Raw genomic sequence first — 253,338 nt, 5'->3', positions numbered from 1 at the left:
CTAAGGAGAAACTGCACTGCTGTGCATTCAAAGAGAGGCATTGTGAGCAAAGATCCAACAAGAACCCACCTTACACATCTCTGAGATCTAAACAACACAGGGTAACGAAGAAATAGATCACACACACAGCTGAGAACTCTGAGCCTCCAATTAGAGTCACCTGGAAAAAGGGATGGCACTTGCAAAAAAAAGACCTTTCAGTCTTTCTTTTTAGAGATACACAATCAAGGAGAATAAAGGTTGTGTATACACATAGAAGTGAGATACACACATGGCTATTTTTAAAAATAATAAGCTGAGCATGTGAGGTATTTGAGAGCTGAGAAGATGGGCACAAAATTACAAACTGGCATTTTGGTGTAGCAATCAATGTATTTCTTTTGCTATCTAAAGGAACACCAATTAAATTTATGCCCTTTTTGAAGTCTGCAGTATGTGTTTAATTGTTCCAAAAGGAGCGATCAAAAAAGGCTTTAACTAGATTGGAGCCCTCAAAAAGAAGAATCCAGCTCCAAAGTACTGCCAACCCACAATGAAATGTGAGACAAATTCTAAATTCCTTTGTAGATGTGGACTAATTCTATGATTGGACTGTGAAACAGAGCTTATGCTCTGGTGCTACATTTGGAAAACCAAAGAAGACTTTTATTTTAAATTCTTCCAATTAAATAGTTTCAAATACATTTCATTGAGGGAATTCATGGACTGCAGTTGTGCCAATGCCCAGCACAGGGAGAGGAACAGGCCAGAAAGAGCATTTGTTAAATAGCAGTATTGGAACAACAAATCAGTAAAAAGATGTTTCCAGGCCAAGACATCTTAGTTTGGATTAGACATGGTCTTGTATAAATATAAAAGCCTCTTTATTCACTTACACTTCCACAAGCACCAGTAAAGCTCAGGAGAGACTTGGTTCTTAATGAAGCCATCATGCTGAAACATAGTTGTGTTTTCTATTCTCTAGTTCTCAGCTACATCTCCACAGACTACCTGGAGAGAGAATTTGCCAGGGTTTAAGAACATTAATTTATAAGTTCCTGGCACCTAGTCAAACTTCTAATAATTTACTTCTTACCTCCTGTCCTTTCTTTCTCCTAAGTAAATAAGTTGTTCCTCTGGCTTTGTTTTTAAAGGCTCTTTCTGACTTCAAAGCAATTCTAAATATCAGGCTACTCATTTAGGTGTGTAACTACTGTACACATTTAAATACCTTTAAATATCAGGGTATGGTTCACACTGTGTCACTCCAATCCCAGCCTGCTGCCACACCACAAAGGGAGTTGTATTCCTTTCCTGCTCCTCCCAGTCTCAGCCAAAATGTTTCTTCCCATGTTGCAGTAGCTCAGGAAGTTACTTGATGTCAAAGTAGACTGAGTCAATTAAATCATAACTCAGCACCTTAAAACAACTCTCTTTCCATTTTAAGGCTGTTGGTGGTTTATGGAATTTTAAAAACTTACCTGTTGGTGGTGAGCAAGTAACTTCTTGAAGCTACTAACCTGTTTGGAGCTTCTAGTGAAAGCCATCTTTCTCTTCTGCTTCAGTTCACACGGCTAAAGTGTTGCTATTTCATAGGTGTCCCTGCCAGGCTGCAAAGTGCTTGTGGGAGCTTGGGTGGAAATCACTACCAAAGTACAGACCACTGTTTCTAACACCATGTGAACAGAGCCCTCCACTTCACTGCTACAGAACTGGCTCACCACAGACTGCAAATTAGTGGTGAAACTGCCTTGGGCTGGTTTATTGTATTAAAAACTTGCTCTCACCAAAAAATAAGTCCTATTCCCCATTCTTACTTTATACCAGCCCTGGCATTTGTCAAATGCCTCTTGATTCATCTGAGTAGCCCAGGAGGAAAAAGAAAGTGGATTATTCTGTCACTAAATTTAATGAGCTGGACAGTCAATGCAGGGTCCAACAGCTCAGAGGCAGCACAAGGATGGTAGAACTGCAGTTGTGGGGGAGACAATTTCTTTGCCCCTCAGTCATCACAGGTTAACCCTAAGCTGGGCCAGACTCCTCTTTTCTAAGCAGTCTTGATCACTGAAGTTATTAACGACATGAGTGGATTTGTCTGGGTGGTTCTCAGTAAGAAAAGAATTTTAGCATTTTTTAAATGAAGAACTGGTATATTTATTCTAAACATTTTGATGCAAAAGAGATTTAAACAAGAAAAGCTTTAATAATGTGTTAAAACCTCAAGAAAACAGGACCATTTACACTCCAGTGGATGTTTTGCCAGTAAAATTATCATAATTCCACTTTTGTTTTGAGTACCAGCTGTTCCAAAGTGGAAAAACAAACTAGTAGCCCTGTTAAAAATTTAGTGTTTGAGTTTACACAATTCCTATGTGTGACAGCCTGCAAAACAGGTTTGTGCACTCTGAAGGACATCTGGCATCTTGAAATTCTGTGGACTAATCGTTTATATCCTAGCAAGTACCTAGGGAATAAGTACCTGTCAAGGAAGGAAGAAAGGTTGTGAAACACAACTAATTCTTTTCCCCTGAAATCAGTGGTATTATGCACTTCTGTACCTCTGATCAAACGCATATTTGGCCCTACTCCCCCTAGACAAATACAAAAAAATTATCACAACTCAGTGCTTTAGGAGCCATCAGAAAGAAGGCCCATTTCAAAAACCTTCAAGAAGTTTTTTTAAGGAATGCCAAAATGCGTGCAAGAATTGCTGTCTCTGTGTTCCTTGTGCTGATCATCTTAAGGTACATCTTAACTGCTCAGAAAAGGCAGCACCTGGCCCCAGTTAAGGCTTTCCTGACCTGTAGGCTGTGTCAGGGCTCAAACAAAACACCAGCTTGCAGTGCAGCATGGCACTCGTTACAAACCTGAGCTGTTCATGCTCACAGTGACAGTAAAAAGTGCTCAGTAGCAAGTCCCTCTGTCAGCAGAATGCATGCAGCCTGCTGTGCACTGGAGTTTTGTCTATTATTCAACACTCGTAATCCCTGAGTGCTGAAATGGTGCTACCTTGTTTCTGTACTATATGAAATGTATCAGACACCTCTTGGCTAATAAATGTCACCTAACAAGCAAAGGTTAGAAAGAAAACAAACCCAAACAATGCACTGGGTACTACTTTGCCTTTTGTTAAACAGAAAAGTGAGTGACACACACAGCTGGGACTTATTTGCAGCTTGACAAAATTCCAAATATTACAACAGTAGCACAGGTGAGACTCTTCCTTAATTATACTTGATTTGAAAAATAGAGACTGACAATGCCTGAAAACTGGAGACTAACTCTGTGCCAGAGATAGGGTTAGGGTTAACCTCTCAGTGGTGCTTGAAGGAAAGGCTTCCACTTAGGCAGAGGTTTTTAGTCTCTCATTATAAGTGATACTTTTTCTTCCAAAATGAACTTTCTGTGGTGTTAGTGGGGATTTGGTTTTGTTGGTTTTTGGGGGTTCTGGGGTTGTTTTTTGGTTTGGTTTTTTTTGGGTTTTTTTTTTGGTTTTTTTCTTTTGTAAGTGCTACCCTGCACACTAATGTTTTCCCTGGTTACGATCTGTTGGAAGCCCACATTTCCATTAACATCTGTAGAAGTTTTTGTTTGTCCATGGCCCACATGTTGCTCCTGTGTGCAGCCAGAAACCCTCTGGTTCTCATGTCAGGATTACGTTACACAAATGTCCCTTCAGGAAAGCTTTTGCTCTCCAACCAAAACTGCCCAGGACTCTGTACCAAACAGTGATCTTTCATTATCAGTTCTAAGACCACCTGCTTTAAAAACTCTGTAATGTGTCCCACAGTGTTCTGATACGAATAATGCTGCAGATGACTTGCTCCTCACATGTCAGCACTCCAAGAAACTCCCAAATATTTGCTTTGTGTAGTTATAAACACACTGTACCTTATGGGACAGAATGCTGCCACAGCCTCCTGCAGCCCCATAACCAAAATCTACTTGTTTCCCCTCTGTTCTGCACTGTTTCCTCCAAATATACTTAACTTCAAGCGATCTTTTTTGGGTTTGCTTGTTGAGATTTTGTTTTAGAAACTTCTAAGAGTCACACCAGTGGAGGGAGGGCCTCAGCATTTGGAAAGTCCTACTGACTCGGGCTTAACGGGATGGGTTTTCTACACAGTAACAACCAAGTCAAAGCGTCCTACAGAATGACCAGAACTGGAACTTTCCATGCATGCTGTGCACTTTTGGCCGGACGGGCACGGCAGCGTTCCCTCCTGCACGCCGTGGGAGGGCGCGTGCTCCCACAGCTTCCCCGGGAGCCCTGCAGCCGCCGCCGCTCCCCAGGACGGGTTCGGGTGAAGCGTTGGGAGCTGACCCGGGCGGTTCCTGTCCCCTGTCCTGTCCCTGTGCACCTCTGCTCCCCGGGACGTGTTCGGTGTGATTGTTCACCGCCGGTAGCTGACCCGGACGGCTCCCGTCCCGCCTGAGGCGTTCGCGCCAACTCCGCGTTCCGCATCCCCCTGGAAAAGGGGGCGGGGCCGGCGGGTACGCACGGCGCGCGCGGGGCCGCCGGGAGTTGCAGTTCCTGAGAGCGCAAGGAACGCAGGCAACTCCATTTCCCGTCCGTCCTCGGGAGGCGGGGCGCAGGTGCGCGCGCGAGGCATGACGGGTATTGTAGTCCTTGCGCCGCGCCTCGGACACGCGGCAGGAGGAGGGCCGGGGGAGATAAAAACTACTACGATGGCGTTAGAAGAGGCTGCCGGGAGGGGGTACGGTGGCTCGAGAGGCCACACTGCGCTCGCGTCGGGGCGGCGGAGCACACGCGGAATCGGCGGAGCGAGTGCTGAGTCGGTGCCGCCGCCGGCTCCCCCCTCACCCGGGAGACGCTTCGGGGCCGCGGAGCCTTGTGGGGCCGCCACAAAATGGAGGCGAACGGGAGCGGCAGCGGGAGCAGTAGCGACTCGGCTCCCGACTGCTGGGACCAGGCGGACATCGAGCCGGGCAGCGGCGCCGGCCCGGGCTGCGCCCCGCCGGCCGCGGAGGCCGAGGCGCAGCAGGAGCTGCTCGGGGCGGCCTTCAGCCGGCAGCTGAACGTCAACGCCAAGCCCTTCGTGCCCAACGTCCACGCCGCCGAGTTCGTGCCGTCCTTCCTGCGGAGCGGCCCGGCGCCCGGCCTGCCGCCGCCCTCGCCCCCGCCCGGCCTCCCGCCGCCGCCGCCGCTCGGTAACCGCGGGGCCGGCTCCGCGGAGGGCGAGGGAGGCAGGGAGGATGGGGGCCATGTTGGGAGGGCGCGGGGCGAGCGGGGCGAGGGTGCCGGGCCCGCGGCGGCCGGGAAAGGGTGGGGGCCCCGGCGCGGGGAGGCCGCGGGTGCGGGGCTCTGCGGGCCGTGCCGCGGGGCCGCGCCGGGCTCTGCCGGGGCTCTGCCCGGGGAGCAGCAGGAGCTGGGCTGCTCTGGCTCCCTGCGGCTCCCGGGTGCGCTTCGCGGGGACCTTTGCTCGCCGAGGGTCACCCGTGATGGGAAAAAACCACATAGCTCTGCTCTTCCTACAATATATAAAATCAATATAATATATGGAATGTATATAATATATAACATGTAACACTCTAGGAGCTGTCGAAGATTTTGGAGGTAATAAATTTGGTGTTGCTGGGGAGAAAAGCACTGCTTCGGCCACCAGTGGCTCAGATGTATCTTAAATGTCTTTTTGAAGATTATATCAAGTATTTTTTTTTTTTCCTAACATAATGCTGATAAAGGATTAGTAGGGAAGGGAGTTTTGTCCAGCTGGCCTCAGCTAATGGAATAACCTGAAATTTACCCTGCTTTTAATTTCAAAGGATCTTTGTGTGCGCAACCAATGTTTATACTAGATTTACTTTGCATATGGGAAATTAAAGGAGACCTACTTTTTCATTTTCAGCTCCAAACTGAAGGTTCTTCAAACATCAGACGTGCTGCTTAACTTTGTGGTAGTGTTTTAATGTCACTCCTGCAGCTAAGGAGTTTGAGATCTTCCTAACTTTTCCTATAATTTTCTGTATCCCTATTGGTATAATATGAAACAAGCTAGTGTTTCGGGTATTTATCTACTAATTTAATTTCACTAAAGACACTACTTGTTACATTATGTTGGCCTGATTTCCTGTTGGTTGTGGCTTATTATTTATTGTGTTTTGCCTTAATGTATTAATTGGTCTTGATCTCCCTAGAATCTAAAGTTAATAGTTATTAACAACTAAAATCTGTACCTTTTGTATAAGACACTTTAGTATTTTGGTAACAGAATATTAACCTGTTCCTTGTGTCAGATTATATGTTCTCTACAGCTGTTCAGCACTCCTGATTTTTAGCAGAAGCTGTAGCTCATGTACTGTGCAGGCAAGTAGTGTCTAAGTGCATTAAAATAAACTTCAGAGAAGCTATGGGCAGACTCTTGAATTCCATTTAGAATAAAGGTAATTTTTAAAGCTCACAGATGTAGACTGGGTAGCTTGGGGCTGTGATGAACATGAGGTGCACCTTTGATTCTTCAAATTTTTCCATTCCTGTATTTTTTAGATATTGCAATCTGAATCAAAAGTTTGGGTTTTTAGCTATGTAATCAATACTGAAAGATTTTTTAGTGTTTTGAATATTATTAGAATAATTTTGATTTTTTTTCCCTTGGCTGCTTTTTTAAGGTTTCATCTAAGGATTCTATAGTTAATTTTTTTGTAGGAATTCAAACTACATCTCCTCACCTACTCATTATTTCTTCACTCTCCTTTTCTCCACTCTTTTGCTACTTCTGCAACCTGTGATGAGCTTCTTCTTTCCAGAAGTTAGGGATGGCTTGAAAACTGTCCGATCATCTGGGGTGGTCGGGATAGCTTTGCTTTGTGTCTTCGTTGCTGAGTACATTTCCTACATAGTGCTGTAATCTGCCTGGTTTGAATTTACCTTGATTGCTATATCTTCTTTAAGGTTTAGGATTTTGAGTTTCTCTAAGTAGCTTCAATACCCCTAAGATTAGGCAGACAAAAACCTGCAGTTAAAAAATTCAGTTTCTTTCCTGACTGGAATACTGTACTTGCTAGGTACCCCTCCAGGTGTGCTTGCTTGGTTCCAGGAGGTAATTGACAGTCTTCTCCTTGCAGATGTTTGTATAAGGTGACAACTACTTTCCTGGCTGGAAGAACTAGGTGGAGCTTGCTCTGGAAATAAGTCAGAACAACATGTGATTAGACAGTGGTGCTGAATAGGTTACTTTTCAGCAACCCAGTTTGCTTTTGTTCCCATAGGGAATTAGGTGCTCTGTGACACTCATTCTTCATTATATAGTTTGTAGTGAGAAGAACCTAAATTAGCCTTGACAAATCTAAACCTTAAGAATCTAAAAAGTTGGGTGTCATTGAGGAATTTCAGTGTGCTAAAGTTAAGTTCTAGTAGTGCTTTTCTTCTTGGAACTTTCTCTTGGTGAGGTTTTGCTCAAGTCATAATTCCTTAGTAATTCAAAGGCCATTATAGATCAGGATAAATGTGTAGTAGCAGCATGGCATATAAAAATTCCCCAGGACTGATTCCATTGTGTGGCTGCAGTGTGTAATAGTGTTTCCTTTCATGCACACTAACTTAATGTTTCTAGTAATTTGAATAAAATTCGTGTCATTTATGTTTAGAGCACAGAAGGAGCACTCTCAGAAGCCATTTATGGAATAAGATGTTCACTTTCTAAAACTGGGAAGCTCCTGAGACCTGCCTTCCTAATAGCTTACTTTAAAACTGGTTTACACATGCTTTCTTTTGACTGGAAATTGCATATTAGGAAGAAAGCTGACTGATGTTTGCCACCAATATAACTTATGCTCAAAATTCCAAATATAATTCTGGAACTATCATTTGATTTTATGGGAAAAGCTTATTATTTACATTTTTGAACTTAAGGAATATACTAAAACCAGTACGTTCTAAATGTTGTAGCTATGAGAACTTGCATTTATCAAATTGTGTCCAAGTCAAACTCATTGGTGTAAAATCTCTCTTTGTTGGATTCTGTTGGAAATGTGAAATGAAGACTTTTTGGTTTTCTGTCAGTGACAGCCGTGGCTGCAGCACAGTTATGTGCCAGGTGAACTGGGAGGGTGTCACAGACACGTTGTGCTTCTGGGGAGACTCTGGCAGTTGCTGGACTAGCAAATTCAACTAAACTAAGGCCGTGTGTGATAATGAAATGACAGTTGTTGTGTTAGGGCCTCTAAATGTTCATAGTCACGACTGTGCCTTGCAACTTCACTCTTTAGCTTCTATGACTTCTTTTTGTACTATGTTTCATTAATTTTGTAGATGTATGTAGCAGAAAATTATATTTTTTTCTTTGTTTCTGTATCAAGGCATGGTTCAGAGAGAATAGTTAACACCAACCTCCTATAATAAGATTTCTATTTTTTAAAAATTGGGTATGAGAGAATCAAAACATTTTTGAAAATGCAGCATCAATCTGCATTTTTGTGGTTCAGTTTTTGTCATAGTTCTTGAATACTCACAGGATTCGTGGTAAAATTTATCACAGCTTCTTTGTATGGTCTTTATTATATTTTGTGTTAGTTCTTCTTTTCAGAAATAATTTTAAGTATTTACTGTTGACTCGGCTTGGAGCAGGAGACTAAAGTAGCTAACTCCTGGGATCCCTTCCAACCTGAATTGTTCACTGATTTGAAGTATGCAGTGGTAGTAGCAAGAGAAAAAGCATCATTAGTATGAAAGTAATAAGAATAAAAAGTGTGACACACAGCAGCGGGTGTAAGGAAAGAGCATTTGTCGTTTTGATGTTATTAGGGCTACTGTTTAATTTGGTCATTCTCTCGACCACTTCAAATTAATTTCTAAACATCTTTGTTAATGACTACAGTTTAAACAAGTTGCCCCTACAGTCCTGAGCCAAGCAAACATCTGGCTTAAGATTCAATGCCCCTGTTTGCTTCACTCCCTAAATATCCTCACTTGCCTGCAGTGGTCACTTCTGAAACACTTGAATTCAAGCAGCCGGACATCCTCAGCCTTCAAGTGCTGTAAATAAATGGATATAGCATTTTTCTTCCTTCTTTTCCCTGCCCTCATTTTTTGTGACCTTGTAGCAGCTGGGACATCCATATGTCAGTCAGACATAAGAGGTGGAGTTTCAGTATCATCTACTTCAGTTCTGAAACCTGTAGTTTCTAGAGCAGAATGATGAGGATCTTACCACCGTGTTCTCCAAAGCCTGGCATCTCATTTTACACTCTGAGACTCTTCAACCTCCCAGTCCTCAAGAGACTTCACTTTGCATATGAACTTGCTGAGAAAGGCTTCTCTAAGACTAGTAGCCCACAGTTCAAGAAGCTGTTCTTTTAAAGGGTTACATGGTTTTTCATGTCAGCCTTGTGCTGATGATTTCCTCACTGGTGCTGGCAGTGTTACTGTTAATCCTTCAGAACTGCAAACTCAACTGCTCACATGGCAGCAAATCAGGGTTGTATTGTCAGTGCCAGTATATGGGATAAATTCTTCTTATCTGAAAATCTTGATTTGAGTTGGCACTTGACTATCTAGAGCAGTCTTCTGTATCAGCTTCTCTAGACAGGTGAGCTGTACAACCACTTGTGAAACAGTCAGTGCAGAGAAAGGCTGGATGTCTTGGCACAGACAGTGATCAGATGGAACATACCTGTGTGGTGCACTCAGGGTGCCAGTGTGTTACACAGATGTCCTTTGTCTACATCTAAAGTGTCCCCAGGAAGGTGGCCAGGATTGTGTTGCTCCTGTTAGAATAATTCATCGCCCTCATGGCCTTGCATGACTCCAGTGAAAGACACACAAACCCCTGGGAGTCAGCTGTGCACCGCAAGAACTGTCCTGGGGGCTAGGGCAGCCTGCTGACCGGTGTTTGGCACTCAGCTTTGGGCTACTGCTTGAATGTGTTTGAAAGCATGATGTTATCTTAAAACTTGATTGCTCTATCAAAATGAACACAAAAATAAATTGGGATAATTCTTGGATTCTATTTATAATCTGGTTTTACAGTTCCACGTAAGGAATTTTGGCATTTTTCTCCTGTTTTGTGATGAGAGATATGCAAGGAAAAGAAGCAGCTGATTGTATGAAGCTAAGATAGAAAGATGGTTTTATTTTGTGTTTTTTATTATGAAGGAATAAAGCAGTCCTAATTTAATCTATTAAATTAACGACTATGTTTTGAAGAGGTCTGTGGGAAAATGATAGTGATTGTATTTCATTACAAAAGTTAGTTTAGGATAGGAGATGCAATACTAAAAATATGAGTCATACTAAAGATACTGGGTTATGAGAGATTTTTGTCAGAGTGGAATCCTGAACTGTTGAAATACTGAGCTTGGTTTCTTGCTTATCTGTCTTAAAAATCAAGTTATCAGCTGAGCACAAATACTTGGCCTTAAGCAAGAGACTTCAGTATATTCCCTGAAAATCCCCATAAGCTTTCTTAAACTTAGTTGTTAAGAAGCATGTCAAGTTTAGATAAGATAAACTTAAGGTGTGTCCTCACTGGGGAAGGAAGAAGGTGGGTCTTTTACTAAACTAACACGTAATAAAAGCCTATGAATATGAAACCAGCGCTAATTCTTTTGGTGAATTTTACAGAGTCACGTTAAACTATTAAAGCTGCTCTTGCATTGGTGCATTTTAAAAATTGGTGTATCCAGTGGTGAAGCTGGGGCATAGGCTATAAGCAGGGCAGAGAGAAGAATGTAATTTGGGGTTTAACTTTCAGAACAACTGCCTTACAGTGAACTCCAGAAAACCTTTTCTTTCTGTATTGAAATATAAAGCACTTTGTTTAGCTTTATTTGTGCTTGACATAATTTTGGTGTGGTTTTGTTATCAAAGAATCTCTTGGGGCTTTTTTTATTCTACTTTTCACGCTGTGTGCATTTGATGTGGACTTTCATTTTTTTTACTCTGCTGTAATTCTCTTTATGCTTTCATTTTAAAAAAAGCGGGGAGCAAACATCTGTTACGTAATGCATGAAAACTGTTGGGACTGTATGACTTTTGTGTGAATATGTGCTGAACTCAGGTATTGGAATTACACATACAAAAAGGTAATGGGAATCCTAAGGTGGGTGTCATGTGTTTCTTCACTTTTCAGGAATTCCTGTGAAGGAACTTAATGCCTCTATTAGAGAAGCAATAACAAATTCACTATACAGACATCTAAGTTTTGTAGATAAGATGTTTATTTCAGGCTGAATTTGCCCTTTTTTTTTCTTTTTTACTTTTTGTTTTCTCTCTGCTGTGTGGTGCAGTTTCATTAACTGTAGTTTACCCCAGTTGTGAGGTTCCAGTCCTGTCTGGGTTCTTATCACTCCAGCAGCAGAGCAGGCTGGAGCTGAGTGCTGCTGTATATTGCACCAAATTTATGCCTCTCATCAATTCTGTGAATGCATTTGCATTGTGGTTCAGGTAACTGCTGCTGAGGAATTACCAGTTAACCACTGGGCAGTTCTTACTTGTGTGGAGACCTTTATCAGCTTTTTCTGTGCATCTGGTAAACCCTGAGGTTTGTGTGAAGATGGAGGTTGTCACTACTGCTTAGCAGTTGAGTTTGGCTTTAATACTGTGTTTTAACCACTCTTCTAATATTGATTCCTACAGCTGTACCTGTTCTAGACATCAAAAACTTGCTACATTCTAATATAAATTTAATTAAAGATCAATTTTCTGTTGTTTATCTACAAGCATTCTAATACGTTAATGCTGCAAAGCTCCTGGTTTATAGTCTTTAGAATCAATATTTTCAGAGGTTGGATGATAACTTCAAATTTGTTGTACTTGTGCAGCTTTGGTTATTGTGCAACAAAAACGCAAACAAGTACAAAACTTGCTGTGATACGCAACAAACTCATCAGTAGTAGAATGCTGTGTGAATGAAGTAGGCAGAGTGGATTCTTCAGGACATGAGATGTATTTTAAAGAGATCAGTCACCGTGTTTTACAAGTTGTGTGATTTTGGACACGTAGTGTACATACTCCTCCAGTGAGTTTTACATTTAAGAAATCCCCACAATTACCTTTTCCAGACAAAACTCTGAATTCTATAATGTCATTGTCTGATGGCACCAGTAGATAAATGCAGCATCTGTATCCATTTTTGCCCTTGGCATTGACAACAAAGATATTCCAAAAAATGTCCTAAGGCTCTGATGTTGAGCAGGACTAAAGATAAACCGGTCAGTCCGTGTAATACCGCATTAAGGTTGCAACATCAGTTCCTGACTTAGGGCTTGAAGGGGAGATGGAGATGGTTAGGCGTAAAATCCAAGAGTTCCTTGTCTTGCATAAATCCAGTAGTTAGAGGCAATAAAAAACTGGCATCACTTAAGGCATGTCCTGACTTTAAAGTCAGATTTCCTACAAAGTACGTTTTGAGTCCCTCTCGTATGAAAGATTCCTGTCTGGATGATCTTCACAAATGAGAAGAGGTGACAGACCAAAATGCACCAGCCCTGTGGTCTAAGGAAGCAGCGGGATTGCATCCTTCTATTTCAGATGATGGTCTTAAGGCACATTTCAGGCAATCTGTTCACTTCCACACAGAGTATGGGAAATCTGAGCCTTTGTCTAAAATAACCTGACATAGCCTGAAATTATTTATCAGAAATAAACAGTTACTATGGAGAGCGGGTTTTTTTGTCACTTAGAGCATGTTAGTTTTGAAATTAAGTTTCTTTATTTATTTGGTTTCTTAACAATATTTTTTTTTTTAGTGAGTGGTTTATGTTTCATTCTGCTTTGAAGAAACAGTATATGTTTGATACAATTCAGTGTCCTCTTCCAAAGCATGTCTGCCACTTGTGTACCAAAGTGACCAGAGTTAATAAATGGCTGTGGTTATAGCTGAATATCTGTACTCCCCTGGTTGTGTGGCACTACTACTCTTTAGCATCCATGCACAAACTGTCTTACTGACTCTAGTGTGCTAGACCTGTACAAAATTTACAGAGGGAATTTGTATTCTACTTCCTCTCTGTTAGTTGTGAAGAAACTTTTTTCCTGTCTGCATACCTGCTGTATTGCAGACCAGAAAGTAAAACCTGAGTTTATGTGAATGGTTTTGATTGACAATGTATTTCTCAAAAATTAACTAGCTCTCCGACCACTCATAGGACGTCTGTTCCAAGGCAAGTGCATTAATATTGCCATTTGATACATTTTTCATTACAGACAAACTTCTGGAGTGAAATCAAAAGCTTGTTGAAATGATCTTGTAATTAAAATATTTATGCATCCCAACCACAGTATGTGTGAAATAGCCAACAGTCTTCTTATGTGCTGCAAAATGGAGGCTTTAGGTTCATACCTAGATTCTGTGCCACCTGCATACCACACTCAAAAATGGGCTGCTTGGAGTCTTTTCCAGCTGCCAAATGGGAGCGATAGATCATTTCTTAAAAGGATCTAAGGGTATTCTATTCTTATGCTTTACTGGCTATATGAAATCATTCTCTTCAAGCCTGGTTGGTTTGTTTCCGGGGGTGCAGCTCACGTGTGATCCAAGGCAGGAGTGCAGGGAATGCTTTCAGTCGGGCATTGCTGCTGGCCACTGGATGTTGTGCTGTGACCCACATTCACCCTGCCTGCAAAGCCCTGTCCTCTGGCCCCCTGCCAGCTCTCCCGGCGCTGCTCCACTTTAGAGAAGTCTGCAGCAAATACGCAAACAGTGCGAAAGCAAAGAGGCTTAGAATCAGGTCCTTCTCTGTATGGCTTTGTTCTTTTGAGGGGATTTGTTTCATCTTTAGGTCCCATCATGCGTATAGAGCAAGTGATGCTCTGTGTTTAGAATTCAGTTGAAGGAGAGCTGGAGTACAGCTAAACAGAGGATATGAATTTTGTATGTGGTTGGAAAAAAAGATAACTTGTTTCAAAGCATTATGAAGTTGGACTTATACCAAGGGAAAACTAAATAGGTTAAGGTTTTATGTATAGTTATAAAAGGCCCCTTGATCATGTGAAATAATGTCCCGAAACATCGAGTGGTGTAAGTGTTAATTGCAGTGTATCACTCCTAGTAGGTTTAATAATTAGTTGCGCCTCAGCATAAAATGTAGTGGCATGGTTTAGTGCTTGAGAAGGCTGAGTAATTTATCCAAAAAACCACACTTGTAGCTATGATAGGTGCTCATGATCACTGAGATTGCCCTCCAAGTAATGGGACTGTGCTCTGGTGTTTAAGAAGACTGGCAAACTTACCAGACATCTGAATGAATTTATCATCTCTTTACCTTAATAACGACACAAGATGTTAAGAATTTGTTTTTAATAGCTTGTTTTTATTTTCTACTCAACATTTAGTGGAAATGAGGCACAAGAGCAGTGTAGACATGGCTATAAGACCCTTTTCCTGCAGTTGTGATGCCACATTGTGTCTTTGGATACAATGAAACTGCTTGAATATTTTTGAACACCAGTTAGACACTAACACTTACCAATAGCCAGCATGCTCAAAAAGAATGGGCAAGTAAAATACAGTGTATAGAAAAATTGCTTGCTTTAAGTGTATCTTTCCATTCAGGGGGAAAAATGGGTTGTTTTTAGAAGTGGTATATTATTTTCACCATGTTTAGGCAGTGTTCTTTAGCAGCATTTGTGCTTAGAGGCTGTGTTTAGTACCATTTGGCAGGGAGGGAAGTGGTCATTCTTTCCATATACTTCTTGCAATAAAGTTGGGAGATGGTCTTTTATGGCAAAGTTTGGAAATTGATCACATCATTGTACTTTAAAAGATAAACTCTTTTTCTCTGCAGGTGCACCTGCAGAGCCTTCTCCAGAGGAGCAGACAGCCTCTTGTGAAGGTAGTTGTTTTAGTGATCCTCATTACACAATTTTTTAAAAAATTATTGCAAATAATCTCTTCTAAATATCTATGAACATTTTCCAATCTTCATTATCCTCATACTACTGTTGTAAGGCAATGTGATTATCTGTATTTATTTCCAGTTTCATAGGCAGTTGGGAAGAGCTCATAAAGTGGCTTATGTAAGATCATAAAACTAGCACGAAGCAGAATTTTTGAAATGCACCTGTATATTAAAAAGCTTTGGCAAGTGCCAAAACATCTGAACTATCCTTTTGTCAATTTAGTCACTCATTTTTCTTTGTTCTTGATTACTGTCATGGTAAGTAATCAATCTTTAATGATTAATTTTCCCCACCTTTTTTTCTTCTAGGTTCAAATGCTGCTGTTAACATGGAAATTTCAGAATCTGTTGGTAAGATGAGAATTGTTCCTTTTTACTATAATAGTACTATAATGTACTATCACAGTGCTTTTGCTGAATCACTGCAAACATAGTAGAGCCTTTACATTTACAAATAGTCCTTGGTGTACTTTGTTGTATCTTTATACTTGGGTGAGGAAAGAGGTAATTAAACACTAGTATGCATTGAGAGCTGCAAGTGGATTGCTTGGACACTGTAAAAGGATGAGTGCTTTATTAAAAAATAACTTCATATTACCAAATAACCCCATTAACATGTGTGGAATGGTGGTTAGCAAAAAACTTCCAAGTGGTCAGCAATGTGAACAGTCAGAACATGGAAATTGTATCGTTCTCATTGTTTTTATAAGGCTTATGAGTGAACTTAAACTATAATCCCTCTCCTTTGCTTTCTAAACATATGGTAGTGTGTGTCTGTGGATTCAGACTACGGTGCTGGTCTGAGTGGATCTTCAGATTTGATTTTTCTTTGTAAAATTATTGCTTTGTTAAAACAGAAGTTTCTGTATCCTAGATTTCTTATGTCAGCACACAAGCTATCTTGAAAGCTGCTGGTATTAATAATTTCAGAAATAAGCAGCAGTTGTCCCTTTTTCTATAGGAAATGTTAACAGATCTGGCAGTTAATGCCTTGTGATTGCACCTTTGGTGCAGGGGCTTTCCCCCAGGGTAATTCTTTTAAATTTCTTTATCTATTTGAATATATCTGATTGGTTCATTTTTAGTGGAAAATGGAGAGACAGAAATGTCCCCAGAAGAGTCATGGGACCACAAAGAAGAACCCAGTGAAGCAGAGCTGGGAGGTGGTCCTGCAGGGGATGCGGGGCCTTCTGAAGAGAGCGCTCAGGAAATGATGGAAGAGGAGGAGGAAATACCAAAACCGAAATCTGTTGTAGCACCTCCAGGTGCTCCTAAAAAAGAGCACGTAAATGTAGTATTCATTGGACACGTAGGTAAGCGTTACATGAAGGTGAAGTAGTTGGATCTGTCTGTTGTGTACAATCTAGAACTCAGAGGATTAGGAATTAATGCTGTTCTTCATATTCACCATGTCTTGAGGCTCACAGGAGCATTCATTCTAATGAAGCTGTTCTGGAAAAGGAAAAATTTAAAGGTCTTTCAGGGGTGGAGGGCCAAAGGTAGAATGTGTTCTCTTGGACACAACAGTGCCTGTGTTCATGATTTCTCAAGTAGCTGCTCCTGTTGAGTGCTCAAGTGACATATCTGTATTTATGATCTGAAGAACAAAATCAGAAGAAAATGGTGCTTTTTTTCTGCTTATTTTAGGGTTCTTGCTATTGAATTCAAAAATTATTATTCTAAATACTAAAATTTGTAGGTATATTAACATAATTCATGATTAAAAGAAGCATTTATAGCAAAATATCTTCATTTAATAGTTTCAACAAGCTTCATAAAAGCTTGGGTGGTGTCAGAAGTAGAGAAGAATTACTGAATCACAAGTTATACAGTAAATGCTGTCTTTTAATGTCTATAGTTACTTACCACCTTAAAAGTACTGTAATTTGGGTCCTTGGGTAAATTTAGAATAGAGTCACACAAAGTAAAGGGGCTGTGGGCAGAGGTACATCCCAGTATTGAAGAGCAGCCCACCCAAGTTAGGGACAAGGGATAAAGGAAGCAGGGAAAGGGATTTTGCAAGAGCTTCCCATACTCTTGACCCTGGCTTTAGCTGGATCACTGCTTGGTGAGGGGTTTTTGTTATGGATAATGCTGAATTTATATATATGAAAACAGCATGTTCAAAATTTGGTGTAATTTAATTGACAACAAATGATAGTGGGAACAAGGGAAGGTGCAAGATGCTTCCAAAAATGTAGATTATGGTTCCAAAAAGATGACTTAGTTCGTAACAGTCTGCTGTTTCTAGAATTGTACATTGTTGATGACTTGAATTAATTTTTTTTTTAGATGCTGGCAAGTCAACTATTGGAGGACAAATAATGTAAGGAAACTTAAATTTTTAGATTTCCTATTCTTGTGAATTAAAAAACATCAATTAAAATGAGTAATATTTTCTTTGTGGCTTTAATCAGCATATGTTAATACTTTTATAACAAGGTTTCTATCCCTTGTTAGAAGGTCAGTTGAGGTACTTATTGTCTTTGGAATTTCTTAATTTCAGTACATTAATGTTATTGCTATAGGATTTTCACTTAATGGAAGTAACTGTGCAAAAGCAAACATTATCAAATTTTAAAAATTAATCACTTTCTTAGAGCATGGCTGTTTTTCTTTGTATTTTAAAATGAAATTTGAAACAGCTTTATACCATTGGTTAAACTTTGTCCTTTCTGTGAAGATTTAAAAAAAATTTTAGTATCTTCATTTCCTAATCATAATAATCTGTGGGGATTGTATAAGTAATTATTTGGAAATACATTTCTGCTTTGTGTAAAATTGCACTTTTATTTTCCCTCTTCTTAGGTATTTGACAGGAATGGTTGACAAAAGAACACTTGAAAAATATGAAAGAGAAGCTAAAGAAAAAAACAGAGAAACATGGTATGAACTTTGTGAAGATAGTAACACACTTTGCCCTTTACTGCAATGAAACTGGTTTCAGTCTTGTCCCAGTAGCCCTGGCTTCCTCCAGGCACGATGGTGCTCGTGTCCTGGGAGGATTTGTTGTGGGCCTCTGGTTTGGTTTGGGTTTTGCTGCTGTTTTTTGTTGGTTGGGTTTTTTTGGGGGCAGTGTGTGTATACAGCACATGTAGCAGCCTGATTTCTGCTCCAAACAACTCTTGCAAAATTGATTTCCCTTTTGAAAGCTTTTTCCTTTTGGCTGGAGGATAAATGGGGTTCAAAGGGCTCTGGAAAAGGAGCAGTTAAAGACTTCCTTAGGGGTAGAGCATCCTCAGGGGATGGGCACTGACCTGAACTCACTGAATCATGTGTGAGAGGAGAATAGAAAGGGTGACATAGCTCTTTTCACCAAGCAGCCGTCATCCAAGCAGCATGTCTTCAGACACCCCCCAGTCACTACAAAACAAAAGTTAAGGATGTCTACAGGCTGCTGGTAATGGCAAAAAATATTACTATGTTAAACCAGTCCCATTGAGTTATGAGCACTTTTTTATCATTAGTAAGAGCTTTTTTTTTTTCTTTATATTCACCAGTTTTCACAAAACCTGAAGGATCTAAGTAACTTTTTTTTTTGAAATTTCAGTTTATGTAACCGAATGCTAACTTGTTGGTGGCCAGTGAGAAAAATTATTAGGAGAGAACAAGAGTCTATATAATGAAAATCAATCAAAGACACTGTGAATAAAGGTGGTGTCTATTTCATAGCCAACTTCTGCTTAATATGTGCAAATAAGTGAGAAATAGTAATTACAATCCTCAATAATGATATGTGCAAGTCATAACTGCTTTAGTTAATTATTCTGAGAAGAAAAAATTGTTTTGTATTTGATCCTGAGGTGTTTCTGAGACTAAGGCAAAGTTTAAATTATATGAGGTTAGGTCAGAACCTGAACCAGAAAGCTGAAGAACTCAGAAAATTAAAATTGTTTATTGGAATTTTTAGGAATGAATCCTTGTAGGTGTGTGAGGGAGAGCTGGCAATGGGCTCTGCAGCTCACTGTAGACACAAATCAGTCAGTTAAGTATTTCCAAGACCAATAGTGAATTTACATTTAGCTGTGCTGAGGTGGTTAAAATAAGTAAGCAAAAATAAGGTCTCTTATGACTAACAAATTATATATAAATGTAATAAAAATCAATAGAACAATGGAGTATTTGGTTTGGGATTTTTTTAGGTACCTCTCGTGGGCCTTAGACACAAACCAAGAAGAACGAGACAAAGGTAAAACAGTAGAAGTGGGTCGTGCCTATTTTGAAACAGAGAAGAAACACTTCACTATTTTAGATGCTCCTGGACACAAGAGCTTTGTTCCAAATATGATTGGTGGGGCTTCTCAAGCTGATCTTGCTGTGCTGGTAAGGAGAAATCAGATACTTTTATTTTGCATATCCTGTGGAATTAAGCTTCTGATTTTTATTTTTCGTTTGCCTCTTTATTCTTTTGGTTACTTACAGCAGGCAGAATTTTCAAATGTTACATTTACTGAGATGAGAGAGTTTTGGAGTAATTTAACAGCTTCTTAAAGCTGTCCACAGGTGTCATGTGATTTTTTACATGTGAATGCAGAAACTAATGGCTAATACTGAGAATATACCAGTGCATTTTGGAAGCTTTTACTAGGTCTGACTACCCAAAGTTTTTTTAATAAGGCAGTATTATTGATTGTTCTGTTGAGAGAATTGTAGAACTTTTATTAAAATATGTATCTTTAATTAGGTTATTTCTGCAAGAAAAGGAGAATTTGAAACTGGATTTGAGAAAGGTGGACAAACAAGAGAACATGCCATGTTAGCAAAAACAGCAGGTGTAAAGCATTTAATAGTTCTTATTAATAAAATGGATGATCCAACTGTAAACTGGAGTAATGAAAGGTGAGTTTAATATGAAAAAACTAATCTTCATTGACAGATGCTACAATAGAATAATTCCTAGGTAAAGTAATTTTTGTTCCCCTTATTGCTGAAAGAATGGTTGACTGGTGGACTAAAGGCAGAGGTTATAAAACTGGCAGGAAAACCAGAAGCTCCATGCCCAGGACAGTGCTTCTCAGTTAAGCTGGAAGTTCTGCACTCCAGCATTCACTGTCAACTGCTTGGATCCATGCAGACATATGACTTGGAAACTTTATACTGAGTTGCTGGAAGTTCTGCACTCCAGCATTCACTGTCAACTGCTTGGATCCATGCAGACATACCTAACAAACCCCCATGCATTCTAGCATAGTTTAATTGTTGACTTGGAAACTTTATACTGAGTCTAAAAAAGGAAGTAATTGTGTTTTCAGTAGTCCAGTGTGCCAGAGTTGTGAGAGAACCTGGCGTGTGTGTTCTGCCCAGAATTGTGGAAGTTTTAGTGGGAAGCCACGAGGGCCTGTGCAACCTTGGAATGTCAGCCTGCTTCACTAAGAGACAGAGGCACACCCAGCCCTCTGTCTTGGTCCTGCCCCAACCTTCTGACATTACTGAATTCACCCCAAACTGAGATGAGGCAGTGTGGCAGAAATAAATAGATTAAACCTCCAGAAACTGTGGAGGAGACTGAGCCAGTGCTGAAGTGCCAGCCTGCAGCCTGACCTCAGGAGGTGTCTGCATGGTCTGTCCTGCTGTGCTGGCCTGGATCTCTTGCTTTAAGCAGTTCCAGTTTGTGCTGCTGCTCCCCAGCCCTGTCATTGCAGCGTGGGGAGAGCACTGACAGGGCTTTATGGAGCAGAGGACTGAGGGGGAATAGGGGAACAGACAATACTGAGCTGTGCTGATGGCTGGGGAGAAGATGCAAATAGGTCTCCAGACCTTAATTAGGCTTGCTTGCTGCTCACACAGTAACTTAACTGATGGAACTGAAATGTCTGCATGTTTTTTAAAGCACAGGATTATGTTATGCTGGAATAAGTGGAACTTACCTTGATCTGCTTGTCATTTTAATAGATATGAGGAATGTAAAGAGAAACTGGTGCCATTTTTGAAGAAAGTTGGCTTCAATCCCAAAAAGGACATTCATTTCATGCCCTGCTCAGGACTGACTGGAGCAAACCTTAAAGAACAGTCAGAATTCTGTCCTTGGTATATGTATGTATCTTAAATTGAGCAACTTGAATATTTGCTATATTTCAATAAAAGTAAATGCTTCAGTGAAGCTGGGAGGTAGCAGAGCATGGTGTGTTGTAGTTGTGTGCCAAAGTGCTTGAGGAAATACAGCCAGAGCATCAAGAACACAGCCATGCACCATGCCAATGAAAAGCATTTGCAAACTGTAGAAGATGATTAGTAAAATATTAGCAGTGTTCTTTGGCTGTGTGAGTTCAGTGCCTTACAAGCACTAGAATTTGCCAGTGATGCTGCAGCTGACGTTGCTAGGATGAGTAATTGTTTGATGTGAGCAGTTTGCTTGAAGCTGTATTATAATTAGGGACAAGCCATGGCTCTCAGTGGATGTCATGTTTTTCAATACTGTTCAGTGTACTTTAAAAAGAATTAATGGAAATCACATTTGGACCTAGCTTATGGTTTTGTATTTCCAAAATATATTACATATCTGTCGTGAGTCTCAAAGGAGTAATTAATTTGTGTAAAATATGCCTGTAATGTAACTTAAAAACATGCATTTCCTGGGTATTAATATGTTGGTTGAGGTAAAGTGGACACTACTGATGGGATGTTATAATAGATTTAGCTGTGTTAGAGGTCATTTTTCTAAATGATGACAAGATGAATATGATTCCTTTTGTTGAACTGCATTTATCCATTTTGAGTAGTTTTTTTAAATGAAACGGTGCTCATTAAATTGAAACAAATGCCTTCTGTTTTTTTAGTGGATTACCATTTATTCCATACCTGGATAATTTGCCAAACTTCAACCGTTCAGTTGATGGACCAATCAGGCTGCCAATTGTGGATAAATATAAGGTACAGATTAAAATAATAATATAGAAAGGATAAAGAGGGTGTTTTCAGAAAGCAGTAAATGGACTATTTACTGTACTTTTAGGGGGTATGTTTTTTCTTTTCTAGTGTTACGTTTCCAACTGCAGAATAGAGGAGGAAAGGGGAAGTAAATAATTTTGGTATTATATGAAGCTCCTAAAATCTGTAATCTTTCATGACAACAATTTCCAAAATACTAAGTCTAGCAGTGCTAGATATTCATAGAGTAAACTAATGAAACTCAGAGGTAAATCATAAATAGTGGAGTCTTTAGGAAAATGTTTTCAGTTGCTATGTAATGATTTCTTTTTGTGAAGGACATGGGCACTGTGGTCCTTGGGAAGCTGGAGTCGGGCTCTATTTGCAAAGGACAACAGCTTGTGATGATGCCAAACAAGGTATGGTAAGGTTTAGATAATTTTAAAAATTACTACCGTAAAAAAAAGAGCTTTGTTCTTAAAAGATACTCATTACTTTAAATCAGAAAACGTTCTGTTGCTCTGTTGAACACAGCTAAGCTCTCACATTTTCCATGGGTGATGTTTCTGGAGACAGGGGGTGTTGTGTAGCTCCTTAGCAGTCAGAACTTGGGTTCTCCTGCCTTAATAAACTCACTTGCTGGACTACAAATTATCACACTTCAACTGGATTTTATTTTATGTTTGTACAGTTGGCCCACTAAGCCTTTTACCTGCTGTGGGTTAATAATTGCTTAAGAGTTCATTTCTTTCCCTCTTTCCTTTTTTTTTTCTTTCCCCCAAAGGGAAACAGGAAAAAAACATGAAAAAGAAAAAAAATATTTTTAAAAATTCAGGTATTATTAATTCATCATTCAAATATTTTAAATGTTCTGAAGACAGAACCAAATATAATTAACTTAAACTGTAGTGGAATTATTTATTGAAATACAATTATATTACAATTATTTTGTACCTGACTGAAATATTCACAATGCAAAACTACATTTTTGTTTTCTTTAAGCACAATGTGGAAGTTCTTGGAATTCTTTCTGATGATGTAGAAACTGACTCAGTAGCCCCAGGTGAAAATCTAAAGATCAGACTGAAGGGAATTGAAGAGGAAGAGATCCTTCCAGGATTTATTCTCTGTGATCTCAACAACCTTTGTCATTCTGGACGCACATTTGATGCCCAGGTAGAATAACAACAAGTGATTTGTAATTGCTGTATAGAGGGGTAAAAACCATGGAAATACTTTATTTTGCCAAATATAAAACTTAAGTAGTTTGAAGTTTCAGTTCAGATTTCTTATTCACTGCCATATCTCTAAATGGGCAATAACATATATACTTAACAGTGACATCATTAATTTGAGTTTTTAAAATATAATTTGTTTTGAATGTAACTTCTCAGTGAAGTTTTAGATAGTTATAATGGTGAAAGCAAGACCTCATCAGGCTAGTTCTTACATTTTCTACTTTCATATTATAAACTTATAAATTTTGGCTCTTTGATAAAAAATTGTGTGTATATTGTTCAACAGACTTTTTAATATAGTTCTGCATTGATTATTCTCTGTTCTTTTATAACTGAAATCAGGAAAAATGCACTTATTTTGAATTGTTTTACAGATAGTGATAATTGAGCACAAATCCATTATCTGCCCAGGTTATAATGCAGTGCTGCACATCCACACCTGTATTGAAGAAGTTGAGATAACAGTAAGTGTCATTGTGAGTTGTGATGTGAATATAAACAATCCAGTTGTTGGGATGAAGAGTTCTTCCGTGTCATACATTTGTAGAGCAGCTAAAGCAACAAAGCTCCAACCTTGAATGGAATTCTTGGTTGTGCCCTAACACAAACAAAAATGGCTGGAAATGTTCGCATAAGCCTTTTGAAAAGTAGTGTACGTCATGACTGAATAAACCATGCAAACTTTTTCATGTATTTGTTTGTAAGTATATTCTTCCTTAGACCAATTCCGTTTGTAAAGAAAAATAATTCTTATTTTAGCACTCACAACTATTATTTTTTTTTTTCTTACCCAGGCCTTAATCTGCTTGGTAGACAAAAAAACAGGAGAAAAAAGTAAGACACGGCCCCGTTTTGTGAAACAAGATCAAGTCTGCATTGCCCGTTTAAGGACAGCAGGAACGATCTGCCTTGAGACATTCAAAGATTTCCCTCAGATGGGTCGCTTCACCTTAAGGGATGAGGGTAAGGCTGCTTCAGCAGCAGGTACTGCCTGCTGCAAAAACTTACTTGGACTCGGAGCCACATGGCAGTGAGGTGTTAAAATGCTGTTATCTAGTGGAAATCACTCTCTGGGTAACAATAGAAAAGTTAATCTAAGCAAATTGTTGTCATTGTGCAGAGTCCTTGCTGGTAACAGAGAGAGAGTTTTATTTGAATAATGTACAGAAATATGCATTGTGAAACAAAAGACTGGATTTGCAAAATAACCAGCAGTGCTTTTTTAATGTGTCCTGGAATGTCTACCTACAATAGGAATACCATAGTTTCACTATTTGAAATTGAAAAATATAAGGGGGGTTGCATGTTGGGCTTTCACTTGCACACCCTGGTAAAACTCACAGATTTGTGGGATGTGTTTAAAATAAAGTATTTGAAGAATAGTATACAGATATGGTAGTGATTCTGACTTGCTTTCTCCTGAGATGAGTGTAGAAGCAGGCTTTCCCCAATCCACGTTGTGTTCTTTGCTGTCAGAATAGCAGGTTTATTATTTTTAAATTTTTATGTTGCAGCTGATGCTGCAACATAATAATTTATTCTCTGTGATTTCTAATACTTGAGAGCCTGTATTTTGGGGCAAGTTTTCATGTTCTTGGAGATATCTGCATTCCTTCCACAGTAAATATAACTGCTGTTTGTCTCCTTGGTTTAGGTAAGACCATTGCAATTGGAAAAGTTCTGAAACTGGTTCCAGAGAAGGACTAAGCATTTTTCTCAATGACCCCGCACAATACTGTGAGGAAAATCGACTCAGCAAAAGCCTACTTCACACCGCCGTCTTATTTTCTGCCCATTGATAAACTTCTCCCCATATTTTGCAAAGACAAATTTCACAGCAAAGGTCCACATTATGTCAGCTTTCTCATATTGAGAGCTCTGCTATGCCACTGTTGAATTTTCCCAAAAACAATTTTTTTTTTCTCCCAAATTCTGCTTCCTTGGAAAGATTCGGCAATAGCTTTGTAAGTGATGTGGACGTAATTGCCTATAATTATGAAAATCTAAAGGATTTTTAATGTTTAATTTCCCCCAGCATCTATATTAAGACCTCTTTTTTCCAGGCAGATCATTCAGAGTGTGCGAGTGTGTGTGCACATGTTACAAAGATGACTACCATGTTAATAAACTATTCAATTTGAAATCTTTTTCGGTATTGGAATTGCTTTTGAATAATGTTTTTTATCCGGATGTAACGCAGTTGCATTAGCTTTTTAACTTCCCAGTAACCCAGATATTTGGTTACTTGGACTTTTCTAAACTCCTCAGCCTCCCCACACACACAGTTTTAAATGAGGCAATTGGGCACTCAACCAAGTTTGTATTAAAATAATTAGGTTTGCCCCTTCCGTTTCTTGAATGCATTCTGAAAATTAAAAAACATTCATGCAAATGTGGCACCTTCATTAGCTTTACATTTGTTAATATCATCAGCAAATTTAGGTTGACCTAACATCATTACTAGACACAGGAAGTCAGTTTTGAAGGCTAGAACTACATATTGTGTCTTTATAAAAATTCAGCATTATTAAATTCTTAACTGCAGAAAATGCTAACAACCAGTAAATCAGCGAAACTTGCAAAAATAAGAGAATCTGTGGCAACAGTGCCTATTAGTATTTATAAGAGCTACTTTTTGTGGGAGAACTGGGCCAATTAAAAAGTGCCAGTTACATAAATTACTCGGTTCACCCTGTCTTTAATTTAGAGGGCTGGATAATCCTTGCTGTTTTAAAGATCAGTCTGAACTGAGAGGGAGAAAGACTATTTAAATCCCTAAGAGTTTGCACATACTGAAATATGGGAGGGTCAGAATCAAGCACAGTCTGTAAATTTTTGCATATCAAAAAGCAATGTAAGCTTATGAGGACCAGTGAAGTTTTTCTTGAGCAATTAAAGCAAAACTGGTTCAAAGTAAAGCTTACTCAGTACAACTTGAAGGAGCTGCATAATAAAACCCTATTTAGCTGCACTTTGAAAATGGACTGTCTGCAATTGCTGTCCTGATTCTAACAATTAGGATGAAGGCTAAGGGATTTTTTTCATTTTCCAGAGTATTAGTAGTAATTATTAAAAGGTATCTTCTGAGCTTCTTCAGAATATCTTAAACTAAACATTCTCAGCTGTAAAATTGGTGAGCCCGTCTTCTCCCCCAAAGATTTACAGTCTAGTGACTGTATCTGAATTGAAACTCAAAACTGAAACAGATTTACCTTTTTTGGATTTTTTTTTTTTGGTTTTGTTTGTTTCTTTGTAACTGTGGAACTCCCATTCATTTCACTTACAGCTACATTGTATGGACAGAAGAAGTTATTGTCCTTCAGTTTCATATGACTACACTTGTAGCTACCGTAATGCATGGAATTTAAATAAATTTTATTATGTCTGCAAATCTCTGGGCTTTTATTTTTTTGATAAATCAGGGTTTTAAAAGTAACTTTTTTTTTGTTTGTTTCTACCAAGTGAACAAAACCCACAGTTCCTTGGATCTTAAATTAATGAAGAAATTAAAAGCCAGGGAAACTTACTGTCTTGTTCATATGCTGGACTGACAAGATTTCCAGTTATCTGACTGCTTTCTTGAAGTAAGCTCATGGATTTGAAATTTGCAGTGACCATTATTGGAGAATACTTACAGTTAAATTCTTAAATTGCGACATCCTTTAAAACTTTTTTAAGGCATTGAAGTGTGTCTGAAGACTGCACGATGCTCCAGCATCAGTTTTCCACCGTTGAGTAAACTTAAGGTGGGATTTTAAAACTTCATTATTTTGAGGCTGGACTGAGTATTTAATATATAACTGAATAATCACCTGGTGGGTTGGAGTATCAGTAGATAGAAAGTCAGTATTTCCATTATTCATCCCATCTAGTGCATTTGATTACCATTTCCATAATTCCAGTTAATGTCACCTGATCTGTAAACTGAGAGGTTGTATTATTATCAATTCATTAACAGAACCCACATTATGCAATTAAAGATATTCCTATCCTGTAGGAGGTTTTTATTTGGATATAAAATATTTGCATTCTATATAAAATATATGAAAATGTAAGGCATAAATGTGGACAAATTGGCTGCATTTTGGGTAGAAGAGCTGGAAGTACATTGTATTTGGATAGTCCTCAGATTACATCTCAACTTTTTCATTTCATCTCCATTCTACATTTTATAGTCCCATTTTTGCTACTATTAAATACAGCTAAATCTAGATGGAAGAAGACAAAAAGACAATGTGGCTTTGTTGGAAATAAGTACTATTTGCTGATTCACTGATGTAATAAACTTTTTTAAATTACCATTTTGAATATTTCCTTTTGTGAAAATGTGGTACGCCACTTTGAAGATGACACAAAAATAAAGGAGCTGTGCAACCAGAACAGCTGAAAGGAAGAATGGATAAAAAAAAAGAGATAAAAGTTGGATTGAAGACACAGCACCCCTAGGAGCACTGCCAGGGTAACTGCTTGCATGGGGTGTACTGGCAGGGTATTCCCATGGTGTGGCTTTAATTCATACCAGCAAAACTCTGAGCATGTTTCTGCAGAAAGGAGAGTTTAGGGGTTTTTTCCCTCAGTATAATGGCATTTGCAGTGTGGTACTGATGAGGATCACACCTTTCTCTCTGACTGTTGGCCAAAGTGTAGTGTAGATACGGCTTGAGTGCTTAGCCATGATGTAACATGATGTAGTAGTTACTCTATAAATTAAGACCTTGTATGTCCTTAAACTGAAAGCCTTGGTACATGTAACAAATACTAAATGCAAAAAAAAAAAAATCTGAATGTGCAGCAGTACGAATTATTTGGCAACAAGAAAAAAATTCCTTGTTTCTGCAAGCTCCAGGAAGTAAAGCACAATAGCTGGAGGAATGGGTGCAGTGATCAGTTGAGTAACATTGCCATCAATTGTCTACGTGAAACCATTCCAGCTACCTTGGTCATCTTAGCAGACAATCAGGAACTGATCCACAAACACGATGACTCCAGTTCCTGAAACACTTTTTCTGGTAGTAAATTGTATTCCTGAACAGCAAGCTATTGATGATGGTGTAATAGTGTAAGAAAAATAGCTGTTTTAAGGAGATTTATCCATGGGGATATTTGCTGGTTGCAATTTTTATGCCCCTCTACAGATTTTCTTCAGTGGCATAAAAAGCCCAGTGAAAATTACTCAATGAAGAACCTCTATTTAAGACTACTTATGGCACCAGTCTATATATTAAAAATCATGTTAATGATGAGAAATGTGTTTTTATAAGTGTTTGTTACTGAATATTACCTAAGAAGAAAAGATTGTTTCAATGTCCCAGGTATTTGATCTGTATTACTCTGGCTTTTCGGTTCGCACTGCAGACTGTTGAAATGATGCTGTTAAAGCGGATGACCTGTACTCCAGACAAGACTGTTTTCTTCTGAACTGGTACTTAAAGGCTCTTACTTATTCTGCTCTTTTTGTATACTCTATAGATGATTTGGTACAAAAAAAAATAGACCAACAAAACTGGAGTTACTACGGAAGATTTTATATTGTGAACATGTTTATTTCCTTGTGTTTATTTTATCACACTATAAACCTGACAAGATACTACTTTTCCTCTGAAGAAATACTAGAAAAGGATTCTAGTGTTAATATAAAATAGAAATTTATGCTAACAAACCCAAAACCTGTTGTCTGTGTATATGTAATGTTTGATAATCCATATCCTTTCATTGGCTTTCCTTCCAATGTAAATTTTTCTACATCTGTCAGTTCCATACACCTAAAAAAGTCCACCTACTTGCCAATAAGAGTAGTAAGAGACACGACAGATTAACTGCTGGGTGACAAAAAGGTACTTGAGGCAGTGTTCCTTCCATCTCTTAAGCCCCTAGAAGGGATGTGAGGCAAAGCATTATAACAAGAAAGCTTTGCAGCTTTGTCCAGTGCCAGGGACTCTGTCCTGTGGAACAGCCCTCTTGGTGTCTGTGGATGACTTGCACCAAAGCCTCGTGTCTGAGCCAGGCTGCAGCTGGAGGCTGACTCCAGCCTTGCAAAGGAGCACAGGGGAAAGACACGGTGCTGGAACTCTGCTCTGGTGGGGAGAGTCTCTTCTGAGCTCTCCTGTAAGGCACTTCTTATGTATGAGTATGCAAATCTCTGCATACTCTTTGTGCTGGTTTTTTTGCAAGAACTACATTTACAGAGGTCTGGGATTTTGGCATTGCTGTCAACTAGTCTGGAGGAGACAAGCTGGGAACTGAAACTTGAATAACCTTAAACCTACAAGACCTCTTTACAGCAGAAACAATTGCACCTTTTGGTGTGTGAAAGTATAAAATTAGGCATATAAAAAATATCTTAAGTAATGAGGTAGAACATCTTGAAATGATTTTCCATATTAGCATTTAAATAAGCGACACAATTTTTTTAAAGTAAAATACACACTTTCACGATCCAAAAAGTTAAATTGATAGCTACAGCAGGACAGTGTACAGCAATAACACCAACAAAAGTAACAAACCTGATTTCCTTGTAGGAGTAACTGTAAATTTATGACATTGCTAAATTAAAAGTCTGCTCTTTTGTATTCATTGCATGCTGTATTAAGCTGAAACATTTCTTATTCACAGATTAACTTATTTTTTCCAAGACAGCTCTATTAGCTATGCCAAGTACCTTTCAAGAGAAAATGATTAGACTAAGTCAGTTATACCACATCTGGTAAAATTTAGTCATGTCAGACCAAAACTTTTTCAGAAAAATATACTTGGATGAGACTGATATGTGAAAAATTCAAATTTGAGTCACTAATAATAGTCCCTGCAGTTTTATCCTATTAATGCTATACTGACCCAGTAAAGTCAATCTTCAAACATGCTGTTCAATCATATCTTACAGGACTAGCCTGGCTCATTTTCAGAGAGATGTTCCAGTCATCTGACTTTTTCTATTTTGTTTTAACATGCCACATTAATATGTCAATGTTTTATTAAAATACAGCTGCCCTAAAATGTGCAAAGATGGAAGCAAGGCTAATAGACAGAATATACAGTACCACAGCTAGTGTCACATGCAGAAATTCCAGCAGTACTGAAAAGGTTTTAATGAGTCTGCCCTTCTTGGCTACCCTGTGTGTTCCTCACCTTCAGTAATTTCTCTAATCAGTACTTCATACAACATGGCAACAAAGGACAGCTTTTCTTTTTCTCAGCCAGCTTCTTTTTTGTTTTGATTTGGTTTTGGTTTTGTTCAAATAACACAACAGGAAAAGAAAACTTACATTTTCCAGGATTTTTTTTTCACTCTTTAAAATCAGTGTATGTCTGTATGGTTCTTTCCTGTCTGGATAAGTCTTGATGCCGTCAACTATTCTACTATTGCTCCAAGAACACTAATAGCAGAAATAAAATATAAACCACCACATAAAGCAGCTTGCCAAGAAACAAATTTCTCTTTGCACTGGCCACACTGATGGAGCAACAAATTTTGTTGTAAGACATCTGATGAGAAGGAATAAAAACATACATAGAAAGGCAAAGAGCAGGAAAAAAATCTAGACAAGAGTGAATGACTAAGACTCCTAATTTCATACATATTTAAGCCCTGGTTATGCATAGCTGTGTTATCCAGAGAGCAGCTTACCTGTGTGACGAATGCAGACAACCCAAAGCTGCCAGGGCACACACAGCACTAGCACAATAGCTGGAGGAATGTTCCAGAATGAGACCAAAATAATTCCAGGCTAAATTTTATCTCAGAACAATGTACTTATCCAGCATGGAAATCAATGGAATAAGCATTCTGCAATTGAGCTATTTCCATATAGTCAGTCAATGCATTTCTAAACTGAACAGGAGATGCAGCAGTTCTGCCTTTATTTGTCACACAGGAGAAGGAAGGGTGATACTCAGTGGTTGCTGCTATGATAGTGACCTGGAGACAGCCATGTTCAAGAGAGAGTGTATGAGGAAAATGAGCAGCAGAATACAGTCCCTGGACTCCATGACACAGACTGATTTATTCAGAGAACTAGTGGGCAGGATCCCATGGGAGGCAGCTCTGAAGGGCAAAGGAGCTCAGGAAATCTGGCAGCAGGTCTTTAAGGACAACCTCCTCAATCATACAAACAGTTCCTCCTGAATACTCAGTAAAACAAGTAGATCTATCAGGAGACTGGCCTGGCTAAACAGGGAACTTATGACAGCACTCCAGTGCAAAAGGACAGAAATACAGGAAGTAAAATCAGGGATAGTCTTCAAAGCAGGAATCTGAAGAACATGCTCCATTCTTCCTAAACATGATGGTGTGCTGGGGGGACAACTAGACTGGTAACCACTGTTCAGATAACAGGACTTGGAGGGCAGAGATAATGCCTTGTACTCCACCTGAAGGCCAGTAACAAATGGAGTACTGCTGGGATTTATCCTGGGCTATGTTCTATTTAGTATCTCTAACAGTGACCTGAAGTATGGTCATATCAAGTTGGCAGGGGGCATCAAACTTGGGACCAATCATTACCCTCACGAACAGAGAGATCTACATAGGCTGCAAAGACTCGGCAACACAAACAAACCCGTCAATACTCAAAAGGCAAGTGTAAACCTGCATCTGGGAAGGAGCAGCGCCTTGCGGCAACAGAGGTTGGGAAATGACTAGCTGGGGAACAGCTCTGCTGGAAAGCGCCAGGAGCACAGCAGGCTAAACACGAGCCACCCCTGGAAGCAAAGGGGGCCAGCAGCATCCGGGGCTGGACTAGGAGAGCACCATCAGTAAAACAACTAAACGTTTTCCACCGTGAGGACACGGCGGCTACAACTCTGAGCAATCCGGCTTGACCTCCGGCTGGCCGCGGTGCCGAAGCGAGATGGAGCGACGGCCTCCGGCACTCTGCTCCAAGGCCGGTTAGCCGGTGACCCTGCCGGGCAAAGCTGCCGGCCAGCTCGGGGGGGCCCTTCGGCCGCGCTTCACAACGGCTGAGGTGCGCAGGAGCGGAAAGCGCGGACCCGCGCACCCCGCCCCGGAAGGGCCCCGCCGTGCAGCGGAAAGCGGCGCGCACGCAGCGCGGAGGCCGCACGTGGCAGCGGAGGTGTCGCGGCGCTCAGTGTCAGCGGTAGCGCCATGGCGAGCTGGAGGGACCCCTTGGACCGCGGGCAGGTATGCGGGACCAGCGCGACCCGGCGCTGCGGGAGCCGGGCAGGCGGGAGCGCGGCCGGGCCGGGCTTGACCTGCGGCTGCCGCCGCTGTGGTGCCGTTGCAGGTGAAGAAGGCGGTGGAGGCTCTCTTGGCTTTCTCCAGAAAAAAGGCAAAGGGAGACGCGCTGCTCCTCAACGAGAGCGAGAGCGTCCATGTCCTGGTGACGGTGTGGAAGGTCCCGCAGCTGGAAAAGGTCATCAGAATGTAAGACATTGATATCCGGCCCCGTGGTTACAGGGGTTGCTCGTGTCCTTTGGCTTGGAAAAGAACACTTTGCAGATTCTGAGCTTGAGGGGTTTGACTGCCACGGCCTTGTCGTGGGAGCTCCTGTGCCGTGACTGGAAACTGCCGGGTCAGAAGCTGCTTTGCCCCTACTTTTGGTATAACTGGAAGCTGGGCTGGGCCAGCTTTTTGCACGCAGGATACTGTTTCTGTTGGTTGCCGGTTACAGGGTATGTGTCTTTCAGTCCTTAAGCTTTAGAGACTATCTAGATATTATCTATTTCTATATCTAGAAAATATCTAGAATCACCTTCTTTGTCTTGACCCACCAGCACCAAATCATTAGTAATACTAGTTTCTTTTGATAACCAAACTTGAATGTGAATTAGAAGTCTTTTTTTAGACTGTAGCTGCACTACATTGGGAAAGTTTACATCCGTTTATCAGGGCCACGGTGTTATAACGTTTTTTCTAATGACTGGATGCAGCCACGGCATGAAGGGAGGAGCATGGAGGGTCTTCCTCCTAGGATCCGTGTGGTGAAGGCTGCTGGAAGGATAGAGGATTATTCCACTTTGTATCTGCCTGGAGCCATGGTGTCCCATGGTTTCAGTTTTAGAGTTCTGTATGCTTATCAACTGCAGGTTCCACTGAGAATATTTAGTAGTTAACAAAGTGTAAATACAGGCAGGTTATTAAAGGGTACTGATCTCCAGTGTTGTCTGAGTTCTGGGGAAAACTTCTTTCTCTTATTAGATACTTTTTATGCATCTCATATTCTCATTGTAGACCACTGCCCCATGGCATTCGACCAGAAACAGCTGATGTTTGTCTTTTCACAAAGGATGAACCAAATTTATCAGCAGAACAGACTGAAAATCTGTACAAGAAACTTTTACTCCGGAATGGGATCAGAAGTATTAGCCGGGTAAGGGAGGTCCTTGATGGTGTAATACAGTACTGTCATTTCTTTCCTTTTATACCACCAAAAAGAATACAAGTAGTTGTTCTTTTCTGCTGTTTAATATTCTAATTCTCATTCATATACTCTAGTAAGATTTTTCTGACTACTCAAACTGTGGTGTTTCTAAAATGCTAAGTTTACTGGGAATAATTTCTTTAGTTTGAAACAGGATTTTTAGTAATCAGGTACAATTTCTAGATAAATGTTCAATATTTAGCTTGAGTAATACCTGGGAAAACTCACAACGTTTGATTGTTTATTAAACTATGTAACATGTTATATTTAACCTTGATTTGGATGTTACTCATGTACGCAGGTTCTGTTTTGTGATGTGCAGTTACTATGCAAGAGATCCATGTTTTTTGATTCTTTAAAACAGTAGGAAATGGATACTTTTTGATTGTCTTTAACGTTCTAAAAGAATGCACTGTGATGGACTATCAGTTATGCAGCTTTAATCTTTGCAGTTCTGAGAAGCATTTCAGGTTGCATTTTCAGCAGCAGGGACTAAACTGGTGCTTGTGTTGCAGATCATCTCCTACAAAACCCTCAAGAAGGAGTATAAAATGTTTGAAGCAAAGCGGCGCCTCCTGAACAGTTTTGATCTCTTTCTCTCTGATGAGCGAATTAGAAGGCTTTTGCCCTCACATCTAGGAAAACACTTCTATGAAAAGAAAAAGTAGGTCTTTAAACTTTGGAAATCCATTATTGCATTATATTTTTTAAGATCAGATCCTTCTTAGTAATGGAGGAATTGGTTTTCTTTTGGGCTTTCTAATTATTTCCTTTTTTTTACCCCTCTCCCTTTCTGTTTTAGGGCACCTTTATCTGTAAACCTGAAAGCCAAAGATCTTGCCAAGGAACTACAAAAACATATCCAAGGGACCACACTCCCAGTTAACAACAAAGGGTGCTGTTAGTAAGTACAGATAGATTAATATATCACTTGTAGGATGGTTCTGTCTTAACTGTAGGAATTTTAAGTGAGTTATTTTTATTGCTTTAGTATTGAAAAAAAGATGTTAAGGGTCACCATTGCAAATGGGGGTCGTTTTGAACCTTTACCTGTATAGTTAAATTAGTAATTCTACTTAAGTTTTACTGTGAAGTTGAGGGGTTTTGTTTCTTTTTCCTTTTACCTAAGGAATTTCTAGGCACCTGTCACTGTCAAAGCACATGTACAATCTTAGTTTTAATCTAATATAATAATATTTTTCTATTTCCAGAATATTCTAGTCTAATAAGATTTTTCATGTATTGTGTATCTGAAAGGATCTGAATTGGCAGTAATGCTTTGTAATGTAAGGCAGAAGTTGCATACCCAAATGGGGAAAGATGAATACAGGTGAAGCCCTTCTAACTGCTATCACAAAAGATTTCTGCAATAGCCATCCCTCCTTTATGATAATTGCAGATAAGTGGGCTTTTTGCATTTCTGGGTATGCCTAAACTAAAGGAGTGACTTGAAATAAGTTTATTTGCCCATATATAATTATTATTTGTTTCTTCTCCCAGTACAATGCGCATAGGTCACACTGGGATGAAAGTGGATGAGATACTTGAGAATATCATTGCAGCAGCAAAAGTGATTGGTGCCAAGTTACCAAAGGTACTGCTGACTGACTGCGTTACAGACAAACAGGTTCCTACTTCAGCCTTCTTTTTACATAATATACTGGTTTTGTTTTTGCAGAAATGGAAAAATGTAAAACTTCTTCACCTCAAAACACATAAATCAGTTGCACTCCCAATATTCACTGCAAATATCTCCAACCTGGATGAGCTTGACAAACAGCCATCTCTCAAGAAAAATAAAGTAAAGGTAACCAAAATGTCTTCAAACTTGCATAAATTAAATCTAAATTAAATTAAATAATTAAATTTAGTTCTAGTTCTTTGGTTTCCTTCTATGCATTGTTAATTTAGGTTTCAATGCATTAGCAACTGATCCCAGGCTTTTATGGCTAAAACTGCCTCAGTGCTTCAAATACTCAGTTATAATAATGAAACTATAGCAACTCCCTTACAGATTTTAAAGCAAACTGGAAATAAATAAAGTATTTCTAGACCTAAACTCAAGGCACCTCAGATTCATTTTTAGAGCTTTGCTTCTCTTGTTTATCCATATTTGCCTTCTGAAAATACACTCATTAACATACATGTGGATTCTGATTATGCATCTGTTTTTTGCTGGTCAGTCAGTGGCATCTGAATAATTCTCAATCTCATATATTTGTGTATATAAGGGGACCTCATACTTGTTAAAAAATAATATTTGGCTATTCCTTTGTACTGAGTTCTGTTTATATTCATTTGTCTGAAATTAAATTGGGACTGTGAATATTCAGCTTAGAGACTGTAAGGTTGACATTCCTGTGGTTGTGAGCTACTTATAATAAATTTCTGCATATCATGCATTTTTTCATATTTTACATATGGCTGATTAGTCCAGGTCTATTGAATAAAAGTCTTTAATGTTGCTACACCATCTAATTTTTAACCACATTAAAACAGTTATTATACATTTAGAAATGGCATGGGGATTTGTCTGAGATGTACTTCTGATTAATTCTAGAAGGCAAAACCCAAGAAAACGAAGAGGACAGCTAAGAAACTGAAGCCAAGTCAGGTCACTGTGACAACAGAAAGTAAAGCTGCTGCTGGTACCCAGGAGCCTGTGAGAAAAGAAAAGATAGAAATAGTCCAAGAACCAGGTGATTGTGATGATGAAGAAATTCCACAACTGGTGCCTATACAAACAACAAGCTCAGCTGACCTGAAGGTAATTGTTGAATGATATTAAGAAACTTGCATCTCAGTTAAAACTACAGATTTTGAACTTCATTGCTCCTTGGGGAACAGTATGTGTTACCACACTTCAAGACTAGGGTGCAGTTCAGTTGAAAGTATTTGTCATTTGTAATGGTTTTCACTGATCCTTCTTCCTTAAAAACAGGAAATATGTTTCTTGGTGGAATGGTAATTTTTTTGTTTGTGTTAAATACAGAAAATGGGACCAAGTTCAGAAAAAGGTGACAATTTGGGCAAGAAAACCAAAACACTTCTTGGTAAGAGAAAGAAAACATCTCTAGTGGTGGATACTCCAAAATCAAAACCTGAGGTTACAGAAGAGTGCGCAAACTTGCAGTCGTCATCAAAAGAGAAAAAAGCCAAGCAGGTCAGTAAACCAAAGGAAGCAATAAAAGAAAAAGACATGAAAAAGGCTCCAAAAAAACCTGAAGCAAAGTCTTTTGCAACACCCAAAGCTGGCAAGTCACTACAGTCAGCCAGGAAGTCTTCAAAAGCACAGAAGCAGGCACCCAAAAAGGTGCGCGTGCCGCAGTCAGCATGAACGTTGTCTGTTGTAACATATTTTGTATCATCATTTTCAGTAGACAAATTTATTGATGGAGTAAAATACCTTCTTAGGAAATCTAATCCCAAGAGCTTTTTTTCAGCAAGATCTGTAATGATTCATTGGTTTCCTTCTAATTTACAAGCTGGGATAAATAAACTCACTGTCTCAATGGTCCCATCACCCTTTATCTTTTGCTGGCCCAAAGCAAAAACACTCAAATTTTTCAAGTGTCAGAGGGAAGAGAGGGGTTTATCCCGGGGGGAAAAAAGGCTGAGAAATATTTTAATAAATGCTGTCTTTCTGAAGCAAGAAGCAAGCGTGCCAAAAGCAGCAATCTGCATGTGCTTTTAAAGGTGAAAAAACTGCTACAGTTCTTTACAAATTTTTTCAGTATAATAAAGACAGGTTAACAGTGATTGGTGTTACTGCAGATATGTAGCTTAGCAGCCTGATACCAAGCCCCACTTTGTAATTTTTACCTGTTTTTACCTAGGGTATTTGTAAGTTAAAAAGGCACAGACAATTTTACTTTAACCATATATATATTTTACAACATCAAGCAAAATCTTACCTTCAGTTTTGGGCTGTATTTCTGCTACTGGAACAGTTGAGATTCCTCCATGATGGTCACAAAACTGTTGTTCTGTTCATCTGAAGAAAGCCAAAGGCTGTGTGAATTCCACTTGTGCCAGCCAAGTGAACTTGTCCTGATAAGGCATGAAAAATACATACTTCAGGACTGAAAGGTGATATGTTTGAAATTTTACACAACTGCCCAGTTATTCTCTGTATAATAACTTGTGTCCTTTGCAGAGTGAGAATGTGAGGCAGATTTGTGTAGTGGTAAAAACTCCAAATAGGAAAAAGTTGGTAAGAGACAAGATTAATCATCAGGAAGTAACCAGCCTACTTTGTCATTTAAAAAACCCTAAACCCTACCAAATCTCCTTTTTATTGTCATATCAACATATTGGCTACCTAGAAAGAAAATGGGTGCTAAATAAGAATATGAAAATATTCTCCTTGATCTGTGGTGTCAATTTTTTTTGACCCTTTTGCAACACTGACTTTTTGTAACTTTTCAACTGCTTTGTGAACCAGAAGGTATGATGGTAATCCCAGTAAACCAATAGCACTCACTGTCACTGGAAGAGTATCAGCAGTATCATTTAATGCACACTATTTCCACTCAAATGTGGAAGGTACCTATTAGGCCTGGTCATAGCTCCTGTTGGCTTGATATTTCTAGTTACTGGAACAGTGGCTTATCCTCATTGAATAAGGTGTTAGATGTAAGGCCCTTGTGAGAGCAGGCGCAGGAGATCCTGCATCTAAATACAGTTCTTGTGCTTGAGGATTTGGGAGTGTAAAAGGAGATGTATCAGGTCGTTGACACAAGGGTGAACTGAAATATGTCTTGTCTTTTACATAACTGTTTTGCTTACTGAATTTTACATCCTGCATTGACAGCTTGTTTCCTGTTTGTCAGCCTGAACTTGTATTCCAACTGCTCTTTTTAATCCTCCTCAAGCACAGTTAAAGGAGTCTATGTGCATTTGCAGATGCACGCTGTAACTGTCTTGCAAATCTCTGCTGTCTGCCACCAGCTTGCCTCCCCTTGCAAGTGCGGAGACCAAAGAAGCGGATGTTCATCTGCGGACCGCTTTTTTGAAGTGCCTCCCTTCTAGGGGGCCTGAGGTGGCGCTGCCTCAGCTGGAGCGGCTGAGCGGGCCCAGCCGTGTGCGGCTCACCTGGGGACGGTAGCGAGCGGTACTCTCTGAGAGCCCTCACCTCCTAAATGCCATCGGTCGCTACGGATCAGCCTTCGAGCCCCGCCGCGGCGGCTGGGGGCTCGGCGGGGCGGTGCGGGCGGCTGTGCCCGCCTTCATGCGCGCAGCGGCGGGGGCAGAGGCGCGGCCCGGACGTGCCCTCAGGTGTGCGGGGGGCGCGGCCTGGCCGTCCCCTCAGCGTGGGGGCGTGGCCTGCACCTGCCCGGGTGGGAGGGCGCGGCCCGGCCCTGCCCTCAGGTGGGCGCCGCCCTCGCCTCCCCTCAGGTGCGCGGCCCGAGGCGGCGGTGGCGCCGCTCCCGATGGCGGCCCCGGGCGGGCTGGGCCGCTGCGTGGCCGCCTTCTGGCTGGCGCTGGCCTTCGACGCGGTGGGGCTGGCGGTGCTGCTGGCCGGCGTGTTCGCCGACGTGTTCTTCTCCGACCTGCTCATCTACGCGGGCGGCATCGGCATCTTCCTCAGCCTGGTCTGGTGGGTGTTCTGGTACGCGGGCAACCTGGAGGTGCCGCCCGAGGAGCTGCGGGACGACGTGGGGCTGCCGGCGCCCAAGGGCCGCGGGGACACGCTGCTGCGGCGGCTGGTGAACGGCCTCAGCCTCCGCCTCACCTCCGCGCTCGCCCCCGCCCGCCCCGCCGACCTGGAGCTGCAGCGCGCCGGGGGCTCCCGCGGCCGCCACGCCGACCCCGGCAGGTGAGAGCCGGGACAGTGACGGGAGTCCGGCAGCGAGCTTTGGCCAGAGCCTGGGAGAGCTCTCCTGCCCGAGATTCGGTTTAACACCTGCTATGTTAAAGCGCCTGCTCGCAGCTGATGCTCCTTAAAATAAAAGTAGTGGGGAATCTCTTTCAGCTCAGATGGTAAAAAATCAGGTGGGAAAGATTGCACAAATGGGATTAGGCAGGGAAGACGCTTCCTGCAGCCGTCTAAGAACGGAGCAGGCGAGCAGGAGTGCAGCCCGGGGAGTGCGGTGGAGCTGGCATGCGGAGCCGCTGCCAGAGAGCGGCACGGGAGCCGTGGCGCTCTGAGCTGGTCCTCAGAGCCAAATCCTGCCAGAAATGGCCATGGACCACGAGCTCTCGGGAGGGGAAGCCCCCTCGTTAGCACCATGAGGTGGTGCTTTAATGGACAACAAGAAAGGTGAAATGCTGACTTGGATTTAACTTGGGGGCAGAGCTGTAGGTAAGAGGTTGAAACTCATAAATGCAATCATTAGTTAAACTGTTTGTCTTGAACCTCAGTCATCTAGAAAAGATGTGATAATACCTGATGTGTAAGGAAGTGTCTAGGTCCTATTTCAAAGCATGGTTGAAGAACGTGAAGCTTTTCAATATATCCTAATATGTTCATTTATATGGCATGTTCATTTAGGAAGAAAAGCATGCTTAATGCCTTGAAAATGTGTGGGGGGAAAAAACTCAAGCCTTCACTTCACTGTATAAAATCCTCTATTGAAGGAACTGTAAACACAGTTTTGTACTATTTGAACTGTTCAAAGATTTTAAACATCTTGCTGTTCTGATTCACTATGTACAAGATCAGCTTTTGCTACTTCTCCTTGAAACTAAGTCCTGAAGACACTGTTGATTTACAGAAAAGTTCATGTGAAAATTGTCTTCTTTCTTGAAAGTTATGAAATTTTTTCTTGAGAGAAAGTTTTAACAGTAGGGAGATTGAGTATAGATAATTATTCCTTAATAGAAAACTTGTAGGAGGCAGGAAAGAACAGCAGCAACACAACTTTCAAAGATTGTTACTGCTCTTTAGTTTATTATTAACTACACCTGCAATTAGAAAACAGGCTGTTGAAAATGAGCCATTCTGTTTTCAGCCATTCTTTTTTTCTGAATTGGGTCTAAAATTGGCAGGACCATATTTGCAGGGGAAGATTTACATTTATAAATGACCATGCAGAACCATTCCATCTAAAGATCATGGCAATTGCAGGTACTGAGCTCAGCAGATAATCTCCTGTCTCTGTAGGTGCAATGTGTGTACGTGGATATGTGTTCTGTTTTAATGAACTCCTAGTAGTGAAAGTTATCCCCTATTTTGAAATATTTCAAGTCTTATTCCTGACTGTAATTAGATTTATATGTCCTATAGGCATAAATAAATAAATATATAGTGATTTAATACAAGATATCCCAGCAGCTTCTGTTGCTACAGTAAACAAACTTCAGTAATGGTAATTCAGAAGGAACCAAAACGGGGTGTACAGCAGTTATGTTACATATTGGAACATAAACTCTATCATTTTCTTGCAAGGTGAAACAAAGGATAACAAATGGTTTCACTTTGAAAGATATTTTGGAGTTCCCTTTTGAAGTAAATTAAGTACTTAGTACTTCTCGTAAACAACTGTCTGAATCAGATCATTCCTTGCTGATAGACCAAATCCTTTCCCCATCAGGAGATATTTGTGAACTTAACCAAACGGGTTAAACATGTTTGGGCAGGTACTGTCTGGATGAGGAGGAAAAAAAAAACACCACCCCACATACACAGACACATTCAGAAACAAAAAAAACCCCCAAAAAATCCCAAAAAACCCCAAAGAAACAAAACCAAAACAACAACAACAACAAAAAACCCAACAAAAAAAAATACAAAAAACAAACCACCAAAAAATCCACTTCACATATCCTCACTTTACTGGCCATTTGGAAACCTTCTTGAGCATTAACATTTTGAAGTCATGGAAGGACCATTGCATGTTGTTCTGACTTTCTGTCTTAGAAACTGTATAGTAGAGAAAGGTGAGGATTCCCATGATATGGAAGGCTTCTGTTAAAGGAATAAGTAGATTAGGATCCTCAAGCCTGAAAAGGCTGTAAAGTGTATGTAGAATATAAAGTGCTCCAGAAGCCTGTGCAGTCACTATGGGGAAGGTATGAAGTGCTTGCCTCCCAAGGCAAAGCAGGAACAAGCTGACACGTGCCATGTAACTGAAGTGTGGGACTGCTTGACATGGGACAGTGGGACAGATAAAAATGTACTGATTGAAAAATCCAAAGGACAAAGTAGAAGATATATGATAAGGTGTTTGGCTTAGGAAGACCTGGGGCAGTCAGTGGCAGTTTGCATCCTGAGGAGATATTACTTGTGTGCCATATTCTTATGCTTTCATTGAGACATCACTCTTGGCCACTGTTGGAGATAGGCTGGTGACTTGATGGATCTTTTATTTGGGTCCCAACTGGCTGTTAAATATGAGGAAAAGATCTTTTATTTGGGTCCCAATTGGCATTTAAATATGAGGAAAAGTACTTTTACGATTAAGTAACAGTTTAGAGTTATATGGCCATTTGTTCTAAGCCTCTTTTGGAGTAACCTTTTCTTCATGTGTTATCTTCAGGATCTGTTGAAGACACGACTATTGACATTACTGCCCCAAAAAGAGGGGGAAATGCTGCAAATTATGGAAAGAGATGCCCTACTCAAAACAGTAGGATCCTCTCGTTGTGGAATAACCTCTGCAAGCATTGTGGACTCTCCATAAAATGGACACATGGAGCCATATCTCTGCCAAAAGCACCTATTTCAGTGCTGGACTGGATATACTTTGAAATGGTGAAAAAAGATCCCACAAAATCTTTTTGAGAAGTGAGAGCTAAAAGAGAATTGAACCTGATTCACTGAGATATCAGTGCAGCTTGTCATATAGATGGTTTTATCGTTTTGTTTTACTTATCATTATTTTTAATAACCTGAAAGGTTTGGATAAAAAGCTCTTGCACAATGAAAGCTCTTGCACTCTTTTTTACCAAGGTGTGGAAGTTAAACTTACTGTGAATTTTTATAATGCCAGTGCAATACTTTTGTTTGTAAGGGTGCTTTTAAAATGTCTATATTAAACTGTAGACAGAAAGCTGCAAATGTAGTAGAAGTTGTTTATAGTGTAAATACACAATTCACAGTGTCTCTTGTAAAAAGTTTCATTTATTCTGAAATAACCTGGAATCTGAGATTTTATAAGTAGACAAATAACACCAGTGATGTTGGCATACAAGTACATTCTTTGTAGTTACAAATGATGTAATATGATGACTCTTGCAAGAGGCATTTTTAGTCCAGTGATGTTGGAAATTATTTTCCTAATGCTGAAGCATTTGAGAGAGGGAACATGACCAAAAGAAACCCTGTTGATTAACAAGTACTCCAAGGCATTATAAAACATTAACAAACAGTAGCTGGAAAAATATTTATTTTAATGCTAGTGATACCTAAAATTGTGCTAATGATAGAATTGTGTGGAGAATTTCCTCAGGAGTTCTTCTGGTTTTGAACTAACATGAAGAGTTTGGTGCCACCATCAGCAAATACTGGTAGGTCTTAAAATTTCAATGCACAATTGTTCTATGCCACATCTCATTGAATACTAGATGTGGAATTAAGGAAAATATTTACTAAGAACACTGTGGCTGTACTTCCTTATGAACTCTCAAAATGTCTTTCAGTGTTTTCTTGTAAAATTACTGGAGTAGCTTATTTTCTTTGCATATTCACATTTTTAAATGTTTTCCAAATGCTCTATCTTTTAACAAATTCACAAGCACACTACACTTGAAGGTCTGCAGTATGATTTCTCCTTTACTAAGGAGGTGTATGCAACTTGTTTCCTTCTTTTAATGGAACTGCAATGTGACACCACTGCAGTGTCACAATGGCCTGATTAAAAAAACCAAACAAACCAAACAAGCTCCTCCCTTAAAACCTGTAGATCAGTTTTCATTTGCAATAATTTTTAAAAATTTCCTTTTTCTGAACAGAAAGAGATGCTTTTTCTGATTCCCCATAGTTTCACTTATCATGTGAATTGTGAGATATGGTGTTTAATAAGTAGAATGATTACTAGCAGCTATAAATTATTCCAAAACTCATACATGTAGTTTACATACTTATTCTGTGAAAACCAAAATTTTCTATTCAAGTGTTGCAATAATAATTACTGGAGTGAATTGAGCAGGCCTTTGCATGCCTTGTATATTACAATAATTAATCCTAAATCCAATATCAGTGCTTAATGATTGTTGTATGAGATGGTAGCTAGAGTGCAACTTCACTCAAAAGTTATGTGGAATTCCATCTAGTTTACTAGTATGAATAGGATATGTTTTAAAAATGAATATAGGAGCTGATCCATCAGTTAAGGAGGATGTTAAGCACAGAAAAGCACTAAAGCACTAGAAGGTTACTGAGATGGTGATTCCAAACAATGAGACAGACAGTAGTTGCTGTGTAGCAATGATACCTGTTGTAAGTATTGTAACTATTCTCTTTTGGAAAATTCATCCAGTTACTGTTTCATGCAATCAATTTGACTTCTAAACCAGGAAGGCTAATACTAAACAGAAACTGGGAATCATCTGCAGTTACACATTAACAAATATTTAACACTATTCTAGTTTCATGATATCCTTATCAGCTCTGCTCAATGCAGCACAAAGTCCATTCAAAGAACTTTTACATTGTTGACTGGAAGGAAGCTCTTGGACATGTTTAGAACTGCTTGCTGTTATTGAACAGAGTTGCACAGCCAAAAGAATTCCTCTAGCCATTGAGGAAAGGGCCATGCTGTTTAAAATCTTAGCCAAAATCACGAAGAACCAAACTAGTTCCAAAGTGTGGCTACAGGAGTCTTTTCCATCTAGTTAAGTCTTAAACCTAGCTCAAAATGTCATCCTACATTCCACTGAAGGAAAAACACCAACCCCCAGCTTCTAACTATATAGATGGATTAAGTTGTTAGACCTAAAACGTGGACTGTATCCACATTTTCATGTGGTATGTAGTGTCTACTTAAATGGGAACATCTTCATTGGGGAAAGATTAAATTATTAGTAATGCCCACAAAAATCTGTTTGATGTGACTTGTGAGAGTTGCTGGGAGTGACATAATTATTGCAGTAGGAGTTTGTGTAGAAAAGAAGCATAAGTGTATGACAAGGTGAGAGGGCTAAGGTCAAATCCTGGCACGTGTTGCTGTAGCTAGTTTGTGTGAGTGGGTGAAGTAAATTTTACATATTCAGCCAAAACTTTGAGCAGATTGGATTTTACTGAAGAACGACACGGGAAATGCAAGTCTCTGTTCATACTTACCCGGGTTACTCTAGCAGTAGAATTCGTGTGTGTATACAATGTTTTGGGAGAAAAACCAGTTACTAGCTCGAGACAGAAAAGTCCGTAATACATTTTGTTTAATGACTGGTGCTTTAATATAGACCCAGCCTACACCGGGAGGATGAAGACATCCAGAAATCTCACTTGAAGTTCTGTGCCTCTGTTCTAGCAGATCCATTATTACTTCCCAAGGTCAAACTCCACTTTGTTTAGAGCAGATTCTTGGCGCTCTTTAATCTCAATAAAGTTGTTCGGACCATTTAGTTTATCCCTTCGGATTGCAGTTTTTAGTTGATAACCCAGGCTGGCCGTGCCCTTGGTGTCACCTGTGCTGTGAGGGGCTGCCCGCGGCTCCCACCGCTCACGGCGAGCTGCCCAAGGGGTCAGGGAGCGCTCCTTGTGAACCATCCCGGGATGGGATCGCTCCACCATGGCCCTGGGGATAAATCTGGATTTCTGCTCACGCATCCCGGAACGCTGGGAGCGCTACCGGGACTCAGTGTTAAGACTAGAACAGTGACGAGAGTAGATCTTCCCGCTCCTCTTCATCCCCGCGTAGGGGCTAGAAACGCCCTCTCCGTGCCCCTGCCCGGCTGCCTCGGTCCGCCCGCATCACGGCGGGCGGGGGCAGCGCCCGGCTGCTCCTTCCCGGCGCTCCCTGTCCGCTCAGTGGAGCCGCCCGGCGGTGCCGCTCCGTCCCAGATCGCTGGTGCCGCTCCGAGCCCTCTCAGTTCCGGCCGGCCGCGCAGTTTCCGCCGGAGCGGCATGTGGCGGCGCGGGCAGCCGGGACGCGCCGGGCGCGGGGCGAGGCGCCGCTGGCCCCGGTAGCGGGCGCGGCCGCCACCGCAAGGCAAGGGTGGGCAGCGGGGGGGACCCTCGGGAGGGGAGCAGCGGCTCCTGCGGCTCTCCCTGCTGAGGAGGGGCCAGAGAGGTGCCCCGGGCCTCCGAGCGGTGCTCACGCGGCTTCCCCTCCCCGCAGGCGCCGTGACCATGCTGGGAGCGGACGAGTTCATCAGCTCCCCGCCCAGGAAGACGGTGCGGTTCGGGGGGACCCTGACCGAGATCCTGCTCAAGTACGAAAAGGTGACTGCGGCTTCTCGGGGGCCTGCGCTGCGTCCGGGCTGCTGGTTCCTGGGGTCATTCCCTGAGAAGACTCGTTTCGCCTTACGCAAGACCGTGCCTGAAGGCTTAGGGGAAAAAATTGAAGGCGGCTGAGCGTTGTAGGCTTGTGCCAGGCGGTATTGCTGTGCGAGCGAAAAGATTTCCCCCGTGAGTCAACCTGAGTGGCCGGGTGAATGTAAAGCCTGGCTTGTGCTAAAGTGTGCACGGGGATCCAGCTGTGTCTGCAGGGAGAGCAGCTGAAAATGAGCCAGCAGCCTCGCTTGTCTTCTGGACAACACCCTGTTACTGCTGCCTCAGCTTTCTGAGCTGGCTGTCTTGTATTCTTGATGTACCTGTTCGATAGTTGGTTGTTCAAATACATTTATGAAATTGGTAGTTTTTACTGAAGGAAAAAAAAAGTAATTTATTTATTTTTGTTTCCCCTGCTAGGGTGACACCACAGATTTTGAGTTGTTAAAACATCAGCTGTCAGATCCAGACATAAAGGTAAGACTTTGATAATCAGGGGTCTGATGATTTAAAGTTTGTCTGTGTGAGTGTAATCACCAGACAAGTCATTGTGGTGCTTACACAAATCCTTTGCGTTAAACATTTAAATTGTATTTAGCAGCTTCTTTTCTTTGCAGAAACCATCAGAATTAAAACTCTAAATGGAAAAGAAATGTCTATTTATATGCATACATAATCATAAATGGTCTTCATAAATGTTGTCTCATGCTTACTGACTCTGCTCTACCCTTTGAGGTTGTCTTTGTTCCAGATACCATCTTTTTAGGTCACTGATGCTTGATTATAGAGACACTTCTGTAGATCAGACTGATTTCTGACTTTCATAACCTAAGTTGCATTGAATTTTACCTTCTGTTCTCACTAAATCTGGTTTCATTAGGCCCTAACATACATAGGCATTTAGTAATTGTACCCAGAAGCATTGTTTCACAGCTCTTCTGTATAGCTACAAGTACCTGCCACATTTGCTGTTTCAGGACTTGAATGTCCCTTCTGATTAAAGTACAACAAAAGAGAAAATAAAATGATGATGGAATACCATTTCTTTTAAGTTCTGTATGAGGGAGGTTTCATGCCTTGCTCAGTCTGACTGAAGCCTTCGTGGCAGGCTGTTGTTTAGGAGTTGGCATGAATGTATTCTGCATTCAAGAACTTCCATTGGTGAGGGCAAAAACTGAAATTCCTTTCATGTTAGTGTGAAAACAATCTCTATTTACAGTCTTAATCGTTGACTTCTAAAGATTTTGCTATTTTCTGCTAATAGGTAGTACTGTTTATTGAAATAGTTAACCTATTTTTTTCTTCTTATTTTAAGGATGCCCAGATCATTAACTGGCTGCATGAATTTCGAGCTTCTGTTGCATATTTGACCAAAGAGCTTGAGCAACTGGTCAACATTTTGCTGGTAAATATCTGTTTGTTTGCTACATGGGAAGATTAAGAGTTTAGCACTCAAAACATCCCTCTTTGACGTCTTGGTCTTTGCTTACTTTTAGAAGCTGCCATGGTTGAGAAGGAGCCGAGAGGTAGTGGAAGAATATCTGGGCTTTCTTGGCAATCTTGTGTCAGCACAAACTGTCCACCTCAGGCCATGCCTCCGGATGATCGTGTCACAGTTTGTGCCCCGTAAGTTACTGCTCTCTTCCTCGCCTTTGCTTGCTCATCAAAATCCTAGATAGATAAGTTCTGTATAAATACAGTCCATAACACAATTAATTATTGGGTTATTGAGTTTTTTCATGTTGATTGTCATACAGACAGCTTTCTGTACCTAGTTTTGAGAAAACATATTCCAGGTGCTAATACAGATCCTGTTCTGAAGATGTCTTGGAAATCAATGAACTGTATAATATTTTTACTACTAAAAAACCAAAAGCTGAAGTGTGAGGATCATGTCAGATGTTTTCAGGAACCTCCTGGTTCTGTAAATAAAACAGTCTTTAGAAAGCCTTGTGGCTAATTTTGATGTTTTAGTCCTGGTGGAGACTGTTGTTCAGTGTGTTTGCTATTGAATTTGTTACCTATAAGATTTATACAATTTTGATATAATATTCTCATTTTTTGCTAGCTCGAATAACCATCAGAGAAGATGATGTGGATATTTCAGATTCTGATGATGATGATGAAAGTGAGTATAAAGGATATAGATATATATGCTGCTGTAGTGCCTTTACTAAAAAAGTATCCAGTGCATGTTGCTCCTTTTTTGCAAAATTAATTGAGCTGAGTTCAAGTAAAACATCAAGAAACATCCTTAAATTCCCAAGTCAGAGACTTTCTTGCACTTGAATCAATGGCGTGCTGACCCACTCCTTATTACTTTGAAACTGTTCCTGTTGGTGCTGTGTCTGTAGGAGTAGAATGCAGAGGGAAACACTCCTAGCCCTAGATTGTTTCAGGGCCAAAGAAAAGTTAGGAGTTGTTTGGTTTCTATTTTATTTACTTCAGTGTACCCCCCGGCAAAAGAACATTTTGGCAAATGCAGTTTCCTTGGGAATCTTTTCATTGTGTAGTTGATATGAACTGTTTTTACTGGTTCCTGATTTAGTTTTCTGTACCCAGGTGCATAAGAGTTATTTTTTCTTTCTCTAGACATTTCTGAAAACTTTGATACATGCCACAGAGCATTGCAAACTGTTGCAAGATATGTTCCTTCGTAAGTACAGAATCCCTTGGGTTTGTGTGCCCTTTCCTTGCACATTTAAAGCTTGGGAACTGATGGGTTTTTTCCTCTTAATTGGAAGTATAACACTTCATTTCATTGCATGATTTTTCCCAGTATTCACTAACTGGTAGAATGCTATATACAAACATTATGAAGTTTCTGTCAGGCATCAGCAGCTCAAAATCCTGTTAACAGAAATGGGAAGTAGGAAAAGTGTTGATAGTGGCTTCTGTATTCTGTAGTGATATTTGAAGTGGCTTCTAACAAGCGCATTGTGAAAATTTGCCACTTATTATCTGTCCAGTGATCCTTGCCAAACCACATTTTATACAGTTGCTTACCTTAAAATAAAGTTCCTGTGAAATAAGCTCGTTCCAGTACATCTTTAGAGTGCTGGAGTATTGGATTTTACCGGTATTACTGAACGGGACTGCCTTGCCTTGCCTGGTCCCAGCTGCTGACCAAAGAGCAGCACCAGGGGTCTTTTCTCTCCAGAGACGCCATTCAGTGCTTGTGCTCGCGGCTGAGCGCGTGGGGACAAGTCCGGGCATGCCCCGAGCTCCAGTGCTTACGGCTGGAGCTTGCTGATGAGGAGGGTCACTCCTCTGGCCTTCCTGAGCTGGAGAAACCTTTAAGGCGATGGTGAAGAAAGGAGCGGGTCCTGATGGAGAATTCTTAATCCAGAGTTTTTATTCTGGGCTGCATGGCCTCTGAATCCTGCAACAACTCCAACAGAGCTCCTGACCTTGTGCTGTGCTTGTCCTTTTAGCCAGGGGAGAAGGGGAGGGAACGCAGGGACCACCGACCAGGTACGGGGGAGGGGGCTCAGGTGAGAGGGACACCTGAGTTGTCAGGTGGGAGGGACATCTCTGGGTTGATAGACAGTGCCCAGCAGGGGCCAAGGGTGGGGGAAAGGAGAGGTGGCTGACACCTGGGGAAGGACCTGGGCAACTGAGGCAAGCCATGACATCACACCGCAACATTGGAGTTCAATATTTGCCAACCTATAACTTTTAGGTCTGATTTTTGGTTTTTAATTACTTCTAGGACACCACAGTTTCTCATGCCGATACTTGTGGAATTCTTTCCTTTCATTAATAAATCAGAAAGAACTCTGGTAAGAGCTGTGACTATTTTTGTTGATTTGTTCGCCTCTTTATCTATGTGTATAAATGTTCTGTACAGTATTACAACTGATTTGATGGCAGTCCACGCAGATTTTTGAAGAATATTGTTATATATATATAATAATTACATATATAGTAACCCTGTATAGGGTTGTGTCTCTTTAGTGTAAGGCTGTCCAAGCACTCTGAGTTCCTTGTGCACAAGCATTGTGCTCATCTTTAATGACATCACCACATATTTTTTCCACTGGATTGCTTTCTTAATCAGTGCACATCATGGACCTCCTAGTTGAGGAGTCTCAAAAATTTGACTTTCTGTTAACACTGTTATTGATACCAATTAATTTTGTGTTGTAGGAATGTTATGTCCATAACCTGCTGCGAGTTACTGTGTATCTTCCAACTCTGAGGCTTCAGATTCTGGAGCTTATTATTGAAAAGCTGCTGAAGTTGGATGTAAGTTTATTCTGTGTTATCTTTTATGGAAGGTTGGCATTAAAATACACCGAGTAGGAAATGAAATATGCTTCATTTTTAGACTCTACAAAAAATGCCCTTGTGGTCATGGGTATAAACCCAGCCAAATTTACACTTCATTCCCAGGATAAAGATGTTCCCACACTGAGGGTAACTGTATGGTGTTATACCCTGCTTGGAGTCTGCCAGAATCCAAATAACTGTCTTGTGGTGATTGGTGCTAATGTGAATGTGCTTCCCTTTGTGTGCTTGATTGGTTGTGTCATCTCTTTGAAGTAAGAGGATCTCTTTGAAATAAAAAGTCCTAAAAAAAGTCAGGAGGGCTAGCACTGTAAATGATCATGGATTTTTGCCTCACTGTGTAATAGTCTGGGGAGAGCGGATGCTGGGGAGGTAAAGTTTCAGAAAGTTTGGATTGTGCATTTGTGTATGGCACATCATTGCTTTTTAAAATGTTTATTTAGTTGAGGACAAAATGTAGTCAAGTACTTATTCATGTGGCTATGTCTTTTATATAAATAATAAAAAACCCGATTTCATATTATTGTCATGGTTTTATAGAAATGAATTTCTTGTTTGCAACTGTAGGTTAGCACTCCACAGCAAGATATTGAAGATGCTGAAGAAACTGCTAATAACTGTGCTAGTGAGGAAAAATCTACAGAGGAGGGACTTTTTGACATGGTTGGTTATCTTGTTCCATTAAAATTTTTTTAGTAAAATTATCACTTCTGAAGTGGCAATGAACTAAGTGTAGAAATTCATTATTACTTTGTTGTTACTGCACTGCACACTGCTCTTGAAACCTGAACAGCTGACAAATGGTAAATGTGTTCTCAGGTATTGAATTTATTCATGTAAGCACCCAGTGCTACAGCCAGCAAATCAGTTTCCTTATGTAAAAACACAAGCAACTGTGCAATAAAGCTAGTTAAAGGATTCATGAAACTTGGCTTAGTGTGCAAAAATTTCCTTGTACTGTATAATGAGATACTGCTTGTTTAAAAAAAAAAAAAAAAAAGAAATTTTAGCATATTGCTGAAAGATAAATTCAGTTTGACTTTTCCTGTAATTGCTGTCTTTGTGATTTGTGTATTTAAAAGCTGCATGTGCCATTTTATCTGCCAGGAGGAAGATGAAGACACAAAAGGAAACAAAGTTGTCTCTGCCAATAGTGAGAGAATGGCCCATCCGCTTGCAGAGCGCCTGGACATCCTGATGACCATCCTGTTCTCATACATTAGAGATGTTTGCCATGTGGATGGTGAGAACACTTGCTCTCTAACCAAATCTGTTGTTTTGCTAACAAGTGAGAAACATAAGAGGAGTTCTTTCTCTCTGTACTGCGAGATAGAGCAGAGCTCTGCCATTAGCAGGCTGTAGTCCACATTCCTGCCTCTGCCCAGGTGCTGGGAGAGGTGTAGTTAGGACTTCAGAGGTTTAGTCTTCACTTGGAGACATTCTGATTCCATTAACATGATACTGTATCCAAACTAATAGGCTATAAATGTTTTTATCATTTGCTCTACTTGAGTGTTAGAATTATGCATCCTTTGAACATCACAAGGACTGGAAGTAGATCAAAACAACCAGACACATCAATCAATTGGCTTTTTTACAGGAGAAAAAATAAGAAATAAATGTCTTTCACTGTTGTGTATTAGGGATTTGAATTCCTGAGATTTATGTATTTAAAACAACAGTTAGAAACGATTATGCTGTATCTTCACACAAGTCAGGTGATTTATTTGTGTTTTTTTCTTGCTCTTCTAAGCTAACACATTATTGCAAAGTTTGCATGTCTAGCAGCTTTATATATGTGCACACTCACACAGAGAGATTCTTCATTTACACCACCTTAAAAAGCAGTAGAATTGTACACCTGGATTTTAGATGTCAGATAAACTTGAGAAGTCAGGTTGACAGTTTTTCTTTACGTATTTCTTACTGGTGTAGAAATACATAAATACCACTTCTGCAGCATGAGGCTGGGAAAAAACCCCTGAAATGGCTCATTTTGTTCTGTTTCTTTGTTGTGTAGGCAAGCTTGACATCAGCAACACGAAGGATTTGTATCGGGATCTGGTTTCTGTTTTTGACAAGCTCATTTTACCAACCCATGCTTCGTGTCATGTACAGTATTTCATGTTCTACATCTGTAGCTTTAAATTGGTGAGTGAAAAACTGGTTTTAAAATGCGGTGTCCTCTGTCATTTCTGCATCTTTGTTTTGGTTTCTTTTACAAAACAGTTTTCTCTGCTGTAATTCTACTCTGAAGATAGCAAGTACATTAGTATCTTCACTTTCTTTTCCTTCTCTGTTACTCCTTTCTTTTTCTTTATGGTTGCTCTTCCCATGTTGTTCATAAACCACTTACAGATGGTATCTTAGCAAGTGTGAAGGAACAAACTTGGTTAGAACTGATCTCTTTGACAAGAATCAGTTGGACCCAGGATATGGAAAGCAAATTTCATCAGCATCCCAAAACTATTGCAGAGATGCTGTCTTGTTAGCTCTTTGATTTGAAAATCGTGTCTGTGTTTGTTTTTCCCCCACCCCTCCATTTTCCTATGTCTCTCAACAAGCTATTGTTCTCTCTTTTACAACTGAGTGTAGAAAAAGACACAGAAATGAATGCTCTCCCATCATGTGTAGGTGTGGTTATTTACTGCAGTTATAGGTAGATTTTTGTAATGGTTTGGTTATGGAAATTATGGGAATTGAGTATTAGAAATCTGTTGCTTAAACAGTGTCATCTCACAATTTCTATGTATCTTTTTTTCCAGGGATTTGCTGAAGCATTTTTAGACCATCTTTGGAAGAAACTGCAGGATCCAAACAATCCTTCAGTAATCAGGCAGACTGCTGGGAGTTATATTGGCAGCTTCTTGGCAAGAGCTAAATTTATTCCCGTTATGTAAGTTGTTTTCATACATGAGCAGAACCAAACAATTCATGCTATTGTGGAGCTTAAGTAGAGAATTGGTCTTCTATTCCCACTGCTTTGTCAGTAGGCCTGAATCAAGAGTCTTGTTCGTCCTTTCAACAATACTGGTTCAGTATTGTCTTGAAGCTTCCAGGAAAACACATGCAGGATGCAGACTGATGATTGCTGAGGTTCATGACTTGCTGTTCAGGGCTTCACTAACCAAGAAGTGCTGAGCATGGGTAGCTCGTGCTGACTTCAGGCAGTCATGGATTCCCAGTATCTGGTGTTTTCAGTACCCAGTGTTAGGCACTTTCTGCAGGCTCTGGAACAGAGAGATCATTTGTTCTAGTATTTTGATAGAGAATGGTTAAAATGTCTTCCTTTTTATGCACACCTTCTATGTTTTTGTGCTGTTCAGGGTGGGTGTGGTGACTTTAACATTGGAGTGTTGGATATTGGAATTACCTGGTGGACATGGGAGGCATTGCTCTGTATTACCTGTAACCAAGGATTCTGGTTGTTTATTGTGTGTTCATGGATTCATCTCTTCTGGCATCCTGTCCTTTCACTGTTTGGGGTTTTCAGTGCTGATTGATTCATTTTATGCTGAGATAAAGGAGAATGATTCTGTTACAAGCTTTCGTTCACACAGAGGTTTTCTTACTGATATTCTTGTAGCTGCTGAGATTTGTTAACATCTTTTCTACACCATTTTAGGTGTTATTTTTACACTTCTTTTTTTCTCCCTGCAGTACAGTAAAAGCATGTCTGGATCTTCTGGTGAACTGGCTGCATAAATACATTGATAATCAGGATAAAGGAACTAATGCCTACTGTGATGTAGCTCTCCATGGGCCATTCTATTCCACGTGTCAGGCAGTGTTCTATACACTTATCTTCCGTCATAAACAACTTCTGGATGGAAATTTAAGGAAAGGTGAGCATATTAGGTTTGAAAGGATTCATTAGAAGTTTACTGTTGCTATGTTTTATAGTGGCCAATTCAGTCAAGTATCTGATGGCAAATTTATGTTGCTGTGCTCTAAATAAAAGGAGGTGGCTTGTACACGTGTTGGGGCCAGACCTCCACTGTGAGAGTGCCCCAGGGTGTGCTTCTGTGGTGGTGTGCAGAGTGCAGGCATGTCACACTGGAAATTCTTAGAAATTAAGTTCAGTTTATATGATGTCTAACTTATATTTGCTAATTGTTCTTATTTTGAAGGTCTGTCATATCTGCAGAGTTTAAATTTTGAGCGCATTGTCATGTGTCAGCTAAACCCCCTGAAGATTTGTATCCCTTCTGTTGTCAACTTGTTTGCTGCCATTACCAGGTACCTGCTCATTTACTTCAGTAAAGCTTGGTAAAGGTTTTGTGTGTATCTAAAACCAGCACAGGGTTTTGTTAGGCACAGTCTTGAATATTACCTGAGACATAACACTGCCCATATTCCAGGTGTGATAAGTTTATTCCTGGGTCAGTTTCAATGGAATCCTGTAGTCCTATGAAATGGATTGCTCTGTGTTGGAGCCAGTGTGCTTGTACTTGGAATAAAATTTATAGCAGCTTAAAGGGGGTGAACAGACTCCTTACCTTGTGACTGTCTTGCAAACTCCTAATATCAGCTGGAAAATGGAAGATAGAAGTGATATTTATTCAAAAATTACTTTGTGTTTTCATACTTTCCATCTGAAAATCTTGCTGTGGGTCTGCTGGAAGTGCTTATCTTTTCTTTATTCCCTTTTTTAAAGGAAATACCAGTTGGTGTTCTGCTACACGATTATTGAGAGGAACAACAGGCAGTTCATCCCCGTTGTGCGGAGCGGCACCGGGGGCGACCTTGTGCAGACCTGCACCAACCCCCTCGACAGCTTCTTCCCCTTTGACCCCTACATACTCAAGAGGTAGAATTGAAAAGTGAACAACTTCTTTGTGCCTTCCAGAAAATAATGGATACAACCTGTAGGAAACTTTCAGTGTTTCTGCCATTCGCTTTCCTCTCTGATCCTTTGTACCTTTCATATTCTGCATTTCAACCAGATTGTCAAAGGTTTAAATTAAAATGTACCCCTACTATGAATACAATAACTCATTCTGTGCTTTGTTTCCTCTCTCAGATCAAAGAAGATCATTGATCCTATGTATCAGTTCTGGGAAGAGCTGAGTGCTGAAGATCTTGAGAATCTGAAGAAACCCATTAAAAAGGTAGTCTTTCCTGATCCAAACACAGTTCAGCTATCAGCTGCTTTTATTGCAGAATATTTTTTAAAGTAGATAAGAGTACACTATACATTTAGGGGAAACTGAGACTGAAATTTGGAAGCTTTAGGAATTGATCCATTCTTGCCTTGAGAGCACTTTTCCCTCTTCTGCAGCACAGGAGCCATCTGAAAGCTTTATGAATGTGCTCAGAAAATGGACATGGTAGTGTCACTGGGAAAACTATCCTGTAGATGTCATTCAGTTCCCATATTTCGTAATCAGAGTACATCTAATTCTCTTACCATTCCAGCTGGTTGTGGCAAGCACAGTGTAAATCCAGGTCTCTACTTGACAGTAGAAGATTTGACAGTATCTTCCTGCTCTCACTGATCCTTTTACATTTTTGCAGGGTACTTCTGAAGATGAAGACGATGACTTTTTGAAAGGAGAAACTCCTCAAAATGATGGTGTGGTTGAAATTGCACCAAATTCTTACGAGTCCAACACCCGGAGCCCTGTGAGCAGCATTGGCTCCCCTGCAGACTGTTACGTGCCGTACCCACTGTGACACAGGCAACCAGAAGGGAAAGTGTGGAATAGGTTGAAAATTGTGTGCAATGTTTTGCTCTGGAAAGAGACTTGAGCTCAACTTTCCAAACTGGCAAATGTTTAAGTAACTACATTTAAGAAAAATTACTGTTTCTTAGTCATCAGATTTCTACAGATACGTTATAGTAAAGTCATATGTTGCTAGAAAAGCTTAGAGAATAAATAGGGTGATATTTTACAAATTTCACATTGAAATGGTTTTTATGACTTAGAAGGATTTTTTTTAATAGTTTTTTCCAACTCTTCAAAATTTTGTTTACTAATCTTTCTCTACAAGATTTTATATATCAGGGGTGAAATTCTGGTGTTTCTTCCTGCGGATTTGTGTGGGGGCCAGAATTCCACTGTCAGTGTTCCAACTCTGATGACTTTTCTTGAGCTGGTTTCACAGTAATGGTGTAATCTCTAGTCCTAGGGTGCCATTTTTGGCACCCAGTGTAGGGCTTGAGAAAGTGGAAAGAAAAAAGCTGTACTGATTGCATTTGGGTTTCATTTACTCTGTACTGGGATAAAGCAGTCAGTAGCCATGTTGCTTGAATCTGCTTTCTAGAGGGACCCCTTTGGAAGTTTCCTCCTAAATTTGCCCTAAACCAGGAGATCTCTCAATAGGCAGAGTATGAATCCAGTCTGGCAGTGATTCTTCCACACACATCTCTTCAGCTTTTCCTGTCTGTAGAACCATACTTGGTGAAGCCACTTGCTAGTGGGAAGTGTACTCAGAAAGCATTATCCCTCCTTAAATCTGCAGCTGACACACACCTTTCCCAGCTAGGAAGGTTCAGACACGTGAAAGTGATGGTTGTTGGAAGTGTTGAAAATGAGGGAGTAGCTGAATGTATTATTTGTAGATAGTTTTCTTTGGGGTGCTTGTGAAGTGCTCCAAGACAGGTATTTATTTGCCAATTTGAAGTTTATATGTGAATGCTGAAAATAGAAAAAAAAATCTTCCCTTGTGGAAAGGATGTGATGGTGTCAGTGGTGTCCTTGTGTTGTCCATGTGTCTGTCAGTCAGTGTAGTTTCTCTGCAGAGGTTTCTTGTCTTCCTTTCATGGTCGCTGGCTTTTAGATTTGAGTAAGAATATAAACAATGGGAAAAAAAAGTGTTATTTGTGTAAAATTTAGTTGAAAATTTTATGTATTTAAGACTAAATTCCAGTTGCCCTTCTTTAGAACTTGGAGGTTTTCAAGACAAGGTTTTTATTTGGAGCCAATAAAGTTTGATGCAAACAGTGCAATTCTTAACATCCTTGAGAAAACCACATGTCTGTATGTAACTGAGGTGCCCTCTGTGGAGCCTGACTTCTCAAAGTTGGGGTGTTCATTCTGGCAGATTGCAGAAATGAGTTTTGGGGATGACACTACAAAGTGCATAAGTGGATCTGTTCTTCATTGTATGAACTGAAAAGTTTAGGTTTTAATTGTAGTCCTCTTTATTGTCAGTCCTGAGTAATGAACAATAGATTTCCATCTGAAATAATTGCATTTTCTCCTGGAACGGAAGAACCCTCAGATCAACAGCCAGGAAAACATCCTTTGAAAGATGCCCTTCAGACACTACTTCCAAAATGAGGGTGTGTAAAACTTTCCCAGTTGTAATACAAGGTATGTGATTGAGGAGCTTTCCACGTATCATGAAAAGCAAAAAATACGCCATAAGTGTAATGTGCAGACATTGAACTGTCTGTACTGGTTACACAGTTTTGTTTAACTGCTTCTGGAACCTTTGCTGTGATGGCTCTGGTTTGCTTGGTGCAATTGCAGGCAGGTGTGCTGGCAGGTGCTGGTGTTTTGCTAAAGAGACTTTGTAAATACCAACAGCTATGAGAGGAATGCTCATCCCAAGGTGCAGTTTTGTCTCACATGAGAAATGCAATGTATCTTTTGAAGAAAGCATTTATTCTACTATAGAATCATAAAATCATAGAAGGGCCTGGGTTGGAAGGGACCTTAAAGACCACCTAGTTCCAACCACCCTGTCACTGGCAGGGTCACCTTCTGCCAGCCCAGTTTGCTCAGAGCCCAATGCAGCCTGGCCTGGAGCACTTCCAGGGACAGTTTACTGCTGTGAAGACGGATGGAAAGGCCGAGCTGGGGTCCTGGCATTCACTGTCTCTGATCTGTGGGCATTCCGGGTGCCTGGCTGTCCACATTCCCTGCAGGGTGAATTAACTCTGCTGCTGTCATGGTTATTCCTCATAGTATCTTCTACAGACAACTGGAGGAAAGAAAACCCTCACATTTAAGGAACAATTGTTGTCTTTGGAATTGTCTGAAAATCCAGCGTGTGGTTGCTGGGGCAGAGGATGGTTGGTGGTGTGGGGATCGGCCTCTTCTCCCGGAACCCAGTGGTAGGACAAGGGGATGTCTTAAACTGTGCCCGGGGCGGTTTATGTTGGATGTTGGGAATGATTTCTTCACAGAGAGGGTGGAATGAGACGCTGGAGTGGGCTGTCCATTGGATGGTGCAGTCACGGTCCCTGGAGGCAGTTAATGACAGGCTGGACGTGGTCCTCAGTGCCATGGACAGCTGCCACGGTGGGGTTCGGATACAGCTTGGATTCGATGATCTCAGAGGTGTTTTCCAACCTCAATAATTCAGCGATTTGTAAATTTGTGGCTTTATAACTGTAATCATTTCATACCACAACTTAAGGATGCCCCGCAGCGGCGGGGGAATCTCTGCAGGGTAACCGCGTTAAAACCGTCAGGCGGGGCGGCTGAGGCCGGGCGTGTTTCCGCCAGCCCCGGGGCCGTTCCCAAGCCCGGGTCGTGCCCGGCCGCGGTCCGTGCCGCTGAGGCCGGGCGTGTTCCCGTCAGCCCCGGGGCCGTTCCCGAGCCCGGGTCGTGCCCGGCCGCGGGCCGTGCCGCTGAGGCCGGGCGTGTTTCCGCCAGCCCCGGGACCGTCCCCGAGCCCGGGTCGTGCCCCGCCGCCCGACCCGGCCCGGCCCGGCCCGGCCCGGCGCGGCCTGCGGAGGGAGCGCGGAGCCGCCTCCGGGCCCGGGCCCCGCGCCCGCCGAGATGCCGCTGCTGGTTAACGGAGCGCGGGTGGACCTGGCCCGGCCCACGGGGGACATGATCCGCGCCCACCCGCACCTCGAGGTGAGGGAAGCGGGAAGGGGCCGCGCGGGGCCCGCCCTGCCGGAGTCCCCGGGGGGAGCCGCGGGTGGCGGAGCGGGGCGGCCTCGGGTTGAAGCGGCCCGGGGCAGGGGCGGCCCCGACCCCGACCCCGCGCGTTCCCCGCGCTCTGACAGCCCAGAGCCGCGGGGTGACGGAACAGAAATAAATCGGTGTCGGCGGAGGGGCTCGGCCGTGCCGGTGGGGGTTCCCCGGCGGGGCCGCGCGGGCACTTTCTGCGTGAAATGACAAAAACTGGCGATAAAAAGGAAAGGTGGGCACTCTGAGGAAGGTGCTGACCTTGCTTCCAGGGTATAAATGTTAAAATCTTAGCGGCCGTGCCAGGAATGTGAGCAGAAAGAGCTGCTTGGGGAGCTGTTTCCCATCAGAAGGTGTTTCTTTACAGACCCTGAGATTATGCAGAAAACCAGGGCAAATTTGATAAAGCTGTGAAGTGTTTTTGAGCCCAGAATGGAAATTGACTTTGTCCCCAGCAGGTCTGTGAGGAAGCACTGCAGTAGTCATAGCCCAGGAATCCAGGTTTTCCACACACCAATCCAGCTAATAAACAACAGTATTTTGATAAATGCAAAATAAATATTCTGAAATGTGGCAGTAGAAGACTGAAACTTCTATATTTCAAGTTTCCTGTTCTGATTAAACTTCCAAAATAAGTTCTGGTATTATCTAATGTAATCTTTTCCCAGTTGAAAGCTTTTTATTGTACCTCCATTTTATGGTCCATATAACAGGGAAAGGTGTTTTGTGTCTCTCTGGAATGATGTGATTTAATGATTAACTAGGTCAGTGTCAGGAAAGCAAAAAACTTTCAAAATTCACAATACTTTGTCATAAAAAACACGCATGTTTCTCTCTGACCTTAGTCCCTTTGCTTTTCAGAGGTGATGTTTCTGTGGAGTAACGGATACACCTGAGAATTCAGCCACTGTAGTATCTGTTATCATTTGCAGTATTTGTTATCATTTGTCTTTAGGAAAAGGCAAAACTTCTGAGAAGTCAGCCAGCTCAGATTGTGGAACCCAAAGGCCTTCTCTATGTCCAGCAGAGAGAGTTTGCAGTGACTACCCCTAAAGATGGTGTGTAGGAACATAAACATTTCTTCTTGTACTGAAGCAGTGTTTGTGAGAGCTGAGTTCTTACAGTCTTTTCCTCCTTTAAAATAGGTTCTGTTTCCATTCTTGGATCAGATGATGCCACTACCTGCCACATAGTTGTGCTCCGACACACAGGTATCTCTAGAGGACCTTCAGAGCAAAGTCTGAACCCCTGAAATAAGGAATTAATGGAGGTTTATGTGGCATTAGTGAAATAAACTGCAGTTACATTAATACAAACCTGAATCCCCAAAAGTCACGTAAGGTGTTAACTAAAGACTCGCTCAGAGCTGGTGCGTTTAGTGTGAGAGGTTCCACGTCTCCTTGCTCCGTGAGCAGATTTTAACTTGCTCTGCTCCTGTGGCCGGTGGCATTGCAGCCCTGGGCTGTGTCCAGCAGAGCAGTTTCAGGTGTAGAATTTGTGGAAAGATCCTCACTGTGTGCCTGGATTTCTGACATTAGAGATGTTGCTGTTCTGTTAAGAGGGCAGTTGTGCTGATTTAATAATGGCCCATGCAGAGGGTGCTGCCTCGCCCCGCTCACGTCCCTGCTGGAGGCTGCTGTGCCGAGGGGAGCGAGGCAGTGGCGGGGCAGCTCTCCCTGCAGCACTGGGGACTGCCACGGTTGGTGGCACTGTCACCGAGTCCCTGTTGTGTGCCCTCCCCAGGCAGCGGAGCCACGTGCCTGACCCACTGCGACGGCTCGGACACCGAGGCCGAGGTGTCGCTCATCATGAGCTCGGTGAAGGCCTTCTCTAACTCCTCAGGCTGTGGCAGGTCAGCTCTGCTCCCTTCTTGTTCTGCTTCTCTCAAAGGTTACTGCAGCTCGTGTGGAGGGGAGCTGTGAGGGGATTGTGCTGGGTTCAGACAAGGGAATCGTGCAGGAAACGCCTCTTGATCAGCAGCCGCATGCAAAGTGAAAATCACTTCTTGATGATGATTTTGGGGGTATTTTTAGCAGTCGTTTAAAGCACGGTTCTGTTCTGAAGAGTGTCTCTGTAAAATGCCACCATGAGCTTTGTGTTTGCTGTTTCCCATTTAACTTTGTTCCAGATTTGCAAAATTTTCCATGTAACTGGTTTTTGGTTTCCATTATATTTTTCCCTTCAGAGTGTTTGTAAATTCTTTTCAGCATCTGATAATCTTATCAGGGAATTTTGTAAGTCCACATTATTAAAAAAAAAAAGGTGTGGAGGATAGGAAAGTGGATAAAAAGCTCTAAAACAGAATTTAGTAGACAAGCTTCTTTTGGATGTAGAGGGTTTTACCCGTGTAGTTTGGTAAGAGCAAAAGCTATCAAAATCTTAAGTTCACAAACTAAGATTCATGATTTGTAAGGACTTTACATAGACACTGCTTAGAGAAGAACCCTGCTGCATGGTCCAGAGTAGTTGTGAGGAGGTCATGGGAACAAAAATCTTCAAGGTTAATTAACTGAAAGATGGTTACAAAGTTCAGTCCAAACCAGAGGTGCCAGAGATACCCCTGGGATAGAATTGCATGTATTAAATGCCTCTTCAAGCTTGTTCCTGTGCCACTTCCTGGGTGATCCCTGAAGTTTTCAGAATGGAATTATCATAACTTGCTCTGTAATGTAAACCAGCTTGGTGCATGTGATTGTAATAAGTGAGGCTTCTCTAATGATTGCTTTGCAATTTGGGCTGGGGATTATTTTGTAAAGCTATTCATTTTGAGATGTCTTTTTAATTGCTGTTTCCTGTTATTCCATCTCTGTTAGGCTGGAAGTGCACCTAGTTGGAGGTTTCAATGATGATAGGCAGTTATCACAAAAACTTACTAATCAGCTTCTTAGTAAGTTCACGTTTTTTCGACTCTCATGTCCCAAAAAAAAAAAAAAAAGGTTCTGGCTGGATTTGGGTGGTTTGTTTGTAGTGTGAGTCCCCAGTCATTTACTGGAAAGAAGTGTGGATTCACATGAAGGGTCTTTGCCTGAGAACTTGGTGTGGAGAGGGGCTGGACTGCTGGGGCTTGCCCATGGTCAGTGCCTGGGCCACAGGGTCCGACCCTGTCACTTCTCACACTTGGCTGAGTTGGGAGCACTTCAGCTGGGCTTTGATTCCTGCTCATCTTCTTGGGATCATGGGCAAGTGTTGTCACTCTCCCAGTCTGTACATGTGGATGATTCATCAGTTACCATTCAGTTCATACCTTAATGTGATGAGGTAAAATTTAATTATTGTTTGGAATTGTCTAATAAAAAATGTCAGGTTTGTTTATAAAATCCATAGTGAGAGGAGTGATGGCAGTGCTTCTTCACTAACAATTGGAAGTGTAAAGTACCTGCTTACCTGGGAGTGCTCTGGGTTGTGCTAAGCACTTTCCCACTTCTGGAGAGGCCTCTGCCCCACTGGAATGGGGAGGGGGCAGGGATGGGGCAGGTGTCAGGATTGGAGGGAGGTGTTTGAGGGGGTAAACAAAAAAGGAAAACCAAAGACCCTGGGATGCAGCCTTGTGGCTATGACACCTGAGGGTGTTTTGTGTAATGTGAGTTCTGTGCAGAACAGAGTATTTTGGTTAACTTACTTTAACCTTCTGATTTTCATGCATCAAGGTACAATTTGAATCAGTAATGCTGTATTGCTATCAGAACTTAAAAGGGGTTTTTTTTTTCTGGTGTTTGAGATGATGAAATGCAGAACTAATTTACAGTTGATGAAAGACTGGGTTTGTTCACTATCTATGTAACATTTTAGGAAAAAAACATTTGAATATAACCTGCTAAATGTATAGCAGATTAGAGCAGAGCTGATGTGATGCCAGGGCTAAGCCAGTGTCAGTAGGAGTAAGTGGCAGAGCACTTTCTTAGCAGATTTTTGCTGTTACAAATGGCCCGTCTCTGTAAATTCCTGTTAGTTTGAAGCAAATGTGCAGAACCCTGTTTGCAGTGTTGCCCTACCTGGAGCAGGGGTTTAGGGTGTGCCCCTCACCCCCAGGGCAGTGCCCTGCCCCCACTCACTGACATTTTTGCTGTCCTTGTCATCACAGGAGCGTTCGACCTCCAGCCAGAGGATGTTCATTTAGTAACTTTCTGTGTAACAGGTAAGAAAATGTTCCCTTGGGTTTGGAAGTACCTTTCCTGAAAAAAAAGGGCAGGGAACTTCTCAGACATGGCTTTTTCTCTGTCCTGCAAGAAAGAACAGCACAAGTCCTCCGTACTGCTGTATGATTTCCAGTTTTACTGCTGGTGTGTGTGTGCTGATGTCAGAGAGCCAATGCAGGGGACATTTGCTCCTTACCAAGTGCTGCTGCACTGCAACTGACTCATAGTCATGGCCAGGTTATTTTGGCACATTTATCCCAAGGAACAGTCTCTGTACCTGTGCATATCTGACAGTTGAGAAGGGCACTCCTGGACCTTTGTTCTGCTGGGCTGCAGTAAATTGTCCTTGCAGAAGCAGGGGGCTGGAGCTGCTGTTCTGGTAGGAGACAGCTCCAAGTCCCACGTGTCTTGTTACTGACCTCTGCCTTTTCCATATTTCATTTAGGCTTCCTTGGTTTTTTCTGTCTTATGCAACATCAGATCTCTTGCTCTTCAATTACATATAATTAAATAAATGCTGCTCAGACTAAAATCCAAAACCCTACAAGTTTGACTTCTTTTTCTTCATTACAGAACTAAATGACAGAGAAGAACAGGATATTCACTTTCCAATAATTTATGGAATAGGTGAGTTAAATTAGAATTGAATTTTCTTTTGGTCACTGGATTGCTTTTCAGATTCCAATAGTAAATGGACTGCTTTTAATGAATGAGAAAAATCCACCCTAAAAGCTGCACACTGCTGTCAGAGGCATAGGCAGAAATGCTTTTCTTGTGGTGCCACAGCTGGGGAGAGGCACACATGAAGAGGCCGTGTACAAATTCAAATAGATTTTTTTCCTTTAACTGCACTAAATTTATGCTTAGAATTTAATCTTCTCTTTGATTACTCAGTGTTTTTTCTAATTAGTTCACTCATCTCTGGAATATTGAAATGCCGCCAAAGGAAATGAAGTAGAAATGTACTGTCACAAGCTTGGGGTCTGAGAAATAAAAATGTGTGATGGGTTCAACAGTTCTGCAACACAGTTTTGTTAGGTACATGGTCATTGTAAAGAAGTGCCTCGCAACAATTCATTTTTACTGTATTTAATCTCTATTTCTACCAGCTGTGAATGTTAAAACAGCAGAGATTTTCCCTGCAACCTTCCCAGTAAAAGGGCCGGATGAGGATCTGCGTTCAGCCCACATTTTAACAGGAGCACCAGTGAGTAAAAGGGATGGAGAAAATGGCAAGGGGAGGCCAGTTAGGGGCAATGAAACATCCAGAGTTTGAGGAAAGCATCCTTTGGTAGCTCTCTGGGTTTGTTGTCACCATTTCATGCTGTGTTTGGTGGAGTAGCTGGGGGTGTCAGTGCCGTTGGTGGGAAGCAGGGCTGGCCTGGCCAGGCCAGACTGAGGGCAACTCTCCTTGTCTGGGACAGCCCTGGCTGCCTGTGCAGCCTCCCTGTGTTCTTACAGCTGACCAACATCTACGATGCGAAAACAGAACAGCTCCGGATTGGGCCTTATTTCTGGGGGCCTTTCCCACATGTGGATTTCTGGCTGGAACAAGACGATGCACAGATTTTACAGGTACCTGAAACTAACTGCTTTGGGTTTTTTTACCTTCTAGCTGAGTAGAGAGAGGGGTGTTACAGTATGTCAAAACTTTTCCCTGTGCACTGATGTCCCTGGGAGGGTGGGGAATATCCTAGAGGGACAGGATAATGAGAACATTGTATCCTGAATGTCAAGCAGCTCTTGCTCTCATCTTCTTTTTCAGAACCTTTCCACGTCACCCCTGGCTGAGCCCCCCCACTTTGTTTCCCACATTAGATCTACACTGACATTTCTAAAAGAACATCCATTTCCATCTCGGTCCCTGTTTCCTGACAGGAAGCCTCGAATCTACAAAAAAAATGAAGAAGGGTTGTGGGAACAGGTTTGCTCTGACAAAATCTAACCTGGAACCCACCCCCACAATTGCTTTAAGGAAATACAATCTCACAGGAAGAGCAATTTGTTGCAAAGAGCATATTGCTGGTCACAAATACCATTGTTCCTGTGCTTTTCAAAATAAAATATTTTGATAGAAGTAACTTGCTTTTTCTGCATTACTAATGTAGAAATCAGGGTTTCTTTGAAGTAAGAATTTGGGTTTGTTTAGGTTCTGTTGCTCCAGTGCAGTAATTTGATGGGCAGGTAGAGGTGGCAATGCTAGAGACTGATAAGGTGAGTCACTGCACTGGCATGCACTTCATTAAATGATTTGGCACACACAAGGAAAGAAAGAGTTTGCTGGAATGTAGCAAAGCGTCCTTCAACAATAACTTAATGCCACAGTAATAATTTGAAGTATCTTTATTGAAACATTCAGGTAAGTATTTAAAGAATGAAGCTCATTCCAACAAAACTACTGATTTAACATTTCCAAATATAAAAACATTAAAAATTAATCTTCGTGGGGATAGCTTTTATCCCCAACAAATTACTGTTATTAATATACTTCATTGCACTAAAGAAACCAAGGAGGAAGACTAGTCAATTTAATTGCTTTTGCACTTTAGAAAAAATTGCACTGATTTACATAAATTACCCCAAAATTACCCAAGCAAAGTTAACCTTGTTTATGGCATCCCAGCACTGCAGGCTTCAGAAGCTGAGAGTCAAATCAGGTGCCAGTACAATTCAAAACCCTCAAATTTTGCAGATTATCAAAGTAAGTCCCACTACCACTACTGTCATGGTATTAAGGGAAACCTGTGGGGGGAAAAAGGCAGGGAGGAAAAAACCCAAATGGAGCAAACTGCAGTACTTTTATCCAGTTCTAGAGGGAGGGGAGGGTTTGTATCACCATCAGGTTACTTGGGGAAAGCAAGTGTTGCCAAAGATGGCTTTTCCACAAGAGGCTCTGAAAACTTGCAGTGAAGTGATTAAGATGATTTGCGGTAAGACACTTTTACACTTTGGATTTTGATTTATTCAAAGCTTTGCTTGTGCATTAAGTAGTCCCAAACACTCTGAAGTTGTGCTGTATGTAAATAACCTAAATAATTTCTTTTGACTCTGTACAATTCCTACCATAGGTAAGTTACTGTTATTCAAAAAATAAGTGTCGAAACCATCACAAATGTATTGGTTTTTCAAGCTTTACTACAGCTATCTTTAAAAATACACAACAGAAAGAACTCAGTTACACTGCATGAACATGTTCAGTATTTGGTGTGTAAATGCCGTGCAAAGGAAAGTAACAGTGCCTTGTGCTCCTTCCCAGGCAGGGGTAGGAAGCTGGCCAGGCATGCAGAGGCACTCCTGCTTCCTAGAAGGCTGAAAATCCACTAACTCAGTCCCAGCATACCCAGGGCCGTGGCTGGGGGTGAAGTGGTACAAGAGCAGGAACACAGGGGTGATGGCCCAGTGCTCCTCGGTGACTCCCACCCACAGGGCACCTGTCCCTGCCCAGTGCCCATACCCACGGCTCTGGGGCAGGCTGTGGGCAAGGTAACAGGAAAGAAGCAACACAGAACTAGGGTGACTTCAGGAGAAGTTTTGCAGGAGAGCCTAAACTGAATTTTAAATACTAAAAAGGTGAACAACTGGCAGTTGTTTTTTATAAAGTATAGTAACATAAGATAATTTTATAATTATTGGGTGCAGCTGTATTTTTCATCATGTGCATGGCTGAGTGGTTAGTTAGCAGTCTGGCATGCGTGGACCCCTGCAGGAAGGATAACTGCCAAGTGTTTTTACAAACGTTCATGAGCACTCAAATTTCACTACAGCTTTGGTGACACCAACATGGAGAGGATTAAAGCAACTGTAACAAGAGTACAATAAGACAAATCTCTGTCCCAGGGGAGGGAATGTATATTTGTGCAAAATCCCAGTTAATAAGTTACAGTAGTTGTTACTGTACTGTGTGTGGCACTGTTCACATCTTCAATGCACCGTTACCAGCCTGCCTGCCTGGGCAGGGGCCTGCTCAGCACAGTCTCAAATCCACACTCTGGATTTTATCTTAGACTTGCTTGGTCCTCTACCTTGGTGCAGTCTGGTGGCGATTGGTCACTGTGAATGTCCTCAGTGTCTGTCTTTGCCTGCGCCACCTCCTTCTGCTCCTCTGCTCCTTCCACCTCCAAAGGTCCTTGCTCTTGGCCAGGGGAGAGATTTGGGGGTCTCTGTTCCAGCTTGTCCAGGTCATCACAGTGGCTGATGGAACTGGTCTCACTGAACCCATCAGAGCTTCTCAGAGACCTTTTGAAAGCTTTCTGACCTGTGAAGTGTTTGAAGCATTCAGTACCCATGAAGGCAGCAAATACATACAGTGGTGTGCACAAGTTCCTCTTCTAAAGGAAGTATTGGAATTTTGTAACAGCAGAGAAGTAGGTTTTGTTTGCCTGCTACTTTGGACCCTGAACATAGACCCAGACAGGTCTGCAATATAACAGCCCCTGTTACTGTATCCTGTGTATGCAGAGACAGAAAACTGAGCTGAAGACAAGCTGCCTGCTTACAAACTGAAATCATTCCAGGTTAAACAACTGCACTGAAAGTCACAGGCTGGAAGCCACCAGCCCAAAAGGTGAGTCAAAACTGGGTTTCCTGCCAGGCAAATCAGCATTAATTACTAATACAACTGTGCAGAGAGTGCCATAGATTTAACAGATCTTCACCTCAGAATGGCTTAGGCCACAAAATGTTTGGTAGCAACAGAAATGCAGCTGCTGAAGTACATGACCATATGTTATTATGCTTTTATTTCAAATAAAACTTTTGGCTTGTTTATCTGTTCATTTTTAAAGCTCAATAATCTCATATTATTCTACAGGAAGATTCCAGACTTCCTGGGTAGTTGTCAGTTAACTGGACAACTTCCTGTAGTCCCAGGAAGAATATTTGGGGAGATAACAGCTTGGGGCAGTGTTCTGTGCCATGGGTACATGAAGGTTTTTAAGGTGGTAGAAGATGAGCTCTAGTTCCAGATGTTACAAAAGATGGAAAATCATGTGGGTCTTCCTGTGTCAGGGAAGTTTCAGAAATTAAACTCAGACACAGAAACTTACCAGGAAGTCTTTGTTTTGCAAGGCTGGAAGTGGGAGTTGGTGGTGGAGTGCTGCCTGTTCCTTGGGCCTTCGATACATACATAGATTCTGTGGATTCTAGAGAGCCTGCAGGTTAAAAAAAGTAAGTTGACTAAAACTTCTGAAAGGGCAGTATTTGAGTTCAAACTGTCACATGGGGGTGATGAAATCTGAGAACCCAGGAACACGAGTGCTGAGACTTCACAAGTGAATCGTTTCCCCTCACCCTCCTTTCACAGCACTGCTACACTCTGTAGTCCCATTTCCTTCCTGCCCTGGGCATGTGACATCTTCCCAGCTGCCAGGGAGGGATATCCAGCCATGCAGGGTCAGCATTCCCAGGGGAGTGGGCTGTTCTGTGCTCTAAGAACCTGCCACTTGGTGCATCCAGAGTCACAAAGGCCCTGAGCACAGCAGGAAGCTTTCCCTGCAGGGTACAGACACAGACAGTGTGCCACTGTCCTGGGTGGGCCAGATACTCTGCTGAGCCCGGGAATATTAATTTCTGTGACTGCCACAGTACTACTACAGTGAAAATTAATAATTTCAGGAAGTATTACGTTGGTACATCAGTTTCGCTGATATAAAAACTTACAGGCAGCTCTTTCTACATTCCCAGACACAAATTGCACATCAGAGTAAAACAGAGTCTTCCACACTGCACCATTCCATTTGCTACAGTTTCCCACACAGCCCAGTTGATGCCAGGCCCCAGCTGGCTTTAACCTGTCCTCCAATTGCTGGACAGACATCCAGGCAGACATCCTGTTCAGGGGCACAGGGGAACACGGGAGAGGAGGCACTCATGAGGAGCGATGTGCTAAGGCCAAGCTACCCCCAGCTCACGTATTGACACCTCCAACTCCTCCAGGATAGGCAACCAGAGGTCACAGGAATGATTCCTCTATTAATAACTGCCAGTGTCTATCATGGCTTTTTTAACATGATTCAACATGCAAGAACAAAATGTGAACTGTACAAGAGAATAGAAGATTCTTACTGGGTGTTACAGAAATAGTGCCAAGCATGTTCTTGTACATGCTGAGGTGGATTATGCCACTCATGATCAAACCAGCACAGGAATGTGTGCTGCAGGTTCAGCACAGAACTGAACAGTCCCAGTGCAGACACAGCTGCAGGTGCCCCGAGCCCTACCTGCTGTCAAATTGAACGTCCTTCCCTTGGGCGAGGCTTGGAAGGGAGAAAACCAGTTCAGCACAGAGCCCACCACGGGGATCTGTCGCAGCAGCCCCTGCAAAGCACAACCCAACACTGGTGAAAGAGCCCCCAGGGGATGAGTTACCTCAGGGTACCACAGGGCTGCTGTGTGTGGCCTCACCTCTTCCAGCAGTCGTTCTTCATTTGCTTTCTGAAGCTGAAGCTGTGCTTCCTGTATTCCTTTTCTAACAACTTCAGTCATGTTTTCCAACAGCTAATAAAACCCAGAAATAAGGATATGCATTATTTGGACTTGAAACTGTCTTTTTAGTTCAGGTTTTCAGGATGGAGACAGGCTAGTCAGATATTTTTCCAATTTAAGACTATGTGACTATCTCTATTTCATTATGACTATAAATTCAAGAATGCACATGCTGACTGCAGGATTTTTTAACATATAAGCCCAGAGGAAATAAAGTAATTTTAAACAGGATTTTTTTTTTTTTTTTACACTTAGAAATGAGCCTATGACCCAAATTCTTTGAAAACTGGCTTAGCATATAAATGTTCCTCAGATGAATACCTGGGAAAAATGTTTATGTTTATAGAGTACATTTTTGGTTCCTAGAAATACCCAGGATACTTAAATCAGCCTCACAATAACAAACTGTGTGTCAGCCTATAGGTTCATTTTGTTTTCCTGCTCTCATAAAGAGCTGCCACTGATCCCTGTGGCAGCCCAGGCCAGCCGCAGCAGTGTTTTATACTGCAAAGGGCAGGCAGCTTACTGGGACAGCTGCAGGGACAAGGAATGGACAAACCCAAGAAGCTACATCTTTGTTTGTGTGAGACAAATGCCAATTTCCATATATTAATGTTGGTTTTAACATTGCACAAGGACAGGCACTTCCTCCAAAATGCCAAAAATTTGTGTTTCTGTCAGCTAATAAAAGGACAAAGAGGAAGCTGCTCCTTTTCCCTGAGGGAGAGGCCAGCCAGGAACTGACCCCCATGGCAGCTCAAGACCCCTGGTAGTCCCTGGCTACAGGAGGGAGGGCAGTGGGGTGGAATTCAGAGTGCCAGGAAGAACCACTGTGTTTCTGGCCCAGTCATTTTCAGCTTTGGTCCTGCCTTTCAGTGCCTTTGCTGCGTGTCTCAGGGCAGGCTGGAGTGATGTGGGCTTTTTGTAAAATCCTCCTCCTTGTACCAATCCTCCTCATCTGAGCGGGGCAAGGGACATTCACAAATGGGTTCTGCTTCCCAGCTTTGGATCAAATGGTGAAGATCCACAGATTTACTGCACCTGGTTCCAAGGACTGCATCCTTCTGACTCTTCCACCACTCTGTTCCTCCCTGGAACCTTCAGGATCCAAGGAGCCCATTCAGCTCCAACCTCTCCACTACAACAGTTACAAAACTGAAGGTGCTCTACAGACAAAACTTTCCTCATGTCACGCTCCAAGCAGCACAGGGAGTCAAGAGTGGGCATTAAGTTACTGCTAGAAAAAATTCATTGCCATAATCAACATATTCCCATGAGCAGAAATAGGCAAAGGATTTCTGAAGTTCTATTTATTTTTGAGGTGAGAAAATTAAATACCCAATACTAGCAGAATGAAAGGACAGATGTAATGCAGGTTACTCAAGAATTCTATTTTAGAGAACATTTGGAGAACTCCATTCAGGTAAATGCTTTGACAAATAGAAGTTGCATCATCAGCTTTATTACTTCAATAGGTAACTTGTAATTTCTGGGTTTAAGACACCAGTTTAAAGTTTTTCACACATTTTAGAGTATAGTCTTATTTTAAAGCTGGAATATAAAGAATCTCAATCCCACCACATCTAGCAGTGCAGAGAATCACCAGCTCACAATCAACCTTCCCTTTTGTTTTTTGACAGCTTAAAATCTGAATGATAAAATGAGGCTACTTCAGTACTACTGAAGGTTTTCATTAGAACTACTGCACACAGCACCATGAACACAAATTCAGACATCCTCACAATATCATAATCCATAACTCTCCCTAGGTAGACACAGATTATTCCTTCCACAGTAACTAAAACTCTTGTGGTTAAGCACAACTTTTACTTTCACAATGAACAAAACCATGTTCTGAAGCCAATATGAAAGGGAAGGAAAAAAGGTGCTTCAATATTTTGTGAGTTATTAATACATACTCTTGAATTTTCTTCAATTTCTCTGCCTGTTGCTGCAATAGTTTCAACCAATTCTGACACATCCAGATCCTCTGTGACCATGCCAATGTAAACACAGTTCTTCTGCCCTCCGAATTCCGGACCTGGGGGCACAGGGAGAGTCAGGTCTGTGTGCTGAACAAATCTGCAATCCTGCAAGGGCTGCAGCACTTGTGCTTGTGAATCTGGAAATCCCAGTACACACCCTCCCTCCAGTACCTAAGGGCAGGATCTGTGTGGGTACAAATTATGCAGGCCAAGAAAGTTCAGCCCTGGGGGTTTTCAAAGAGAGAAAACAACCTGAGCAAGAAAAACAGTGAATATTTTATACAGTCAAGGAGTTGTGTTATAAATACCAGTGTTGAATATGCTCTAAACTCCTTAACTTTCAGCCATTTACAGATTACTTCGTTCCACAACCGCAGGGCACTTAATTTTTGACAGCTGATTAGAAAAAGATCAGAATTATGAATAAGCAAATTAATACTTTCAGCTATCATGTGGCACTGTAAATGTGTTGCTAATTATCACAAAAGTCATCTAAAGCTTTTAATGGAGCCACAGAGAGCAGTGAAGCCATCAGTGCCAGTGGGTTTGGAATGAGATCTGCTTTCCACTAGATCCAGCACCACTTGAGAAGGCTCCATCTACACACAGGAATGCTGCAGCTTTTGCTCTTTCTGGCAAGGAACCCTTCTTGCTCTAGTTGCCCACACATCAGTTTTCACAAGGATTTCTGAGAACAGCTCACCTGGTGAGCACTCCTGAACTGAAACACGAGGGAGGAGAGAACAGTTACAGGTGTTCCTTCTGCAATAATCACATGGGCAGCAGCTCATTCTTCATCATAACGACCTATCAAATCATCCTAGCACAGCTAGGAGAATGACCACTAGCTTGAAAAGAAGTTCTTAAATAGTGCAGTTACCCAAAGAAAAGGTGAGATCCGACTCCAGCTCATTTAACTTTTTCAGAAGTTCTGTATTGATTTTTTCTAGTTCTTTTTCTTGTTTGTTGTCATTCTTCTCATCACTGTGATAGTTGTACCTTCAAACCAAGCCAAGATATAGTAATTTCACTTTACAGTACATACAGAAGCACCTACACATTTAGTACATTTCTACTAATTCCTGTATTTTACAAACAAAAACCTCAGAACATTACAGCTCCTACCAGCAAGTTTAGTGGCATTTCTCATCAGGGACTGGGGGGTGGGCTGAGCTTGATGCTGCAAATTCAGCACAACAGATTTCTGGTTGCTGTATTGATTATACCTGAACTGTTTTGACTATACAGAATTCTTCCAGAGGGCTGCATCAAATGATCAGAACAGACACCTGGAGGGCTTTTTAAAGTCTATTCAGCATATCAGTGAGTGCCATTATAGATAAAAATACAAGTTATGCTTGGCTAAAGACAGTGGAATGCACTTGCTCATTACATATTCCCCACCCCACACACACTGCTTCCAGTGTTACAACCAGTGCCCAAAGCAGCTCTTCAGTTTTTCTTTAAGAATTAATCAAAGAAAATTACTTCATAAATGCCATTTCCTAAAAAGCACTCAAAAGCTTCAACTGGGTGCAAGCCAGATAACAATCAGCAAACGAAACATCCAAATGACTACTGAAGAGATCACGTGGTCCTGTCTGCTCAAGCACAGTGTTTGCAAATACAGCATGAAGAAAATTATTTACCTCACAACACCTAACCCTGGCCAGCCAAGATCTTCAATATACAACAGGCTAACTGTTCTTCTCACTTCTTGCTCAAACTCCTCTCTCAGCTGCAGTGTGCTTGTCAACACTGGAATCTTCATTTTTAAGCAGTCTACCAAGTGATCAATGTCTTGTATTTCAGTTCCTAAAACTGCAGAGCAGAAGTATTAGTGTGTGGTAAGTGTGATGGATGTGGCACAGATGTCTGAATTAAGGATTTGTAAAGGAGCTGCTCTGCAAGTTCATCACAAATATAATTTACAGATAGTATTGAATATCTTGGTCTATGTAAGTGGGTTTTTGGTTCAGTTATCTATGCACTGATACATCAAAATGAAAGGAAATAAGGATTTCATAAAAATTAATAAAAAGGACTTTCTCATGTTACAAACTAATAAGGATATGTTACAATACCTTTTTGAATTACATCAGTAGCTAGCATTAAAAAAACCCCACAAACATCCTCTTCCCATAGCCCAGCTGGACATGAATTAGCTTCCATGCTGTTTTAAAACAAAACATCTCAGCATCACCAAGTAATTTCTCTAAAATCTGCTGTTCTGTGTACACCAGGACCTTCTCTCATGAGTGTCAGCTGTTCTACAGCCTAAGCCCCCCATCCCACACAAGCCCTGCACACTGCTCTGTGCTTCTGCTTTCCAACACACAGATTTTTTTTTTATATCCCCCATCCATCAGTAGTTATAGAAAATCTTGGAGGATTAGTAAATAATTCCTCCAGCTAAGTAGCTGTGTTTTGAACACAAGCACCATTGCAGTGTTGAAACACCTCTGTAGAAAGGTCAGGCACCTGGTGTTAAGCAGCTGAAAGAAGGAATTTAACTGCTTTTCCTAATTAAATGCTTTTCCTAATGAGTTTAAAAAGTAACCAGGAAGGCTTTCTCTGCAGAGATAGTGAGGCAATGTGACCACAACAGCTGGGCTCCCATTAATGCACCCAGTGCTGAGGTGGTTTTGGTTTGTTTATAAGAAAATCCTCCCCACAGGAGAATATCCTGAGGAGCTTCTTGAGCACATCCCCAGGAGACTGTTGTACCATTCCACAGCAAAGGCCAGCATTTACAAGTGGCTGCCTGGAGTGAACATTACCTGCAGAAGTCATGAGTGGGCTGAAGCGCACGCACGTGCCTTCATCCTCCAGTTCCACCACATCGACTCCGCTGGCAGGAACCAGCTGTGCCAGCTGCTCTCCCAGCTGCAGGGACAGGGCACAGTTAGGGAACTGGGCTCCTGCAGGCCCTGCCTCAGGCCTTGCCTCAGCCCAGGGAACAACACGGAAACAGTTTTCTCTCAAAATCAGTTCTTGCACCAAAATAGTTCACCCTGCGGGTGAGATGACTGAGTTCAACAGATCCTTAAAATCATGGAAATTTGGGATAAGCAAAGTGTTACAAGTCAGAATTTTCTGAAAAATTGTCACTGCCATTAGGTGTGCCATGATTACTGCACAAGGGATCCAAACCAGCCACATGCTCAGCTCTGCTAGCACAGCTTCTAGAATTAACTCAAGAGCTGGAAAAGGCAGCTGTCTGTTCAAGAATCCACAGACACTGGCAACAGAGCATTTGGCTCATTTAAAAGAATTCTGAAGTTTACACATATTTCCACAAGATCAAGGGAACAACCAAGAGCTTAAGATTCAGGAATGATTTCACTACTAATTATGTGTAAAATGATCAGAAATGTGAAAACAACTTTGCTTCAGAGCAAATTAATCTTTTAAACAGCCACAAGTTTTGCAAAGGAAATCAGATCAAGAACATCTTTCAAACTATTCTAGCAAAGGGTTTATAGCTCCTGATGACCCCCTGGACTACTCCACTGTCACTCCCCTTCTCTAAAGAAAAAAGCATCCATTCTTACCCACTGATTGAAGGTGTCATAAATGTGCCCTTCGTTGCTTATTATGGGATGCTGAATAGTTGAGGCCTGTGCAGCATGTGAGGTCTGATCTGAACCCAAAGACACAAGAATCACAGAAGTGGACTTGAATTTACTTAGTTAAACAAAAGGCAACCTAAAATTTAGATAAAAGACAATTACATTTCCTAGCTAATATAACACATCCACACCATGTACTAGGCCTGTAGCAGATGGATGTTTTTGTAAAAATATGTTGAACACAATAAATACTGGAAGTAAAACAGAGTTGAATGTAATCGTTAAAAAAAAAAACCAACCAAACCAGTAAAATACTTCTGAGTTTTGAGGTTAAAATGCCCCAATGGAAATACAACCAGTGTTTTCACACAGCAAAGTCCTTTCACAGGAGGTTGCAAATATTTAACACCTGTGACAGCATTTCCAGTGCTGTTCCCAATATGTTCTGCTGCTTTTATAATTGCAACAGGAACTGTAATCAGTAAACCACAGCAATGTAGTGTTTGCCACGAGCTATGAAATGTTTGAAAGGAACAGAAAACCTGAAAAAAACCAAAACCTCTCCCCACCAGTACACTCATACTCAGCCTGCAGCTCGTAAGAGACTTCCATCATCTGCTCCCAAGATCAAAATCATATGCAAATCTTCTCACTCAACAAGGCAGAAAATTACTTGTTATGAAAATTTAAAACACTGCAGTCTGTCTAAAAAAAGAAGCTATCACGTGTATGATTTGTCACAGATTGTGACCAGCATTCACAACCTTTTTAAAAGCATGTTACATGAGAGAACTGCACTACATCACATTTACCTCAAATTCATTTGGTGAATTAGTAGTTTAAAGTACTCTATAGAGAGGGGTGGTTTTTTGGTTGTGTTAAATAAATCACATACCTCTATTTGAATATTCCTGGAAAAACTTGAAAACCACCACTGGTGAACTCAGTTCATCTTCAACCTTAAAAGAAAAAAAATATTTTCCCCTGCTTTTTTAAAGATTTAACACCATGTACAATTCCTTACACTGCTGAGCAAAGCTTGAGGTCTCTTGAAAATCACCCCAGAATCACTGGGAAACATCAAGAAAGTTCCAGCAGGAAAAGTAAGACTGTAATTGCTCCTGCTTTGGAGAGATGGACTGTGCTACTTCTGGAGACAGTCTGAGGCTACATTTCATAATCCTAAAAATTTCAAGATTATTTGAGTAGGAGGGTAAGTGATACAGTAACTTGAACTCCCAAGGCCATTAATACTCTACAGCTTACTCAGTAAGCTGACTAAATTTTCTATACATCAAATATCAACTAAAATTCCAGGGTGAAGGTCAGAGTAAAATAACCAAACCCTGCTGGACAGGACATCTCGCAGAAACTGAATTTGGAATGAATACATTAGCTGTGATTTCTAAACCTATTTCTGGTGTAGAAACCTTAGCTGGGATAATTTTTGTGGACAATACCACAGGGTTCACAGCATGATCTCAACAGCAGGGTAATATGCAGCCAGAATATATTAGAGACACTTAGGGAAACTGGTTTCATAGATGTGTTACTGAGCAAACCCATGTTCTACATGGAATTAAATCAAGCTCTGAACACAACTTCTGGATGCTCTTCTGCACTCCCATGGGTGCACCAGTACAGAGCAATGGAACAAACACAAACCAGAGGTCACACACAACCAAGCCATGAGATTTCACTGAACACCAGCACTTAATTAGAAGGATCCCAAGTGTCTTCAAAACAATGGTTATGATTAATATAATATTTTAATAATTTATTCTAGTCAAAGTTATTCTTATTATAACAGGCAGAAACTAAGATATACAACCAAAATATTAAAAACAACTGTACCGAGGTTTTAATGAAATCCAGGTTTTTCAAGTTTTCCAGCAGCCTTTGACTCTAGAAGACCAGAGCAGGAGAACAAATGGAGGAGAGAAATACAGTTTTAGAAGTTAAAAAAAAGTTAAAAAAAAACATTCAACAGTTGCAATTTTTGAGCAAACCCCTCCAACACATCAGACTCATCCAGTTTTCATTTGTCAATTTGGAATGTATTTAATGGAAAAGTATTTTCTGGGTTTAGCAAAACACTGACAACAAAGTGTGACCTTAAAGAAATAATATTTTGCATATAAGCACTGCATTTTGTAACTAACACATTACATTGGACCTTAATTTTTACTAAAGTAAGGACTCCAAACATAGTGCACTTGTACCTCAAAAACGTTTTGAAGTCCTTTTTACTAAAAGTAATTTACCAGTATTTAAATCAACACAATGCTGAGTAGGAAAATAAAGTCTTTCTGAAGAGCTTTCCAGCAAAAATAGCTAGAGAAGTGACAAAAAAGGAAATTATTATGTTACTTCACTGTCTAGGAAGAACAAAGACTTTTTTTTTCTCACTTATAAAAATATACATACAATCTAATAGTAAAAGCACAAACCCTGCCTCAAACATTTTCCTGTGCTTTCATCGTGGGTGTAATAATGTGACCCAATGTTATACTATCAACAACTGCAGTATTTTAGTTGAGTCTTCAACAACACATCCCAATAACCAGAAAGATCTGTCAAAAGCTGCCATAAATCCCTGCTGAGCTGTTGCTCACCAGTTGTGAGGCATGTTTTATCCTCTCCACAATGCCATCATGGCCCAGGTACTGCAAGGAGAGCCACAGGGGCAGGGCACGGAGCTTCTCCACGGGCTGGCTCGACGTCAGCCCCGCTGCCAAGGACTGAGGAGGGAAACAAACACACCACTGTTAACCTCTCCTCAATGCTGCCACTCTTGCCAGCTTTGGAAATTATAATTTAGATGCTTATGAAGAACATGGCAGCACACTGTGAGCAGAATCAGAATCCCAGGATCTGGAGGGTGGTGAGTGAGAACTGGACATACCAAGGATGGGTCCTCGTGTCTGTAGAGGGTCACTGCAGGCACTGCAGGGAGCCCCAGCCAGGAACCCAGAGTCAGAGTCATGCTGTCGCATTTTGTAGCAGCCTGAAGTTTATTACAATAAGCACAATATAAGCCATATATATTTTGATTAACCTTACACAAGCACATTTTAAAGTTTCTAGATATAGAGAAACATACCAGTATAGAAGAGGAGACATAACCCAAAGCCAAAGTTGCCAGATTCACACTGGAAAAAAAAAAGTGGGTTTAGCATATATTAAATATGTATTAAGAGACAGCATTTTAATCTGCAGTTTAAAAATTTCATATTGATGTGTAAAGGGACGTAATTTTTGTTCATATATTTTTCATTAACAATGCAGGAGATGTTGCTACTTGGTATTCCGCGATTGAAAACTCAAAAGTAAAAACCTACTTTGTTCTAAAAATTTTCAGTCCAACATTTGGTGAAATCATCACCCAAGGTCGTATCCATAATTTAGCATCAATTTGGTATCAGAAATAAATAGTGTGCAAATACAGCTATTCTACAAAGTACCAGGAGAAATTGTCCTTATTTCAGCTTCAAAAAATATAATCTTAGAGCACTGGAGTCTTCATTGACATTATCCAAGTTCTTGGAATTTATTTTTCTCTTGGTTTAATCCCCCTCCCAGTTCTGTTACACACTGCTCTTGCTGAAGCCTTCTTGGCAACCTTCACTGAAGTGCCATTTCATTCTCAATAATCACTGTACAATGTCCTTCCTGACTTAGAAGGTCTTTTTAGACCTCCCTAGCCTAGAAGGTCTTTTTATTAATATTTCAAGCTCTTCAAAGCAAGGGCCGATAAGATTACCATCTGAATAAAAGTGATCACTAATCTGTGCTGAAATTACCTCTCCAATTAATTCTTCCTGTGTATGTAAATCAATTTCTATCTCACAATAACAGAATTATAACCATATAAAATGCTTACTATGACCAACTAAAGTTGGCCCTATGGCTCTCTGTGAGCTGTTAAATTAGATGGTGTCTATTAGTCAGACTTTTTAATGAACACAGTTCTAGAGCAGGAAGTCTCCAGTTCCATACCCTTCCACATGGAGCCACATCTTGTGCTGCTCACAGAGCTCCTTCAGCCGGCCCAGCTTGTCCGTGTGCCCAGCACCCGGAGTCCCTGGTTGAACAGGCAAAAACAGTGACAGAGGATCAGCCTGCACTGGGGCTCTGCTAAATCAGCCTCTTGAACTGATCTCAGATCACTTTCCAGGTCCCAAACAAGTAACAGTCACCTCCCCCATTCATACTTAAAGCAAATTCTGTACATGTGTTTAATTAACGAGAAGAAAAAATATTTTTCAAGCTAAAGTTGATGGCACATCCATCTAAAAATTCTGAAGTGTTAATGTAAAACTGATTTTTAACAAGAGATCTGCACTCAATAAAGTAAGTTACAGTCATGTTAATACATCAACTGACATATGCAAAACTGTAACAGCACAATTCAAAACTGAATTAGTTAAATAAAATCCCCTTCGGACAGATAATGATTGTGTGGTCATTAAGATATTTCCTGATACTTCTTGACAGGCAACCACTGAGCTGTTTAGGAAAATTTTTGTTTTTTTTATTTTATATGTTCTTTGGTTTTTTATTGTGTATATATTCATGAAGTAGCATGGGGGTTTTTGTGATTGTTTGTCCACAGCACTTACCAGCATTGGCCACAAGCAACAATGGCAGTTTTCCAAACTCAACATCATCTTTAATCAGTCTGTCCAACAAAGCAACATCCTGGTATCATAAGAAAATGTTTGTCAAACACTGAATTGTTTATGCTGAACTGGGAAAATGCATTAAGATTGCAAATGAAGAGCATTCTGAAATTCTGAAAGGAAACATTCTCAATGTCTTTGGTTTTGGCTTGCACTTTCTTCCTCTCAAAGGCAAAATAATATGAATAAAGCATTTGTGAAAAATAAAACACAAATACACCATGTAGCTTGTGAAAGTACTCCAACTACTCCTATTCTAGAAATCTTGCACTAAAAAGCACTTTACTTAAAAGCCATTAAAATATTTTGCAAATGACAAGACCAAGACACAAACTGCTTTTAGAAAATTTCCATTTTATGATTTGGAGGGCTTTAACACGAAAGACTTAGAAGTTGAAGAAGTAAATGCATTAACAGCTTTTCCTAACAGCATACTTGATATTCATTTAATGAGGCTTAAAAACCAACCAAAGCACAGAAAGAACTATTAGAGAAGAGAAACTTACCATTTGATGCTGAGATCCAAACATAGTGTTACAAGGCACACGGCACATGCAGGAAAGGGGCAACCCTAACTGCAACAGAAATTATGGAATTTCCACTGAGAAATACTCTTTTCACATGTTCACAAATACAGAGTGACACAAAAAATCAGTGTGACAATAGAAACCTTAGTATTATATTATAAAGTAAGTTTTCTGCTAAAACTTATAATCAAATTAATAAGGAAAAAGCACAGGACAAATTATGTATGTTTGGGCTCAGGTCTATCTCACATGACCAGCTTATGTAAATCACAATGCAACCTAGAAATAATCACTCATTTCACTGGAAATATTCAGAAAATTTCTCTTCCTCCCACTGTATCACTACTGCAAAACACAAGCTGTAAATAAACTATTTTTCCTAGACAAATGGTTTTATTTTAAATGTATGGTCCACTACAGCTGAGGTTATGCCCAATATGGACTCTGCTTCCTTTGCTGTTATTTCCACCATGAGGAAAAATAAGTTGCTAAAATCCCCAAAGCTATGCAGGCAATATGAAGGTTCTAACTGCAGTAAAACCCCCCTGGCTGACTTTACCTGATTGCAGAGAGCTTGGCCCAGGCCTGTCCTGGCTGCAGAACTGATGTATATGACAGGCTGCTTAGTGTAGAGCACGTTAAAGCCCTCGAGTGTATAATCTTCATAGCGGGTGTGAATTACAAGTCGACAGATTTTTAGGAGACCTTCACGATCATCTTCATGATAATAGGCTGATCCATTTTCATACCTGCAAGAAAAGCCAAGTAAATATGAGCAACAAGACCATCAGTCAGTTTAAGGACTAGAATAACACTGACCAATAAAAAAGTTTGCCACAGGATGGAGAAGATAATAAAAAACCTTCTATTTTCCCAGGTTAAAGTAGATTAAAAGAAAACTTTTACAAGACAGGCTGAGATTAACAATGAGAGAAGCCTAGTATATATTTTCATTTAAACTCAGAAAAGAAAGAAAGAAACATCTGTGTTCCTTTAAGATTGCCTTTAGAGAGTTCAAAACCTTGCTTACTAAAAGTGGAGTGTGGGAGGAATCACACAAAAGGCTTCATTCTGGTTTTAATACAGATTTAAATTCTGGACTGCTAATTTTAAAGATAATGCAACCTGATATTCTTTAGGCTAGGTTAAGGCTGCGTTCAGACCTTCCAAGGATTTCTAAGTTTGTGACATGGTGGTTTCTTTAGTTGACATCCTCAGTCAATCACATCCATTTTTAAGCATTATCACTACCTTGTCACAGCAGTTATTCCCAGGGACTCACCTGAAAAGCCTGCAGAGCCAGAGAGTAGTGTCAGAAAGGATCCTCGTTGTAAGTTTTCTCAGTCTTTCCCTGTCCAGCACAGATATATAAGCAGCCAAACTATGTCCCAGTAGAGCCATGTGACCCTGTTCACCAACGTTCTGAAGTCTGCAAGCCAGAACAGAGAAACTGCCAATCAAAACAAGTCATGAGCATTACAGCAAAATGGGCTTTATGGATTTTTAATGCAGACTGGCAGAATTTGTTGACTTGCAATTTAAATGTTTAGCAGAGAGAAGTGCAGTAGATCACAGCCACCCTCGTGTACGACACACTAAGCTGCCAGTGTGCACAGAGCACCTCACTTGGCCCAGCTGCTCACAGGAACAGCTCCTGCTTTTGAGCCAGCCAACATGAGCTGGAACTAAGCACCTTATCTGCACTGGGACCTGAAAGTGCATTAATGCCCTTCTCTCCTATGCACAGAAAACTCAGGACATTTACATTACTATATTTGGAGGCACAGCTTTTCTTTATTAGGGTTTTTTTTGTTTGGTGGTTATTTTATTTATTTGTTTTTGGTTTTTTGGAGTTTTTTTAAAACCTTGAATAATATTTGGAGGCACAGCTTTTCTTTATTAGGGTTTTTTTTGTTTGGTGGTTGTTATTTTATTTATTCGTTTTTGGTTTTTTGGAGTTTTTTTTAAAACCTTGAACTTATTTTTTGAATGTTAGTTTTCAATAATCCTCTGCAGATCAGTTAGTACCTTTTCCATTTTACTGAAAAATGGAAACAAATTTTATTTCCTTTCATTTTAAAATCTTCAGAGATACACGATCAAAATCTATTGGTATTGAAAGCTTTAAGACTTAAAACAACTTTGAGGAAGTGGAAAAAATGAGCTGTCACATGAGAAACATTTCTCTTGTATAACTCAATTTAGCAATTAGTAATGGAAGCTTTGTAATTTTAAGAAAGCTAAGCCTCATGCATTATTCTGCTTCACTATGCAATGTAAGGTGCCTTTAAAAAGTTACCTGGTTGTACAATATTTTACACTTTAAAATACATAATATATATACTTATGCATATAAGTATATATACTAAAAAATATAGAGAAATTATATATACTGAAACACATACAGAACTTAAGTGGATAAGTTCTGTAGTGATCAGAATATTAAAAAATCAGGTGTCTCCACATCCAGTCACTGATATTGGCCTCACCTGTAGGACTGTGAAGTTTCCTCTTCCTCCTCTCCATGCATTAGGTTCTGAACTAACTGGAGTATGCTCACCATATCCTGGCCACTGGGAGGGGAAACAAAACCACATTGAAGAGACACAGGCAGGTAAACAGCAGCATCTAAAAGAGGCAATCTGGGACACTCCACTTTTACTGAATGCTGAGTACCGCAACAGAAATGGTTCCTTGGTCTCAGCAAAACTGATCACAAAGATGAGGATGCTGAATCAACTCAAAACCCTACTTGCTTATAGCAGGAGACTCAGAAAACCAAATCTACTGATACCTGAAAATTTGGTCTGAAAAGCCTGACTTGCCAACATTGAATTCTTTTTGCTACACAGCTAACCAAGGCAGTAGCTAAGGATTCACATTTCACTTCACATGAACCTGCCTCAGGTCATCTCTTAAACAATTCCCTACAAATCTCAGTTTCTGGCAGACACAAGCTATGTTAGACTTCTCACATGACATGGTAAAGCTGGAAAAGATCCACCTCAACTTTTCTAACTCCAACTAAAATTAACAGTAGTGTAAGAACCTACACTGATAGTTGAAATTGCTTTTTATTCATAGAAGAGATAACTCAGTGTCTCCACTCAAAACCAGGGTTAGTTTCTGCACAGCAGAGACTTAACTAGCTTTTGCAATATTTTCTGAAGTGCTAGCCTGAGCTCCTGCAGGATCATCTCCCAGAGAGGACACAACCAATTTAAATCTTCATTTTCAGGTACAATGGTCTTACCTGCCTTATGGACAAGAGCTCTGTTTAATTTCTAAAGACAGCTGTGCTGAAAAGGTGGGAGGTTCCTGGGGTTTGGTGGGGTTTTTTTGTTGTTTTGGGGTTTTTGTTTGTTTTGTTTTGGTGGGGTTTTTTTTACTGTTTTTTTACCTTATCAGAAGTTTATGTTTACTTTGAGTAAACAATCATAGTTGTAGGCACCACTACTTCATCAGATTCCAAGAGTTCAAAATTTCAGTCACCGAGGACAAGTAATGTTTTTTTCTCTTTTCTACATGAGAATGAAAATAGTTGGCAGGATTATAATATTACTTTTTTTCCCCCATGTGAGTATGGGAAAAAGTTTATTATGATGCCTGAAAAATGTTAACTTTTCCATTAATGCAAATTGCTTGGAAGACAAACATGCTATGTGTAGTTTAAGATTTTGAAAAGAGCATTATCTAAAAATTGCTGCTGCCTACCTGCCTTGGAGTGGTCCAGGAATATCCTTCCGTGCATATTTCTTTTCATTTTCCTCCTCCACTTTCCTAAGTTAAAGACACAGAATAAACTCTGTATTTAGCTTGTGTTTGATAACATCAAATATGTAATTGACTTTGACTTGTAGAAATGCATACTGACACATATCTATTTCACTGACAATAGCTCAGAAATAAACCAGATGAGATCGACACATAAGTTTCATTCAGACTGAATTAAAAAGTTTCAAGTTGTTGAGGTTTTCAGTTTCTAACAGAAAGCTTAGAGTAGAATATTGTATGTACAGGAACCAAAAATTGCTGGCACTGCAATAATAAAACAAAAAAATCCTAACTTTGAGAAACAGACTTGTTTTGGGTATTAGAGAACATGCATAAATATGTACACATTTACTCTAAAAATCCCAGCATTTGAGAAACAAAGATGATTTGTATAGGTGTAAGCTTCAGAATGACAATGTGACCTTAAACCACAGAAAAATGAGGGGTTTCTCTGCTTAATGCCAGTGACACAAATAATCCTCCCCTTAGCACAAACAGCTATTGTTTTTTATTGTATGCTTTGCACACACCTCTGATTGTCTTCCAGCATCTTCATTGCTTCGTTCAGATTCTTCCCCATTTCTGCTAGAGTAGGGTCCACCATCTTTTAGGAAAAAAACAGCAACTTTCAAGAAAAGATCAAAACCCATTTGTCTTACTACTGTCTCTACAATCTAATAAATCCTAGAAGGGGTTAAAACCTCAACATTTGGATCTAGAAAGAGAAGAAAGTATCCTTTGAGACTGCCCTAGATGAGAAATAAAATGGCATTCCCTGCAACTTCCCCAGCAGACCTTTACAATGGTAGTTTTCAAAACTGATGAGAAAACACCCAGTCCAAATACCCTTGTAAATTTATTTTTTTCCTATTTCTTGTACCTTTAAACCAGTTTTTAATCTTAACTAATTGGAGAAATTCCCTTCATGTAGACAAGAGTAAAACTAACCTGCAGCAGGCAGCTAAGACAGGATGACATGCAGCAATTATCCTCCAGCTGCACAGAACAGGCCAAAAATCCTGATTTCACTGCTGAACTCAGGTAACCACAGATATTGCCAGGATGGAGGAGTTTAAAAATCATGGAACTTATTTGCCCCAAACCAATGACAAGCTCAAAGTATTTCCCAAAGAACTGCTCTGGCTGTGAATAAGCCTCTTCCATAAACTTTAACTCAAGAGGCCTGACAGAAGCTTGTGACACTGACACCAGACACCTGGACAGGAGCATTTATCCATTTAAGGATTAGATGCCATTTGAAGCTTCCAGAGAATGTGGAAGGTGCCATCTGGCAGAGCCTGATTTACCTATATTTAAAAATAAATATACCCCAGTGTGAGGGGAGAAGGCAACACCACTGCTAAGTCCCATCATGTTAGATGGCAAAACCTCTTGAGATACTCAGGTGACCCCATTACAGAGTCCCTGCTCCCTGTCTCACCTCCATAAATACAACACCAAGCCATCAGGCACGTACCAAAGACTCTGGTGGTTACCCCTGCAGGCTGCTGCTAAGGCTGGGGGCACAGGGGGAGAGACAGGAGTTGTTTAAAGAAGAAAATCCCACAGGCAAATGCATTTACTCAGGAAGATGCAGACACAAAAGCAAATTTAATCACAGAAGGTAGTGGGATTAATTTACATGAGGATTTTACACTATTTTCATCCGGAGGACTGATCAAGAAAGGAAAAAAAAAATTAAGTTGAGAGTTACCATATGTTCAAAGACTATTTTTAACCAAATATTTTGAGATTTAACTCACATTACAGCAAGTGGTAGGTGGCTGAAAGAATCAGTAACCAGGCATGGGCACAGTGATCAGACCAAGACTGAAAATTCTCTATTCCATGGCATTGGAAGCGGCCAGTAACAAATGTTTGGGGGAAGAACAAAAGAATAGAGCAAGTGCTGAGTAATATTTTACCATCAGAACTCCCAGCACTCAGCAATAAATAGGTTTTTACACTTCTACGCTAACTTGTACAAAACCCACCAGGTATGAAGACCACAACCTAATTAAGCACTGAGTGACAAAGCAGTACAAATACAAAAAGTTCCAGACCTCATCACAGATTTAAAAAACCCAACACACACTGCAAGCATTCAATACTCCGAAGAAAACAGACATAACCAAAGGAAAAATATAAATTTTATCTTTGGCAATATGTTCATACATTTTGAGTGGCTTCCAGACTTGCAACATGTCAAAGAAACTCTGGAAAGAAGTTTGGAAAAAAAAAAAATCAGTTTTGTTCCTGCAGGCCCTTAAGAGAGTAAATGATCACAATCTACTGATTGTGATTATCTCACATAATTTAATTCAGGCTGCCATAAAACATCATTAATGGCTGGAAGGCAGTAACTTGTCTGAACCTTCCTTAGCATCACATGCAAAAATTCAGATCTGTTGTAAATGAGGACTCAAAGATGTAGAGCCATTATAAAAAGGGCTCTGAGCTGCTTTTGTTTGCTACTAACATAAAATTCACCAGCTGAAATGACATCAGATGTTTAAAACTGCACATCCCTACCTTGTGACTCATCCTGTCTCATTAATTACACACACATGAAACCCTTCTGCCAATAAGCTGCCAGAATAACTACATAAAATACAGCTTTGAAACTCCTAAGTTACACTAAGCTCCAAAAAATGCTATGAAATCCACAAAGTCTTCGAATTCTGATATGGGCTGAATTGGAAAATTAATCCCTTCTGATTTTTTCCAATTGCTAAGTGGATATGCAGCAGTTTATTTTCTCCTCTGAATTCTGGAAGAAGAAGCCCACCTCCTTTACCTGCTGCACGCTGAACCTTCTGTATGTTCCTCCTCTGCTCACATTAGTAAGGTCATGGAGCTGGGAAGCAGGAGACTTTCTGCTTCTTTTAAGCAGCAAGAAAAATAGGTGTGGCAAAGTTGCAGCAACAAACCATTAAGTTAAGAAAGGTTTCTGAACACACTTGAATAACAACAGCAGTAATAGAGTATTTTTTTCATGGTCTTGAACAGGTTTTGAAAACGACTGTAGAGGAGTTCTTGAACACTCCCTCCTGAATTACAGGACAGCACAGGCGTTCAGGGGGTTAAAGGAGCTGCAGGAAGTTTCTGCACTCAGTCCTTCCCCTGGATCACAGGCAGCCTTTGGCCAGGGCAGTTCCAAGACACACAAATCCTTCCAAGCTCTAAGGAGGCACCAGCCATGGCTTTTTCCTGCTAGGGGTCCATTCACATCCCAGCCTCCTTCAGCCCCTGGCACACCTCACTCAGCCTGCTTCCACTTCTATCATTCACTGCCTTCCAATGTGTTAATCCAGCTCCCGAGGTTATCCTGCAACAGCTTTGATTTGTAGTCACTTCCCTATTCTGTAACTAATCTGTTACTATTTCATTAAGTACTTTGAACTGTGAGCTGCTCATGATTTTACAGGCAGAATGTCACACCTTGGAGTCACTTGGCAACTGGGGAGAGGATAAGGGGCCATTCTCCAACTGTGATAAGACTGAAAATTAATTGCAAATTAAAAAGGGAGAATGCTGCTTCTATACTAATGTTTTCCAATCTTGCTTTTGCGTTCCTGTAGGCTGCACTCCTAAAGAAATAAAGGGATGAATTTTAAACAGTTCACATAAACTAATGTTGTGAGAAGCAGCTCACAGGTATAGCTCGTTCCCTGTTTCATGGGAGCTCATTTTCCCACTACATTACTATAACACCTTAAAAGAAGGCTTTACTATTAAAAAAAAAAACCTCTTCTCAACAGTAAATTAATCTCAAACAATACCAGTATTCTTCAGCCAAAAGAATATTTTTTTTATTCTCCAGGGTAAGAAAAATTTAAGATAACAAAAAAACCAGACACTTCATGACTGTTGGGCTTGAATAAAAATGACACTGTGTCATCACAAGGCTTCTGCTTACAGATATGCACTCTTTTAATCTTTATTTACTGCCCTGACATGTGCCAGGACCTTAATGCAGCTTGGCTGCCTGAGTTTCCTGTAAACTTACCAGGATGTTGTGGTAAATAGCAGAGTAACAAAAGACAAGAGCCACAGGCTGAGCAAGAAACCAAAACAGTTTTTTACATGTTTAGGGAAAATACTCCTGTAGAGATAGCAAGAAGTTACAAGGAAAGAATTTGCACTGTTTTACCATTGACAAAGTCACCTAACTTGAAATTTAAAATCCTTCAGAAAATTGGTCACTTCTATCAAAATCCAAATGGGAAAAAAAAAAATAGAATAGTTCTGTTAAGGCAAACTTTTGAAATCTAACACAGACTTCCAGAATTATTTAAATAAGTTCAGCCCAACAAAAGATTACTGAATTTCAGATAAAATTAGTCATAATTACATCACTTATGAGACCAATACCTTAAAAAATAATAATAAAAAAAAAAAAGCTGCTGAAACAAAGTTAATTTGCAAAATCAAACCAAGACATGTTTGGTGTGCACACCTGTGAGTCAGATTCTGCAATAATTTTCACTGCAGTCCTACTGTGCAATGTTTTCAATTCTCAGGAAGTTTTCCATTTGCAAGACCCTAAAGACTGCATTTGCAAGACCCTAAAAACTACAGTCACCCAATGTCACTGCATTACAGCTCATTAGGTGATAGTGTCAAAATGGTTATGAAAAATACAAAGTTGCAAGAAATGTTAATACAAGTTAAAAAGTACTTATCACATCACTGGCACCCTGCACAAATACACAGCAAGGAGAGAATCCATGGTTCAAATCAAAGACAGTCTCAAATCTACTATGATAATGCTTAAATAATGTCCATGAGATAAGTGGACAGACATTCTCTGCAGAAAAATGTATCCCAGCTTGGAGGAATTTTAAATATATTTGGGGGAGAAGAATCCTGACATGTCATGCTCAAGATTTGATAAACTGCAAATTGTACAGATTTACCACAATCTTAACCAAAGACTATTCCAGGAGGGCACTTACTGCTAAATATCTAGAAGACCATAATTGTATTATGGCATTTTATTATACAGAGAACTACAGCTTTTATCACACATGTGGAAAAAAGCTATGATAAACAAGAGAGGAAGTAAACCAAATGATAACTCTTGACACGTATTTATCTGTATATATGGAAAAATCAGGCAAGTTTTTGCAGACCATTACAGGCTATTCCTCACATCAAGAATAATCAAAACATCTTTTAGGTATTTCAATCTTGCAGTGTCTTTATTGCTTCTTATGATGAACTAGTCAAGCAAAGAGCTTGGTCAGTACTACACTTGCCCTGTACTAATGCACGTTCTTTAAATAACTCTGTACCATACCAGGGTTCTCTTTGAGTCCAGTTCATAGACAGCATACTCCAAACTATTCCAGTGAAATTTTACTCAATTAAAATTTCTCAGAACAAGCAGGAGTCACTTCTGTCAGCACCAGTAAAGAACCTAAGCTTTTAAACACTAACAAATACTCTGTAACAGTGTATTCTTCAGAAAGCTTGTAATATACCAAACTTTTTTTGCCACCAACCCATCAGCCACGTCAGAAAGATACTTCCCCAATCTCCCAACCATTTCACTGGCGCACACCCCATTCACATTTCTCTGGACCACCCCAAGGATCACATAAAACCGAGCGTGCTGCATATAGTAGTGACGCAAGGAGGGGCGTGTGCATTGGGAGCCTTCAGCAGAGGAAGCACTCGTTATTCCAGAGGCACGGTGTCCGACAGCCACCGAGGGACGGGACAGGCCCCGCGCGGGGCAGGACCGCGGGCAGCTGGGAGCAGCCTCGGGGCGGCAGAGCGAACGGGCTCAGCCCGGGCACCGCAGAGCCAATATTTGCCTTCGACACTGCACCGCCACAAGAGCAAACACGGGGCAGCCAACGCCTCCATTGCAATTTTAAAAATGGGGAAAATAATAAGTTATTTAGTAATATTTTCTCTCCTATGCTGCTGAAGGCTAACGCTGACGGGAAATATGCTCCATCATTTTTTTTTTTAAAGAAAGCAAAAAACCCGCTCCTGAAGCATTTCCTGGTAGTTATCCTGCCTAGGTCCAGATCCGGGACACGGATGCCGGTCACACCGGCGGCTGTGGGGGCCGAGGGGGACACGCCCGGGAGCTCCGCCGCTGCCCCAGAGCTCCGGCGGGCAAAGCCGCCTCAGCCCGGGGGGCAGCGCCGCGCACAGAGACCCGGCCGCCGCCGGCCCGCGCCCCTCCCCGCGGCCCCGGCCCCACCACACCCGCCGCGGCCGCTGCTCGCGGCGCGGTCCCGGTCCCGGCCCCGCGGCGCTGCCCCGCAGACCTTCTCGAGAGAGCCGTCCATGGCCGCGGGCCCGGCGCTGCCGCCCCGGCCGCTCCACGCTGGCAGCGCTGACGGGGCCGCACGGGGCGGGCCGCGCTCGCGCGCTCACCTGGGCAACCGGCCCGCCCCCCGCCGCACGCACCACCGCGTCGCAGCAGCGGGGGGATGCGCGGCGGGCACACTGCGCACGGCGCGGCGAGGTCGGGGCCGGCCCTTCGCTCCGCGCACCGCCTGAGGTCCTTCCCCCCCACGCCAGCTGATGGAACAGTCCCGGAGAGAGCCCGGGTCAGTGACAGATCTTAGCGCATGTGCAGGGAGCGCGATCCGAGTGATGATGGGTGCCGGTTCTGCAGCGGAGCTCCGAGTACCCGTGTTCGAGTCCCCGCCTTGGCGGGTTGTGGCAGGCCGGACCCTGGCAGGGCGTTGCATGGCTCCAGCATTCGCGAGACTCTCGGTTGTCACCCCGCTGTCGCCTACGGGGGCATCAAAGCCTTTCCTCCGCGTACGGGTCCCGCGGCGGAACGCTGCACCACCGCGGCGGACAGCACGCACCTGCCTGTGGGCTCCCGTCCGACAAGCAGCCCCCGGAGACCCTGGGCTTTTCCTGAGCTTTATTTGTGTTCTTCCAAGCTGGAGTTACTTTTCAGTACATATCCCTCGTCCTATTAGTGGCACTGCTGTTATTTAATAGCGCTGTTTGCAGCTGGCGTTGTTTGCGCAGGGGTGTGTCGATATGAGGGCCGGAGGGGCAGCCCCGGGCCCTGGCACAGCGTGTCCGCCGAGCGCTGCGCAGAGCGCTCTGCACGCTTATTACATTTTACTTGGGTCTACAAGCCATCCATGCCTATTTTTAGTTGTTCATGGAAGAATTCATGATAGTTTCAGAGGCACTAATCCAGGTCACAGAGCGAACTATCACCTCCTGCCTGGAGATGGTTCCCTCAGTCAAGCCTGAGCTCATTGCCAGGAGCAAGGGGAAGCTCCCGGCGCTCCCGGACGCGCTCCTTTCCTTCCGTGGCCAAGGTCTTTCAGGACACCTCACTACGTGCTGCCACTACTCAGTGTCACCTCACTACGTGAGGACTTCAGATCCGCTTTGTGGCACTGGTTCTGTGTGTACAAAGCTGTGTACACGAGTCTCTTCAATAACCTCACACCATTTGCCTTTCTCCTCAAGCTGTCTCAGCAGCAGAGGGCAAAGCAGAGGAGCCCCACGGGCTGCTGCTGCTCAGAGGTGTGCATCGGCCCTGCTCAGACTGCAAAACGGGCAAAACTGAAAAGAAAAACCTGCTTATGTAAGCACGGAACAAGGAAATGATTACAAAAAAAGATAATAAGGAAACAGTGCCTAGTTTTCATTTGTCACTCAATAGCTGCGGCACTAGTGCACAGTGACCCCATAGTGCTACTTAGGCCAAAGCACAGGTGACACAGTCACCTACATCTTCGGGGTGAATGCACAGGCACTTGAGAAGCGAGCCCCCGAGCTGACGCCCGGCTGCCCTGCCATCACCCGGGGCCATCCACCACCCACCCGGGCCCGGCGTGGGGAGCCGGCCCTCCCCGGCGCAGGGAGCGCTCCGGGGCCGCGGGGATGGCGAGGCGGCGGCGGGCGGGCCCGTGGGGCTAACGCTGACGGGAAATATGCTCCATCATTTTTTTTTTTAAAGAAAGCAAAAAACCCGCTCCTGAAGCATTTCCTGGTAGTTATGCTGCCTAGGTCCAGATCCGGGACACGGATGCCGGTCACACCGGCGGCTGTGGGGGCCGAGGGGGACACGCCCGGGAGCTCCGCCGCTGCCCCAGAGCTCCGGCGGGCAAAGCCGCCTCAGCCCGGGGGGCAGCGCCGCGCACAGAGACCCGGCCGCCGCCGGCCCGCGCCCGGAGCGCTCCGGGGCCGCGGGGATGGCGAGGCGGCGGCGGGCGGGCCCGTGGGAAGGAGGAGGAGGAGGAGAAGAAGAAGGAGGAGGAGGAGGAGGAGGAGGAAGCGGCGGAAGCGGCGGCGGGCGATGGCCGGGGCGCTGCTGCGCGGGGTGCGGCGCTTCCCCTGGCTGTGCAACGTGCTGCTCTACGGGGGGCTCTTCGCGGCGGGGGACGCGGCGCAGCAGCTGCTGCGGGGACAGCCGCCCGACTGGGCGCAGACGCGCCGCGTGGCGCTGGTGGCCCTGGCCTTCCACGGCAACTTCAGCTACGTGTGGCTGCGGGCGCTGGAGCGGGCGCTGCCCGGCCGCCGCCCGCCCGCCGTGCTGGGCAAGGTGCTCTGCGATCAGCTGCTGGGCGCGCCCGTCGCCGTCCTCGCCTTCTACACGGGTGAGTGCCGGGGGCTGCTCCGCAGAGCCCCGCGCAGCCGCCGGCCACCGCCTCCCCCGGCAGCGGCCCCGCTCCGCGACCCGCGCCTGGCTCGGACGGCGGGCAGCGGGACCGGCATCCACGCCAAGGGTGGCTGGGGACCCCCTGGCCGCCCGGAGCGGCTCCCGCACCCCAGAGCGCCGCTGGCCGGGCGTCGGAGCGGGGCCGCGGCCGGGGCTCTGCAGACCCCGCAGCTCCCTCCGAGGATGCCCGCGGGGAGCGCGGGCGCTGAACCGCCTGTGGCACTTCAGAGCTTTCCAGGAGGGGTGCTGGACCAAAGGAGGCCCGGAGCTCGGTCGGGCGCGTAGCTTTTAATTAGCAGCAAAGAATGGAAAGCACCTTACAAGGATTGCAGCATCCATGTCTGTTTGAATTGCTGTGCTCTGTTCTCAGCATCAGCTGTCTCATTTTCCAAAACACAGGTGTGTCAGGAAATGCCATCGTTCAGCGAACCAGCTTCCGTTGTGAGAGTCTATAGAAATAAAGCATGCTACTAATGGCTAATCTGAAAAGCTAACAAGTAACAAGATACTTTAAAGAAGTCTAGTATCTATTTCAGAAATAAACATGAGGGAATAAGAGAATTAATAGGTGAGACTAATGTAATTAAATGCTCTCATTTAACTTAATGTGGTAGAAGAGTAAGATTGGTCCTCTTTTTGTCTGGGGTTGGGAGATCTGCACTCTATCACTCCATCAGGGAAATTACTCAATTTGTGATTGAAGAGAAATGAAGCAAGAAAAAAAATCAAACACCAGATACTTCCACTCAAGATCTTAACTATGTCACAACTTAAGCTGAGAATTGCTCAAGGACCAGAAGGATCTGAAGGACTAGAAAAGGGCTAGTAAAAGTCCCTGAACTGGGTAGCAGTAAAATAATGTATCCATTGAGACTGATAACCCCAAGGCATGGGAATACCCAGAAAGATCCCAGAGTCAGACTAAGGAGCCTCTGCTTAAGTGCAAAATGCCTTATTCTCTCTCTTGTGGGTGCAAAAGGTGCTTTTATCCTTTCTGTTCCACCGCTACACCAGTGGTGTGTGGTATGGCACAGATGCCACAACCCCTGTACACCCAGTAAATCCCAGCTGATCCCGGGTGCCTGTGCTGGGAGTCAAGTCCATAGATGAGGAGATTTCATGTACCACTATTAGGCAGTCAGAATGGTATTTGTGTAACAATATCAGCTTTTCTTTCAAAGATGTTATAATGTATTTTGAGAAGGGTCTGGGATGTCACTGCAAAATCTGAACATTTCATTTTTTGCACTTTTTCTGATTGTTGTAAATATTTTACCACTAGGTATGAGCATCCTTCAGAGGAAAGAGGACATCTTTTCAGACTGTAAAAAGAAATTTTGGAATACGTATAAGGTGAGGCAAGCAATTTACTTATGTCACAGCTAAACAAGAACAAAGAAAGGATAATATTCCTTCCTCCAACACTTTTTTTTTCCTTCCTTCCTTCCCTCCTTCCAAGCTTTAAGTCAGTCATGTGAAGTAAAGGCAGTGAGGGTTGGGCAGTGCTGCCATATGGGTGAAATTATGCCTTTAAAAATTGAAATGTACAGTGTTTATATACATAACAGTTGCACCCAGCTCTGTTTGAATGACAGCCCTACAATACAACATTGATTCTGGGTTTTTTTATCTTTTGTCTTAGGAACTACCCACGCACCAGTGTTCAGTTAGTGATACTATTGACAACACTTGTACAGCTATTAAAAGAATTAATTACAGAGACACTTGCTTTGAGAATCATTTTTAGCCTGTACTTTTCAGTGACAATCTTCTCACTTTCAGAAACAAGCCCCCTTCTTTTAAGAAGGCTTTGCTGTAAACAGCTGGCTTTGATTTGCATTTCTGCATACACAAGACAAAATTATCTATGCTGCCTCAGAGTTGAGCAAGCTGAGAATATTAAAGGTTTCTCAGATGCAAAAAGAATGATGGATGGATTAGCAGGGAGAAAAAAAAGTAACAGGAGAAGATGTGATTGCAATGTGAATTTCTCTTCATATTGTAGAACTGTATAGGTAGGATGGAAAAGGATTTTTTTTATTCCTATGGAAGATGATGCTAAAAGCAGTGCCCACTATAGCCTATCAAAACATAAGGTTTCTATCAGCCTTATGTTCTATGAGTAAATTATCCATTGATTTTTCTAAATATGCCTTACGTGTATGAGTAAGTAGAAGGAGCATTGCAAGTGTGAAATAAATAGTGTTCAGTGGTATTTTTCATTAATGGCTGAAACAAATGTTCACATGCTCAAACATTTGTTCACCCATCTGGTAAATGCGTTTATTGTGTCTGGTGTCAGATGTCTGTGAAGAATTAACTGTGCTCAGGGTTTTGTATTTAAAATGAGTTAAAATAATGTGTTTGAAAAACTCAAAGCATAGAAGCTCATGAAGATCATTAGAAGTTTAATATTGCAACCTCTAGGTTAAGCAACTCCATTTATAATTGAACAGCTTTTATTAACTTTACTCAAATACATTTCAGTCATCACTGAATGTGAAAAAATGAATCTTGGTGGTTGAAATCCATAAGAATAACAAATGATTTGTTTTCCTTTCAGACAGGACTGATGTACTGGCCTTTTGTGCAGGTGAGTTCTCAGGGTGACTCTGTGAGCCTTTCCCTGCTGTAGAACCTGGGATCCTGTCCTGTCCACGCTGTGTCTGACCCCAGGAGGAGCAGAGCAGGTGTTGGGTGGGTAACAGTGCCTGGAGCACTAACTGAGCTCTCTCTCCTTCCCACACAGCTGTCAAACTTCATCCTGATCCCAGTTCACCTGAGAACAGCTTACACTGGGCTCTGTGGCTTTGTCTGGGCTTCCTTCATTTGCTTTTCCCAACAGAGTGGAGATGGCACAGCAAAGTCAGCATTCATGTGGCTCCAAGGAGAGAAGGTCAATGCAGATGAAGAATCATCAGACAAATAAGAACTTTACTTCTGAACACATTCTGAATTGCTAAACTGGGTTTGTGAAAGTCAGTAAATTACACTGCAGCCTCATGTTGTGTTTAAAATAAGCAGTTATCTCAACATTTGGTGGTTAGTATAAGCAGTGGAACAGTTTGTCTTTGTGCCTGTTTATTTTTCATAAAAGAGGCCAGTTGTATATTGACATTTAATTATTTTCATGCTGTCAGCGCATCTCATCTGGAAACAACTGACTTACAGGGCAATGTAAGCATTTGTACATCATGTCAGACTGCCTCACTGGGGAGAAATATTAACTGTAATTTAATTTTCAAGCAACTTGTAATTGCTAGAAAAAGGAGTATAGAACATTAAATCATCAGTTGTTGGATTTGACAATTGTTATCAATGCAAGATTACTTTGCAGAACAAAATTTAATGGATTCCACATCTAAGAAGTGGCATTGAATTTGTTTAATTGAGAGGAAACAAAAGTGCTGTGTTTGTAAAGCCCACATTTCTATGGGGCCAAAGTGTTTTATTCTACATGAAAATTTATATAGGAAATTGATTATTTCATGGAATATACAAACCTGAATTATATTTGTACATGTTTTATCTTAGCTGGGAGAATAAAGATTACTTTGGTCAGAGCCCTTTGGGGTGGGTGCTGCCCATTGACCCTTGGGGTCAGTCAAGCAGCTCCTGCATGGTGGAACCCCCCAAGCACTGCAGGGAGCTTTGGTTCTGTGTGCAGCCTCTGCTTCCTTTGCTCCTCGAGGGCCGTGGGAGTCTTGACTCCTCTACTCTTTTCAGCTGTTTCGTATGCTGAAGATGTAATTAAAATTTTAAAGAAAAAGAACATGGAAAGGAAGGTAGCATGAATGGGAGAATCCAGCTATATATATATATCAGGAGCTTCCATTTTTTCCTCAAATGGCTTTTAAACATTCCTATTCATAGAAGACACTGGGTAATTATACATAGGAGATTAGGGGAAAGTGAGCATTAATTATGGGTTTGCTTTGTCAGCTTGAGGATCAGGTCTGGATACGGGTATTTTTTAAATGTGCATATGTATCTCAAAACAGGAACTGTGCAAATTTCTATGATTGCAGTAAGCTTAAATCAGACCAGTAAAGGAGCCCTTCCTATACTAGAATGGGATTTTATTCCTTGAAGTTACTAAATTGTAAGCTTGAAAGTATCTGATTTAATGGGTCTGATTCTAAAGAGAAGACTCATCCCTCTGTTACAACAATAATAAACCCCTTTGAGGAATGTCTGAATTCCTCAGCCTTGTCTAAATAGTGTCCCAAAGCCTGCTTAGGCTATAAATATCTATTCTTTTGGCCTGCAGTTGTACTGCTTAATATATTGCCAACAATTATTTGTCACTGTAGGAGCCTAGTGCTGCTCAGCTGAGAAAGGGAAAGGGATCATGCTAGCACTGCCCAATCTGTTTCAGTTAAAATCAACTTGTTTAGCATGACCCAGTGCTCAGGAGTGATGCAAAGTGCCCACATGGCTTTGAGCAGGGGACAGCAGCAGTGGAGGAGGGTAGAAGGCAGGGGGCTGCTTCCACAGCCTGTTCTGCTGGCAGCCAGGGGGAGGAGGTGCCTTCCCTCTCAGGTTGGACAGGTCTCTGCAATTCCATCTTCAGCTGCACAGGCAGATGTGGAAGAGCCCACCTGCCTACAGCCTCAAGATGGAATTAATTTTAATTGACTTTTGACACCTTTGGCATGGAGATCTCCAGCTTGGCTAGTTGGTTTAACCCTGCATGTTGAAATGTGCACTGAAGGGCCCATTTCTGCCCCTCTGTGAGGTGGAGGCTCAGATGAGTGGCTGCTGTGTCAATACCTTCCTTGTAGATACTTATATTTGGTGAGTTGAATTCCCCTGCTGGATGTTGCTGCATGAATCACAAAGTGTGAATTGAGCTGATGCTGGACATCCCAGGAGGAGGAGGAATGCACAGAGGAACTACTGAATTTTGTCTATTTAAAAAAATGAGTGAACAGATGCTTCAGACAGCTGTAGCTGTTCAACTGTTCTTGTGTGTATAAAGTCCTCAGGATAAAGAAGCAACTTTAGTAGTGGGTTTTTTTTTTATGTTGATATTTTTGGGATCAGACTGGTATTCTAAAATCTGTTCTATTTAGTAAGAGCTAAAATTTTCAGGTAAGGTGTGATAATTAAGTATTTAACTTTTTTTCTTTTTAAAGATGCTATTTATTTTTATTTCTGCTTGTGCCTTAAATGTTTAATAATTAATAGCATTCACTTGGAGAAGGGAACTGGAAAATAATGTCATTACAGAGAGAGAGAAATGTTGTTAGTTTACTGTAAGCAGTATGTGATATTTTGCTGTAACTCAGAGCAAAAATCTTTCTTCATGGTTATGGTAGATGAAACTGAATTTCTAGATGAATCAAGAATTCATAATTCATGATCTGTATAATGCTGATGCCTTTTTTCATCAGGACTAACTAATAAATGGAAGATCCATCTTTTATTTTAAATGGCTTAAAAGCTTATACAAGCTGTGCTTTATTGCTCTTGCTTTTGTGCTATCAGATTTTTGCTTGGGAATTTGAGCTAAATCCTGTTTTGTCTTCAGGTTTCTCTGGCTGGGGAGTTCAGTATTTCTCTCCATCTTTTATTACTTGAAGTACAGTTCTTTCATGTAATGGAAGGCTGTGGCTCTTATATTTCAGTAGACTTTAGATCCTGCATAATCCTTTCACTTTCTCTGGTTCTTTTAAGGCATTTGACAGCTAAGTAACACAAATCCCTTTTCACGTAAAAAAAAAAAAGTGGTTTTTCCCTTTTAATTGTGAGCACTGATTGGTCTGACAAACATTTCAGACCCACAAAATGCAAAATAATGAAGCTGCGTTGGGACAATTCTCAGTGCGCATAAATTTATGGACATTCTAAAGATTTTCTTCCTCTGACAGTTTAGTCTGAGGACTTAATCCCTTAGTTGTTAGAGCCTTCATTATTCCTTGATACCTTTTTGGCTTAGAAGATTAATTTCACAGGATAACAGAATGGCTGAGGTTGGAAAGGACATCTGTATGTCCATCCCAGCTCATCTCGTCCAACCCTATTTGACACATATGTAAAGTTTTGTTTGCTTCTTCTAACAACTCAGTAATTTCCTGGGGGAATAAAAAAAAGAAAAAATAAAAAATATGGACAAGGTTTATCTTAATGTCTCTCTGCTACCCTTTCAAAAACAGTCATAAGGGCTTTATGACTATTTCCAGGAATTGCACTGATCTTACTGCCAGCTGAACATGCAGATTTCCACAACCAGCAGGATGAACAGAATTCTACATCACAGAGGTGCTCAGGAAGGAGCAACACACTGCCAGTAGCTATTAGGCCTGCAGTCAGGTGATGTTTTTATGTCGTGGATCCTCTCTAAGAGCAAATGGGATGAGCAGACATTTATATCAGTTCCGGCTCCATGTTGTTCTGGATGGCTGTGGAGAGGTGGAGTCTGAATTTGATAAAATGAAAATTTCAAAATTTATTTTTCTACTGAAATATTTTATGTAAATGAGCCTTCTGTGCTTACTAGTATGCTAAATACATCCTTCTTGGAAAATTCACCAGAAGGCTTCTGTCTTTTTCACACCAGAAGCACCCACCCGGTAACACAGCATAAAATAACCAGTTCCTGCTGCAGTGAAGGTGAAACTGCCTCTAGTCTGTTACCATATCTGATATGTTGAGTTCTCTTTATAGAACAACCTTTGAAATCTATGCAGCTTCAGCCTTCCAATTCTCTGCTGTAAGTGCCAGTGCTTCCTGCTTATGCTGCTGCCTCTACTGCTAGTGCCAATCCAGTGAGATGTGCAAGAAATACTTGAATTTTACTAAAATAATGAATTTCAAGTTGACTGAAATTGTCTGTGTTTTTGCAAAGGCTTAATAAACATTAAATGCTGTTCTTTGCCTCTGTCTAGCTTTAACTCATATGTGTATAAACAAAGCCAGATCATATGTAAAGTTATTTTGGGATCTCATGGACCACATGCAGCAAGGAGCTCAATTTGATGTCACAGACCTTAACACAGCAGCAGAGTAAAAACTAAGGAGGGATTATTCACTCCCTTTAGAGTTTAGTTGCATATATTAAGTCATCTGCCATTTCTGAATAAATTCAGAACAGAACTCCTATCTTTAAAGTCTTATGCTGAAGCCAGTGGAATTTTATTTAAAAGATGCAAAATTTTGATATAAGTATTTCTTTAGATAATTAATATATTTGCAGGAGGAATGGAGGAATTTAGGTAGGAAAAACACATAAACAACTTTTCTAGAAAACACAGGTTAGAAATAGGGTCCTCACTGAAGGACTTAACTCAGTCAAGTTTGTGTGGGATATCCTTGGGAAGGAAATGGTTCAGGAGATTTGAGGCTGAAGGGAGTAATATATTCCACAACTGGAAGAGAGACACCACCTCCATTCCCTGCTGTAACTTTTTGTATATTTAGAATGAGGAGGAAGCTTTATGGAAAGAGTTCAAATTGAAAAATTGTGTTTCATAGACTTCAAGGCCAAGAGGGAGAAAAAGCATCACTCAGTCAGAATCCTTGGGTAGTGCAAAGCAAAGAGTTCTTCCTGAATCAAACCAGTGATGTTGACTTCAATGCCATCTTCTAGGAACTTATCCAAACACTTCCAGAGGATTCTGTGTCTCAAAGAAGTTATTTATGTGTTCATATGAAATTTTATTACCTACCCACATCAATCTAGCCTTAACGTTCTAATAAAATGTTACTCCCTTCTGACAAGATTTAACAACTAGGTACAGCAGGCAAAGCCTTCTGTGTGCATGTAGTGGTAAGCAGAGTTTTTGTTTATTCCTTGGATAAACTGTAATAGCTTTAGCTCTGTTAGCCCTTTGCTACATCATTCTTGAAGCTCATTTGCAAACCCTTTTTTTGCTGTGCAACCTCTAAATGGAGAGAGTAATGCTGTTTTAATCCCAGTGACTTTCACATATGCCTCAGATAATATTTTTTCTACCTCTGCCTAGTATTGCTGTTCTAAAGCAGCCAAGGACTGTCTGTCCTCTTTTAATGTCCAAGTTGCACTAAGAATTCACATGCACTTGCTAAGCCCACCATGACTGAAGCTCCTGTAATCCACGTTAAACAAGACCAAAGAATGCAGATTACATGTCTGCATGTGTTGCATATGCTTATCAACATCATCCACCCTAATAAACACTGCCTTCCCCCTTTTTTTTTGCAGTTTATTAATGTATTGTGGTTGTGCCTAAAAATCTTGCACCTTGTATCCAGACAGAAAAACAGTTTAGTGCAAAGAATGTAGCAGAATGTGTCATTCCCTGCTGTGCAACACTAGTTGCAATTACACCTTTTTGTGCTGAAAGAAATCTTGGACCTGGAAAAGTCTAATGAGGTGTGAAGTAGGGTCAGAAAAGACACTGTCAAGGACAGCTCTGCTGTAGCAGAGGGTACATGAGAGAGCTTCAGGAACTGAAGAATGGGTGTTTTTGTTTGCTGTGTTCAGGGAAAACCAGTCATGAAGTGGGGCTGTAAAACAACAGGGGGAAAACGGCAGCAGGTGAGTGTGCACACACCTGGGGCTTGTGTAAGTGAGGAACAGGGACACCTATGCTAATGCTTCCCTCTGCCAGAAGACCTTAAAAATGGGATATTGATAAGTCACCCTTTCCATTTTACCCCCTCAAGACTGACAGAATCAGAGAGACCAGGAGGGAGCATGGGTATGTAGCCCATCAGGTACTTCAGTCACCAGAGATTTTGGGACATTGAGAACTGGCTGGGAATGAGAACTGTTCCCCATTTCTGTCACTGTGCTTTATCCAGTTACAACAGAACCAAAATGCACAAGCACCCAGATGGCTGAGATAAATACAGGGTTTGGCCCATATGGACTCAAACCATGCACAGAAAGTTCTGCAGCACATGAGATCCTTTGGCTGTGGAGGAAGTGTCAGCTTCATTCTGAATTGTGCATCCTTTTACAGGGTGTAACTTGGTGGCAGAGAAATTTAAGTTACAACTCTTCCCTGGAGTTAGTACCTTACTGTAGCTAGCATGCACTTAGTGTGTGCACGCACAGGAACAAACTCTCATTATTTTTCTTTCATTTGCCAGGATAGCAGCTTTCCTCTCATTGCTCAAATATTTGGGAAAGAAAATACAAATTTTTATGATTCCTTTTTCCACCTCTATTTGTTTGCTTTTTCCTTTTCTATGCTGGCCTGAAGAAATCTACCTCTGAGAGACTGGTGCCCTGTGGTGTTCTTGTTTTGCCATTGCTTACATCTCTCTGGGAATTAAAACCCACCTTTACTCACCTACCAAGGGTGTTCAGCTGCTTCCATTTCATGCATCACATATTTTTACATTCAAAATGTAACAAGACTGTTAACTGCAGCTGATTAGCCATGACATGCCAATGACACTGAAGGATTTTGTATTAGTTCTATATCTAGTTCAGAATGGTCACCATACAGTAATGAATTATTATGTGTTCGTAACTACACCTGATACCTCATGGCAATTACCCATACAGTGTTTTGCTTACTGTTTTGGGGTAGAAATTAGCAAAATTTGCTAATGGAACACAGGTACAAATATAGAGAGAAATTCAAATTGTAAAGAAACCCTTTCAGAAGTCAGGGCAGTGACTTTATAGCTTCCAGTTCCAGTGAGGTGAGTAGTGAAATGGCTCACAGAAGTGAACTTGCCTGTTAGGGGTAATGGAGCACGGACATTGCATAGGGAAGGAATCAGCAAGACACTGGCACAGTCTCTTTGGGTGCCTCACAGCTTGCAGCCAGTTTTGAGTTCTTATTGTAAGATACCAACTTGTATAGGTAAAATAGAAGCTTAGAGAAAGTCACCATTACATTTTAGACTATGTGAAATGAGAAAAGGCTCAGGCCTGGAGAGAGCTGTGCCTGGAGCTGTGTGCTGCCATGTTTGTAAAATTTGCACAGAATGCTTATTACTTCAAAATGGGCATGCCCACATACAGGCTGAAATATTACTTGTTGCCTGCTGTGTTTGCAAGTCTAAAATAGCCCAGACCAATTTATGTCGACATCTATTTTTACTGAACTCAAACATCTGTTTTTCTTTTGTAGCTATGGACACCCATCACTGATGCAAAAGACACCTGCATAGTGACTCACCTGCACAGCAGTCAGCTCAGTCATACCACTGGACTTAGCTCCAAATGCCAAAAATAAGACTCTTATATAGGCAACTTCACTACCCATGGTATTAGTAATGTATCTGACAAATGGTCTAGCAGCTTTTTCTGTGAAATTTTTACCTTAAAAAGACAGTGAACGTAGAAAGAATTCACTAAGACAAAAGTAAAATGGGAAAGAAAAAAGTTAATGAAGTATGTTTCTGAAATCTCTGTTTTGGCCAGAACTGCAGCTTTTGAAGTTCACAGATTGTTTCCATTCTTTCTACCAGGCATTTATGCCCTGACTCTTTGCTGCTGCATTTCCCAAATTTGTGCTGTGTATTCTGACCTTCTATACAAAAAAACAAAAAAACAAAAAAATAGCTGAGATAAATCTAAGTAAGTCATGTCTGCCATGGGGAATCTGTGATGTCTGACAGAGGCCAGAGAGCAAGAGATAGGAGAGTGGATTTGCCAACTGTTCCTGCCCAGCTCTAGCTCCTGGTGGCAGGATTTAGTGAGAAATGGGAACTGAAGCTGCCAGGGAAAATGACTGCAAGAGCAAAGTGCACCTCTGTTTCTCTACCAGGCATTATGTTATGAGCAGCGAAAAAAGACCCAAATGTTTGTATTTTCTGCATTAACAGTGCTTTCAGCAGAAGAAAACCAGCCTTCATGAGTAAAGAAATGCATTTATAATTTATGTTGCTAGGTCCACTGAAAGACATCATCAGTAGGAGAGAAATTTAATTCCACTGGCAGCAATGCTCCAGAGTCACACTAACAAAAATGCTGATATTACATTAGCAAATAATTGATACATACTTGGGCCCTACTCTTGCAAAAGTCTTTGTGCAAAACCTCTGTAGAACTGGACCTATACTGGATTTTGGGACTTTTCAAAATGGGCAGGTGAAAACTTTGTAATTGCAATAAATCACCTTATATATTCCTTGCTTTATGTAAGTAAATTCTTTGCACATGAGTTTCTGCCTAGTGGGTGTTTTTCAGCCATACTAACAAAAGCATAGCTTTAAATATTCAACTATTTCTAGGATAACGCCCCCATCTCCTAAACAATGCAGTTGAGTTGTAATTACCCAAAAAACTTGAAAGGATGGTTTGGAATTAAGTAGTCCTCAGATCCATTAAAAATTGGCCCTTCTCCCCAGTCAGCCTGTTTCCCTTAGTCCCACTCTCATCCAGATCCCAGATGGACTCTTATTCCTCCCACACTCATATTCCTCACTTCTACCAGTGAGTCAGTCCAGCCCACCCCAGCAGGCAGCTGCACTCTCACCCAAAATCAGCTGTGCAGAGTCCTGCCACCAGCTTTTCTGCTTGACTCACAGCTCTGTTTGGGCTCTGTCTCTAAAGGCCAAAAGCAGTGAGGATGAGGCACTCCACAGCCAGCAAGAGCTGTTCCAGCACGTCTGGTGCTCAATTCATGGCATATCGCTGGGGAGCACAGCTGACAGACAAAAATCAGAGTGCCCTGAAGATGTCCTAAAACTGTCTAGCTCATCTTGTTGGCTAATTCCAGTTCTTAGGAAGACAAGTAGAGAAATTCTCAGTTACAATTTTAAAAGCAATGTGGAGGTTTTCTGGCCTCCGGCATGTGTAGCACTCCTCAAACGAAATTGCTCACACAATAGCATCAATGTGTGCCAGTCCAATTAGTAAGTGTACCACTGAATCCAGAGGTGGTGTTTTTGAAGTGTCAGTGATTAAGGACAAGACTTTGCAGGCAAAAGTAGTTGACAAACAAGTTAGCTTTCCCAGAGTACCCCATGATTCTTTATAAGTGAGCGAAAAAGTGTTAAACCCCTGATTTGCAGTAGGGCACTGGACAGCCTGCCTAACCCCTGCTTCACTGTCTTTATGTCAGAAGTTGTACCACTCACAGTAAAGTGCAATGTGATCTTACTAGGAAAGGTAGGCTCCAACTGTAAAATGCTGTTCAGGGATTGAATCCATATAACCTCCCCTACAACAAAAGAAAAAACTTAGTAATAACAGTAATAATCACCGCACTTGTGCTTCCTGCGAAGTCATTTCCTTTATTCCCAGCAGGCTGCATAAGCAGCAAAGCTGCATGCTGATGAAAAATGAGAGACACAAAATTGCATCACTTGTTTGAGTGCTGTTCTCTGGCTTCTGGCAACGTGATGCTGGAATGAGTGTCATTCCAATCTGTGCAGGACTTTTAGGAAAGCCAAAGACTGCATGCACAGGAACCTGAGATGTGTTAGACTGCAAAAACCATGAGTGCCTGTGGATGTTACCATTATTCCCCAGTTGCTCAGGTCAGAAATGTGCTCAGCGCTGCACCGGTCACAAGATGGACAGTTCCACCGTGCCCTGGCAGCCAGCGGATATTTGCGAACTCTCTCCTGCTCGAGCGGTTTGGCCGCACAAGGGGAGCAGGGCAGGGCAGGGCAGGGCAGGGATGGGCACGGCAGGGACGGGCACGGCAGGGACGGGCACGGCAGGGACGGGCAGAGCTGGGCAGGGCAGGGCAGGGCTGGGCAGGGCAGGGCTGGGCAGGGCAGCGCTGGGCTAGGCAGGGCAGGGCTGGGCAGTGCCACAGCAGCGAGCCGCGGGCGCGGAGCTCCGCGCAGCACCCCGGGGCGGGCAGTGCCCACCCGAGCGGAGGCAGGGCCGGGCGGGCGGGGCGTGTGTGCAGCATGTGCGAGGTGCGACATCGCTTTGTGTGGCGGCTCCCCCGCCCCAGCCCCGCACTGAGCATGTGCCGGAGCCCCTGCCCGCCCCCCGCCCGCGGGCCCCGCGCCGCGCACCGAGCGCCGAGCCCCGCGCAGCGCCCGCGCCGCTGCACGGGCTGAGCGGAGCCCGGCCATGGAGCTCCGCCGGTCCATCTCGGCCAGCGCCGAGGCCGAGAGACCCATGCGGCGCTACGGGGCAGTGGAGGAGACGGAGTGGAAGGCGGAGGCGCTGGGCAGAAGTGAGTGCGGGCCGCGGGTGCGGGTCCGGCCGGCCGGGGAGCCCCGGCTGCGGCGGGGCCGGGCGGTCCCGGGTCCTGCCGGCGGGGCGAGGCCAGCTCGGGCCGCTCGGGGAGCAGGGTCCGTGTGACCGTTTTGCCCTCTGAGCTGGGCGAGGGGGCTGTGCCGGGGTCACAGCTCGGCTGTGCCGGGCGCGGGGCAGCCTGGCCGGGGCGGCTCCAGCCTTGCCTTCCCCGCGGCGCGGGCACCGGAGCCGTGAGCGGGTGGCCGAGCGAGGATCACTGGGACGTTTGCTCTCCCCCGGTGTTTAGCAGGTGGGATTTAATATAGAGGTTTTCATAAATGTTGGTAGTCTTTAACGTGTTTCACGTTTGGAAAGCACAGATGACGATCACTTTATTGTTATCTCAGGCAGAGGGTGCAGCAATACAGCGCTTAATTCACACCTTCAGTGGTTGCACTGTATTGATGAGCTCAACAAATGTTCCGTGCTGGGAGAGCTTTCTTGAAATCATAATTTTCCAGGAAGCAGCAATTGACATAACCTGTCCAAAGTGCAGATGGAATGAGTAATTAAAAGATACATCACTGCCAATTCACATTATCCATGGGAACTTGTTGTCTGTAAGATACCAGCTATTATTCTTTTACTGGCAGAACTGTCTTCTTTACAACCTAATAAGCTTGCAAACCCCTTGTAATTTTCCAGGTAACCACTGAGGCAAGAGATCTTGAAAAGCTAGTTACAAAAACTGTACTAAACAGTATCAAGAAAAATATTTTCTAAGTTTCATCAAGTGTTTGTTTTGGCCACAGGAATATAAGATTTGTGTGCTATCTGTTGTGACACCTTCAACTTGGCTGGTATTGGGGTTGCTGATATCCTTGGTTCCCCACCCATCTTTTGATGTGAATTGTGAAGTCTCACCTGGATGATTTTAAACATGGCATGGCTTTGCAGCACCTTGGCAGCAGATTTTAGCCAGTGCATCTGCTGTGTTTACTTGTCAGAGAGCTCTGTGTTCTGGAATGATACTTCACGTCTAGCTTCAGTTTTTCATGGCTATGTTACTGTCTACCATATGCTGATGACAGGGTGTAATTCTCCAACTGCTGCTTCAGTTGCAGTGTTGGTTTTGTTGCAGTGCCTGGCACAGATTCAGGACTGAGAAACTCCACACTTTCTAAAATGGACTCGAAGACTGAAATCGCTGTTGACTGAGTTGGTTGAGTCAGACACATGCAACAGTTTTGCAGGTTCCCTGGCACGATACAGACGTGCTTTCCTTGTTCTCATAACTGTGTCTGGTTTTGTTCCAGCACTCGGGAGCTGAGTGCAGTGCGGCACTTGTAATAATAATGATAATAAAACCTGGTATCCTGACGTGCCAGGAAAGGTTATGCCTTGCAAGTTTTGAACAAAAGGTGGTTTGTTTGGAAGAGAGCAATGTGCAGGCTGAGCGGGAGAGCTGCTCTGCTCAAAAATATGTGCTCAGCATTGAGCTGCCACCCAAATCACAGCTTGGTACCCAGCACCAGAGTGGGCTGTTGGCAGGGCTAGGACCCCATGTCCAGGTGTGCACCCTGGCTCTGCTCTGAGCTGCCCTTCTACACACTAGTTTCTGTTCAATGAGAATATTTCTCTGTGTATAACAATTTAGATAGGAATAGGAATTAATCTAGAGACCATGATCTGTTCTTTGAAAAGCAGAAAATTATTATATTATATATTTGAATAATTGATTTCTTTTGTTTGCTCTTAGGCTTCAACTTTTTTAAAGTACTGTGGAAAACGCTATTTATAGTAAATGGTTTAGGTGATTCCTACCTATCTTTCCTATTTAAATACTAACACTGACTGCTGGTCACACTTTTGCATTGATTTAAAAGAAATAGATCTTTCTATTTACTGTAATGCTTCCTTACAGTCATCCTAAATTGCATGGCAGGATGACAGTAGTCGCCAGACTGTCTGTGAAGGAGCTGAAAAACTGTCATCCCCTTTGCTGCTGATGTTAACAATTAGCCCTTGGTATTTGCATATTGTTTGAAATATGAAATGCTCGTTAAGAGTATTAACAAAAGCAGAAGTTTATTACTGCATATGAATTTGCCCTTTTTACTCCAAGGATTTGTATTAAATCAGGATGTCTTTGGAGGCAGAACTTGTGTATCTGTACAGCACTGCACAGCAGAGTGCTGCTCCCTGTCAGTGCCTGGTGATGGGATGCAGTCTTATCAGCAGGCAGTGTACATCCTGATTGTGTCCATTGCAGGGAGAACGCACGCCATGGGGGTCCGGTAGTTTCTCTTCAGTTTGTCAAATGGCAAGGGAGCTCTGTGCTAGCTTCTCTGTCCGTGGTGCTGAAAGCATTGCTGGGTGTTGGTTATAAACGGAGATGAGTTAATTCACAGCCATGGAATGTACATCATGCACATTTCTATCCTACCATGGCCTCTTCCAGCCAGGTCACCGGTGGAGTTAAGCTGGTTCAGAGCAGCTGAGGGTCTGATGCCCTGTGACCTGACTGTCAGGATCTGTGCAAGCAAAATATGGAGCAAATTGCTTAAAGGTGTCTCTTTAACAAGTCCCTGAAGCCTTTCTCTTCACATACAAGAGGGAATTTCCAAGGACTAGCGAACACTAAAAATGGTGGTTTACTATGTACAGGACAGCTCATCTGTTTTCTAGTGCATGCTTATAGAAGACAAGCTTAGGAATTGTCAGCCTTGTGTGATAATAACGTGGTTACAGCCTTCCCAGTAAATGATTTTTACAGCATAGTCTTGGGGAGCCTGCTCTGAAGCAGAGCACTGGAGCACTTTGGTCAGTCCTTGTTACTGAGTGCACAGCTTCATTTAGAATCATCTGTCTTGCCGTTGGCAGAGGCTCGTAATGCCCTGATTAAATAACTGCATGCACACCAGGCAAAGAGCCACAGGGAAACAAAGCAGTTTTTCACCGTCCTTTTGGACACTGCACTTCTCAGATACATTTCTGCTGAGCTTTTCTGTCCTCTTGCAGTTTGTATGAGGGCTGGAGCTAAATGCAAAATTTGCTACGAATCATCCAGCTTGAATCAGCGTAAGAAAGCAGAAATGCCAGAAAACAGCAAAGGTTATGTTTTGATGCAGTTTAGTGCACCATGAAACTTGTTTATTGTTTTCATTTGAAAGGTAACTCAGCACTGGAGGTGAGCTGCCACACTCCTGTATTGCAGAGATCCACCTTTTTGACTGTTGTGGAATATGATGTGGAGAATAGGGGAAAGGGACCTTGTGCTCAGTACTACAGAATCTGGAGATTCCCATCATGAGATTCAGTAGTAGTATGAAACCTTCACAGGTGGTTTTTCTTGATTTCCCTTCTTGCTGTGAGTGTTGTAGCACAGGTTCTGTCCAGGCAAGGAGCTGTGAGAGCACTCCAGAACAGCACCAGTGGGGTGGATCTTGTTCTGAGCTCACTCTGTTTTTTTCCAATGGCAGGAAGATAGAACAGGTTCACTGAGATCCTGGGCTGGCACATGTGAAAATTTATTTCACCACATTCATGTAATTTGTCTTCAAAATCTTTCTAAGCTTGTTGGCCAGAAAGACTCTTGTTTGTATTTTCATCCTCTGCTGCTGAGCAGAGCTGTATAATATACATATATATAAAACATGAGCTATTGAATATTTTGCTTCTGTCATCTGATAGTTAAATATTCAAAAAAATACCTTTGGGTCTTCTTTCATAATACCCCACATATTGCACAGACATGCACAAACCCATGTTGGTGCTTTGCATTAAAAATTCCTGTTACTGCAACACCTCCCCAGCCAGTCAGGGATGCAGTGTGACCCTGCCCACCATACTCTCATAACACTGCTCCCCAAGCTCATCATGTTTCCACTCTGATTTAAAATAGAAAAAAAAAAAAAAAGTTTCAGAGGCACAAAAAGAATTTATATGACCCAACCACCGCTGCTGTTCATGCAGTGAACAGTCATGCCCTTGTGTCACTGTAAATTCCCCATAATTGTTAATTGTATCTATTGCAGGCAATAAAAGACACAAAACAAATTAGGCTTATTCAGGCCATCTATTAAATAGGTGGGAAAGAGGCTAACTGAAGGATATACACAGTTATGCTTCTTTTTATAGAAACAGCTGGAATGTTGGCTTTGTGAAGGTCTGAACATGGGCTTCAAACAGAGAATGTAATTAATATTCTCTCCATGTCTCCATCTAAAAAAAACCCTAGCCCACAACTGTGTAAAATTTTTTAAAAGAAAGTGACCAAAAAACGGAAATAAAACATTAATAGTGAACCCTAGACCTTTTTAGAAAATATCAGAGAAAACATTGTCATGAACAAAGAACATTGATTCAAAGGATGCTGCCAGTTCTAGATTTTTACCTTATTCATTATTTTTAATGTTAACATATTTGTACTGTACTTCAAGAGGAGAAGTAGCTGTGTCTGATCTGTGGAACCAAGACACAATTCCCACACTGAAATCAGAAAGGGTTTTCTAGAAAGGATGGAGGCTGTTTTCTGTAGAACAGTTGTAAAACTCACCTGCTTTGATGGCAGTCAGATGGCTCTAAAATTCCCCTACACATCTTAGTGTTTTTCTAAGTCAATGGTGATTTTGGCTAGCAGTGTGTACCTAAAATGTTCCATTTAATCACCTCCACCAGGTCATTGCTGCTCATGCAATGTCCCTTGTAGCTCATGAAGGAAGGCTGTAACTTGGGTTTTCATTTGCTTCAAAAGAGCCCAGAGAATGATTGACAGAGGGAGACTAATCCAGTTTATACCATTACACAGATTGTCTCATTTTTCTAATTCCCCCTCTCACAGCTGGTTGCTCCAGGCAGTACCGAGACAGAGAAAGAAGGAAAAGGGAGAACTGGAAATATTTTAGTGCCTCAGAGTGCATTCCTACTAAAATATTGGTCAACAGTGGGGGGAACTGGGACTCTTAAAGCAGATTTTTCCAGGTGATACTTTATGTGGGTGTCACAGGGCTACAGAAATATATCAGTTAATGGCCCACCCTTGCTCCCATAGTTTCCCTACCATATTTCATGAGTTTTGCCCTTCCTTCACTGTTTTTTGTCTGGCTATGTGTGTCCAGGGTTTCTTAACAAAAAAGTGCAGCTTATTTACTGCCTAACTTGTCCCAAGGTTCTGGACAACCAAATCCATCCCAATTTAACCAAAGCCAGAGGGGCTGAGAGGAACAAGAAGAGGCTGAAGGAGCTGGGGCTGTTCAGCCCCCAGAGGAGATGGCTGAGAGGAGACCTCACCAGTGTGTGTCAGTGTGAGCAGGGAGGGCTCCGAGCAGGGACCGGGCTCTGCTCCCTGGGGCCAGCAATGGCACAGGAGGATGGGCAGGAACTGATGCCCAGGAAGTTCCACCTGAACACGAGGAAGAACTTCTTCCCTGTGAGTGACCGAGCCTGGGACAGATCGTCCAGAGGGGCTGTGGAGTCTCCCTCACTGCAGATATTCCAGAATATTCCAGAATTTTGTCTGGACACAATCCTGTGCTGTGTGCTCTGGAACAACCCTGCCAGAGCGGGGAATGAGAGATGGGCACTGTGCTCCCTGCCAACCCGACCCCTTCTGTGTGATTCTGCATGGATGGAATTCTGATGGAATTCTGGCTATTTTGCAAAAACATGGTGGTTATTATGGATCAAGGACTTACTGCTGCACATCCACTCACGTGTCTCAGCAAAGACATTTCTCTCACCTGGCACACTCGTAAATCTGAGGGTTAATGGTTTCCAAAACTGTGCCCAACTCTGCCAAGCAGGAAATGAACACTTAACATGTAATGCAGTGTTTATAGGCAAACCAGTGTCAGCAATGATTGCTGAAAAAGTCATAGATGAACTTAAAGTGTCATATTTGAGACTGTTGCTCATGAATTTTCTCATTTCCTTTAAACATGTTTTACAGAAAAAATGTGTTAGATTTGGAAAGTAGGACACTTTGAACTACACAAATCATCCTTGCTGTTGGTAGCCTGTGGGATTATGGACTCAGTCTGTGTAATTTTTTTTTACTGTGTTTGATAACTGATGTCTTAGTTGCATGGCATGTTTTCATCAGAGAAACCACTTGTGAGAATGTGTGTATGTCTGCCTCAAGGGTGGTTACAAAACAGGAATCAAAACTTACATTTGGAATTGGGCATGCACTGCAAAGTACTGTGTATCCTGGGTGAGGTTTCTAGAGTTTTCTTGTAGTTACTGAGCACAAGAAAGTTTGGAACTCAGCGCTCTTTAATCCTTATTCCCAGAGGGCTTTTCTTCTGTAGCCAAATATGTTCCATTTTCATAGAAATCTTACTTAATGAAATAGACCCAGAGACAATAAATAATGCTGATTTATTTCCATGAAACATGTTCTGCTGTCTGCCTACTTAAAAGGCACAGTCTAAATGGATTCAAAACTCTGAGATGAAAAATGAATGCTTGGAGGGCAAACTATGAGAAATCAGGAGGAGCACCCTTGGATAAATTATGTTAGTTGCCCTTCAGGATCAGCAATGAACCATGAATTATCAACATTTTGTCAGCTCATAAAGGGAAAAATATCTGAGAAAATAATTTTGAGGGAGTTTCTTAGTGAATGAGGATGAATGATTTCCAGTGACACAAGCTGCTCATTGCAAAAGCCTAATGACTGCAAACACTACCAAAATGCAAGAGGGAATTTGTCATTGTATTTGTAAGAATATCAGTAGTGTTTAAGGATCTTTTTATTGCCCCGAATCCTTCCACCACCCAAACCTTCATTGATTAGGGGTTTTAGTAGTTCTTTTACACACACATTTGGGTTTTCTTACATACTGGTAAAATTAGAACAAAAGATCTCACTGTAAAGTGATTTAACAGATTTGTTCATCTTTTGTACAAAACAACTCAAACCAAGAATGGAATCAACAATCATTTCTATCGCTTCTGTCCTTTCAGTCCAGAAAGCCAAAGTGAGTTTTAGAATAATGGAGTTGAAGCCAAAAGAGCAGGACAGTGACCTGACCTCCTTGGGAAAGGATGGAGAAGCCTGAGTGATGCATTCTTGGCTGAAAATGGAAAACACAGTGCTGACTCCATTGGCAGCAATGGAAATTTCCTCACTGATTTCAGTAAAAGCAAAACTGGACCAGGCTCTGTGCCTTCATCTCCTACAGCCCTGTACAGCTTGATTCTCCTCAGAAAGCTCTGGGGGGGAATCTGGGGGCTGTGGCACTTCCATGAGGACTCTCCTGGGAATCTGTGTCAGGCTGCCCCATGGGATGGGTCTGTCTGCCCTCACTTGTCCCTGTGGCAAGCAGGGGTGAGCATTTGCTCCCTGGAGAAGCCTGCACTGGCAGGGTAGTGGCACTTCAATCTCCCTGTCTGAGCAGTGAATCATTAGGAAATACATTGGAGCCCCTACAGCGAGCGGCTGCTCCTCAAATTATCCTTTTTTCACACAAGAGAAAGTCACAGAAATTCAGTTATGCATTTCTGTCCCCACCTTCCTAATCCAATCTGTAGTTTCTCTCCTCATCCCCTACAATGGATTCCCATACAGCTTCCTCTGGGCACTGTGCCTGGGAGGGGATTGAAGTTTCTGCAGTTTGGCAGGTTCTGAGGCACATTTTCCTTCAGGCTGATGTTGTCTGTGGCATAGACACTGTGTGGGATGTGATAGTGAAGGGCAAGCCATGGTGGTTTGAAAGCCAGTAAAATCAGGATCTATTTGTCTCTGCCTTGGCAAGGGGTGCAACATCCTGTGATTATGAAATTTCTCTCTTTCTGGTATGCAAAGAGAAGGTGACAGCCAGGTATCAATTTGTCTCAGATATAGATAAGCTCTACTTGAATTGCCTTCATTTCTTTGCCTCTGAGACCTCAATCAGCTCAAACTTGTAGCTGCCCAGTGCCAGTTGTGAGGAAGAAAGTATTAGTGTATTTAAAGGAAGGTGAATCAAAAGTCAGTATGCAAAAGCAATTTACTTGGTGCAAACAGAGCTTGCTAGAGAATGACTCCACATCCACAGATGAAAGGCAAGTACAGAACATTTTTTTGCCAGCTGTCATCATCTGTGTGAGTTGAAGAGCCTTGTGCTGTTTCACCTCAGAATTCAGTGAGAAAGAACCGGATGGTTTTGGCTCTTCTGGCTCTGGCTGTTTGATCTTTAAGAAAGGACCCAGCTTTTGCCTGTGGCTCCCTGCAGATATTGTGTGCCTCATACACTGAAGAACAAGATCCCAGTAAGATTTTCTGACCTCCCACTCTGCTGTCAGACTGTACACATTGTATGCCCATGGCCTTAAGAATAGCAGCATTCATCCCCCTGAGAAATTACTTGTCCCATCAAATGAGAAACACCTTTTTTTCCCTTGGCTTCGAGGAGCATTTTCTCAATATTTATTTACTTGCTGGAGTGGGAATCTGTTATGTGAACCAGTTTCTTTGCTGTCTGAAGGAGTTCTTTATACCAGAATCAGTTTTGGTCTTTACAGAATTGGACTTGTATGTCTATAATAATTACCCAGTGGTTTTAAGGATACCTAAAATTAGGTATAAAATTACCTACCAACTAAGATGTTTAGATCACTGTTAGAAAACTGTGTTATTAGAGAATCACATCACAGAGGGGGGAGAGACAGAGAAACAAACTCTCTGGTATGCAGTCAGATAATTTCACAGGAGAATGTCCTGAAGGTGTGAAATCTTGAAATGCCTGTGGCCATTTTACTATTATTTCACTTGCACATATGCTGCTCTGTATCAACTGATGCTCATATATGTATTCCTAAAGAGGTTTTACAAGACTCTTTGAGAGTGAACATTTTGTTGACTTTGTGTTTTGGAAATAAAAAAAAAATTTAATAAGGATAGAAAAAGTCTTTAAAAAATACCAAACTAAGTAAGTTTTAAATCCCTGAACATTAGCTGTAGCTGGCACTGTCACAGCATTTGAAACGTGAATGCTGAAGCTTTTTGTTAGTATTGCAGGATCAGAGTCTTACTCTGGTGAGGAATAAAATGGAAATCCACAGGCTGTTTCCTTTGACCACTGAGCAAAATGACAGAAGTAAATGAACAAGTAATGTGTGTTTCTTAATACTGCTTTTTAAATCTCCGTGACATAAAATGAAGTGATGTAGCATGAATTGCTTTCCTTGGAGTGTGGCTTCAACTCAGCCTTGCTGCAGATGGGAATGTGCAACGATTTCAGTGGAGCTCCACGCGAGGAAGGTACCTGCCACAGCAAGGAACTGTTCCAGTTTCTATTTCCAGCCTCCTGGTAGTGCTCAGGCTCCTGCTGGGCTGGGCACAGAAACCCTTCCAGAGCCTTCCTGGCAGCTTTCCTGAGCCAGACTGAAATAGCTCCTCACAGACAGAGCTCCAACCCAGTGCCACTGAATCAAACTGACAATGAGGGCTTCTGGGTCGACCTTCAAAGGCAGTTTTCCCTCATTTTTTGTGTCCTGCTTTGGATCCATTTTTTCATAGAAAGAGCTGTCAGATCCCCGCCAGCTGCACACAGCTGTGTGTTCTCCTCCTTCTCTGAAGGACAAACTGCTGTTTAAAGTGCACAAGGTTGTATTTTCAATTCATAGCATCATGGGAAAAGGTGAAAGGAGTATGGAAATCCAATACCAACTGCATTGTCAGCATCATGGTTTATTTAAATGTCAAGCAAGTTTTCGTCTCACACGGGTTATTTTGAAAAATAAAATATTCTTTTGAGCCCTTGGTCTGTTCCTCTGTCCTGCACATCTCCACCCATGGTGAAGGTATTCATGAGCAGATACCAGGAGCTGGCTACTCTGGGATTGCAACTCCTGACTCTTTTGCATTCTCTTTAAATAATTGGAGAGCTACTAGGAAAGCTAGTGCCTGTTCTGACAAATCAGACCTCTAGAAAGAGGTAACTAATGCAGTTTGATTTCTGGCTGTTATTTTCTCTGCCTCTGAGGCACTGCAGGTCACTGGAGCGAGGACAAGTGACTGGTGCTTGTGGTGTGAGAGGCACTGAGGTACCTGCAGGCAGCCAGTGACCAGTGTGGTCCTTTATTTCTTTGCTGATAAAATGAAAAAGGTATTCAAGAGGGATGTAACAGTGGTACTAGGACAATTATTTGGGGAGGAGGGCAATATTAAGGCCTATTTCAAGGTTTACTATTTCCATTTACTCCCTGCTCAGGATGGGTGCCAGGTCTTGCACTGGCTCCAGCAGCATTTTCCACGATGTTCAGTCTTGTCTTTGACACAGGCACAGTGTGCTAGAATGTATGACTGAGCTTAATTCATCCCTCCCCTTGATTCCTCCTGTCTTTACTGCAGCTTTCTGCCTCATCTGTGTTCATCCAGAGAAAAAAGTACAGCTCTGGCTCAAGGCACAGCTCTCCTGCTCCAGGGTTTGTGCAAGCAGAGCTGCAGGATCTCAGGCTGGACACACCACACCCAATGCATAAAAATCATTCTCAGCTTGTGTGGTCCAAGTCGTGTCTGTTCAGCAGAGATACCCTGCAAGGGAGCTGAAATTTCAGGATAATTCCCTATCAGAAAAAAAAGAGCATGTACAGGAGCTCTTCCAATATCACTCTTAGCCAGGCAAAGCATTTTTTCAAGCATCTTCCTGGTTTTATTTAGTTGCAGTCATGTCGTAGTAGCTGATGTGAGATTTTTCCTCAGTAGGTTTTTTTTTTTTTAATGGAGCTTACCTTTTATGTAGAATAGTCTGGATATAAAAGTATCTTTGTAAAAGTATTCTTGTAGTGGAGAAAAATCATAGCAGTTAATTTTATTGCTTTGAAAATATGTGGTTAGCCACAACAGAGTAAATCTGATGTAACTGTTTTCATGCTGGGAAAGTGTTACATCACTGTGTTGCAAGCAAGAAAAAACTGTCTCCTGTGAGTCCTCCACATATATAGGTATTTACAGCAAAGAAAATATTGTCCTTGTGGCATATTTGTATTCACTGTGCATGAGGGAGAAGAGACACTTCTGTGTGTGTTTGTTTATAAGGAGGTCATCCACTGCCCTTTGCAGTAGAGTAAAATACACAAGGAGCAGGAAACAGGATCCCATCTCATGGAATATCCTTTCAATAATTTTCCCAGGTTTCCTCTTTCTGGTGTGGTAGAAAGACAAAATATCCAAGCTAGAAACCATTTTCTACCTGCTAGAACAAATGATCAGGATTCTCATCAGTTTCCAGGTCCTGTGGAACGTCCTCCCCTAATAACAGTGGGGAGTTTTTGTGTGCTGTCCAAGAAGAATGAGTAGCAATGACATTTTTGTGGGCTAACCCAGGGCATTATCAGATGCTGGTTAGGATAAATGGGTGTTTGCTGGTGAGTCAAATAAAGAAACAGGCAGCACGGGAGATGGCTGTTTTGAGATGTGTATCTTTCTAAATGAATCAATATTGCAAACGAACTGAAAAATGTGCAAACAGATGCAAATAAAATAGCATGAACTGTTTATAGCAGTGCTTGAGCATTGTTTTGTACCCCAGTCTGCACCAACACAAATTAGGTCAAAGATAATCAATTCAGATAAATGTTTGTAAAAATGAGATTCATCACAAAAGGCTTACTTAATCCAGAAGGTCATTAACTTTGCATAATGAGTTCTGAGGAAATAATTAAACGCAGCCTATATTTTCCTTTTTACAAATAACTTCCCATTAAACGTAAGAATTAGTACACAGAGCTTAAAACTGCAAACAAAAGGTGAATTCATTATTTAATCCTGTGGAATTTACTGTATGAACAGTGCTCTGAGACAGGTTATAGTGAGTGTGTTTTGTCTGTTCATTCTATCTGATAACACTTCCTGAATAGAGCCAATATTATTTTCTTTGCTGGTTGCAAGTTTTCATATAGCAACAGGGGAGATAAACACCTAATGAAATAGGAAAATCTCATTGTAAAGCCAGAGAATCAAAGAGGAAAGGTTACCTGAGGGGAAAAGAAGAAGGGAAAAGGAAGCAATTTAGGTTAGTTCATTTTAAAAGCCAACAGATTTCATGCTGGTGGCATCCCAATATTTCACTGAAAGACAAATTTGTTTCTAGGACAAATTTGTTTCTAGCTCTTCTTAAGCTTATATTTAATTCATAAATAGGGGATTTCAACTTAAGAAACACAGGATTCTGGTCTGTTGGGTTTGTGGTGGCTGATTTTGGTGAAGTGTACGTTCAGCATATGTCAACAATCTGATCTCATGCTTTGTAATGTGGAGGTGCACTGAGATGAAATTTGTGGCTCAGATGAAAAAAAATTTCCTTTTTCTAACACCTGCCTCGTTAGAAAGGTGACTTCTCATAGAGGAGACCTCAGACTTTGCACCAAGTATTTGTGTTTGTATTGATTTTTTCAAAACAGAGTGAGTTCATATATGAGGTGTGAGCTCACACACTGCCCCAGTACTGAGAATTTCTCTAGGCAGCATTTTAAATGGAAACCATTCCAGACTGGGTATGTAATTAAGAAAATCTTCTCTAAGTCTGTGATATGTGATATATGAAACAGTATCTTAAGAAATCAGCTGATTTGTCTCACATGCAGAGATTTATTTATTTGTTTATCTGTGTGTAGGGGCAGAGAGAAGAGTGAGAAACCAGAAGAAGAGAACATTAGGGGAAGTCTCTGGTTTTAGCCCTGCTGGGATAATGAGGGCACCTTTCCACGTGGTTAGGTCAGTAGGAGAATCCCTGATGAAATACACAGCGGTACATCTCCTAGAAAGAGATGGGAAAATGCCACTCTGTTATTTCAGTTACAGCAAGACAAATTAGGTTGCTTAGTTCCAGACTGACATGTGATGTGGTCTGGGGGAAATTGCTTTCACACCTCACCTGAAGTCACCAGCCAAATGTGTAAAAAGTCCTGTTGTCAGAGCATCTGGCAACAAGGAATGTGGTACTGGTACCCAAACTAGAGTTTATTTAAAATTGGAAATAACAGTAGGAAGTCTGGAAACTGTTCTTGCACAATTCAATTATAGTACTTTGTGAAGTCTGTCATAATTCTCTGCAGACCTAATTATGTGGACAGCTTTTCTTTAAATCCCACTCAAACCCACTTAATCCTTCTTTCTGCACAACAAAAATGGTTGGATGAGATACCACAGGCTATTTTGCAAATGGACTGAAGTTGTCTTGGAGAGAGTTTGTGGCTCAGTTCAGGCACTGAAAGCTGGGCTCTGAAATGGTGGCACCAATCAAGGGTGACAATGCCCTTCCAGTGTGCTGGAATTGCTCTAACAAATTCTGTATGTGAGCAAATCCTGTTTTACTCTGTCAGGATTTCTGAGGCTCCAGTACAGCCGCACTGTGCTGCTCGATATTTGTGTCTAATGTGTGAAAGGACTGGACTGAGATCATCCTGAGCTGGCTACTGAGCAGTCATTGCAGGCCAGCTTGCGTCTGAAGGCAGGAGCTCTTGTGGCCTTATCACAGCCACCATAAGGAAAAAAAGGTTAAATCTGCCAAATTTAGAATCTGGATATTTGAAAGTTGCCTCAGAGATGCAGCTGATATTAATACAGAGGATTTGGTTTCAGCTGAGTGGAGAATTGTGTGTGAATCCATGAGTAATGTGTCTGGGGATTGTTAATTCGATAGGACTTGAGTTTAAAAAGGTTTTTATAAAGAGATATTAATTCCAACTCCCTTTGCTGTTTTCATGGTTATGTTTTCCTCGTTTTTATGCGTTTGCCCTCTAACCAGCTGGAGAGATGTGTGCAGCCTTGTTATCACTGAGTGAATGGAAATTGGCTGGGGCATGCAAATTGCCCAGACAGAGTCTTGGAATTGACTTCAAAGTAGCAAAGTTGAGCCCTGTAATTGGAGTGTCAAAGCCCCTAAGGGTTTGCAAGATCCAACCTGTAAGTGCCATTAGGTAATTTATCTCAGTGGACATCCTTCTGCATATCCTGAATTTGTTTACATCCTGCAAATTTCTATCACACAAATAAAATCTGTATTTATGACAATATTATGGCATAATCAAATCAGGCCTGGGGCTTTTATTCATTGTTTATGCAAAGATTTTAATAAGAAGCTGCTTTTTTTCTTATATTTTCAAATAAACTTTAGTTCAATATTAAGTTCTGACTTCTTGGTCATTTATTGCTGTGAGTACTGAAATCCTGTTTCCTGGTCTGTAAATATGGTTTTGTATTAGCTCTTAAACTACTGCAAGAGAGGATACTACTGAGGAAAAGTCCTCCCAGAGTATCCAGAGTATTGTGAGTCACAAATCAAAGACTATAAAAATAGAGAAAGCTAGCAGAAGTCCCAGGAGTAGAAAACACCGCCATGAAAATCATACTGATATTGCTACAAACCAGCAAATCAAACACAGATTTACAGCTAGAACTGACTCTAGTTACAGATAATTAAGGAGCAAATTGTCCCACTGTACTGAGTCAGTTCCTTGCACACAGAAGCACCCTTAGATCCAGAGGGAGGAACATAAAAGCAGAGATGGGGCACTCTGGTGAAGGGATGGTTTAATTTGACAGGATGGAGCCTTGTGCCTGCCTGCATGGAGAGAGTCTGCAATCTTTGTAGGGGCAGTGTCTGACTGCAGAGGACACTGCACCTCAAACAGCTTAATCCTACTTTAATGAGTAGGATTACTCATTAACTACCAAATTAATCCTCTCTGCTTCCTGAGTCTGCCCTGCTGTGCCTGCAGATACCTGAGCTTGTTCCCAGGACCTGTCCCCATCACCACAAGCAGGTGAGCACCACAAGCTGACAGCACCAGAAGTCAGGAGAGTGCTGGGATCTGGAAGATGAAGTGCAAGATAGAACAAATGGAATTTATAATCCAAATATAGGATAGCAGTATAGGTTTTGAGGTTCATTAAGTCTGAATATCACATCGAGACCTATGCATGACATTAAATTTCTACAAGGACTCCAGCCTGGTGATGATTCACAGGATCCCATTGTCAGGGCAGGATGAACAGCTATTGCCAAATGAGCTGTTTTTTTCAGGATATCATTACAACCAAGATGAGGCTTTCTATGCACAGAGCAGTTCCTTAAGACTAGAGACATTTTTTCCTGGGGGAAGTGTAAGATTAAAGGGTTGCATAATTACCCACTTAGGAAACTGAAACTGTCATAAACTGACAAAAAACAAAGCCAAGAATAATTACTGCTTATAAATTTTACAGGATAACAAACAAGACTGCAATTGATACTTTTTTAAAGAGGCAAGATCTTTATAGATCTTATTATGGATTTGTGCTGATATATCTATTTAAATAGGGAGCAAAGGCAGAAAATTGCCCCTAAATTAGAAATTTAGAACCATCATTTAACTGTAAAACTTCTAGTCAGGAAATACTAGTCAGGAACATCATCCTTAATTAGCAAACACTTTTACCACTGACTGTCTATTTCTGCTGGGGGATATGTAGTTCAGTGAGAAAACTCAAAGCAGGATCTCTTTCAGGTTCAGTTTTTAAACCAGCTGTATTCAGTGCAATGCAGCTTGTGCCACAGAAGTACAGCCGAAAAGATGGAAAGCAGCTGAGAATCTTCTCTGGGCATTGGGAACTGCAGGCACTTCCATCAGAGGTGACAGGAGACACTGTGTGCAGTTCTGTAACACCACAGGAAGCAGAAGGGCTTTCAGAGTTAGAGGAAGGAGTTAACATTCAACACTGTGAATCTGGCATTTGTATTTCAAGAGAAATCTCAGTGAGACCAAGTATACAAAAGGCTGAAATGGGAAAGAATAGACTGCTGCCAACAGGCTTTCTTGCAAAGGTAAATAATAAAAAATAAAAGGTCAAAGTTGGAGATAAGAACAAGAGCATACAGGATAAGCAACTAAAAGAATCTTTTTATAACCAGAGGCTCTTAGATGTGGAACAGACAGGGCAGTGATTCTGCAAGGGCAGTGGGCAATTGCACACAGTACTTTTTATATTCTCTAATTTTAAAATGGGGTCATATGGTAGAGTGTGAGTGAAATACTTTGGAAGTAGAAACTTATGTTTGAAGATGTCTAGGCTGTAAATCTGTGGTAATTAAAGAGTAAAAAAGTATTTATGACCTGGACAAAATAAATGCTAATGTTATAATTGTGCTATTACACCCAGACCACAGCTGGCTGATGAAGAGCCATCACCAGTCACAGCAGATGATTTGATAGTTCTTGGGGAGGAAATTGTATGGCAAACAGAATGATCTGTGGTGGGGTTTGAATGAGCAGAGGTGGATGAATAGCGAAAAAAATTAATCATATGTGTCTCTCTACAGACATGAAATTCTGATCTCTTGCCTGAGGAGCTGCAGAATGCACCAGATACAAGGAACTGCTCGAGTCCAGCAGTTTGTCCCAGAACATAAATGATCTTTACACAGCACAGCACAGGGCTGAGGTGGCCAGTGCTGGAAGCAAAGATGCACCACAATTCCCCACGAATCAGATAAATCCCCCACTTTTTCTCCTTCTCAAATGGCAGTTGTGAAGCAGGGATATTGGATGACATGACACTCCCAGAGGTCCTGGTGTTGAATCAGCTTTCAGGAGGCATCTCTGGATCCTTCCTGCCAAAGGGGATCCCTAGAGCTGCCAGCTTTCACAGCTGCCTGTTGCAAAGCCAAGCTGTAAGGGGACTCAGCCAGCCCAGAGGTTTATGCTGAGGCATGGAGCATGTGAAAAAAACACCTTTGGGATTTCTGGGTGCCCTGCTGTCTGACAAAAATATTTGAAGCCGTAATGCCTGGTTTAAGCCAACATCTCAGGGCTCTAAGGTTACCACCCTTGTATCTGGGAGCTGCATTGCAGTTGAAACTTCTGTTTTTTTTTTGAAATTTAGCATTTCCAGAAGTGCAAGGCTGTTCTGGAGCCTCATGCATTGAAAAGAAACAGGGGTCTTTGCACAGAATTCTTTCTGACTTTATAGTAAATGTACCGAATCCAATGTGTTATCCCCCAAATACTCTGAATGCCACTTCTCTGGCATTTTCCAGCAGACACAGTTTTGTCAGAAAGTTTTGGCTGCCACTGCTTGCAGGGACAAAGCACACCTGGCCACCTGTGAAGGAGCTGTGCTCCCTGTGCCAGCCCAAGGTGCAGTTCATGGCTCTACATGCCAGAGACCCAAAATATAAATGTGTTAAATTTAAATGTGTTGCTCCATTCAGGGAGAAGTATCAATAAGGACTCAAAAATTATTACAGGCATAATAATAATGAAAAAATTAGCTTCCTGCTAGAAGCAAAATTCAGCTGTGTTATCTCCAGCATTCAATGCCATTGACAGCAGTGGAAACAAAGTGGTTCTGAGAACTTTTGCCATCTGACTGTGACTGGAGCAGCACATCAGCTTTTTGCTCCTCCAGTAACAGCCTCTTCACACTCCTGTTGTCTTTAGAGACAATAGCAGCCTATTAGCTGCTCACTGAGCCTGATGAACCAGCAGCACCATCCCAAATTTACTGAATTTGGTGCCATCACCAACCTGTTCTTGGTGCTAGAGAAGAAACAGGAGAACAAATTGACAAGCAGAGGGAAGAGATTGCCTTGAGGGGAAAGAGGAGATTACAGCATTTCTGAAAGAACCCCTGGAATGGCCTGTAAGCTGTATTCTGCAGCAGGATGGGGACATTCCTGGGATGTTTCCCAAAGCCAGACTGCTGCTGATGTCCAAAGCAAGAGAGGCAGGCAGTGAAAGCAGCAGGAGTGTGGATGTGACACTGCCACTACAGCCTGCTCACTGCCACACTGGTACTGCCCCTTTTCTCCCTTTCCCCCAGTCTACCCATTTGAAATTGCACAAGACTGCAATTGCCTCTCAGGCAATCCAGGAACAAAACACATTGCAGCTGTTTGTATGGTATTTATATGGTAATTCCATCATAAAGCATTGAATAAATACAATGTGCCACACACATGCCAAATTTAGTAATTGTTAGGATTCACAGTAATAGAATGCTGCAGCAGGCTAGATTAGAAATAAGGGATTAAATGCAGTTTTTCCTGTACAGGTTAGTTATTGGCCACTGCATCCTGCACCAGAAGGATTAAATCAAATAGAAAAAAAATCAACTCTGAGGCATCAACAGAAGGTATAGTAAAAGGGCTGGCTGCTAGGCTAGCCTCCATTCATGACATGATAGTGACCAAGTACAGGAATAATCTGATTCTTTTCACATGAGCATATTTTCATCTGGAATATTTTAAAGTAAAACAAATTAATTTTTCTGCATTATGCAACTATTTCAATTTCCACCAAGCATGCTGTTTTTAAGTGGCACCAGCTGGTTCTCTCTTCATCCATTTCTGACCTGTGCCTCCTGCTTACTTCTGCTTTGTCTCATCAACTAATAGTGGTCTTGAGAGTCTTGATTTTCATATGTGAAGTAGCATTAAGAGTTTACTTGCTGCACTCTGCTCTATTAGCACTTAATATACTTCAGTGAAACAGGATTAGCTTGAGAATTTCACTGAATTCTTTGAAAAAGCCCCAAAAGTTCTGACCCAGATTTGAAGCAAAACTTATCCATTAACCTTTTCTTACCAAGGATTAGCTTATTATTCGACAATTTAAGGGAGTAGAAGTAGGCCTCAAATTGCTCAATTTAAGTCCAGTCCAGAGCAATGACTTAAAATAATGACTTAAAATAATTTTCAACTGGAGCACCATTATTGGGTGGGCTGAAGAGCAGGTTTGCTGCGGGTGGTTTCCACATGAGAGAAGTCTCAGCTGGTGTGTGCCACCATCCTGAGGAGCTCCAGCAGCCCTGGGTTGAGCAGTCTCATTTAGGATGGCTCACCCATGGCAAGGATGAAGAGCAGTGGTGGAGAGCTGGCCATTGTCCCTTCCCTGTGCTGGAGCTCTCCTCCTGCTGAGGCACTGAGGTGGCTCTGGAAGGTGTGGCTGGGTTCCAGGAGCAGCAGAGCCATACAAAGAGGATCCAAGGGCCCTGGTGGAGCAGACCCTGTCCTTGCTGTGGATCCCACACTTGCAGCTCCTCCCTGTGTGTTCCTGCTCGGCTGCAGGTCCTGAGCTGTTCCTGAGCTCAGCAGTGACAATGACATCCTTTGGTTCCACAGCAGAGATTTGGGACCCTGTGTGTCACTGCCAGGCCTCACCTTCTCTGGTTTACAGTGACAATAACAACCCCAAATTCTTGGGTTTTATGTTGCTGAAATGGCTCCTGAGGTATTAAAGAGTTTTTTTCCCAGTCCCACGACTGAAGAAGAAGCCGAGATGTGTGGGTTCTGCTTTTCAAGGTTGTTTATTTTCTCTTTTCTATAACATTCTTTTTCTGACCTGCTGAGGTCAGTCTGGCAGGTCAGTTCATGGCACACTGCCTGCCCTTGGGGCTGTGTTATCTTTTTATACTAAAAACTATGTGTACTTTATTTACAATAATTTTCCATTGCCTATCACCTACATTAGACAGTCTGTCTCTACTCTAAACCAATCTAAAAGTGCCACCATCACACAGAAGGTGGAGGCTAAGAAAGAGAAGGAGAAGAAGGACAGGGAATGCCCAAATCCCTCCATCTTGCCTCCTGAACCCCCATTCTAAAAACCCCAAAATTCTACTTTTTTCACCCTGTGACAAATTAACTATCATTCTGCTTAAACTCTCGTGGCTTGTACATCTTCATACACAGCTGGTAATTTTTCCCATGGGTTAAAACCAAAGGCACAGGTGTTTTTGACTCTGTGCCAAAGTCTCTGAGCCCCCTGCCAGGGTCTCGAGTCCTCCAGGGCAGTCAGAGGAATGTCCTGGGTTCTGACACCAAGTGACAATTAAAGCACTAATGGCTGCAGAGCTGGTGGCCTCGGGGCCACCACCAGCGTGGCACCAGTGACAGCAGCAGGACCTTCCCTGGTGATTAATCACAGCATCCCTTCCCAGTTGCTCTGAAACTACTGACACCAGGTGTGAGGTGTTCTCCCATTTCTCAGTGTGAATTCAAGCTTCTTTTAACGTTTTCTTTGCACTTATTGACTTAATAGGCAATTTGGGTTTTTGTTGCTTTTAAACACAGCTGGCTACTGTTCTATTTCTGGCCGGCACACTGAGGATGAAGTGTGATCATTAAGTTAATACCCAGTTTAACTATACTAGTCTGTGTTTAAATTGAAGCAAAGTTATGCATTAATAACTTCAGGTTTACCTCTTCAGTCCCTCTCACTATGTGCAAGAGCTTGATAATTTTATTTTCCTATAGTAATTATTTTCATGCTATCTTTTTGTGCATACAGTAATATCATTTTACTTGTTTCTTTGTTACTGAAAATTATTCTGCAGATTGCAGAACAGACAAAATAGTTTAATCCTGTCACTGGCTGTGACTAGTCTCAGTGTTGTCTCCACTTTTGCATTATGAATTTTGCCTCATTGCCAGGAAAAAGCTCAATGTATGCTAAAAAATAGTTGACTACTACATACCTGCTTTAAATAAAATGAAATGTTCACTCTTTCTTTTTTGAAAATGTAAGAGACTTCTGTGTGAAGCTGTTCTGAATCATGTCTCAGAGCACTAGAGGTGTCGTTGCTCACTGGGACAGAGTTAGAGCTTTACTTAAAGGCTCAATAATGTTAACATCATCTTCCCCAGTGGTTCACATCCCAGGAGCTCAAACCATCCCATGAAAAATAATTAATTCTCCTTCAGCACAGCTGCTGCCAGGTGGGCCAGTTATCCATGGTGTTAGAAGAGGAGCTGAGCCAGAGGCTGGTGTTTGTGGGGAGTGCTGGGGCTGGGTGGCAATCCTGCCCTGGCCCTCCAGGTGTTCTCACACCTCTGCTCCATTCCAGGGTTCCAGCCACATCCCCCAGCTTGCAGACAAGCTGTGAACTGATATCTGATGGTTTCTGTGTTCATTTCCCTCCACTTTCAAACTTCTGCTGCCTTGCTTGCATTTTTGAGTCTTTTGGAAACACTGCATAATTTTGGGTCGCTTTCAGAAATATTTTCTTTGGTTCAAGGACACGTTGAGTGGGATGTGAAGGAGAATCTCTGACCGTTCTGCAAGGGGTCAGAGCAGACTTCTGCCTGTCACACTGATTCCTGTGCTGGGTTAAGCACATCACTGGGGCATAAAGCTTGTTTGCTCCTGAATTGTTGGAATCACAGGGTGGAGGCTGACCTCACACAGGGAGTGACACCAGGGCACACTCAGCTACAGCTGCAGAGTGCAGCTAAAAGGGTTTCCTTTTTTTTTTTTTTTTTTTTTTTCTGTTTTCTGAGCTCTTGAGAGCTAATTTTATAATATGCATGTGTAGTTTATTTATGGTTTGTATTCTGATTTACCAGTATTATTGGCTTTAATTCATGGTAGCATCAGAATAACTTCCCATCTCCTGCTTATATTTATGGCAAGCAGTGAAAATGAGAGGTGGGCCTGTGAGAACCTCATGACATTTAGGCTACACATCAACTAAATATACTCTGACAAACACAATGATTTCTGATAGGGAAATCCATCTTGTACAGGCAGCATTTGTGTGTTCAGACACACAAGACAGCCTTACTTTACAGACCAGTTTTGCAATTTGAGTTTAAAAACAGCTACTGAAACATGGCTGTTCTCTCATGACAGACATTTCAAAATCTGTCTCACTTTTTTTTTTCTCAAGATTCTGTTATCTTGAAAAAACAAAGTGATGTTTTATATTTGTTTTCCCACTTTCTTCATTAAGAAAGGAAGTAAAAACTTGCAGATAATACTGATGGGATAGTTTTAAGAAGTATTTTATCTATTTTTAAATACAAGGGATATATATTTTGTTTATATAGTATAGAGTGTTTTTCCTTTGCCTCCATTTTGGGAGAACTGTGAACTAAGCTCATACAGTGGCTGTTTGCTGAGATTTTGTAGTTTCATTCCTACTCCAACTTTTTGTCAGAAATTCTTCTCAGCTGTGCTTAGTCTGTCATGGGGGACTTCAGAATTTATCTCCTCTTAATTAATTGAGCAGCTTATTTTTTGTCTGCTGTTTTCTGCATAATTATGCTGAGTATGTTTTGACCTCTCTATTTTCCCTTTTTCAAATCAATACAGCTGAAGCAGGCCTTTTTTCAGGAATATCTCTCCATTGGGGCACCAAGATATGCAGCCAACCTATTTTTCAGTGTCTAAATTCTTGTTTAACATGAAGGCCAAGTATGATGAACCCTTGGAATGGGGTTTTCCAGAGGCCAAGCAGCTCCTTTCCCAAACCCATCTCGTATAAATTGGTTGCTTTATGCTCAGGGAGCACAGTCCATAGTCTTGTTTCTCTCTGGGTCACAGAGGTAATACATCAATTATGGAGAAATAATCACAGGAGCACCCTGGCCTTACCAGCTGCCAAGTTATTACTGCAAAGTGCTTTTTGTCTCCTGAATCCATTTCTGTGCCCTTGTGAGAGCCACTCAGCCCCTTGCAGGACGAGGTGCAGCATCATTTCTGAGCCCATCCTTGGCTGCTCTTGGTGGGGCTGGCCTTCATCCCCCAGGGTGGAGCAGCAAGGAGAGTTAGAGGGCTTGGAGGTGGGGAACATTCATGGGTTTATGTTACGGGTAGGACTCTCGAGAGCTGCAAGAATTGCTCTGAGAGGGTTTTGTAGCAGTCAGTTTGTGGTGATATCAGTTCAGGAATGGTGGCTGTGGCTGAGGATGGGGTGGGGATTCCTCAGAGGGATGACTGAGCCTGACTAACAAAATGATTGTCACTTTGGCTTAGGGAGTATTTCACTTCTAAACTGTTACATTGCAAGTAATAAGCAAAACAATAGAGAAACCAGTCAGCACAGCATTCAGCTAGAGTATTTTTTACTGCTTGAATTAATTACTCCATAGTTAGGTAGCTCCGTGATTTAATTTACATTCCTGAAAAACACCATTAAGACAGTCTGACTGGCTTAATTCATTTTCTCTGCTTCCACACACAGATCAACTTGACATCATTTCAATGGCTGAAACAACAATGATGCCTGAGGAAATTGAGCTTGAGATGGCAAAGATCCAGAGACTTCGGGAAGTCTTAGTCAGAAGAGAATCAGAACTCAGGTTTATGTAAGTACCAATCCTTCTGGGAAAACACTATGCAAAATTAATCAAAATAGGAAAGAATGGTATTTAGAAGACTTTTATCTGCTTGACATTTTAAAAGGGAGAAAGATAAAGAGCATCCCAGTTAGGTGAGCACTTACAAAATGCCGCTGGGAAATGATTTTTGTAGTTGCAAAGGAAATTGCTGCTTTTTTATTCAACACCTTTTTTTATTCAGCACGATTTGCAGAATACATAAAACGGATCTCTTACTTACAAAAGGAAACTTTAGCAAAGTACTTGTCTATGCAGCATCTTTTCCTACCTGATTTCAGTCCTTTGTGGAAAGGATATTTGTCTGAACAAAATATCAACAGGTAAGGGATTTGAAGCTTCCACAGTCTAACCTAGTTCAGGCTTTATTCCTTCTTCATTAGTGGTCTTAGACAGCTCCTGTCACAAGAGAGCACACTGTGTTCTGCACTAATAGCAGCCAAGATTTGACATTTGTTGAATGGAAGCCATTAAGTTATGAACACAAAACACTTTCTGATATATCAAATTAAATAGCAATATTCCAAGAGGGATTTTCATAATTGCCAAAAAGGTCAGGCATAGGAGCCTCACTGAAGGTTTGTGAATATTAATCCAATTCTGATGGTGAAGGCAACGGGGTTAATATTCCTAAATCATCAAATTTAGAAGATCAGAACTTACTCCTAAGAAGTGCATTATTTTGAAGTGCCCTCAGTCTGTGAGTATCTGAGGTCAGAAACAAATGCCTTTGCTGACAGGCCAAGAACTTCAGTAGCTCTAAAACCTGCTGAGCTCAGACCTTTGGCATTAATGAAGCTTCAGTAGCCTGAAAAGCTCACTGGCTTTCTGCTCCTGTTCAAGTACAGGGAATGGTGCTTTGACCCTTACACTGCAGGTTAATTTTAGTGCCCTGACTTGCATTGCCAGAAGCTGGAAGCCTCACCCCTCTGCAAACAGCCCAGACATCTGCCTTTGAGTGTTATCCCAGAAGACTTCTGCCCAGAATCACTGCTTAGACTCCTTTGGAATAAGGACTGGTTATAGTGGCACTGACCTTTAGTAATGCCTTTGTGGTACAAATAAAGTGAGCAGGAAAGGTTTTGTCACTCCTGCTCCTGGTAGTCAAGTCACTACTTGGTTATTGGTTTGTACATAAATTTAATCTGGAAGAAGCCTCATCATTGAACCCTGCACTTCTCCTGACATTTTCTATATCAAACAAAGCGCTGAAATAACTGCCCAGTGAATGAGAGCAATTGTTCTGTTTGTTCTGATATCCAGTCTGTTCTTTTCATTTCCCCCATGCTCACACTCTTTACTCTGTATTGCCTGGCAGGTGTTCGAGGAAGGGATTTAACACAGGAGAGCTTGCTTGTTGAAAAGGGAACAGAACTGGTGCTCACACTGTGCACTGTTCTCCTGGGCTAGATCTCATCCTCACACCCTGCCTGGAGCTGCCCAGGAGCTCTCCCAGCCTCTCCCTGGCACAGCCTCCAGGAGGTTGGCCCAAGGTCCTGGCAGAGCTGGCAGGTGACAATATCCCCAGTTTCCATCTTTTCTAAGCCATGGAGAGCCACAGTCACAGACCCTCTCATTCCTCCAGCTGCAGCAGACCTAATGACCACTTTTCCAGGGATATTCACACAGCTTTCCAGCCCAGCTGCTCCCTGCTGTGTGGCAGAATATTCTGACTCTGCTCATTAATCCTTGAGGCAGTTAAACTCAGTTTGTGAATGCCACTGAACGACATGGCCAGAGAGAAGCATGCTGGTGGTGAAACCCAAGTAATACAGCAGCACCTGTTCTTCACTGCCCTCAAGAAGGGCTTGGCTGCATTTGTCTTCAGTGACAAACATCTTTTAATGACAAATGTATTTTAATGACCTATTGCTGAGATTAACAGCACAAGTCATGGCTACCTCAGTGGTCCAAGTTTTGTATCTGTTTCACTTAGCAAATTACATAAACTCTAATTCATAGACATATTGTGGAAGACTTCATATGTAGCCATATATATTTTCTTTTAATTTCATTTCTGAACTTATGAATAGCCAATATCCAAAGACCAGAAGTCTGTATGTAGGTCATGAATTTTAGTAACTGATTTCTTCTGACAGGGCTGGATTCCCCTGGGAATGACCTATACAACCAAGGACATGAAACTGAGCCTCCTCAGCCAGGTTTAGGCAGACTCAGCTTTGAACACTGCTAACGAGCAGCTCTACACCTACACTCAGACCACAGAGTGCCAGACCAGCCTTAATGAGAGCCACTTCTCTTTAGCTCTTGCATCTGCTCTAGCCTTTCCTTTAATTAGAGCAAAAGGATAAAACACACACATAGTATTAGAGAAATTGTGTGGCATGTTTGTATTCCCTTCTTTGCCTTTCATGCTGTTAGCAACAGAATATAAATTCTCTTGGGTTAAATTGGTATTTTTTTAATAGTTCTTATGAAAGCATGAACACAGTGAAAGGATTCTGTATCACTTGCACATCCAGGCACAGCTCACATTTCCAGCTACATTTTTTAAAGTAATGGCCCTTTCTTCTTGCTGTCTGTCTGACTGATCTTTTTATTCCCATGCAGCCAGATCCTAAAGCAGGAAAAGTGCACTGTAGCTGTGCTTAAAGAAAGCAGGGCTCTGAAGATGTGCCCAGTGTCCCCAGCCCTCAGGGTGCCCCCTCTGTCACAGGCACACACAGCCTGTCAGCTCTGCTTGCACACACCAGCAGGTGCCACAGCTCTTCCCTGCATTTAAAAATACTCACTCAAGAACAAGAAAACAAGACACTGCAAGCTAGGCCCACTGCTGATGGAAAGCACAGCAAGCTCTTCCTCTGTCAGGTTTAACCCATGGAGGGAATATACTCTAAGGCTGCTAATTGAATTTGCTATTTTCCTTGAAGAAGATGCAAATGTAGCCATGAAACAAGGACATCAGGCAGAGAACTGCTCTGGGTTAGTTTATCAGCCATTAAAAACCCCCAACAAACCCAACTGAAAAAGAAGCCTAGCAAGGTCTAGCTGCTCAGTGGACATGGAGTTTGCATGTTTCACACTTCTGGGTGTGACCAAGGGAAGATGTTCCTGTATGAGCTCCTCAGGAGGGTGAGCTGTTTCTGGCAGCTGTGGTTTGCACAGCACGTCTCTCCACACAGCACAAACTCTGCAGTGCATGGAATCACAGAACACTTTGGCTTGGAGGGGACCCACAGACTGGTGTACTAGTACCCACCAAAATTACTTTAAAATTCAGAAGATATCCTTATGAACTTGCTGCAATTTCTCTGCCTCTCTATACCAGGCCCACAATGATGTGCTGTCCCCAGTCCCCCAGAGCAGCACATGCTGGATTTTAGTGGCAGACCAAGGATTCACTGTCAGACAAGCACAGATATTTCTGTAGCCTGCCTATCACTGTATTAAAAAAACAAAACAAACAAACAAACAAAACCCAAAACAAAACAAAAAAACCCCCAAAAACCAAAACAAAACAAAACAAAAAAAACAAAACAAAACAAAACCAAAACCAAAAACAAAAACAAAAACAAAAAAAAAAACCAAACCAAAACAACAACAAAAAAAACCCTTCCCCAAAATAGAGGAAAAAAACATCTGTGAGGGCAGTGGAAACAGGTTTTGCCCTGTTTAAAAATGAAGTAGCAAAAAATTTTAAGTGAAGACGATAAATATCTGTACAGTTTCAATACATGTGATTTTCCACTCTTTTGTACTACTTTGCAGTCCTTTGTACACTCTTTTTCTCTGCCTTGCAGAGAGAAGTGGAAATTCCTTATTGGTGCACTAAACGTAATGTAAGACCTCATTGCAGTAATGAAAAACTAAAGCATTTAAAGATGAAGTGTTGTCACACAAAGGTACATTTAAACTTTCTGGAACTCTGAAATGAAGCAAAAATATACACTACAGAAACTCTAAGTGACATCTCTGATTTTCAAATTTGCAATAATTTTTATTGCAAAACTTAAAAAAGTTTTTAAAAAAAAAAATTTTTTAATTCTGCTGCATGAAACTCAATAAAATTAGATGTGTGACAGCTTATTCTTAGCCTGTCCCCTGAATTTTTTTTTATTTGAAAAGCAAGGAAAGCAGATGAACTGTTATCTATTTGCTGTATATTACAGTGAAATAATTAATCCTACAGTGTATACTTTATAAGTGGCCAGTTTTCTGATAATTCTTGCGTTTATTTTTATCAATACAAAAAAAACAAAGCAAAATTAGCTGAAGCAATGGACTAACAGGTCAGGATGGTTCCCAAACCATTGTACCAATTGCAAGTCAGGTATTACCTTTGTAAATGTGTCCTTTGCTTTGCTCCTTATTTTTGTTTCCTCCTTGAAAACAAAGAGGGCAGCTGAAAGCAGCTGTGCTCTTCATACCCAGGAAATCCACATCACTTCTAGCTGAATACCTGCTTGCTATGAAGAATGACCTGGAGTTTATAAGGAGACAATTTTCAGATTAGAAAATCAAGCCTTCCTCAATTAGGTAATGCCACAATTTATATTGTACAATCATATTTTAGCTCAGGCAACCTCAGTCACAGCAGAGCAGATGCACGGTGATTTGGTCTGTAATTACATTAGCAAATCCTATTTTTGTCTCAGGACCCTGCCTTGCTTGGTGCCCAGGATGGAAATCCTCAGGATATGCACAGGTTATGTAGGAATTGTGGCTGTTTGTAGCATCTCTCCTTCAACGATACTGATACTATGAAATTTGATAAAATTATGCCAGGAGCTGTTGTGACTGTCTCCAGCCAGCCCAGGAAATGAAAATATACCTTGAAGCCATCATATGCTATCTCTAGCTCTTCTTGGTTTGTTTTTGGAATAGCTGAGAGCTCAGCATATATAGATCTGAAGGAGACAATATGTACAGAAAAGCATCAGTTTACAGCCTGCCAGCATCCCCCTCCTTCGCTTCCCAGGCTTCTCTCAGCTCCTTCCTGAAAACATTCTGTATAAAAAGAGTTCTGGGTCAAGCTGTGCATGTTCAATCTGTCTGTGCTGTTGAGGAAAGCAAACACACCACGTCAGAACAGGCACACTCTCTCTTCCTTTCTAATGCTCCTGTCCCACTTCCTTTATTTTTTCTTTCCTGGTGAGATAACAGACCCAGAAGCTGAGGGAGCTGCTCGGGCAGCATCCTGTGTGACACACATTTAATGTGTTGCTGCTGTGGATGTGTCTGGCTTCAGAGGCAGTTTAGGATTGCTGGGGGCATGAAAATCTACTGTGCTGAAAGACATGGTTGTAAAAATGGATGATGCATGTGTTAGCCCAGTTTAGCTGACAGGGACAGGCAGCAAACCCTCAGACCTCTAGGTGATACGGAGCAGATCAAAACTGAACTTCAGAATCATTTGTAGTGCAAAATTAATGCATTTTAAAACACATTAACATGTTGGGACCCAGTAAATATTATTAGTAAAGGTGAGATCATCTCACCAACAGTTACTGCCTGTTCCTGTGGAAAGGGATGGAATTCTTATAAAACAGCATCCACTGTCATAATGAAACACAGTCTGTGGGAAATCTGCCCATGCCTGATACTGCTGCTTTTCCAGATGGAAAGCAAAGCTTGAAGCCAGCTTTATTGGATGACCTTGAACTAAAACTGTGGAAGTTGCTTCCACCTGTGATAGCTGTCTTGGGATGGTTATTTCTGCCATGTAGGTGATACTGAATGGCAGTTTTTTAATGTGTAGGGAATAGAAGATATTAAACATAAAGCCCTATTAGGTTACTTTAGGCAATTACTGAAAACATTTTACTCATTGAACTTTTTTTTAAATCTGTAAAAATGCTATAAATATGATGGTGTATTTGCTTAATGTCTGTGTGGTTATTACATCACTAAACCAGTACTGTGAAGAGGCCAAATTCACCTCCACACTGGCTCAGAACTAAAATTGGTCATTGTACACTCACTACTCATTAGTAGATGACTCCCTCTTCTCCAGAGTACTCATAACATCTACATCATCCAAATTCTGCATAGTTCTATTCAGGATTTTAGACCATTTTACACCATTTTTTTGCTTTCTTGAAATCCCAGACCTTTTGTGTAGAAAAGTCTGCTGCAACTTGACTTTGCAGTCCCACTGCTTCTTTAGCTGTCCAGAGTACATAATTTATCCTTAGTTTGGTTTATTTTCTTGCTTCAAATCAGGCTTACTTTTTCTTTACTTGCCTTTTTAACCTGTATCCTTCTCCCAGTTTGCAATACCCCATAAATCTTTGTTGTCCTGCTGTGCTATTGATGTATCCCTTGCTGAGGTGGGACAGTCAGTAATGATCATTCTGGTGGGTGTTGGTGTAGTGGTAGAATCTCAAACTTAGGGCAAATTCATGGGGAAAATGTAAAGTCCATTTTCCTTCCAAGAACATCAGGACATCGACAGAGGTCAGATAGGAATCTCACCTTTGTGCCAGCTGCAGTATGCACAGCACATTGGTATTTTACATACAGAAAGGTCTCTCTGCCTATTGCCTGCCTCAATGCAACCCCTGCAAAGGGAAACAACACCAAAGTACACAAGAACTGCTGTGAGAGCTTAATTCCCTTGGTGATGAGAACCTTAAATAACCCAGCTTAGAAATCCCAAGTTTTAATTTAAAATGAGTGCAGTAAATCTAGTAGACACAAAGTGGGAATATGAAACAAACAGTCTTATAACTGGGTGAACTCAGAAAGTAATGCTGCAAAGTAACAGAAAAATGTATTCATGGAGTGTCCCATTCCTCAGGTGAGAAAAGGCAGCAGTAATTGCTATCTTTGTATGAACAGAGTTCATTTCAAATTTTAATTCTTTTTTGAACTAAATACTTTAACACTCTTAGAAGTGTCTCACTAATGTGACATCAACTCTGATTTCTCAGTGGCTTCATGCCTTGTGTGGCAACAGAGCCCTGCACTGAGCATCACCCTGGGGAGGGCTGGGAGGGAGGGATAGTGAGTGGAAGGAGATAAAACAGGCTGTCAGAGGTGTGAATAGCAGTGGTAACTCACTGCTTATATTATTGCTAAGCTGGCGTTCAGTCTTTTGCTTTCTTGGGTACTTTTGATTCTTTTGCTGCTCCTTTTTTCCTTTGCACTGGATGTTATCTGTTTTCTGTCATCTCAGGCTAAGCAGGAATTACCTTAGGACTGTTTTCTTATGTGTTCAGCATCTGGTGCTTTTCTCTGAGTTTTGCACCTTGCTGTTACTGCAGTGTAAATAAGTAACACCAGCAAACCCAGGTTTTTGCTCATGAATAGGGCTGTTGTCAGTGTTTTCTGATAAGATCAGTCTTTTCATGGAAAGGAGCAATAAATCTTTTCTCCTTCACAGTTCTGAAAACTTAACAATACAGTTTCACTTATTGTGATTTCCTTCCTTTTTTTTTTTCTTCCTGATTGTATCTTGCTCTTGGAACACAGGATGGACTTGGGGAGGCTGTAGAGGAGGAGAAGGCAGTTGTGTGATGATACATATTATTCAATAAATATAAATGTCAGGTTGGCAGCTTCAGAAGAAAGGCACCAGTAGGAAAAGCACCAAGCCCAGCTGTGAGAGGGACACCATGGTTGTGCCACTGGTACAGCCTGGTGTGACACAGGCTCTTCTGCATGGCAGGGTGAAGCTGTGGCTGTGTCACTCTGAGCTTTGCCTCCCAAGCACATTGCAAATAACCAGAGTCCTCGAGGAAATACCCAGGAAACTGCAGGCTGTGAAATGGCACAGGGTGCTTTTGCAATGAAAGCTGTCAGATGGTCAAAGCTCAGGGTCTCTGAGATTGGGAACAGCATTTCTAGGGGAATGCCAAGGGTCTGGGAGCCCCAAGGATGTCAGGGTTCCTGCGAAGGTCCAGCTCTGCCAAGTCTCCCAGCCCCTCACATGCAGGCCTGGAAGCCTCAAGAATGTGAGTTCAGGACAGAATTGCAAAGTTCTGCACTGTGCACTTTAAGCTAAAAGTGCAGAGATCAGCTCTCCCAGAGGAAGGAAAATGCCTTAGTTCAGTTTGGTCTCTCTGCAGACCCATCTCCTTTGCCCTGCTGGACACCAAACCCCAGAGGAAAACACCTTATACTTTCAATGTGTGGTTGTAAAAATGGTGCATTAAAATACTCTGAAAGGAAAAGTAATTTTTTTGTGGTGTATAATGATAAACTTAGGATTTGGAAAATATTTAATCAATTGTAAACTTGGTAGTTGAGGTGTTTTTGTCTTAGAAATAATTTTCATTATTGTCTGTTGGATAGCTAGAAAAACAGTTCTTTAATAGAGCATTTTCTTTAAACAACATTTTCTACATTGAATATGTGTTGTGTTTGTCACAAAATGCTGTTATTAGAAGAAGCAGCAGCTTTGATCTTTGACCTTGTCATTTTTAATGCAGAAATTTAGCACTGTGTTTCCAGATGTAACCTTTTATCCCAAACTGTTCTTCACTTCCCAGCTCTTGGCTACCTGTGCTCTGTTTTGCATGAGTGGAAGGCACAGGGGGTTGTCCCCTGAGACCCCCCCAGCCCATCAGGCACATGTGGCACTCACAGATCCTGGCCCCCCTTTTGGACACCTGAGCTTCCTCCAGGCAAGGATGCTCTGCAGTAAGTGTCCCTCTTGCCCTGTGCTATTTCACTGGTCCTTCTCACTTCTGCTATAAATAGGAGAGTAACCAGTGAATTGAAAAGCCCTGGAAGGGACTGTCAGTGTTTGATTTTATACCAGAAACCTTTATATTCTTTTCTGCTGTAATAACAAATAGTTGCTTTTCTGGTTTTAAAAATAAGAAAAGGTCAAACATGAAGGCAAATGAAGAAGGAAATGTATCATTGATTCTGCTGGAGACAATGCACAGCCAGACCTAGAGTTTCCTCCTTCCTGTGCCTAATATCCAAAAATAGAACTACCAGAGCAGTTTGAATGAACGAGCCTCTGTGCTTTTGTGTAGAATCTTCTGCATGCAAAGGGCTGATACTTGTGAATTGAGATCTGACTTCTCTGCTGTCTATACATTTTTAGACAAGTTAACTTAGTCAATTTTAGCCACATGGAGAAATATTCCCCTCCACAGTGGGGCAGTTTCAGGAAAACTCCTCTTGTTACTATTGATTCATAGCAGAACTTTGTAACTGCAGGGGAGATGGCCAAGCTCAAGAAATTGAGCAATGTCAGTGAAAATGAAAACCAGCCAGCCTCTCCAGACACTCTTCTGAATTTATGTGAAATATACCTTTAATATTACCCTTCTGGGACTGAGAATTTCAAATGCCATCTTCAATTCTCTGAAACAATAGCTGAATTACATTACTGTGCAACTTGTGGTTCATCAGCTTCTGTGCACTGTTCCTCCAGCAGGGAGCACTTTCAACAGGGAAAGTCACACTTCTTTAGCAGTGCAGGTTAATCCCAGGAGCTGAGATTTGGGAGCTGCCCTGCCAAGCAGGCTGGTCAGCAATCTGCTCCCTCACTTGCCAGCTCTGCGTCCTGCAGCCCCAGCAGCACCAGGTGCTCAGCTAAATAACACTGTGACAAGCACACACCACAATGACTCACAACGTGTTCTGGATTCGTTAAATGGTGCCTGTGATCTCACAGATTTATAATTAGGAGATTTAAGTAACTAAGCCAAGCTGGCAGGGACCAAAAGGAGTCAAATGGAGAAGAGGAGCATCAGGTGGAGGTCGGTCTCTTCTCCCACATAGCAAGCAACAAGGCAAGAGGAAATGGACTCAAATTGCACAGGGAAGGACTAGACTGGATATAAGGAAAAATGTTTTGACTGAAAGGGTGATCAGGCATTGGAACAGACTGCCCAGGGCAGTGGTGGAGTCACCATCCTGGAAGTGTTCAAAAGCCATGTGCATGTGGCACCTGGGGACGTGGTGCAGTGCTGAGGTAACTGTTGAACTCCTTTATCTTAGAGACATTAACCTTAACAGTTCAGTGATTCTATAAATTCATAGTGCTCTTGCAGTCCCAAGAACACTTTCACCATTGCAGATTCCCCACAGCTTTGGCAAAGCCATGAGAACACCTGCAGTACCCAAAGGCAGCCTCCACTCAAGTCCCTCGAGTCTGCAGCTTGACATCATCCCCATCTCTGTAGCAATTCTCTCTATTTCTACACCTCTCTTTCCTTCAATCCCCCAGATCTCTCCATCACTACTGGTTGCTCTTGGCTGGATTCAGGCTGCTCACTGGAAACACCACCAAGGAGATGATCTTTCCATCCCTACATGGAGACCTCAGTTACAAATGGTTGTGACTTAGCATGACACCTGATTCTCAGGCCAGCTCCTAGACTGGCACTACCAAAGCCTTCAGAAACTCCAACAATTACAAGCATTTTACTCCTGGGGCAGGATTGTATTAAAATAGAACTAAAAATAATCCAAGTGCCTGCAAACCCTCCTGGAAGAGAGGGGAGGAAACCAGCAAAACTGGTCTACTTTCCTTTTTTAACTTCAAGCACTTTAATCCAATAACAGAAAACAAGAAATCTCAGACCTCCTCTTATAGACATGCTAGAGGGAGCACAGATCTATTTCTAGCTTTGAAAGTCATTCAGCAAAGGCAGAAGCTCTCTGGACCCACGGAACTGCTCTGCTCATCCTGAAATCAATGAAAATTATATTTGATGCTTATGTTGGTATTACTAATAGTTCTTACACTCAAATATGAAGTATTTGTCAGTCTTGTTGGCCATCTCTTTTTTTTGGCTTGACCATTAAGGGGGGTATTAAGTGATTTTTCTATGAGCTTCCACTGGAATTTTTCCTTTTTTCCTATGCATGTCTCTAGATGGCACCTAGGTCTTACACTGGGAAATACAGATTTCTTCCTTGGCTGATAAGAAGATAGAAAAATTCAGCTGTTGAAGAATAATTTCTACTGAAACAAAACAAAACAATTATTTTGTGTCTGGTACAGAATGTCTCTTTTTTAAAAGCCCTGCCTCCCATTTTCTTGCAGAGCCTCTGAATGGGAGGGCTCTGCCTGCCCTGCTCCCCTCGGTGCAGATGGTGACAGCAGAGGTGACTCATGCTGTCACCTCACTGGAGCATGGCATGGCAATGACAGTGCTCAGGGCGCTCTCCCCTGGTAGCTGGACCACAGGAACATGGAATGGGGCTGAGTCACTGTGCCAGGGCACTGCAGGCTCCCTGACCCGCTTATTTTCCTGTCATTTTGTGCCATGTTTAGAAAATCTTCTGCTCCCGCTGTTTATTCATTATGAGGTTTGGTTTTTTGTTGTTTCTTTCTGTTGTTTCTTGTAGGTTGTGATGATATAGCTTGAAATACCATGAGAGAAAATACTAATGTGTGCTTGTGTGATATCTCCAAGCTTGCAGAGGGGGTTCTGCAATAAGCCAGCAAGAAAGAAAAGCAGAAGTGCAGCCAACGTGTCAGGAATGCACAAAAGCACACTGAGGATCCATCCTCACTTCAATCCTATTGCAATTATTCCAGGAATGGATTTGGGCTCCTAACCAGAGAAATGTTTTATCATACTCATAACTCATGTGTTTAGGGTACCTGGGCAGACATTTAAAGCTCAGCTCTGGAGGAAAAACTGCCATGTTGTAACTGCTGTTTGCTTCACTGGTGTTTTTTCTACAATGTGAAAAATGTTTTCACAGGGACTGGAAAGAATGTACCAACTCTTCCAGAGAAGAAAAAGAACCTCTGTAGGTTAGGGGACCCAAAGGAATTTTTTTTCCTGTACTCTGCAGATTGCTGCTTTCCTTAAGATTTCCAGAAGCACTTTTTACTTCCTAAAGAGGTCTGACAGTAGTACCAAGATGCTCTCAGTCAAGCCCTGCTGACCATCCAGCTTCCAAATGAGAAATACACTGGGATTTTTTATTTTTTTTTTTCAGAAGCAGCATTAACTTCTTCTAGGACTCCTGTAACTACTCACATCCAACATCCAGAGCATAAGGGGGAAAAGAAGGGAACGTTCATAGTGCCAGTACAGATTGAATGGCCTTCCAAGAGATTTCCTTTCCAGGAGTTCCTCTTCTTCCCTTTCCTTCAAGGGTAGTAAGGCAACTCTTGCCCAGGGCAGCTCCTGTTGCCCTGCATTCAGTATTATTTGCTAGCAGATGTGGGATGTGCTTTATAGTTACCAGGAACCATAGATCCTGCTTTCATTAAGTCAGATAGATGAAGCTTTGGCATGGTCCCATATGTCCTTCAGCCCTCCCTTTCATCATTTAACCTCTTTTTTTTATTACTTTTTTCCTAATCAGCACTGTGGAGTGGATGAAACACAAAGGCTGTTTGGCACAGATGGGAGGAAAGATGTTCCATGTGCTTAAGGGGATTGGTGCAGATGGTAGGTTCAGTTTTTGTCCATCAGCACAATGCACCAGCCTGCAGAACTGGGACTCTGGAGAGGTCATCTGACTTATGATTTTTGGAATTCATGTGGTCACAGAGCTGTTACAGACCTAAAGTGCTTTGGCCATGGATTTACTTCCTGCTGTGTGTTACAAGGCAGGAACAAAGTTTAGGTCTCAGGAAAAAGAGATGCTAAAAATATACATGGAATACCAGCTACATGCTCTGCAGTCAGACTGAAAACCAGCCAAGATAATGGGGAGAAAGTGCAACTGAAGTTGCACCATGTGGTCAGTACCTTTGCCACAAGTTAGGCACAAGGACTGTAGGGACTACTGAACGGGAATGATCTTGCTCACTTGGAATATACTGCTGATGGTATTTTAAATTCCTGAAAATCCTCAGAGAAGAGCAGTGCCATTAGCTTTTTGGAGTTCCTCAGTGAGGGCACGGAGCCAAACTGATATAGTGAAGTATTTTAATTAGTGTATTTCAGAGCTTCTCAGAATGAAGCCAAATCTTCTGAATCAGAAAAAAAATCCTCTCTGTCTATCACAGAGATCTCTTTTGTAGAAACTCACTGTTCTCTTTACCAGTTGAGAGCGTGGCCTGATATCACTTGAATACAGCAGTTCAATATTGAACATTTCTTGCCAAGAAACTGTCATCTTTGTCAGGCATGGTCATCTCAGTCAAATGTACCAACATGACACCCAAAGTGCACGAACACAGAATGGATAAGGAGCTGTGAGGCTTGCTCACATCCCAGCACGTTTTCAATACTCTCCTGGGAGGACAGCATTTAAGGTTAATTGATAAAAGTAATTCCAGTGCCACTTAGTGTGATGGATCTCAAGAGTAAAGCAGGCTTTGCTTGTGAGGAGAGTGAATAATATGGAGAGCCTAAGTCAGAATATTCATCAGTAAAAACATCTCTGCCTCCAAGTGTGCTAAACACACAGAGAAAGGACCATGCTCTAGTCCTGAGGCAAACATGCTGATCTTCCCAATAAAACCAAGGCTTACAAGGCAGATGGGCACTGAACGAGCAGATCCCAGTGGAAGTGACAGCGGTACACAAAGAAGGAAAAGAGGTCAGCAATAAAGATTATTAGGAGAGGTATTTCATGGTTGTATTTTGGGAGGAGAGGGGTAAAAAGGCAGCAGGAACAGCTGTCATAGCACGGTGAAAGTGGCAGAACAGGCAAGATGCAGTTAACAACACAAGGATCACCGTGTTTTACTGACAAGAGCAAAGCAGCTGAGGGACAGCCCCTGCAGAGACCTGGCAGAGGCGGAGGGGAGAATAAAAGCTCTTGGGTTGTGATTAAAGTCTTATTTGTGCCAGAAACACCTACTTTTCCCACTCCTCACTTAATGCAATAATTTGGCTGCATTGTCCCTTGAGGGCTCCCTCTCACATAGACACACACGCGATCCCTCAGCCTTGCTCTGCTGAAGTGGCGCGGTGACAGCCCCTGCTCCGGCCGCACTTGAGCTGCTCCGGGTGCTCCGGCAGCAGCCAGTCCCCCCTCAGGCCCAGGACGGTGAAAAACAGAGCTCTGAGATCCCCGGGCAGGGAGAGCGTTGGTGAGATCCAAGCGGAGAATGTACAATTAATCACACAGGCTGGGTTTTGTGCTCTTCAGGGGGTGATCTCAAAATGAAAGCCCCAGATGCTGCCCTTGGAGCCAGCAGCCGAGCCTTGGCTGGCTGAGGCACTGGAGGAAACTGTGCCAGGAAGGCAATGCTGGAGGCTGCTGCCTTCCCGGGGAGTGATTCAGTGGCAGCTCTCAGGAGAAGCAGCAGTTTCAAGGAGAACTGAAGGTGCAGTTTCTGCTAAAGTTACTTTTCTTTATTTAAACTGTCTTCTGTGTCTTAACATTCATGGACTTTCTGCACATATCAAGGATTTGAAGCATTTAACATCAACCATGGAGGATATTTACCCAAGACAAAAAACATCAGAAATAGATAAATACCAAATTATGTCAGTTTCCAGATCTCTGGTGTTAGAGGTGATTTATTAGTAGGGTCACAAAGAAAGCTGGTGGTAGAATATGAACCTTGCCCATGTCAAATAAGCTGTCACCCTCTGCTGCCCCTTGCCAGGCTCTCTGCTGCTCTTGCTCTCTCCCTGGTGAAAACTCTGGCTGCACTAAGTGCAGTGTGGCTCGCCTGTCTTTTCCCAGGACCATTATGGAGACAGGTGCCCACTCCAGAAAGTCCTCTGATGTTCAAGAAAGTAAAATCTGAAATTATCCACAGTGACAGGTATGGACCTACACACAAATTAGAGCCAGTAAGACAAGTAACCAAGGGCTCAAGGGCATTTAGGATTAAATACTCTTTGCTTTCTGTTAAACTTGCTGAGCCAAGAGTGTCAGGATCCCCTTTCAGGCTGACAGGTCCCAGGCAAGGCCAGGGCCATGCACTCAGCTGAGACCTGGCCAATCCATCAACAGAGTGGGGTTTGCATGTCTGACCATGCTTTTTCTGTTTCTGCAGGATGGATGACATCCAGCTGTGCAAAGACATTATGAACCTTAAGCAGGAGCTGCAGAGTTTGGTAGCAATCCCAGGTAATGGCTGTCTCCACCCAGTATTAGGATAACACCTGTGCTGACACCATCCCCACCCATGCATCACCCACCCAACAATCAGAATCTCCTCACCACAAGGTGGACTTTCATATCTCTTTCCTCTACTGCTCATTTTTAATTCCCATTTTCCTGCCCATCTCTGATCTCCGTTTCTAAATTTCTTTTCATGCTGTATTTCACTGCTCCCATGGCAGCAACCCAGCAAATATCACTCAAACAAGGAGCACATTCCTTATTTCTTGCACTCCCTTAGCAATCTCAAGGGAACCAAGTGGCACAGAGATTGTCAGGTAGAAAAGACAAGTGCTGAGATACCAGAGATAAAAGAGGGAGAGGATTTATAACCATCACTGTGAATGTGATTGATTTTTTCCTTGCTACACCAATCCATTATCACAACTGTAGTTAAATCTACCTTCTAGGATCAAGAACAGATTTCTACAAAAAGCAAGGCCCAAAACTCTGTTTTGTGTTTTGCCATAAATCTCTGCAAATTCAGTGTTTGAAGGAGGGACAGAGCTGTGGGCAGCTCTGCAGTCCTTGGCTCAGAATTCCAGCTGCCATCAGTGAGGAATTCCACTTTCCTACAGCCTTGCCATTTTAGATGATCCACAACAGCCTTACTATGTTCAAGGAAAAAAGATACAGATCCTGCAAAACAGCAACTGCAGCAGGCCATTCACACCACACATTCCTGCACAGCCTCCAGCACCCTGCAGAAATAATTTGCTTAACTGCTCCTGCTTAACTATTAAGTCCAAGTTTTGACTATCCTTTGGTTATCCTCATTTTTCCTCCTCACATTTTATTGTGCAACTTTGAAGGACAACTTTGTCCTCAAAAAGGAGAGAGAAGGGCATTTGTGACTTAGGAAAGAGATCTACCCTGAAACCACCCACTTTTAGCTGTCGAAGAACTTTGCCACATTTTGCACCTAACAGAAAGAGATTAATAATATTTCTTACTTTTTCTTTCCTTATACTTCTTATAGAGGTCACATTTTGTATTTTTAATAATAACATTCTTGGTTCATTATTCGTTCAAATGGAAAGGATTACAGATCCCTGAAAGTATCTGTGAATGATGCCCCTTGCCTCACTTTTCTGATCTGCAAGCTTTCCTGTCCTGTGAACTAACAGATAGGGTTAATCAGCTTTCATTCTTTTGGTGTTTCTGCTGTTTGGGTTTTTTTTTTTTTATCTTTTAGAAGTGATTTTCCAGTCTCAAGGCCTCAAGCAGAGACCCACAGACAGCAGTTTCTCCTTGGAACTTCACAAATCTCAGCAACTTAAGAATCCAAGAGGGGCAGTTCCAGCAGCAGCAGCTCCAGGCAGGGTCACAAGAGCTGGCACTAAGTGCTGACACAGCATGTGCCTAACCTAGAGAAACACTTTCCAGAAATGGATTCATTCACAGGATCTCCACCATCATTTTCCTGTAAGAACACAGATTTGTATAGAGAGCTGCTCTTTGGTTTCAGTAGACACAGTTTAGCCAATTTCAGTAGATGTGGAATCAGTCTTTCAGTACACAGAATATGCAGTAGTTTGCCACATATATTAATATTTTTAGTTGACAGTTTCCTGAAGGATATAATGGGGGAGCACATCTCAATTTAGGAAAAGCATAGAATGAAAGGAAGTAGAAAGTAGCTTCTATCTTCAGAAGTGAGGACAGTCCTTGCTCCTTAGCCATAACAGACAAAGCAGGAAAAAGCAGCCACCTCTAAGCATTCTTTTTTTTTTAATCTGTACTAAAACCAATTGTTTTCAAGTGTCTGATTAATTTAGCTATTTAAAGTGTCTTATAACTTAAATCAGCAGACATAACAGCTCAGATGCACCAGACTGCAGCTCACTCACCCTCCCCCAGCTCTCACTGTACTGAGCTGTGCAGGTCCTGCTGCCCAAAGCCCAAAATCTTGATTTAATACAAAGTGTCTTCAGAGCTGCTCAAAATTTTCAGCTTCTCAGAGAAATAAATGAGCTTGGATTTGCCTCTGGCTTTCTCGTCTCTGCTGCACTTGCAAGATTTGAAGAGTTCTTTCTGAAATACATTTGCTTTATAGCCTGAAAGGACAGTTCTGTAATCTCTAACATTTATGACTTTTAGTTTGTGACAGACACATCTTTCATGCCACAAAAATTGTTGTTTACAGACAACCTAGCCATTCCAGACTGGCCAATTAACAAGGATATATATGAATTACTCAGATTTTTGAAGTACGGGGAAAATAAACTTGCATTTATTTTTCCGTGTTTTACAATTGCTGCTATTGGTGGGGATTTGCAGCTCACCTGCCTTGTCAGAGTAGAAAAAACAGTGCTGTTTTCAACAGCCAAAGCTGTCTTGAAACACACAGAAATAGTTCCTTTTGGTGTGATCTCCTTTCCCCTGAGGTCAAATGGAGTTTGTACATTGGATTTTAACAAAGCATCTGGAACTATTTTCTTGCCAAAGCTCTGAAAAAAAAATTCCAAGCAATGTCTTGCAGAGTCATTGAGTATTAAAAGCAGGCTTAGCAAAGCCCACAGAACCTTCAGACCATTAAAAGCTGATCAGAGTCAACAGCAGCAAGTGAGGAGAGCAAAGAGGCAGTGACCCAGCTTGCTGGGGTTTTGGTGACTCAGCCTGGAAAACCATTGACTTCAATCAGCAGCTGATTCTCAGACAGCTGCAACGTCCTACACCACCCCCTCACCTCCCCAGAGCCCAAAGTAACACACTCTTTTCTCTCTTTTTGACCAGAAAAAGAAAAAACAAAGATGGAGAAGCAAAGAGAGGATGAACTGATTCAGAAGATTCATCGACTGGTACAAAAAAGAGATTTTCTTGTAGATGATGCAGAGGTGGAGAGATTACGGTGAGAGCCAAGAGCAACTGAACTTATTTAGTGGCATTCCACAAGCCTAGTAATACAATAGATTAAGTGACAAAATTTAAATCAACATTAATGGGAGAGAATTGGTCCTTCAAAACAACTCACCAAGTTAAAAGCCTCCTCTCCTTTCCATAGGAAAACCATTAAAATTAGATTGCTCTAATTCTGTGGCTCTTTATCCCATTAATGATTCAGTCGTCTCATGAATATCAGTGAGCTTTGGTCTCTTATTTTCCTACCAGAAACAGTCTGGGCATTTACCATTTAAAAGAAAAGGATTTATGCTGCTACCAGGGAATTCTCTTGGGATAAAAAGTAGACATGAAATGGAATTCTACAAGGGGAATATTTGTAGACATCTAAAATCTTCCTTTTGAAATTATTCATGTTGTCAGGTTGATTCCCATCTTGTCATAGCAAAACAACCCAAACAACAACAAAAAACCCCAAACCAGCTAAAAAGCAGTCAGCTTTTAGCTGGTGACCTGAGTCTGAGCCATGGGCAGGTTCTGAAGGGTTTAATCTCCATGGCTTAGCCCAAAGTTGCCAAGAAAGTTGTAGGCTTCCTCCAGATTCACTTTGAGCACCCAACTCCAATCTTCTGTTTGAGATCAACACTCTACAGAGTCAGTTTTGCTCTTACTTCCCCCTCTTTCAGCAGTAAAGACCCAATCCATTTATCCAAAATGACAGTATCTCCTCCAACACATTGAAATTCTGGGCAAGCAGGGAGAGGATTTGGCAAAGCTTTCCCCAGTCCTGCAGTTGATCAAAGAGAGCTGGGCAGAGGCAGCAGCTGACAAGGAGCCTGAGCTAGAACTGAACCCAGAGCTCTCACTGAGCCCCCTGTGCAAATCACAAAAGCCTCAGCAGCAGCTTTCATTTAGGCAAATATTTTGCTCTTTAATAAGTGGCAAAATTAAATGTTTCTGAAAACAGCAAAGAAATTAATTGTTTACTAGTGACTTGATCCTAGCTACACCAGCTTTTGCTGTCCCATTTACAGAGAAAACTGTCATTCCTCTAACATCTATTTTCCTTCCTTCTACCAGGGAAAAAGAAGAAGACAGAGAGATGGCTGAGTTCCTTCGCACCAAGTTAAAACCCGTCGACAAAGCAACACAGTCTCCTACCAGTGAGTTCCTAATCATTAAGAAAAAAACAAGAGCAAAAGGAAAAACTCCAAAGACAACTGATTATAAGAGCATTTTCACAGGGCAGCCTCAGACAAAAGCTAGGTGAAGCTAGCAAGAAACAACTAGATCACCTAGAAACAACTCAGGGTGTCAGCAGCTGCTGGCCACTTAGACTTCAGATACCAAATTACCCCATAAAACTGAATTTCTGTCACCTATGGTCACTTCAGAACTGCTCTGTATGTTTTAAATATGCAAAGTATATTTGTATACACAGTGCCACAAGCTGCATTTCTAAGCAGTTAGATTTCTATTAATAATTTTCCTATCTGTTTCTACAAAAATAATGGAGAAAAACCTCTTCAGGTCCATGCTGGAATATCTGAAACAAAGTTCACCTGTTTTACTGCAGTCAAGATGGAAACTAGAGGAAAAAACTGCAAACTTCCACAGCTGACCCACATTTCTTACATATTACCATCAGGAATAGGCTTTTGAACCACCCCAACCCAAATCACTTGTAGGCAGAATGGAACCACACTGGTTTCTGAGAGACAAATTGGATTCCATGATGCCTCGGAAGCTTTTAGCTGCAACTTTCAAACAGAACAGTCACAGCCACAGCAGGAGCTCTAGAAGTTCACAGATTGATTTTGCCCTGTCTCAGGATGAGCTCTCAGGCAGAGCCAAGTGAGAGCAGTGCCCTTCTTAGAGAGGTCCACCAGCTGAAGAGGTTTGTACCAAACATTCTGCCCTTTGGCACAGATCAAGATCTTGCTCAAGAGTTCCCAGAGGGACTGGAATGACCTTGAAGTTCAAGTACAAGGTTGAGAAGAGACCTTTTAAGATGCATCACTAATTATTTATACCCCCTTAGTCACAGGGAGCATGACTCATCTTCCTTGTTTGTTTACTTTCTCATTGCTTTTAAATGCAGTTTTAAAGATAAAAATATTCTTTTCACCCTGAAAAATGAAAACCTACCTTTATCTTGTTCCCTTAATTACAACATCCAAGCCAATGAGAGAATAAATTCTAGCAATACTTTTGTTCTTCAGCTCCTTTCCTTGTTGGGAGCTAAACAGTGAAATGACTTTGTGAAAGGACCCATGGCTGTGAAAAGGGACACCTGCCTTGAACCAGATGCAAGTTTCCCCTCCCTTTGAGATGTATGGATTCTTTAGCTCCTCTTAACACCCTTCCCTGAAGAGATAAGACTTTCTGAGCAGTTTCAAACCAGGTATCAGCTCCGTCACCACCAAAATGTATTGTTCAAACAGGAGCTAAAAAATTCAGTGTGGGTGGAGAGAGGGCAGGAAAGGTTTGCACCCTTTAAGGCAGAAGTAGGAAGGAAGACTTTGAGCAGCTCTTGGTTCTAATGGTGTCCTGTTTTGAACATTGCAGGCAGCCCAGCAGAAAAGAAGGCAGAACCTCCTCCAAGCAAGCCCACCATTGCCAAGGCAGGGCTGGCAATTATTAAAGATTGTTGTGGGGCCACACAGTGCAACATCATGTAGAGAGAGCCCTGGGCTTCCCACCCTGCTTGTCTTTTCAGTGTTTCCATTGAGTGGAACTGGATGGTGAGGGGAACCAGCAGCATCCTGCTGAGGGAGGCAAGAGCAGCTGCACAAGTGTAATCTATGGACTGGACAATGGCAGGTTCTTCACTGTTGCATGGATCACTCTACACGCATGCCTAAAAACAAAAGAAATCTATTTAGTGGCTGTCCAGGGACCAGAGGAGATCAGCAGTAGAGTCAACAAAAAGCACCCCCGTGATACAGGTGAATGAAAAGGGGCTATATTTAATCCAGTATGGTGTAAACCAGCAATTTTAATAGGTTATAACTTCAGAAGAATGTGTTGTACACTTTCCCCCCCATGACAAACTGCACTCAAAAATCACCAAATTCTCCAATTTTGGCTACTTTTCAGAACAAAAGCCACAAGTAGCAATGCTATATATAGCACAACTGACAGAGGAAGCAACTGTAGGGTAACTGATGTTGCATACAAAATACCAAACTTGTGTGATGTTCAACTACTTTGCTGTGGAGTTTCATTTCAAATTCTTCCTAAAGAATGAGAACAGTGACAAGGATGCTGCAAGTAGCTACAGATTTTTATACCCCACATGATATCCGAGTTACTCAAGTCAAATTAATATTGCTTGCACCAGGGGAAATAAATCCCTGGCAAAGCTTTAGCAAAGCACAGCTACAGTAATCTGCAAGTTGATGATGCAGTCCAAGGTTGTGTCACTTCTGTTTTAGATCTCCAGCTCCCATGAAGTAAGAGAAATATTCACCCAGGGTTTTGTCCATTTTTACAAGCTACATGCAGCAGGAGATTACACATCACTGAGAGATTGCTGGGAGAAGAACACAAGACAAAATTTAACTAATATTGAAACCATGCTTAAAACAAGTATTAATTGTATATTTTGTGACCACAAGAAATATAAACTATCCATAAAAAAGCATAGGAAGACACAAGGCACCCAAGACAAATTGGCCACAAGACAAATATACAAATACAGAAGTAGGTATTTGTGGCAGGAAAATCACATTCTGTATAAAATGGGTTTAAAATTAAGGGAAATGCAGAAATACTTGTCTGTGTTTCACCATTAAGTGTGTTTCTGGTCTCTATGCAGATTAAGCTTGTGGAATCTAATATCTTTATATTAGCTGTCAGTAGCTGGTTTGTCTGTGTGATGGTATTCCATATAAATGTACTGTGATAGGTGTAAATAGTAAAATAAACGTACATGGATCTAGTGTGACAATCTCAGGCTTAGAAATAACAAAAGATAGCAAAAAGTTCCTAAAATAATGTTTTGCAAGAGGAACTTCCATTTTGTGAAGCCAGCTAAGTGAAGTGTGTGCTTATATACCAAGGAACCACAGTATAGGAAAGGAGAAAAAATTAACAGCAGTTACCCCAAAAGGATAAACAGTTATTTTTTTAGACAGAAAAAGTATCTTATTAATGTTGAAGGCAATAGACACCATCTAAAGTAACTCAGACTATCCTCATACAAATAAAACCTAATCCCTAGCACTGACTGATTTGATGAAAAACACTTTCATTTCCAGAATAATTTCAGTATTGCAGACTCACTTGAGAAAAAGAACTGACGTCACTAATACCTTAAGTTTTAAGGATCAAAGAGGAAAAAATACAAAAGGTTTCCACTGAGACATGAAGCACTTTAATCACTTTGACCAAAGATGCAGGAAAGAGAACAAAGGCTGACTCTCATGTATGATTCTTGTATCCTTGTTGAGACATACACACCACACTGAGCTCTGTAGCTGTCACAATCTGTACCTGGTGTGGGTTGGACTCTGCAGGGCACCTGTGTACATTTACAGTTATGGGGAAAACTGCTTTTAGGGGAGAAAATACACACTGGAGGGAAAGAAACACCCATTGGCTCCTGTAAAATTCCACGGGCTCTTGCTGGTACCCAGTTAAAACATCAGGAATTGCCAGAATCTAAAGGCAAGAGGCAGATATTCAGTGTCATTAATGAAGGCAAATGGGAGTCAGGGAAAAAGCTGTAGTGAAGCACCAAACTTTAAACCTTAGGAGCATCAGCTGTGAATGCCACTAATAAAGGGTCCAGAAGGACTTTGCACATTTAATTCCTGAGGTAACTTCTGCACACGAGTGTTTAACCCAGGCTGTGCTGATGAGAGGGGTGATCCCTACAGACTGCACAAAATCCACCTGGCAATAAAGTGAAGTGAGTGCAGTGTAGGTTTCCATGAACAAATTTCATTAGCAAGAAACAGTTAGGCAATCCTGGGAAGCAACATTCATGACCAGGCTACAGAGCAATCCCTTTAATTAAAACTAGGAAGAAAAACAGCAAGTAGGAATGTGCAATATTCTTGCAGTTAAGCACTGGCAGCCAGTGCCCCAAAGGGACTTGAACTCCAGCAGTGTTAATGAGAGTGAACTTCGTTTTCAGAAATTCTAGCTTGCCTCAGCTGGAAGGTTTTCTGTATGCCAGTTTTTGTTTTTAATTAGCAAATTTCTGTGTTTATTTGGGTGGGTTTGAAGAGCTTGCCTGCAGTGCACAATTGGTTCCTTCTGAAGTGGGTCAGTGATGCTGCTAAGCAATAAAGTCCTGGATTTGTTAGACTGTAAGGTCAGATTCTCAACTGTGTTCAACACTGGTTTAGTGTTGCCTGTCTAGAACACAGCAGAGCCCTTATGGCTGATGTCAAAGTTAATGGCTACAATTAAACAAACTAAACTTAGGAAGGAATTAAGTGTAAAAATCTTGACCCTTATTTTTAAAAACCAGACTAAGTCACTGAATATCCCAGGAACAACTAGGGGCTTTTTAACTGCCATGATCCTGTGAGCACAACACATGATACAATCCCCATATATAAAATCAGCAGAGTATCAGACAAGTATCTTTAGGTGACTGTATGGAGTAACTGGCATCATTTCAGAGTTGATTTTCAGCTATCAGTCACTGTCAGCAGAGAGGGACATTGATGGAAGCACCCGGTATCTCTTCTGGAAATCCTGGCTATTTATCACTTCAGAAAAAAGGCAAGGCATTGGAAAAGGAATAGTGTGTGCAAGAAAGTGTAAGGTGGATTTGACACACTGGTAAACATGACTGGGTTCAGGAAAGGACCTTGGTCTACTGAGAAAAACAAAAGTGCTGAAGTGCTATTTGTACAAATCACCAATTCCACCAGCAAATGGTTCTCTTGCACCTTCCCCTAGACCTACTGAATCTCTTCCAAGTTAAACATGTTTCCAAATAAACTAAGCTGCTGTGTTATACTAAGCCTTTGTTTCTTCCTGTTACTGAGGGAAAAGTTGGTTGTGGAGTGGAATGGGATGCAGTTCTTGTGCTGCTACACTTCCCAAAAAGAATAAGGTTACTATTCTGCACAAAAGGAGTAATGCTGAGGGGTAAGTTTGAGATGCTACTGAAATAAAAGATTTTCTCACTGATAAAGAAAACCCACCAAAAAAGCCAATTTCATTATGCTGTAAGATGACTTTGAAACCTCACTACAGCCCAGAGCCTGCACAGATTAGAGACAGTTCCCAGCCCTACACTGAGAATGTAAGGGTCCCAACTCATCCGAGTATCAGAACTGCCATGCCAAGAGGGCCCTGGTGTTACTGAATTGAACAAAAAGTCTTCCTTCACCCCAGCATAAATGCTACCATTGTTACCAAAGTGCATCTTGTTTCACATGATCCCATCCATCCTGTAAACAGCCAGGCAAGCAGGCTGCTTTCAAACAGGATCATACCAAAACTTTCACCCAAAGACCAAAACTTCCTCTCCCTTGTGCACACAACACTTCACTGGGATCCTGAGAGCAGCTCAGCAGCTGAGCCTGGATCCTCACAGCCCCAGCAGCACCTCTGTCTCATAGAGGAGTGAGGAGGTGTCTCACAGGAGATCTCCCCTCACATCCAATTCTGCTTTCTTGTTTCTTAATGAGAGGCAGTTTTGTGCAACAACACTTCATGGGAGACTGAAAGAATTGCGTTAAGACACCAAGAGGTGTTTGAGCTGATACCTAAACAGTGAATCTCATCAGTTACAGAGGTCAGTGGATTTTAACAGGCTTGACCACAAAACCAGAGGAGACGACTGCAGCTACTATCAAGTTTCTTGCAGCCAATTGCCTCATCCCAGCTACACCAAGAGAAGAGTTTGTTTTTCTCCTTCATGACACAGGCAGGATGCAATCCTTCACTTTTGAATCAATAACTGACGTGAAACTTGAGCCGTGGCATGACATAAATAGTGCTTTGACAGCCACGTCAAAACGTGCTCAAATAACACCCTGAAGTGGCATTTCAGGAATTTCAGGAATTTCTAGTAAATGGCATTCTCTCTTTAGATCAATCTGCTTTCTGTAGCATACATATACCACTACAATCCATTTTAATAATCACTTGAATTAGGATTTCTTTTCTGTCTTTATCCACCTAAGTAATACTAAACAAAAACAGTCATACAGGAAGGAATACAGCATTTTAAGTGATGCTTACTAGGAAAATGCTATTAATAGGAGTTAAACCATAGCTCACCATGCAACTAGTCTGTCCTGTTACTTTATGGCAAGCAAAATAAGCCATATTAATTTTAGAAAAAAAATGAAAGCTATTTCCATCACCACTTTTTTACTAACTTCAAACAGATGGCTTAACATAAAATGAGAATAAAAGTAAGAATGTTTGCAGCACAAAACCAAAGCAGCATTTAAAAATCAAACTCATCTTTTGAAGGTAATTACATACCAGGTGCTGTGAGAGATTTTACTCATTCATTTACTTAAAAACATTCACAACTACTGAAAAATGAAATTACAGAGCGGTGATTATAAGGTTTGTGGTGCTGCTCTAGGAAGTTTTATAAACCACCTGTTCCTCCTTTCAAAGAGGAATATTCCATTACTTCCAAGAGGGATATTTATTACATGGTTTATGAAGAATTTCCCACTAAGTTTTTTAGGTAGTTACTTTAAAATTGTTTAGTGAACAAGTACTCTGTAAAGTCAAGTGATTGCTTACAGGCCTGACTTATTCCAGCAGGCTCCACTTAACAGTTCTGTTGAGTGAGAATATGTCACAAAACAGAAACCAAAAAACCCCCAAAAAAGCGTCAGGAACAGCTCATCCAGGTCTTTGCTTTTGTACATGAAGCTGTGAGATGACAAATCAGTTCAGTTTAGCTGCATTTTTCTGTTTTGCTAAGATTCTGAATTTCAAAACACTCCAGTGAAAGAAATTCGCCATATTTGTAGTTCCTGAATAATTACCATCTTCAGGCTGGAAACACCCATTATAACTCAAGTGACTCATTAATTTATTAATGTTCACATGACCTTATTTGCAACAATTTTAACATCTCAAAGGGAGACACACTGAGGAGGAACACGTGACACCCACCTGCTGGATTTACACCCCTGCCTCCATTTTTTCTCTTTAGCATGATAAACAGCACAGCTTTTTTTCAAAATAAACCCTACACATGACCCTGCATGGAGAGCAGTAAGAGACACTGACTGCATCTGCAAACAGCTCAGTTGCAAAAACTGGGAAAAGCCTCAATCTCCATAATTTATGGTGTTTCTTTAGTCTTCACTAAACCCCAGCTCTCTGTTCTGTATCAATAATCAAATTTAACATGACACAGCAAGTTAAGTATTCTAGGGCAGGCTGGTTTGGTTTTTGGTAGTTTCTTTCCCCACCCCCTCACCCCAGGTCTTGAGACAAGGACAACAGTTATGCTTGCTTGAAAATTTTATTGACAACTGTTTGGTCCCAACACACAAAACAGCACTTGAGCCACAAAAGAAAGTGTCCAAACAAAGTAGACAGCTAAGAAAAGAAGTCTTTCTTCTCTCTCCCATTCCAAGGAAAAAAATAGTGCATAAATTGAGGGCTTCAGTGACATTTTTTCTTTTAAACAAACATGAATCTGAAGTAGTACATTTATTTGCTAAATTAAAGAATTTCATGGTTGCAATGCTTTTAAATCTGTAAGTCACATCATTCATTTAACCCTTTGGATAAAAAAATATATTGCAATTCAATTAGCTATTTTGTTACACTATGAACACAACTTCTCAAAAGTATTATTCTATTACTTTCAAACAGCAATTTCAGCAGAATCACACATGAATCCAGATAAGATATGCTGACCTCCATATGTGGTGTAACCACCACATCAACTTGGATAAACACCATATTTTCCTCTGAAGCAAAAACCTGGTTTTCTTTAGTACTCCAAATGACTTGTAGCTGCATCTCATGAACATGCTATTTCAGGCTGGTCTCTTCTGCAATGCATGCTCTCCTGAAACAAAGATCTAGACTGATCACTGTCAACCTTATCAAAGTTAAGGTGAAAGCAGATTTTCTTGCATTTAACTCACTAAAAACATTCCAAGAAAACTTACTTCTAAATTTCTTTTTCCATAGCAGTATGTCTGTAAAGGTTTACTGTGGACTCAAAATACTGTGCCATAATGCTCAGAAAAACCTCCCAGTGTTTCTTTGCACTTACAATGACTATAAACTCACTATTGGTAATACTTGCCTAAATATAAAAGATTTTATAACAAAATCTGACTAGTAAAATTCTGTCCATAGCCATTGTTCAGTGGCATTTCCTGCTGCTGGCTGAAAAATTAGAGCCTGTGTTCCATCTCTTGCATATTACAATAGAATCCATCTAAAAAAATACTCAGTTGGCCAGTGGAAAACTTCTAGTATAGGTTCTTTCAATACTACAAGCATTTATTTGTTGCCTGGCAAATACAACCCATTGTAAATGCCATGGTTACCCAGAATGGGTAGAAAGTCTCACACACTGGACAGTTCTGCTAACTAGAGTTAAGGTCATCCACTGACTCAGCCTCTCTCCCAAAGCTGGCCCTTGCAAAAGCCAACACAAGATACCACGAATTCAAAAAGCTGCCAACACCAGGAGCAAGTCTTAGAATAAAAACAGACACAGCTAAAAGACAGCACATCAAAGGAGCTTCCCATTTACTGAACATGCTTAAAAATAGAAAACAAGGTTAAGCAGAACAACCTTAGCATTTCCACATGTAGCTAGAACTTTCCTTACAGGTGGAAATAGCATCAATGCCTTCCATCACCAGCCATTTTAATAAGACCTGCTCTATTATCTGTAATTTATGCATTAGATGCATATTTCAGAATCTTCCTAACTTCACTTCTAGACACAATGAAAATGTGTGTGTCTGTATCTTACACTCATGACATCAAGACAGTCTTTCCCTTAACCAAACCCATGCCAGACAAACTAAATATGAGGGAAGAGTAAAGCACCAGTGTCCTAGAAAGCTCCTAAATGAAACTGAAAGCTACAGCAAAAACACATTTAAAACAAGTTTTGCACAAGACCCACAGTCTCCTACAGACATCTTTAAACAAACTTTTCCAATGCAGTTACAAGTCATCTGAAAGGTCAGAGAACAGTTTCCCCTCTGGAGGACAATCAGCTCCCCTCACTCTTGTCATCCCAGGTCAGCGAACTAAAATTTCGCAACAGGCTTTTGAAAGACAAATCATGCATTTCATTAATACTGTCTGAAACAATACCAGTAAGCAACAGCCTATAGAATACAATATGCTACATGTATGATTACATCACCAACAAGGCTTAAAGAAAATAAAATCTGTTCCGTGTTTGTTGAATTAATATTTTGCTTTTACTGAACACACTTATGAAAAACTGTAAAATTTAAGAATAATTTAACAAGTGACAGATTTTTTTTCAAAATAATAGAAAAAAATCTGCTCTGCTAACAGCTGTGTTCAGTGTAAAAGGAACAAAATTTTCACAGAATACATTAAATACAAATTAATTCCTCTAGGTTTTCCATTAAAATACACATGGGCTAGCAAACAGCTTTACTTTGTGCACAGTCCATAGGTATTTGTCTTTCACACTAAAAAGAAAGAGTTAAAGCTTGGTTACAGGTGCAAGTGAGAAGTTTGCTGCCAATTTGACCTTGTTTTTGTGTTGCTTTTTGGCTGGGCTGTCCGTTGCTTCTTTGTTTACTTGGGTTTCAGAGGACTGACAGGGAGGCACTGAAGCATTCTCTGTGGTGTCAGACACCACAGAACCAGAGATTAGTTTTTCTTGAGCTGTGGTAACAATTGTCTGTTTTTCTTCTTCTGTTAAAATCATTATCTCTAAAATAAATAAGGCAACTCAATTTAGTGATGCTCTATATTTTAAAAAAGAAGATTATTTCTCTGTTAGGCAAGAAAATACTCAAAGAGAATTAATCAGCCTGTTTGAAGCAAGAAAGGGAGGCAAACTCTTACCTGGGAGGGGTGCAGGGCGTTCCTCAAACTGAATGAGGTCTGCAGACTCAAGAACCACGGGATCAGGTCTCAGCTGGGGGGATGGCAGGCAGGAAGGGACTGGCTCACACAGGAGATCAACAGGAGATGTGTTTGTGAGGCAAAGAAGCTCTTGCTCTGTTTGATTAGAGACTACAAAAATAAGGGAACATCTTTCAGAGCACCTGTAAGCTGTGAAGGTGTCACTACTGTCACAGGTAAATGTCGAGTCTCCAGACGCAAATCTGAGGATTTCAGAACTGTGCTCTCTTTGAAATACTAACACCAACCTAATTTAATTAATGCTAATCAATCTCAGATTCATTTGCTGCATCAAGAGCATCTAAGTAAATTCTCATCAGAATACAGGGAACACTGCTAGCAGAAGCTGCTGCTGATCCCCCTCTCTCATTAGCTTAATGTCCATACTTAAATTTCCACCAAATTCACCAATACTGCCTTCCTGGGAAGCAGTACCCAGAAGTTCTCTCCCTATATATACACACACACACACATTTATAGATCAGCAGCTCAGAACACAAGCCTAACAACAAACTCAGAGAAGTTCAACAAGCTTTCAAGCCAAAATGCATATTTACACAAGTTCAGATTTACTAACTCATCTTTCCCCATGCTGCTTCAAATATTCTGCTTATTTCCCCTAAGAAAATAAATTCCTTATATAAACCAACTTTGCATTACCATTGCTAGGCCCTCCTAGATTTAGTTCCATTGAGAAAGTGGATCCTTGGGTCTCCATAATATGTCCATTATTGTCAGCAAGTTGATTTCCATGATCATCTACATGATCAGCAGGGGCAAAACTAGGTGAGCTAAAACGAGCTACAAAAAGGCAAATTCATTTGGTTAGTTAACTCAAGCTGCCTCTTAAAAAATAGAAAACTAAGATACTGCTAAAAATTTAAATGGCTTACTTTTCATATCATTCTTCAGGACTACAATTCTCTTATGGCCATGTCCTTTAATCCAGACCACCTATTAAGAAGGAAAAAGAATTGAACATCAGCACATGCAAAGCCCAAAGCATTTGCTCACTGCCTTTCTTCCAGCTTTGCACTGACATGATTCCAACAGCAAACTAAAGCACATTGCTAATTTGTACTACACTACCCAAGTAAAGGCTCAAAGTAATTGATACCAAAGGCAAACTATAGTGCCAGAAAGTATGCTAAATAAACATGAATGAAACTAAATGTTTAAACATGGAACTGAAAAATTCCTTTTTGTCACTCTTCAGAAAGACTGGCTTACTTAAAGGAAATACTATAGCCACAAACTATGTCACAGAACTATCCCAGAGCACTCAGAATATGTGTATGACAAGAACATGTCACTTCTGACAAGGTCCCAGAATTCACTCCCAAACCCAATAATACACTCTGATCAAAATGAAGGTTCAGTGCTGTACAACCATTCATTCACACAGACAGAAAATCAATTCTCTCACTCAGAGATGCCAGAGATGTTTACAGCCTTACTAGGAACAGTTCTTAAGCAAAATTTCACCAAGACATGTGTGCTTGTTCATTTTCTTTTCCTGATTTCTCAGAAGTGTATTAAAAATACAACTGGGATAAGCTTCTCTGAAGAAGGTAATTATTCCAGTAAGCCACCCCAAGTAACTGAAACTGTGGTTGTGTAGCTACTTTTAATCCATACAGAAATCTCAATGTAATTGTGCAAAACTGAGTTCTTCACACCTGTGGAATTGCTCCCAAGAGCTCTTCTAAATTATTGCATCCATATGCTTTAGGCTGCAGCACTTCTCCTGTGTATTTGCTGTATGCTACTGGGAACTCGTGAAGAAAAATTTGCTGATAATGATAGGTGTGAAGTAAGGACCTCACATTCTTTGCAAAAACATACAGATTTGTAAGCTTGACATATTCTTCTGCTGCACCATTGGTAAAAACCTAGCAAGAAAAAAAAAAAAGAGAAAGAATTAGAGCACACACTTCCATAGCCTCTAGGCACAATGGCTTTTCAAACATATAAGAAATGCAAGAGCTTACACACCTCAACCAAGTAAGGCAGACTCTTCAGGAGCTCAGTTAAGGTCATAAATCCATATTCACATGGATTAAGTGAAGTACTGTGGACTGTTTCATAATGTTGTTTAAGCTGCTCAACTGAGAGCAAGGATGTTCCATCCCAGGACATCAGCAAGACCAGCAACTGGGCAGTCAGAGTCCGCAGAGATTTTCTATTTATCAGCTGAATTTGCTTGCCAGATTCTGTGTCAACCACCTGGAAAAAATAATTGGGAAAGAATTTAGGGGCACAGAAGAGACTGAATTAAAAGTAAGATGTATAGCTGGGGTTTATTTGAGCATAGCTGTATCTGATATTCCCCTAGAAAAAGACACAAAATCCAGCACCCTATTACATGTAAATATTTACTTCAAATATACAAAACCTGTACAGCTGTGCAGCAGTTTCTGTCCACTGGTAGGTATTATTTTACTCTTTGTTACAAGCCAGGTGGTCCTGACTGAGCTCCAGCCTAACAGCAGCTGCTAAGTCAATGAAACTGGAGAAACTAAACCAATGTACCCACATCCATGTAACTGCAACCTCTCTTTTCCACTGGCACAGAAGACCACCTATGTATTTACGTTCAGGGTCAAAGTCTCAAACCACAGCTAAAAAAGAAAAAAGGAACTGAAAGCATTAGAAGACTGAAAACTACTACAACTGGCAGAAAACTTTTTCACAGGTTGAAGTCAGGTGGGAAGAAAAACCAATTTGTAATGTTAAAATAAGTACTAGAATAGAATCTCACTTATCATTTGTTAAATAAACATGAGTATTCCCAGAGAATGCTGCAAGGTTACAAAAGGTGCAAAGAGAACATCATAAGACTATAGAATTAGAATTTCTTATAGAATAAGAATATAGAAACTACATTTAAAACCCTTTTGGAATTTCCCCTTCCTGACTTAAGCCTGTACTCCAGAAACAACATTTCATTACAGGCACTGAGCCACGTCCTGTGAGGTGGAAAACTCTTTAACACAAGTCCCCAGAGGTTCCAGAGGGATAAGTCCAGGGCCAAAGGGTTACCTTCACGACGTGGCAGAGCTTCTGCATGAGGGCTGGCAGGGAGCTGACGTCGAAGTCGTGCAGGCGCAGGGCGTAGCCGAAGGTGCGGCTGTACTCGGGCAGCAGGTCAGCCAGCAGCAGGGAATTGTCCTTCTGCGCCCGCAGCAGCTTCACAAACTGGGCAGCCACTGCCTTCACCTGCTCCACCTCTGTCAGCGTCAGAATCTTCTCCTCCCCACACTCCAGCACCTACAGAACACAAGTGACACTTTGCTGAGGTGATTGATGCAGTCTGATGAACAAAGTGTAAGCTGCAGCTCAAACTCAGGCCTGCAGGCAGGGATTTGCTGTGCACCAGGACTCAGCCACCTCAAAAGCTGTTTGTACAGCAAGCAAAAACGTGTAATGTCTGAAATATAACAAAACAAGCAGTAAAACTGTTAACTTTTTTAAAGCAAATTCAACACAATTATAATAAAACTTAGCTCCAATTTTGAGACACCAAATTTTGTTTGAATTTGTTAATAAACAGCCTCCTGAATGTGCTCAAAACCACGGACCATTTAACCAAAATAGCATTAACACTTTCTTACATACAGCTGTCTAAACAGTACAGGTGCAGAGTTTATAACTCACATAAAGTTTATGAGAAATAAAACCCCTGTTGAAACAGTTGTATACATTCCAGAAAAATGCTTTAGTCCAGCTTATGATTTTGAACTTACAAGTAAGACATCTGGTATGGCTTCAAAGAGTTCAAGTAGTTTGGTAAACCCATAGTAAGCGAGTTTGCACTGGCGCCCAAAGTGGTGGTGGTAACAAGGAATAAATTTATTGAAGGGCATTCGAAAATGGGGCTGGTGCCGCAGCAGATCCACCACCTCCTTGGAAAACTGCTTGGTTCTTTCAATTTCCTCCTGGGTACGCTCTAAAATTAAAAAATAAAGCAGGAGTCACATCCCACCACACTTATGAAACGCAACAGAATACAATAAGCAAACTGGCTGGCTTTCAGCATGACCATGTGTTATGCCAAGTCACTCTTCTTCTACCACAGAGACCTTTACTAGACTTACATGTTTAAAAGTCAAAATAGTCAGGTTATCAGGCCTTTAGAAGGTTTTTAAATGGCCAAATATGTTGGTGCTTTTTCCTGTATGGAAACAATCCACTGCCTAATCATTCCACAGAAAGCACAACTACATGCAGAAATAGTAACATTATTTTATGCTTTCTGCCACCTGTTTTCCTGCTCTATTTTAAGTGTTTAGAGAATGACATTCTTGGTTTGCTATAACTTAGCAACTTAGTTATAAAGGTAGAAACACAAATATAAAAAAATCCAAGTCACTTCTACACATTTGAGTTACTAAAGCTTTAGAACAGTCAAAGAACAATCTATTTAGAAACAGCACAAGAAACTTTCATGGACATACCTCTTTTAGGAATACAAATCACCATTTCATTGTCTTGCTGTGACAAACAGATGGTTGTATCTGGAATTTCTGATATAATATCAGCCAGTTCACACACTCCATACTCAGTAACATCCCAATCCTTAGAGAAACACCTGAAAGTTTCAAAAAATTGTGTGTAATACAAGTATTAATGCATGCTGTGGAGGCAAAAACCACATTTTTTGGCGAGCTGAGAAAGTAAGCCTCAAATCCTAAAAAAACATAAGGACGATTTCCACATTGGCAATACCATCCTGGGAAACAAAGGGAAACCAGAAATCCATTCTAGCCAGAGAAGTAAGATTTACTGTAATGTGAACAATCAGTGTAAAGAAGAGCTGTACATATCAACCAGTGGCTTTAAGTGCTTTAGGAAAAATGTGATTGTGCTGTGCATAGAGCTCCAGCTGGCTACACTTCTACTAGACCCGACTGGCTTAACAGTTCCAGCCATACACTCTTCTAAACTAAAACAGGTCTCAAGAGAAGGCAGAGACTAATCTCCTGGAAAACATCATATTAAAGCTTCCCAATACTGTGCAATACATTAAAATGTATTTTACTCTTCCCACTTCTCCAACCAAAACCTCTCAGAAGCAAGAACACTTCGAACATTCTTATTCAATGTGGCCAGTGTTGACTCTACATTAAGAAGATTTACAAACAGCCAATAATGTACTTTTGCTAAGAATGGAAATAAGAAAGCACACTCCCAAGAAGGAACTATTAGCACATGATTTACAACAGCACACATGTAAAGGTAGATTCACAGGTTCACCCTAAGATGCCATGATTTGTTTCAAGCACATAACTATTACTTTCTATCTTCCTATTAAAGAAAGCATCAATCTTGCTTCTTAAAAAAGCCCAAATAAAATCCTACTTTTTAGGATGCTAGCACAGAAGGTTCCAGACAGGTATTACTCCTAATTTTTGCCACTGCTAGAATCAATTAAAGCAGTAAAAGTAACTCCTGGCAGTTAGTCTGTTCATTTTGTATTTCCTTCTGAAGAAAACCTAAGCTCAGTTTTCCCTTTACTGTTCATGTTAATGTGCCATGACCTACTTGCTTAAATCCAATGCTGCAGTCATGGCTTCAGAGAGCACGAATGAAATACAATAACCCATTTCCCACCCCAACGAAATTAAATGAACCTAAAGTAATAAAGGAAGGAATAAAATACGGCAGAGCGCTTTTAATTTTTGTTTTCATTGGAAGTGTGAACTTCCATATTGCAATGAAAAGGCAATGTAGTCATCACAGTTTTGTTTTGAGATTTTACATGCTGACTCCTCTTGCACTAGGTATGAAAATCACCATTAACAGACAGGGCCTGCACAGTTTCATTAGGGTAACTTACCAGTGATAAGCCTGCAAGAATTCCCTCACAATAACTTGCTTGCTGGCCTGGGACTTGAGCAGCTTCAGTAAATCTTGAGTGAAGCGCTTCACCTGAGCTCTGTGCGTTAGTGTTAACAAGCGCTTGGAACCCATGCCAAGAATCTGAAAGAAAATCACACTCAGCACTCTCAGTAAAAGGTATTTGAAAGCCAGTACTAGTATAGGTAGGCTAGAAAAAGAATATAGTAGAGATGGCATCTGGAATGGCAGCCTTTTGAGGCCACCCACATTCTGTGCTAAGAGATATGCCCTTGAGAAATTCAATACCTCATCCATGAGTGCTACTGCAACTTCTGCACTTGTATTGGTTATTTAAAAATCCTAAAACCAACTGCTGTTCAACGCTGTAAGTGAATGTGACCAGAGGGGTTTTGTAATAAGGCTACATGACTTAATTCTCACAGAAATCCCCTCAAGCCACAGCCAACTCATCTCAGCCCAACTCACGAGCACTCAGAATTTGCAGTGTTCTTATGCTGTGCACAGCACAATTAAAAACTTTTACCCAAGCACCAGCCATAGGTTAAAAGCAGCTTCAAACTTTATTCCTGAGGTTTCCCCAGAAGCTGTTTTGAAAGGGTGGGCACGGAAACAGCATCTCAAAAAAGGAAACACCCACCAAGGTTCAGTCAACCAGCTCTTTCAAGGGGCACTAGGTACTGCCCAGCATCTATTCCACAACAGCAACCAGGAACTGAGATGGCTGCAGCCACAGTTCCCCAGGTCAGAGCGGCCAGTGCCACACCACTCACCTGCAGCACATGGGGCACTGCTTCCAGCAGCTCCATTAGTTTGGAATAGCCATAGTCAGACACTCGGCATTGCTTTGCAAAGTGGTGGTGGTAAGTTGGGATGAATTTGCTGACAGGGATGACACAGGATGGTTGGCTTTTGAGCAGATCTATCACTTCTCGACTGAACTGAATGAGCTGGGGATTACCTACAGGGCTCTTGGAACGCAGAAGCCAAGGATCTACAAACCAAAAAGTCGTATTATTGTACCTTTCACAAGTACTCTTCCACTAAACACTTTACTTATGGATTGAAGCTACAGCATAGGAGAAAAATATGAACATTCAAGCTGAAAGTTTCTCCTCATAAAAAGTTTAAACAATTATGCATAATTGTTTATTTTATTAGCAGAACTTATTAGCTTAATTTTTTAGCATAAAAAAATTAGTTATGAGAAAAAGTTTTAAGTAGAAATATTTACCTGCAGTAGGAGGTGGTGGTTTGTTATGTATCCATTTGATAACTTTAATGCCATTTTGAGCAGTGGCAATGTTAACTCCAGGAACACAGGTAATCAGATGTTCTAAGGGAACACCACCTTGGCCTTCTGGCACCATTTCAAGATCACTGAACTCTGACATGTAACAATCAGGAAAACTATGGAGGGCAAAAAAAAAGCTTCCATTATGCACTAAAATATCACCATAATAATTGTCTTAAAAACAGTATTTTGAGACATTTCATGAGTAAGATATTTCAACAACTTACTGACACACTACAGAAATCTTCATAAAAAAATATTTTAACTAAGTGTGCTGGTTTTGCTAAACAAGATTTTTAAAAGTGATCACTTCGTAGTGTATTCATTTGCTCTAAAGAATACCATTTTATGTAAGAACTGAGTTTATATACAACAGGTAATTCCCAAAAAGTTTTAAGTCTTCAACCTATCAGACCTTACTAAAAAGAGAAATTAAAATACTTTACCTTAGTAAAGGCACAGTACCCTCATGTGTCTGTAGAAGACTGTGAACTTGGGGAGCAAATGTCTTCAGAGACAAAACCACAAAAGGAATTCTATAAGAATCTGGATCAAACTCATGTTCACTGCAAAAGTAAGAAGTTCAGGCTTTTATTCTTGATCTACACATAGCTTTAACACAGTATCTGTGCTCACATAGATATGAAACATTATACTATGTGCACATAATATACTGCTACTAGTGACAATAGTACCCGTAATACACTACAACCAACTTTGATAATTTTCCCTAAAAAGAATATAGCTACAGCAAGTTTCCAGCAGTAACATTTAGAAGACCATATTTTTATTACCTATTAACACTTTTAAATTACATTTTAGCAGCACATACCAGGCAATTAACAATAATCACCTAATAACTGCTCTACTAGCATAACCTGGCAGCTGTTGAATTAAACGAAAAACTAAATACATGGCTTCAAGAAACCTGCAACTCCCTATGAATCACTTACTAAATATAGCTGGAGGACAAAATCAGCTACAATTACATAATGAAATTCAGGTAATAGAAGTCTCCAGAATGTATAACTTTCCTACATAACCAGAGGAATGCAGAGGGCCTTCCAGCTTCCATTAAAGATGTGCTCAATCCTGGCAGCTGTGCTACAACACAATCATCTTACCTGGACACACCAACCCACGAGAACTGCCTAGAAAGTCCACTAGCCCAACTATTTTCTGCCTTACACTTGTAAACATATGAGGAGTGATCAGAGCACATTATAAGAACACACACCTTGACTTTAATACACTGGCTCACTCTAAATGCTGTTCAAATATTTGAAATATTTATAATATTTTATACACAGCTTACATAAAGTCTTTATTCAGGCAATGCTGCTTACAAACAGGCTCGTGATATTCCAACTCTTCAAATATTATTGGGCTACAGTTTGCTGAGGAGCCATCGTGTGACTGTGAGGATCCCAAGGGGCTCTGCCTGGCCTGGCTGCTGGGCAGGAGGCACACGAGCCTCCCACTTCCCTGGTCACGGATGGCCACGGTGTCCGTGAGTTTGTACAAGTCTGACACAATCAACTTACGGCCAAACCTAGAAGGGAAACATTGAAACAAAGGCACTTTATAAAGGCAGGTAAGGCAATGCTGGCATCTGCCTTTTTTGTTTAATAAACAGGAATATGCTAGAAACTATTCGATGCAAAATGTTAAAGTAATTAACCTATTCAACCAATGCAGAAGAATTGAGTAAAATACTGAAAGTAGAACCCTCTAAAAAAGGCCATTTGCTGTAATTGCCTCTAGGTACAAAATATGCTGTGGCACCTAACAAAAAAATTCGTAATTCTCCACTCTGCTACTCTAAGTCAAACAATCATACATGGTCAGATTCTTTTTTTTAGAAGCACTGGAGAGGAAACCACCAGGAACTTACTTTTTTTCATAGATTTCTATGAATTTGAACACAGGCAAGCAACAAGCAGGTGCATCCTGCAGAATGGACATTGCTTCTGAGCTGTAAGAGAAGTTTTGCAGCATTAGCACAAAATTAATCTGCTGTTATCAGACTCCAGACTAAATTAGCAAGATATGTACAGATGCAGTTTATGAACTATATATAAAACAGGACAAAGTGTGCTCCCTTCCATTCCAGCACTATAAAAGTTGTCATTTTAGATCAGGGAGCACAAGTAGTAACATTTCTGCTAATTCATCAGGTCGTGTCTTTGAAGGAGTTGCAGCTTTCATAGGTGGTGCTACAATCTGAGCACCTATAAAATGCAACAAAGCTGCAGCATTAGAAGTTCCCAGCCTGGTCATTACATTACAAACTTTGAATAGGCAAGAATTAAATAAAGCTGTAAATTATACAATGGCAAGTAGTACATAACTGTAGAATAGTTTCATTCCGTGAATAAATCATGACAACTTTTTTCTTAATGCTTTCTTTCAGTAAGAAAAAAACCCCAAAAACTTGTATTCTCACTAGCATCAGAACTCTTAAGTTGTATCATGTTCCAGGTAGCAAATGAAATGCTGTTGGTGTTTCCAACTCTGTACCCACCCTCAAAAACTAAATTCATACACACTTTCTTGGAAGAAAGAAGAAATAAAGATGCCCAGAGCAATCTTAATTCAGCTGCACAAATTAAGTTAAAGGTATATCAGTATTAAGCAAGAATAGTAGCACAGCTATTAAACCCTCTTAAATAGGGATCTAGAGTCCTCAGATGGAACTTAAAAGCAGTACAGAAATGCTGAACTAAAAACCAGCCTAGCTGTATTTAACACATCCACCAGGTCATACAACAGATTTGACTACTTCCCATTTACCCCTTTAAGCAGTATTTTAAATCATCTCTCAGCTACTAATACATGCTAGGACAATTAAAAAGATGCCAAAGTGCTTATTACCTAAGTAGAGAGAGTGATTTACTAGCAGCTCCCGTTGCTAATGAGACCTGGATCCTCTTACTGCCGATTTTGTATCTGTGCAGACTGTTGACAGCACTGATGGCTTCTTGCAGGTTCTCCATCTGAACCATAGCCTTCAGCTGGTAGTCTGTGTGGGGACTGAGCTCCACGCTTTTTACCTGAGAGGAAGAAAACACCTCATACATTTACACCAAAACATAACCCAAGGCAAGTCACCACTAGAGCAGAGTCTTGCTTTGGCCAAGAGCCAACAACAAAAGGGAAGGGAATGTGATGAACCACAGACATGAGGGCAATGCAAACAAGAGCCAGGCACAATGACCCTGGACTAAGGCAAGCCCATGGTATTTCATTAACATAAGCATCTTTCAATGTGAAGATTGTGTCAAAAATGTCATCCACAGATCAGACAGAAATACGACCACTGACCTCACCTTCCATAATTGCTTTTTACCAATTCACACTTCTCCTGCTTTTGATCACTTCTGATTCAAAACAGTTCTTACTGTGATTTTTAAGCTGACATTAGGAATTCAGCTCTACAGCTTAAAAAGGTTATCCTGTAAAAGCTTAAGTCTCATCCCTACATACTAATGAGCCACTTAGTAAGAATTTTATATAACAAACTTCAGAATATCAGACCTATGAAGACCACACACAAATTAAAAACCTAGTACAAGTGGTTATCTGCTCTTTTTAAAGAAAAAAAACCAAAAAACAATCCAATCCATCCTTTTAACAAGGTTTAAAAGTCCTGCTCCAAAACCTTTCTCCTCCTGCTCACCTGAACCTAAAACCACACTCATAAATACATAAACAGGAACTATATAAACAGATTTAATAAAAGAATTGAGCCTTTACCTTGCCATGTCTTGAGAAGATTTCCTGTAAATTTTGCTGCAATTCTTTTCTGGACAATCTGTAATCTATGTTGCTGATCTGAATGTCTGCACCATTTGCAAAGGGATCAGGGCAGTCTGTACCACTGGTATGATTCACTACATTGAATGTGAGTGGAGATGATCTATTTGAAAGGTTGGGAGACATACTCCTGGGTAAAATAAAACAATTTATCAGCTGAAGGAACTGCACAATTCCGATATGTACATCTCAAAATCAGATAATAGACACAGGTCAAGTGCATAAATACAGCACTTAAAAGGGATTTTCCCAGTACACATGTGCAGACAAAACAAATTCCAGCACAAGCAAATGAGCTGTGAATAATCAATGTATATACTGATGAAGTCTCACTTCCCCCCCCAAGACAGAAAAACACAGACTTACCGAGATGACCAGCAGCTCTGGGACATGAGTAAAGGACTGAGTTGTCTTGAGGCCGTCAACTTACTGAAAGCAGAGGGATAGCTGACCTGAAATACAGTTTCATCTTTATCTTTTTTATCTACAGGGGAATTGGTAATGCTCCTGGAAGCAGAGGTCTCTTTTCTATTTACAAATATATATAAGAAAAAGAAAAAAACATCATGTTGCAGAATTTACGTTAAAAAAACATGTAACTAACATCTACATCTTTTTTTATTCTTAAACATACTTCTGACTATTTTTGGAGGATGATTCTCCTGCTCCCATTTTTTTGGTTGCCAGAGACACAGAAACTGCTGCATTAGAGTTACTCTGAGGAGAAGGAATTTGTTCTCTTAAACGTTCTTGCTGGTTTTCAGTATTTCTATTGACGTTCTTTGATTCAAGGCGGCACAGCTCCTATGTGAAACAGATAAAGAGAGTCAGCATAAAAGCACCAGACATCCCTTGCCAGAGGCCTTCTTTCTGATGGAAGGCTAGATGACAGACCATTTTTTCTTTAATAGTGTTTTCACTGGTATTTCCTAACAAGGAATTTTTGATTTTCTGTGGCAGAAGACACCAAAGTGCTAATTAGTTGAAATGTTTTGCTACACTACAGGTCTAACCCCACCTCTCCTTAAAACAAGGAAAATGGATGACTCTAGATGTTACCCATCACCAGTGCAAAAGTCAAAAGTGGCTAGAATTTGAGAGCAAGTACCAGCAGTATTTCAAACTGACAAAAATGTGGCAGGGAGTGGGGACAACAACCACCCTCACATTAACTGTCTGTTTCCCAAGCAGATGAACACAGCTCTCATTCAGGAATGTCACCACACGTTACAGTTATTAATTTATTAGCACTGACAAATTAAAGCAGTAACAGAAGCAATCCTCAGAACACAAGGAAAAGCAAGAATAGGGAACAAGGAAGAACAACAATACCTGTAAACTTTTGACATTTGTGGGTTTGATGACAGATCCATGAATCTGGAATCCCCTCCCAGCAGAGCCTTTGGTACCAGCAGACTGATCATTTGAGTCTTTGTTGAGGAGGCACAGCTTCGTGTTCTTGTTAATTTTTTTGGGAGACTTGACCTTGTCAGTTCCCACAAAGCTGGAGCTTTTTGTTTCATTGAGTTCTTTGTTTTTGGGAGTGAAAGACACTACAATCCTGTTACCAAAAACGTCTTCATTTTCCATTCGCTTCCGCGCGCGCTCCGCACTCTCCTGGTTTAAGAAGCGGAGAATTGCACTGCTTCCAGAAATGCTCAGCACCTTCCCTCCACAGTTGTCTGACAAACGCCGCAGGCGATTGCTGACACTTTTGCTGTCTCTGTTTGTTGGCAGATTATAGACATATAACAGTGTATGACAAGCCTGTTAAAAGGGAGGAAGATTTTAATTTGATTACGCCAGAACACCCTCTGGTTCAAAACCAGTAGTTCTAACACTGGTTCTGGTGACTGTGCCCTCCTCCCTCCAGCCCCATCCCATCACCAAGTCATTCCTTCTGCAGCACTCAATTTGCCTGAAAAACTCTCATACGAGGGATAGATCCTCAAACGTCCATCTCCAATATAATTTAAAGTCAAAATAGATTAGAGTCCCTGATCAATACCTGATGAATTCTCCAGATAAGAAAGCACCATTGTTAACTATCCAATAACCTACATATACTGTACATGCATGTGAAAGCATAGGTCAGGAAGTTATTTCAAGAAAGAAAAACTCAAGAGTGCTGTACAAAGACACCACAACATATCCAGAGGGAATCACCAAGGAAGACAAAAACCCAAGAAAAGACAATCACTCAAAACTTTAGAATGCATCACTAAGATGTCTTAATGCACAACTAAGTTCTTATCCAAAATTTCTGCAAGGGAAAGAAAGCATGTAAGATACACTATCTGGTAAAATATTTATTGGTAAGAATGTGCCTTTACTATTTCACTTTTTAGTTAACTACTTGCACATTTAGTATTTCACTCTTCCTGCCTGAAAGCAGAAAGCAAACATTCACATGGGAGTAACTCAAATACAGACAGTGGCTGAATACACAGGAGACATCATTCCCCATCATAATTAACACACACTTGATTTCAGCCTGCTCTCCTAAACTACGACAAAAACTGCAATTTGACACTTGGAAATGTCTACTGCATAAAGAATTAAAATCTTTACCGGCATTTTCAGTGGTAACCTTGGTGGCAAGTCTGAAATAAATTCTTCAAAACAAATAAGTTCATGGGCATGATGTAGGAGTGCTTCTGAAGCTTGGTTTTTATGTACCAAAATGATTCGGAAACCGTGTCGATGTCTCAGGTCACTCAGTTCCAAAGCAAAGTTCACATCCGCTGGAGAGGGAAAATGAAATAGGCAAGGAAACGTGAAAAATCTAAAACATATGATTGAAGGAAAAAACCCCACAAATCTCCCTCAACAGGTTCTATTTCTCCTTGGAAATTTACAGTGAAAAAGCACCAACAGCTACAAGGCTTCTCAGCCATTATTTAAATCAGCAGCTCACATTCAGTCAAGACAAGGGCATCCTTTTAACAGCAGCTTGTAGCAATCCATCAGCAGGGCACTGGACTGGTACTGGGTATTTCTATAGCAAACATTTGTTTAGCTTTAGGGAGAAACCCAAGGCCAGCACACAGCAATTCAATAGCTGAGTGGATTGCAGCTATAACTGTATAATATGGAATATGCTGCTATGAGAATTGAAATCATACATTTTGCTCAGACCATACACACAACTCCGTGAGTTTTAATTTATGACCTTCCTGCTGTTAGCTGAAGCTAACTTTAGACAGTAGTCACACACATACCTACTGACACTCCAAAAGGCATCAAATCATAACAGTGACTGAACTGAGCCAAGATCTCATCTTACTGTCCCTGCCTTTCCTTTGCTGCCACTGACATTAAGAATTCTTCAACAGTTCAGTTAAAGCTGAAACACTACCCTTGGAAATCAAAATAGTGCCATATGTAAAAATACTGTGGAAGAGAGGAACTGAAGCCAGCACTGTAGCTGAGTACCACAAACACTTACTTGACACAAGAACCACAGTGGCAGGTGCAGTGTGTGTATCAGCAAATCTCCTCAGACTCTGCCTGAGTTTGTCATCAGCAGCATTCTTGGCTGTAGCATTGATGTGTGCAACAGTCACCTGTGAAAATACATAAACAAACTCTGAAGAAAAGCTTCAATGTGAGTTGTGCTTACTTCAATGGAATTTTTAAAAAAATTAAAATACAAACTCTTGCATGCATTTTAATTTAGATAAACTAACGTACACATGCACAGAACAGAACACACAGGGATCAAAAACTGTTCTGTGAACACTCAACTTCAACCCTATTTGTTCAGCAGTGTCTTTGGGGTGACTTCTGCTGTTCTACATTAAGGACCACAACTCATACACGTCAAAAACATTCCAAAAAACTGTCAACATCTTAACATATCTGTAATTTAGAGGGTAGAAATTTCTGACATAGAAACCAGCACAAAAAGTTATTAAAAAATACCAAGAAACAGAAGGTGTTGATGGAAAATATATGTAGTGTTAAAGGAACTCTAAACAATAGCACTAACCTACAGGTGTCCTTACTAATCAACACATATTCACCAACAAAGTAAAAGATAATTTCACAGAATCTTAGTTCTTTTAGGTTAACCATTTGATCACAGATTTGAAGAATAACAAAAACTCCACCACCACATTTTACTGGATGAGATAAACGCACTCTTGTGGAAATTAAAACTGAAGCTAAACCAGTTACCTACAGATAACAGAATGCAGATTCACTTTTAAAAACTATCACAGCAGCAAAAATAAAAGAAATCAGTAATAGAGACCCCATCCACAAAATAAAGATGCACTAAACCCACAGAAGCAAACAAAGCTTTAATGAATGTGAATCAATCTTGGCACACTCAAAGTACACAAATTCTCAAGCAAGAACACCAAGCTGGTGCTGACTGGATACCTGGCAGTTGTTTAGCTCCTGAATAACTTCTTTATTTTCTTTACTGATGTCACACACACAGATGAATTCTGCCTCTCTGTGACCTTTAAAGAACTTCTCCCGAATCCTCTGCACAACTGCTACAGCTGAACGGCCAGAGGGAACGGAGCAGTTTTCAATATCCCAGAACACTCCAATGGGGGGCAGGTTTTCCAGAACTTGGCCCGTTACTGCAACTTCTGGGGACCCTGTGCAGGTGTAAGAACACAGCTCATTTTTACCTCCAAATACTGAAAACATTAAACTTAGCATAGTGTGATCTTTGCACATGGGAAGCCTTATGAACAACATTCCCAGGAATGCAAGTTCAGTTTTACTTTAAGAAATCCAACAATCAGTCTTAAACAAAAATTTAGTCATTGTCAGATTAGGATAAAGATGCAAGACAACTCTGACTTTACTTTTAAGCTCTCAAACAATCAAGTAATGTATTTCAAAAAAGATACCCAATGCCACAAAAAAACTGTCTGAAGTTGTGTAACACTTGGTGCTGTATCAGTAACAGAAGCAAAACATGGAAGCTGTTCAAATTTACATTGTGGATTAGATAAGAAATGTAAACAAAACTGATGAGATGACCAGTACCATGATGGTGATTAGAGAAAAATCAAGGCAATACAGAACTAACAAAGTATCCTACAGCTCAGGAGAGTGAGCTATGGAATTTTTGCTACTGCAGGCTAAGCTGGTGTTTCAGCATCCTGAAAATATATTTAAGTTTGAACTAACATTATATAGCCACTCCATCCCCACAAAACAACTTGAAAATAAACATGAGGAACAACACAGAATCCTCACAGTTAAAAAAAAAGCTACAAATTAATGTTACCTGAGAATTTAAAATAAGGCACACCTGACAATCATATTTGTTTGTGTGTATGTTGGTTGGCTACCCATAAGATTTGCTGGAATAGCATTTGGTAAAAGACACCCGACTAGTGTGTCTCACCTTAAAATGGATGCAGTTTTAAAGTAACAGTAAAGCTATCAATTTCTTAATATTCTGTGACTTTAAATTTTATAACTTTTATACTCGATATGATTTTGTAGTTGAAACAGTACTAACATTGCAGAAAGACCAAGCAATTATTTCACACAATATTTTCCTCTTAAGAACACTTGAGAATTATAAATGTTACACCTTTACTTCATATGGAGTGACAATAGACACTGTACTATGAAAACGCTTTCCAAATATGGCTGAAGATAATTTCTTTACACATCACCAGAACAAAATAGCTTCCAAGCCAGCAGAATTTCTTTTTCTACTTCTTAGAACAGTAAAAACAATAATAGTAAAATCAAAACTCTACGTAAACAATACAGTAAATTGGCTAAGTAGTCAAAACATGTAAAACAAAGCAATGAATTTTCAAAACAGAGACAAGGTATTTTTGTACTGTTTAGTCTTCCATGACTTCATAGAAGTTTCCAGATAACAGTGCAATTTAAGAGAACTCTTGCTGTGCAACAGTATCTAAAAGGAGAACATCCACTAAATGGAAGTTTCAAACAAATGTGGTTTACCATATTTCTGTGGTGATTTGCCAAGGCTGCTTGCCAGTATCAAACTCTTCTCATTTCCTGTTCCTTTGGTTCCACAGCCATTACAGATTGGGATAGGAACAGGTGCAGTCTGTGCACTTGGAGGAGGAATATTTGGCCAGATTTTAGCAGCATCAACTAGGCTGTTTCTGGTTGGCTGTTGGGACAATTTTTCAGAATACATGTTCATTTAGTATACAATATTAACACATGCTATTCCATGCCACAAACACTCAGTTTCCCTTCTGCAACAAATGCCAGTTCAGATGTGCTTTACAAAGCTAATTAACAACAGTATGATGGCATGAAGGAAGTTTTTATCCCAGCATATTCAGCTTTAGATTTCAAAATGCAAGGAAAGATTCTACTAAACTCAACAGATCAAGACATGCCACCTTTAAGTAGTACTAATATGTATCCTTTTCAAAAAAACAACAAAATCCAGAGACCTAGTATACAAAACCCGCACATGGAGAGTAGAATCCAAATATATATTGAATTGACCATTTAGTTCATTAAAATAAACTAAATATAATTCACTTTTATATCAGAAACTTAAACTCAGAAGTTTAAGTAACAGACATTGCAAAGTTGAGTATATTATTTCACTAGCAATTCCTAGCAGTATTCAAGCACAGTTCCAACAAGTTTTGAATTTTACTAAATTGGTACTAAAGTATAAATTACAAATTTGGGAAGACTGAACTAAGAGCTACCAACCAAGCCAAGACTAGAATATCCTTGCAGCATAAGATGTATCGCCTGACTTACAAACGGCTCTTTATTGACCAGCTGCCCAAGGGTACATCTTAACTACTGTTAGCCTTTTCTCAGAGTCCCTACCATGGAACAGTTTAATTGGAGCTGTAAAGAAGAGATGACTAGATTTGAAAGAAATTAAAACTCCACTCAAGTACATTACAGATCCCCTGTAGGATGAACACTGACAGCTCTTTTGTCTTCCCATTGCACTGAATGTTACCTCAGGAAAGAGCTCAGCTTCAAAAAGGCTGTCTGCACACTTGGACCGTGCATCACCAACCAGGGCGATGCAAGCTGCACCCACAGGAGCTGTTGTTTTGCTCAAGCTACACAATTTGGACACGAACCACGCAGCACAGTAAGGAAGGAGAAAGGTGGGGTGTACAAACCTTGCTCAAGCAGTCAGTGCAGTAGTGAGAGCCCTTCAGACACACGGGGGGCACCACGTTTAGGTGCAGAGGGTTGGCGCACACGCGTGGCGGCAGCTCCGGCTGTGCAACGTGCTCGTCCAAGTGCCCCGCAGCCCCAGTGGTGAACTCGGGACAGGGGAAATAGCCAGAGGATGGGCAGCCAGGCAGGGCTGGGAACTGATGCAGCTTGTGCACGTTACCATGACAGGGCTGGAAATGGAGTTTTCCACAACAGGCCAGATGCTGACAGGAAGATACACTGTTTTCTACACACATACCAGAGAACTCACTGGAAATTCCTGCCAAATTGCTTCTAGCTGGAGGGTTCTTCAGTGAAGATGCAGACTGATAAGCAAATCCTGACCCTACTTGACAAGTTATCGTCCCAGTGCTTTTTGAGTCTAATATTGTGCCAGGGTGAATCAGGTTCCCACCTCCACCACCACCACAATGCATTTGTGGAGTGCAAGAAGAGTCAGAGCCATGAGCACAGCAGCTTACTTTGGGGCCAGGGGAAAGCTGTAGTTGCTGTTGCTGAAGAGGATGAACATCGGGAAGTGGCACTGCTGGAAACAATTTAGAGCCAGCATGAGGAGATGAAGCATCCTTCAATTCTACAGCAGCTTTCTTGTTCTCCATGTAATCTTTCTGGAAAATGAAAGCTCAGTTACATTCAGTACATGAATAAAACAATCATTTTATAGGGTAAGAAGCACATATTTTTAGACTATTATGATTTTAGATTTAAAGTGCTACCTTTATGACTACTATTACCTTACTGACTGAACATGTAAAAATATTCAACAGAACCATGCTAGTTACATGTGCCAGCCCTAAGTATACTGCTATCAGTGGACTTTGGAAGCAACAAACTCAGAGAGCTATAAACCAAACAGCAAGGAGTCCACAAAACAATCACAAAAGCAGAAAACTGTTAGGCCATGGCTGAGAGAACACTTCACAACTTGCAGATCCGTAAGTCATCATGTTTTAGTTCATACAAAGACTTAAAAATTTTATTTAAATTGTGAAAATAATGTATTAAAATAATATGACTTAAAATATTAGAAATTAACTCAAGTAGGTAATATAGCAGAGGGCAAAGAAGGCTACAGTCTCCCAACAACAAAGTGGTTTTTGTCTACTCTGATTTAAGATATCAAGATGTACAGACAAAGGCAGAGACAAAAAGAGAAAGGCTTTTAAAATGCCAGCAGTGAAAACCAAGCAAGGTTAAAAGAAGGAGAGAATAGTCAAGGTCAGTAGAGGTAACCTGGACAGAACATTGTTACAAAACTTCTGAACAGCTTTTATTTTTCAAATTGAATTTAATGCATTTCCTACTACACATAAATGAATAATTAATGACACATTCCTTTCTACTTGATGCTACATCTCACAAAGATAAACTCTGCCAAAAATCTGTCTGGAACTGATTTATACATTAAATTCCAGATTTTATGGCAGCTTCCACCCTAACCCTCAACACATAAAACCAGCAACATGCTCATCCATTTCCCTTATGTTTTTGCTTAGTCAGATTAAATGTGTGTGAAAAGTGTTATTTAACAGTTGGAGCTCACTTGCTCAAGTACTACTCCTTCTAATCCACAGTCCTTTGCATCTTAAATGAATAGAACTGTGTACATTAAAGGAACATTTAAAGAAATGGAAACAAGGGAAAAGTAAGACCACGTGAAGAACAAACAGCATCCACAATTGCTGTAGCTATTACTACATAAAAATAATTCCGAGAACTAAATTTGCCTCCAAACTAAGCAGATAAATTGGAAGCATGACCTCCCCACTCCACTCTTCAGCAATAACTCAGCAGAGCTCTCCAGAAGCTCCTCACACACCTTTTGGGCAGCCAGCTGCATTACCCCAAACAGCTGTGGAGAGCAAAGCCTGACAAGCAAAGCAGCTTGTCCCTTCTCACCACCACTGCTGTGAGAGCTGTGAACACAGCCAAAGCCCCAAATCCCCAGGCAGGTTTTGTACTCACCTTGGCAGCTGCTGCCTCCTCCTCCTCCCCTCCCCACCCCCTCAGTCAGTAACACCCTGGAGTCAGGCACGCAGCCCCTCTGCACCGGGAGCCCAACCACCCTCTCAGGGCAGGCAGGAATGAATTACCGTTTTTGCACTACAAGGCAAAGCCTTCTCAGCAGCAGAAAAGCAATCAGAAAGTTTCCAGAGCCATGGCTTAGCATCATTCTCTTGTCTCTGAAGCCATCCCAACGATCTATTGCAGAGGTTCTCCGTCCTGTTTCCTTCCATCATACAGCCAAACAAAAAGGTTCAACATCCTTTCATCCCCCCTTCCTTTCATTCTTCCCACCTGCTAAGAGGAAAAAGCAAAAAGCACGCTTTAAACAGCCTTTAAAGCAAGACACAGAAATATCAGGGTGGTCTCAAGAATTCCACTACTGCTCTGCCAGTGAGCTTGCATTAATTATGTTAAATTTAATTAAGTGGCCGAGGCCTTAACCACCCTTTTTTAACAGAGGAATGCTCCTCATGACCCATAGCACAGAAGAAATTATGTTAAATTTAATTAAGTGGCCGAGGCCTTAACCACCCTTTTTAACACAGGAATGCTCCTCATGACCCACAGCACAGAAGAGCCAGTCTGAGGAGAAACACCTTGAAGTCCATGGCATTAGCTGGAGTCACACAGCTGCTGACACAAAACAATTCCCTCAAACTTTCAGTGCACCCTCCTAGGAAGCAGATCCAGGGGGCAAGAACAGCTGAATTGTAAATACACAACAGGTGCAACTGAACTCAGCTGAAATAACTGAGCTCTATTTTCATTGGTTTTCCATTGGCTAAGAAAACCTATACACAACACACCTGCATTAAGCACGGAGCTGCAAATTATTAAAATAACTTACAAGCACTTCTGCTGATGCTCAAGCTGCCCCACTGCACATCAATTTAGGTTCACAGAACCACCAAGCAACCTAAAGCTCAGTACCAGAAAAACAATGAAGCCTTCTTACCCTCCAACTCCGTGCTGCATTCATTAGACTACACTCCTTGGGGTTCTTCTGTATTTAGTGTTGAACACAATAACCACAGAACGCATTACACGGCACTACATTTCCCTCTGCATTGTTTTTAACCTCGAAAGAAGTTTTACTTTTTCTTTTAAGCAGAAATATTTATTCACGCAAATTCTAGCTATCCACAATTTATGCTGCCTGAAGTATCAAGTTCGTCAAGTTTTACAACTCCAGAGTACGTTACTTTTGCGTGTGTTTGATAGCAGCGGTTTATTCGGAATTAAAACGATAACTGAAAACAGTAAGAGTGACATTATCCACACGTGCCCGCGCTTTGCCCTCTCTGTCCCGAGGCTCCCGGGGCGCTTCCAGCCCGACCCTCCCCGCGCCGCCCCACCGAGCCCAGAGCGCCGGCGGGCTCCGGCCGCCCCGGGCCGAGGCGGCCGCAGCTCCGGCCTTTGTTGTCCTCCCTCCTCCCGCTCCGCTCCTTCTGCCGTCAGGCGCCTCCGCGCGCCGCAAAGCAGCGCGCTGCCGCAAAGCCGGCCGTCGTAACGCCCCGCGCCCGCCTCCTTTAAAGCGGCGGCCGTGAGGCGGGCTTGGGGCGGTGCGAGGGGGGTGAAACACGCACAGTCCCGGGTAAAACGCACAGAACCCCGGGTAAAACACGCACAAACTCTGGTAGAACACGCACAGACTTCACCGTGACCCAGCGCTGAAGCCGGGAGGTGAATGTGTGAAGGAGCCTGCAGGGAGGGCTCCGAGCAGGGACCGGGCTCTGCTCCCTGGGGCCAGCAATGGCACAGGAGGATGGGCAGGAACTGATGCCCAGGAAGTTCCACCTGAACACGAGGAAGAACTTCTTCCCTGTGAGTGACCGAGCCCTAGGACAGATCGTCCAGAGGGGCTGTGGAGTCTCCCTCGCTGCAGATATTCCAGAAATCTGCAGTTTGCTTCTTTTAACAGACATGTCTGACCTCTCTGTGCTTTCTCTGGGTGCCTTGGGCATCATTAGCTGTTCCCCAAGTCAGATGTACACAGCTTGAAAATACAAAGCAATAACTTTGTATACAAAGCAAAAAAAAGAACAACCTTCTAAGAACTCGCTGGATTAGGCATTAGTGTGTCCCCCACCCCTTGACAAAGCTCCTGAAGTCTGCTGGCCCAAGAAGCATCAATAAAGCTGTGGGCACCCACGCACGGGTCACTGCTCTGTTGATGTGGTGGCACTGGCAACTCACTAGAGGTCACTGGGCTTTGCTCCCTTTAGGGTTGTATAACTTTCCACTGTGGAATTTTTCCTCTTGAATCCTTTTGTTGCTAATAGCGCTTGTCTCAACAACCCGACCTGTATTTGTAATTTTCCTGCTCTTGTCTTTCTACAGACGCGGCTGTGTGTCACGGTTTAACAGCTCCCTCAGAGGCTGGGCCGAAGTCATGCAGCCACTCCTGTCATCCAGGCTGGGCCTGCTCCTCAGCTGGTGCCTGAGCCCCTCCAGCAGGGAGGTTAGTGACAGCACACCGTGGGATCTGCTTTTTTGGTGCCTCAGTATCTTTTGATCATAGTTGTGGAATTAGGCTAAGCTGGAATACTTGCACCTTGGCCTAAGAGACTGCGGCCAGCAGCAAGGAGAAGCCCTGGTGACAAAGCTCAGAGCCACAGCCAGGCTTGCCAGGGTCACTGGGAGTGTCACTGCTGTGTGCCAAGGCTGAGAGAGCTGCTGTGTTCTGCTCTGCTTAGTAAACCAGTGCTATTAATGAGCATTTGACACTTTCACAAAAAACATGTCAGTTTGAGATTTCAGAAGGTTTTTAAAGTAGTGAGAATCTGTTTCTTGCTTAAGCATGTGAAAATCTGATTCTGCATATACAGATTGCAGAGAATTATATAACATCTTTAAAGAAACAGAAAAAAAAGGTTTTATTGCTGTTAAATACTTGCTCTTCAGTGATAGCAATATTTCCATATGATACTCTAAAACGTTTGTCACATTTTATGACATTTTATATGTGTCAGTAATCCATTTGAAAAAAATAAAAAAGCAGTTCAGTAGTTTGTAATGACAATTGGTGAGCAGTTCCTGTTCCATCCATGGAGTGGGTGGTGTGGTGAGTTGTTTAATTCTCTAAGAAAAGCAAGAATTTTTTCCCAACAGAAGTTAATTGCCAAAACATAAGGTGTTACAACCTTACCAGAACTTACAGTGGGTAAATTTTTGTCCACTTAGTTTTTGTGGAAGAATCAGTGTGGCCTTCTCATTAAAATAACCAGCCCATGAATCCTAGCACCACAAAGATCTGCCAGTTATTAATTATTAATCAGCAAACTAAAAATAAATGCGAAAAATAATTTCTCCTCCTCTGCTAATTTTGAAATAGACAAGTGTTCTTGTTCTTCTTGCAAACAAGGCAGTCACAATGATTACAGTAACCTTTTTTAAAGAATATTTTTTGTTTTTGTACAGTAGTGCCTCTGAGCCCCTGGCATTTGTTAGGGTGCTTTTTCACTGTTTCAGAATTGATTGAGAGGCTCTCAGCTTCCTCTGAAATCTCAGAAATTTTGCTGTGTTTTACAGGTATTTCAAGTGAGAAATATTAAAAGTTCTCAGCTGTATGTACCTTTGGCATAATCTGTGTAGTCATACTATCCTCAAAAACTTGCTTAAAGTGTTGAAGTAAAATGTCCTTTGTCCCAAACTTGTGAACAATGTATAATTTGTTTTAATTACTGGCAACATACTACAATAGCACGTGGTTTATTTTATGCAACTTATCTGATAATAAAAACATTCTTGGGTAATGACAGAACTGCAAATGCTATTAACCCAATTTTTTTAATGCCTTATTTAGTTTTCTCTTCATAGTTTTGTGATAGTTTGTCTCCATTTACTTCTGCTGAACATCTGAACTGAACATATAGTTTTTTTGCTGAATGCCTGACAAGAAAGCAGAATAATTTTTGTCACCCTTCTCAGTTAAAGTTATCTGAGTTATGGACAGATTCCTTCTAGTGCAATATTTCTGGAAAAGCACCCATCCTCTTAGTTACAGTCCCAGCCTTACACGGCCTTTGGGAGAGGCGTGTTTCCAGTTCAGACGAGTCTTTTCAGACCCAGAGCGTGCTCCAGGCCCGGTGTTACATCACGGGTAAACGAAGCTGGGGCCGGGCTCCCGCCCGTGGGTGCCCATCCCGCTGCCGGGGCTGAGGTGGCACTCGGTGGCACTCGGTGACACATGGCCCTGCCTGTGCGGGCCGCAGTGATACACGTGCGATAATTTGTGTTTTTGTTTTGGCTCCGCGAACAAATGCCAGGCACCACTAATGAGCGAGTGTTTGTGTGCACGGTCGGTAGGGACACACCTGGGGCGCTGGGGAAAGTCTGCACAGCTCGGGTCCCTTCCTGTCGGTCCTGCTGCGGGGGCACGGCAGGCAGCTCTGCCCACGGGCTGCGGGAGCCAGCCGCAGGTTTCTGCACTGATGACATCATGCCGGGATGGGGATGACTGGAAGTGGCTAATATTTCATAGACTGCGACACAGAAACCTGTCCTTGGTCTGGAAAAGGACACTTCGGTCTAAAGATGTTGGGCTGGCGTTAAAAATAGATACTGGCGCTGTCTCGCTGCTTGCTTTTGCACCAGAGGTCTTTTGAATTGAGAAAAAAAAAAAAGAGCTAATGTAAAGCTTTTCCTCTTTTAGATAATTTTAAGGTCAATCACGCCTTTAAAATTACGGCGCGTGCTGGTTTACACGCTTAGGTTTACACCTCAGAAGATGCGGAGCTTTGGGCGTGTGACTGTAGGTCCTTGAACGTGGACGGGGGGGGTGTTTAGCAAGCCTGACGAGGAACAGGAATAGGAATGGGAACGGCAATGAGAATGGGAACAGCAGTAAGAATGGGACCAGCAGTGAGAATGGGAACGACAACGAGACCCGAACCGCCCGCGGCCGCCGCCCCCCGGCGCCTTTTGAAAGTCACCAAAGTTTCCGAAGCGCGTTCTGGCGGCGCTGATTGGCCGAGCGGCCCGCCGCACGTGACCGGCAGCCAATGGGGCGGCGGCACCGGCCGGGCCGGGAGCGGCGGTGCGGGCGTGGACGGAGCGCGGTGAGAGCCCGGCGAGAGCCCGGCACGGCCGGGGCAGCGCGACCGGGATCGGAGCGGGGGGACACGGGACCCTGGACCCTGGCTGGCTGCGGCCCCGAACCTCCTCCTGCTTCTGGAGTTCTCGTGCGGGCGCTGGTGGGGCGGGGAGCGGAGCGGAGCGGAGCGTGGGAGCCGTGCCCGCTGGTTTAGCCCCCGCCCGGCTTCGTGCTCCGCATGGGAATGGGATCGGGAGCGCTGCCCCGCTGACCTCCTGGCTTGCAGCTGGAATCATCAAGGTCAGGCGTTTAGCGGAGAACAGTGTGGGGTTTCCTTAGGAGTCGCTGAAGAGTTGGAAGTGTGGGAGCTGGACTGGTTACTGAGGAGAGGAGGGTTTTGCTGAATTCAGCCTTTTGGTGGAGAAGCCCCAGAGAAGGCGATAACTCTGTTCAGTGCTGGCTGCGGGATTCTGTGGTAATCCTGGTGCTCCCGTGACCTCTCCCTTTTCTTTCTCTTTTGTGGTGATTTTCTTTTGTGTGGCTTAAACAAAAGAAAACAGGCCCATGTGTTACAGGAAGACCCTTTCAAGGGGAATATTTTAAGCAAATCTGAATTTCAAAGGATGGGAAAGCTACTTGTCGGGAGCAAAGAGCTGGTTTGTTTTGGTTTACATTTAGGAAAATAATGTCTAATAGGAGCTTCATCATCTCTGTCATGGATAATTCAGTAGTACTTGTGGTACTGTTTAACTTTTTTTGTTATGATACGAATTTCCTTGACTTGGACTATTAGGCATTGCTACAAAGGTAGGCCAGCATTGTTCACCGAGCTAAATGTTCTTTCGTGAAGAAAAAGTTCAGTATCAGGGTCGTTTTGACTCCTTTGTTCTAGGACCGAAACAATCTAAGTTGGGGCCTCATGAGTTTGGGTGAATTCAGACTGATTCCCAAACTGAAGTTCCTTCAATAATTTTGTGTGTTGTTTTCCCTGGTGCTTGCTTTTTCCTGAGGAATTTTGCAATTCTTCTCTCACTGGTATGAAATTGTTTCCCACAACGTTTATGCTGCCGTGTTTTATTGCAAAATTCCAGTCCCCACCCATGATCGCTTCCACTTCCTGCATGATGTGGAGCTTTGTAATGCCTGTGAGCAGCGCTTGTGGCAGGAAGCCTGGCCAGATGTCTCTTCTGGCTTCATGTGTGCGAAAACAAGCAAGGTGCAGCCAGTGTGTGCCTGTTACAGGCTCTGACTTTCTCTCCTCGTTTTTTCCACCTTTCCCAGTGTTTAAAAAAGCATTTCTAAAACCTCCTTTACCCCTCTTTGCTCTCCCTGCTTTTGTAGTGAGCCCAGACAATGAGGAGTTCCTGATTAATTTCTCTTCAGGCATTTTGCATATTGTCTCCAAGTTGTTAAAAATCAAGGGGAGAAGGGAGCAGGGGAAAACCAGTCATTGCCCTACCCTTTCTAAGGCAGTTTAACAAGACTTACATGGTTTTTATTTCCACTCTTCTTAGACAAATTTCAGGAAAAAGAAATTTAAAAAAGCTTTAATACTTTGTATCAAACTTGGAATTTTTCTTTTCAGTTTAAATTTGTATTTTTCATCTTTGGTTAGTGTAAAAATCCCAGCTTAGTCTGAGCTAAGATGAATACAGGGAAGGAAAGTAACAGGTCTTCTTTGAATGTTGCAGCAAAAAACGTGCCTGTGGCACAGGACAGTAGCCACATCTCTGGAATCAGGTCCACTGTCCTTCCATGTATTTGCAGTTGAACAATTAATTTTAAATTATAAGTACTATTTAGTAATGGTGACCATTAAGCAGAGCAAACTCTTAATGGATGACATCCTCACTGGGCCTGTACCATAATTTCATGGTCACAAAGACATCCCTGGCATTGAGGGGTGCAGCCCCGTGGTGCTCTGTGAATGTTCACAGGGGTCTCTGAAAGCCTTGTGGATTGTATGGATCAGTTAAGAAAAGTTCTCTATGCAGCCCTACAGTCTCAAAAAATGCCAATTACTACAGTCTTTTAGTTCTTCCAAAGTGTAATACAAGAATGCAGGAGCCAGATCTGAGCATATTGAAGATTTTGAAGGTGGTGGAAGCTGTCTTTTGGTTCCAAAGGGTTGTTTGAAAGCTTTTCAGAGCAAGATGTCTTGCAGTTCATCTTTCCTGAATTATTTTTGTTGACTGTCCAAATACAGATAGTGGATTTATTATAATGCTTGTGTCAGAAAAATTTTTTTTTTTTTTTTCTTCATAAGTGTGCTGCAAGGGTCAGTACTTGTGTTCACAGTGTCTTGAGCAGAAGGACATGCTGATTAACATCAAAGGCACTTTCAGTTCACTTAAAAATAACAGAGGAGATGTGACATAAACTATCCTAGGTCAAGGATGTTAATTATGCTTGGTCACGATTTTCTTTTTAATATGCAGTAGAACTATTTGGAAAATCACTCCTTACTCACACTCCTTTTCCTCTTTCTTTGCTCAGTGCATTTTTCAGCCTTGAGCCCTTATGCTGGAAATGTGTCAATACATTATCAGTGCTTTTGTTTGTTTGAAGGAACACATGTAGCTTTGGCTAATGAACATTTTGTGTCAAACTCAGTTATAAAAGCTAAGGCTTAGTAACTTTTCTCCTGACCTGCCAACTCCCCTTTTAAATAACACTGTAATTTCTGTGAGTGTGTAGCTGATAGTGGGCACTGAGGTATGCAGGCACAGCCCCTCTCAGCTGTGACGCTGCTTACTCCTTGCTCAATAATCTGGTAATTACTTGGGCTGTGAAGAGGAACTGGGCTTTGTGGCATTGTTTGGGTATGTAATAATTGGGCTTTAGATTGCCAGACTGCTTTGAGTACTTTTGTCCATAGTAGAGGTAAGAGCTACTTGGGTTTGTCTCAGTAGAGTTACTAAGTAGGTGGCTGTTACTCAAACCTATTTATACCAGATAATTTTTTGGAGAGCAAAGTCTTGACACAGGTTAGAGATATTTTCTTCCATAGAGTTCAATAGATGTGCAGTGTATGCTCATTTTCTTTAGCTAAGACGTGCTGCTCAGAGGGTCTACTCTAGCATTTTATGAGTATCATAAATAGGAGTAGAAAACAGGGCTGACATCTAAGTGATCTTTGAAGGCTTCAGCCATCCCTTCTTCTTTGTTCCGTCAGAATTACCTCTAGGAAATATTTTCCTTAGCAGAACTGGAATTGAAATTTGGTAGAACTGTGTTTCTTGAGTCATTAGATTTCCATGATGCAGTTTTGTGACAACTGTCACTGTCCTGAATTGTTCAATTCTACCTCTATTTGCTGTTCGTGATCTTATTTAGTTTATTTGGTATCAGTGTGGTTAAATTGATAATGTCTGAGTGGAATCTTTGCCTCACCCAGGGCAGAACACTAGGTTTGATGTTTCTCCATTGTCAAGACTAACTAGTATGAAATTATATTTGTTGCTGACCCGTTTAACAGAGGGTGTCATGCACATCACAGGCATTTATTTTATTTAATTGTGGTGTTGAGATACTTAAGTCCTCAAGTGGGAGTGACCAGCTTAAGGGACTTGATTCCCCTGTGGCTCTTTAGTGTGTCATTCCCATTTGGGACTGTGTCCTGTGGCTGGGTTTGTGCTGGCACAGGGACAGCTGGATTGTCTGGATTGCTGCAATCTTATCTGCATACCTAACCCAGCTAGTGATATCCTGCTAAAACCTCTGGGTAGCTTTTACCCTCCCTTCTCCCATGGCTCTCTGAGGTATTCAGATATCTTGTAGCTATACATGGATTTTGATAGTTCAGGTTTAAAGTTGGGTAGCTCTGTCTGTGTTCACCTAGGAAGAAATTTTTCTCCTGTCCAGCAGTTAAGTCCACAAAAAACTTATGTGTTCCTTTAAATGTTACCTTAAGAAATCAGAATCTTGAGTACCTAATCTCTGTCTCTTTGAAGTTTCTCTTTAATTTCATGATAGGTGTCTTTAGGGTTGTTGAATTGCAGTGTGTTTGGAGCTGAAGTTCTACCTGAGTCTTCCTTCCCTTGTGTTCTCTGTGCACTGGCACAGATGCAGCTCAGTTTGGGGTTTGTGTACTCTGAGGTGCCAAAGGTGCTCTCTGCTGGGAATGTGGTGTAAGCCTGCAGCAGCTTTGGGAGAACTGGGGGGAGTGATTAAGCAGGAATTCTTTCACATTTATGGTCGGTCTGACAGAGTCCTATCAAGGCTGGCCTTTAGTTTGGTCTCCAGGCGATCAGTGACTGTGTGGGAGGGGGAGTGTTCTGCTCTTCAGCAAGGAGGATCAGGCTGCTCACTGCCTGAGTTCTTACTCTTGACCCTGTAATTTTTCAGGGGGGAAAATGAAACAGGAGTTTTAGACTTTGAGGACTCACTATGGAAGACTCAGAAGGACATCACTTCAGCTCAGTGGAAGAGGAAACCAGATACTGGAAGGAGTTGGCTATGAAGTACAAGCAGTGGTAAGGCAGTGGCTTCATTCCTCCAAGTGGTTGGGTAAGGTGCATAACACTTCATGCAAAGACACAGCTCTTTCATTGCTGCTTGTTTAGCTTGTTGGAGGATTATTTCGATAGAATTGTTTAAGAATATAAAACACTTCCTTTAATCTTTCTCTCTTCCTCACTTTTTCTTATTAATAAATAACAGCTTTCTTTATATTTCCAAATAAATAATAGAATTGAATAGTGAAATAAATGTGTGATGGCAGTGGACAATTGACAGACTAAAGAGATGCCACATATCCTCAACATCTACAGTGTGAAGGCACTCTGGGTTTTTTCTGTTTATTTGGACTTTTTTTATTTCTTTACCAGTTTGCTATGGGGTTCCATGCATGGCAGGGAAACATTTGCATATGCTTCTCTCTTCCTATTTAACACAGAGAAGGGCATATAGCCTTCTGTGTTCAAGAGCAGTGTTGTTTTTACCTTGAGTGTACAAGAGATGTTGTTTCCGTTGTTCATGGTGATGAGTGTTGCTGGAATTTCTCTCTAGTGCTGAGAGTACGCAGGAGGAATTGCGTGAATTCCAAGAGGGGAGCCGAGAGTATGAAGCTGAACTGGAGACTCAGCTGCAGCAAACAGAGTCCAGAAACAGAGACCTTCTGTCAGAAAACAGCCGCCTGCGGATGGAGCTGGAGTCAGTGAAGGTGAGAGCTGCTGGTGCACGTGTGTGCACATCCTCAGTGCAGGGGGGAACAGGGCAGGTGTTTGCAGACTCTGCCCCATGCTGTCACCTCAGCATTACACAAAAATTGACCAGAAGACTGCAGAAAGGAAAGTCTTGAAAAGTAAAGAGATGTCAACCTGTTGTCTGCTGTGAGGATTCTGTGTTCCTTGGTAGCGTTCCTGGAGCCCTCTTCACAGGTAGTGGCTGTGTGTCAGGATAGATTTCAGATGGGAGAGAACTGTCCACAGTGGAGTGGAGACTGAGTGTGAACACAAGAGAGCTGCTGTTCTATTCCTTCTTCCATCTATTTAGTGCTTTTGTTCATGGTTTTCTTGCTGTCTGCATCATGCAGTCACAGATAATATTGCAGAACAATCAAAGTACAAACATTGCAGCTGTGTTTTTGCATTACGTAAGGAAGCTCAGTTTAAAACCCTTTTTACATAGTTGTGTATTTATTATCTGACATTTCAGATAAGCTGGGAAGCAGCAGCTGGTGGGTAACACAGAGAATTGAGAGTCATAAAACAGTTTTAGTCCTGGTTTTGTTATTGAATGTCTGTCCTTGGGGAAAAATGAGTTTTTCTTTTTGCACTTGGTTAGCATTCTGTGAAAATAAGAGCCAGCAGAAAGGCATTAACTTCCAGAACTATAAAACATAATGAATATGAATTTATTGAGATGGGGCTTCTTAACACAGTGGCTTAAGAAACAATGAAGCTATCTAGAGTATGGAGAGTGATGAGGTGGTGCTGTGCTGATTGACAGGTTCAGGAAATACTGGTAAGTTCTCTTTAAGTTTGGAAAAAAATCGTCACTGAAATTGGTGACTTTTTAAAGTTTTAATTTAGCCTTTTGTTTACAGATGAGTTACAATCACCCAAGAAATACTACACTATGTTTTGTAGGGCTAGCTCAATCTCTGTAGAAGCAGAGATTAATGTGATTGCACTTCTATTCAATTGGATGCAATAATGAGCTAATGGGAGTGAAGGTATTTGTATAAGTGATTAATCACCAGATGAACCCAGATTTGCAATGCCTTTTGTTTAAACTGTTGTCCAAATTACTGTCTGAAGGAAATACTCTTCTGTTCCAGGCAGATGTCCTGTCACTCTAGCACTAGCTTAGCCATTTCCTCCACTCCCTGCTTTTTGATAGCAAGACCTCCAAGACATGTTTCATTGTATTTATGTTGCTTTAATACTTGTTGTAGCACCTTAGAAATATTAGATGTTGTGCTTGTTATATAGAGTATGGATCTGCTGTTCCAGGTAGCCACATAAACCCATGGAAACTGATGGGTTTGGGGAGAAGACAAAAGTTTTAAAAATAAAATCCATAGTTCATTTAATTGAGGAGTGTGTATATGATTTTCTTTCTCTAAAGTAGCTGGGATGAGAGGAAGGGCTAGTGAACCAGGCAAAACAGTGAGGAATGAAAATAGTAGGAGGCAATACAGAGCCCCAAAAAGTGGAGGGTAGCCATATTTTAGAAAATCTGAAATGATTCTTCACAGTAGATAACTTTCTTAAAATATATTCTGCTTGAAATAAACCATTCAACAATTGGCTATTCATGCAGCCTGAAAAGTGCAGTAACAGCCTGCAGTGAAGGAACAGAGCCACCATTGAGGGCCAGATCAGCTGATAGTTTATTACAATTGGCTAAAAACAAAGACTCAGACCTTGCAGTTCTGGTCTTTTATCTGAATCAATTCAAGAGCAAAGCATTAATCTCATGAAGCTATTGAGCAGCAGTGTTAACTGAGCCCATCAAGGGTTGGGATCTGCATCTAGGTCAGCACCAGTGAACTTTGCCAGGCCCACACAGCTTGTGGCTCTGGGCTGACCAGCCCAGTGTGTGTGCCTGCTCCCCCTCAGAAATCAGAGCTCACACTACCTAAAAACTGGTGGGAATAGTGCTTTGCAGGGTTAGTTTAGAGAGTCCTGAGAAACTAATTGAAAGTAATCTGCCTCTTGGAGTTTAGAGGCTCCTAACTGTTTCAGAGATTTGGAATTACAGCAGTGTCACCACACTGCAGTCAAATAAGGATTCCTTAGTTCAGGATGGATATCTCTTTCCCTCCTCCTTGTCTATGCATTTCATGTGCTAAAATAGCTTGTCTTCACATTATCATTCACACTAGACTTGCCATAGTTTTGAAATTCCAGTGCATGGATTTGTTTCCAGTGACTTCAAGTGTTTTGTACTTGAATTCTGTCTGGAGAGCACTTCAGGAATGTTGCTTACCTAGCAACCTTGAAGTTTCCAAAAAACCTCTGGCATGTTGAAGTGGTCTGGTAGCAAGGTGGTTGAGTATAAAGCACTGTAATAGTGTGCTCTGGAGCTTTCCCTGTCACAGGGGAAACCTTTCCCATGTCACATACTGTGGAACTAACTCCACATTTAGTGGCAGTGCAGGAGAGAGAGATCTGATGTGGAAGCTTAGTCTTCCTCCCTGCCTATGCCTGTCTTAAATGTACCCTTGTATACATGGTTTAGAGGGAGACAGATTTTGGTTTAGGTTCCCAGAAGTGTATATGTACCTGAAATGTTCTAGAGTTCTGAACCTGCTTTGGGCTAAAAAAGCTACATGAGCAGTGCAGAATCTTGCTGATTCCACAGCAGCATGTAACAGAGTCACACTTGGAATTTTCTTTTATTCTTCTTACTTTGGCTCCAGAATATTGCCTGACTTCATATTAGGGTTGAAAATAAGTGACTCCTCTTGTGTGCTTTGTGTATTGCTTAGAAACTGTGCTGAGTCAGGCTGTAGGGGAGAGGCAGGGAATGGCCTTGTGCTGTGAGTGTGGGAACTGTTCCCCAGCACTTCTGTTTGATAAGGAGTGGCAGGAAGAGCTCTTGTCTGCTGGCAGCCCAGAAGTGTGTGAGCAATTGAATTTGTTGGCATTTTACCATACGTAAAATGATGTTTCTCAAAAATCTTCAGAATGTCTGTCTCTGCCTTTCAAGGGGCTCAGACAATGCTGCAAAAAGAGAACGTGTTGCTAAGTATCTGATGTGCTGTTTGATTTGCCTTTGAGTAGGAAAAGATTGAAATGCAGCATTCAGAAGGATACAGGCAAATCTCTGCGCTGGAAGATGACTTGGCACAGACAAGAGCTATTAAAGAGCAGCTTCAGAAATACATTCGAGAACTTGAGCAAGAAAATGATGATTTGGAAAGAGCAAAAAGGTGATCTGCTTTTTGTGGGTTTTTTTTCCACCTCTATTCTGTCCTGCAAGCATGGTGGCACTGAGCTATTTGTGACACTACTTGTTAGCATTGCCATTCTGAACTATCACTTGTCTGATGATTGTGTTGAAGAGATTTGTTGCAGATGGGCAATGTGATAACTTTTTTTTAACCTCTTTCACTCCCCTGACTGCACTCTTTCATATATTACAAGCTAAAAAAAAAAACAAAAAAAAAAGGAAACCAAACAAAAATGCAAATGTCCATTTTCTTGCGAGAGAGAGAGTCGTCCATGTGCTTGAAGGATCTGGTAGTGACACCTAGTGCACTCTTTTTCAGAGCCACTATAATGTCCCTGGAGGATTTTGAACAGCGTTTAAACCAGGCTATTGAAAGAAATGCTTTTCTGGAGAGTGAGCTGGATGAGAAAGAAAACCTTCTGGAGTCTGTGCAGCGCCTGAAAGATGAAGCTAGAGGTTAGACAGAAGTTATTTGTATCTTTTCCTTTCTTTCCCACTGCCTTGTAGCTTTTCAGTCCTCTCTATATGCCTTACAGCTGGGTTTTTAACTTTGCTTCTTTAAAACTTAGTATCTGAAATGTAGAAACAAGTAAGGAAACTGAAGAACATTCTGCCCCTTCCTTGAACTCCTGACATTATTCCATAGCACTCACAGGAACAAAAGTCTGTTCCAGCCTTCTCCTAATCAGGGCTTCAGGGAGTTGAGCCAGTCCAGCTGGGGCATGTGTGGCTTCCACAAAGGTCAGCTTTAATACACATTAACCTCATTGTTTCCTGGGAAATGGAGCCAATGAAGCACTAAGGAGGAAGTAAAACAGGAGGGCTGTGACTGACTGCTGATTGCCTTGGAATGCACTGACTTTTTGTTATCTGTCAACAAGTCTGGGTGAGAAGAGAGAGACCCTGGAGCTGGATAAACATCTGTTTTCAGATCTTGGATTCTGTGCCCTTGAGTGGTATCCATAAGCTACAGCCAGACAGAAGTGCTCTGTCCCTTGACTAGATAATGATGTGGCTTCCACCTGGCCTCAGCTCAAGTTTCCTTCATGTGGAGACCAGGTTAGAAAAGGGTACAACAGGTAGGATCTCCACCTTGCAGGGAGCCAGAATGTAGCCAAGGTGTGCCAAGTTCAGATATGCCTGGAGTAAGCTTTTACAAGGATAAGTGACTTTACCTCACCTCCATGAAGAGAAAAATATTTTGACAAAAGATTACCTCTTGTTTTTATCTTGGTGGCTGCACACTCCAGCACTTGCTTTGTGTTGCTTCCTTCATAGATCTACGACAAGAGCTTGCAGTGCAGCAGAAACAGGAGAAGCCCAAAACACCAATGAGAGCTCCCCTGGAAGCAGAAAGAACAGACACTGCAGTTCAGGCCTCCTTATCTGTGCCCTCAACACCCGCAATGCGCCGGACACCCATCAGCATTCCCACCCCTGGGACCTTTAGGAGAGGTGACTGGCAGGGAACCAGCTCACAAATACCCTTTGATGCTCTTGTTTTTGCTATAGTTTGCTCCCTTCTTTTCATTCCTGCTTTAGCCACAGAATTCAGTGTGTAGTGTAGTGTAACCTAAATCGAATCATCATGGTCTCAGTATTCACAGACTGGGATTTTTTTGAGTTTATTCATAGCCTGTTCATTTCCAATTGACTTGAACTGTCTGGAAATAATGAGGGATAAGATGAGCTGTTGGTACTTTCTATTAGTTCACAACTGTCCCAGAGATGTTGGTCTGATTTAGGGGAAAAGCTTTAAAAACCTGTGTGATCTTTAATCTTCTTCCTTGAATCATCTTCTCTAAGACAGTAGGGTCAATTTATTTATTTTTTTTCTCTCCATGAGTAACATACCCTTCTTTAACCTGCCCTGCAGGTCTTGAGGACAGTTATGGTGCAACCCCTCTCACACCAGCTGCAAGAATATCTGCACTTAATATTGTGGGAGACTTGCTGCGAAAAGTGGGGGTGAGTGATTACCTGCCAAAATTCCAATGCTTTTGGAAAGCTGGAGCTCTTGGAAACTGCAGCCAGCATTACTGTTCAGAGGAGACTGAAAGGAGTCTCTTGCCCCCAGGTTAGCTAAGTGTGGCCTTGGGCTTGGTCTGGACTTCAAACATTTCTGACCAACCCCCAAATAAAAATGGACCATGCTTGTTTTTCTAAGTTCTAATCCAGATGAGGATAAGATCTCCCTTTATGAATTTCTGGAAGTGCATGTGCAGAAAAAATAAGTCAGATGAGTAAATTGAGAAGGGATCTGTTCCTATGAGAGTAGGGAAGTTGGCATGCTGGTACCTGCTGTCCAAAAGGCTTCTGGTGAAGTTTGCCTTAAGAGTCCAGTGGTCTTTTGAGCAAGGCCTAATGTCCTGCTAAGCTGTAGTTTGATATAGGTAGTGCTGATGTTGGGAAAGTTATCCCATGACTTGTGTTACCCTCCTTATGCCTTGGTGCTGTGTTGTGACAAACATTTTTATGGGGCTTTGATGGGCTGAGCTGCAGAACTGATACAGCCAGAAAGCAACTCAATAAAGGTGGAGTGGTCTAGAATGGGAATATGGGAGGGAGAATAAGTTATCTGTGGCTCATTCCCTCTGGTGTACCACCCAATACATGTCTAGGAAGCTGATAGCTCATATGAATGTTTAGTAATCTAAAAATTTATGCCTGTAAGAAAGATGTAAAAATCTCTCTGAGGAAAGTGAAGATTTTGTGTTCCTGCTGGTGAAGAGCATCAGCTCCCTAGAGAAACAGAGATTCATCTTTAGAGATGACTGTCTCATCTCTTCACAAATTCAGAACTCATGTGGCACTGGGGTCTAGCAGGTTCCTCTACTGGACAGCTCAATCTTAAAGAAAAATATCCCAAACTCCCACACTTCAGTGCCATTTTGGTGTGTCACTGCCATCTTCTGAAAGAGAACAATCAATCTGATACTTGCCTCATCTGTTCACTTCAGGCTTTGGAGTCCAAGCTTGCATCTTGCCGAAACTTTGTGTATGAGCAGTCTCCAAACAGACCTTCAGTGTCCATGTACATGAACAGAGATGTCCTTGAAACACGCCTGAGTCCTCATCAGCCTCTGTGTGACACAGGGTGAGTGCTGGGCTCTGCTGGTGTCTTAGGGACAGCTGTTAGGTGTTGGAACTTAGGGACTGATATTTAGTATATAAGTCTTTGTTTTGGTAGAGACGTTTTCAAAGTATGTGAAATTCAGTTATTCAGGATTATGATTTGAATGTTTCAGGTCAGTTTAAAATTTGGAGTCACTAGCTGATGAAATTCGAAGACTAGCTGCAATCAAGTTTTGAATACCTCGAATCTGAAGCAAGTGCAAGATGTATTTTATTATAAATCAGTGTTTATAGGGACAAAATACAACAGTTCTTGCTTGTTGGTTCAATTTATTTTATGCTTTATGTTCTTGTACAAGTGATGTCACAGGAATGTTATGGCATGTAAGGAGACTTCCCTTATCATAGTTAAGATTCTCACTTGTGAGAGAACTGGAAAAAAGGTGAATAGTGGGTCCACTGAGAATGCTTTACAGTTGCTAAGATGTGTTTTTAAGTAGCAACTGACAGGAAGTAACCTTAATCAATGTACACATTCCTCTGAATGTTTGAACCCGTTGTCTTTTTTTAATCAATTGACGAAAAATCAGCAAGATTATTGCAAGTTGACATTCAGTGTCTGCTTAAACTCTGCTAATCCTGCACTGCACATTCTTTAGGTTCTGTCTTTAGGTAAGAGAAGTGCTTATAGTGCACTTTGTTTCAGACTTAATTATTTTGCCAGACCCATGTGCTAGTTTGTCTTGGTACCCAGTGTCCAATAGTGTTGTTTAGAAGGAATGTTTCATGAGGTAGAAAACTCATAAAAGCTCCTGCAAAAAAGCCTTAGGGGCCATATATTTACATATGCATGAGCTGATTGTTGTCTATGCTGCAATGCTAAACTGAAATTCCAACACCTGTAAAAGATGGTGTTCATTACTCAGAGGGAAATGGAGCCCTGTGTTACAGTGAAAACTCAGCCCAGTTAAGGAATGGGTTTGTGCATTGCTGAGTGCTGTTCTCTCATCTCAGCTGAGTGGTTTGTTCTGGAAGTGAGCAGTTGTTCTGAGCATGGTAACACTCAGTGAGAAATGCCCTGACTTCAGTTTTGCATTTGCAGGATGGTGAAACGCCTGGAGTTTGGAACACGGCCAGCACACATTCCAGGACCCATGAGCCATCCCTCACAAAGTGTTGTCAAGATGCTGCTATGAAAAGCCTGGCTGGCTTTGGGAAGGGAGAAGAAATGTGTATTTCAGACTTTAGTTTTAAAGAGAATATCAATGAGCAAGCAGACAGCAGTGTCAGGGTAGGTGAGAACTGAACAAGCAGTCACAATTGGCAGTGGCTTCCAGTGGCCTCTGGGCAAGGTCTGTGAGTGACAAGGTGTGACAAAGCAATGCTGACTGTGTCAGAGCAGGACTGGGAATTGCTTCCTGCACCAGCTACTGTAAATAGCTCCTTGAAGGTTGCTTCTTTTGACACTACCAAAGCCATAGTCCTCCTGCCTACAACACAGCAATATTCACTACGTAGCTCCTCAGGCTTTGGCTTCACCAGTTCTGGCTGGAATTCTGCTTTCTGCCATGGGTGTTGTGTGCTGCAGTCACCCAAATTAGAGGTGTTTTTATGTGGAGAAAGGTGTATTTCTGCAGGGAAGCTACTCAGCTCCCCATGGAGTGTTTGCTGACCAAAATGTTGCTGCACAAATACCTGCCTCTGGCAAGATGTGTAGTGGCAAGACGTTTCTGTAAGCAATGATTTCTCATTCAGAACAGGTCATGGTTAAAGGTGAGACATGTCTTGTGCTGAGAGTGCTCAGGAGAACCCGGAGTTAATAGCATGTAAACTTTTTTTTTTTTTTAAACCCCATAGTGGCTCATAAAGCCTGGTGGTTGTAGGAGGCCAAACCTGATCAAGTTTCTAGTTCTAACATCTTGATAGGTGGGTTTTACTGCTTTACAAACCTCCCTTCACTAAGGTGCCTTGGGTGTTACTGTTTTTTTTATTTTTCTATATTAATATGTCAGCTGTTACTAATTTAGAAATGCTTTTTTAACCTGAAAAGCCCTTTATGCTAGAAAACTGTATATAGGTAGAGAATGTTTTTTTAAAATAATTTTCCCCCTGAGAATATTACTGCATTTGTTTTTTAAATGGAGTAGATTCATTCCCAGTGTTAATGTATTTTATGAAAGTCTGTACTTGCAAAACTAATCATGACAAACAATTTTTATGGTTTTTTTTTGGTTTTTTTTTGTGTGTGTGTGTGTTTTTTTTTTTTTTTTTTTTTTTGTTTTTTTTTTTTTTTTTTTTTTTTGTGGCAGGGAATGGGGAGAGCTTACTTGACAAAAGAATACATAAATGGGTTTGTTTTTTTTTTTTTTAAGGAAGTGCTGTGAAAACAGCCACTGAGGCCTCTATTTCTCTAGAATATGTAAATCACAGATGATTTCCATTTCTCAGTCCACCTATGAAGTTGTTTAAACTGGGGAGCAGAATAAAGCTTATTTTGAATGCGAATTGTTGATGCATTTTGAGTTTTTTGGCAAGTTATTACTGTCTTATACATGTTCAATTTGCTGGTTCTGCTCCAAGCATTGGTGCTTATGACCATTTAATATGAAGTCTGACTTGCTTGTCTTCTTGTTCCCACACATGCAGGCTCACAAACTGTTGACAACCAGCTCTTGAGCATCTTTACAGCTCTGTGCCTGATCAGGCAATGATCAGCTCTTATCCAGTAACTCCTTACCCCTCTCTGCTCATCTTTATTGCTCTAAATGGATTCTTCCTTTACTCTTTCATGAGGAGAGAGAATTCTCTGGGCTCTGGTTCTGCTGGCTAAATGGTGCCAAGTCTGAATCCCCAGTTCGTGATCTCTGCACTCGTGAAATAATGCTTAGATTTAGAAGATGATTTCTTTAGCTGTCAAGGTGGATGTTTGTGCATGATTTCCTCTCCCTGTAGTCACACTCCTTAAGGTTCACTTGCTGGTCAAAGGCACCAAGTAAGCTCTCTGCACTGGATTTAGAGTGATTTTACATCCTGCTTTGCTGTGCACGGCTCCCTACTGCCCCGCTGTGACCACAGAGCTGCTGCTGTCTGAAAGTGCTTGAGCTGCAAGGGTTTGTGGTAGGTCCTGGTAGCTCCCAGAGTAAGTTGTGGTCTTCCTGGAGTGCTCCAAAAATAAAAAGTAACTGCATGCTGATCCCTTGGTGCAGAATAGCTTGGCTTGGATCCTGCATTCAGTGTGGGCTGCTGTTTCTAGTGGTTTCAGCCTGCTCTAGAGGCTTGGCTGGAAATATTTCTGCACGTAACAGACACCAAAGGCTGGGTTCATTGCCCACAGACAGACAGGTAGGGCCCCCACTGCTTTCCAGCTCCTGCACCTGAGAGCTGTGAGTCTCTGCAGGTCCTGTGCCTGTCAGCCCTTGGATGCATCCCAGGGCACCTCAGCACTGTGTGTCCCTGAGGGAATCAAACCTTTTCCCTGTGCTTTTGTCATTTGACTTCCAGCTCAGACTTTTTTTTGTATTTCTTCAAAAGCATTACTTCACAGAAAATCAGGGTTTTGTTCTAATGATTACAGATCAACTTTTGTAAGGAGTATTTTGGTTTTAGAGAAGCTCTGCTGCATCCCTTCCCTTCAAGTGACACCTGTACACAAGAACAGTGGAGTCATTTTTATAGCCTTTTATTAGTGTGTAAGCACATCCATGGTGCATATAAAACTGTAACAGTTGACTTAATTTGAACAAATGATATTTTTCAGTAAGTGATCAAAAAGGCACTTCCACCTTGTGAATTGTGCATCAGGGGTGTAGTAGCCAGGAGAAAACCCTATATTAATTGAATACTCAAAACAAAATGAAAGTTTAAGAAAAGATTAACTGACCAATGCCTTTTTTCCCCCTGCAACAATCTCACAGATCCTCTGTAGACTATAGTTTCCTGGGCTTTAAATCATTTGAGCTACTAGAACTCACTTTCTGCATGATTCTCAAAGTGATTTACTCTGTTAAAAATCCCCACCTTTTCAAATAGGCTTCATGGTACAAAAAGTTTTGGAGTACTTTTAGTGTCAATCTATACATTGGAGACAAGGCAGTTGTGCTTTTATCTGTCAGAGGAGTGGGTGTATGTGACCTTGACACTAAGAGTAGACTTATACAGTGCTAAATATCGTCCTCCCTCCCTTCCCTTGCTGCAGTGCAATTTTTGAAGCGTGTTTATTCACTGGCTTTTGTTCCATTGAAATCTCCATCTCTTGCATCCATTTCGTCATCACCTCCATCTGTTGCATTCTCAATTACTCTTCTGCCTCCAGATCTACGGGGTGGGGCAAAAGATGTTGGCTCATTTCCCCTCCTGCAGTAAGAGGGGAAAAAATAGGAAAAAGAAAATCAGGTGCTAGGTCATTTGGAATCCTCAAAAATAAGTAGAGTTTTGTAACAGGACCTGTGGGGCTGATGGTTCTAAATGCAGAAAAGCCAAGAGCTGTGGGCCTCTAATTCCACTTTCTGTTCCGTAACTTGTGAACAGGCTGAGATTCCCAATTGCTTGGAAATTAGATGGGTTTCCTGTTCTTGTGCTTGTGTCCTTGTCCTCCTCTAAACAGTCTCATCAGCCCCAAATTACCCCCACTCTTCCCCTCATTTCACTGTTTTCCCCTAAGGGAACTGCAACTGAAGGTACTTGAAAGGAGTGGAGAAAGGGAGTGCTCATACTCCACAGCAGAGGAGTGTCCCTCCTGTGCCTTTGGAGGAGCAAGCAGACAGAGCAATTTGTACAGAATTTCTGCCCACCAGTTCCTGCAGGGCCTGGGGCAGTGCTGTGGATGGCAGCAGACATTTCTGAGCCCACAGTTCTCTCTGCACAGGCTGCTCTGGTCAGAGCACCACAGGTGCTGTGGCAGGTGTGACACTCAGGTTCTCAGTAACTCCAATCTCTCCCAACAGAGGGAGGAAACAGTCATTGCTTGGAACTGTTGTAACCCAGGGACTGATGCTTAGCAGTGCAAGTGTCCTACAGGAAATGCTTTTCCCACTTTAGCCCCTTTTCCTCTCCCATCTCCCTCCCATCCCCATATATTTCATAGGCACATCCCAAGGCAGGGACACTTTGGTCCTCAAGGTTAATTTTTGGGGAGGTGTGAGCAAGTGAGACAGACGATGGGTTTGCCCCATGGCCTCCATTGCTAATGTGCTGTAAAGCATTTCAGTTTTGTGACATGGCCTCTCACTTGCCCCTCATTAAGCAAACCTTTGTAAAGGCTTGAGACCACAGATAGAAGCAATAAAATAAATTCATGATTACTGGCTATTGTGCCAAAAGTACTAATTTGGTATTAAGTAGATCCGAGACCGCACTTTTGGGTACAGCAATCATGCCTAAATATTTAAAGGCTTGTCTTGTCCTTGCAAAAGACTAAGCCAGTGCCCTTTCTGAAGCAGCTATTTAAGTCCAAAGTTCAGTCTTCCCTATGAGGGAAGAGGGTAGGAACATTGGCTGGACTAACTTAGTTCAGAGGCATGAATCTGCATTTCCAAGATGGAAATGTGACATGTAGTCTGTTTTCCATAAATCTGCCCTTAAATTTCAGTGTGAGCAGGCAATTAGCTAGCTAATAAAGCTTCATGTAAGACCTGCTGATAATTAACCATGGTTGTGTTCTGGTGCTGATGGCATGTATTGAACACAGGGGTGTGTCATTTCTGTCCTGATCTGTGCTTGGCAGGGTCTAACAGCATGGTCTCTTATTTTACAGCAGCAGAGATTCATTATTACTTAGCAAATAAGTTCTGATGAGGTTAATAAATTTGTTAATTCTTGTTAATAAAGGAAGAGCTCTCTACCCCCTTGGACTTGTGCTGTCTGGACTTGGTTACTCGTGAGTCAGTTGTGCTGCAGTAATTCACTGTAGTGCTGTAAGAGAACATGGGACTGGAGGGAATAACAGCAAGAGTCTCACCAAATTGTGCACTACAGTTTTGGCTATGAAGTGAACTCCTTATCATACACTAACTGCTTATTAAACTGTTGCAGTATGCATAAACTTACCAGTTATTTAAACTGGTATTGGCTCTGTGGATAAAACCCTTTTGTTTATATCTGTTCCTCTTAAAGAAGTTTATGTGTTTGATAACATTCAGGTGGTCATTGGTATTAGTGCCTTTAGAACAATGTGTGTACCTGGGATGAGCCTTCAGCACCAGTGTTTGCTTAGCACCTCTGTATTTAGTCTGCCTTTAAACAAGTGCTAATGCAGTGGTGCTTCAGTAACAGTCTGACTGGAAATATTATGCTGACTAAAAGGCACATGCAAGGACAAGACATCATCTTTAAATATTTGTGTATTCACAGCAAAATCCAGCATATGTAAAATAGAAAATATACAAATATTACAAGGCAATAGCTCTTTAATTTTTTGCAGTGCAGGTATTATTCCTGTGTCCAGAGAATGTGCTATTAAGTATAACATAATGCTGTGCTAGGTTACAGTGTCAGCTTTAATGTCTGTGTCCGTGCTCCATGTTTTAATGCCGTAAACAAGCAATGTAATGTCTGTAAAATAGCTCTAAAAGCCTCAGTAATAACTCTCTGTAAGCAATACAGGCACAGAGTGCTATGTAATGAAAGGCAATACTTTCTCTTTTGTCTGTGATTGTGTGGTGTGTGATAAATCACATGCAAGTAAGGTCTTCCCAAATCTCAGGTGCATTAGATGGGCTCTTACCTTAGGTCAGCATTACAGTAGGCACAAGAAATACTGTGAAATTCTAATGACATGCTGTGACACTCCATATTCATTAGTCCTTTTAATCAATTTTACTAATCAATGGTGTATTTTATTTGAAAAAAAATTTACTCTTCGTGGCAGTGCACAAAGATGATGTGCAAAAAAATTCATGCAAAAAAATCAGAGTACTTGCTTAGGTACTCTGGTGGTAGAGCTTGTGAGAATGCAACGCTGGTAAGTCTATGTCAGTACACAACCTACTTGTAAGAAAGATGTATCACTGATGAACAGCTGATGGTAGCTAGATTATTGTAATATTTGTCTTTTTTGATAAAACAGATTAATGTCAAGATATCCAAGCCTTCACAGTTTGCAGAGACCTCACATAATTTTAACCAGGGCCAAAGAAAATGGAAATTTGTGCAATACAAGCTAGCTGCAAAGTTGAAGGCATGGTACCTGCTTAGTCATGCGAAGGTTCCTGTGTCCCTCTGAAACAGAGATAAAGAGTCCTGGGCAGTTAAACTAGGCACATGGTCATGATCAGAGGTAGGTAATTACTTTTAAATAATTAAAACAAAGTACATTACAGCCAATTACATTACATTTAGATAAAACAAAAATGAGCTATATGGTGTTCTGTGTAAAAGGGCTGGACACAGCCACTGCTTCATAAAGCAGCCAGGAACATGTAACTACCCAAGGTGGTGCTAGTGGGAAAGGCTGCTACATCCATAACCCTTCACTTCGAAGGGAATCCACATCCAGTAACACTGGAGCACGTTACTGGTAAATAGTCTGGCAAACTACTTTGAGAACACAGGTAGATGGGTGCTTGTTTTTCATCTGAAATACTGTTGATCTTAGGTAGAAGGCAAAATTTTATGGTATAGTGATGCAGATAGAGCAATTTCTTTATAACTCAAGTCAGCCTCTTTATTTCAGTGAGCTTGTGTTTTCAAACCCACTGAGTGCAGAACTCAGGGATGTAGCTGACTGATCACAGCTTTATCTTTTTCCCAAGCAGTTTTAACAAGAAAATGCAAAGGGATGTTTTAATCTTTTCCTTGATCTGATGACACTGAATCCCATAGTAGTGAAGTCCAAAGAGACTTTGGAATAAGAATAATTTAATGTGCTTTGCTTTTTACTGCCTGTGATGTCCAAGACTGTTCACAGTCGTTACGTGTAAGTTGTGCATGTGTGAAAGTGTGAAAAGCACAAGCATTTCTACACTTTTGTGACTGCTTCTGTACAAATAGATACAGCCATTATATAAGGGGTGTTTTCAAAAGCAGCCAAGCCTAATTATGTTCCAATTGAAGCCAAAAGGATTTTGATTAGAGGAGAGTAAGGCCTGTGCCATGTTATCACAGTTCATCTCAGCTGAAATCCTGAGGCTGCTGCAGTCCATGAAATGCACTTCACTCCTGACTTGGGCTTTTTGTTCTGAGTGCCAAGCTAATACAAGGAGTGAGTAACTTCGCAGCCTTAGCAGTGCCTGTTCCTCACCTGACAGATTTTTTTCCACTTTTTTAGTTCCGCTCTAAATTTCCAGGCTGTCAGTGAGTGGGAAGGGCTATCCCAAACAAGGGTACTCTACCTGAGCTTGCTCTTTAGTGCTGCAACCTCCCGGCCCAGGGCTTCGTTGCTCTCATTGGCTTCATCCAGCTCCCTCTGCAGCTTCCTGCGGTTTGCGTTGATGCGCTGGGACTCTTCCTCAGCCTCCTCCAGCTGCCTTTTCAGCTGCTTGAGCCGTACGTTGCCCTTCTCAGCCTAAAGGGAAATTTCAGAGTAATGCTTTAATTTGTAATGCTTTACATTCCTCGTTTTAACGTCATGCTTCCATTGGGAGTTGTACTGAAACATGACCCAAATCAAAGATGGAAGCTTATAGCCTGAAAATAACTTTACTTTGTGGGAGTTCATTTTGCTGATAGCTACTGTATTCAGACACAACCTTGTTGTTTCTTTTTCTGCCTAGTCATACCTCTGCTTTTCGGGCTTGCAGATGGATTTGCATTAGATAAAGCTAAAATTTTAATGTAAAATATGTTCAGCATCTCTATTCATGTTGCATGAAGGGTGTTGTGCACAGTCCTGTATATTGCTGTGCAGACTGTTGTATCTGGCTGATTAAGAAGCACTTGATGTAACATGGAATAATTATATTGTCCCATCTTTTAGTAATGGACTTTGGCTCTCCCAGCATAGAATCCAAGCATGCAATCTGCTTTCTAGAAGGGCATTTGCTTGAGGCACAACATGGAATCTTTCTTTCTTAGGGCAAAACCTAAAAACTCCTGTGCCCTCGACTGAGAGCCTTGTGACACGGTCTGTACCTGATCTTTGTACTGCTCTGCTTGCTTCCTCTCGTCCTCCACCTGCAGCAGTGCATCCTTCAGCTTCTTGTCCTTCTGGCGCAGTGTCTTGGCCGCTGTCTGCTTATCTCTGCAATGACAGAGCAGCGTTTGGTGATGTGGAAGCTCTGTACTCTCCACCTGCCTTGGGCTTGTGGCTCCTGAAACCAGCACCAAGGACCCCTGTGCTAAAGGTCTTACTGAATTTAACTGGTGAATTCCAAGGAAAACTTTAAGGCATGTTCTTTTGCGCAAAACAAAACCAAATATATGTCTCTGCTGTATGCTAGAGGTGCTCCAGGAGATGTGTTCTGAAGCACAAGGTGATTTCCTCAAGTAATAATCCAACAAGTGGCACAATGTGTTATTGCAATTAAATTGGCAGAGCCATAGGGCAGTTACTCTAAAATGTAGGGGAGCAGATCCTTGCCTACAGTACCAGTAGAACTTTTCATCAATAAAACAGATTTTAATCAGGAACTCCAGTTACTTGCCATATGTCTCAGAAATGTTAAAGTGTGAAAGAGACTTTACCAAGTTTAGTGGCACTGAGAGCCTGATGACACAAATCCCTGCTTGCCTTTGTTTATTTTCTGTCTCATTAACTGGAACAATAAATGGATGGCGGTGCCCTCGGGAGACCAGTACCTGGCTTCCTGTTCCAATTGCTCTTCGAGAGAAGCAATTTTGGCCTCCAGAGCAGCAATTGTGGCTTTGAATTTGTTTTTCACAGCTCCCTCCATCTCCTGCAGCTTGCCCTTTAGCTCTTTGTTCTGCCTCTCCAGTTGCTGCCGAGCGTTTTCGTTCTTCTGTGCAGTTGAGCGCTCTGTTGCCAGCTCATTGTTCAGCTGCTCTGCCTGCAAGGTGGGAAGGGATGCTGTCACAAGTGTTGCATGCTCTCACAAGTGTTGCATGCTTTCAGACAAATGACAGGTGGCAATTTGGGAAGGCAGTCCTCCAGATACTCAGAACCACAAGCAGCTTTTGCTGGAATATTAACAGAAAGTGCTGGAATGAGCTGTACCTGCTGTACTGCTTTCCTCATGCGGTCACCCATTGCCTCTATGTTGCTTTGCTCCTCTTCCAGCTCTTCCTCCAGTTGAGCAATTCTTGCCTCCAGGCGCCGTTTCTCATCCTGAAGGCTTGTCCTGGAAATTTAAATTTAAAAAGTGAGTAGTTCTGGCTCTGACCATATGTTATGATTGTATTATGAACTGCCAATAATTCAGAAAATAACTAGATATTTCAATGGAAGTAGTCATATGTGTGCATGGTGTCTTGTCAAGAGCAGATGGTGTTGGGAACAGAACAAAACTTCTCTTGGCAGCATTCAGAGCCTTGTGTGTCATTTGGTGTATTCCTACCTTCCAGAGGCAGCGCTTGCAAGTTCCTCTGCCATCTCATCTTTCTCCTGGTCTGCTTGTTTGCGAGCTCTTTCTGCAGCAGCCAGGTCCTAGAGAAATGGAAAAAGCAGCATAGTAAGGAAATGAGTAAATGTTCAGATAGTTATAGCATGATTCAGAGGACTGTAAATTTTCTAAAGCTGGTATGAGATGGGTTGTCTTGTTAACAGAATAAATTCTTGTCATGTCATAAATCCTAGCGAAGTACAATGCAATACACTTTATCTAGCCTGTCAGCGTGTTTCTATTTTATTTGTTTTAGTCACAAGATGGCCATTTAATACAGGTAGGAATAATAGCACTAAGCCCTCAAGAATTTATTGCTATTGAAAACAGTTTGTGTTGGATCATACAGTTCATTTCCCTTTAAGGCTGGCGATCTGTACTTTCTTCCAAGGTGATTTTTTTCAGCTCAATCTGACTTTGCTCAGATGAAGATCCAACAGCTTTAGTGGAGTGTGTGGAGCACATGGAACTTGTTACAAGTTCAGTCCCTAAGAGCTGTTAGATTACTTCACTGCCAGTTCTGTTTTGCTACTGAAGGCCATGTGTAATCTCCTTCATTCTGCTGCAGGTTTCCCACTTTACCTCCTGAAGCTGCAGGAGTTCTGCTTCCAGACTCTTTGCTTTCTTCTCATTTTCTCTGGCTGTAGCAAATATTTCTTCTCTGGCAGCCCGTGCATCATCCAGCTCTCGTTGGTAGTCCTTCATCTGAGCCTTGTTGAAAAGAATAACAAATTTGTTACAATTTCAGTTGAAAGAAATGTGGATGGAACAGAACACATACACAGTTACATTGTCATAATACTGCTGAAGTTATTTTTTCTGCAGAGATCTGGTAGCGTATGTTGGAAAAATCTGAAATGCTATTCCAAGGAGGGCAATGCTTGCATTTGAACACTGCATTTTTTGTAATGCCTATTGTCCTCATGTCCTCTGAATATTTGAGTACATGTATAGTCTTAATGTTTCTGATTAAGAAAATTTTTGCTGTTTAGTTGTTAGCATGTGACAGAACAGTTGGTATGGAGGTTTAAAGTATAAACAGGAACATGCTAATTCAGAGATAACCTGATTTCTGAACAGTCTTTTATGCTCAAGAGTCAAGTGTTAGAATCCAGATTGAAGCCCTGGAATAGATTTTATCTTACAGTCCTTTCTCTTCATGTGAATCTTTGTTTTCCTCCATGTGGGTAAGTCAGTAGCAGATGAGTGTTAGTTAGAGAATCTGTAAGCTCTCTACCATGATGAAATTTAAGATTTTAATCATTTGTTCTGTGAATTTTTTCCACTGTCATTCAAACTGAGCATTCAAATACTGATATTTGAATGTGGCAGTCTTGTTAAAATTCCTTTCTGACCAATCATCTGTGATGGGCATCAAGTTCACAAATGTGTCACCCAGCTTCTGTATTGTGGCTGTATAAGACAAAGCGGTGGGAAAAAGTGTCTTTTTGGGGTTACTTACCTGTAATTTGCGAAGCTGTTTGATGGCTTCTTCCCGACCTTTGTTGGCAGAGTCAGCCTGGCTCTCCAGGTCTTTAACATCCATCTCCAGCTTCTTCTTGGCAGCAGCTGCCAGGGCACGTTGCTTCCGCTCATCTTCCAGTTCCGTTTCATATTCATGGAGCTGATCATTCAGGAAAACAAGTTCCGTTTAGCAAAGTCCTTGGGGACTCATAAACACTCTGTCTGAATAGCGTATACAGACCCCATATCTCTGTTAACTGTGACTTCTGTACAAATTAGTTTTATCCTGTTTTCATCTCCAGTGCTTTCGTATGCATTCAGTGTACCTTGAGAAGGCAGCTGTATTAGAAGTTGTCTTTTTTCACTTGCACTGAGAATACAGGGAAGGTGGTTCTGACTATGTCAGAAATAACAATTCATATGTTTTATACTATTTTGGTTGTAGAGTTAAACAGCTACATTTGTTGGTAACTGTGCATCTGCTACTGAAACAGGGACCCCCCCCCCCCCCTCCCCCCGGCTTTCTCTAGTAAAATAATGCTTTCTTTCTTCCTCTTCTTTTTTTATCACCATGTTCAAGACAATGTAGTGCTTTTGTTTCATTAAAGTTAGTGAGGTGCTTTAATAATGACATTAGGTTGGGGCCTTTCAACTGGCTTGGTTAGATATTTCCAAAGGCAGTAGGTGGGAATGGTACCTGTCTGAGGAGTTGTCTTTTCTTCTCCTCATTCTGTTCATCTCTGGCTTGTAAATCTCTTTCAAACTGGCCTTTCAGAGCCTGCATGTTAACTTCCAACCTGAGTTTGGCATCTTCTGCAGCCTGTAGCTCATCCTCTAGCTCTTCCAATTGTGTCTTCATCTCTTCTACTTGCTGTTCAAGGGTCCGTTTAGACTTCTCCAACTCATGGACCTTTCAAGCAATGAGAATTTAATAGACTTGTTATGACAAATAAAAATAATTCTAGTTATACACAGTATACCTGCAGTATAGGCCACATTTGAAACTATCAGGTGTGGACAATGAATCAACTAATTTACACTGAAAATGCAAAATTGTACTTGCAAAACTGTCTTAAAATAACGAGAGTCTCTTTATCCCAATCTTCTGTTTTTAATCTAGTCAAATATCATAATTTAATTTATTTAGTATTAGCAGCAATATAGTCATATGCCTGTAATAAAAGAAGTGATTGGCAATGCAGAAGTGGAAATTTACTGCAGTTATGTAAGTAAATATAAGGCAGGTGGCAAAGTCAAATATAACTAATAAAATAAGATTTGCAGAGTTTACTATTTCAAAGAAGTGTAATAAACTGATAAATTATTTAGAAATCAATTAAAATCTTCTTTATGCTTGAAGTTATGTTCAAAATAAACATACCCTACAGTTACTTTGCCAAGTCCCTTGAAAGTTTGGACTTAAATGGAATAACCTTTGAATTTTGTATGTAATATCTGATCTTGCTGAATGGATTTGTGTGCTGCAGAGAATTTCCCACACTGAAAACAATTATATCTTTTTTTAGCTGCTATTTTAAGTTATTGTTGTGGAGATTGTTCTAAGGCCAAAACTTACATTCTTGCCAACGTCATCTTTGGAGCTAACAAGATCTTCCATTTCAGCTTTCAACATTTTGTTTGTTCTCTCCAGTTCTTCTTTGGCTTCCAAAGCCTCTTCAAGTGCTCGAGCCAATGACAGAGCCTTTGTTTCCTTTTCTCTAGCTTCAGCTTCTGCTCTGTCCCTTTCATCTGCATATTTTGAGGAGATGTTCTTTTCTTCAGCTAGCATCTGTGAAAAGATAGTGTCAATACAGGAGGTCATTGTTAACAGGCTTTTCTACTGCAGCTTCTTGTCAGTTGTTAATGACAGAGAAGGATCTCTGCTTTTGATAAAGGCACATAAATAAAAAATTAACAATTTCTTTTATAATTAAATTTTAGTTAATTTTTTGTCCCCTTGTTCCAGTGGACACTGTGAGTTCCAGACAGATGATAACACAGCAAGGGAGAATCTGAAGTCCATACCTGATCAAACTTCTTCTGTTTCTTCTCCAGGTTGGAGACCAGCTGACGCTGGTTGTCCAAGTCCACCACCAGGTCATCCAGCTCCTGCTGGAGTCTGTTCTTGGTTTTTTCCAGTTTGTCATAAGAAGCAGCCTTTTCCTCAAACTGTTGTGTGAGACTTTCAATTTCTTTCTGAAATTTCTTTTTGCCTTCTTCCATGAATTCTACTGTGGTGGTAAATTCCTGTATCTTCTTCTTAGAGTCAGAGAGCTGAAATTTGAATTCAGAGGACAAACCTTTGTAGCTGTGACAACAAAACTCGGCAGAGAGACAAAAAACTTGGCCAGGAGACAGCTAAGACCTGAAGCTTTCCTAGTCTGACCTGTGTGAACTTGGTGACAGTTACCCATCACCCAGCCTTCATAAAATGAGGCAGAGCACAGACCTAGGAGGCACATACAGGCCTTGTGTGCAAGACTATGTGTGGAGCTACCTTGCATTTGTCCCTGTCCTAGAGATAACATTTTAAAGGGCAGGGGGACTGCTGTCTCCATTGTGGAGCACCACTGGTGCCATCTGGGCTAACAGCACAAATTCCCTGAAGGTCCATGTGCTGTGCCAGGATAATTCTACAGATCCTCTGGAATTGCCAACACAGCTCTCAGTGACGGAGCTAATGATTTAACTATGGCACTGATACCTGTATTGTCAGTGTTGAAATATGTCTCTCCAGATTTTGTTTTGCTTCTACTTCTTCATCCAACTGCTCCTGCAAGCTGTTCTTGTCATCCTCCAACTGGCGGAGCTTGGTGGACACATTGAGCTTCTGCCGCGTTTCTTCCTGAAGCAGCTCCTGCAGTCAGCACATCAATTGGCAAGACAGTCATTAGTTTAGGTCTTTTTATTGTGCATTTTATGAATATTGTAGGTGAGCTGATCTTGGATGCAAGTTTACCTGTGTATCTTGTAGCTGAGATCCTAAGGCTGCAACATCTTTGGTCAATTTGATATTTTTGCTTTCTGCTTCATTGAGCAAACTGGTGACATTTTCGACTTCCACCTGTGAGATGCCACAAAGAATAAACTCAGTTATTTTGCAAAGCTTTGAAATCTTCCTTAAACTTTAGTTTCCTTGGATTTGTCTGAAATCTTACCTAATGCAATATTTGCCTAGTTTACCATAGTGTTTATTATTCTATATCTAGTCATGTTTGTAAAGCAATAATAGTATGTTCTTTGCAATGAACTGCAAAGGAGAATGGGGATTTTTGATGGATTTTCCTTCCTCTTCCCAAGTTTGACAGAAGTTGATGAATTTGATTATATTTTCTTATTTATCCACCAGCTTAAAATAAAGCAAATCTTACTGCAGGTATGAACAGGATGTAACAATAAACTTGATTAGTATATCTGGACATTGAACATCTACCAGAGAACCATTCAAAATGATCTTTAGTTATTTCTTAAACTGTAGCTAAGTGAGCATTCTCCTTTCATTGTCATCTTTTCTGAGCACGTGTTTAATAGCTGTCTAATACATTTCCAAAAGCCATATACCTGTCAATCTTCCCCACCACCCAAAAATGAACAAACAGAAAGAAACTGTCAGATCTGCATCATGGTCACTGAATCAGTGATGGCATTACAGACTGCAACACGTACAGAGGGGTGGTGAGACTAAAAGCTCTCAGGTCCATGAGATGAAGCGGTTGTAATTGATTAATTGTGTGGTTAATGAGGTAGGAGTTTAAGATAACAAAAAATGAGCATTTTGGCTGCAGGGCCATAATTCCTCTAGATAAACCCTCACAGAACAGTATAAACTGAGCTTCTCAGTCCCACGGTGTCACAGCAAAGCATCAAACTCCTTCCTACCTGTAATTTATGGACTTTTTCATTGAGTTCTGTCCGAACACGCTCTCCCTCAGTGTATTTGGACTGTAAATCCTGCAGCTGTACTTCCAGCTTCTTCTTCTTGTGCTCCACATCTTGTTTGGCCTGACTCAGGCTCCTGACTTCATTAGCCAGATCTGCATTGTCTTTCTCCAGTGACTGTTTGGTCTTATCCAAGTTTGCTTTAGCCTACGAGCATGTGAAGAAGTGAATAAAGATGATTTATAAGAGGAAATTGTGTTACCTAGGAGGCAGTTTTCAATGAGATGGATTTCTGTTTACCCGTTTAAATTGTTCCAGCTGCTCTGTCAGCTCTTCCACAGCCTGAGTGTGCTTTTGCCTCATCTCCTGGACCTGGGCTTCATGGGTTCGAGTCTCCTCCTCCAGGGCTCTCTTCAGCACTGTGACCTCCTGCTCACGCTTTGCTCTGGAAGGTGACACACATCACTGGAGCAGCAGCAGACAAGAGCATTCCAGACCTACTGCAATGCTGGTATTGTACTGAGCCTGGGGACATTCCTGTGTCCCCCTTGTGCTACATATCCATACCTGAGCTCCTGCTGGGTGGCTGTGGTATCCAAAGTATCCTCAAGCTCTGTCTTAAGAGCCTCCAGCTCTTCACCGAGGTCTCTCTTTTGCTTTTCTGCTTTGTTTCTTGCAGCTTTTTCAGACTCCAAGTCTTCCTGGAGATCAGAAATTACAGATTCCAATTCACGGATCTTCTTGAGGGCGTTGTTCTTCTGAGTAGTTTCTTCTTCAAGCCTTTTTGAAAAAAGAGTGTTTCATTTTAGAAATTAAAAAAGAGTAATAACTATTTCACTTTGAGGAAGTCAGTATACACTAAAGATTTACAAGTTCTGTGCAAGAAAGCGCCAAAGAAAGGGAGACTGATGCAAAAAAGATCAGACAGCTGTACTTTAGCTGGATGCAATGTCTGGAGATGCTAATCAGTTTATTCAGCAAGTTTGGTTGAGTGTTTTCCCTCTTAAATCTATACAGAAAATCCGCTGTGATTCTGGAGTGGATCAAGATCAGACTCTTAATTAATTTTTGCCTATTGCCTATGAAGAGATTGTTACATTTCATCATATTTGACAGCACTGCCCTTGCCTATGGGAAGAGGGGTTTTCATTGATATCCGGAGGTAATTTAATAAAATAGATTATTTGTCTATGAACAAGCAGTAGCATAAGCATTTTTCACAAAAGGACATTTGGAAAATGGGGAAGCACATGGAGGGGATGAACTGAGAGATGAGATTCATGGCTGGAGCTTCTCAGTGTCTGGGAAGGAGCAAGATAAGTTCCAGCCTGCGCTTTCCACCATGTGCAGACCCAGGAGTGAGTACCTGGCCAGAGCAGCCTGCAGTTCTTCCTCCTTCTTGGCCAGTTGTGCCTTCAGGTCAGCAATTTGTGCCTGGAGCTCTGCAATCTGCTCGTGTAGATCATTTGCCTCCCCTTCCAGCTTCCTCTTAGCTTTGTCCAGTTCTTGTCTGCTCTTCTCTTCCTTCTTCAGCCGCACTGGAAAAGGAGGGGTTTTGGTCACCAGACTGTGGTAGTGCCAGGAGTCCTTAATCTGATCCCAAACTCGGGCAACAAATGGTTCTGGCCTCCAGTGTGGCTATGCATTTAACACAAGTCACTGTGTTTTTGGAGCAACATGCAATGCCTTATTTCTAGCCATCCTGAAGAATAATTTCTTTATCTTTCTCCAACATAAGCATTTTCCCCCTCATTTTTCTCTCTACTCTTTTATATATAAGGAATAAAAGGTTTCTGTTGTTTGGCACCATGGGGATTTGGTGATTACCACCAAACTGGGTTCAGCATAAAAACTTTGGAAATACCCCACAGATTTTTAAGAAGTTCTCTCCAGATTCTGTTGAGGTTGTTTTGTTCTGTGCCAAGGAAAAAGAAGAAATTCTACAAAACCCCCAATAAACTATTGTTCATGTTACCTTCAAGTTCGGAAATCATAGATTCATGTTTGTTCTTGAGCTTTGTAAGATTTTTGGCCTTTTCTTCTTCTTCTGCAAGATTTGTCGTTAGATCACTTATTCTTTCCTCAAGTTGTTTCCTTTCCTTAAGTAAAATAAAATATTTCTGTTAGCAAATGTGTCTGCCATTGGTGATCATAAATCAACTCTTTGCCAACCAAAAATGTCCAAGAGACTGTCCTTGTATGCTGCGTTTCTTGAGACTGTAGTGATACATTTCAATTTTTCAGTTACAGAGGAGCTATGGAGGGGTGTCTATGACTTCTATGTTCTTTAAGCTGCTGCTCTTAGAATCTTGTGCTCTCTCTGATGGCTGCTAAGTACAGGGCCCAGTTTACAGGAGCAATCCCTTGTAAAAAGTACTGGAAGACATTCTTACTTTCCAGTTTTAATCATGAAGTTTTGTTGAAATTAGTTGAAAACCAAGAGAATTATTTAGTCTGCTCCTGGATAAGAAGACATGTCTTCCACTGATTGTGCATAACTGCTGTAAATATTTTGCTTGAAAATATTGTTGCTACAGCAGATCTCAAACAGAGTAGTTTTACACAATTTTGGATTGTTTAAATGAGCACAGAAAAATTATCAGAAATGCATTTGATACAGGCTGGACTGATGGTCTGGTGTAACTCTGCATCCATGAGATTAGATAGTCAAGAGTATTCCTGTCGTTCTAGTGGAAGAGAAGGTTTTCTCTCAACTTTCACTATATTCAGAATAAGAAAGTGGACCCAGAACTCACCTTGCTTAGCTTGTTATTCTGATCTTCCATTACCAGAATATCATCTTCCATTTTCTTTATCTTGCTATCTGCTGCTACTTTTTCAAGTTGCAGTTTCTGCCTTGCAGCTTCTTCTTCTTCCAGCTGTTCCTCAAGGTCCTTTAGGGAAGGAAAAAGAAACCCACAAAACATGAATTCTAGAAATAAAATACTACTTCTACAGTTCTTAAGAAATGCTTAATTCTTATTTCTGCATGTGTAAACTTTGTTGTTTTTAGTAAGAACTAGACAATCTGTAATACTTGACAACATAGAAGGAAAGATTTGTTAATATTTTAGAGAAAAGATTAGGGTTGTGATGAGGAAGAAGAGAACTCTGGAGGAAAGAGCATCAATTGATTGTCCTTCTTTCAGTAGCACAGACATATATCCTACAGAGGGTTGTGCAGCAAGCACTGTCCTAGGATCTGAGGTTTTCCTGTCTCTGTTGTGTCCCAGTGAGATCCAAGTTATGGTTTGTATTTGTCACTCAACTCTCCTTACCAGCATTTGTTGTTGCATCTTTTTCTTCTCTGCCTGCAGCTGCTGGCTGCGCTCCTCCTCCTCCTCAATTCTGGCTTCCATCTCATGCAGGACTTCTTCCAGCTCTTGTTTCTTAGCAGCTAAACGGACTCTCATCTCCTCAGCCTCAGCATACAGCTCAGTTTCTGCCTGAAGCTGCTCTGCCAGGAGGTTCTTCTCTTCAACAAGCTGCACAAATAAAATGGAGAGGAAGTTAAGCTTGGAGTGCAAGCTGGTTGTTTTACTGGACATTCCTGGGGTACAGGCAGGCAGCTCCACCACACATTCTTGTGTGGGTCTTGGGCCTTTACTGGAGTGACTGGGAGCTTGTCTGCACTGACCTTCTGCTCTGGACCATTGCTATGAAGACAATCATGAGAGCAAAGGAGAGAGACATCTTTATTATAACAGCTTCTAAACATGGTAAAGGAACAGCTAGGGCTTCCCAGAGGATCAGAGCTGTAAATCACCTGTGAGTGTTTCTGTTCCAGCTCCTTCAATTCACTCTCTGCTTTTTGTTGTCTTTCCTTAGTTTTTTGTAGTTCTTCATCCTTGGCCTGCATTTCCTCCTCTTGGCGGGTGACTTGCAGCAGTGGTTTCACCTGGAAATGGAAAGGATTTTTTACGCATGTTTCCTGTCAGGATTTGTGTTGCTGAGCATGGTGCTTCAAGGAGTGACTGGCACTAATGCTAGTGCTGTCATTGCTCAAGACTGGACAGATACTGTCCAGCCAAGCTTGATGGGAACATCTTTAAAGCCCCAAGCCTCAGCAGTGTTGCTCTTGGCTGTCTCTATGTTAATTCCTGGGGCCTTGTGAGCACCTCTGCCTCTGATAGTGTCACTTATGAAATGTCTCTAGGTCTATTTTCATCCCTTGATAATGTACAAAAGTTACATCTGCATAGAAAGGCAATGTGCACACACAGCTGTGTGTTACTGCCTGTTTCTGGAGGCAGAGGAGATTACAATCAATCCAAGTAGGAAAAGTTTTCTGAATCCAAACTGAAGGCCATTCTTGAAACACCCCAGCCTCTTTAATAGGAAAATAGACTTAATTTGCATGAGTACCCAGCAGGAAGATGTTTAGTGTCTCAGTTAGGAATTCCCAAGCTACTTGGTTCCCCATAGACACATCACTCCGGATGTTTGGAAAATTCCATTTTACTCAGTGTTCTCATTATCCATCTCTGTGAAATTATTTCATTTTGTGGCAATTAAAAAAGTCTCCAAGCATGCAAAATCTTTTATGAATTTCTGCCTAATTAGATTGTTTTCTTCTCAAGTTAGAACTGCTTTTAATGTTAATGGCATTATTGAACTATCCAGAGTATCTCTAATCCCAAATTTTGTGAAACTAATGAGACTTTTGTCACCAGCTGCAATGGGCTTTGGAACAAGGAGTGTGCCTGACAAGATGTACCTTGGCATCATGTGCATTTGATTTCTTTTGGAAAACTGAGGAGAGATTTACTGATAGCAGTCACTCACTTTAGTAAACAGCCTCCACCACTGCCAGTTCCTCAGCTTCAGGTAGGCAGCACAATTTCTTTGGATAACCTTCATTGCAGTCAACTGTTGCTGTCTCTTGGCAAAGGCTCTGTGATTAAAAACATAAAGCAAATTGGTTCAGTCTGAGAATAGAAGGTGTTTGCAAGGTACACACATTAAGCAAAGAAACTCTGGCATGAGAGTCTGCTGATGAGCCACATGGTTTGGGGAGTCTGGCACAAATTCTTTTGTTGCTTTGTTTGCCTGTGCTTTCCTGAGGAAGGGTGATAACTCTAGTTAGCTATCTGGTATTTTATTTTAGTTTTTTGTCTGTTTGCATTCCATGGATAGGCACAGAGGTATAGATCTAGTTCTAGGTGTGCACACCTTTCCAGAGTACACAGGTGTCGCCCTGATTTTGTAAGACTTTGTTAAGCCTTCTGATGTTTACATACTTTCAACAAACTTTCTCACACACAGTTCTGTAAATAACCTATGTTTTGCATTCTTTCATGGAGGTGGAGAGAATTGATGGACCCTTGGTCTGTCCAGTGGCATTGGAGAGGTGGCACTGTCACCCTCCAATCCACTGTCACCTTTGGAAAACTATAAATGATGGAGTCAGAAAATAAAGCTTCTTCTTTTTGTTCCCCTCGAGAGCAGCAGTGTCTGTGTCATCATTTCGTGCCTTATCACAACACACAGGCACTCATATCTTGCATTGATTATTGTTCTTGAGACATATTTCTTTGTCTGGCAATTTGAAAGCTTTGACAGTATACAGAAAAAAAGGCATTATTGTTGATAGTTTTGTGGTGTACATTAACTGGGATCATGCTAGATGATCAGCGCTCCACACTGAAGCTGTGGAAGAAATTATTTTATGTTTTATAGATGCCAGGGGTGCTGCTAGTTGTAGTGCATAAGACTCCAGTCATGGCTTAGAATGCTCCTTTTCCTGCTGGTACAGACACGTAAATGTTTAAATGATGGGTCATTTTCTCAGCTTACTGTACAGAGGGGTGTGAGCAGCCTCACAGTGTAACTGCTTCCCTGTAATTACACTGACCAGCCTTTTCTGGGCTGGAGCTGAAACCTTCATTGGACACAAGTTCTAATGCAATATAACTAATAATGAAATGTCTCAGTATCTTCAGTTTGTTATATGGAACACTAAAGGCCCCTGCAGATACTCCGCTGCAGAAAACATTCTATTTGTCAGAACATATTCTTACTTTCTTGCTAGGTAGCCTCGGGACATAGCCTGGAAGGTGATAATAACATCTGTGATCTTCAGGTCTCTCTCTTCTTCCAGGTGAGCCAGAACACCAGTTCTGAAGAAGATTTTACTCTGTCCAATTCTGTACAAGTTGGGATCAAGCTCTAGTGCTTTCATCTAGAGGAAAACAGGAATATTTTTTAACTTCAGTGCTGAGGTTTAGGGTACTAAAAATCACTTCTCATTTCTGTTCAGTCTCAATGCTTTTATATAAGAAGTATAGGCCTAATTATAATAGGATCAAAAATGCTTTCCTCACCATGAGTATGCAAGCCTGCTTCCCATCCATGAATCCTTTAGGAATGGCATTTGCAGCGAGAATTTCATATCTGCCAAAAGATGCTTCTGTTAGGGAGTCTGAAGCACACTGGGTGGTTTGGTACAGACAGACAGGGGTACAGCCCTGCCGAAGGCAGAGCTGGGGTGGAGGGGCTCGTACCGCTGGCGGAACTCCTGGAAGACGATCCTGTTGGGGAATCCCTGCCGGCAGATGCGGATCCCTTCCAGGACACCATTGCAGCGCAGCTGCTCCAGCACTAAATGGGCGTCAAGTTTGCCAGACTGAGAAGGGAACAGAAGGTATTTTTAGCATGGATTTACAAAAATGTTACTGTCCACATGTCTGTGATTGAAGACATGGTTCAGCTCTGCCACGTGCAGCGAGCAGCTCAACAGGAGTAACGTGGCAGGAGTCTGAAAACCGAGCATCTGAAACTTACCCTTTTTTCATGATTTGGAATGATGCAGCGAACAAAGTTGGGATTGGTGTTCCTCAGGGTGGTCATCAGTTTGGTCAGCTGCTCCTTGTAGAGTTGTCCAACGGTACGGAACATGCCTTTCTTGGTTTTTGAAGAACTGGGGAGTGAGCTTTCACTCATCTTGGCCATTTGGTCCAGCCCAACTATACGGTCCACTGAAAAAGAAAGAATGGAACAGTTTAAATAAACTCTCCTTGCCTCACATCACACTCATCACTGCCATGGTTGCACTGCAGCTTGCCAAAGAGGACAGGTATATTTTTTATGCAATAGAAGCATTCTGACAAATGTACTAGAAGTCCTTCTTGGTAAATATTCTACTTCTGTCAAAGATGAAAAAATTTTGTTAAGTAGTGACAGAATGGAGCAACTGAATACCCAGAATATATTTTATTATGTCCATGAATTAAATAGAACTCCACAGAACTTACATGAGAGGCTTCATAAAACCTAACAATAACCTGTATTAAACGAGGTCCACAATTTTAAATATTCAGCAACATTTTAACAGTGTAATGAATAATATTTATTCTGTTGTTGAATATTATTAAGGAAATTTTTTGATAGTGCTTAAAACTCTCTAATGAAGTCTTTCATTAATCATGTCTTTAGAACACATTATTCTTATGTCTTAGTTCAGTCTCTTCTGTGCTTATCACATTCACACTTGTGTGCTGCCAGCAAGGGATGGCTGTCAAAAAGTTCTGGTAGGAGTTTCTCCCTTTAAAGCCCATCACCGATTTAGAGTAGTGATTCATACCATCCTTCCAAAGGTCTGCCACAAATTTGTCTGAAGACTGGTTCAGCAGAGAAGTCACATTGTCATTTAGTGGATCCATGTTCTTTGTCAGCCAGGCAGTTGCATTGTAGGTAACCTGCAGGGAACAGTGAGTGCTCAAAAATTTGCTCTTGATAAGAAATCTGGAGTGTCCAAGAACACAGGGCACTGTATTAACACAAAATCAGACAAATAATGTGCAGAAGTTTCTAGAATTGAGAGTTGAGTATTTATTCTCACATTAAAAAGTCTGCTTGTTAGAAAAGAATCCAAATTACTTGGATTTTCAATAACCTCAGTGATGGTAATTTTTGGTTTTTTGTGAGCTTTGCACAACCATGATTTGTAAATCTTATTTTATGTGTTGTGTAATTAAAGCACTTAATAAGCATATTTCATAATTAAAGCCATGTCTCATCAATGCAGGTACCAGAATATTTCTCTTTGATCCTTTGGGTATCAAAGTTCCCTAAGTCAAAACAGCTCAATCTGTCCAGTACCTTTCCTGCATAGTGCATTATACAGAACTCTGTTTTGTCCTTGAGTTGCTTGGGCTTCTGGAATTTGGGATGGTTGCCTTGTTCTGAAATTAGTTTCTCCACAAAGGATGTGTCAGTAGCCTTGGGGAACCAGCACTCTTCATCCAGCAGAGCCAGGACACCGGGAGGGTTGGTCTGCAATGGGAAGGGTACCAGATCAGAACAAGCAGAGGCACAGACAGAACACCACCTTCCTCACCCCTAAGGTTACAGATCCTTCCAGGAAATAAAGGATCTCTTGTTGTACTGACACATAGCTGATACCTCTGTAGTATCCCACCCACAGAGAGAGAATCTTACTGGTCTTTCAATCAGCTCGATGCAAGGTTGCAGGTCCAGGCCAAAGTCAATGAAATTCCATTCAATGCCCTCTCGCTGGTATTCCTCTTGCTCCAATATAAACATTGTGTGGTTGAAAAGCTGCTGAAGTTTCTCATTAGTGTAGTTGATGCACAGCTGCTCAAAGGAATTGATCTGTGAAGAGGAAAGAAGTGAATTTGTAGTGTTAGAAAGAGACTTCAAGAGTGAACTTAAATGACAAGATGGTATGTGCTATTTGGTATTTCTTTTTGCATATTAAAATAATTAAAATTTAAGGATCTATATGAGTTTAATCAGCTTGTGTCCCACAGTACACACCTCAAAAATCTCAAATCCAGCAATGTCAAGGATCCCCAAGAAAGAAGCTCCTTGTCTTTTTGTTTTATCGAGAGCTTTGTTCACTCGAGCCAGGATCCAACGGAACAGACGCTCAAATTTTGCCTTGGCCAAAGCTTCTATGGCAAAGTCTGCCTGGAAAAGGCCAGAGGAGATTGTAAGTGAAAGAAGAAACCCACTTAACTCTTAATTTCTGTAGAAATGAGACAGAAAATAGATGTTTCCCTTTAGACAAGATGTAAGGAGAAATGGAAATAAGAAAAGGGAGAAGAGCTTCAGGAGAGCTGAGCAGAGTGCACGTGGTACCTGCTCTTTGGTCTGAGCTTTCTGGACAACATCTCGTCCGACCTTGATCCTTGGGGTCAGAATAGATCTTGTGAAATCTGTCACATTAATACCCATCAGGTGACACACTTTTTGTGCAGCTAGAATTAAAAAGGGAGATTTTATTTCAGACTGAATTGCCTCTTAGGTGGTCAGTAAGTGTGAATAGGAGTAGCTCAGCAAGTATGCAGAATTATTTATCTTCCTTAAAAACTTCTCTATTGTAAATACAAGAGATGACGCCATAAAAGTAACACTTGTGATCCAGGCAACAAATTCACCATTCATCAATTTATGGATTCAAGATTACTAGAAAAGTTAATGATAATTGAGCTGATTTTAAGCATGGTTTATATTTTAAAGCTTGAGAGCTTCACAGATAATAGCAATTAAATAAAAAAATATTGATGAATATTGATGATTGCTGTTTTATTTATTTCTCAATGTTAACTAAATTTTGAAGTGGAAAATCATACCAGTATCATCTGGCATAGAAGCTTGATCAGTGTTTCTCTCCTTCTTGAAGACAATATTACCCAGTTGTAGGACAGATGAAACGACCCTGAGAATAGCTGTAAGAGAAACAGATAATATAAATGAGGAACAGAATAGCCACATTTTGAAAACTCTGTTCTCTGCAATAACATTCCAGTGCCTCTGATAGTCTGTGCCTCTCTGGAAATAGTAAGGCTTGTTTTAAAGAACTGTGCCTTAAAACTGCAGAAGTTTGAGAGCTGATTGAGCAAAAATCTCCACAATCTGTGCATGGAGCAAATGGGCCAGTCTGGCAACATCAGCACCACAAGCTAAGCTATGCTGGCTCCTCAGGCAGATCCCCACATCTCAGGAATTTGTCTCCCACTCACAGTGCCTGTAGCATCTTCCCCACTCAGTCACTCAAGAGTCTTTAAAATAAAAAATAAATCTAAATTACCAGCAGCTTCAAAAATGTGTGGCACTTCTGAATGTCCAGTTATTCAGGGACATGTGGATATTTACTTGTGCAACTAAAATCTAATGCATACATATCTTTAAAAGGATTCATGTCAAAATCCAGAAAATATATTTATTAATGTTTGATAACTAAAATATACATAAATATGATGACACCTAATCTGGGGTAGTAAAGTCCATTGATATGTTACAGATGAGTTTGTATCAATTTGGGGAGTTCAATTTGTTTGTCTGTGAATTTATCCAGGAGAAGAACACTGTCCTAATGGGCTTCTATTTTAGAGCATGAAATCAGAGGGGTTCAGACAGCAAAATACTGACTCCTGCTGCTGCAGTGGAGAATGCTGCTGTCCATGGCAGTACTGGCAGGAGAGCAGACCAGTGTGCACCAGCACCACCATCCAGACTGACCAAGGCTGGGGCTTTGCTCAGCACCCCTCGGTCACTGATGCAGGTGAGGGATGTGCTCTGCTGCTGCTGCAGCTGCTCCAAGGCTCAGCAAGGGGAGGACGCTGCTTTTGCCACCAGGTGTCACTTGGGACATGGCAATTTGCATCCGAGAGCCCTGCACACTCCCAGCAGCACTGAGAGGTAAAAGCTATGCAGGTGGATGTCTCTGACAGGCCCACATTTTCAAAACAGCTTAGTTGTTGTTTCATCCTTTGTTTTTATTTCTCTTTTTTTTCTGAATCAGTGAGTACATATGAGCTATTTGAGCCTGTTTTCATTTCCTTCAAAAAGAAATCAGATTGTTTTGCAACTTTTTCATGCTAGTTGGAAAGTTCTAAACAATGGCTTTAAATGGTCATCACTGTTGATAGAGCTGTCTTAGTAATCTCTTTTTGGGAATGTAGGGGGTTCCAATGAGAAATACTCCCTTTCATAAACACAAGTTAGCTTTGCAGAGTGATTATTCTGGACAGAATTAACCTCTGCATTTGCATCTCTGTGTAGTGTCACTTGCAGATGTGTATGCTGAATACAGATGTGTATGTTGAATACAACAATTCTCACATGTCTGTTCCTCATCAGTAAAGCCCATAATTTTCATGGCCTCCAAGGTCTCCTGGAACATTTCATCATCTTGTTGAGAAGGAATAGGCACATAGCCACTGGATAGAAAGGTGTAATTGTTGAAGCCTTCCAGCAACAAATCATCTAAAAAGAAGAAGAAAAGCTTTATTTAAGAGCATCTACTTAATTCTATTTGTTCATGAATTCTCCTAAGGAACAACAATCACCAAAGGAATTCTGCTTTTATGAAGAGTTTAGGGGTTTTTTTTTATGTTTTCAAAATAACTATTTAGCAGACTTGATGGTATTAAGTTTTTCTAGTTTTCATTAGTTACTGGAGAATGTCTCTGCACTTTGGGGCAATTTTGTGTCCTGTGGACTCAAATCTGAGCCATTCTTCCCAAAATTATTTTATTTAGTGCCATATGTAACCAACCTAGAATTTTTGTGCCTCTCCCTGTGGGGATTCATAGCCTGTAATAATAAAAATGAAAAAGATAACAACCAAAGTGGGCCAACTAACAGACTGTTCAACCCTATTCTATGGCAAACAACACATTCTTAGGTAAGGAACATAAAAAACAGGGAAAATACAGAGTTACCCATTGCTTTATACATTCTTTGGCAATGAGTGATTTAGGGAAATATGTCATATTTGAACTATGATGTTCCAGTACATCAGAAGTTGTGGCTTTCATAGTGTAATAATGTGCTGTGGCAAAGACATTATCTTAATTTATTTTAAAACAATGAACTGATATTCTTTTTGGAACCCCCAATCTCTTTTGTGTAAAATGATTAATAACTCTTCCCAATTTATCTTGATATTATTCAAGATGGGATCTGAATGGGTCTACATGTCCTGCAAATTTAAAATATCTTGTAAACTACAAACAACCTGCCTCAAACAGCTGGACATGAACAGATGCTTTCTTATAATTCACTTGAGAAAATTTTTTTCTATAGCTAATATACATAGCTATTTCTATGGCATTTATTTATAGTAAGGATTGAACAACATGTAATTACAGAAATTAAGATAAACACTTAGGCAAGCCATTGCTCAGACCATTCAATGAGATGAGAGAATCATTAGTAAGGAACTTACTTCTCATCTGTTCAGAAGCTCCAGCAATCAAATAGTAAAAGATGTGAAATGTTCTTTCATCTTTAGCCTGACGAATTGCACGGGATTTTTCAAGCAAATCTGATTGTAAAGTGTGTTAAAAAAAATCAATAACATGATTCAGTCCTTTCTTAATTGTGCCATTAGCCTCAGAACCATCAATAGCATTGCTGAAATATTTGCCTTGTACTTGTCTAACATGAATATGTGTCTAATTCTGTGGCAGGAGCTCTGGTATTGGTATAATGCTAACCACAATAAGCAGATCAATTTCCTACTTGCTATTGCAGGGTAAATGCTGGTAATCATGGCAGTAAGCAAAATAGACCTAAATTATTCTAAAATCCAGGATCTAAAACTAATAGTCACAATATAACTCCTATCACTTTGAAAATGAAGCACCAATATAATTCTTTCAACATATGGTGGGGCTGCTAGAAAAAAAAGAGTTCTTGAGGTGAGTATTGTAGGCATAAAAGCAATAAAATCAAGTTATATTTATGGACCATTTTTGTGACTATAAGCTAATAAAAATGAAGTTATCAATAATGTAAGTATTTCGATACCAGTCAGTGATTCACTCTTTAAAAGCTAAAGTGCTGTAGATAAAACTTCAGTGAAGACCAAAAATGTTAAAATGTTAATGATTTTTTCTAATGATCAGTTGTCAAAATTAGAGCAGAATGATAAACTGTTTGCTGCTTGATGCTACACTTCTTTATACCTGCATCATTCTTTCTCATTTATTTGAGCAAGAAACTCTTTCTATATGCAAAGATGAGCAGTGCAACACCGAGGAAACCACCTGCATATTAATATGTTCATTAAAATATACTAGCTCATAAACATACCAAGGGAACAGGCAACACACCTGACAAGTAAGGTCAGACTGAGCTGAATTTCTCAGTCCATTTTCCCTGAAAAAGTTCATTGAGGTTATTGATACACAGCTCACTGCTCTGGGTGTGTCATTTGACACCGCAGTTAGTATTTACCTTCCAGGTAAGACAAATCCTCTGGACACAAAAAGATCCCTTGTCACTGCCTTAGGTATGGGCTGTGCAGTTCCTGAAGCTGTGTTTGGGGAATACTCCCTTTCCTATAGCTGAGAAAACAGCCCTGGAAACATAAAACTGAGAGCAGGACAGAAGCTGGTATCAGCGCAAACGGGGCTGCTTCCCTCCCTCTCTGTTTCCAGCAGCCTCAGCAGTGTTTGCCTTTCTTAGACATGCAGTGAGCTTGTTTATGTGACTTCCTCCCAGCCTGGGGCAGCTCCCTGGAAAGGATACAAGTCTCTATGTTTGCTCCCACAATGTAGCCCGTCACGTCGAAGTTGATGCGGATGAATTTGCCCTGTGAATGAAAAGAAGATCTAAATTGGGCTGTTCTTTCAGGAAGTGCCAGGTTTTCCAGTATTAGCCAGTATTTAGCCTGTTCCATAAGATGTGTACATCACCCTCCCAAGAATAACATGCTTGACATCCCTTCTGGGGTGACCTGTGGAACAGCCTGAAATTCTGAACAGCCTGAATATCTTCTCTGATATTCCCTCTGTACAGATTCCCCCCACATTTTGTTCAGGCACTCAGAGGGAAAGGAGTTCTCCCTACTGGACTAGGCTTTGGAAGTGGGGTAGGACAGCATCTTTGTTCCACTTTGATTTCCACAAGGTCAATGAGGGAACAGGGCTGGTTCTGTGAAACTCTCTCAGCTAAAGTTGACCCACATGGACCCACAGACCAACTGCATTTCTCCTACTTACAAATCTGGAGGAGTTGTCATTCTTCACAGTTTTGGCATTTCCAAAAGCTTCAAGAATAGGGTTTGCCTGGAGAAGCTGTTTTTCCAGCTCACCCTAAAATTCATTCAAAAGCAGTTAACACTAAAATTCATAATTACATAGTTGAAACTAACACTTGTACACGGCAGAGAAAGGTGAAATCTAATTTAAGTCTCAATTTTTTTTTTCTGAATAATGCATTTCATGTGGATTTGTTTTCATTCTCTATTAAACTTTGTGTTTATCTATTTGTGCAATTGACTGCTGTCCTGTATACATGACCCTTTTCCAGCCTTGTTGCCTGTGACAGATCAAACTCTATTAATCTGTTTAGCAGCACGACTGGCCTTACTTAAAAAAAGGGTCATTCAATGTCAATTATTTTTTCCAGTTTAATATAATTTTTAAAGGGATATTCTTAAAGGAACCTCTAGCATGTCTTTTCCAAGTTAGTTTATTGAGACCCTTTGCTAGCAAATGACAATGTAATTAGAATAACTTGCTGAGAATAATTTTAATGTAATGCAGCACAAAGCTACAAAGCAGATTTCATCAAGTCTATTAATAATGATCCATGCAAGGCTACACAGGTTAAATATGGAATTGCATTGATTTATTTCAAACTAGGATAATGAATTCTCATGCAAACACACAATCTTCATATTATATTGTTAATTGTGGTTAGTAATTGCTGAGGAAACAAATCATGCAATGAAACAACCATGCATTTAGTTCTATATATTTACCTAATCCTAATTCGAAGCAAACCAATCAAGTTGAAAAAATACTTTGCATATGTATACAGTTTGTCAAAACTTTTCATTCAGCCCTGTTCTGTGAGATCATTTACATTCACATTTATTTTGCCACACTATTCTTTGAGTATTACTCTGTAGTAATATGCATTATTTCAAATAACTCACCCTGAAAAGGAAAAAGTCCTTGATAGATAAAAAGATATAATTTAAATAATTTTAAGTAGAAATTAGGGCAATATTTCGTTTGAATCTAAGAAGTAATTTGAAAAATGAAAGCACTTCCCAATCAATGTGCAAATCTGGTAACTTTTTTCTAAATGTCACTTCTGAATGCCTTGTAACTTCTGTGTCAATGGTGAGAGCTACCTCAAAAATATCATTTAAAATCTTACTACCAAAGAGGGAAGGAAGAGGGAAGGAAGAGTTCCTAACAAGTTCATACAGGAATCCCAGAATAAGAAATGAATTCCTAAAAGTCCCTGAAGATTCTGTGTACTGGGCAGCTCTGTCCAGTTGCACTCTGTAGACTTAAAAACTCCAGGATGAGCAAAGCGTTGCTGCAATCAGATGGTGGCATCTGCAATAGAACCTTGTCTGTTAAAATGAGACAGACACCACCTGCTTCTGCTGAGAACTGAACTATGCCATGGAGCTGGGGATGAAACTTTGGCTCCAGGTGGCCAGCACTGTGTGCAGCTCTAAGTCCACCAAACTCCACAGAGCTGCCCATGCTGACCATGAAAGATTTTTTTTTGCAGAGAGATTGTCAAAGAAAGTACTAAATTAACTAAGGGGCAACACTGTCACAGCTGAAGTCTGAGAGGCAGCAGTCAGAATGGGGTAAAAAAGACTGCATGAAAGAAAATAAATCTCATTTGCCTGGCACAGAAACACCAAGAATGTGCCAGCAAACCTGCCTGTATTCCCAAAGCATTGCTATGTGTATGGCACACAGAGAGGAGGGCCTGTAACACACCTGCAGACAGGTGCTGCAGTGGGAATTGCTCTGGTACACGCCACAGCAGCAAGCTGAGAACATGCTAACTCTTGTGGTGGTGAACAATCTAAACGGTTACATGGAAATGGAAAATACCAAGCAATAACAAATGGAAAGCATGCAGCCAAACAAATCAAACACCGTGAGGTTTAGGAATTATTTCACAACAGTCCTAAAAACTTCAACCTGAAGCAAGAAAGCGTTTGGGTATTTCATTCAGAAACCACATTGTTAAATTTCAGGCTGAGTGGCTCTTCCAGGATTGTGGGAAATTTAATTCAAACTATGGCAATTTGAACACACACAGAGATATAGAAGAGAGTGATATTTGAAAGATGACCCTGCGTGTGTCAGACCTCATTCTTTACCATGGGGCCTGACACAGTTAGGGTTGATTTGTGAGAGCATTTGGTGCTATTGTTGCTTTTTATCATACAACATATTTCAACAAAATCTCTCTTAAATTTTTGGGGTGCAACAATAGCATGCAGATCTACACTCAGTGCCTTAAACACACATCAAACAGTCTAAGTTACTCACGTAGGCAAAAGATGGACCTTGCTGTGTTGAATAACATGGTATAAAACAAGTGTCAGTATAATTTCCATTAGACAGATATTTTTATTGTTTTTCCTGTATTAAAATAACCAGTACACAGTTTCCATGCAAATAAACCAGGAATATAGATATGAACAATCTATTGCAGACATACCAAGGGTACAAATACCATTAACATACTTAGAGCATATTAACTGAAGAAAAAAAAATCCTGAAGCAAAGAGATGGGATTTGGATCCAGTCCCAGGTTAGTCTCTCAGGACCAGACAAGGGCAAATATTTTTATGATAGATCTCTAATGCTTCTCTGGTGCATTTTGTTATTCATTAGATGTTAATGACTGAAATTGCAGTGTCAGTAATCCCAATCACTGAATTACTATTTGTCAGCATTATATAGAACAAATTAGACTTTTTCTCAGCTCCTCTCTGATGGATATTTGCCTTCAGGTCTGTCTCAGGGCACATTTGGTCCTGAGACTCACATAATTCCCCCAGAGCAGTCAGCAGCAACTGCAGTTAGGGATGGCATTGACACCCCAAGTTCATTTCCCCCAGCTACTGAGCAGGGACTCAATAGGAAGAAATTACTTTTTTTGCATAAGCATTAAATATTAAACGTTAGTCTTGTACTGTTTCCACTAAATTAAATCACAGATTTCTAGAAAATACTACTCAAAAGGACATCTACTCCCTCCCCTATTCCCAGTTAGAATCCACTGTACGTAAAAGCCCAGTTATTTGTGGTAGAAGAGGGAGGGCTGCACACCTCATGCTCTGCTGACACATGGGCAGGGGCAGCTGTGAGACCCAGCACAGGGATGGTCATGAGATTTTTACTTTATTTCCCACTTCCCTACTAATTACTTATCTTGTACCCAATCTTGTATTTGAGACACAATGAAATGTCTTCCTGAATTAAGCCTGTTTTGTCATAAAAGTGAATTGCTTCATTTTTTTGCAGAAGTTTTGAGTTACATTCGAAAGGCTGGAAATGATGTAGGACCTGGAGTTGTATCATTGAGAAAAACAAAGACAGCTGAGAGCCTCAGCCATGGTAATGATCTCCAGGAACTGGGCAGGTATATGGTTCAAAGTAAGAAAATGAACTTTACTCTCTCAGGCAAGACTATTACACATTTTGAAGGAACAAAGCACTTAGAAAAAATTGTGCCATTCAAAATTGTTACCTCTGACAGAGCAGTAAAAAAAAAGACAAGTTTTATACTGGGACTCTTTGCTAGTTAGTAAGAAAAATTACTAACAAATCCAATCAAAACTTTGGAAATTTAAATGCTGGCATACATTTTTGTGATGCAGCTGGACAATGTGTTTGTTACAGGCTTTCCCAAACTTCTCAGTTGGCAGAGGTCAAGGGTAAAACAAGGACTCGAACCCTTGCAGATTTCAAGGCTTTCATGCTGGGATATAAATAGTGCTATCCCTATGGAAAGCTATGAATATTTCTGTTCTCCCTAAGTACATTCTGATTTGATGCCTAAGATGGTGTCAAACAATTTTTTTTCTTCCATAAACACAGAGCTGTGACGTTATTGTGTACTCTTAATATGCCACTGCTTGACAAGCCCCAGTCCCTGAGCTGCAGAGTGACCTCAGCACAGCCTGGGGAGAGCTGGGGATGGAGGAGCTCACTTACAGTGACACTGGTGTCCTTCTTGCCCTTGTGTGATGAAGCGACAACAGCCAGGTACTGAATGACCTTCTTGGTGTTTTCTGTCTTGCCAGCACCAGATTCACCTCTGAGGGGAAAGAAAATATCACAAAAGAAGGCAGGTAACCAGTGGAGTCCTTCTGCCATGTAGATGTACATAGTGTATAAAAGCAGGGTTGGAAACTGCCCAGCTTGGTTCTTATTTACCCCAGAACAGCACCTCCCAAATGCACCTGACTTCAGCCTGCAAAGAATGCATTATCAGAGCTGTATCTCTGTCCTGGTAGTATTTTGAGTGCACATTGGGCCATTTAAGGGAATTCTAAAACATTATGCATTTTTGAAAAGCAGTTCATCTTGCTTTGGCAGCATCTGAACACTTATGAGAAGTGGAGTTGGCAGGGAGTCTGCTTATATTTTAAGATCAAAAAATACAACATTAACTATGATGCGATACAGCAGGAAAAGAAAACATCAGCAGTAATACAATGGTTTTCTCTTCTGAAACTCTGGCATTAAAGTAGACTAACAGCTTGATCCTGCCTCATCTGATTTTTGTATTCAGATGCTCCTTGAATTCAGTGGGACCAGGACTGGAACTGCCTGAGGTGTCCCTGCTCCCTGGGCAATAAGGGACATTGTGGGGATTTGTCTGAGCAGCAGAATTGGCATCCCAGCTCTGCTCCATGCAGTGTCCCAGGAAGGCAGTGGTAACTTTTTCTCTCTTGGAAGACTTCCAGGTTAAGTTTATTAACAACTCTTGAACCCTCTCTTAAAGTAAAAGAGTGGTTTTCAAAGTACAGGTTGACAGAGTCTTGTTCTCAATAGAAATTTCCAGCCAATTTTCCTCTCTAATTATTACATCACATCATCTTATGCCTTTCAGATACCTCTGGCTCTGATGATTATATGGACAAAAATATTTTTATACTGTCCTGCTTAGCAGTCAAAGTGGGTGTGGATGTAACAAACGAGGTCTTTCAACTGAGCTGGTGCTGGGAGGAGAGCAACCATCTAAGTTGGACCTCTTTTTCTTTGGATCTATAATAAAATGGATTTTAGAAAAATAAAAGAACAATACATTAAAAAGTCCCAGAGATGTTTATCGGCTCTTTTGAGTCTGAAACTGTTTAGCTGTTAGCTGAATCTAATGCAGTTCAACTTCTTTTCCTAATTAGGAAATACAGGAGTTAATTTTCCCTACCAAAGGACCAGTGATAAATGGACATAAAAATATGGAGAAGTGTTGGACAGAACTTTCAATACAGAATGATGCTGATATAAACCTTGGAAAACAATTCCTGCCTGAGGTACAACATGATAAGAACTGTTTCTTCTGGCTTTTAGCATTTGAACCACAAATAAGTGAGATTAATAGATTCCTTTTCACAAGACCTGGGTTAATTTGCACAGTTTAGAGATTGGATTCATCTCTGTCTGGGCTTCAGTGCTAAAACATTTCTATGTTTTATTGATAAAAATTAAGTGTCCTGGGAACAATTCCAAGCCAAGCACACCAATTTGAAGACCTATGCCTACAAACTTTTCAAATAAATCTACCTTACATCTTTGTTTCTTTGGAAAAAAAACAACCAAAACAACTTTCTTCAAACAAACCCTGGGCTTTGAACTATTCCATTTTATTAAGGGTTATTTGTAGTTCATCACATCATCATTGCATTTCCTTTCTCCCAGGGCAGCAGTGCCCATCTTTTGGCTTTTCCCTGAATCCCTGTGAGTATTACCATATAAGGCATCATTTTACTTGTAATTATCCCATCATACTGTAACGCTCCTTAACTCTTTGCTTCTGCACAGGCAGAGGGCTTTCCTGTTTTCTGCAGGCAGATTTTGAGGCTTTAACTTTCTTTTGAAATAGACAATAAAAAAGTTCTTCAACGTGAAATAGAAAACACACAGAACCTCAACTGCTTTAGGTTAATTAGGAAGAAAGTCTCCAAGGTCAATAAGTAATGAAGAATAATGTCTCTAGCTGATGAATACCTCTGATTTTCAACATATCAGATCAGTCATAAAAGTCCATGACAACAGACAGGTCTGATAAACAAGTGTCCATTTAACATCAGTAGCCCTGATCCTCTGAAGGATGTATCACAGCCATATGATGTCTGATTTCCCCTCAGTGATGAAATGCCATGTGTTTGTACTAATGAGGAGGAATGGCTAGGTCAGGTCAATGCCTCTAAATAGCAAGAAGTTTACCAAGGGAGACCCAGGAGGAGGAGACCATGTGAATATCTTAGTTCACAGGTGGATGAAATTCTTCCCAGAGCTATTGAGTTGCAACAGAATTGGTCATGCAGAAGGGGTTTTTCCTCTGCATCTGCCTTGAAGTACTATCACTTCTGAGGGGGCAGAAACAACTTCCATTGTGAGATGGTATGAGAAACCACACCTGTTTTAAAATCTACTTGCTCTCTTGAGCTCAGTGACTGAATTTTTAAAGACGGGTCTTTTTTCCTGCAAACATCTTCTGGTGGTTTTGGCAATGGACCATACATGATGGGGTTCTCCTGGGAGGCATCTCCTCCTTTCTTTTGAATTTTTCCTCAGACTTAATTATGTTCCAAGTAGGTGATCACCATATAAATGCTGTTACCACTCTTCTAATCGTCTTCAGGAAGCAGAATGACCATTTGTTTAATTGAAGCCTCTCAAATAATTATTTTTCCTGCCATACCCATGGGAGCACATTTACTGCTGTGCAGTTCTTTGCACCCAGCTCAGATAGCCAATGCAAAATACCAGATCAAAAGCAAGTTGCACAGTTCTGAGCAGCCCAACAGCAGTACTTCAGCTACCTCCTATGCAAGTTTTCCTCCAAAGAAACTCTGGCTTTCCCAGAGCAAAGGGCTCCAATAGGCTAACAGGCTTGCTCTGTTAAAAATATCACACTCACAATGTGGGGTATAACTTCAACTTATCCTTCCCTTGTTGCATGCCAGGCATTGTTTTAGGACCACAGCACAGGATTTGAAACCCATAAACTCACATATATAGTGCTTAGCTATAACAGAGTTTTTGTATGTCTTAAACTACAAAATCCTCCATGACTCCATTACCTTCACCTTAAATGAAAATTATCCCAGCTAGAACAGGTTTCCAAAGAAGAACTAGGTGCTACTAGCAGGCTGGCCCCACTGTTGGGATTGAGCCTGTGGTGCAACTAGGACTCTTGTACATTTGAGGATAACTGAGAAAAATTAGCTTTAAAAGTGCATTTTCTTTTGTTGTTGCTGAAAATTTGAAAGCTTTCCCTGTTAATATTATGATATGAGACTTAGCTTAATTCCACTTTTGGAAACATCTGCAAAGCAACAGCAGAATTTATTTTCAGTTTGTTCAGTAAGCAATGAACCACAAGAATTGCCCGTTCACACATCCCTTAATCCGGCTGTGCTGGCAGTGTGGGAAGCCCCTGTGCGCAGGGCACTCAACGAGGTGCTCTAAATCACATTAGGGCTTGGCAGCCTTTGTCCTGCAGTATGAGATGTGCAAACATAATGAAAAGCTTTGTGCTAGACCAGCTGTACCCCACTGGAGACTTGTCTCAGAAGCCAGCCCACTGATCCTACGGGTTTACTTACAAAACAATTCCCAAAGGACCTGGAGCGGGGTCAGCACCAGCTCCGCCCGGGGCTGGAGCTCCATGAGATATCTGTGTGGGACAGGGGCCAAGCAGCAGCTACTGCCAGCTCCAGCCTTTGAGATTTACTGAGCTGGGAAAGAGGAGTTTAGCTCTCTCGTGGAGGAGTCTTTTGACTAATGAGGCTTTGCAGTTTGGAGATGTTCTGGATGATTTTGCTTCTTGACGCGCGTCAGGGAAGGAAATGGGCTGGAGTCCCATGGCCAAGTGAGGCTCTGGAGAGTGTGCCCAAAGAGAGAGAGAGGGGAAGAAGGGGAAAAGGGCAGGATGGTCACTGCCCCACTCAATGTTTTGTCTGTTCCCATATCAAATTAAGTGGAAACATGACCCTGCTACTTTCCTGTTTTTACAGAAGCTATTCAAACTGCATGCATGTTTTAAAAATCAGAAAGGTAATGAAAAAGTACTTGATTATAGGTACAGGTGTTTCACAAGTACTTGTTTCCATGGGCTTCACAATTTTCTTTCAGCAACATCTGTGTGCTGGTCAATATGGACTAAGAGTGAATACAGACTATTTTATGGCTAACTCAGAGGTCACACAGGAGAGAGCACAGTGGGGAGGACTAAGCACAGGCAGGAATTTCAGGAAATCCCAACAGCCAGGCAGAGCAGTGAAGGCTGCTCAGAACAGTAGAGACCAAGACACAAGGGTGGAAAAGTCCTACTTTTCAGACACATAAAAGAGTAAGATTTCATAGTTCATACCTCTAGTGCAATATATGTATTGTGTATGTATTATATATGTTATGCTACATTGTGTTATGGTACAATAATGCAACCACAGATATATTAGTAAACATAGCCATGGTATAAAGCTTTTTTGTGCTGTAAATGTGCATGGTAAGATGTGAGATTTTGAGGCTGACTGTAAAGGGCCAGAGAACAACTGGCAGAGAATGACACCAGAGGATGTTCAGTGCTGCTACCCATGGGAAAGAGCAAACAGCAAAAGGATGTGTGTGCACAGAGGAGAGGAGGCCAAAGGCAGTATGAGTGTGGTTATTAATTAAATGTAAAGAAAATAATGAAATCTGGAAAGAATGAATTCTGAGGAAGCACTGGAACCCATGAGCACTGAAGCCAGATGGAGATTTTAAACATACCATGGTTAATCACACAAATGGTAGGGACTGTAAAAGAATGCAAACAGTACTTAACCACATGAGGGTAGGTTTAATGAGGTGAGGGTGAAGTCCTGAGAATGGGTATATTTATAGTCAGAAACACAGAATCAGGCTCAGTTCTCAGATCTTCCCCCCTGCCTGCGTCCCAGGAGCATTTCAGGGGATCCATATGAATCCTTACAGCTATTCTTTTACAATTTAGGTACCAGGCCTTGGAAAGGCCTGTAGCTATTTCAAGAAAAAAAATCCTGGCTGATCAATGCCATGAAGTCTTCAGTTATTGTTACATATTTTAGGCCAGAAGATAATTTCTTATAATTTCTAACAATTCTATAAAATACTGCAAATTGCTTCAACTTGACAGCTGCCAAGCTGCAAGCCAAGTGAACTTTCTTCTTTCTGCACAAATAAGGCAAACAAGAGTGTTAAACCAGTAGTGGTTGAAGTTGTGTACATTGGCTTTAGCTTGGCCTTTTTGCTTTAGAAGATGTGTGAGGACTGTTTTAAGCTATGGGTTATGATGTACATCCAAAATACAGCAATTACTCCAAACATCTTGGAGAATCACTTGCTGTGCTGTTTTTAAAATGGGAAAGACATTTCATTCTATCTATTTTAAATATTACTGGATGGAAAAGACATTTAATTTTCTCTATTTTATGTATTACTGGTGTGAAACACTTTAGGTTTCCAGCAAGATGGCCAGGTAATTTCAATAAATGGTACCTGCAAGAAGTGGATCCTTTAATGGATTTTCATGAACAAAAAGGCATGGATTTGCAAAAGAAAGTCCATTTCTTGAAAGTACCAATGTTCCAAAGTTAAAAGAAGATTTACTAGTGGAAAAATAAACTAAAGTACAAAAATAGAAGGAGGAAATGCACATTGTAAATTAGTCTTCATAATCATGACATGTTTAATCCTGGGAAGAATGTGATGGTCAATTTTTACTTCATTATTGCAGGAATTTTAGATTTCTTTTTGGTATTAATGCATTTGGGGGCAGATTTTTGATTGGTATACTTACAAATACTGAAGTCTTGTTATAAGAGGTTAGAGCTATGATAGCCCTTATGGTACCAGACACAGGACACAATTTTTTTTTGGTGATAATTTTTTTTCAGTCAGCTGTGGCAGTCAAAAGTAATGTTATGGCTGGTGATCAGTAGCAGTGCTTTTTTGAGGGTAAATATATATTCAGTCAGTAGCCACATTTTCTCAGATAACCTAAATCTGACAGATTACAACATCATTGCATGAACCTGCTATAAATAATACACATGCCAGCTCTGCCAATGTATTAGCATTTACAAATAATCAAATCTGATCTTTTATCAGGAAAACTGGAAAATGCCTGATTTAACAAAGACAAAATTTTGTCAAAAGCATTCTTGATGGCATTCAAGCAAATAAAACCAACTAATAAGCAACAGAAGAATGGAAAGAGTTAAAACTGAGGGTCAAGCAGGAGATCCTTGTCCAGTTCAACATTTTGAGGGCTTTTTCAAAACAGGCAGGAATGACAAACCAGTGGGATTTTGTGGAGCAATAACCACACTCCCCAGTAGCTCACTGTAAACTGTTAAATCTCAGTTCAGAAAGTCAATTGAAAGAAGTAATTTTATGCATTAAAGATTTCCTGTGACACTGATACCTGCTCTTTATCTTATGAACAGGTCTCTCTAATGAAGTGGGTTTGGGACTGGAGCTCAAGCTTACTGAAGGTGAGGAGAACGTGTCCATTCCATCAGCATTTGAATCAATTTCGAATAAAGACATTGTGGCATTGAGATGTACTAAAATAGATGAGTTTACTTACGTGCACAGGATAGACTGGTCTTCTCTATCTGTGAATAAAGAAAAAGAATCCATTAATTAGGGAGAATGGCTTTCTGACAGAAGCACTTATATTTATAAGGATTTACATTGAACAGCCCAGACCTTCTAAAATCTGGCCGACCATGATTAGTAGAAAGTACTGGGTTCACATCTTATTTAATTTGCCCTTGAATTTAAATAACCATCTCTAATGGAAATACTTTGTACAAAAAATGAACAAAAGGTTAAGAGGTCAAAAATATTTTTTGTAAATTCCATTAGAGATGAACTGTAATGAGGACAGCAAAAAGATCAGGCTCTCTGTAAGAAGATTATAACAAAATTTCAAACCTGAAACTCAAGTTTTTACTATGCTTATGAACTATGGCCAGCAGCCCACTCAAAAGAAAGTCTGGACAGATAAGGCATCAACAACTAAAATGTTTTAAGCTGGTCATGCAAAGCTTTGACTTTTGAAAGCAAAGCTGTTCAAATACCTGAATAATTTAGCCTGTATTTCATTTCAGACAGAGAGACAACTTTTTTCAAGAGAACAAGTAATTTCTTTAGATCTTGCAAAGAATAAGACAAAACAAGATACTTTAGATTATACAAGATCATGCCAACAAGTATGTAAGTATTCTTCATGGTTTTTACCATGAACAGACCATCAGACACATTTTGGATCAAGAGTTATAAAAAGGAGGACCAAAGTTTCCATTTCTGCTAGGGGAGGCATGTGAGAGGTTTCAGCACACGAGTGTCCAGAGTCCTGTAATGCTGCAGGAAGAGTGAGGATTGCAGCCCATCTCCACGACCTGTTCTTGGAGCAATCCTCCCTGCTTATTCACTTAGAGTCAGAGTTTCTCTCCACCTTCAGAACTTTGACACAGATTTTTCTGCCAAAAGGCATGATGAGCATGTTTGCTGTGATCCATTCTAAAGTACAACTGTTTCCTTTACTTGTAAAACACCAGGGCAAGTTTCCCAGAGAGGTGTGGTATTTCCAGCCCTGGAACTACTTGGAAGCAGACTTAAACAAGGCCTTGAGCAACCAGCCCCAACCCTGAAGTTTGCCCTTCTTTGACTGAGACTGTCAGTTTGCCTCTACAGACTGTAAAAATCTTCTGACTTAGGAAAATAATTCCCAGGCAGGTCAAACACATTTTTGAAAAGTGTGCTTAGTTTACACATTTGAGACTTGAGGCAGATAATTAGGCAGAATCCAGTGCTTCTGTATGGTTTGGCAATATTTATCCAAAGCAGAGCCAGCCCCAGCCTTTGCTCAGAGTTCAGACATGAGCTGCTTTTGCTCAGTGTGTGGGGTCACTTGCAGGGATACCTGTCTGGTTGCCCACCCCTATTGCTGACCCTGTATGCCATAAATACCATGAGATAATTTAAACCTATTTAAACCAATTTATTAAGCTCTCAAGTTGTAACTGCTGCCTGGCCCACAGCCAGTCTAGGAAAAGCATTAGAGGATTCTGCAACGGCTTGGATTGATATTAAACTACTGTTTTACTCCCAGTTCCTCAATAGCTATAACATTAACTGCTTTATTGATCACCACACAACAAGTGGTGCCACTTAACTGCTTTGTTTGGTAAATTGGTACAAAATTACTCATTCCTCATTTTTATTGGAGGTATTTGCCAGCAATCAGCGCTGCAGGATTCTTCCACATAAACATTTGGGAGCAGAGGAGCTGTGAGCCATGTTTGTTTTTCACTGCAGGCTATCAGCTAGGCTTTCTTTTAAGTTAAAAAAGTTAGAGCATGGAAGAACTTCTGCTAAAAATACATTGTTGTGTAAATAGAAACCATGGGCATATATTGATATTGCATCACTAACCCATAAATATCATAAAGAAAATAAGAGTGACTCTTGATACTGAGTTGCCAGTGGAATTTCTGAGCTCAGGGAACATTAGAAAAAGCTGGTCTCCAAGCCAAGTATTTCCTCACTACTCTTTGCTGCCCATTGCTGCCCTTCTTTTGCTCCTCAGTAGGGGAAGGCTCCCAAAGGTGTCTCCCAGGCTGGCTCACCACAGGGGTTTGTGTGAGTGCCTGTGGAGGGGCACCTGGGAATGTGTAAGAGCAGAGGAAGGATGGGGAAGGTCAGAAGTTGCACCAAATGTCCTCAGGGACAGGTTAATCAAGGGAGAAAACTCATGTTGGTAAACTGTGCTGTGCACACTCACAGAGGGGGAATTCCAGAGGTTATTCTGTTTCCTGCATCAGTTCTAACTGCAACTCTAAGGATGAAAGGTATCAGGAAATCCAGTCCTATTCTGTCATGACCTAGGCTGCAGACACTGGTCTCATTTACTTTCAAAGGCTTCCCATTCAATTAATCCTATTTCTGTTCTGGAATGTTTCATTCTATATAGAAAAGACTGGCCTATTTTGTGAGTCTGCAATTTTATGTGGTTGGATCTGTCAGAAGAGAAAGAGTTGTATAAATAAAACTCTTTAAATATAATTCCCGGGACTTAAAAAGCAACAAAATAGGTCTTCTAGATTCTAATATCTTTTCGGCTAATGCCTTTTAAGAAAATTTGACCCTACCTGGAAGGTATCATTCACATGCTATATGTCTATATAAGACGTTTAAACATTTATTTTTAATTTTCTCCTCAATTTTTTTCATAGAGACCTACAATTACATTATAAACCTCACCAACTTTCCTAAACATGCAGCAGAGTTGATTTTTTTCTTTCTGGAATCTGCTTACTTTTTCACCAAACACCTCCAGCTTGCCTGTAAGAATTCTTGCCCCTCTGTTCTTGATAGACCAGTTAGCTCTGCTTAATCACAAACAAAATCAGATGGTTTATCACAATGAAGCAGCAAGTTGGCAGCTTTACCATAAAAGGAAAAAAAAACCAGACTGAAACCATTTCCCCCCACTCACTTACTGTTTCTTTACATTTGTTAATAACTGCACAGCCTGAAGGGGACATTTCTGTACAGTCCTGCTGAGGACACAGTAAACAGATGGCTTCTCACAGCAGCCTCCTTTTCTAAGGCCTTGGGAACTGTGTTTCCCTCCCATACCTCCGAGTAACTACCAGGTTGTTTGTTTTTCCATTTTTAACTCAAGCTTGCATAAAAGTGGCTCCACAGAAAATAATCTCCTTGAATCTGCAGAAAGCTGTAATATATCTTCTCTATGATGGTTTACTGCCAGAAAACTTAATAAAGGCTTAACCAACTACACAAAAACTTTGTTACTACTTCTACATAACATGACTTTTCACATTTGTATTGTCTATCACTTATTTTTTGTTTCTGCAGGGATGATGACATTAGGCAGCAGAATTACTCTTCCTTACTGAGCAGTGCATCAGCTTCACCATCACTGGAGGCTGGCAGTGTTGCAGGAAGGGCAATCCAGCCACCTCCAGCTCCTCTTCCCTGGCCTGCACTGCCTCCTCCTTGCTGCTGTGACCAGCATTCACAGACCACACTGTGCCCCAGGAGGGGGGACCCACTTGAGCACAGCAAAACCCAGGGATGGCTTTCACCTGGAGCAGTTTTGCGTCATGGCTGCATGAGGAATCCTGCTGGCAGTGCAAGAGTTGAGATGGGGATCAAACCCTCTGTATGGAACTACTTCATCCCAAACACAGGAGAGAGCAGAGGGTGCATGACCAGGGGGAAATGTTTTATGATTTTAGTCTCCAAGTGTAGCAGTAATCATCCATAGCTAGTCTGTAAACACAGCCTAGAGAGCCCTGGTAACTCCTGGGGACACACTCACAAATGCTCTGGTAGAATTCTCAGTCTTTGAGATTAAAGATAATTAAAGTTTATTCTCATTCTGGCTGGAGATGAGCATCCACGGCTGTGCCTGGGCAAGGATCAAACTGCATTAGTGACATGGTAATCAGCAGATTCAACAAGACACCCAGCACTCCTGGCTGAGCATGAGACAGCATGACTGTGATTTGCAAAAGGGTTTTAGGTCCTCAGAACCACTTGAAACAAGTGGAAATTTTATCTTTGCCCAGCCAACATCTTTGATAATTCCTGTGTCCTGTGAGATGTCAGCTTTTCTGCATATTTGGAAGAAAGTCTGATTATCTGATTGCTGATAGCTGTGGCTAAGTGTTTTTATCAGAAGAGCTTTGATGGGAGTTAAACATCATCCCTAATGAATACATTAACCAAGTCAGTCTCTGAAGCAGAGGAGGAATGCAGTGTGCACAGCTCATGTTTTCTGCTGGATGTTTGTGCCAACACAGGGGAGGGTGAAAATGCGGAGGGCTGTGATTCCCAGCTGATGAACCTGCAGTGGGACCAAGGATCTGCAGACACAGAGGCTTGGTTCACCAAGAGATAAAGGATCCATGAGACATCTGAACAAGCTGATTGCTCTGGGCCAAGTCGCCCTGGTCATGAAATACCAGGATATAATTCCTCAGTCTCATGAATCTACGACATTTTACTTTGGCAAGCAGAAACTATGCAAGTTTCCAGATAAGGAGCAGTACTGACTTTTCACAGGGAAAACATTTAGTGGTCTGATCCATGTTTATGGGTAAGAACTTTTGTTTCTATTCCATTTGGAAATATGCTCTCAGCCCCCTGAAGCTCTCAGTACCCATGCGTGCAGCAGGCTCACTCAGAGCCGTGCTGACGCCCACTTTCACCGCCCCAACGTGAATAGAACTTTGGCTGAATAACCAGAGTTATTTTGAGGGTTGGTTTAGTTTCATGCACAAAACATGAGTAGGTTTTTACAAACAAAAGCACAGCTTTAAAAGCAACTGGGGCCCTCTTCAGAGATGGAGAGACTCCAAGATGACATGTGCAAGTAAAACGTGGGTGTCCTGGGCTTGTGCTGGGAGCTCTGGCGGTTCCACTTGCAGGCTGCCGTGCCAGCTGTGCGTGGTTGGGTTGGGAAGCAGTGAAAGAGCATCCTCCTAAAGGTTCACCTGATCACCTATTCCCTCCTTGTTCCTTTATTTTGCTCTCCCTCTCCTCTCTGCTGGCACGAAGAATTGCAGTGCGGGCACATGAATAAAGAGGAGTTACTCCCCAAAAGCTAGTAGGGCCAGGAAATCATTCTGAGCCCCAAAAGAAGTGAATTGGTAAGAGCCTGCACTCTTGCTGCCTCCTCCCTCCAGCAGCCAGCCTGGGAGGCACAGCTGAACCCATGCTGTTCTAAGTGCAGTTAATGGCCACAGTGAGGGCAAACCAACTCCAGTGGCTTCCCACTGCTCAGGAGAATGTGCTGGGAGGAACAGGAGACAGTCAGAGAGAGAGAGGGGGAGTGGGAGACATCCCTGTGCTGCTTGGATCAGGCTCATCTGGGCTGAGATTAGTTTCACTTTAGGCAGAAAAGTCATGTATTGTCAGGACAAGACAATTCTGTTTCAGCATAGGCTGCAGTCATACTTTTATTTCCCCCTTTCCTACAGACAGTTTATATCCCTTTTCTATTTATTACCCCACCTCATTTCTAGAGACAAATACAGGACCCTGCACAACTGCTGATGGTCTGCAGGAGCCAGGAGCTTCTTCCAGATCTCCTCTCAAGCTTGCTGCTTAAATAAAGGATCAGAGGGAGGATTGGCTTCAGGGCCTGCTCGGAGCCCTAGACAGTGCTGGATGCAGAGCACAGGGCTCAGGAGGGAAGCTGGACCACAGATATGTGACTGTGGCTTAGTGGGATAACCCCCTGCCAAGTAAGTTTTTTATAACTATGATTATATCACATAGTGTGTAGGAAGGTCTGTTTTCAGGATATTTTTGTTGCTGTATTGGTCCTCCTCTGCTGCACTGTCGCTCTGCCTTCTGGGATCCACTTAAATAAAAGGATTGAAGTAGCTCCAGGAAAGAAATGTCATAGAAGCCATAGGAAGGAAAAAGTCCTAATCCTGGGAAGCCCTAAACTTCAGGGCCAAGCCTGTGAATCTTGCTGAGCCATAGTTGTCAGCCAGAATTTCTGTAGGGTCAGGGTCCTTATAAGGGCATATAAACTTCAAAATATTTTGTAGAGCTCCTGGTTTCCTGTAGCACCCATGGTTGATGTGAGATGCTACCTAGTCATGCCCTATATTCTGGAGGTGTTGCAGCCTCCTATATCCACCACTTCAGTTTTTTCATCCCTAAATTATAGTTTTCCCTTAGAACAAAGTCCCCTCAGTCTGTCAGAAGTGACTGCAGGAGGAGGAGAGCTCTGTGAATTTTGGAGGTTTGTTTGCACCCTTTGGTGCCTGACTGCTTTCCCGCTGCCCATTGCCATCCCTGTGGGAAACAGCACATCTCAACTCAGGGCTCAAGACATCAGGCTGTAGGGAAAGTAGCCCCAAAACTCTGTTTGAATCTGCTTTGCTGGGGGGAGAGGGCAGCAATGCTGACAGATCCAGCAGCGCTCACAGCTAACTTTGGAATAGTCTCCACTAGTAGAGAGGGAGCATTTTCCATGCCCGTATTTGCCAAAACTATTTGCTCGACTTTGAAACCTTCCCACATGCCTCGACACAGATGGGTGAAAGGATTGTTTTTCCTTTTTGAGTCACAGCGTTTGTGGACTGCTGTTCCTGCCAAAGAATTCCTCTGAAACTTCTAGAAAGGCAGCGCTGCCCTCTGTGAGAGCTCTTTCCTGGCTGGCTGCTTGCAGGAGCACACGTGGAGCTCCCAGGTGTTGGTGGCACCCCCAGGCAGGGCACACGTGGAGCTCCCAGGTGTTTGTGGCACCCCCAGGCAGGGCACACGTGGAGCTCCCAGGTGTTGGTGGCACCCCCAGGCAGGGCTTGCAGGGGCTGTCCTACCTTGCAGCATGCTCCTGTAGGCCGTGTCGGCGATGGCGTAGATGTGTGGTGGCATCTCGTGCCTCTTCTTGCCCTTGTACATGTCAATGATCTTCTCTGAGTAGATGGGCAGCTGCTTGTAGGGGTTGATCACAACGCAGAAGAGACCCGAGTAAGTCTGCAAGGGAATTCAAATAAAAGCTGGGCTTAACATCACGTGCCATGTCCAGGCTGGGAAACACAGGCATGGGCTGCAGGGAATTAATGGGATTTCAGCGGCAGAGCTCCTTTGTGTTCTGCCCAGGGTAACAAAGGAAGCAGAGATTTTCTGAGTGTATGTGCATGGGTGGTTTCTAAGTGCACAAATCATTATTGCTAAGAAGGGAGCTGCTGGAAAGCAGGTGAATTTAGCAATGTATAGAAACACTCTGGCCTGATGTTAGAGCTCCTTAACTTCAGTTATTTTCAATACATAACCCATACCTTTATCACACATAAGAGTATGGTGATAATTGTAATAATGAATATTTATATGTGTATTTTCTTATCAGAATATGATGTAAATATCTGCTCAGGTAGGCATCAAATTTTGTGAACTGAAATCCTAGGTAAGAAGCTTGTATTGATGTTTGAAGGGTTTTTTTAGAAAAAGCTTCTATGAACACCATGTAACACTGATGATTGATGAGAGTCCTTAAATAAAATTGCTCAAGTTCCAAATAGATGCCTTGAGAGACTAACCATGCCTTTACTGCATGACTATTTCTGCAGGAAACTTAAGGAAAAATGTGGTTTGTTTAGAATTTAATAGAGGTATTAATAAAAAATATATACATAAACAAACAAGAATATTGGCTGCCAGCTGATAGGTGTTCATCCATTCTGTCTTGGTTTTTAATTTATTTATTTATTTTAAATTTTCCTTTATTTCAAAATATTCCAGCTATTGACCTGGACCAGAAGTAATACCATATGATACTAGATGAAGAACCATATTTCACAAACAGTTGCTAAAAGTAAGAAATTTGCAAGGCCATTTAATTTTAAAAAAAGAAAATTTAAATCCCCCCCCCCCAAAAAAAAAAAAAATTAAAAAACCCATCAAACCAACAAACACCCAAGTTATGAGAACATAATTCTCATATTAGGAGAGTGTATGTCATATCAGGCAGGAGTACTGTGATATTTAAACTGGCCTGTGGAAAAAAAAGAAATAATGGAACTATGCTGTTTCTGACATAGGCAGAAGTGGTTTGTTTGGTTTTTAAAAAGAATATTTATTGTTATTTATTTGATTTTGTTGCCGTGTGTGTGAAGCGGGGCCCTGTGGGTGCCACGCCGAGCCCCGGGGCTGTGTCCCAGCGCGGCCGGAGCTGTCCCCGCTCCCCGGGCCGCGGCTCCGGGCTCAGGGATTTCCCTTTCCTGACCATAATAGGGAAGGGCCCGGCACGGCCCGGCACAGCGAGCACTTTATATGGTATCAGCACTCAGGGCCCGAGCCCGGCCCGGCACGGCCGGGCTGCTCCGGGGGCTGCGGGGACCGACAGCCCGGCCTGGGCCTGTGGGAGCCCGGCCCGGGAAAACCCAGCTCAGATCCCACCGGGTCCCAGCACCGCCAGGCTGAGCCCCTCGGTGGGGAACTGCACGGGGCAGAATGAAACCGTGCTGCTCATGTCAAAATGAGTTTAGTGTTGCCAGGGTAACACACTTGGAAAGCGACAGTTTTATCCTAGAATGGCCACCAAGGCCCTTATGGTAAGGACAGCAAGGCATTTTTTAGTAGTATAAATAGATTTACTGTATGCACTCAACTAATCATCCCCACCCAAGGAAAAAATCAGGAGAGGAAATTAAGGAAATTATTTAGGCCTCCCTTCCCCGAGACTTCGAGGCCCTTCCTGCCTTGCCACACGCAGGGCTGTTTGCACACCCAGGCGCACAGTAACACAGCTTTAAAGAGCTGATTTTGAGGCACAAGAAGCAGGCTATTAAGGCAGAGCAAAAGCTGGAGCTGCTGAAGTTCAGGAATCCTCCTTTCTAACCGGACTGTGACTGACATGATCTGTCACCTCAGGAAGTTTAATGAAGCCCTCTTGTTTTGGCTGATTGTAGCTCTAGGTGCATGCTTTGCAAGGACTTGGGGGAGTGGGATTAATATCGATGATACTTTGACATGGCCAAGTGTGTGATGGAAAGTGGGGGCACTGAAGCTTCCATGCCTTAAATCCTTCTCCCTGGGGCACAGCCTGTCTAGAGAATGGCTGAATTTCTCCCCAGAGGGTCTGGAGGAAGAACATAATCTGAAATACCTAAGGGATACTTCCATGGGAGTGTTGAGCTTGGGTATCCCTCAGATTGCTGCTGCTGGGTATTTACAAGGGACTGGCACAAATACACATCAGCATTGTAAATATCTAGGTTTGGGCAGAAGAGTTCCAGCATGCATATTTAGCTTTATGTACCAAAGACATCATTTTTTCACTATTAAGTGAAGACTGAACAAGTAGTGCCTATGAATACAAGGAATTTGATTCTACTCTCAAATCCACTGCATTGCTGTGTTTTTCATGCCTATATAATAATTTTTGGGGTAATTTTGTGTGGATAAAGCAGATTCTTTTTGTTCTGAGCAATGTGAAACATGAGTTAGTGGCTCATGTTTCTTCTTGCTCTTCTACCTTAATTATCTGTGATGAAGCAAAAGGCCAGAGTGTTTTTCTAGTGTACAGTCACCCTGTGAATTTCTGCACTGAATCTTTTTATTGAATAGTATATAATGTAAATACAAGGAGGAGATGATTTCTTTTTCCAGCTGGATTTATTATTTTTTTTAGCAGATTTAGGAATCCCCATTTGCATCAGTGATGCTCTGGAGAGAAAAATGCTGAGGTCATGTTTTCTTTGAATATGTGGGACTCCAAGGGATGCAAACTAGGCAACACTTGGCAAAGCCAGGAGATGGTTGTTTACAGTTAGTTTTGCAAGTGGCTGAGACTTAAATTCTCTTTAGAGGCCCCCTCTGTTTCTAAAAAGGTATGGCAGCATCTAGTAGGGCAGCACTGTGTAAAGCATGGCAGTTTCAAGCAGGTTTTGCATACTGAAAATACAAATAACTTGTTGCACTACAAGTCAAATTAATGTCTTTGAAATTTTTGCCATCTTAAAATGTAGTCTTGAGAAAGAAAACTTAATTTCAGGTATGCTTCCATTTTTGCCTCCATGAAGAACTCTTTGATTTCTAATTGCATTATCCATTCTTGGAAATTAATTTCCTCTTTCTGTAGAAAGTGAAAATTCCATAAAGTAAACATAATGGAAACCCTGGAACAGCTATGCAGAGTGTTGCTGAGAACAACAACAAAGAAATACCCAATCCCCCATTTTATCCCACTAACATTCTACTAATTCTTTTAATTCTTGCAACAATGCAGAACACTTTCAGAAAAAGTCTATTTTAGTCATTAAGGCTGCATGTTCTGATATAATAGCACATGGGTCCACATGTTCACCTGCAAACCTAAAATCCAATACATTCAAAAAACAAAAAGATGGGAACTCTAGCTTCTTTCAGGAACTTGATAATGTGCATTTCAGTACTTTCCTGAAGGAAAGATCTTGAGGTTAGCTCTTTGAAGTTACACATAACAAATAAGTAGTTTCTTTGTTGTAGTCCATATAACTATCTTACTTTTTGCTTAATTTCCTACTTTCCAATTTAGCATTCCTCATAATAAGACCTTGACTACTGTTTCTACTTAAGCTCTGTACCTTCTTTCACTCATCAGTGGTCTGTCATGCAAGTAAATTTTTTTCATAGATTGAAACTATAGATAACTTCTGCAGCCCAGCAGAGGGATCCTTCATGTAAAATCAAAGATAACAGCTAAATTCCTTGGAACAATTTTGGGCTTTCTTACTGTGCTGTTTGCTAACTGTTGATGTGGATAGATTACAGGGTTATCAATGTTAAAGTATTCTTGTGTTAATGTACTTGTGAAGACTGAAAGATAGAATAATCTTGCCATAACTCACATGAATATAGAGAAATTATAATTTGTCCAGGCTTGTCTGATCTGCAACTTGATCAACATGAGGGACAAAAAGGTTTAGTGGATGCATGACTTTGTCTCAGTGACACACTGGTACATGCAAGTACTCTTGCCTGAATTCCAGTGGGTTTGTCCCTTTATCCACATATAAAGTTTAACTCCAGCACTACCAGACCAGAACGTTTCAGCTGCCTTTCAGTGGGAGTTTTGCCTGAGTAAAACTACATGATTTGCCTTTTCTGTATGCTCTTTTTGCAAGTTACTGGAAATTTTTTTTTTTTTAGGTTTACATTGAATTAATTTAAAAGTCCCTATCAATTTTTTTCCCCAGAGCAGGACTCAGATTTTGTTCCCCTATCAGAGAGTGCTTTCCAATCCAACAATATTCTTTCAGAATCTGTAAATGTTGTGAAAGAAACCTTCATGTGTTTTAATTTCATTAAGTAAAGAAGCAATTATCAAAGAAGCAGGAGAATCATGGGGAATAAAGTGAACTTAGAGCATTTTTGGGTTAGGATGCCATTGCTGGGGGTTAGTACTTGCGTGGCAGTGTTACACAAGGCCTGTATCCCAGACAGTGCTGGGATCCACCTCGCTCTCCGTGGGACATGGTCACATGCAATGGGAAATGCTCTGTGTGTGTTTGGGTCTACTCACATAAATTAAACCTGAGAAGTATCTCTCCCTTAGATTGTGCAGCACTGAAGCTTCATTGAGGCAAGTCAGCTCTGCCATGTCCTCCACTTTGGAGAACTTTGGAGGGTTCATCTTCTGGATGTCATCCTTGCTCAGTGTCACTTTCTTTCCATTTTCTGCCAGTTCAACTACCACCTCATCCCCTTTCTCTTCCTTGATACTTGCTGCTTCAAATCCATGTTTCTCTGATGGAATCCAAACCAGTTTCTTTGCTGACCAGTCAGCCTGGGCAAGTGGGTTGTTGATGAAGTTTTTGTCCACAAAGAGGAATTTCTCATCATCGCTGAGAGGTTTTTGAGCCATTTTGACTCAGCAGACACCTGTTGAGGAAGCAAAATATTCTGCTTTAAAGAGATAAAGGAAGGCAAATGTGGAGACATTCCAGACAAAACACATTTGTCAAATCTGCCATGCAGTAGGTCCAAAGCACCACAGGTCCTGTGTCATATCTCACATTTCCATGTGGACACTTAGTGCCTGTACAATGAGACTGTCAGAACTGTACCAGGGCCACCAGCAGCCTCAGCTTCCTGCAGCCTCAGCTTCCTGCAGCCTCAGCTCTTGCCCACCACAAAGTTTATTGAATTCAGACAAACACAAAATTTCCCATCACCTAAATGCTGTTGGGTGCATACTGAAATATCAGTGCAATAATGAAATAAACAGTGGAAGAATGATTCCCAGGCTGTGTTCCAGCAAGGACAGAAATGAACCTTTCTTGCAAAGGACTATTTTCAATCACTTAATACTGTTTCATTTGCAGAAGAATAAGATTAAGACAAGGTCAATAGAAAAAAGGAGAAAAAAATGTTGTTGTCAATACTGCTGGTGAAGGAGAAGTAATTTAAAGCTAGCCCCTCCCCAAGGCTCGGACAGTAGGAGCTGATAATTTCTGAAGGGTAAACGTCTGTCACATGAGAGAGAAGAAATGGAATTGCCTCAGCTAAAAGATACTCTGAACCATGATGGTCAGACTGGAAGGATGATGGATCTGTGTCATGCAGTTGCACATGGATAAAGCAGCTGGATGTATCTGCCCCATAGGTGAAAACAGGGGAGAGTTTAGGCTGCTTTGCATGCTGCTGAGACAGCAGGCAGCTGCTCTTCTGCTCTGGCCACTGAAGTTTGGATGTGGCTGCAAGATCAGTGCTGATAGTGCTGGAGCTTTGTAAGTGCTCTGCTCTGTCCCATGCGGGCACAGGTCTAAATGCAGGAAGGAGTACACAGGGGATTTGTGGCTTGCTCCAGGGCAAAAAGAGTGTGCTGGTTGGGAAACCTGCTGTGCAGTGGAGCAGAGAGGAGAGCTGGGGAGAGCTACAAATAGTGTGTGCCCAAGAAAAACATTTCTAGGAGACAGAGGCTGTTTCATTTCCTTATTGAGAATGAGTTTAATATTTACAGCATTCAAACAAACATGAATCTGGAGGGAGCTTGGAGAACTGACTGCTAAAGATGTCAGCAGTCAACCCATAAGCAGGACAATATTTGTAAGGACCAAGCTCTGTGGTATGTAGCCAAATGGACACACTGTGCTCTGGGAGTACCAGAGCTTGCTTTCCAAATATTTGTCCCTGAAGCCTTCCCACAGATTAAGGTTTTTGTGCAAGGCCACACTGTATGAGGGGTCTGAGAAGGAAACGTGGATCATGAGGAAGGTGACATGAAGCTTAAAAACAAAACTAGGATTTTTAGAGATGCCTAAGAAGGTTAGATGATATTCTACTGAAATCCAGTGGAAATTAGATGCCTTAGCTCTTTAAACTCCTGGGACAATTGTCTTGTCTTAAAAGAAGAAAAAGAAAAAAAAAAAAAAGGAACAAGCTAAATGTGCTTGTTCTAGAGCCTTGCCTGGAAATCCCAAAGAGGACAATTCACCCAGATAATCCATGGGGTGCAATGTGTGAGGGAGACCCGTGCACTGCCACTGGCCCCTGAGCAGTGTCCCCACTGTTGAGGCTCTGCGAGGGAGCATCTGTAGGATGTGGCCCTCTGCTCGCTCCCAGGAGATTCTTGGAAGAGAGCAAGAGGAAACTATTTGACCTCTGTGTGGATTAAGGCAGAAAATTCTCCCTGGCTGCCAAGAGGGCTGGTAGAGCTGCACAGTTCCAATAATGGAGATGGTATTCTCTCCTGCTGAGCTCTCCAGCTGGCGGCTGCAGGGGGAAGCTGCTGCACAGGCGAGCCATGGAAGCTCTGCCCATCCCAGAGCTGCGGCTCCTGGGGCACGGGGCTCAGGGAGCAGCAGGAGCTGCCCTGGCCTCTCCCACTGCTGTGGCAACAGGCAAGGCACATTCTCCACCCCACTGCCCCAGCAGAATGGCAGGAACTGCTGCAGAAGTGGAGATGGGGATTTCAGCCCATCCTGTGGCCACAAGAGAGCTTGATGGCCTGCTGAAGCATCAGAAAGGTTGGATAGTGCTGCCTGTGGCTAAATGCCAGGTGACAGCACTTTTATATCAACAGGAATTAGGTACTGCTCTCAGAAACACCAAAAGTGAGACTGAACTGCAGAGCTGAGATTCATGGGGTGAAATCCTGCTATTTTGAGGCTGCCCACAGAAAATTATGATGAAAATCAAACTGCCAAATCATCCTGACCATCCACCTCAAAAACCCAACCATAGCTAAAACTGTTGGCCTGTTACAAAGCATGTCACAGAGGGACGTCCCAGAGGTTTGTCTGTTCTGTTGCCCAAGGACCAAGGAGAAATTCCTTTCTTTGTTACATGCTAAGTCAAAAACATCTTCCACAGATTCTAGCATGAAACTCAGAGCTGGTCTGCCTGCATTTAACTGCATTCTCCTACTTCTTCCTGTACATAAATAGCAAGGTGCAGAAAGTTTTAAATTCAATCTTTTTCAAAACAAGATCCATTTGGAAGGTATATAAGGTGGAAAGAACTGCAGAACTTGGAAATACAGGTTCTTATTCCCTAGATCCAAACACTAGGACTAGTTTGAATATGGTAAGAATAGATCCCCTACAAGAACTAGTGAATAGACAGTCTGGATCCCAGAACTACTCTGAAACACAATGAGGAGAAAACATGGATTCATGAAAAGAACTTTTCATGACTGAACCGCTGGAATCGAAGGATAAAGTTTTAGCAGCTTCTGACTATTGCTGCAGTAAAAAAGGAAATACAGTTATGAAGTGTGGATTAATGGCTATTAATAATTGATTTTATTAATTAATGTGCACTATTCACACATATTTTATTCATTATAAAGGAAGGTGTTCCATCTGAATGAAAGGGGTAGGATATAAGCTCCACAAACTCAACTAAATTTGTCCTGGTGAGGACTAATGAGCTGCTAATGAGATGCTGAAGCTTTCTGATTAATAATTGGCACTATATCTTCTGGTCCATCTCTGATCAAGACTGCACTGATTGATACTGGGAATATTGGCCAAGGGGAGAGACTCCTTACAGCCTGCTGAGAACATTCCCTGGGAAGGCAAAATCGACCCTTTAGCCAGTTCCTGGGTTTCACCCATAGGACTGGCTGAGAGAAATGGAGACCCCAATCCATGTGCAAGAGGTGGTAGGAGGTTCTCATCCATTTAGCCCAAATCATGTACATGAGTATACACTTTATACCCAGAGGGGAGTTATCCTGAGAGTGGGAGGAGGAAAAGCAATCACAAAAATAGTATTGATGTGAAGTTTCTTGCATTAAAATTGTGCCAAATTACACCTAACCTGATCCATTTGTTGTACTTGTCTAACACACAAACATACATGGATACTTCCACAGCTATTCCTGTCTGCTGATCCACTGTGGAGACATCTATGGAGATATCTGTCTGACCTTCACTGTCTTTTCCCTTTTCATGTTAACGACTGAAGCTGAATGCTGTCTTTATAATTAGTTTATCCTGAGTATATTATTTCAAGGATGAAATATAAATATTCCCAGGAAGTGCACTTTAATTAAAAGGTTATTGGCCAAGCAGAATTGCCTCCTGAGTCAGAGCTTGGAGACACTGCTTTTTTCCTAAGGAAAAGATAAAGGACACTTCTCCCTTCCTCTGCAGGATGTGCATGTCAATATAAAGCCTTATTACATCTGTAAAGGGAATAATTATTGCAACAGAGGAAAATATAACCAATTTAAAAAAAACCAAGTCCTGCTCTCATGAGTAGTTTCTGATGGAAGAGTGCAGCAGTAACCTGCTCTTGACTCAAACTGCATTATTTGGGCTACAGTAATTCTTGACTATGACCTTTCCAGTTTCCTTATCTTTTACTTTTCCAGTATGTAGCTGAATCATCCAAATGACCACTGCTTGGAAAAAAAAGACAATCAAAAGATAATCTAGGGGTGAATTCTAACCTTGTGTGGGGAACCGGAATTCCCTAGCATTGACAGCTTTATCATGAGAACTGCTCTCAATCCCTCCTGGCCTTTCACTTTTTTTTGGTAATGCATTCTCCATACACTTCAATCAAATTCTCTGTAAGTGCCTCATTTTATAATAAAGTTTTCTCACCTTTTTAAATGTGATTTACTACATAACTGTAACTAAACACTTGATTAATTTTCTAATTTTCAAAAGAAATTTGCCCTAGTTATTGCCAGTGTTATAAACTGCAAAAACCAGAAAGAAAGGGGAAAAAAAAAAAAAGATAGATTATCTGGAAAACACCAGCTACTTGCCCTAGTTATTGCCAGTGTTATAAACTGCAAAAACCAGAAAGGAAGGGGGAAAAAAAAAAATTATCTGGAAAACACCAGCTATTTCAAATTCTTGTAATGGCATTCTATTAAGTGAATAAAATTCTGTATATTGATTATAATTCACAAATAATCCATAGTTTTACTGTTTGCACAAGTTGGAAAGCTGTCTGTAGCTCTTGGCTTCTCCTGAAATTAACATACTTAAAAGCCATCAGATTTGCAACTAATAAGTCTCTGTGATTTCCAAAGCATTGGGATCTCTGCATACATCCCCACGCTGCCTTTTATGGAGATGTTCTGCTCAATACTCCCCGTTCCGCAAAAATGTAATGATAACAAATTCAAAACAAATACCTTTTAGGGACTAGTGTGTCAATTGCAAATGAGATAATAAAATTCATTGTTTACATCCAAGCGAACACGGCCAGGGCAGAATCGGGCACTAAACTGAAGTGACAGCTTCATCAGAGCTTTGCTCTCGGGGGTTCATCAGCTCAGCCCCTGCCTGAGAGGCTTCAGGGAAGGGGGAGCTTGGGGAGCTCAGCAAGTCAGTCCACGCAGACAATCCTGCTGCAAACTGCCTGTCAGGGCACAGCTGGGAGTGAAGGGCAAGGTGGGCTTGTCTTTCAACAAGTGTAGTTTACAAAAAGGTTTTACTAACATGGATGTATTAGATAATGACAAGCCTTCTGATTTCTCTTATATTGAAAATATCTCATGATGCTTCTTAATTATGCAAACATGTATGCCTTTCACATAAATATCAACATTTTTACAGGTGTGCATGCACACAGACACAGACACGCACATATAGGTGAAAGAAGCCCATGAACCTTTGGGATGGTGCTGAAGCTGCTTTCTGCACTGCCATCTACTGTCGTTTTAATTTACTTATGGGATTTTCTTATAAGTTTGTTGCTTTATTTTCCATTTTAAAAAAAGGCATGCCACCTTTGAAATTACTGTAGTTCAGTAAATTGTCAGATAATTTTTGCTTCAAATTTGTTCCCAGCATATTAAAGCATACATATGTAATGCTGGGCCATTTATCCTTCTTCTAATTTTTCAGCATTTTTCCTCTTTAAAGAACAAGTTACTGATGAACCGAATTTTTTTTTAATTGGTTGCACTTTCTTTCAGCAGTCCTTTATTAGGACTGAGAGGTTAGGAACATTAAAGAAGATCAGCATCTCAGGTTTTTCATTCCCAAATGCAGGAGTGATGGTTACCTGCAGCAGCTGCCAGGACCACCTGCACTGCTCTGCACCTTGTGGCAGCGCTGCTGCCAGCTCAGAGCACGACTCCTTCTCTGCAGCTGGTGTCTTTCAGGCTCGACCCAGCAATGGCAGTGCTAGCAGTGACCAGAAGCAGGCTAGAACACCTGTGCCCACTTTCAGCGTGCACATGTGCATTTCAAGCAGAACCCAAGCAGTAACACAAACCAGGATGAATCGCCCGAGCACATCTGAGAGGTCTGTTCCCATCCCCAGGTTAATGCTCTGGATGTGTTTGCAGAGCAGAGTAAGAGTTAAGGTGCCAGAGTCCCCCTCCCAAAGCTGTGAGCCCCCAGCCCGGTCCCCAGCAGGGACCTGGCCCCCCGTGGTACTCACAGGTGTCCAATGGGGGGAGCAGAGTGAGTTGGAGATACAGCCACCAGCCGGGACAGCCCAAGTCCTCGCTGCCTTTGCAGCCTCCCTATATAGAGGAGGAGAATCTTGTCAGTGGGGAGGGGCCCTGGAAACCACGTCCTGCTGGAAAATCCTTTTGGTACCTGGCTTAAAAAACAGCCTGAGCCAAGGAGCTCGTTCCCAGCAGGGCCCTGGGCTGTGGCCCCTGCCCCGAGCCACTTTTTAGGGAAGCAAGCTGGTTCTGGCTTTCAAAAAGATGTATGAAAGGGGTGCCCCTAAATCACAAGTTCAGGGTTTCACCCTTTTTCCCTGCTGTCTGACAAAGCAGATGGACCTTTAACTCCTTCCTGCCTTGGCAGTCTCTCTGCCCCTCATGGCCCTGTGCCTAGAAGGGCAAAGGACAGGTCACGGGCCATGTGGCACAGGATGCTTCCTACCCACTCATTTTGCTGGAGCTAGGTCCCTGAGTTCAGGGGTTGCTTGGGCAAAGAGGGTTATTCCTAACACAGCAGAACTGTGTGAGTGGAAGTGGCTCTGGGTCTCCCTGTGTTTATGTGACATTTGGAGCCTGGGGCTGGTTTAAGCCTCCTTTGCCCCCAGGAAACGAGAGGGTTGTTTGCCACCTTCCCATCAGATTTGCCTAAGTTACTTTTGCAATCCAGTGTGCAGCTCAGTTCTTGAGAAAGG

The 253,338-nt window shown here is 41.6% G+C and overlaps 11 protein-coding genes across 24 annotated transcripts; 8 read left to right on the top strand and 3 right to left on the bottom strand.

The window, feature by feature from the left end:
- The first annotated feature begins 4,635 nt into the window (after positions 1-4,635).
- Positions 4,636-26,334, top strand: GSPT1 (G1 to S phase transition 1). 2 transcript variants are annotated; one of them, XM_041462050.1, is made up of 15 exons: positions 4,637-5,151; positions 14,725-14,772; positions 15,148-15,189; positions 15,924-16,151; positions 17,131-17,164; positions 17,647-17,724; positions 18,981-19,161; positions 19,523-19,677; positions 20,731-20,871; positions 21,615-21,708; positions 22,044-22,124; positions 22,708-22,881; positions 23,318-23,407; positions 23,738-23,906; positions 24,598-26,334. In XM_041462050.1, exons 1-15 carry the CDS (start codon positions 4,851-4,853, stop codon positions 24,648-24,650), a joined length of 1,869 nt encoding a protein of 622 aa, XP_041317984.1. In that variant the 5' UTR covers positions 4,637-4,850; the 3' UTR covers positions 24,651-26,334. The 2 variants fall into 2 exon arrangements, with proteins under 2 accessions (XP_041317983.1, XP_041317984.1); XM_041462049.1 differs by lacking the exon at positions 24,598-26,334 and having other exon boundaries at positions 4,636-5,151; positions 23,738-24,546.
- Positions 26,335-31,922: 5,588 nt separating this feature from the next.
- RSL1D1 (ribosomal L1 domain containing 1) lies at positions 31,923-36,971 on the top strand. The gene is made up of 9 exons (XM_041462675.1): positions 31,923-32,079; positions 32,183-32,322; positions 33,130-33,268; positions 33,835-33,983; positions 34,122-34,223; positions 34,820-34,913; positions 34,998-35,126; positions 35,880-36,086; positions 36,312-36,971. Exons 1-9 carry the CDS (start codon positions 32,044-32,046, stop codon positions 36,654-36,656), a joined length of 1,341 nt encoding a protein of 446 aa, XP_041318609.1. The 5' UTR covers positions 31,923-32,043; the 3' UTR covers positions 36,657-36,971.
- Positions 36,972-37,121: 150 nt separating this feature from the next.
- Positions 37,122-42,297, top strand: LOC121350901 (transmembrane protein 238-like). The gene is made up of 2 exons (XM_041462676.1): positions 37,122-39,137; positions 41,800-42,297. Exons 1-2 carry the CDS (start codon positions 38,461-38,463, stop codon positions 41,807-41,809), a joined length of 687 nt encoding a protein of 228 aa, XP_041318610.1. The 5' UTR covers positions 37,122-38,460; the 3' UTR covers positions 41,810-42,297.
- Positions 42,298-45,295: 2,998 nt separating this feature from the next.
- Positions 45,296-56,931, top strand: RRN3 (RRN3 homolog, RNA polymerase I transcription factor). Of its 3 annotated transcripts, none has more exons than XM_041462599.1 (18): positions 45,296-45,414; positions 45,544-45,647; positions 46,116-46,172; positions 47,011-47,100; positions 47,192-47,321; positions 47,764-47,823; positions 48,288-48,351; positions 49,408-49,477; positions 49,845-49,943; positions 50,553-50,648; positions 51,093-51,228; positions 52,006-52,136; positions 52,751-52,881; positions 53,646-53,830; positions 54,116-54,224; positions 54,643-54,795; positions 55,009-55,096; positions 55,503-56,931. In XM_041462599.1, exons 2-18 carry the CDS (start codon positions 45,555-45,557, stop codon positions 55,659-55,661), a joined length of 1,851 nt encoding a protein of 616 aa, XP_041318533.1. In that variant the 5' UTR covers positions 45,296-45,414; positions 45,544-45,554; the 3' UTR covers positions 55,662-56,931. The 3 variants fall into 3 exon arrangements, with proteins under 3 accessions (XP_041318533.1, XP_041318534.1, XP_041318535.1); XM_041462600.1 differs by having other exon boundaries at positions 45,301-45,420; XM_041462601.1 differs by lacking the exons at positions 45,296-45,414; positions 45,544-45,647 and adding an exon at positions 45,671-45,833.
- A 1,700-nt stretch (positions 56,932-58,631) lies between these two features.
- Positions 58,632-65,072, top strand: NTAN1 (N-terminal asparagine amidase). Of its 4 annotated transcripts, none has more exons than XM_041462685.1 (10): positions 58,632-58,801; positions 59,811-59,913; positions 60,001-60,066; positions 60,599-60,707; positions 61,669-61,742; positions 62,937-62,990; positions 63,565-63,618; positions 64,101-64,198; positions 64,453-64,566; positions 64,757-65,072. In XM_041462685.1, exons 1-10 carry the CDS (start codon positions 58,721-58,723, stop codon positions 64,934-64,936), a joined length of 933 nt encoding a protein of 310 aa, XP_041318619.1. In that variant the 5' UTR covers positions 58,632-58,720; the 3' UTR covers positions 64,937-65,072. The 4 variants fall into 4 exon arrangements, with proteins under 4 accessions (XP_041318619.1, XP_041318621.1, XP_041318620.1 ...); XM_041462687.1 differs by having other exon boundaries at positions 64,434-64,566; positions 64,757-64,922; XM_041462686.1 differs by having other exon boundaries at positions 64,416-64,566; positions 64,757-64,922.
- A 247-nt stretch (positions 65,073-65,319) lies between these two features.
- PDXDC1 (pyridoxal dependent decarboxylase domain containing 1) lies at positions 65,320-90,538 on the bottom strand. Of its 3 annotated transcripts, none has more exons than XM_041462564.1 (23): positions 90,411-90,538; positions 84,545-84,618; positions 83,955-84,020; positions 82,730-82,813; positions 81,523-81,690; positions 80,800-80,989; positions 80,220-80,288; positions 79,654-79,732; positions 79,031-79,115; positions 78,135-78,183; positions 77,937-78,038; positions 77,647-77,772; positions 76,886-76,936; positions 75,927-75,990; positions 75,014-75,102; positions 74,240-74,345; positions 73,109-73,280; positions 72,340-72,458; positions 71,394-71,515; positions 69,394-69,486; positions 69,210-69,306; positions 68,037-68,141; positions 65,320-67,246 (listed from the first exon to the last, which is right to left on the bottom strand). In XM_041462564.1, the coding sequence occupies exons 2-23, from the start codon at positions 84,616-84,618 to the stop codon at positions 66,987-66,989; spliced, it is 2,370 nt and encodes a 789-aa protein (XP_041318498.1). In that variant the 5' UTR covers positions 90,411-90,538; the 3' UTR covers positions 65,320-66,986. The 3 variants fall into 3 exon arrangements, with proteins under 3 accessions (XP_041318498.1, XP_041318496.1, XP_041318497.1); XM_041462562.1 differs by having other exon boundaries at positions 90,302-90,430; XM_041462563.1 differs by having other exon boundaries at positions 81,523-81,669; positions 90,302-90,430.
- A 1,769-nt stretch (positions 90,539-92,307) lies between these two features.
- MPV17L (MPV17 mitochondrial inner membrane protein like) lies at positions 92,308-99,545 on the top strand. Its single transcript, XM_041462734.1, has 4 exons — positions 92,308-92,611; positions 93,956-94,026; positions 95,237-95,266; positions 95,423-99,545. Exons 1-4 carry the CDS (start codon positions 92,311-92,313, stop codon positions 95,600-95,602), a joined length of 582 nt encoding a protein of 193 aa, XP_041318668.1. The 5' UTR covers positions 92,308-92,310; the 3' UTR covers positions 95,603-99,545.
- BMERB1 (bMERB domain containing 1) lies at positions 97,139-149,513 on the top strand. The gene is made up of 7 exons (XM_041462733.1): positions 97,139-97,143; positions 105,599-105,758; positions 128,694-128,817; positions 143,699-143,772; positions 146,542-146,656; positions 147,727-147,809; positions 149,215-149,513. The coding sequence occupies exons 2-7, from the start codon at positions 105,653-105,655 to the stop codon at positions 149,325-149,327; spliced, it is 615 nt and encodes a 204-aa protein (XP_041318667.1). The 5' UTR covers positions 97,139-97,143; positions 105,599-105,652; the 3' UTR covers positions 149,328-149,513.
- A 5,584-nt stretch (positions 149,514-155,097) lies between these two features.
- On the bottom strand, positions 155,098-179,217 carry MARF1 (meiosis regulator and mRNA stability factor 1). Of its 3 annotated transcripts, none has more exons than XM_041462362.1 (27): positions 178,848-179,217; positions 177,979-178,186; positions 175,825-176,493; positions 174,656-174,830; positions 173,090-173,316; positions 172,152-172,269; positions 171,275-171,447; positions 170,036-170,470; positions 169,338-169,507; positions 169,070-169,231; positions 168,644-168,833; positions 167,762-167,940; positions 166,782-166,862; positions 166,203-166,439; positions 165,334-165,453; positions 164,828-165,003; positions 164,367-164,587; positions 163,574-163,716; positions 162,192-162,325; positions 161,481-161,683; positions 160,777-161,004; positions 159,730-159,960; positions 159,414-159,626; positions 158,628-158,688; positions 158,395-158,535; positions 157,675-157,845; positions 155,098-157,539 (listed from the first exon to the last, which is right to left on the bottom strand). In XM_041462362.1, exons 2-27 carry the CDS (start codon positions 178,123-178,125, stop codon positions 157,307-157,309), a joined length of 5,238 nt encoding a protein of 1,745 aa, XP_041318296.1. In that variant the 5' UTR covers positions 178,126-178,186; positions 178,848-179,217; the 3' UTR covers positions 155,098-157,306. The 3 variants fall into 3 exon arrangements, with proteins under 3 accessions (XP_041318296.1, XP_041318298.1, XP_041318297.1); XM_041462364.1 differs by having other exon boundaries at positions 176,347-176,493; XM_041462363.1 differs by lacking the exon at positions 178,848-179,217 and having other exon boundaries at positions 175,825-176,489; positions 177,979-178,116.
- A 3,706-nt stretch (positions 179,218-182,923) lies between these two features.
- On the top strand, positions 182,924-196,910 carry NDE1 (nudE neurodevelopment protein 1). Its single transcript, XM_041462725.1, has 9 exons — positions 182,924-183,227; positions 187,275-187,402; positions 187,938-188,091; positions 191,162-191,310; positions 191,650-191,786; positions 192,609-192,785; positions 193,207-193,298; positions 194,291-194,427; positions 195,508-196,910. Exons 2-9 carry the CDS (start codon positions 187,317-187,319, stop codon positions 195,599-195,601), a joined length of 1,026 nt encoding a protein of 341 aa, XP_041318659.1. The 5' UTR covers positions 182,924-183,227; positions 187,275-187,316; the 3' UTR covers positions 195,602-196,910.
- Positions 196,911-198,068: 1,158 nt separating this feature from the next.
- On the bottom strand, positions 198,069-252,765 carry MYH11 (myosin heavy chain 11). 4 transcript variants are annotated; one of them, XM_041462723.1, is made up of 43 exons: positions 252,634-252,765; positions 246,302-246,660; positions 241,617-241,773; positions 234,833-234,860; positions 228,205-228,307; positions 226,531-226,551; positions 224,218-224,310; positions 223,745-223,808; positions 222,438-222,536; positions 221,330-221,473; positions 219,838-219,933; positions 219,344-219,462; positions 219,020-219,172; positions 218,681-218,854; positions 218,342-218,515; positions 217,824-217,938; positions 217,025-217,218; positions 216,745-216,866; positions 216,565-216,634; positions 216,262-216,422; positions 215,027-215,135; positions 214,008-214,139; positions 213,520-213,726; positions 212,998-213,135; positions 212,217-212,340; positions 211,608-211,779; positions 210,809-211,021; positions 210,542-210,686; positions 210,242-210,448; positions 209,322-209,426; positions 209,067-209,219; positions 208,388-208,636; positions 207,939-208,151; positions 207,060-207,272; positions 206,361-206,522; positions 205,481-205,609; positions 204,854-204,942; positions 204,514-204,637; positions 204,138-204,346; positions 203,472-203,580; positions 202,733-202,905; positions 201,589-201,620; positions 198,624-198,758 (listed from the first exon to the last, which is right to left on the bottom strand). In XM_041462723.1, the coding sequence occupies exons 2-42, from the start codon at positions 246,641-246,643 to the stop codon at positions 201,593-201,595; spliced, it is 5,832 nt and encodes a 1,943-aa protein (XP_041318657.1). In that variant the 5' UTR covers positions 246,644-246,660; positions 252,634-252,765; the 3' UTR covers positions 198,624-198,758; positions 201,589-201,592. The 4 variants fall into 4 exon arrangements, with proteins under 4 accessions (XP_041318655.1, XP_041318656.1, XP_041318657.1 ...); XM_041462724.1 differs by having other exon boundaries at positions 198,627-198,758; positions 201,593-201,620; XM_041462721.1 differs by lacking the exon at positions 201,589-201,620 and having other exon boundaries at positions 198,069-198,758.
- Positions 252,766-253,338: the final 573 nt, after the last annotated feature.

Source organism: Pyrgilauda ruficollis, unplaced genomic scaffold, assembly GCF_017590135.1.
Source record: "Pyrgilauda ruficollis isolate IOZ18807 unplaced genomic scaffold, ASM1759013v1 scaffold16, whole genome shotgun sequence".
Lineage (NCBI taxonomy): Eukaryota > Metazoa > Chordata > Aves > Passeriformes > Passeridae > Pyrgilauda > Pyrgilauda ruficollis.
This window is presented reverse-complemented; position numbering and strand designations above follow the sequence as displayed.

Excerpts from the sequence above, each read along its gene's own strand:
- GSPT1 (XM_041462049.1), top strand. The coding sequence starts at position 4,851 with ATGGAGGCGAACGGGAGCGGCAGCGGGAGCAGTAGCGACTCGGCTCCC. Across the intron at positions 20,872-21,614 it reads GAATTCTGTCCTTGGTATAT|TGGATTACCATTTATTCCAT; the intron begins GTATGTATCTTA and ends CTGTTTTTTTAG. Across the intron at positions 22,125-22,707 it reads TTGTGATGATGCCAAACAAG|CACAATGTGGAAGTTCTTGG; the intron begins GTATGGTAAGGT and ends GTTTTCTTTAAG.
- NTAN1 (XM_041462685.1), top strand. The coding sequence starts at position 58,721 with ATGCCGCTGCTGGTTAACGGAGCGCGGGTGGACCTGGCCCGGCCCACG. Across the intron at positions 60,067-60,598 it reads AGTTGTGCTCCGACACACAG|GCAGCGGAGCCACGTGCCTG; the intron begins GTATCTCTAGAG and ends TGCCCTCCCCAG. Across the intron at positions 63,619-64,100 it reads TCCAATAATTTATGGAATAG|CTGTGAATGTTAAAACAGCA; the intron begins GTGAGTTAAATT and ends TATTTCTACCAG.
- BMERB1 (XM_041462733.1), top strand. The coding sequence starts at position 105,653 with ATGGAGCTCCGCCGGTCCATCTCGGCCAGCGCCGAGGCCGAGAGACCC. Across the intron at positions 105,759-128,693 it reads GGCGGAGGCGCTGGGCAGAA|ATCAACTTGACATCATTTCA; the intron begins GTGAGTGCGGGC and ends TTCCACACACAG. Across the intron at positions 146,657-147,726 it reads GCAGAGGTGGAGAGATTACG|GGAAAAAGAAGAAGACAGAG; the intron begins GTGAGAGCCAAG and ends TCCTTCTACCAG.
- PDXDC1 (XM_041462562.1), bottom strand. The coding sequence starts at position 90,322 with ATGGACGGCTCTCTCGAGAAG. Across the intron at positions 84,619-90,301 it reads TGGACGGCTCTCTCGAGAAG|ATGGTGGACCCTACTCTAGC; the intron begins GTCTGCGGGGCA and ends TTTTCCTAAAAG. Across the intron at positions 75,991-76,885 it reads TGGATTTCATTAAAACCTCG|GTTGAAGATGAACTGAGTTC; the intron begins GTACAGTTGTTT and ends TTTTCTTTTAAG.
- NDE1 (XM_041462725.1), top strand. The coding sequence starts at position 187,317 with ATGGAAGACTCAGAAGGACATCACTTCAGCTCAGTGGAAGAGGAAACC. Across the intron at positions 187,403-187,937 it reads GCTATGAAGTACAAGCAGTG|TGCTGAGAGTACGCAGGAGG; the intron begins GTAAGGCAGTGG and ends ATTTCTCTCTAG. Across the intron at positions 191,311-191,649 it reads GATTTGGAAAGAGCAAAAAG|AGCCACTATAATGTCCCTGG; the intron begins GTGATCTGCTTT and ends ACTCTTTTTCAG.
- MYH11 (XM_041462721.1), bottom strand. The coding sequence starts at position 246,643 with ATGGCTCAAAAACCTCTCAGCGATGATGAGAAATTCCTCTTTGTGGAC. Across the intron at positions 211,780-212,216 it reads TATGATTTCCGAACTTGAAG|TGCGGCTGAAGAAGGAAGAG; the intron begins GTAACATGAACA and ends CTCCTTTTCCAG. Across the intron at positions 210,687-210,808 it reads GCCACCCAGCAGGAGCTCAG|AGCAAAGCGTGAGCAGGAGG; the intron begins GTATGGATATGT and ends GTCACCTTCCAG.
- RRN3 (XM_041462599.1), top strand. The coding sequence starts at position 45,555 with ATGCTGGGAGCGGACGAGTTCATCAGCTCCCCGCCCAGGAAGACGGTG. Across the intron at positions 48,352-49,407 it reads GTTGCAAGATATGTTCCTTC|GACACCACAGTTTCTCATGC; the intron begins GTAAGTACAGAA and ends AATTACTTCTAG. Across the intron at positions 49,944-50,552 it reads AAAAGCTGCTGAAGTTGGAT|GTTAGCACTCCACAGCAAGA; the intron begins GTAAGTTTATTC and ends TTGCAACTGTAG.
- LOC121350901 (XM_041462676.1), top strand. The coding sequence starts at position 38,461 with ATGCCATCGGTCGCTACGGATCAGCCTTCGAGCCCCGCCGCGGCGGCT.
- MARF1 (XM_041462362.1), bottom strand. The coding sequence starts at position 178,125 with ATGATGGAAGGAAACAGGACGGAGAACCTCTGCAATAGATCGTTGGGA. Across the intron at positions 172,270-173,089 it reads AGGAGCTAAACAACTGCCAG|GTGACTGTTGCACACATCAA; the intron begins GTATCCAGTCAG and ends GTATTTTCACAG. Across the intron at positions 161,684-162,191 it reads GATTTGTATTCCTAAAAGAG|AGCGTACCCAGGAGGAAATT; the intron begins GTATGTCCATGA and ends TTTTAATTTTAG.
- MPV17L (XM_041462734.1), top strand. The coding sequence starts at position 92,311 with ATGGCCGGGGCGCTGCTGCGCGGGGTGCGGCGCTTCCCCTGGCTGTGC. Across the intron at positions 92,612-93,955 it reads CGTCCTCGCCTTCTACACGG|GTATGAGCATCCTTCAGAGG; the intron begins GTGAGTGCCGGG and ends TTTTACCACTAG. Across the intron at positions 94,027-95,236 it reads AATTTTGGAATACGTATAAG|ACAGGACTGATGTACTGGCC; the intron begins GTGAGGCAAGCA and ends TTTTCCTTTCAG.
- RSL1D1 (XM_041462675.1), top strand. The coding sequence starts at position 32,044 with ATGGCGAGCTGGAGGGACCCCTTGGACCGCGGGCAG. Across the intron at positions 32,080-32,182 it reads ACCCCTTGGACCGCGGGCAG|GTGAAGAAGGCGGTGGAGGC; the intron begins GTATGCGGGACC and ends GTGCCGTTGCAG. Across the intron at positions 32,323-33,129 it reads CTGGAAAAGGTCATCAGAAT|ACCACTGCCCCATGGCATTC; the intron begins GTAAGACATTGA and ends TTCTCATTGTAG.